Raw genomic sequence first — 204,084 nt, 5'->3', positions numbered from 1 at the left:
TCACATTTAACCTGGCAGCTAGGAGTCAGGGACGACAGCTGGTCTCCCAGGAAAGCACATTTGCCAAGCCCGGCTCCCAGGTGTGATGGCGAACCTTATGAAAATTCAATTACTTGCCTTTTAAGACAGGAGTAAGAATAGAAAGCTCGTTCCCTTCCTTAGCTTCAGGACTGAGGCGCCAGCAGGCCCCATCCCTTCCACCTTGGCCATGGGGGGACATGGCGGCGGGGGGGGGGGGTGGCTCCAGGCCTGGCTGCCCAGGGGTGGGGCACCGGCAGTGGTGGGGGAAAAAGAAAATAAAACCATGCTTTGGGGGTCAAGCCGAATTGGATGCAGAATTTGATGCTAGCACATCCTGTGTGATCTTCCAGATGCCACTCGGCCCACCAAAGCCAGGGGTCTTCCATCTACAAGGGAGGTAATACACTTCCTGGGCGCAGCCCTGGTCACCTCTAAGAGAGGGCGCAGGGGAGCTCGTGGTTCAGACACTGCAGGCACCGAACCGACACAAGCGGCCCCTCCTGCCTCTCCCCATTCCCAGCCCTGCCCACCCACCTCACCCCTCCAGCCTGCAAAGTCCAGTGCTCTTCACACCACCCCAGCAACCCTCAAGTTGTAGCCCGCGTCACAATCACCAAAGGGCTTACTAAAACCCAGACTGGGAGCCGGCGCTGTGGTGTAGCTGGTAAGGCCTCTGCCTGCAACACCGGCATCGCATATGGGCGCCGGTTCAGGTCGCAGCTGCTCCACTTCTGATCCAGCTCCCTACTAATACATCTGGGAAAGCAGCAGAGGATGGCCCAAGTATGTGGGTCCCTGCCACCCATGTGGGAGACACAGAAGAAGCAACTGCCTGGCACAGCCCCTGCTGTTATGGCCATTTGAGAAGTGAACCAGTGGATGGAAGATTCTCTCTCTCTCTCCCTCTTTCAATTAAATAAAAAATGAGTCTTTAAAAAAAAAAAAAAAAACAGACTGCAGGGCCCGACCCCAGGAGCTCTGAATTAGTAGGCACAGGGTGTGTTTCATGATCTGCAGCTCTAACGGCTTCCCAGGTGCTGCTGGTGCCCCATCAGCTCGGCCACTGCTAACAGGCTCCTTCAATCTGAGTGCAGAATAAGCTACTTAGCCGGGCGCTTCAGACGCCCTTAACTGGAGAAACCTGCCACCCAGGGAGCAGGCGCACTGGGCCCTGCCCGCCTCCCGTGCCCTTCCTCCCTGCGTGCCCCACCGTGGGCCGAGAGGCAGTCAGCCCCTGCTGCCAGGTGTGCCTGAGGCTCTCACACCTAGGGGCACGGCCTGGGGGAGGGGGCAGGGGTGGAGAGCTGGGCCAGCTCCTTCTCAGCATACCCCCGGGTTGGGGGGCCTCACCTCCCGCTGGAGCCCACCCTCCAGGCTGTGTGTGGCTCCGACTTCCGGTCCGTCAGGCCATGGCCAACACATCTAAAGGAAAAGACTTTAACCATGAATACCAGCATGTCTTTTCTCACTCCCAGAGAAGCGTGTAGTGTATATGTGTGTGCTAACTCTTGTTTAAGATTTTATTAAAGAGGCAGAGTTACAGGCAGAGACAGACTGGGGGTGGGGAGGCCGGTCTTTCATCTACTGGTTCACTCTGCCGGAGCTGGAGTTGGGCCGATCCAAAGCCAGGAGCTTCTTCTAGGTCTACCCTCGCGGGTGCAGGGGCCCAGACACCTGGACCATTTTCCACTGCTTTTCCAGGCCATAGCAGAGGACTGGATGAGAAAAGGAGCAGCTGCGACACGAACCAGTGCCCATACACAATGGCAGCACCACAGGCGAAGGCTTAGCCCACTGTGCCACAGTGCCGGCCTGTTACCAGCTCCTTAGACTCTCCACTTGGTCCCACCCGACGCCGGTCTCAGTCGGCACAGATCTGTCTCTCAAAGTTTCTTCTTCCAAAGCCCACACTGGAAATCTGTCCACCTGTGGGAAACACCCTCCCTTCCCAAGAGTATAGCCCACTGCTGATGTCTCGAGTCGGGATTCCGCAGCGTGGGCTGCTCCAGCCCCCAACCTTCCACCTTGCACCGTCCTCCGGGCAGCAGGAGCTGTGTTCCTCGTCCCTTCCAGAAAGCAGCACACAGCCGGGGAGGGACACGGGCATCTGGGCAGGCTTAACCCCATTGAGAAGAACAGAAGCCCCTTCCATGGGGTGGGCACTGTGGCACAGCCGGTTAAAGCCCCAGTCTGCAGCACCGGGGGTGCCAGTTCGAGTCCTGACTGTTCCACTTCTGATCCAGCTCTCTGCTATGGCCTGGGAAGGCAGTAGAGGATGGCTCAAGTCCTTGGGCCCCTGCACCCGTATGGGAGACCAGGAGGAGGCTCCTGGTTCTTGGCTCCTGGCTTCGGATCAGGTCAGCTCTGGCCGTTGTGGTCATTTGGAGAGTGAACCATTAGATGGAAGACCTCTTTCTCTCTCTCTGGCTCTGCCTCTCTCCCTTTCAAATAAATAAAGATCTTAAATTTTTTTTTTTAAAAAAAGCCCCTTCCTTCCCCCTGCAAGTCAGTAGCAGACATTGTATGTAGAGCTTTCAAAATGCGCCCATCCCCCCGGACGGCCCCGGGACGGGCCGGGATTGGCAGAGGTCAGAAGAGTCCCAGGAGAAGCTTTGACCTTCCTCCCAATAAAGATCAGTTGCAGGTGCTTTGAATATGAATGAGTGGCTGGGAAGAAAGTGTGGATGAGGCTGGAGTGAGTGCATGCTGTAGCCAGGCCCTTGATGAGTCCGCTTGATCAGCAACCATGTATGGTGTGGAGCGCAGCTGCCCCAAGCAACCCTGGATCTAAAGATGTAGCCCAAGACCCTTAGAATCATCACCACCTCATCAGAGTTGAGAGCGGTTCAGAAGAGACTCGGTGATGGTAGGGACATGGTCTATTCACAATTCCAGAAGGTCCAGCACCCAGGCTTGGTGGAGAGGAGGCCCATGTCTGGTGTCAAAGGCATCAGAAGCCTGGGCCCAGTCCAGGGCACAGGCTGTTGTCAGTTCTATAGCAGAAGCGAGGCAAGCACCACAGCCTGTGCGTGATGACGTAAACTGCGTGGTGCAGAATCCCATCACGTCCAGAGTCAGGCCAGGCCCTGAGGGGAGGTATCTGAGCCTATCTGGGTAGAGGGGCAAGCAAGACAAGGCTGCCAACCTGGTGGGTGAGCTGGGAAGTTGATGCCCTGGTGTCCACCACTGGCTGGCATGGATGTCATTGTGGGAAGAGCCAGGCTCTGAGGACTGAGGCTCAGCCCTGGCCCGTCACTATGACCCTGTTTTAGCAGGAGCAGCCTCAGCTCCAGTGCCCAGCCCCTGCTGTGACTAAGGCACCTCATGCACCCCAGCATGAGCAACCTGTGAGTCTGAGTAGACACTCAGTGACTCGAGCCAGGTTGGGGCAGGCAGGTGCCCAAGTGCTGGGAAAGTGGGCCCGGAAAAGCCCCTTTCTGCAGTATCAAGGAAGGAGAGCCGGAGTGGGGAGAAGCAGACCTGGGTGGGGGGGCGTTTCCTGGGAGAGGTGGGTTGGGTGAGCAGGAAGCAAAAATTTCACTGCACTCCCATCTAGCGTGTCTCACCTTTTCACACAGCAAAACCCGAGACGCTCCATGTTCCCAGGCAGGACCCACCATCTAGGGTGTGCGTGGAGCTGGTGTAGTGCAGCTGGGCTTTATGTACCGCCCCAGCCAGCAGGAAAGCCACCTCCTTCTGCCCGCCCCCCGTGCAAGTGAGGGAGGGTGACCAGGCTCCAGGGAGGATGTGCAGTGTGCTCTAATCTGAGTCGTTAATTTGCAAAGCGGTACTTGATTATTCATGGTGACCCTCCCGACAGGCAGTCTTGGTACAAGTGTATTGAATGCATCTCGCACATGGGGATTCTGTGAGCTTCTCCAGGGTCTGGGAGATTCTGCCCCTCGCCTTCCTGGCTCCCCTGATGCAGCTGAAGCCCACGGAGCACTCAGGAGGTGCTCGCTGGGTGTCCCCACCTGTGGCCATCCTCGCTAAGTGAACACCGTCCCACGTCTGCACCTGTTCACTCTGATGAGTTCTTTCCAAGAACAGGCAGTGTGGCTCAGTGGGGAGAGCTCAGTAGACACAGTAGGTGTAGGCTCTAGATCTCATTTGATGCTGCAGTTTTCGTGGTAGGCTTCATGAGCTGTGTAAGCCCTGGAGATGTTCGTGGCTGTGCTAGGAAGTGATGGAGTCAAAACTTGGATCCTGGTTTCCCTAACTCCAAGTTCAATGCTTTTATCTTAAGAAGTAGGAGAATTTGTGATGTAAGGGCTGCACACACTGAGAAGTCTGAGGCTGGAGAACACCTCCCAGCAGGCAGGAAATCCCATCGACAGAAGCGAGGTTCACCTGAGACCACTCAATTGCAGACTCAGAGCTGGGTCTTTGGGTGCCGTCACCTGTGCTGTCGCCCAGACCCTGTGCTGAGAAAGGCCTTGCTGTGCTGCCGCCGTCTCAAAAGCCTTCACTTTTTAAAAATATATTTATTTATTTATTTATTTTATTTGAAAGAGAGAAAGGAAGAGACAGAGAGAGGTCTTCCATCTGCTAGTTCACTCCCCCAAATGGCCACAATGGTCGGAGCTGAACCAGGCTGAAGCCAGGAGCCAGAAGCTTCCTCCGGGTCTCCCACATGAGTGCAGGGACCCAAGCACTTAGGCCATTTTTGGCTGCTTTCCCAGGCTCTTCAGCAGGGAGCTGCTCAGGAGTGGAGCAGCTGGGAATTGAACTGATGCCCATGTGGGATGCTGGCACCCTAGGCAGCAGTTTAACCCTCCATGCCACAGTGCCAGTCCCCCAAATCTTCATTTCTGAGGGAGGGCTCATGTGTTTTTATTTTGCACTGAGCTGTGCAAGTGATGTAGCCAGTATACACCCGTCCATACTGCTTACCCAATGTGGACAAACTGTCCGCATTCTCAGGTTCTCTCAAGGCCCTGCAGGGTCCTGGAACCCCAGAAGAGTGGGACTGGGTAGCCCTTCCACATAGATTGGGTTGGTACTGCATAGAAGCAGCTGAGGTCTGCCCTCCAAAGCCAAACCAGGAAATCCTCACCCAGTACTTAAGGCCTAAGTCCACCTAAGTGACAAAGACCTTTGAGAGGGGGAGGTACAGGGACTGTGGATACCAAAGAAGCTCACGCAGCCAGTTCTGCCTGGGGAGGGAGGATCAGGAGGCTTCTGGGGGGAGGCACCACTTCAACTGAGCCTTAAGAGAAGGAAATCAGATCTTCAGTACCACAGTTAAGAATCGCTTGTGATGCCTGCATCCCATATCAGAGCATCTGGACACAACTCCAAGCTGCACTTCTAATCCAGCTTCCTGTTAATGCACACCCTGGAAGCAGCAGGTGATGGCCCAAGAATTTGAGTCCCTGCTACCCACATGGGAGACCCAGATGGAGTACCTGGCTCCTGGCTTTGGACTGGCCTAACCCTGGATTTTGCCAGCATTTAGGGAGTTAACCAGCAGGTAGAAAATGGATTGATCTCTCTCTCTCTTTCCCTCCTTCTCTCTCTCTCTCTGCCTTTCAAATAAATAAAAATTGAGCAAGTATGAATGGTTTTAAAAGGAAAGGGATGTAGAAGGGCATTCCAGGTGCAGCGTGCAGGAAAGGACCCCAAGGTGCCCTGCAGGTAGCCGGTACATGGAGTGGGTGTGGCAGAGCAGGGGCCTCAGCAACCAGGACTGGACAGGGGCACAGAGGCCAGACAGGCCAGTAGACTTGACTTTTCCACCTTCTCTGCTGGTTTCGTGGCAAATTTTTGCACATACACTGTGCACATTCTCCTTTCTGTCTCCATTTCACCCAAAATGTATTTTCTCCAGATGAAGGATTATCTGCTCCCAGGCAGAAGATGCACTTGAACCCTAGTGATTTCTTCATGTTAATAGCACCACCTAGTGGTCAGCTGTCACACTCTCCCTGGTCTCCAGGCACTTGCAGGCAAGTATGGGTGAGGTCCTCTCAGACAGTAATCCCCTGACCTGCTCACTGCACTTCATCCAGGGACCATTTTGACCAGAAGTGCGTCCCAAAGTTGAGCAGTGATACGTACAAGATGCTCCAAAAGCAGCACATGCCCAAAAAGGAAATGGAAAAAAATTAGCTCTGGAGGTCCCTTCCTCCTCTGTCTCATTTTAACATTTTTATTTTACTTAAAAGGCAGAAAGAGAGAGCAAACATGTCCATGTCCATCTGCTGGTTTACCCTAAAGTGGCTGCGACAGCCTGAACTGGGCCAGGCTGAGACTAGGAGCCCAGATCTCCACCCAGGTCTCCCACACAGGGGACAGCGACCCGAGTATTTGAACTGCTGCCTCCCAGGGTGCACATTAGCAGGGAGCTGGACTGGACATGGAGTGGGGACTTGAACCAGGGCGCTCTGATATAGGATGCAGGCATCCAAGCAGCGTCTCAGCCGCTGTACCGGACGCCTGCCCCGGCCTCAGAGCCTTCCCCTCCATGGACCACTGTGAGGAGAATCCTTCAGTGAGCAACATGCTGACCCCAGGACCACGCAGACAACTGCAGGGGCTGCTGTTGAGCCTGGGGTTTGGATGAAAGTGGGCAAGACCATACCTGTGACTCGTGGAGTTTGGAGACTTAGCTTAGGCGTCTTCAGTCAGGACTGATCAAACAGGAACGAGGAGGAGCAGCAGGAGCTGCTGTTTTCTTGAGAGCCATCCCTTATGCCAGTCGACTACACTAGGCCCTTTATGTAGCTTCCTGAAGCGCGTTTCTACAGGTGGATTAAATCATTCTCAGAGCAAGGCAAGTTTCAGGTGGCAGTCAGTGTGGACTGGAGGCCAACTGTAAGCCCAGCACTTTTCTTCTCTTTGTTTCATTTGTTTAAAGAGTTATTTATTTATTTATTTTAAAAGCAAAGTGAGGCCGGCACCGCGGCTCACTAGGCTAATCCTCCGCCTAGCGGCGCCGGCACACCGGGTTCTAGTCCCGGTTGGGGCGCCGGATTCTGTCCCGGTTGCCCCTCTTCCAGGCCAGCCCTCTGCTGTGGCCAGGGAGTGCAGTGGAGGATGGCCCAGGTGCTTGGGCCCTGCACCCCATGGGAGACCAGGAAAAGCACCTGGCTCCTGGCTCCTGCCATCGGATCAGCGCGGTGTGCCGGCCGCATCGCACTGGCCGCGGCGGCCATTGGAGGGTGAACCAACGGCAAGGGAAGACCTTTCTCTCTCTGTCTCTCTCTCACTGTCCACTCTGCCTGTCAAAAAATAAAAAAATAAAAAATAAAAAAAAATAAAAAAAAAAAAAAGCAAAGTGACACAAAGAAATAGAGATCTTCCATCTGCTGGTTCACTTCCCAAATGGCCACAACAGCCAGGGCTGGGCCAGGACAGAGCCAAGAGCCAAGAACTCCATCTGGGTCTCTCACGTAGGTGCAGGGGTCTGAGCATTGGGCTGTCTTCTGCTGCTTTCCCAGGCACCTCAGCAGGGAGCTGGGTCAGAAGCAGAGCAGTTGGGACTCAAATGAGCACTCTGATATGGGATGCCAGCATCGCAAGTGACAGTTTAATCCACTGCACCACAATGCTGGCCCTAGCCGGGCACTTTTCTACGCACTTTAAGTACACCTCATCATTTAGTCCTGATCTCATCAGTATAAGAGAGGTACTATTATCTAGTACTAGTATCTAGTATTATCTAGTACTAGTATCTCTGCTCTCAAGGTGGAGAGGCTGAGCACTGGTCACGGTCGTGCATTTTGCGATTGGAGGAGCTGAGATTTGCACCTGAAAGTCATCCCACTCCAGGGCATACCCTTTCCATCACTACCCGGGCCACGTCTCAGACTCAAGGACGAATGGGAAATGTGTGTCCCCCGGAGTCGCCTGTGCCCATCACGCATTTGCTCACGCAGTCAGCACTCTTTTCCTGAAGACCTCAGCTCCAGGCGTGGGTAGGTGCCCAGGTGTAAGTCCTCTCCCCTTCCCGGGCTGCTGGGGAAGAGCAGTGAGCCTGGTTGGACTTGCTCACAGATGGTTCAGGATGGAATGGGAGGCACTGGGACTCTGAGGACAAGAAGCAGGACTCAGACGCAGCAGGTGTGTGAACCCTGCTTCCACATGGGTCTGAGAAGTGCCTCCCTGCCCCGCATGTGACAAATTCTCTGCACACTGATGACCACTACAACAAATCTCCGTCATTCTCTGCTTTCCACTTTGAGCCTCCAACCTAGGAAGAGAAGGAGAATGGCAGCTGGTGGGTGGTCAGGCAGGACCCAGCTTTGTACAGCACAATCAGCACTAACGTCCTCCTGAGTGCTGACCGCCAGATAGACTGGCCTGGGCTGCCATCTGCCGGCCAACTGTGTGCATTGTACCAGATCCCATCAGGATCCAGCCCTCCTGCCCAGGCGCCCAGGGAAAGGAGGCTAAAATGGGAGAATCCTTTGATCCTTAAGCAGCCTTGAAAAGGAAGCTGTCATCCCCCATGTCTCATAAATGAAGGCAGACTGAGACTCTGAAAGGTGACAGGAGGAAATAACTTTGCCTTTGTCATTTCCCAGCACCGTGTAAGTACTTTACAGTAACAAGCATACTTCAGAAGGTTCATGGAAAATGGAATTAGAATTAGAAGTTTATTTTGGTGCAAAAAAAAAAAAGGTTGAAATGCATGCATAGCTTTTTCATAACATTCATTTTCATGGGGTTTTTGAAGATCCCTCATATGCATGAATTTCAATTTTTCATGCACCAAAATAAACTTGCCTTTTAATTCTGTTTTCCATTATTTTTTTTTAAAAAGTTTATGTATTTATTTTCATCTACCTGAACGGCAAAGTGACAGAGAGAGAGCGAGAAAGAAAGAGAAATCTTCCATCTACTGGTTCACTCCCCAAATGGCTGCAAGAACTATCGTGGGCCAGGCCAAAGCCAGGAGCTGGCAACTCCATCTGGGTCTCCCATGTGGTTGGCAGAACGCAAGCACTCGCTCCATCATCCGCTGTCTCCCGGGGTGCGCAGCAGCAGGAAGCACATTAGCCAGTACTCAACCAAGCGCTCTGCTTTGGGCTGCGGGTGTCCCGCTGTGCCACCCGCCTGCCCCAGATTCCCCTGTTCGCAATGCCATTTACCTGCCACCAGTATATTCATGCCACAGAAGATCCCACAACCTGAGTTTTGCTAATGAGTCTCCACGGTGTCACTTCGCTGTTCTTGGACCTCTGTATTTCCTGTAAGTAGCTCTAAAGGCTTAATTAAACTCAGATTGAATTGTTCCAAGCAAAACTCATTCTTAGGTACTTTCTATTACATCTAGTCGAGAGGCACATGATGTTTGATCGTCCTACGTCTAGTGACAGGATTTGGTGATGTTAAATGCAAGCGTATTTTCAAGTGTATTACTCTCTCTCTCTCTCTCTTTTTTTTTTTTTTTTTTTTTTTTTACAGGAACTCTGGTTTAAAGAATGTTCGGGCTGCGGCGCCAGGTGAGATAGGGCAGCGCTAGAATCTGGACAGGATGAGTGGAGCAGCTGCAGAACGCTGCAAAGCAAACCGTAGCAGCCAGCCTGGGGAAGAAACCCAGAGGCCGCAGACCAGTTCTGGGATCTGCCAGCATTGGTTTGCAGCAGTCAGAAAGCCGGAAGCGGGCCCCCAGGAAGAGCCTCCGTCTCCGGCTCGAGGAGCAGGCAGGGAGACCCCAGGAGCGGGCAGCAGAGTGAGCACTTGGAGCTGGAAGAGCAGGCAGCTGCTCTCCGATCAGAGGAGCAGTGGCCTCAAGGGCATGGTGCACCCTCACTGCATGTTCTCTGTGCTCTCAGCACTTGGCACCCAGTGCACGTGCAGTAGTTGCAGGAAGTGCATGTTGGATATGTTTAGATAAGCCCCAGATTTCTAGCTGGAAAGCCGAAAAGGGGAGCCCCGGGGAACCAGAATATCCTGGGGAGATGGCACCGCATGTGGCGTTCAGGACCATGAATGCACACAGTTGTCTGTGAGTGTGTTGTATGCACAGACGAGAACTATCCTCCGCAGCAGCCACAGACTGAGAGCTGAACTAAGAAGTACACCCTGGGGCCGGCACTGTGGCGCAGCGGCACAGCGGGTTAACGCCCTCACCTGAAGCACCAGCATCCCATATGGGCGCCGGTTCAAGACCCGGCTGCTCCACTTCTGATCCAGATCTCTGCTAAGGCCTGGGAAAGCAGTATAAGATGGCCCAAATCCTTGGGCCCCTGCACCCACGTGAGAGACCCAGAAGAAGCTCCTGGCTCCTGCCTCCAGATCGGTGCAGATCATTGCGGCCAGTTGGGGAGTGAAGCAGCGGATGGAAGTCTCTCTCTCTCTCTCTCTCTCTCTCTCTCTGCCTCTCCTCTCTCTGTGTAACTCTGGCTTTCAAATAAATAAATCTTTTTAAAAATAGCATTCAAAGTGTAAATTGAGCAACTCAGGCTGTGAGCTCTCTTCTGGTAGACTATTCATCTGGCCCAGCAGTTAAGACACCAGTGCCCTGTGGTAGAGGGCCTGCGTTTGAGTCCTGGCTGCTCACTCAGCTCCCAACTCTGAGCTGCTTCAGCCCTGTCCCTGCCTTGAGGGCATTTGAGGAGTAAAGCATCAGATGGGATCTCTCAGTAACTCCATCTAACGAAGAAAGCAGTTCCATATACAACAGCATTTTTAAAAGCGAGACCTCCAGGGATGTGTTGTATATTTCAAGGACCTACTTGGTGAGTTGCCAATATTTACAGGCAGCTGGACAGGCACAGTGACAGAGAAACAGCACATACCTCAACATGCCCCGGCTCGGACCTGTTAGCAAGTTACCCCAGAAGGCAAAGGTGCAGACGCTAATGGCCAAAAAGAAACACTGGGGCCGGCGCCATGGCTCACTAGGTTAATCCTCCACCTGCGGCGCCGGCATCCCATATGGGCGCCGGATTCTGTCCCAGTTGCTCCTCTTCCAGTCCAGCTCTCTGCTGTGGCCTGGGAGAGCAGTGGAGGATGGCCCAAGTGCTTGGGCCCTGCACCTACATGGGAGACCAGAAGCACCTGGCTCCTGGCTTCGGATCAGCGCAGCGCCGGCCGTAGCGGCCACTTGGGGGGTGAACCAACGGAAGGAAGACCTTTGTCTCTCTCTCTCTCTCTCTCTCTCTCACTGTCTATAACTCTGTCAAATAAATTAAAAAAAAAAATTGCACGCTCTCTCTCTTGAAATGCCTTCCTTTCAGCCCTACAGGCACTTGGGGTGCTGATCACAATCTGGGGGCCCTGGGTGGTAAGGCACCACTAACAATGAGGTGATTCCACTCCAAGGGAGGAACGCAAGCCACAAGCAGCAGGAAAACGGAGCGCTCCATGTAAACCCAGATTCCCGGCATTATCAAGCAAGTTACACAGTTGACAGTCTAAGTGGATGAGTTTCACAAACAATTCTTCAGTAATGAAGTTGTCTGGATATTTCTTAGCCTATCTGGGTAATATTTTGTTGCTTGAAACTTCACCGTTCTATCAGTGAAGAGCTGTAGTGAGTGGAGGTCATGACATTGTTAAAAATGCATAAATAATGAACAAAGAAGACAGTGAAGCACCAAGGATATTAGCGCATTACAAACCAGTAGTGAATGTTCATGCGATGGGCAGGCCTGAAGCCAGTTGGAAAAAATAAAATCATTTTAGAAGGGTCTAGAGAAAAAGGAGGAGGGGGCCGGCGCTGTGGCACAGCAGGCTAGGCCTCCACCTGCAGCACTGGCATCCCATGTGGGCACGAGTTTGTGTCCCAGCTGCTCCACTTGCAATCCAGCTAGCTCCTGTTGGCCTGGAAAAGCAGTGGACGATGGCTCAAGAGCTTGGGCCCCTGCACCCACATGGGAGACTCTGAGGAAGCTCCTGGCTCCTGGCTTTGGATCAGTCCAGTTCCTGCCGTTCATCTGGGGAGTGAACCAGCAAATGCAAGACTCTCTCTCTCTCTCTCTCTCTCCCTCTCTCCCTCTCTCCCTCTCTCCCTCTCTCTGTAACTCTACCTCTCAAATCAATAAATAAATATTTTTAAAAAAGGAAGTAGAGGAGAGGAAAAAAGAGAAAAGTATTTTCAACTGTTGAGTAATCCTGAAGTTGAGTTCATGTAGGAAAGGCAGGACACAAACATTCTTTCTGACCTTGGCTTATCAATTCTCAGATAAATTAATTGACATTTCGGTTGTTTTTTTTACATGGGTTTAAAATTAAGGATTTCTTCAGGTGTCGTCATGAACTAATACATTAGGATGTGATACATTTCTTTGAATCCGTTGCATTTTGATGTGTGAATTGTACTGTTTTAGGCCAACTGGCTCCTGTGTCCTCTTTTTTTTTTTTTTTTAATCTTTAATTTGAAAGTCAGAGAGAGAGAGAGAGAGAGAGGGATCTCCCCAAATACTCAGAACAGCCAGGTCTGGGCCAGGCTGAAGCCAGGAACTGGGAACTCAGTGTGAGTCTCCCACCTGGATGGCAGAGACCCAAGTACCTGCGCCATCCCCTGCTGCCTCCCAGGCTACGTGTTAGCAGGAAGCTGGAGTCAAGGCTGGAGCTGGGACTTGACTGAGGCATTCAATGTGGAATGTGGTGGTCCCAAGCAGCCTCTTAAGCACTGGGCCAAATACTCACCCCTCCCATTTTCTTTTGACATGATCCCAATAGTTGTACATAGCTTCCTTGTTTCTGATAGCATAATATATTCCAAGTACACCATCTATATTTCATACAACTGAATTGGAATCAGTCATTTCTCAGAAGATACCTGATTCCTTTAAGAGAAGTTGTATTAAGATACAGTGGTGTGGGGGCTGGCGCTGTGGTGCAGCAGGTTAAAGCCCTGGCATGAAGCACCGGCATCCATATGGGTGCCAGTTCTAGTCCCGGCTGCTCTGCTTCCAATCCAGCTCTCTGCTATGGCCTGAGAAAGCAGAAGATGGCCCAAGTCCTTGGGCCCCTGCACCCGCATGGGAGACCTGGAAGAAGCTCCTGGCTCCTGGCTTCGGATCAGCGCAGCTCCGGCCGTTGTAGCCAATTGGGGAGTGAACCAGCGAATGGAACCTCTACCTCTCTGTAACTCTGTCTTTCAAATAAATAAAATAAATCTTTAAAAAAAGATACAGTAATGTGGAAGATAGCAGCGCTTATTGCTTCTAGATCTTTTCAGTGAAAAGAATTTGAAAAATTATATTTTTAATTGTGAGAGAGAATGATGAATTGTTTCTGATTTAAATATAGTTATGTGGTTTCTACTTAGCATTATGATTTCATACTTAGTTTTCCTTTGTAAGTTGAAAGTCTTGATTTCATAACGTAATTCAAATTCATAACTTTGTGACATAATTATTTTATCCCACAATAAACCTGTAAGAGTTTCAAAATGGCAGTAACAATAAGTCCACAGAATACAGGTTTTTTTTTTTAAAGATGTATTTATTTGAAAAGCAAAGGGGGGGGGGGGTCTTCCCTCTGCCAGTTCACTCCCCAAATGGCCACAATTGCCAGAGCTGGGCCAATCCAAAGCCAGGAGGCAGGAGCTTCTTCTGGGTCTCTCATGTGGGGACAGGGGCCCAAGTACTTGGGCCATCCTCCACTGTCTTCCCAGGCCGTAGTAGAGAGCTGGATCAAAAGTGGAACAGCCAGGACTCGAATTGGTGCCCATATGAGATGTCGACACTGCAGTCGGCAGCTTTACCGCTACCCCACGGTGCCGGCCCCCCTCAGAATAGGTTACAATGTCTTTGCAATAGTCTTCATTTCCGTTTTAGTGTTTTATATTCATCTCTTGAAGAAGGCTTTCTCAGTGTGGTTCTGGCATACCTTGCTACAGCTTAATTCATTCGCTCCATGTTGTTTTTTAATTATTTTTTAACTATGTAAAGACATTAACACGATTTCAAAGCCAAAGCTCTCTAACAACTTATGTTGATAGGAATCTCACTTCCACCACTATCTTATCCTCACTTTTCATTCCCTCCCTTTCGTATGTATCAATTTAATAGATGTAGTTTAACACTTCATTTTTTTTAATTTTGTAAAGGTTAGCACACACTAATCTCTGGTTTGTACTTTATTATTTTTTTCATTGAAAAATATCTCCTAGAAATTACTCTGTATCCAGATATGGTGACCTGTTCATTAAGGTTTAGAGCTTCATAGTACTCCATTGTGGGGATGCCATCAGTTCAAGTAGTTCTACACGGGTGGACATTTGAGCTATCACTAGCCAATTTGTGCATAAGTCACATTTTATTTTTGTTGCTGTATCTTTGGATCACTTTCCTAGAAGTGCGATTGCTGGCTCCAGTTGTATTAATATGTTAATTTCCTTCCAAAGTTGTATCATTTGCGTTTCTACCTGAAATACTGAAATATGTCAGAGTCCAAGAGTACCTATTTCTCTCACAGCATCCAAGAATTATTGGCCTTCTTTCCTGAGTCTTTAAGATGTTTAGGCGTGTGTTTGTGACTTCAGTAGCGAGTATTTTCCTAGTCATCATTTGTCATTTAGCTTTGCGGTTGATGACTTTTGCTGTGCAGAAAAAAGAAAAGGTTTTATATACACTCCAATTTGCCAATATTTTCTTTGATTGCTTCTGGATGTTGAGTCCCAGGGAAGTTTTCTTTGCAAAGGTTGGCAGAAACACTTGCCGTGTAGCTCGTGAATTTCTGGAGGCTTGATTGGTGACTGGGATGGTTAAAAACTTTAGGGGCCCAGTCCTAGAGATACCCCCACACTTTCATGAGTTTTACCTACAGGAACCCAACGAGGTTCTCACATGGAGATCCGAGGAAATCTCTTCATGCTTCCAGCAGGGCAGGAAAAAACTCACTGCTATGCAATATACACCTGCAGACTTCTGGTTTTTTTTTGTTTTTTTTTTTGTTTGTTTGTTTGTTTTGTTTTGTTTTGTTTTGTTTGACAGGCAGAGTGGACAGGGAGAGAGAGAGACAGAGAGAAAGGTCTTCCTTTTGCCGTTGGTTCACCCTCCAATGGCCGCCGCGGCCAGCGCACTGCGGCCAGCGCACCGCGCTGATCCGATGGCAGGAGCCAGGAGCCAGGTGCTTTTCCTGGTCTCCCATGGGGTGCAGGGCCCAAGTACTCAGGCCATCCTCCACTGCACTCCCTGGCATAGCAGAGAGCTGGCCTGGAAGAGGGGCAACCGGGACAGAATCCGGTGCCCCAACCGGGACTAGAACCCGGTGTGCCAGCGCCGCTAGGCGGAGGATTAGCCTAGTGAGCCGCGGCGCCGGCCCAGACTTCTGTTCTTAACCAACAGCTGCCCTCAAGGGAAATTACTGTATCAGTGTGTGCACTGCCTAGGGAAAGGGGAATACCCAGTTACAACCTCCTCTGTATCCTACCTAGGAGTGTTTTTTTTTTTTTTTTAATGCTGTAAAGCTCTTGTGAAGGTCATAGCCCAGGGGGCCAGCATTGTGGCTGGACTAAAAGGTCAAGCTGCTGCCCGCAATGCCATGGGCGCCAGTTCAAGTTCCAACTGTTCCACTTCTGATTCAGCCTGGGAGGATGGCCTGAGTGCTTGGGACCCTGCACCCACGAGGGATTTTGGAAGGTGCTCCTGGCTCCTGGCTTCAGCCCAATCCAGTCCCGGTTGTTGTAGCTAGTTGGGATATAAAGCAGCAGATGAAAGAGTCATTCATTCATTCTCTCTCTCTCTCTCTCTCTCTCTGTAACTCTTCCAAATGAATAAATAAATCTTTAAAAAAGAAAGAAAAGAAGTGTCATAGCCTAGGAGTCCAGGCTCACTCGCTCAGAAGCTATCAGAGACATAGAGAATATTTCCCCCAGAACTCACCAACCACACCAGCCAGACTCTTACAGAATAGACTGTATCAGAAAGAACCGAAGACTCAGACCCCATTTAAAAGGAGTCTTCAGAGAAATCCAAAGACCACAGGGAAGACAAAAAAAGAAGGACTCTAGGGGAAATGTTAGCCTTTGACACCTACTGTTTGTTGTGCCAGAAGCAAACCCAGTCTAACTCTTGGCCAGATAAATATAAAACCTCAAACTAAATGCCTATTTAACACAGTCCCTTTTACCCAACACATCATGTTCCAGCTTTCAACAGAAAATGACAAAGCATGCTAACAGGCAAAAGCATAGTCTAAGAGAGAAAGCAAACTGCAGAACCAAACTCAGATACAGCAGCCAACTTGGAACTGTCAGACCGGGAATTTAAAATAACCATGATTAATATGCCAAGGGCTCTAATGAAAAACGCTAAAGCTTGTGGAGCAGGTGGTTAATGTAAGCAGAGAAGTGGGGACTCTAAGAAAAGTCAGAAGGAAATGGTAGAAAGTTTTCTAAAAGTATAACTGATAAACAAATTCAGTAGAGTTGCAAGATACAAATCAACCCACAAAAATCAGTAGACTTTTGGTACACCCAAATACATAGAGCAAGACATTGGTTACAGAGTGTGCAGGGGAAGCAAAGGGAATGGGAAGACGTGGATCAAAGGGGACAAAGTTGCAGTTATGCAGGATGAATGAATCTAGAGATCGAATTATGTTATGAGGAGTACAGTTAATAGTATTGTATTATACACACACACATTTATATATACTAGAATAGGTTTTAGGCACTCTTACCACACACATACAAAGGTAACTATATAGGAGGATAGGTATGGCAATTCTCAAAAAAAATTCTAAAGACTATTTGAAAGGCAGAGTAACAGACAGACAGCTCTCAGCCACTTCCATCACCATTTGGCCACAAAAGCCAGGGCTGCGCCAGGCCAAAACCAGGAGCTTCACCCTCATCTCCTTTGTGAATGCAGGAGCCCAAGTACTTGGGCCGTCTTCTGCTGCTTTCCCGGATGCATTAGCAAAGAGCGAGATCAGAAGTGGAGCATTCAGGAATCAAACCAGCACCCTTATCGGATGCCAGCAACACAAATGATGGCTTTACCCACTATGCCACAATGCCGCCTCCCCCCAAAAAGGATTTTTATACATCCATAACAAACTGACAAATTATGAGAGGAACTTCCAAGCCGGCGCCGCAGCTCACTAGGCTAATCCTCCGCCTTGCGGCGCCGGCACACCGGGTTCTAGTCCCAGTCAGGGCGCCGGATTCTGTCCCGGTTGCCCCTCTTCCAGGCCAGCTCTCTGCTGTGGCCAGGGAGTGCAGTGGAGGATGGCCCAGGTGCTTGGGCCCTGCATCCCATGAGAGACCAGGATAAGTACCTGGCTCCTGCCTTCAGATCAGCGTGGTGCGCTGGCCGCAGCGCGCCCGCCGCGGCGGCCATTGGAGGGTGAGGCAACGGCAAAGGAAGACCTTTCTCTCTGTCTCTCTCTCACTGTCCACTCTGCCTGTCAAAAAAAAAAAAAAAAAAAAGAGAGGAACTTCCATTCACAATAGTCACAAAAAATTACCTTGAAATAAATTTAACCTCTACAGTGAAAATTATAAACCACTAATGAAAGAATTCAAGAAGACATGAAAAGTGTCAAGAGTTCTCATGTTCATGAATTGGAAGAATAATATATTAAAATGTCCATACTACCCAAAGTGACTGACAGATTCAGTGCAGTCCCCATGAAAATGTCATTGACATTCTTCTCAGAACTAGAGGGGGAAAATTTCTAAAATTCATAGGGAAGCACAAAAGCCCCCAAAGCTACCTTGAACAACAGCAACAACAACAACAACAAAAAAGATGGCAGAATCCTTATACTGGATTTCAAGACATGCTACAGAGCTATTGTAGCCAAAAGAACACGGTACTGGCACAAGAGCTGACAACATAGACCAATGGAACAGAACAGTCATTTCAGAAATGAATCTAAACATCTACAACTGGTCTCTGACAAATATGCCAGAAACACAACTGGAGAAAGCACAGTCTCTTCAATAAATGGAAAATGGGAAAAATTGGATATCCATATGCAGGACACAAAACCTTCCCCTCACCACCAGCCTAACCCTCCTATCACCCTATACAAAAATCAACTGAAAATGAATCAGGGATCTAAATGTGAGACCTGAAACTCTGAAACTACTAGAGGGAAACAGGGAAAACACTTCAAAACATTGACATAGGCAAGTATTCTTGGATAAGGCCCCAAATGCACAAACAGAAACAAAAATAGATAATTGGGATTATCTCAAACTGAGAAGCTTCTGCACAGCAAAGGAAAGCATCAACAGAGTGAAAAGACAGCCAACAGAATGAGAGAAAATATTTGCAAACTATTCATCTGACAAATGATTAGCATCCAGAACACACAGAGAACTTAAAACACAGCAGGGGAAAACATTTGGCCTGCATTTGAGATGCAAGATGCCTGCACCCCACATCGGAGTGCCTCAGTTCAGTGCCTAGCTCTGGCTCCTGCCTCCAGCTTCCTGCTGCGGTGGATCCTGGGAAGAAGCTGTAATGGACCAACTGGTTGGATTGCTTCCACCCACGTGGGAGACCTGGATTCAGTTTCCAGCTCCAGCTTTGCTTGGCCCAGCATCATGGGCATTTGGGGCATGGGCCAGCAGATGGGAATGCTCGCTCACTCTGTCTCTCAAATAAATAAATAAATAAAGTTTTAAAACAATCAACAGCAACAAAAACCCAAATAATACAGTTAAGAAATGGGCAAAGGATGTAGAAATTTCCCAAAAGGAAGAAACACAAATGGCCAAAAAAATGTGAAAAAATGCTGATATCCCTAGCCATAAGAGAAATGCAAATCAAAATCACAGTGAGATTTTATCTTACTACAGTTCGAATGAGCATTACACAATGACAAATAATAAATACTGGTGAGGATTTGGAGAAAAGGGAATCCTTATACACTGTGAGTAGGAAAACATATTAATACATTACCAAGGACAGTATCAGTTTTGTTCAAAAACTTAAATCTACATTATGACCCGGTTATCCCACTCTTGGGGACACATCCAAAGGCAGTGAACTCTGCATATGAAAAAGATAGTTACTCTTCATGCTCACTGCAGCACTGTTCATGATGGTATTGCCAAGATAGGGAATCAACCTAGGTATCCGTTGGTAGATGAATGGATAAGAAAATGTGGTATTTATAGACAATGGACTTTTATTCTACCATAAAAAAAATGGAATCCTGGCCTTTGCAGCAAAATACATGAAACTGGAGCTCATTTTGTTAAGCAAAATAAGGAAAAGACAGACAAATATCATGTTCTTCTTGTTGATAACCTCATTGATAACCCATAACTAAAATTATGGTGTATAGAATTAACAGTTTTTACATATTATAATGTAAAATCAATACATCTTGGTTACATGATAAGGGGATAAAAGAAGAAAATAAACGTATTCGTCTCACACGTACACATATTTGCTCCATAACAAAATAAGGAGAACATTCCCATGATAATTACAGTCCCTATTTCTGTGACTTCTCATGTGGTCATAGGTGATATTTATAACCGTCTGACTACTACCCATTCCATATTCTTGCCTTCAGCAAGTACCTTCAGCAAGTACTAGGTAAGGATGCAGTTTGCTTACCGAGCGGGGAGCCCCAAACTTTCATTCCTAAAGGGTCTGGTCTATTAGCAGTCGCCCCCTGGATTGAATGGTATAGTTTTCCACTGACATAAATCTATATTCCATCGCTTCTCTGCCTTTTGGCTTAAGATCAAGTGTAGAAACCTATATTCCAGACATATCCTCCCATGTCTGCTGTAGAATAGTAGTCCAGTTTTCCAATGGTTGTCAGAATCAATTACCCAGCCAGCCCAGTAACCATTTTTACCTATTGATTCAAAGACATAAGGAGCCTAAATGGGCAGACATCAGTCTTTTAAAAAAATTATAAGTCGGAGTTACACAGAGAGAGGAGAGGCAGAGAAAGAGGTCTTCCATCTGCTCGTTCACTCCCCAGCTGGCTGCAACGGCAGGAGCTGCGCCAATCCGAAGCCAGGAGCCAGGAGCTTCTTTCAGGTCTCCCACATGGGTGCAGGGGCCCAAGGACTTGAGCCATCTTCCTCTGCTTTCTCAGGCCATAGCAGAGAGCTGGATCTGAAGTGGAGCAGCCGGGTCTTGAACCGACGCCCATATGGGATGCCAGCACTACAGGTGGCGGCTCTACCCCCTATGCCACAGTGCTGGCCCCATAGACAGCAGTCTTAATTTCATTCAGCTCAGTGGACTCATTCCATGTCTCCTGGTGGAAGCATCCCTCCCTTTGGACCTGAGACTTGTAGGCCAGTAAATCATAGGTCACAAACAGAAAGCAAAAATGTTGCCAAAAGGTCACCAGGGGAAATAGTGGTGCCACTCCTATGTCCAACCTGTGATTCTTGGACTCAGTAACCCTTTATCGGAGAAAGAGTACCATATATTTGGTGCTGGCTCAATATAGAACCTTATTTTATTCCTACAAGTTTTCTGCCTCCTAACTGGCACTATAGAAACATCTTCAAAAAAGGCCATTCCAATATTCTCTCTAGCCACCTGCTTCAGAATAGTGGGGAATACGGTAGGGCTAGTGAGTTCCAATGCAACACTTCATTTGCTATGGAGTGAGTTCTTTGACAAGAAGCAGTGCTGTGTGGGATAACTTCATGGTGGGTAAGCCATTCTACAGGTCCATGATGATAGCGTGGGCAGCACTGCTGTGTGTAGGGAAGATAGATACATATCCAAAGTTAAGTGTGCAGTCCAGTGAGAAGAGAATACTGCCTCTTTCTTGATGGAAGTGGCCCGATGTAATCCATCTGCACACCAGGCAGATGGCTGACTCCCCTGAAGAATGTTGCCGTATGAAGGAATCAGTGTTGGTCTCTGCTCCTGGCAGATCATACACTCAACAATGGCTTAGCCAAGTGGGTCTTGGTGAGTGGAAGTCCCTGTTGCTAAGATAAGCAATCTCCACTCCTGCCACCACGGCCACTTTGTTCATGAGCCCATTGGGCAGTGACAGGGAGAGTAGCTGTCTGGGATCTACGGAACAGGCCATCCTATCTACTTGATTATGAAAACCTTCCTCTGCTGTGGTCACCCTTCGGGGAATCTTCACGTAGGAAACAAATGCCTCCATGAGATTTTGCCCACAAGAAAAGTCCATCTATATCTTCTTCCCCAGATCTCCTGGGCATCTATTTTCCATTCATGTTCCTTGCATATCCCTGACCATTCAGCCAAACTATTGGTTATAGTCCGTGAATCAGTTTATAATCTCACATCTGACTATTAATTATTTTGTTTTATGTTTTTTTGAGAGGTAGACACAATTCCAACTTGCTGGTTCACTCCCCAAATGCCTACAATGACCAACGCTAGGCCAGGCTTAAGTTAGTTGCTAGGAACTTGATCTAGGTCTCCCCCATGGGTGGCAGGGAGAATTGAACTACTTGAGTCATCACCTCCTGCCACTAGTGCACATTATCAGTAAGCTGGAATCAGGAGCAGGGCCAGAACGCAAACCCAGGCACTCTGCCATGGTATGCAGGCATTTTAATCAGTGTCTTAACCACTAAGTCAAATGCCTGCCCCTTGCCATTTCTTCTTCTATGCAAAGTACACAACCAGGTACATCGCTTGGAATTCTGCCCACTGGGAGGATTTCCCTCACCACGGACCTTCAGGGTTGTCCCAGAAAAGAGATGGTAGTGCTGCCGTTGTGTATTTTCAGGCGGTGTCTGTATAGCTTGATGAACCATCTGTAAAGCAGGCCCAAATTTTCTCTTCCTCTGTCAAATGATTGCAGGGAACTCCTCCTGAAGCCATCCCTGCAGGCTGGGAGAGAGAAGGTAATATGGCAGAACTGGGACCATGGACAATCGAGCCACTTCTATGACATACTTGTGTGTTCAGGGCCTGCTCAGACCTAGTTCATAACATTGCTGTTTGATAGCTGAGTGCTGTAGTACACATCCAACTTTATGACTTGCTGGGCTAGTTAACACCCAGTTCTTGACGGGTAGTTCAGGTCAGATGGTACCTTGGTAGCCCATGGTTAAGTGTCCAAGCTCTATGTCCCTGTAACAGGCCAAGAGCTGTTTCTCAAATGCAAAGGAGTTACCCAAAGAGGATTGCGAAGCTTTGTTCCAAAATCTAAGGACCTCTGTTGTGATTCACACATGCCTGCTCTGTGACTGCCACTTCAAGTACCCCTGGATCTGCTCGACCATATGGGCCAAAGAGCAGAGCAGACTGGGTCTGTGTCAGAGATTTCTCTTGTCATGGGGACCCTTGTGAGGAACTTTCCTCATCACTTGGTAAATGGCCTGGACTCACATACCCAAATGAGGAATATACTGCCAGTGGAGGCAACACTAGGCATTCTGTTTCAACTTTCAGTTGTAGGAAAGGCCAAATCCAACAACTTACCATCACCTTAGCAGGGATATCTTAACCTGCCTAGTCTACCACTGGACCTGTAGAAATATCAATGAGGCCTCTGAATTTTTGTCAAATTCCTTTCTTACCCTCTGACATACAAATGTGTTACCAATAAATCTACAGTAGTTGTTATTTGCTCTCTAGGTCCAGTTAGCCCATGGTTGGGAACATAATGGACCAGTGTGATATTTTAAGGAAAGAAAAGGTGACTAGTTTCCCTGCAAACTAAATTATGACATAGGACAGGCAAGTGGGCACACCTGAAGGAGAACAGTGATGGTGTATTGCTGACCTTGCCAACTGAAAGAGAACTACTTCTGATTGTCCTTACTAAGGAATGGAGAGAAAAGTATTTGCTGTTTTTCCACACTACCAAGCAAGGGGTCCATTCGGCATTGTTCTTGATTCCCTGCATAACTTAAAGGGAAGCTGTCATAATGTCTGGAGCCCTTGATGTCCTGTCTATGAAGGAGGAGGATGACCTCAAGTTCCTTGCAGCAGGAAGCCACCTAGGTGACACCAACCTTGACTTCCAAATAGAGCAGTACATATGCAGAAGGAAAAGTGGTGGCATCTACATCATCAGTCTGAAGAGGACCTGGGAGAAGCTTTTGTTGGCGACTTGTGCCATTGTTGCCTTGAAAACCCTGCTGATGTCCTTGTCACCTCCTCCAGGAACACTGGCCACAGGGCTGTGCTGAAGTTTGCTGCTGCCACTGGAGCCTCTCCAGTTGCAGTCTGCTCCACACCTGGAACCTTCACTAACCAGATCCAGGAAGCCTTCCAGAAACCACAGCTTCTGGTGGTTACTGGTCCCAGGGCTGCCCACCCTCCTCTCAGAGAAGCATCTTAAGTGAACTTGCCTAGCATTGCTCTGTGAAACACAGACTCTCTGTGCTCTGAGGACATTGCCATCCCAAGCAACAGCAAGGGAGCCCACTCAGTGGTTCTGATGTGGTGGATGCTGGCCCAAGAGGTTCTGCACATGTGTGGTACCAACTCCTGTGCACTCCCATGCGAGGTCACGCCTGATCTCTGCTTCTATAGAGATCCTGCAGAGATTGAAAAAGGAAGAGCAGGACACTGCTGAAAAAGCTGTGACCAAGGAGGGATCTCAGGGTGAATGGACAGCCCCAGCTCCTGAGTTCACTGCTACTCAACCTGCGATTACAGATTAGTCTCACTGGCGCCCTCTGCTGCCTCTTCAGCAATTCCCAGCTGAAGACTGGAGCTCTCAGCCCACTCCTGAAGGCTGCTCTGCATCTTCCACTGCTCAGGCCACCAAATGAGTAGGATCAACCACTGAGTGGTCTTATCCTGCTCTTCACAGTCTAAAGCAATGTCCTCAGAGTGCAGAGTCTGTGTTACACAGAACAATGGTAGGCAAGTTCACATAAGATGTGGCTCTGAGAGGAGGCTGATAGAAATAACACCAGTTTCTAAAAAAAAATTATTTGCTGTTTTTGTTAGCTGCATGTCAGGTACAAGGAGATGTGTTAATTTGCTCAAACACTGAAGCAACATCTGGGACAGCAGTTAGGATTGGAACCATCACCTGGTTAATCTCATCATCGTGCCCTGTCCTTCTCCAAGATTCATCTGTCTTTTGCATGGGCCCAGTAGGAGAACTGAATAGGGATGTGGTAGGAATCACCACCTTTTCATCTATCACGTCCTTGATGGTGACACTAACCTCTCCCGTTCTAGAGATGCAGCATTGCTTTGGGCTTACTCTTTTCTAGGGTGGAAGCAGTTCTAGCTGCTTCCATTTGGCCTTTCCCACCACAATAGCCTGCCCTCCATGGGTTAGGGAACCAATGTGGGAAATCTGTCTGGTGCTGAGTGTCTATTCTAATTATGCTTTCCAAGACTGGGGAAATAACCAGAGTGTGGGTTCAGGGACTCACTAGGCATGCTGTGAAATGGGCTGGGGCCAGAACCCAATAATCCCCTGACCTATGTTATGTCTGCTCTGACTGGTGAACCACAGTGGTGTGTTGGGCCTCCTGGGTTAATGTCCACTCAGAGCCAGTGTCCAGTCATCCCTGGAAAGTCTGCTTATTTTCTTTTCCCAGTGTACAGTTACTCTGGTAAAAAGTTATCGGTCTCTTGGGGAAGGTCAGGGGAAGGCGTACGACCATAAATTTTGGGTGGTGTACCAAGGTCCTTCCTCAAAGAGATCTGCTCTCCCCTTCATTCTGTTCTGGATCTGTGAACTGGCACAGGTCTGGGAATTGACTGGAGAGCCAGGGCTCTGTTTTTATGACACCAGTTAGATCTGCGATCATTTGACCTAGCATTTCGCTGCTTATATAGATCAAGTGAGAATTTAGTAGGCTTCTATCTCACCTCTAGGAACACCATGCTCAACTCACTCATGCCTGAGTCATACATTCTGAGCTGTTTTGATTGTGCTGTCCATGATGATGACCGCTCCTATTTTGCCTCTGGTGGCTGAGTGCCATCACTTGGCCCCTGCCACCCCAAGATAAACCTTCCTGTGGAGAGTAGCCTCATCATCCACTTTCAGCCTAATCCCATTCAGCATTACTAGAGCACTACTATTGCAAGGCAAGTTGCTTATGAACAACTTACCAGAGAGTGAAATAATAAAACAAAGCCTATCTACTAAACACAAATTGTATACTCTTATCAGCGACAGACGCTATCAATGATTTCTGGATCCCCCAGCAGTTAGCATTCTGACTAAGCACAGGGCCCACTGATTTGCTAACACCTTCCTTTTTTTTTTTTTAAGATTATTTGTTTATTTGAAAGTCAGAGTTACAGAGAGACAGAGAAGCAGAGGCAGAGAGAGAGAGGTCTTCCATCCACTGGTTCACTCTCGAATTGGCTGCTATGGCCAGAGCTGCGCGGATCTGAAGGCAGGAACCAGGAACTTCTTCCGGTTCTCCCACACAGGTACAGGGGCCCAAGGACTTGAACCATCTTCTGGTGCTTTCCCAGGCCATAGCAGAGAGCTGGATTGGAAGTGGAGCAGCCAGGTCTCGAACCGGCACCCATATGGAATGCCGACACTGCAGGCGGTAGCTTTACCCACTACACCACGGCGCCAGCCCCAGCTAACACCTTCCTACTCCTGGACTACTCCTTACTGTTCCAAGCCTCACCTCCCTGGATGCCACCCAAGCTCCTGATCTTTCCACATTTTCTCTTTGCCACCAGGTTATGAACTGAAGCCACAAAATGGGAGATGCAATTTGCTCTGATTTTGTAGCTCTAGTTTTCCTCCTACCTAGTGCTTACTTTCCATTTGATGTTTTACAAAAAGAGAAGGGAACAGGCTCTGGATTCCTTAAGGTATCAGACCATTTTGCATTCCGAACCCCTTTTATAGTGTCAATATTTTAAAACTATCAAAATAAATAGGGCAGATTGTAAGCAACTTTAGAGATTGGGATCTTTGCAATCTGTTACGGTTAAATGTCAAACTGGATAATGTCAACATTAATCAAAATAGCCAGCTAAGAATTGAAATGGTGCAAGAGCTCTTTGAGTCCCTAACATCTAGGAAGTAGTATTGCATTAGCAGATGTCAAAGTTAACAATGTTAGCCAACTAAACATGGAACTTTGTGAACATATGTTGGAAGTTAGCTTATCAACATCGATATTAATCATGCTTTGGACAGTAGACAGACAATCTATAAACACTCAGTTTGCATCATGGAAGAAAACTGATTTTCTTCCATTGCTGTAGAAACCCTGACCATATTTCTTGTCATACTTGAGATAAGCTCATTGACTACATTCCATCTAACCTTGTACATACTTCTGTGGTTAGAATTTACTGCCATCTGTTCTAATTATTTGTTTATCTGTCAGTCTCCTACACTAGCCTGTAAGACTCTTGAATGTCTGCAAACATGTAAGGGAATAAACAGGGGGTATGGAGTTAAAAAAAAAAAAAGACTTGGATTTAGATCCTGGCCCTAGAATGTCCTGCGTCATCATGGACAAGTTTCTTAACTTCGCTAAGCCTTAGAGTGTTGTGGGGGTACTTGACCCCTGGCTAAGCTTGTTCTAAGTTCTTATCTCCACATGAAAAGAGAATTCAAGGAGGAGACATAAAGGTGTCCAGGAAAGCAAGATTTATTGAAAGGGATAATACACACTCACACACGCGTGCAGGCAACCTCCCTTCAGAAGGAAAGGACAGCTGTCGCCACCAAAGTTGGGATTGTCCTTTTATAGGATAGGGGGTGGTGCCTGGGGCAAGGCCTTATATGATATTCAAAGAAAGCAAAGTTTGGGTGGGAGGTAAGTCCCATTCAGTTCCATATCAGATTTCAGAGCGTCATGCATATCATACATGTCTCCACACAGGGCTGGAGCATGCGCATGGTCATCTCTAGGAAAGTGTCGTGGCATCTCATGCACAATGGGACGTGAGACTCAGGTGCCTACCGGGGAATGAGTGTGCAGCACCTGCAGTCATGTTGGATATTTCCAGCCAGCAAGCACAGAAGGGGTGGGGTTGGGAGTGAACATGTGTGCCGATGCTGCAAGCAGTCCTCCGCTTCTCCGTTTTAGATACCTGCCTATTCACATCAATAGTATTGGTTTGTAAAAATGGGTTTCTAATGCCCAAATAGAAAAGTTGATTAAGATTGAATGATATCGGGACCAGCATGGGTGCCGGTTCTGGTCCTGGCTGCTTCTCTTCTGATCCAGCTCTCTGCTGTGGCCTGGGATAGCAGTGGAAGATGGCCCAAGTTTTTGGGCCCCTGCACCCACATGGGAGACCTGGAGGAAGCTCCTTTGGCCATCTGGGGAGTGAACCAGTGGGTAAAAGACCTCTCTCTCTCTCTCTACCTCTCTCTCTGTAACTCTGTCTTTAAAATAAAATATTTTTTTTAAAAAAGGATTGAATGATATCATTTACTATATATAAAGACCCTTGGTTATAATCAAGGAAAGGATACTATATTACACTTAAGCTAATGAGGAGAAAAACACATGACAACTAAAAGCAATGTGTAATCTGGGATAGGATTGTGAGTTGGAGGGGAAGGTGATGTAAAGGAAATGATTGGGACAATTAGGATAACATAAGAAATAAACCTTACTTTTTAAAATAGTTTATCTTAAATTCTCTGAATTTGATTATAGAAAATGTTCTGGAACCCATATTGTGGCACAGCAAATTAAATTGCCACTTGCCAGTTCTAGTCCCAGCTACTCCAGTTCTGATCCAGCTTCTTGTTTATGTACCTAGGAAGAGGCAGAGGATGACCCAAGTACTTGAGCCCCTGCCACCCATATGGGAGACCAAGATGCAGTTCCTGGCTCCTGGCTTTAGGCTGATCCAGTCCTGGTTGTTGTGGCCACTTGGGAAGTGAACCAGCAGATAAAAGATCTGTCTTTTATTTGTCTCTCTGTCTCCACTCCCCTCCACCCCATCTCCCTGTCCTATAAATAAATAAAATATTTTAAAAATTTTATTAATATAAAGAGAACAGATTTTATGCATTCCATAAGTACACTTCCAAGAAGGCAACCACATTTCCCTCACTCCCCTGCTCCTCTTCAGTCCTCCTCCCTCCCTCTCCTCTCAGAGCAAGTGAGAGAGAGAGTCCCATATCAGAGTTTCTGGGTTCAACACTCAGCTCTGGCTCCTGACTCCAGCCTCCTGCTAATGAAAACCCTGGGAGGCAGCAGTGATGGCTCCAGTAATCGGGCCCCTGCCGCCCAGTGGGAGACTTGGGTTAAGTTCCCAGCTTCTGGTTTCAGCTTGTCCTGTCCTGGCCATTGTGAGCATCTGGGGAGTGAACCCGTAGATGAGAGTTCTCTATTTGCTTCTCTTCCTCTCAAATAAATTAATTAAGATAGCATTTTTGTAACAAGAACATGACATTCGAAACTCTCAAATGGCTCAGAAAAAATATATAGCATACACTACACACATATGTGCAAGTATGCCACACATAAATAAAAAGCAATAAAGTATGGAAAAATATTAATTAGTGAATCTAAAAAATAATATGGAAGTTATTTGTCATTGTCACTTTATATTACTTTGAAATAATTAAATAAAAAAAGTTTACATGAAAACAGGGGCAACTTACTGGAAAAAGGATGGGGCTCTCTAAATGAATAAGAGGTCTGGAGAATCAAGCTTAGAAGCTCAATAGAAACCAGCACAGGCATTATTCAACTCTTAGAGTATAGCAAACGTTAAAACAACCCTTTACTTTCTTTTTTTTTCAAAGAACATCTAATTTATCATCTTCTTTCTTTCTTTTTAAACTGGCAGATAATGATCATACAGTTTTATTGGCTACACTGTGATGTTTTGGTGCATTTATACATTGTATATTGATCATCTCTAATATTTATCATTACTTTGTGATAAGAACATCCAAAATCCTCTCTTCTAGCTCTCCTGAATTAATGATACAGGAGAAAATGCTTTGTGATACAACGTTCCTTAATGTTACGATTTCAAGGTTTAATTTCGAATTTCGAATATTAAGAAAAACAGGAGAAACATGGTGGCACTGGGGTCAGCCATAACTTGTTCCATAGAACATTGATGTTGCAGAGGCAACAAAATAAAACCATCAGAGAAATTAAATAAAACATTTTGTACACAAGACCCCATCAATAGAGTTAAATGGCAATCTATTTGATGAGAAAATATTGGCAAATCATGTTTCATAACAGAGTAACATTGGGAATATTTTACATATAAAAAAATCTTACAACTCAAAACATTTAAAAACTACACCCACCCTCTGTGTGATAGGACACCAGCACTTAATCCTCCTACCTAGCTGTGATTTGTACCTGCAAACTAGTTTCTCCCCAGCACTTGTTCTTCCCTCTCCTCACCTCCCTAGCCTCTGGTAGCCACTGTTCTGCTCACATTACTGCAAGCTCAGCTTTTTAGTATTCCACATATGAGTGAAACTATGCGATTTTTGTCTGTCTGTGCCTGGTTTATTTCACTTAACTTTATCATCTCCACATCCATCCATGTTGCCACAAATGATGGGATTTTGTCCTTTTTTAATGAATACTTTTCCATTGCGTGCACAAACTACATTTTCTTTATCCATTCACCCACGGATAGACACTTGATTCTGTATGTTGGCTATCTTGAATCACCAATAGCGTGACTATCATTAGCAATAAACATGGAAGTACAGGGGTCTCTTTGATACACTGGTTTCATTTTCTTCCAGCCAGTAGTGGGATGGCCTCATCATACAGCAGATATATCTAGTTTTTTCCAGAACTTCCATCCTGTTTTCCATAGTGGCTGAACTGATCTCCACAAGAGTGTGTAGGGCTCCCTTTGGCCATGTCCTTGAGAATATTTGTTACATTTCATCTTTTTGATCAGAGCCATTCTAACTGGGCTAAGAGTCTCCTGGTGATTTTGATTTGTATCTCCCCGATGGTTAGTGGTGAGGCATTTTTCGTATACTTTTTGACCATTTGTGTATCTTCTCTTTTTATTATTTATTTGAGGGAGAGAGAGAGAGTGCGTGCTAAACAGACAAAAAGCTCTGCATCTACTGGTTCACTCTCCAAATGCCCACAACAGTCGGGACTTGGCTGGGCTGTGCTGATGTCAAGAGTTAGGGACTCAGTCTGGGTCTTCCCCATGGATTGCAGGAACCCAACTACTTGAGCCGTCATTACAGACCCCCAGGACCCACATTAGCAGGGGGCTGGAATCACAAAGAGCCAGGCATCAAACCCAGTTCCTAGCTCTGGTCCTAATTCCAGGCTCCTGCCACTGCATATTCCCATCCATGTGAGAGACACAGATTAGTTCCCAGCTCCTGGCTTCAGCGTGGCCCAGCCCCAGTTGTGGGCATTTGAGGAGTGAACTACCAAATGGGAATGTTTGTTTTCTATCTCTGTTTCCCTCTCTTTCTGCATTTTAAATAAAGTAAATAAATAAAGATATTTTATTTTTTAAAAGATTTATTTTATTTATTTGAAAGACAGAGTTACAGAGAGGTAGACAGAGAGCGAGGTCTTCCATCCACTGGTTCACTCCCCAGATGACCGCAACAGCTGGAGCTATGCCGATCTGAAGCCAGGAGCCAGGAGCTTCTTCCTGGTCTCCCATGTGGGTGCAGGGGCCCAAGGACCTGGGCCATCCTCTACTGCTTTCCCAGGCCGCAGCAGAGAGCTGGATCGGAAGAGGAGCAGCCAGGACTCAAACCGGCACCCATATGGGATGCTGGCGCCTCAGGCCAGGGCGTTAACCCACTGTGCCACAGCGCTGGCCGGCCCCAATGAATATATTTTAATATTTATTTATTTATTTTGAAAATCAGAGCTACACAGAGAAAGGCAGAGACAGAGATCTTCCATCTGCTGACTCACTCCCCATATGGCCGGAATGGCCAATACTTGGCCAGGCCGAAGCCAGGAGCCAAGAACTTCATCTGGGTTTCTCACATGGGTGGCAGGGCCCAAACATTTGGGCCATCTTCCACTGTTTTCTGAGATCATTAGCAAGGAGCTGGATCAGAAGTAGAACAGACAGGTCATGAACCAGCACCTATGCGGAATGCCAGCATCACAGGTGGTGGCTTTACCCACTATGCCACAATGCTGGCCCCAAAATAAATAAATTTTTAAGACCTCCAGCAGGCCAGAGCCACGGCTCACTAGGCTAATCCTCTGCCTGTGGCACCAGTACCCCGGGTTCTAGTCCAGGGTGGGGCACCGGATTCTGTCCCAGTTGCCCCTCTTCCAGTCCAGCTCTCTGCTGTGGCCCGGGAAGGCAGCGGAGGATGGCCCAAGTGCTTGAGCCCTGCACCCGCATGGGAGACCAGGAGAAAGCATCTGGCTCCTGGCTTCAGATCGGCGCAGCGCGCCAGCTGTAGCAGCCATTTGGGGGGTGAATCAACGGAAGGAAGACCTTTCTCTCTGTCTCTCTCTCTCACTGTCTAACTCTGCCTGTCCAAAAAAAAAGACCTCCAGCACCCTGATATGGGACACTGCATCCCAACCAGTGGCCTAACTGCAAGGCCAAAAGTCCTCTCCTGTGCATCTTCTTTTTTCAAATGTTCCTTTTGGAGCCAGTGTTGTGGATGGCAGATTGGGCTGCCGTCTGCAATGCCAGCATTCCATGAGTTCTAGTTCAAGCCCAGCTGCTCTGCTTCTGATCCAGCACTTGAGAAAGCAGTGGAAGATGGTCCAAGTACTTGAGCCCCTATACTCACATGGAAGACCCGAATGGAGTTCATGGCTCTCCTGCCTTCAGTGTTTCCTAACCCTGGCAGTTGTGGCCATTTTGGGAAGTGAGCCAGCAGATAGAAGATTCTCTCTCTCTCTCTCTTTCTCTCTCTCTCTCTCTCTACCTTTCAAGTAAATAAATAAGTAAAAAAAATTTAAATGTCCCTCTTTTCATCACTTTGCGCATGCACGTGACTCACAATCCTAGGAGATAAAAATCTGTTGGGTGAATCAGTACTGGAGTGAGGCTGGGATCTGACGGGAGTTTCCAGAGTGGTTTCATTACGGTATCCCTCAAAATAGTGCCTGGCTCAGCATGTAGTAAGTGTTCAAAACAATTTTTAATGCAGCTTTGTGCTCATATACAAGAGTCTCTGTTCCCTTCATTCCCTTCATTCTCATCTGTAACTCAGTTCTGAGCATTTCGCAAAGCACATAGTAGGTGCTCTAAGACACCTGGCAATGCAGTTGTTGCATCGGCATAGCCTGTAGTCAGTGACTGCTGCTCAGCGTGTGAGATGTGCGCGTTCAGGAGTCACTTTCCTCCTTGTTGGGCAGTGGATTGTGCTGGCACACATGGCCTGCCTCCCAGCTAGGCAACAGCTCCAAATGTCTATGCTGAAATATAAAGAGAGGTGTCAAGAAAGTATTGTGGATGATCTGAGAGTCACCACCACTTAATCACTTTGAGATATTAGGGAGAGGGAAGAGTAAGTCTTTTAATCTCTCTGAATGTTACATAGTATTTATGTTATGGCCACTAACCCCTTAGAGAACTCCCTAAGGCTACATGATAAGCCTATCACATTTCTCTTCTCTCCTGGATACCTTCCCCTCTCTTTCAATGATCTATGTCTTCCTCCATCCTGACTCCCTTTAATGATTCTTCCCAGAAGTTGTAGAAACCACTCCTGCTAGATTGTTAACCAACATTTTGTTACGTGGCTACATGATCACACCTACCTGCAAAGGAAGCTGGAAAATGTCTTTATGATGAGAGGGCATGTACCCAGCTACAGTCCTGGGCTTCTATAGCTAAGAATAGGAAGCTGGACGTTGAGACATACTAGCAATCTACCCGCTAAAGGATTTGTCCTGTTGTTTCCTGAGGCTAGGGACATCACTTCAGAATGGTGACTGATTAGCCCCAGTAGGCCATGGTTCTGTCTAGCACTCAACTCTTTCTCTGGCCTGCTCGGTTGGCCCTCTCCTAGATGGCAACTTCATCATCATTGTTGAGGGAGCCTGGGACTAGAAGCAGGCCAAACTCCATCCCACGCTCCTTGCCAGCACATACACACCGAACAAGACAGGATGCAAGTTCAGGTATAACAGGATCTGCCAACAGACAACAAGATTCAGGTTTTGACAAAAACAAGTTAGAAAAGGCTGCCCCTGCCTTCAACAATAGCTAACATATGACTCCTACATTTGCTCTTGGGAGATGACATGGTAATGACATACAATTACTCCTAGACTGCAAGACCTCAACAGCTCGCTTGCTCTTGCTCTCTCTCTCTCTCTCTCTCTCTCTCTCTTTCTTGCTCTTTCTCTTTCACCCTCTCTCCCCATCTCACCCCTCCCTGTGCTGGGGATTTCTCTGTTTCCTACTCAAGTAAAACTTTGCTGCTTCTCTTCTCTCCATGGCATCCAGTCTCAAAATTGTCTTGGAGACCAGGACACCATCCCCAACTCAACTCCCCAGTTTTCCTGCAACAGCGTTTCCCTTGTCAGAACCTCAGTAATGACTTTGCCATCCTGTCCCCCATTAAAGAAGACCTTGCTTCTTACTTCACTGGGAAACAGAAGCAAGTTACAGAGGACTTCTGCAAGTTCCCCTACCACATACACCCATCAATACCCACCAACCCGCATGCATGTCCACATTCTCTCCCTCTCCTGTTACTGCACCTGAGCTGCTGGGAATGTTCTCAGCTAAGGTTAGCCTTCCACTGCCCCAGAAGATCCCACTCCTCACTGACTCAAACACACCACTGCAAGAATTTTCATCTTTCTTTCCTGCATGGATCCCTTCTGGTTCCTTGTCCAGCATGTAAGACAGTCGTCACTCCTGTCCTCACAACTATATTAAAAAAAAAAAAACTGAATAAATTGAAGATCAATACTTCTTATTAGATCCATCAGAGAATTAAAGTCACAGGGCACATTGTTCCCCAAAATTAGAGGAGAAAACGGGTAAATACAGAGTCCCACAGCTCTGCAGAGCAGAAGCCAGGGAGCAGAAAACTCTGCAGGAAGGAGAACAGTAAGAAAAACGTAACTTGTGGTGGGTGAATTGCTAGAAAGTTGACAAGTTTGAGAGTTAAAAACACAGTGGGGGTAGGGGACAATCTTATTGGATTTTACCCCCACTTCTGTGAGTTTGACCTCCAGGAATCTACCAGATTTTCAGAGTGGAGACCAAATGAGTGCCTCTATACCTGGGCCAGGCACAAACTTTAACATACGCCCCGAAGCATTTCGTGCTTCTTAAGGAGGCCTGCCCTCCAGGAAGACCAGTTACAGAGCCCAGCAGGCAGAGGGAGGGGAAATACCCAACTCCAGCCCCCTTTTGCCAACTAAGGTGGGGGGGACGGGCACGGCCCAGGGACACACAGGCTCACTCAGAGACCGAGACCCAGTCACCGCTCCACACAATGCTTCTGCTGTCCCCACACCTTACCACTGCGCCAGTAGGGCTTTAGTAAAATAACTGGGGAATACAACAGAAAGGGCCCGACACTCTCTGTGCCTTAGTTCAGAAATCTCGCAGACCACTGGGAGGATGTTGAAGCCTCTAACACCTCAGCTGCAGCAGACAGTAAAACACCACCCAACTCCTAGCCAGATGACTATAAAACCTCACACTCAAGACGTGTTTCCCTCAGTTCCTTTTACCCACTGCATTATGTTTAACCTTCAGTGTAAAATGAAAGGGCAGACGTCTGACCTAGTGATCAGGATGCTGGTAGAGATGCCCCATCTCGGAGTTGGTTGGTTCAATTCCTGGCTTCCCTCCTGATTGCATCTTCCTGCCCTTGCAGACCCTGGGAGGCAGCAGCAGTGGCTCAAGCACTTGGATTTCTGCCACCCACTTGGGAGACCTGAATTGAGTTCCTGACTTCTGGTTTTGCCCACCCCCACCCTGCCCCTGCCTGGCACTGTTACTGATGTTTGGGGAGTGAACAGAGAGAGCTCTCTTTTCCTCTGTGTCTCCTTTCTATCTGTATCTCCCTCTGCCTCTTAAATAAAAAATAATGACAAAAACTACAAGGCATACTAAAAGACAAAAAAAAAAAAAAAAAAAAAAACAATTTGATGAGATAGGGTAAGCATCAGAATAGGATTCAGATATGTCAGAGATGTTGAAATTTTAAGACTAGGAATTTAAAATAACTGTGATTAATATGCTAAGGTTCTAAAGGAAAAGGTAAATCTTTGCCATCCTGAAAATATGCAGTTACTTCTGCCGTACAGATGCAGAGCCCTCTCATGGCCACCTTCCCCATCAGGTACTGTCTCAGTTCTGCTCCCCTCACAACAAAACTTGAAAATATTGTCTGTAATTTCTCTTCTCCCATTCTTTTTTGAAATACCCTTGTTTGTATAAAAATTTTAAATATAAGCAAAAATAGAGCCATACAGTGAATTTCCAGATATACATTACCCAACCTCAAAATATTTTAACTTTTTATTAGTTCTGTTGCATTCTATTCCAACGCTACTGGTATTTCCCCTGGAATATTTAAAGCCAAGTCCCATAAATCACATTTCACATGTAAATTCTTTAGAATTTGATCCTTAATAGCTAAGTGCTTTTTATATACAGGGGGTTTTCAACAAGTTCATGGAAATATATATTATTTAAAAATTATGCATTCTAAATTTTTGCAACAAAATACATTTATCTCTTTTTAAAAAAAGATTTATTTATTTAGAAGGCAGAATTATGGGGCCAGGTGGAATAGATCAATATTCCATCTGCTGGTTCACTCCCAAATGAGAGCAACAGCTAATGCTGGGCCAGGCCAAAGCCAGGAGCCTGGAGCTTCATCCTGGTTTCCCTGTGGGTGCAGGGACCCAAGTACTTGGACCATCCTCTGCTACTTTCCCAGATACATTAGTAGGGAGCTAGATCAGAAGTGGAACAGCTGGGACATGAACTTGAGCTCACATGATATAGGCAATGGCTTGAACCTGTGCCACAACACTGGCTCCTAAATCTATCTTTTAATTCCATTTTCTTCGGAAACTTACTTTCTTTTTTTTAATTTATTTATTTGAAAGGCAGAGCTACAGAGGAGCCAGGAGCTTTCTCTGGGTCTCCCGTGCAGGTGCAGGGGCCCAAGAACTTGGGTCATCTTCCACTGCTTTCCCAGGCCACAGCAGAGAGCTGGATTGGAAGTGGAACAGCCGAATCTCGAACCAGTATCCATATGGGATGCTGGCACTGCAGGCAGTGGCTTTACCCACTATGCCACAGCGCCGGCCCCCAGAAACTTTTTTAAATTGCTTGTATAATCACAATGTCCTATCACACCTAACAAATTAAAAATAGGACCTTATTATCAACTAATGTCAAGATTTAAAGAAAGTGTGCATTTGGCCAAGTGGGTTAGACACCTGTAATGGATACCTGGGTTTGAGTCCTGGCTCTGTTCCCAATTCTATCTGCATGCTTATATATGCTAATATATTCATGGTAGTATGGACCTTAGGAAGTAGCAAGTAGTAAGATCCCTACTATCCACTGAGACACCTGGATTCCATTCCTGGCTCCTGGCTCCTGGCTCCTGGCTTCAGCTTGGCTTAACCCTGGCTAGCAGATGGAAGCTCTTTCTCTGTCAGTCTCTCTAAAATAAATAACTTTTTAAAAAGATTTAAAGAAGCGGCATCACCACATATCCTACAGACACTGAAGGGACCACATAGATAACTTTATGCCAGGAAATTTAGCAGCTTAGATGAAATGAAAAAATTTCTAAAAACTTTTGACACAAAAGGAAATAGAAAATCTATACCCAGGTGGGCATTGTTATGCAGGAGTTTAAACTACCATTTGGGTCGCCTGCATCCCAATCCAGCTAATGCACACTTTGGAACAGATGACGGCTTAAGTACATGAGTCCTTGACACCCATGTGGGAGACCCACATGCAGCTCCTGGCTCCTGGCTTTGGCCTGGCCCAGAGCCAGCTATTACAGGCATTTGGAGACTGGCCCAGTGGATGGAAGACGTTTCCTTGCCCCTGCCCCATCACTCTGCCTTTCAAATAAATAAAAAATAAAATTTAAAAATAAGGACATTTTTACAACACCATCTTTATTAAATATATTAAAATAGTAATTTAAAAGCTTCTTATAAAAAGAGATCCAAGCCGAAATGGTTACACTAGTGAATTATATTCAAATATTTAAAGAAAAACTCATACCAGCCTTATGAAAACTGTCAAAAAAATAATGCCCTATACTTGTTGAAATGTCTCTAGGTCTCAAAAGAAAACTCTTTTTCCAGTTGACTTATTTAAATCAGTATTCAAATAAGGACCCATACATTGCATTTGGTTGCTATGTTTTTCAATTTTCTGGTAACCTGTACTGTCCTTATCCTTTTTTAATGCCTTTAATTGTTGAAGAACTGGTATATTTGTCCTATAGAATTTTCTACATTATATGTTAGACTTCCTCATGGTATAGCTTAGCTTGGCCCTCTATCAGCTGCTTTTCTGATATTCTGACATTTTCTGTCAATTGATGTCTGATCTAGAGTAAGGGGTGGCAAACTATGGCCAACAGGCTAATCCTACACCAGAGCCTGTTTCTGTAAGTCCTGAAATATAACAGTGGTCTTTTATGTATTTTTAAGTTTCTTCCCATATGACTTTTTAAAACAAGTGAATGTATATATGTAATGTATATATGCATTATTTATAGCATATATACATATATGCAATATGTATGTATGTATGTATGATGTTTTGAAATATGTGTAACTTAGAGTGCTTAAATCAAACCAACTGACCTCCAGTGCCTCACATGCTTATCCTTTTTTTGTAAGAACATTTCAAATCTACTCTCTGTAATTTTCAAGTATCCAATAAGTTGTTCTTGGCTGTAGTCATCACATTGTACAATAAGTCACTGAAACTTGCTCCTCCTAACTGAAACTTGATGTCCTTTGTCCAGCATCTTCCCCAGTTCTCCCCAGCCCCTGATAATCACCTCAATACTCTCAGATTCTATGAGTTTGATCTTTGTAGATTCCTCACATGAATGAGGTCATGCAGTGTTTGTCTTTCTGTGCCTAGCTTATTTCACTTAGCATAATGTCCAGCAGGTTAAACTGTATTGTCACAAATGGCAAGATTTCTGTTTGTTAGTTTGTTTTTAGAGAGCCAGAGAAAGTGCTCCTAACCACTGGCACTCTCCAAATGCCCACAATGGCCAGCGGACCAAAGGAGTCAGGAACTCAATCTGGGTATCCTACATAGGAGTCATCACTGCTGCTTCCCAGGGCCCACATTAGCAGGAAACCCGGAATCAGAAGCTGGAGCCAGGAGTTGAACCCACACACTCCCATGTGGGACATGTACATTCCCACCAGCATCTTCAGCGCTAGGCTGTACCTGCAGTTTCCTTAGTTTGTAAAGCTGAATAATATTCAGTTGCATATACCACATTTTCTTTTCTTTTTAAAGAATTATTTTGTTTATTTGGAAGGTAGAGTTACAGAGAGGTACAGACAGAGACAGAGAGGGCTTCCATCTGCTGGTCCACTTCCCAAATGGCTGCAGCTGAGCCAATCCAAAGCCAGGAGCCAGGAGCTTCTTTTGGGCCTCCATGTGGATGCAGAGGCCAAAGGACTTGGGCCATCCTCCACTGCTTTCCCAAGCACATTAGTAGGGAGCTGAATCGGGAGTGGAGTACCCTGTCATGAACTGGCATGCTGGTGCTGCAGGCTGGGGCTTCAATCCACTGTGCCACAGCGCCAACACCAGCACATTTCCTTCCTTCCTTCCTACTTCCTTCCTTCCTTCCTTCCTTCCTTCCTTCCTTCCTCTCTCTTTCTTTTCTTTCTTTCTTTCTTTCTTTCTTCTCTCAACAGTGTTCAAAGTCATTGCATCTTGAAGTTAATTTCACTTCCTTTTTTTTAGAAACTTAATTACCTTTAAAAAGGCACCCAAGAATGATACATGCCTGCACTTAGACATAATACAACTCTTTAAGGACAGAGGTCCTGCATGGGAAGTTAGTGCACAGTGACTCTTGTTGTTAATTGAACAATTAACCTCTTATGTATGATGTCAGTGATCACTCAAGGCTCTTGACATGAGCTGCCTAGGCTATGGAAACCTTTTAAATCCACAAACTCCGACAGTATTTAGACAAGGCCATAGCAAGGTGAAAGTTCTCTCCTCCCTTCAGAGAAAAGTTCCTCTTTCTTTGATGACCACTTCTTTCCACTGGGCTCTCACCCACTGAGGTCCTTAATGTAGGACATTTTTGCCACAGTGTCTTGGCTTTCCATGCCTGAAATGCTCTCATGGGCTTTTCAGGCAGACCAGGATGCCTTAAGGGCTGATTCTGGGGTCAGAGTGCTATTTAAAGTGACTGTCATTCTATGAGTCTGCTGTGTGGATTGCTTCCCATGTTTCACATTTTCTTTATCCATCCATTAATAGACAGTCATCTTGCCTAGAGGAAATAATGCTCCAGTGAACTTGGTAGTGCAGATTTTTTTGGACATATTGATTTACTTTGCTTTGGATATATATATACACATATATATATATATATACATATATATATTGAAAAGTAGAATTGCTGGATCACATGGAAATTCTATTTTTAATTTTTTGAAGAAGAATCCCATACTATTTTCTATAAGAGCTGTACTACATTACATTCCCACCAACAGTGTACCAGGGTTCCCTTTTCTCAATGTCCTCTCCCACTAAATCACTAGTTATCTTCTGTCTTATTGATGATAGTCATTCTTAAAGGTGTGAAATGATATCCCATTGTGATTTTAATTTGCATTTCCCTGATTATTAGTGATGAGTATTTTTTAAATATATCTATTGTCCACTTGTATTTATTCTTTTAAGAAATATCTGTTCAGGTACTTTGCCCACCTTTTAATCTGGTTACTTGATTCTTGGTGTTGAATTTTTTAAGTTCCTTACGCATTACAGATACTAGCCCCTTATCAAATGTGTGGTTTGCAAATATTTTCTCTCATTTGTGGCTTGTCTCTTCACTTTGTTGATTATTTTCTTTGCTGTGTACAAGTTTTTCAGTTTGTTGCAGTCCCATTTGTCTTTCTTTAAAGGATTGATTTATATTTGAAAGTCAGAGTTATACAGAGAGAAAAGGAAAGGCAGAGAGAGAGATAATTCTTCCATCCACTGGTTCACTCCCCAATTGGGTGCAACGGCCGGAGCTGCACCAATCCGAAGCCAAGAGCCAGGAGTCAGGAGCTGGGACCTTCTTCCAGGTCTCCCACGTCAGTGCAGGGGCCCAAGGAATTGGGCCATCTTCCACTGCTTTCCCTGGCCATAGCAGAGAGCTGGATCAGAGGTGGAGCAGCCGGGACTCGAACTGGCAACCATATGGGATGCCAGCACTGCAGATGGTAGCTTTACCCACTACACTACAGCACAGGTCCCCTTTCTTTTAAATGTTTGTTTATTGCTTTTGAAAAGCAGAGTGACAGAGAGGGAAATACAGAGGTGTATATCTTCCATCCACTGGCTCACTTCTCAAATGCCCACCACAGCCTTGGCTGGGCCAGGTAGAACCCAGGAGCCAAGAACTCCATCTGGATCTCCCAAATTGGTGGCCGGGACTCAAGCACTTGAGCATCACTTGTTGCCTCCCAGGTACATTAGCAGGAAGATGGATTTGAAGCATGAAGTAGATGTGCCATAAACCAGCACTGGGATAGGGATGTCAGCATTGCAAGCAGGGACTTAACCTGCTGCACCACAATTGTTACCCCATTTGCCTGTTTATTCTTTGGATGCCTGTGCTTTGGGGGCCAGATTCAAAAAGTCCTTACTGGGACCAATGTTAGAAAGCATATTCTCTGTGCTCAGTTCAGCAGCACATGCACGAATATTGGATGAAGCATTTTCCCTGTTTTTCTCTTAACATTTTTACAGTTTTAGGTCTCATACTTAAATCTTTCATTTATTTTGAGTTGGCTTTTCTATTTGGGTGATCCATTTTCATCCTTCTGTACATGGATATCCACTTTTCTCAGCACCATTAGCTGAAGAGACTATCCTTTTCCCATTGTGTGTTTTAGCAACTTTATCAAAGATCAGTTGGCTGTAAAGTTGTAGATTTATTTCTGGGCTCTCTATTTGGTTCCATTGGGCATTTATCTTTTAAAGGGCTATAAAAACAAATTGAAAACACAACAAAGGAGAAAATGTGATAAAGACCATATGTGTCCCACAACACCTAAAATATTTACTTTCTGGTCCTCTACAGAGTAAGTTTGTGTGCCTCCATTCTAGACACTCCACCAAATTTAAGTTCATTCCTTTGTTTTATTTACAAGAATACATCATGTGGCCAGCGCTGTGGCATAGTAGGTTAGTCCTCTGCCTGCAGCGCTGGCATCCTATATGGGCACCGGTTCTAGCCCTGGCTGCTCCTCTTCTGATCCAGCTCTCTGGTATGGCCTGGGAAGGCAGTAGAGGACGGCCCAGGTCCTTGGGCCCCTGCACCCGTGTGGAAGACCAGGAGGATGCCCCTGGCTCCGGTGTAGCTCTGCCCATTGCGGCCATCTGGGTAGTGAACCAGCGGATGGAAGACCTCTCTCTCTGTCTCTACCTCTCTCTGTAACTCTATCTTTCAAATAAATAAAATAAATCTTTAAACAAAGAAAGAATACATCACATAGTATACTAAGTATTTCCTACTATGTCACATTAGGTGATATATAACATCTCATTTGTCAGACGTTTAGTGGTTAAGATTAAACGATGATTTCAGAGGTGTCTGTGTGATCTATTCCTTATAAAATTTCCTGTCAATATTTATTGTAATGGTTTTATCATCCATTGGTAACTATTGCTTAGGATGTTAAATTATTAAGTGGTGATTTTCTACTTCCATCATTCCCTTTGCATTAGTTGAATTTCTTCAATATAGATTAACTTCCCCCTTATGAACTATTTAGTTACCCTAAGGCATAGTTGAGGAAAGGCAAAATAACTGCTTATTTCTTTATTATTTGCTGATGTGAATACTAATGAGTTGATGTCTTAATAATCTCCATAGTGTCCAATAAGTACTTTTTAAGTTTTTTAAATATTTGTTTTTTAAGTACATAGCATTTATACTTTCTTAGAGGTTTATGTATTATATGTTTGAAAAATTCATACATTTAAAAAAGAATTGACTTATTTATTTGAGCTAGGGCTGGATCAAAACCAAAGCTGGGGGCTGGGAAATCCATCTAGGTCTCTACATGGCTGGCAGGGATGCCACTATTTGAACCATCTCCTGCTGCCTCCCAGCGTCTGTATTAGCAGAAAGCTGATTCAGAAGCCAAAGGACGGACTTGAACCCAAACACAGGCATCCTAATCATCTTAACTACTAGGCGAAAAGCCTGCTCTGGAACTCCAGTTTTAAAGGCAAGCCCCTATGCTTCCAGCAGTGAGTGTGCTCACACTGTCAGAACAGTCTGTGATGTAACTGGGTTCTATGTGGGGGGCCTTTAAACATTTTCCAGCTATGTATTAATATCATTGATTCTCAGAGGTTAAAGAGAAAATGATTTCATTCCCCAACCAAGTATATCTGAATTTTAAGGAATTCTGATTAATTGTTCCAGGAAAAGTCTCCAGGAATTCATATTTATCTCTCTCTCTCTCAAACCTTTTCTACCATCATGAGCCAATATGATTAACAAGAGTGTTTCTTATCCTGGGGACGAAGGTGGAGAAAAGCAGTGAGGACTGAGTGAGTCAGCTTTTCATTACTATACTTAAGACAGCCTAACTTTATAAAGAAAAGAGTTTTATTCTTGCTCATGGTTCTGAAAGTTCCAGGTCCAAGATCAGGAGCACCCTATCGGTTCAGCCTCTGGTAATGATGTGCTTGTTGTCAGTGTCCTGAGGCCATACAAAGCATCCTGTGACAAGAATTAGGGAGTGGGAGTGGGAGTGGCTGTCTATGTCTACAACTCCTTACAAAATCAACAGGATTCAATTATGGGGGCTTCATCCTACTAATCTAATCCGTTCTAATCACTTCCCAAGGCCTGATCTATAACTCCCATAGTTGGTAAGTTTTTACCTCTCCTCGTAACATTCATTTATGACCTTGGGGTTGAAACTTCTGCATGAATCTGTGGGTCAAATACTCAAATCCTAGCAAAGACCAGTGTGCTTATCAGAAGTGGAAGAGAGACACATTCAACCAATGCATGGGTTATCTACTGCTGTCTTAGGAATTACCCCCCAAACTTCCGCATTGAAACAGCTGTACATATTCATTACCCTCACAGCATCTATAAGTGAGATGTTTCAGAATGGCTTGGCTTGGTGATTCTGGCTCAGGAGCTTACAGACAGGATCTCACTTGGTGCTGTAGTAACCAGAAGGCTTGACTGGTGTCAGAGGACCTGCTGCTGCGATGGCTCAGTCACATGTGTGGTGAGGTGGTGCTGACCACCAGCAAAATGCCCCACAAGTGTCATTGTTATGTTGGGTGTCTTTATGATATGGGACCTGCCATCCCCCAGAGCAAGCAATCTAAGAGAGGAAAGCACAAGGCACAATATCTGTTATGAGTTGCCCTCAGAACTCCCGAACCACCAAAGCTGCCATCTTCTTCTGTTACCTGAACTAACCCTGTGTCTACCATAGACGACCACACAAAGATATAGAGGCCCAGAGCCGAGAATCACTGGGGCCACCCTGGAGGCTGCCAAAAGCAGTCTCTAGGGAAATAAACCAACTGCACAATTTTTGCAGTGAAATGTTACAAAAACAGGTGCTGCTGAGTCAATGAGTCTTTCAGTATAATTTATGATAAATACATTTATATGTGCATATCAGTCATATTCATATATATATATGAATATATGTCACACACAGTTTGGTAAGGGATACCAAATTGCTTAACTTGATATATAGAAAATAAAAATTTTACATGTGTGTATCTGTTGATGTACATGATTCTGGAAGTAGAACTTGAGAAAAGGCGGTTGAATCATTTTTCAGCAAGATCCGCATCATCAGTGAATCTTCCTAACTGCTGTTCGTAGGGGTTGGTGGGCCTAAGTCTAGTAAAGGAAACTCCAGGTTTCTGACTTTTTAGCATTACTGTTTTTGTAGTGGAATCGCTTGCCACCCTTGTTCCAACACACCTTTCACAAGCCTCTTCTGCAGGAAAGTTGAAACAAGTTTATAGTTATTGGCATAAGATCATCTCATTTTTGGGTTTTAAGTGTTTAGATATCTATCATGAGTTTTAGGCCAGGGCAGGATGCTGATGGCTGTGTAGTTCCAGGAAAACCTCCGTACAAATTCTTCTTCGTCACAGGGCAGAACTTACTCAGGTTTAGAATGCCCAGGTTAGGGCTGGCATTGTGGCTTAGTGGATAAAGCCACCACCTGCAGTGCTGACATTCCATATGGGTGCCAGTTCAAGTCCTGACTGCTCCACTTCTGATCCAGCTCCCTGCTAATGTGCCTGGGAAGGCAGCAGAAGATGGCCCAAATCCTTGGGCCCCTGTACCCATGTGGGAGACCCTGAAGAAGCTCTTGGTTCCTGGGATCAGCCTGGTCAGCCCTAGCTGTTGCAGCCATTAGGGTAATGAAACAGCAGATGGAAGATTCTTTCTCTCTCTCTCTGACTCTCAAATAAATCTTAAAAAAAAAAAAAATTCCACAGATTTTTAGGCAGAGCCTGTTCTTTTCCAAATACATCCTTCATCTTTTTATGACACTATGAGAGAGAACTGACCCTATGCCAGAGCATAGTTATCCACCAGGAGCGCCAGGGAACTTCCTTAAGTCAGACAGCCTTCCCCACAATTTTATAGAAAATACTCTGCCAAACAGCAGTGGATACCAAGCGCAGGGGAGTGAATTGTTGGAGGTACATGCAATCAGAGGGGACCAGATCATGAAAAATTTTACAAAGCATAATAAAACTAACCAAAGGTCAACCTGCTTTTTATTTGTAGTAATAAACTATGTCAGGGATAAAGTGGTGCTCCCTGATAAAAACATCTGAGTGCTTGAGAAGCTTACCATTTCTGAAACTTCTGCTTCATATGTTACACCTTTGGTGACCTTGGCAGAAAAAAAAAATTTGTGCTGCATTTTCAGTCTCACCTCATCAATGAAAAATGCGTGGGAATGTGTGGGAATGTTAGTAAAGACACTTTCCCAAATGAGATGGGTTGTTTAATATGGAGCTGTGTGCAGTGAAGAAAAGTCAGTCTTGCAGCTCTGTGCAACCCAGAACAAAATACGACCACAAGAGGAGCAGCAGCTCAGGTTTTATGTGTGTGATACGTGGTTTTTCTTTGTTGAGGTATCTGGTTTTCTGATATGAAGTTTTGCAGGTTAATCACACTGAAAAATATTTGCAAATAGACCCAGATAGTGTGAGCATTTGGGGAGTGAACCAGCAGAAGGAAGACCTTTCTCTATCTGTCTCTGTCTCTCTCTTTCAATTAAGTAAATTTTTAAAATTGGAATTAATAAGTGTTTATTTTGGCATAAAAAATTTAGATCTGTGTGTGGCTTCTAATAACACATATTTTCCATGATGTTTTTGAAGACCCCCTTATATGTATGGATTTCAAAAATGTTCTTCATCAAAATAAAACTTATTTTTAATTCTACTTTTACAAACTTTCTGAAGTATTCTCATAATTCTCACGAAAATAATATTGAGCAACAGAAATGATGTAGAACAGTACATACTGTGTCATACTGTTTATATAAAGTTCAGAAACAAGTGAAACAATATTACAATGTCTAGACTACACTACTTAGGAGGCAAAACCATAAAAAAAATGATTACTCAGAAGCCTGGGGAGGAGCTACCTTTGGAGGCAGGGAAGTTGTAGTTGCAAAGGGCAAGAAGAGGGAGCCAGAGAGAAGCATCAGCTGCATTCTCTTTCTTGAGCTGGATGGGGTTGCACAGGTGTTTCTTTGATAAATACCCATTAACTACACACTCGTATTGTATGTATTTCTCTGGTATAAACCACTAGAAAATTATTTTAAACCCTCCTGTTGTCAAAACCCAGGGAATTATTTTATGCCAAGTGACCCCAAATAAGGTATAAAAATTGGTATCCTTCATACATTAACCTATGTGCAGAGAGGATGTTACAATTTACATTCAACCCCATATTAGGAAATGCAGACATTACCAATGAGCCAGCCCATTAACAAGTATCAAAATCCAGAATTAATTGCACAAAATCAGAATCTGTAGCATTCTGTTTAGTAAAACAAAATTGTAGTGTCTAGGGGCTGGCACTGTGGCTCACTTGGTTAATCCTCCACCTGCGGCGCCGGCATCCTATATGGGCACGGAGTTCTAGTCTCGGTCGCTCCTCTTCCAGTCCAGCTCTCTGCTGTGGCCCGGGAAGGCAGTGGAAGATGGCCCAGTGCTTGGGCCCTGCACCCGCATGGGAGACCAGGAGGAAGCACCTGGCTCCTGGCTTTTGGATCGGTGCAGCACCGGCCGTAGCGGCCATGTGGGGGGTGAACCAACGGAAGGAAAACCTTTCTCTCTGTCTCTCTCTCTCTCTGTAACTCTGTCAAATAAATTTAAAAAACACCCAAACTATTGAAAAAGTTTGTAGTGTCTAGACTATAGTGCTTACAAGGTAAAACTATGAAGAAAATCACTACTGAATTTAAACTTTAAAGGGTGATAAAAAAAAAAAACTTTGAGCACTCCTAGAGTATTTAATCTGTGGGATGGTCTCAGGACATTGCAGAAATCTATCTTCTAAAATTTCTAGACCTGTGCCAAACATGTAAGAAGTTCTATGATTACTAAAACCACAGTGGGCAAGGTTATGGTCTCAAAATGGAGATGAGCAGAGTGATTTTATATATATAAGATAACACTAAATATATTTTTAGTATAAACTTTTAGTTTTAAATTGGTCTTCTGGGGCCGGCACTGTGGCGCAGAAGGTTAAACCCCTGGCCTAAAGTGCCGGCATTCTATATGGACACTGGTTCTAGTCCTGGCTTCTCCTGTTCTAATCCAGCTCTCTGCTATGGCTTGGGATAGCAGTAGAAGATGGTCCAAGTCCTTGGGCCCCTGCACCCACATGGGAGACCTGGAGGAAGCTCCTGGCTCCTGGCTTTGGATCAGCACAGCTCTGGCCATTGTGGCCATCTGGTGAGTAAACTAGCGGATGGAAGACCTCTCTCTCTGTCTCTACTTCTCTTAGTCTGTCTTTCAAATAAAAATTTAAAAAAACTTTAAAAATTTCAGAAATAAATTGGGCTTCTTTACCAGATTTTTCCTGATTTATAAGCTGTGTATGTATAACACGTTCAGTGCAGATAGCAACAGCAAGAAATTGAAAACCACTTACATATTCACAGGAGGGAAAATGGTTAAGTATAGTTTATTCGTATAGTAGAATATCATGCTTCTATGATAAGTAATATATGTGTTCCATATTTTGTGGATAGATCTTTAAAAGACACTAAGCAAAAAAGTGCAAAATAAGCACATTATATTTAATTGCATGTGTATATATATATACCTACACGATTACTTCAAAAAGTTTATACAAAATTGAATTAAAAAATAAGTTTATGTTGGTGTAAAAAAATCCCTGAAATTCATGAATATTTATTTCATAATATGCATTTTCCATGTACTTTTTGGCATACTCTCATATGTATATACACACATACATATATTCTGTATGTCTAGAAAATTCATGTAAAGATGAATAGTAGGATGGTACATAGCAGTGGGGAGATAGAGGGGTTTTAATTTTTATTTTATACCATTTACTGATGTCTAAAATTTATACTTATGTTAGTCTGTTGTTTTCATCATAATAGTGATGATTGTCTCGATTTTTCAGAGGGGCCGTGCCCTTGGTGCAGCAGTTAAGTTGTTGCTGGTGATGCCCACAAACGATATGAGAGCACCTAGGTTTGAGTCTCACCTCCACTCCCAGTTCTAGCTTCCTGCTAACGTTCACTTCCCAGGGGATGGCTCAATTACTTGGGTCCTTGCCACCCATGTGGGAAACCCAGACCAAGTTCCAGACTCCTGGTTGTTGCATTTGAGTAAACCAGTAGATTAGAGTGCTTTCTTTTGTGCGCTCTCTCCCTTTTAAACAAATAAAAAATAATTTTAGAAAAATTGCCAAAAAAGTTTAGAGAAAATATTAAATGACTCTCTGAATTTTCAGGAAGCATCCGTTCCCAGGACTAACCACACCCTTCTTAGGGGCAGACTAGGAAACTTAAGCAGCAGCCAAGTTTTCTCCATTGGACCAACATGGTAGGGCTCAGGGCTATGATTTTCAAACTTTTTCTCACCTAGCTATAGAAGTACATTCTATGTTTTCCATAACAACCAAGATTACCAAAGATACACATGGGTTTTAAAAATTCCTCTCTATTCTGTTGCTCAAAACTCACTAAATTAATATTGTGAATCGTAATTATGGCTTTGCTATCTAAATATGCAAGACTACATCAAGACCACAGATGGAAAACTTGGCTTAAGAGAGCTTGGGGGAGGGGGTGTTTGACAAGAGGTTAAGGTGCTGGTTACAATGTCCACATTCTAATGGTAGAGTTAGAAACATACCAGGGGATTCCAATTCAATCCCATCAAGGTGGCATGTACCAATGCCATCTCACTATTCCAAGTGATCAATTTCAGTTCACAATTGATCATAATGAAAGGACTAAGAGTCAAAGGGAGCACATAAACAAGTCTAGTACCTGCTAACACTAACCGATAGAATAAATAAAGGGGAGAGTGATCCAACATGGGAAGTGAGATACTCAGCAGACTCATAGAATGGCGGATGTCCTAAATAGCCCTCTGGCCTCAGAATCAGCCCTAAAGGCATTCGGATCTGGCTGAAAAGCCCATGAGAGTATTTCAGGCATGGTAAGCCAAGACACTCTGGCAAAAGATCTCTGTGAGTGAGATCCCAGTGGAAAGAACAGGTCTTCAAAGAAGGAGGTACCTTTCTCTGAAGGGAGGAGAGAACCTCCACTTTGACTATGACCTTGTCTAAACAAGATAAGAGTCAGAGAACTCAGAGGGCTTCCATAGCCTTGGAAACTCATGACTGGAGCATAGGGAGATTACTGATGCCATAGACAGGAGTGTCAATTGGTAAAGTCAACAACAGGAGTCACTGTGCACTTACTCCTCATGTAGGATCTCTGTCCTTAATGTGCTGTGCATTGAGATTTAATGCTATAATGAGTACTCAAACAATATATTTCACTTTGTGTTTCTATGGGGGTGCAAACTGTTGAAATCTTTACTTAATGCATACTAAACTGATCCTCTGTAAAAAAAAAAAAAAAGAAATTATCAACTCCCAACTTGACTCTCACTGGGATTAAACATGACAATAGGTCTGATCTGATTTCATCATCATTTAAAAAAAATCATCTATTATTGTTCACTTTATGTTTCTGTGTGGGAGCAAACTGTTGAAATCCTTACTTAATGTATACTAAGCTGATCTTCTGTATATTAAGATAATCGAAAATGAATCTTGATGTGAATGGAAGGGGAGAGGGAGTGGGAAAGGGGAGGGTTGTGGGTGGGAGGGACGGTATTGGGGGGAAGCCATTGTAATCCATAAATCGTACTTTGGAAATTTATATTCATTAAATAAAAGTTAAAAAAAAAAAGAATGTCCACATTCTGTATCAGAGTACCTGGTTCCAGTCCTGCTCCTCAAGCTGCTAACGCACACCCTGGGAAGCAGCAGGTGATCGCTCAAGTAGCTGGGTCCTTCCCACCCATGTGGGAGACCTGCACTGAAGTTGGACTTTTGGATCTATTGCTTTTTATAAGATTTTTATTTATTTATTTGAGAGATAGAGTTACAGTGAGAGGGAGAGACAGAGAGAAAGGTCTTCCATCCGCTGGTTCACTCCCCAAATGGCCATGATGGCTGAAGCTGGGCCGATCTGGCGCTTTTTCTGGATCTCCCACACCAGTGCAGGGGCCCAAGCTCTTGGGCCATCTTCCATTGCTTTCCCAGGCCATAGCAGAGAGCTGGATTGGAAGTGGAGCAGCCAGGACACAAACCAGCACCCATATGGGATGCCAGCATCACAGGCAGAGGATTAACCTACTGCGCCACAGCGCCAGTCCCAGGGCTCCTAGTTTTAACCTGGTCCATCCCTGGCTGTTGCAAGCATTTGGGGAGTGAAGTAGTGAACAAAAGAGTACTCTCTATCTCTCTTTCAAATAAAATAAAACTATATAAATAATTTTTAAAGAACACAAAATTATAAATATTACAATAAGTATTTATTTAGAACAAGAGGGGAGGCTGGCGCCGCGGCTCACTAGGCTAATACTCCGTCTTGCGGCGCCGGCACACCGGGTTCTAGTCCCGGTTGGGGCACTGGATTCTGTCCCGGTTGCCCCTCTTCCAGGCCAGCTCTCTGCTGTGGCCTGGGAAAGCAGTGGAGGATGGCCCAAGTGCTTGGGCCCTGCACCCCATGGGAGACCAGGATAAGTATCTGTCTCCTGCCATCAGATCAGCGTGGTGCACCGGCCGCAGCGCACCGGCCACGGCGGCCATTGGAGGGTGAACCAATGGCAAAGGAAGACCTTTCTCTCTGTCTCTCTCTCTCACTGCCCACTCTGCCTGTCAAAAATAAAAATAAAAATAAAAATAGAACAAGGGGGGAAACTACAAGAAATTTTTGGAGCAAGCTGAAACCTGCCATGCAAAAACTGATGAGAACTGTCCCTAAAGCTAATGAATAATGTCAACCTTGTTCACTGCACACACATGAGATATCAAAGGGGCTAACAGCAGGGACCTTTTCCTTCTGTTCCTAGCTCCAGAGCATTTCAGGGAGCTCTATGGATCAGAGAGAGCCTGGTAGGCATGCTACCAAAGGCAGGTTGTTTTTATCTCATAGCGGGCACCATTCAAGGGTTGTTTCATCACTAGATTAAGAATGTAGGAAGGGCTGGCGCTGTGGCGTGGCAGGTAAATCCACTACCTGCAGTGCTGGCATCCCATATGGGCACCGATTCTAGTCCCAGCTGCTCTACTTCCAGTCCAGCTCTCTGCTATGGCCTGGGAAAGTAGTAGAAGATGGCCCAAGTCCTTGGGCCCCTATAACCGCGTGGGAGACCTGGAAGAAGCTCCTGGCTCCTGGCTTCAGATCAGCCCAGCTCCGGCCATTGCAACTTCTTGGGGAGTGAACCAGTGGATGGACGACCTTTCTCTCTCTTTGCCTCTGCCTCTCAAATAAATAAATCTGCCTTTCAAATAAATAAATCTTTAAAAAAAAGAAATGTAAGAGCACAGACACTGGAAACAGACTGCCAGGTAACTTGATACAGCTAGGAAATACCTCTGACCATCCCTTGCAAATGGGATGATGCTACTAACCCTGCTCCAGAGGGCTGTTGTGATGATCAAATGAGCCAATGTGTGGAGAGTTTCTGAAACCTAGCTGTTATATCCAATGATGTGGTAGTATATCCATTTTGGAAGCATCATTCTGACTATTGTCTGGGGGTGATGAATCTAAAGAGGAAATGTCAAGCCAACATTGAAAACAAAAGTATATGAGATAATATGATTTGGTATAGTATGACACCACTATGATTTGACTCAGCACTGGAAGCATAAATACTACAGTCACCTTTCATTTTAAATCAATCATTGCTAATTTTCAGTTTCACTGGTTTCCCTTGCCTTTGGCCTACTCCTGGGCAGTGGTCTACTGCTTAGAAAATAAGCCTTTGGACCGGTGTTTTGGCACAGCAGGTTAAGCCACTGCTTGGAATGCTGGCTTTCCGTATGGGTTCTAATTGGAGTCCCAGCTGCTCCACTTCTGACCCAGCTCCCTGATAATGCCTGGGAAAACAGAAGAAAATGTTCTTGGGCCCCTGTACCAACATAGGCGACCAGGATGGAAATCCAAGCTCCCAGCTTTGGCCTGGCCCAGGTGTGGCAGTTGTAGCCATTTGGGGAGTAAGCCAGTGGATGGAAGACATTCTCTCTCCCTTTCTCTCTGTCTCCCTCTCTGAGATGTGTGTGTCCCTCTCTAACTCTGCCTTTCAAATAAATCACATATCTTAAAAAAAAAAAGTTTACACCAAAATGAACCCATCTTTAAAAAAAAAGAAAAGAACCCCTTGGCTTAAACCAGAAGTAGTTGAGAGGGTATAGAAAGTCAGGATCATCACTCTTGAAGATTCAGACCTCAATTCTTCAAATGCATATCATCCATTAGGGTGAGAAAGAGGAGGAATAAAGAAAGAAAGATGGGGCCAGGGCTGTGGTGTAGCAGGTAAAGCCGCCACCTGCAGTGCCGGCATCACATATGGTTCGAGTCCTGGCTGCTCCTTTTCCTATCCAGCTCTCTGCTGTGGCCTGGGAAACCAGGATCTTCCCACATGGAAGATCTGGAGGAAGCTCCTGGCTCCTGGCTTTGAATCAGCCCAGCTCTTGCTGTTGTGGCCATCTCGGGAGTGAACCAGCGGATGGTTCTCTGTGCCTCTGCCTCTATAACTCTACCTTTCTAATTAATTAATTAATTAATTATTTTTAAAAAAGAAAGATGTATAAATGGCCTGGGTAGCTGGGTAGGAAGTGAATCAGTTGGTTATTGTTGACCTTATAGACTGAGTACATAGACAAAGAGGAGATTTGCACTGAGCTGCATGTCCTTGTTGTGGACTCCAGTCTGTCTTGTCCAGATTTTGCAACCAACTCCCAAAAGGCATAGTATTTTTTTCCTTGAAGTTCTATTGCTGCATTATTGTGAAGGCATTTGGGTGGAAGTTTCTATTTTTCCCTTCTCAAGTTTCAAGAAGGGCCTGATGTTTGGCACAGCATTAAGACACCACTTGGGAGATCCTCATACCTGGGTTCAAGCCCTGACTCTGCCTTCAATTCCAGTTTCCTTCTAATGTGACTGGGGAGGCGGCAGATGATGGCTCCAGTATTTAGGTCCCTGCCACCCACATGGGTGAGCTGGACTGAGTTTTGGGCTCCCAGCTTCGCCTGAGACCAGCCCTGGCTTCTGCAACAATTTGAGGAGCAAACCAGTAGATGGAAGATACTTCTCTCCATATATGTATTTGCCATTAAAATAAAATGACTATATTTTTTAAAAAAATTTAAAAATGTGCTCAAGTATTTTCACAGGAGATATTTTCTAGTATGTTTTGGGATATTTTTACAATTCTTCAAGACATTTGCCTTCCTAGTAAACTTTCCTGCCTACTTTCTGGCAAAAATTTTCTTATATCCCCACCTGGCAAAGTTGTGATCCTCTTCAAACACTCAGCTAAATTATCACCTTCTCTAAACTACCACTCCACCTGGCTATTACGTCTGCATATGTACTTACTGGTTTATATAGCAATGAACTTTTTCTGCCTCTCTCTTTCTAGATCATGAGCTCCTTGATGAAAAGACCATGATTTAATTTTCCACCTTGAGATAGTGTATAACAAAATAGTTTAGGGCACAGAGCCAGAAATGCTGGGATTATTTATTTTAAATTTTTTATTTATTTAAAAGAGAGAAATAGCCCATTCATGGGTTCACTCCAAAATGCCTGCAACAGCTATGGCTGGTCCAGGTCAAAACCAAGGGCCTTGGAACTCCAACCAGGTCTTCTGTGTGGTGAACAGGGATGGAAATACTTGAGCCATCACCTGCTGCTGCCTCCCAGGGTGTGTATTCACAGGAAGCTGGATCGGAAGCCAGGACTCAAACCCTGTCACTCCCATTTGGGCATCTCAAGTAGCTTCTTCATTGCTGTGTTGCATTACATATATATATGTAAGTTATATATATATATGTAAATTATGTATGTAAATGTAAATTATGAGTTTTAGTCTCACACTTGTATCATTGAACAGATCATTTAAGCTTTCTGTGCCTAATTTCTCTTACCTGTAAAATGGACAAAATAATGGAGGCAACTGTAAGTAATTAGCTCTCACTTTTACCTTTTATTATTTTAGAAAACTTTTCATGATTGTCATTGTTACAGAAAGTTTTTTATAAATTTCAATGTAAACTCATATAAAAGGGTCATATTTTCTGCATCAAACAAAACAGGTAACTGTTGACAAAAAGAGAGGTGAGAGAATGAGGGAGCGCGGGAAAGAGGCTTGAAGATTCTGCAGACAGCACGGGGCATTCCCGAGTCTCCAACATCTTCACACGACCATGCCCTCTCTGACTCCCACATTCAGGGTCTCTTCAGTTCCCCTTATCTGACAGAGAACTACCTTCTGCAGGAAGCCGTCTTTGACGCCCCACCTTAAGGGCTGTCAGGCAACGGATCCCTTTTTATGCAACTGTTTAGATGTCTGATACTGTACAGGTGTGACTTGAGCTGGGGCTATGGCTGGTTTTTCCAGAACGACTGATAGTCTCAGCTGATCCTGTCAACACCCAAGCTTCTCCTGAACGCTTTTCCTCTCCATCAGTCATTCCTCGCCTGTCAGTGTCCCTCAGCCTTCACTCGACACGTCCGAAATGAAGAACCCTCCCAACTTGTGCTCCTAAGCAACCGCTGAGGTGGCCCTTCCGACGAGCAGGTGCCCTAGCTCCGCCTCTCCCCAACTCCTGGCCACGCCTCTTCCTCTGCCCCTCCTCCTCCACACAGCAGCTAGCCTGCTTCCTGGGCACGGGAACACAAATACGCATGCTCTCTTTTAGTCTCCTCGTAGCGCGATGACGTAACGGCGTTGGCGTGGTGACGTAGGGGCGGGGCGCGGTGCTGCGTGTGTTGGGGGCGTAGTTTAGAATTAGTGCGGGACCGTGGAACCCTGTGCGGCCGTCAGCGCGTGGTGTCTTGTCATTGCCGGCTGTGCTGTGTTTTCCGCCCTGTTGGGAAAAGGAAAGCCGAGGAGAGGCTCTGTGGGGGCTCGGAAGGAGAAAGCGTAGCCGAGGGCTCTAGAGCGCCCGAAGGCGGGGTAGCGGCGGCGAAGAGGGGAGCAGCCGACCAGGGAGGCCCCCAGGACAGGGGCGGCCCCACGATGCTGCGGACCGGGTGCCTGCTCCGAGCCCTGCGCTTCTTTTCCTCGGCTCCCTGCCCGAGGCACAAACCCTCCGGCAGATTGAGCGTGCGGGACGCACTGAGGGCCCAGCACACGAGTGGGGAGCGCGTTAAGGTCCAGGTGGGTGTACGGGAAGCGGGGGCGTCCTTTTAGGGACTTGTATGACACATCCGCATTAGCTTTGCTTTGCACTGGCCGGGTTAGACAGAAGGACCGACAGGCAGAAATTAGGAAATGGAGGCACGGCGTGGAGGCACGCGGAACCCTTTCCTTGGGTCCCATTACTCTCCCGATTAAAATGCTAGGACTTTGCTTTCCTGATACCGGCGCATGACCCGCAGACTTCTTGTCTAGAAAAAAATGTAAATGAACAAGCCCATTTTCTGTGTCTTTAATTCTCCGTGAACCTGTCTTCCTTCTTGCACATGACTGACAATTTAAACTGTGCCTCCAGTTCAGCTTTTAGCTCGCTAAGTGCCTCAAAGGGGGCTTTGCATGTCATTTGTGTTTAATGAATTAGGAGAACGAGTATGGCAGGGTTTTTTTTTTTTTTTTCTAATTTATGTATTTATTTTTTGAAACAGTTACAGAGAGGGAAAGACGAGAGAGAGAGAGATCTGTCTTCTTGTGGTTCACCCCTTAGATGGCCGCAAGGGCCGGCGCTGGGCCAGGCAGAAGCCGGAAACCAGGTGCTTCATTGGGGTCTCCCACCTGGGTGGCAGGGGCCTAAACATTTAGGTCATCTTCCTCTGCTTCCCCAGGCCTTTACCAGGGAGCTGGGTCAGAAGTGGAGCAGCTGGGACACCAACCAGAGCCTATAGAGGATGCTGGCATCCCAGGTCGAAGCTCTACCAGCAAAGCGACAACTCTACAGAGTAAAGCAGTTTTAGAGCTCTGGGGTCAAGTTGCCTAGGTTTAAATCTGCCGCTTGTGAAGACAAATTAATTATGAGCATGTCACCTATGTGCTCTAAATCACAGTTTCCTCTTATGTAAATTGGTAATTATGGTCCCTACATCATGGCATCAAGGAGTCCTGACTATTAAGATAAAGGGTATGAGATATCTAGACCAGTGGCCCACCGACTATAAACGTTAGCGGTTATTGTTTCTCTTACTAACGACATTATTTGCAGCAACTCCATATGGAAGACTCCTTACAGGCACAGGTTAGGCCAGGTGGTTGACTGTTTCTCGTCAGCTTGCTGAAACACACTGACATGGTTCCTTTGTTATCTTCACCTATCCTTGCTGTTCAGCAGTAGGGCCAACCTGCTTGCCCCTCTGCATTTCTCTGAGTTTCATATTCTTCGGGTAATCCAAATCAAAACTTTTTTTTGGATTTAACCTATTAATTTAGCATGTATTGATGGTAGCTTTTGTTTGCAAATCAAGAGAGGATTCAAAGATAAAAAGAAGCTACTGCCTGAATTAGAGGCAGTTTATTGCTCTGCAGTCTGAGGTGATAGCTACCAGCCACTTGTGGCTCTGAGCACTTGAAATGTGGCTTGTATCAACAGAGATAGGCTGTAAGTGTAAAATACATACCAAATAGGGTTTTTTTTTTATTTTAATTTTTATTCCCATTTTATTAGGGAGAGAGTGATTTTTCAGATGCCCACAACAGCCAGGGCTGGGTCAGGCCAATGCCAAGAGCCTGGAACTGAATCCATATTTTCACGGGGGTGGCAGAGACCCAAGTACTTCAGCCGTCCATCTTCTGTTAGAGAGAGGGTGTGCATTAGCGGGATGCTGTATCAAAAGTAAAGGACCTGAGATGCAAACCAGGCTCTCCAATATGAGTGCAGCCATCCTGAGCCACCCCTGTAGCACTTTGAAGAGCAAGAAGGAATGAAAAATATCTCCATATATTTCTCTGTTGATTGCATATTGATAATATTTTGGGTATAGTGAGTTAAGTAAAATACATTATTAATTTCACATATTTCTTTTTGCTTTTAATGTGACCACTAAGAACGTTAAAATTACATGAGTAGCTCACATTGTGTTTCTGTTGGACAGTGCTGCTGTGGTTAAGACAGTTGGGAGCAGTGTGATTCTTGTTAGTGGTATAGAGGAGGAGATAAGAGAAAACTAGCAATTCCTTAGCTGTGTAAGGAGGTCATGAAGTGACATATCAGCTGAGTCCTGAAGGAGCTGTCCCCTAGGATGCAGTGGAAATGGCACGAAGGTGTTTTCCAGTGGCAGAGGAACTGGGCATGGGGTGAAGATAGCAATCCAGGAAAGTCTGTTGATGAGGTCAGGAACTCATAGTAAAAACTGTATTCGACTCCCAGCTGGACTCAGTAAATGTGACCTGGACTATCTTCCTCACGTGTCTAAATATGCTTCTTCATTTCTAAAATGACAATAATTACTACTTCATTAGATTCTTATGAGGATTAAGTAGCATAGTATTTATAAATAGCTTAGAACAAAAGTACATTAAAAAGTGCTCAGTAAATGCTACTTTTTTTTTTTAAAGATTATTTATTTGAAAGTCAGAGTTACACAGAGAGAGGAGAGGCAGAGAGAGTGAGAGAGAGAGATGTCTTCCATTTGCTGGTTCACTCCCCAGTTGGCTGCAGTGGCTAGAGTGCACTGATCTGAAGCCAGGAGCCAGGAGCTTCTTCGGGGTCTCCCACGTGGGTGCAGGGGCCCAAGGACTTGGGCCATCTTCTACTATTTTCCCAGGCCATAGCAGAGAGCTGGATAGGAAGTGGAGCAGCCAGGACTCGAACTGGTACCCATATGGGATGCCAGCACTTCAGGCCAGGGCATTAACCCGCTGCGCCACAGCACCGGCCCCAGTAAATGCTACTTCTTTAAGTAAAAATAAGAGAATATTTGGAAATTAATGTTGATAGAGCATGATCAAAACACAGGTACCTTTGCTGAAATGTGGTGAGTTGAAGTATTTGTACTTGAGACCAAGGCAATTTACACGTTCTTCTTCAGTTTATATGTCCAAAGATCCAGGATTTTCTAGTCAAATTGACTTGGCTTCAAATGTATACTCGACCCACCACCATCAGATGTGTGACTTTCTGCAAGGTATATAATTTCTGTGAGACTCACTTGTAGAATGGCAATAATGAAAATCCTTAAAGCTATCCTGAGAAGGAAATGAGGTAGTATATGAAGGTAGGAAAATGTGTGCTAAATAGTACATGTTCAATACCTGGTAGGTATTGGTAGATATGTCATTGAAAAACAGGGTACCTGTCAGTGCACTTCAGGGCAAATAAAGTTACATTCTTCCCCCTGAAGCACTATGCATGTGTAAATGAGTGGCAGAAGCACTTAAATAATCATGTCAGGGGCCGGTGCCGTGGTGCAGTAGGTTAATCCTCCACCTGCAGTGCTGGCATCCCATATGGGCATCGGTTCTATTCCAAGCTGCTGCACTTCTGATCCAGCTCTCTGCTATGGCCTGAGAAAGCAGTAGAAGATGGCCTGAGTGCTTGAGCCCCTGCACCCTCATGGGACACCGGAAAGAAGCTCCTGGCTTCAGATCAGCACAGCTTCAGCTGTTGCGGCCATCTGGGGAGTGAACCAGCGGAGGGAAGACCTTTTTCTCTGTCTCTTCCGCTCACTGTCTGTCACTCTATCTCTCAAATAAATAAATAAAACCTTAAAAAAAAATCATGTTCAGTAGGTTAGGCAGGAACACAAAAGAAGCAATATCAATCCGGTTTTTCTATATAGGATCATCCCTTGCTTCTCCCAGGCATGTTTAGTGGTGCGTACTCTCCTATATTCACTTATATTACACATCTTGGACACTACACATTTGTTCAGAATCTGCTAGAGGAATATTTTTATCTCTTCTGTGCTAGTTAAGTTTAAGTTAGGTGTATCTGAGAAAGCTGTTTTTAGTGTTGCTGTCCTGGTTGAAGACTTCTCTTTTGTACTGTTCAGACTGTTTGACAACTTAATATGCATTCATACTGTGATGGTTTTTTTGTTGTTTAGTTTTCATTTATTTGAGAGGCAGAGAGAGAGCACATGTGCAGGCTGATACACTTCCCAAATGCTTGCAAATGGCCAAGTGACCAAAACCAGGAGCCAGGAACTCAATCTGGGTCTTACATGTAGGTAGCAGGGACCCAATCACTTGAGCTGTCACTGCTGCCTACCAGGGTCTGGAATGTCCGGAGGCTGGAGTTAAGAGTTGGAGCTGAAGGGTGGTGGTGTGGCGTAGCAGGTAAGGCCACTGCCTGCAATGCTAATATCCATATGGGTTTTTGTGTACTGCCTGCTCCACATCTGATCCAGCTCTCTGCTGATGGCCTGGGAAAAGCATCAGCAGATGGCCCACATGCTTTGGCCCCTGTTACCCACATGGGAGACCTGGAAGAAGTTCCTGGCTCTTGGCTTTGACCTGGCCCAGCTCTGGCCATTGTAGCTGTCTAGAGAATGAACCAGCAGATGGAAGATTGATCTCTCTCCCTCTCCCTGGGTAACTCTGACTTTCAAATAAATAAATAAATCTTAAAAAAAAAAGCTGGAGCCGGCTGTTGAATCCAAGCAATCTGGTACAAGATGCTGGTGTCCTAACCAGTGTCTTAACGTCTAGGCTAAATGACCACTAGTGAAGTTTTTTGAGAGTTTTTTTTTTGGTGATGTTTCTAATCTGTAACTACATAATCTTCCTCTTGGGACTTGGATATAAAAGGAAAAAGGCGCCAAGATGTAAGCCCTGTTATTTGTAATTGGATACGGGGCATGAGGAGGAAATACCTGGAATAGCCAATATTGAGGGGATTGTTTACATAGATTAGTCTCATCAACTTGATGGCTTATTTGACATCCATTCAAAATGATGAGCTTTATAAATAAAAGGTGGAATGCGAGGTTGTGTATCTCACTATGATAAGAACCATATAAAATTATGTGTGCATGTGAGTAAACTAACAACAGTTGACTAGTTGAGGAAGGATTGTCAGTACTCTTTTTGACTTTGATTTAGTCTCTGTGCATATAGTGTAAAATGTTGACATGTTTTAAGTTCACGTTTAGAAATATTTCTCTTCTTTAGGGGTGGATTCGTTCAGTCCGATCCCAAAAAGAGGTCTTGTTTCTGCATATAAATGATGGGTCATCTTTAGAAAGTCTTCAGATTGTTGCAGATGCAAGCTTTGACTGTAGGTAAGTTTAAAAAAAGAAGTCCCTTGATTTCCATCTCCAGTGCTCTCCACTTCCCCAATTCAGTGTTCACATTTCCCCTTGAGCGATCCTTCTCTCTGCTTTTCATAGCTTTGAGGTTAAGTGCAAGATCAAGATCCTTCAGGGGGCCAGCATCCTACACTGGCGTGCTAGTTTGATTCCCAGCTGCTCTGCTTCCAATCCAGCTTCCTGCTGATATGCCTGGGAAGGCAGCAGAAGGCTCAGGTGCTTGTCCTCTTACCACCCATGTGGGATCCGCGATGGGGTCCTGGCTATAACCTCACCCAGTCCTGGCTGTTGCAGCTATTTGGGGAGTGAACCCAGGAGATGAAAGCTCTCTCTGTCTTTGTCTCTCATTCTCTCTCTGTTACTCTGCCTTTCAAATGAATAAATAAATAAATAAATCTAAAAACAAAAAATTCTACAAGCACAAGCTTCTCCCTTTTTTATCTGACATCTTCAGATGCCAGTATTTCCTGCTTGTGCTTTGCTTTCATGTTCCCTGCACTTTAAACTCTCTTAAACTACTTTGTTCATCTAGTTGTTTTTTTTTTTTTTTAAGTCAGAGTTACAGAGAGAGAGGGAGGGAGAGAGATCTTCCATCAGCTGGTTCACCTCCTAGATGGCTGCAGTGGTCAGGGCTGAGCCAAGCAGGAGCCAGGTGCCAGGAACTTCATCTGAGTCACCTGCATGGGTGGCAGAGCCTCAAACACTTAGACCATCTTCTGCTTTTTTTTCCCAGGCCATTAGCAGGAAGTTGGATTGGAAGTAGAGCAACCAGGACTTGAACTGGTGCCCATAAGGGATGCCGGCATTACAGGCAGGGACTTTAACTCGTTATGCCACAGTGCTGGCCCCTGTCTCCAAGTTCTTACATATTTTGCTACCTCTGTTTGCTACAGCTTCTTCCTCACTTGCCTTTCACAGTTCCAGTTTAGGCATCATCTGATGTTCCCAAATCTTGACCACCCCAGGTGCCCCTACTTTGGGTTCCCAGGACATCCTGTCCCCAATTCTTAGACCCAAAATATCACATTGGATAATCAGCTATATTGTTACTGGACTCCTGCTAGAGTCTTAGTTCCTTGAGATTAGGATTGGTGTCATTTATTTTTGTATTCTTGGCCTCTTACACAGTGCTGATAAAGTAACCAATACATGGAAAAAACTCTTGTGGTCTCCATCAGGTTTTAAAACAAACCATTTTTATGTTAGGATGTGAAGGAACAGGATATAATTCAGATTTATTAGAACAAGAGTATTCCAAGCGTTGTTTTAGTTATGCTTTCCACATATTGAATGGGTTCATGGATCTCCGACTATTTGGTCAGTTGGGGAGAACAATAAAAACTTGTGTTGATACAGTAGTAACCTTTTTAAAAAGTTTGTTGCTTTTTCTGATAACTTATATATCAGTATAGCAATCATATGGTTATATATAATGGCATCTAAATTTTAGAGGTTTTTTAGAGGATGATTGCCTGTTTATTTGAGGTATTATCCAAAAGCCCCCAGGGTAAAATTCATGTACAGGGATTTTTTTAAAAAAGCTCTTATTTAATAAATATAAATTTCATAGGTACAGCTTTTGGAATATAGCCGTTCTTCCCCCCAAACCCACACTCCCACTTCTGTCTCACCTCCTACTCTCTCTCCCGTCCCATTCTTTATTAAGACGCATTTTTAATTATCTTTATATACAGAACAGCAACTCTGTACTAAGTAAAAATTTCAACAGTTTGCACCCACACAGACGCACAAAGTATAAAGAACTGTTTGAAGATAAGTTTTACCATTAACTCTCATAGTACAACTCATTATAGACAGAGGTCCTACATGGGGAGTAAGTGCCTAGTGACTCCTGTTGTTGATTTAACAATCGACACTCTTACTATGATGTCAGTGATCACCCAAGGCTCTTGTCATGAGCTGCCAAGGCTTTGGAAGCCTCTTGAGTTCACAAACTCTGTCAGTGTTTAGACAGGGCCATAAGCAAAGTGGAAGTTCTCATCTCCTTTCAGAGAAAGGTACCTCCTTCAATGGCCCCTTCTTTCCACTGGGATCTCACTTACAGAGATCTTTCGTGTAGGTCATTTTTTGCCACAGTGCCTTGGCTTTCCATGCCTGAAATGCTCTCATGGGCTTTTTAGCCAGATCTGAATGCCTTAAGGGCAGATTCTGAGGCTAGAGTGCTGTTTAGGGTGTTTGTCATTCTGAGTCTGCTGTGTGGCCTGCTTCCCAAGTTGGATCCTTCTCTCCTTTTTAATTCTGTCTATTGTTACTAGAGGACACTTGGTCTTTTTTTTTTTTTTTTTTTTTTTTGACAGGTAGAGTTATAGACAGAGAGCGAGAGCGAGAGAGAGAGAGAGAGAGAGACAAAGGTCTTCCTTCCGTTGGTTCACTCCCCAAATGGCTGCTACGGCCAGCGCTGCGCCGATCTGAAGCCAGGAGCCAGGTGCTTCCTCCTGGTCTCCCATGTGGGTGAAGGGGCCCAGACACCTGGGCCTCCACTGCCTTCCTGGGCTGCAGCAGAGAGCTGGCCTGGAAGAGGAGCCACCGGGACTAGAACCTGGTGCCCATATGGAATGCCAGCGCCGCAGGCAGAGGATTAGCCAAGTGAGCCACGGCGCTGGCCCCAACACTTGGTCTTATTTATGTGATCCCTTTGACACTTACTCCAATCTATATGATCAGTTATGCACTTAAAATGATCACTTTAACTTGTAAGATGGTATTAGTACTGCCCAACTTAATGAAATTTGGAGTCCCATGGATAATTTTTAGCTTTACCCTTAGGGGTAAGTCCATGGGAATGTGTGCCAAATTATGTACAGAGATATTAAGTAGTATATGTTTTAAGTTGGAGCTTCTCAAAATACCCCATCAGGTTTGTTGAAGGTATACCAGATTTATTCCCTGTATGATGTAGTAGTGAACAGTTTTATTTATATAAATTATGTAAGAATAAATTTGAAAGGAAATAGCATATATTGAATGTAGCAAGGAAAGAAAACTGGGTAGGGCATCTTCTGGCACATTGACTTCGACAGTTTGGTTTATTACTCTGTTATAATATTTCAGTACAATTTATTAAAGTTGGCACTTACTGTAATTAAGAAATGTTTAAACTAGAGCAGATTTATGATCATTTAATCCAAGCTTCTCCTTAATATTTGATTCTTTTTTTTAAAGATTTATTTATTTATTTGAAAGGCAGAGTTACATGGAGGCAGAGAGAGAGAGAAAGAGAGGTCTTCCATCCACTGGTTCATTCCCCAAATGGCTTCAACAGCTGGAGCTGGGCCCATCTGAAGTCAGGAGCTTCTTTCAGGTCACCCATGTGGACTCAGGGGCCCAAGGACTTGGGCCATCTTCCACTGCTTACCCAGGTCATAGCAGAGAGCTGTGTCGGAAGTGGAATAGCCAAGACTTGAGCCACTGTCCGTATGGGATGCCAGTACTGAAGGTGGTGGCTTTACCTGCTGTGCTACAGCACTGGCCCCAATAGTTGAATCTTAAATGAGCTTAAATGACTTTCTGTAGTAGCCGGAAAGTTAATTTGTGTGTGAACTTGGATTAGAACCTAGACTTGTTAAACAGAAAGTAGTTTTATGTGTGCCCAGCCAATTAACTTTTATAAAAGTATACCTTTTAAATAACGTATACATTGCAAAAATAGTACAGAGAATTCCCATGTACTTGTTGCCCAGCTTTTCCAGTGATAACATATCATGTACCTGTAATACAAGAGTACTTCAGAAAGTCCATGGAGAATGGAATTAAAAGATAAGTTTTTTTTTTTTGCTGAAAAAAACTTTTGAAATATATGCATAGTTTTTTCATAATACACATTTTCCAAGAACTTTCGCAATATGCTTGTATGTTATCAAAGTCAGAGAATTGCCATTGGAATTACTAATGAAGTTATAGACCTTATTTTGATTTCACTAGTTTTTACATGTAAGCTGCAGTCTTTTATAGTTTCTTAGCCAGCTAACTTTTTGGTAAGGATTATAATATAATCCATTAAAATTCAAAGTACCTTTATACAAATCCTTAACTCTTTTCATTTCCATTTTAAAGCTTATGGAATTCATGTTTAAATTTTGGTGTAAAATAGAGCATCTGCAGATTCTGAATTCTGTTGAAGCAATTAAGGGTAAAATCTTCTGTCATTAAGTATTTTAATGTTCTGATAGTATGATTTGTATGAAAATGAAGATTTTCATATATAATGGTATCTTGTTTATCATGCTATAGAGAATTGGCTTTTGGGAGTTCTGTGGAAGTCCAAGGACAGCTGGTAAAAAGCCCTGCCAAAAGGCAAAATGTGGAACTGAAGGCAGAAAACATCACAGTTATTGGAAATTGTGATGCCAAGGTATGTTTTCTGACACTTCTGTGGAAGCTGTTTAAGCTAGCTTTAATATTAGGATTCTCTTTTAAGTGTGTTTTTGGGGAATATGGTACAGCCTGTGGAGATAGCAGCAAAAACCCTTTATGTAGATGGCTTAGTTCTGTGAGTGAAAGCTAAGTGTTAATCTGTCCATCTCTGTGCTGCCTGTCACAGTTGAAACTCACTACTTTTATGAGAGTGCTCAGTCACCATAACAGAAACATACCAGAACAAGCCATTTCCATCACATTCTTAGGAATGCCAGAAAAGATTCCCACATGACACTCCAGTAATAACAGGCACTAGTCACCCTTGGTTGTTTAATATTAACTCAATTTAATTACATTAAGTTAAATTTAAAAAAATCTAAATCCTTAGTGGAACTAGCCTTGTTTCAAGTGCTCAGTCATCACTTGTGGCTATTGGATAGAATAGGTACATTTATCACAGAAAATTCTATCAAGTGGTGCTAATCTAGAATGTTACATTGGTTGGCATGAGCACAGACATGAAATTCTACTTTAAGACATGTTTATAGACGGCGCCGCGGCTCACTAGGCTAATCCTCCACCTTGTGGCGCCGGTACACCGGGTTCTAGTCCCAGTCGGGGCACCGGATTCTGTCCCGGTTGCCCCTCTTCCAGGCCAGCTCTCTGCTGTGGCCAGGGAGTGCTGTGGAGGATGGCCCAAGTACTTGGGCCCTGCACCCCATGGGAGACCAGGAGAAGTACCTGGCTCCTGCCATCGGATCAGCGTGGTGGCCGCAGTGCGCCGGCCACAGCGGCCATTGGAGGGTGAACCAACGGCAAAGGAAGACCTTTCTCTCTGTCTCTCTCTCTCTCACTGTCCACTCTGCCTGTCAAAAAATAAAAAAAAAAAAAAAAATTTAAAAAAAAGACATATTTATACTTGTTTTTGCAAGGCTCTTCTTTTAGCAGCTTTATATTTATAAACCTGATAAAAGAGGTTAGAGGGAATAAAATCAAACATTGAATTCCTTAAATTCATAGTGAGGAAGAAAATGAGAACCAACCAGGTAAAATGATTTGCTTAAGATTATGAACAGATGACTGGCACAGCTGAAGTTGATATTCTAGCCATTAGACTTCTCTGTTTTTGTTTTTGCTATAATTGTCTTCAGGTGAACAAAAAAGGAACTAATTTTAAATAATTTTTAGTTCTTTTGAAATAATAGAAATTAAATATAATAAGGAAGAAAGTTTTCTCTAAAAATGTCTTTTTGATTTATTTTCTAAGAAATTCTATTTGACATGTAAAAAGCAGGAATCATATTCTAAAATTTCTGATAAATATACCGTGGAATAGTTTAGAAATCAAGAGGAATGGAGGAGGTAACCTTTTATGGTTTTGCTTTTCTAGAAAGAGATCTGATTGTTAAACCCCTAAATTGTCTTGTCTTCCCCTTTAGTATCATTTTAATGTGTGAGAGAAAAATATTAGGGAGTTCTGAGCCCCTACCAATCCCTAGATTTCTGTTAATGAGGCCACATTTTCACTTTAATTGTAGTGCTTGTTTCTATACAACAACAAAAAAAGTTGTATGTTCACAGGCTTAGAACAAATAAGACTACAAGAAGCAGGCTGCTAGTGTGGCCCTTTTCTTTTAGCTTTTCTGTTATCTTTTTTATTGAAACCTTTTTAAAAATTTTAATTAATTTGTTTTCAATTCATTTGAAAGATACAGATGATGCGAAATCTTCCATATACTGGTTTACTCCTTGCGTGCTCATAGGATCCAGAAATTCCCATCTGGGTCTCCCATGTAGGTGAAAGGAACCCAGTACTTGTGCCATCATCTGCTGCCTTCCAGGGCACGAGTTAGCAGGAAGCTGGGTCAGAAGGGGAGAGCCTGGGTTCAAAGCAGACACTCTAGTATGGGATGCAAGCGCCTCCTGCACCAAGCACCTGTCCCTGAAACTTTTTTTTTTTTTTTTTGAAAGAATGTGTCCATCTTCTTAATTTTATGAGTGTGGGCAGGGTGGAAATGTTTCAAGGTAGAATTGCCCCTGCCTGCAGGGTAATCAACTAGGACACGAGGAGGGCAGACCTGAATGGAGAGAAAACCAGACACGAGAAGGAAGACCAAGACAATATTCTGATCAAGGTCTCACTTTATTGGAGAAGGAGGTAGCTTATATAGTACAAGGCAAGGATTGTAACAGTCGAGGGCAAGCAGGGGTCATATTACAACATAGTTCAAAGGAATAATTTCACAGAAATCAGCATCAATTTGACAAAGGGAGTTACAGCGAGGTCTTACAGGTACTAGACGTGCTTATCAAGGTACAAGAAAGAGAGCACTGAAGCCAGATGGCCAAGCGCTAACCATATCAGTGAGCTGTACAAATGGAATTTTCTAGTGAATCCTCCTTACAGGAACACAGTTGAATGTTAATCTAAACAAAGGCCTATACAGGGAAACCATCACAGTGGCTCCCAACTTAGAACTATAATTTCCTTTAGAACTTTTTATAAATCTGCGTTGCTCTACTAAGTGAAGGAAAGCTGTTGACCTTCCCTCATTTGTGTGCATATCAATCACAGTAATAGCACCAAATGGTTATGGAGTGTCGTGGGCTTTCAGTTTGGGTGACTTCAGAGTTGAACACCAGTGTGTAGTGGTAGAAAACGTAATTTGCAGGGGCAGGTGGCACAGTGATGAAGATTCTGCTTGGGGTGCCTACATCCTGCATCGGAGTGCCTAGGTTTGCGGCTTGGCTCCACTTCCAGTTCCAGCTTCCTGCTAATGTACATCTGGGAAGCAGTAGGTGATGGCTCAAGTACTTGGATCCCTGCCACCCACATGGGAGACTTGGATTGCATTTTGTGGTCCTAGCTTCAGCCTGGCCCAGCTCTGGCTATTGCAGACATTTGAGGAGTGAACCAGTGAATGGGAGATCTCTGTTGCTCTCTTTCTCTCCACATTTCAAATAAAGGTAAATAAATTAAAAAATTTTAAAGAAAGAAAGTTTTATTATATATAATATTCTGAAATCTTGTATGCTAAACATTAGACTTGTTTACATAATTATGTCCTAAGATCTCTATTTTTTTTTTAATTTATTTTATTTATTTGAAAGACAGAGAGAGAGATAGAGACAGAGAGAGAGGTCTTCCGTCGGGTTGTTCACTCCCCAGATGGCCGCAATAGCTGGAGCTGCGCCAATCCGAAGCCAGGAGCCAGGAGCTTCTTCTGGGTCTCCCACGTGGGTGCAGGGGCCCAAGGAGTTGGGCCATCTTCTACTGCCTTTCCAAGCCATTGCAGAGAGCTAAATCAGAAGAGGAGCAGCGGGGACTAGAACCGGCGCCCATATGGGATGCTGGTGCTTCAGGCCAGGTTGTTAACCCACTGCGCTACAGCGCCGGCTGCCTAAGCTCTCTATTTGTAAGCAGTGATTGACAAATGAACCTCAGTGACATTAAGTAACTTAGTTAATAAGTAATAGAGCTGGATTCAAATTCAATCTCTCTGAATTCACTCCACCATTCTACTTACTTTGTGTAAATAATGTGAATTGTAATCAAATAATAGTAAGAAATAGGAGCCAGCACTGTGGCGTAGTGGGCTAAGCCTCTGCCTGCAGTGCAAGCATCCCATATAGGCACTGGTTTGTGTCCTGGCTGCTCCTATTCTGATCCAGCTCTCTGCTATGGCCTCGGAAAGCAGTAGAAGATGGCCCAAGTGCTTGGGCCCCTGCATCCATATGGGAGACCCAGAAGCTATTGGCTCCTGGCTTCAGATAGTCTCAGCTCCAGCCATTGTTGTGGCCGTTTGGGAAGTGAGCCAGCCTCTCTGTAACTCTACCCCTCAAATAAATAAATAAAATCTTTGGAAAAAAAAAAAAAAAAGGAAAAGAAATAAATTAGGGGGGCCAGCACTGTGGCATAGCAGGTAAAGCCACTGCCTGCAACTTTGGCATACCATCTGGGTACCAGTTTGAGACTTAGCTGCTCCACTTCTGATCCAACTCCCTTCTAATGTGCCTGAGAAGGCAGAGGAAGATGGCCCAAGTGCTTGGGTGCTTGGGCCCCTACACCCTTGTGGGAGATCTGGAAGAAGCTCCTGACTCCTGGCTTCAGCCTAGCCCAGCCCTGGCAGTTGAGGACACTTGTAGAGTGAACCATTGGATGGAAGATTCTCTCTCTCTCTCTCTCTCTCTCTCTCTGTCTCTTCCTCTCTTTAAAAATCTTAAAAAAAAAAAAAAAGGAAGGAAGGAAAACATTTTAGTTTTATTCTAAACTGATTTTATAAAAGTTTTTTAATGATTATTTATTTGAAAGGTAGATCATGGAGGGGAGAGGGAGGACAAGAGAGAGCTCTTCCATTGCTGGTTCACTGCTCATTGGCTGTAACAGCCAGAGCCGGGCCAGGCTGAAGCCAGGAGCCATGATTTCCATCCAGGTCTCCCACATGGTGGCAAGGACTCAAGTACTTGAGTCATCCTCTGCTGTCTTTGCAGGCACATCAGCAGGAAGCTGGATTAGAAGAGGAGCAGCCAGGACTCCTTCAGTATGGGATGCTGGGATTGCAAGCTGCTGTTTAACCCACTGCTCCATTTTAGCCTCTTCTCTTAGGACTGATTTGTTCTTCTCTATCTTGACAGGCTTTCCCTATCAAATATAAAGAGAGGCATCCTCTGGAGTACTTGAGGCAGTATCCTCACCTGAGGTGTAGGACTAATGTTCTGGGTTCCATACTGAGAGTTCGCAGTGAGGCCACAGCTGCTATTCATTCCTTCTTTAAGGTAAGGAGCTTTACTTCTGGGGTTCTTTCCTGTGAAGAAGCCAAGTAATGTAACACTGGAGTCTTTTCCTGGAGGTTCCACTAGTTTGCTGCAAGCACCCTTTGCTTGTTTGGTACTGGATCAGATGCCAAGGGCATGGTCCTGGTGAGGATGCTTCAGAAAGTTCTTGGGAAGTTTTCATTGAAAGATAATCTTCAGGCTGGCACTGTGGCATAGTGCTGACATCCCCTATGGGCACCAGTTCAAGTCCTGGCTACTCCACTTCCGATCTAGCTCTCTGCTATGGCCTGGGAAAGCAGTGGAAGATGGCCCAAGTCCTTGGGCCCCTGCACCCACGTGGGAGACCAGGAAGAAGCTCTTGGTACCTGGCTTCAGACAGGCTCAGCTCCAGCTATTGCGGCCATCTGGGGAGTGAACCAGCGGAAGGAAGACCTCCCTCTGTCTCTCCGCCTCTGCCTCTCTGTAACTCTGCCTTTCAGAAAAATAAATAAATCTTTAAAAAAAAAAAGATAAACTCTTCTAAGGCAAAAAATTGAAATCTTTGCAAAATTCTTTCATAATATCCATTTTCCATGACATTCATGAAGATCCCCTCATGTATATATATATATGTGTGTGTGTGTACAGTTTAATAGCATTACTGAGGAATAATTAATTTATATATTTAAAGTACATAATCTGAAGAGTTTGATATACATGTGTACCTATGCCGCAATGAAAAACTTCGGAAGTTCCTAGTGACCCTTTGTTATCCTTCTCCATCCCCTTGTGTTTCTGCGTATCCAAGCAGCCATGTTCTGCTTCCTGTCACTATGCATTAGCATGCATTTTTTAGCATTTTGTGTAAATGAAGTAATCCAGTATTATTTAGTCTGGTTCTCTCATTTTAGGATTCATCTATGTTGTTACATGTTATACTGGCTCTTTTTTACCATTAAATATTATTATCTATAGGTTTTCACAGGTGTCCGGTTGAGGAAGTTCCCTCTATTCCTACTTTTTAGGGAGTTTTAACAGGAGTGGACATTGGGTTTATTCAGATTCTTTTTTTTTAACATTTATTTATTTATTTATTTGAAATTCAGAGTTATACAGAGAGAGGAGAGGCAGAGAGAGAAAGATGTCTTCCATCCAATGGTTTACTCCCCAGTTGGCTGTAATGGCTGGAGCTGCGCCGATCCAAAGCCAGGAGCCAGGAGCTTCTTCCGGGTCTCCCACACAGGTGCAGGGGCCCAAGGACTTGGGCCATCTTCCACTGCTTTCCCAGGCCACAGCAGAGAGCTGGATCAGAAGTGGAGCAGCTGGACCTCAAACCAGTGCACATATGGGATGCTGGCACTGCAGGTCAGGGCATTAACCTTCTGCACCGCAGCTCTGGCCCCCAGATTCTTTTTCATCTTTTGGGGTAACCTATGGGTTTTCTTTTTTACTGTGTTAGTATGCTAAATTATACTGGTCAATTTATGAATGTTACACCATGCCTAAACCCCACCTGGTCCTGGTATATTATCTTTTTCTTATGTTGTTGTATTCAGTTTGCTATAACTTTGTTAAGAATTTTTGCTTCTACTTTCATGTTGAATATTGTTATATAGTTTCCTTTTCTTATGATGTCTTCGTCCAGTTTTGTTGTCATTGAGTTGGAGCTATTTCCTCCCTCTCTCTCTTCTGAAAATATTTCTATAGAAATGATTATTTCTTAATGTATGGTAGAATTCTCTAGTGAGTCCATCTGAATGTGCAGTTTTTTTAATTTTTGAGGTTTTTTTTTTCCCTGTGTGTGTGAAGACGAAGACTTTAAACTACAATTTCTTTTGTAGATATACAACTATATAGATTTTTTTTTTTTTTTGACAGGCAGAGTTAGAGACAGACAGAGAGAAAGGTCTTCCTTCCGTTGGTTCAGCACACAATGGCTGCTGCAGCTGGCGCGCTGCAGCTGGCGCGCTGCAGCTGGCGCACCGCACTGATCTGAAGCCAGGAGCCAGGTGCTTCTCCTGGTCTCCCATGTGGGTGCAGGGCCCAAGCACCTGGGCCATCCTCCACTGCCTTCCCAGGCCACAGTAGAGAGCTGGACTGGACTTGAGTGAATTTGAAGTCTGTATCTTTCAAGGAATTAATCGATTTTTAAGTTGTTAAATTTATTGCCATAAAGTTACTCATAACAACCCCTTATCTTTTTTAAAGATTTATTTATTTATTTGAAAGTCAGAGTTACACAGAGAGGGACAGAGAGGGAGAGGGAGAGAGAGAGAGGTATTCCATCTACTGGTTCACTCCCCAGTTGGCTGCAATGGCCAGAGCTGCGCCGATCTGAAGCCAGGATCCTGGAACTTCTTCTAGGTCTCCCACACGGGTGCAGGGGCCCAAGCACTTGGGCCATCTTCTACTACTTTCCCAGGCCATAGCAGAGAGCTGGATCAGAAGTGGAGCAGCCAGGTCTCGAACCAGCGACTACATGAGATGCCAACACTGCAGGTGGCAGCTTTACCCACTATGCCGCAGCGCCAGCCCCAATTTATCATTTCAATATTGGTAGATCTGTAGTGATTTATTCTCCTCCTTGTTCTTGGTAATTTGTGGTTTTTTTCCTGATTATTCTGGCTAGAGATATAACTTTATTGTTCTTTTCTTTATTAATATTCCTTTTTTTTTGAAATCTACATTGTCTGATAATATTATAGTGACTACTACATTATTTTTGAGGATATTATATATTTTTTCATTCATTTACTTTTTGAAAAAAAAAGATTCATTTTATGTAAAGTCAGAGTTACAGAGAGGCAGAGAGAGAGAGGGAGAAAGCTTCCATCTGCTGGTTCACAGGATGGTGAACCATCTTCCATCCACTGGTCCTGCAAGTGGCAGCTTTCCCTGCTACACCATAGCACTGGCCCCCATTCATTTACTTTTAAACTATTTATATCTTTGTATTTTTAAGTGCATTTCTTGTTGGCAACATATAGTTATATCTTTTTGAATCCAGTTTGATAATTTCTTCATCTAAATTTGAGTGTTTAGATCATTTACATTTTTTTAAAGATTTATTTATTTATTTTGAAAGAGTTAGAAGGGGAGATGGGATGGAGGAAGAGACAGAGAGAGAGAGAGATCTTTCATCCCCTGGTTCTTTCCCCATATGACCACAATGGCCAGTGCTAGGCCAGGCCAAAGCCAATAGCCAGGAGTTTCATCTAGGTCTCCTATGTGGGTAGTAGGGGCCCAAACATTTGGACTGTCTTCCACTGCTTTTCCCAGGGCATTAGCAGGGAGCTGGATTGGAAGTGGCTCAGCCAGAACTCAATTAGCTCCCATGTAGCGTGCCAGTGTTGCAAGCAGTGGCTTTACCCACTAAGCCACACCACCAGCCCCAAATCATTCACATTTAATGTGAGTATTGACATGGTTTCATTTGAATCTTCCTGATTTTTGTTTCTAATGGTCCTGTTCTTTATCCTCTTTCATTTCTCTTCTTGTATTCCTTTGCATTAATCAAATATTTCTTATGATTTCTTGTTATGTCCTTTGTTATTATCCGTAGCTCTTTGTTTTGTTATTTTAGTGGTTGCTTTATGATTTATAGTATACATCTTCAACTTCAATTTGATGTTTTATCTCCTAAATATAGTGTTAATCTTGACATACTATATTTTCATTTGTTTCCTATCCTTTGTGTTGTTGTTGCTTTGCTGGGAACTCAGTCTAGGTCTCCTACTTGGGTGGCAGGGACCAATTACTTGAGACATCACTAATTGTTCCCAGAATCTGCATTGGTGGGAGCTGGAATCAGGTATCAAACCCAGGTACTCCAACATGAAATGTGGGTATTCTTTTTTTATTAAGATTTATCTATTTATTTGAAGGGTAGAGTGATGGGGGTAGGGGGTGGAGAAGAGTAAGGAGACAGAGAGAGAGAAAGAGAGGTCTTCCATCCAATGGTTCATTCCCCAATTGGCTGCAACAGCCGGAGCTGCGCCAATCCGAAGCCAGGAGCTTCTTCTGGGTTTCCCACGCGGGTGCAGGGCCCAAGAACTTGGGCCATCTTCTACTGCTTTTCCAAGCCATAGCAGAGAACTGGATTGGAAGTGGAGCTGCCGGGTCTCGAACCAGCACCCATATGGGATGCCAGCGCTTCAGGCCAGGGCGTTAACCCGCTGCACCATGGCACCAGCCCCTGTATTTATTTTTAATCTTATATGTTGTACATCTCATCTAGATGTTTGGTTTGGTCTCTTTTTTATATCTTCCAAGTCTACTTATCTTTTCAAACATATGGAATAGTTCGAATAACTGTGAATTATGTCCTAATTCTCACCTGTCTGTTAGTCATGGGTCAGTTTTGGTCAGTTGATTAGTCTCTTCATTATGAGATATGTTTTTCTGCTAGTCTTTTTGACATTGTGCATTTTACTTTGTTGGATGCTGGGTTGTTGATAAAGCCTCTTAAACTTAGTTCTGATACACAATTAAGTTACTCAAAACCTGATCATTTTGAGTCCTCCTTACTTTGTTAAGCAGGTCAAGGGCAGTGCTCAGTGCAGTGCTAATTATTCACCACTATGAGGCAAAGCCTTCCAGAATACTCCACCAACTGCCTTGTGCATTAGGCATTTTTTCAGTCTGTCTTGTAGGAAGGGGCACTGATGCAGGCTAGCATTGAGCCCTGGGCCCTGTTCCCTCTCATCTGGTTCTTTCCCCAGCGTTGGATGATAATCTCACATGGATATGTTATCAGTCCTCTACCAGTACTCTTCTTTTTTTTTAAATTTTTTATTTATATAAATGGAACAAATTGCTTGTATCTCATACATACAATCTTAAGTACTTTAAAAAAAAAAAGATGTATTTATTTATTTGAGAGGTAGAGTTACAGCCAGTGAGAGAGACAGAGAGAAAAGTCTCCCATCTGCTCGTTCACTCCCCAAATGGCTGCAACTGGCCAGAGCTGAGCCAATCTAAAGCCAGGAGCCAGGAACTTCTTCCAGGTCTCCCACATGGGTGCACAGGCCCAAGCACTTGCGGCGTCTTCCACTGCTTTCCCAGGCCACAGCAGAGAGCTGGATTGGAAGAGGAGCAGCCTGGACTAGAACCGGCACCCATATGGGATGCTGGCATCGCAGGCAGAGTAGATTAACCTACTGCGGCACAGCGCCAGCCCAATTTTAAGTACTTAATGACACTTCCTACCCTATGTTCCCTTCCTCTCTCCTTCCTTCTTCCTTTCTTACTTTTCTTTTAATTTTTGCAATAATATACTTTTTTTTTCTTTGAGAATAAATTCTGTCATTAATCGAAGAAGCACCTAAGGAAACAGGCAATGGAGTAGGGCACTTATGCTTATCTAAAACTTATGAGACATAAGAATATCCTCCACTTACTACACTGAGATGAAGTAAATCTCTGAGAACAAGTTTTACTATTGAATGACCCTCTGCAGATCTCAGGAGTTCTCTGTGTACTGCTCTCCTGCCAAGTATTCTGTCCTGTGAACTGTCTTGACCTCTGTCTCCTCAGCCCTGGGAGCTTTCTGGGCCCTCCCTTACTTCCCCCTCTTGGCTGTGGCCTGGAAGATCTAAAGGTAGTAAGTACAGTAGGATTCACTGTGTGTGTTTCCCATCTCAGTAATTGCTGGCCTTTGTTGCCAGATATCCAGTGTCTTGGAAACCATTGTTTTCCACGGTTTCTTTTTTATTGTTACAGATTTTGATTTTTGGTTGTTTTAAGTGGAGAGGAAAATCTCATCCCTTGTTCCCCATCTTGATTATACATATTCTATATTTTTAAAAAAATTTTAAAGATTTATTTGAAAGGCAGAGTTAGAGAGAAAGAACCATTCTTTGGTTCACTCCGCAAATGGCAGCCAGCGAGAGAGAGAGAACGAACCATCCTTTGGTTCACTCCCCAAATGGCAGCATCAGCCAGGGCTGGGCCAGGCTAAAGCCAGGAGCCAGGAGATTCATCCAAGTCTCCTTCTTGGGTTGCAGGAGCCCAACGACTTGGGCCATATTCCACTACTTTCCAGGGCTTGTTAGCTGGGAGCTAAAAGTGGAGTAACTGGGATTTTTTTAAAAAGACTTATTTAAAAGTCAGAGTTACACAGAGAGAGGAGAAGCAGAGAGAGAGAGAGGTCTTCCATTCTCTGGTTCACTCCCCTATTGGCTGCAATGGTCAGAGCTGTGCCGATCTGAAGCCAGGAGCTTCTTCCAGGTCTCCCACATGGGTGCAGGGGCCCAAGGACCTGGGCCATCTTCTACTGCTTTCCCAGGCCAGAGCAGAGAGCTGGATTGGAGGTGGAGCAGCTGGGCCTCGAACTGGAGCCCATATAGGATGCCGGCACTGCAGGCAGCAGCTTTACCTGTTACGCCACAGTGTTGGCCCCATCAACCGAGATTTGAACTGGTGCCCATCGTAGGTGACGGCTTTACCCATTATACACCAGCACTGGCGCTAATTTTCTTGTTCATCAAGAAGGTTGATCTCTTGACTGAAAGCATTTATTTCATTCTACCTTTTCCATCCACCTGGGAAAGCCCCCGTGGAATGTGGTTGACAAATTGCTGAGATGGAGGGACCCAAAGGTAAGGTAAAGTTCAGATAAAGTTGAGCAGTTCGCCATGTGTGTTGACACTCTTCTGTGTGCTTCTCCAGACACAGTTCACTTGCAGAGTGATAGCCTTCCTGTGGGCTGTATTCAGATTCCTCAGTCCTAGTCCTGCTCTGGCTCTCCAAGATGCTTGTTGCTGACTTTGAAAACCTCCATCAGAGTTAACTCTGGTGAAACATCCGAAGAGCATCATGGTTTTAAGGAATATAGTTTTGATTAAACAGAGCAAAATAAGTCACATTATACAATGGCATCCCATTGTAATTTGAAAGGGTCCATTTACATCTGCACTCCTAAGATTTCTTATGCAACGTCATTGTGGATTTTCAGTAGTGTCTGAACCACACAAACAAAATATGTTCAGATCTAAAACAAATTTTTTCCCATATGACTTCAATGGCTGCTAAAGTGGACTGTTTTAATTCTGAAATAGCTTTACTGATTTTTGGCCACTAGGTGGTGATATTGGCAATTCGTTGAAGGGTGTACTTGACTTTCTATTTCTTTTTTGAAGCTTTTATAGATATATAAACAAAAAATAAGAGAAGTAGAAAATATAAAAATATTTAAGTGCTGAAAATAACTTGAATTTTAGACTGTTGGTGGTAAAGTAGTTATAAAGGTAGATGCTTTTTGAGTTCTGTAAATTTACTTTTGGGGACTGGGAGGGCATTTGGCTTAAAGATTAAGACTCGTTAGAGTCTCAGCTCTAGATCCCAATTCCAGCTTCTTGCTAATGCAGACCCTAGGAGGCAGCCATCAGTGCTCAAGTAATTGGGTTCCTGCTACCCACATGGGAGACCTGGATTGAGTTCCTGGCTCCTGGCTTCTGCTTCAGCCCATTCCACCTATCATGGGTTTTTGGGACGTGAACAAGGGGATGGGAGCACTCTCCTACCCCTTTACATTCTGTACATTTCTCTGCCTCTCAAATAATAATTTCTTTTTTTAAAAAAACACATTTATTTATTTATTTATTCGAAAGTCAGAGTTACACAGAGAGAGGAGAGGCAGAGAGAGAGGGAGAGAGGGAGAGAGGGAGAGAGGGAGGGAGGGAGGGAGGGAGAGGGGTCATCCATCTGATGGTTCATCCCCCAGTTGGCTGCAATGGCCAGAGCTGCTCTGATCCGGAGCCAGGAGCCAGGAGCCAGGAGTTTCTTCCGGGTCTCCCATGCAGGTGCAGGGGCCCAAGGACTTGGGCCATCCTCCACTGCTATCCCAGGCCATAGCAGAGAGCCGGATGGGAAGTGGAGCAGCTGGGTCTCGAACCGGTACCCATATAGGATGCCAGCACTTCAGGCCAGGGCATTAATCCACTGCACCACAGCACCACAGCACCGGCCCCTCAAATAATAATTTCAAAAATTCACTTTTTCATTATCAAGTCCTGGAAAGGATAATCTTGATACCTCATTCTATGTTCCTTACTTATATGTGTGACATTTAGGATGGAGTTGTTTAAAGAAGTCACTAGAATGCTATAGAACATGTTATATACTAGTTATGTTTTATCTAATATTTGACACTCATTCTTTGTTTTGCTGTTTTGGGTTCCATAGAAGATGTTATGACTTAAAAAGCCAATTTTTGATTAATTTCCTTTACCAAGATAATTTAGAAATAGGGGAGGGGTAGAAATTTGATGCTTTGTCAGACAACTTTAAGGATCTAGAGGTATTTTTTTGGTTTGAATATCAAAAGTACTTTGTGAGGGGCCGGCGCTGTGGGTAGTGGGTAAAGGTGCCGCCCTACAGTGCGGCATCCCATATAGGTGCCGGTTTGACTCCTGGCTTTTCCACTTCCAATTCAGCTCTGTGCTATGGCTTGGAAAAGCAGTAGAGGAAGGCCCAAGTCCTTGGGTCCCTGCACTCAAGTGAGAGACCCAGAAGAAGCTCCTCAATCCTGGCTTCGGATCGGCACAGCTCTAGCCGTTGCAGCCATCTGGGAGTGAACCAGCCGATGAAAGATCTCTCTCTCGCTCGCTTGCTCTCTCTGCCTCTCTGTAACTCTGCCTTCAAATAAATATTTTTTTTAAAAAATCAAAATAGAAATACTTTGTAGATAACTTGGTTTGCCCCTGCAATTGACATATTTGGCTGTGTACTAAAGTTTGATTGCCTAGATTCCATAAGGAATGAGTCATTTAGAAAAACCAAGGTTTAAAATAACAGAATTTTTATCTTTGACCGTTTTTCCAAAATCCCAGTGAAATGGTTCCTAGAATGAATTACGTTATTGGTGTATGTAATCTATCTCAGTTGAGGGAGCAGAGTTTGCTCTTTTCTTAAAGAGCAGAGGTTCCCTCTCTGAACTCCAGGGATGTCTTCTGTGCTGGCAGTACCTTGTTAGCCTGCCTGGAGAGCGGTGTTCTTTCCTCCTGAGTTCAGGGGACCCAGGCTGCTGAGCCCTTGAGTTCCTGTGACTATTAGCGGCTTTTTTTGGGTATTCTCTTGCTGTCACCAGTGCCTACAGCTAGCAGTTCTTATATTCCTTTTTTTGTTGATTATGGATAAATAATGACAGTTACTTTGTGTGAAAGAAAAATGCATTTCGTTAGTCTTCTCTTAGTGAATATAGGCCTAATTATGTGAATTTTGTAGTTTTGGATATCCAGAGCGTTATAAATCAATGTGTATCACAATGTTTAGATATGTGGAGATGGTAGGTGGAATCAGAGGAATTAGGTGAAAGTGTTAATTTTTTAATCTTGCCTCTTTCTGTAGCCTTTATCTCCCTGACTAGGAGCCCCTTTGTTGTGGCTTGGTAAGAGTGCTTGGTTGTGGTAACCTGTTTGAGGTACTAACTGTGTCCCAGTACACCTTGGTAACTACTTCCCCATTTACCTGTCCACTTTCTTCTTCTTAGGCTTTGTTTTTCTTCTTCTTCCCATGTGCTTTCTGCTTTATAACTTTGGTAATATTATGGACTTTGGTAATCCTTGCTAGCAGCATTAAAGCTTAAAAAGGTTGTGATCTTTTCTGACAGGTTTAAAATTAGTTAAGTATAAAAATCCTACTACTAGTATGCTAAAAAAAATTCCATATGTTATTTCTAAGATTTAGAGTGTTTTTTTCTTGTGGCATTTGATCATTTCTAACTTTGTTGATTATATTGAGCCATTACATTTCTCCTCCCTCCCCACTCCTCCTCCCTACCCTCATTTCCTTTGGATTTTTTACTTCCTTTCTTTGTTTACTGCACTCATGCTCATAGTTGCCTACGTTCATGTGGAATAAATGATTCATGTCCATAATTCTTGGCTCCTAGGAGATAAAAGTTTTATGTGGTACTGCTATTGATTGCATTTCATTGGTTCTCTATAATGTGCTCTGTGCAGCACCTCTAGGCATGTTGCTGTCACATTAAATACATATTTGTGTACTTTATGAGACCCTAATGTATAGATGGACTATTTCATCAGTCTACATCATGAGGCAGGTTACTGACTGAATACTTTGCCAGTCGCCAGAATTCTAGAATTTGTGAAGGGTTATGTTTGGGAGATCCAAGGTAACACACTAAGATGTTTTACATTCTGCCCAATGATAGGCCTCAGGACTTGGCAGAGATGTGTACATATGAATTTATTGTATTGATTTTAAGGCCAGAATTTTGCACTGGACACATAATGTTCTGCCTTTGTAGTGTAAGTAAATTCACCTTTAGCTATCTCTTCTCCCATACTGCAACATCTGCACTGACCATGACTTTCTGCCCACATCCATAGTCAAAATGAAAGAAGCATAACCTTGAATTTGATGGGTTATTTCAATTCCACTACAACAGCTTTTGCGGTTTACTAATGGAAATAGTCTCAGACTTCTGATGGGAAGGGCTGTGACTAGGTTTGCTGCGGCTCAGAATATTCCTTCAGGCAGAGGAAGAGCACTGCCTGTGCCCAGTGTACCGTTGATTTCATGACACAGACTTGCTAAAAATAATTTCCGCTCATTTTGCTACTTATTTGTTCAGTCCCTATTTGTTTAGCTTTAATTTTTCTCCTTTTTGGTGGTTCATTACAATTGAGGTTTCATTCCAAGATAATTGAACCGCATATTGATCATTTTGTAATCCCTTAGCAATGTGAACAGCATCATGATGCATTAGCTGTGTGTGAATGGAGTGTGTGTGTGTGTGTGTGTGTGTGAAATCATGACCAGTACATTAGAAAAATGAGAAGAAGAAATTACTAGTAAAGTGAGAGCCTGAGGACCTGGTTTCCAGTCTTGATTCAGTCATTGGCCAGTTGTATAGCTTCTGGCAAGTCACTCAATTTCTGAGGGCCTCAGTTTCCCTATCTTTGAAAAGAAGTTGGACTGGCTAATGTTTAAGTCTGTTCCTAATTTAAAATCATTCATGCCGCTGTGCATAGTAAAACATTGGACTGTTGTTTTAGTAGTCTTCTAGGAGTATTTGAGGAATCAGGAGAAATTTGGTGTCCTATTAGTGCCATTTTAATGGTATGTTAGGGTGCATGTACTTGAAATTGTTTCATATGCAAATATACTGAGAAGAGTGCTTTTCTTTTTCTTCCAGGACCGAGGATTTGTGCATATTCATACCCCAGTAATCACATCCAATGACTGCGAGGGGGCTGGAGAACTTTTTCAAGTTGAAGTAAGTTGTACTACCCATCTGAAGAGATATGAGTGTGTTACTGTTTGATATTTTCTCCTGAGGGCTTGCTTTAACTTAAGAAGTCCTGAGGACCAAAAACTATGACTAGAACCTGAAATTGTCAGTAGTAACGCTAAAAAAAAGTGTAGAAAATTCAAACTTCTCTGATGTCCTCTCCTACCTGCCATATCACTTACACTGTGATTGAATGGAGTGAACTTTTATTACTCCATTTGCTTTTCTTAAGTCACTGTGAATCAGTGAACTACAGGAATTTGTAGGAATTAATAAGGATTTTAATATAAATTTTTTGTGCACATTCAACCCCCGTTAATGTGTTTGGACTTAAGTCCCCCTTTTTTTGGTGAGAATTTATTTATTTCAAAAGTAGAATTTGGCTCAACAACACCCACCCCAAAGTTCTCTGAATGGCTAGGATAGAGTTGGGCCTGGTGCAGAAGCCAGGTACAGGAACTCTATCCGTGTCTCCTACATGAGTGGAAGGAACCCAGTTGGCTGCCTGAGTCATCACCACTGCCTTCTAGGGTCTACAATAGCAGGAAGCTGAAGTCAGGAGCCATAGCTGAGTACCCACATACTCTGATGTGGGTATTTGGGCATCTTAACAGGCAACTTAATGGCTAGGCCAAATGCCTACCCCAAGTTTGTGTATGTATGTGTGTGTGTGTGTGTGTGTGTGTGTTTATTTCAAAATGTATTTATTTATTTGAAAGGCAACGTTATAGAAAGGGAAAGGAAGAGGCACAGAGAGAATCTTTTATCCACTGGTTCGCTCTCCAAATGGCTGCAACAGCCAGATCTAGGCCAGACTGAAGTCAAGAGCCAAGAACTACATCTGGATCTCCCACATGAGTAGAGGGGCCCAAGCACTTGGGCCATCTTCTGCTCCTTTCCCAGGCCATTAATAGGGAGCTGGATTGGAAGTGGAGCAACTAGGTCTCAGGAGGCAGGCATTGCAGGCTGTGGCTTAACCTGCTATGCCACAATGCCAGCTCCTAGCAGTCATATTTTGAGCTCCCAATGTGTACTAGGCATTGTTAGCTTGCCCTTATTTGGGGTGAGAAAACATTACCAGTTTTGTTTTTTTGTTTTAAAAATGTATCTATTTGTTTGAAAGGCAGAGTTACAGAGAGGCCGAGGCCGAGGGGGTGGGGTGGGGGAGATTTTCACTCCCTAGATGGCCGCCAACAGCTGGAGCTGGGCCGATCCTAAGCCAGGAGCCAGCAGCTTCCTCCAGGTCTCCCACTAGGGTGCAGGGGCCCACGGACTTGGACCATTTTCCACTGCTTTCCCAGGCCATAACAGAGAGCTGGATCGTAAATGGAGTAGCTGGGTCTTGAACCGGTGCCCATATGGGATGCTAGCACTGCAGGCGGTGGCTTTACCCACTATGCCACAGTGCTGGCCCACCAGTTTTTCTTACTTCTAAGCATTTGAAAGCTTTTGAATTTACCAGTTTCACAGCTATTTCAAATTCTTGGCCAGTAGTAAATAATGTTGTAGAGTGGTACTTTTTTATTTATTTATTTTATTTATTTATCCAGGTCTCCCACTAGGGTGCAGGGGCCCACGGACTTGGACCATTTTCCACTGCTTTCCCAGGCCATAACAGAGAGCTGGATCGTAAATGGAGTAGCTGAGTCTTGAACCGGTGCCCATATGGGATGCTAGCACTGCAGGCGGTGGCTTTACCCACTATGCCACAGTGCTGGCCCACCAGTTTTTCTTACTTCTAAGCATTTGAAAGCTTTTGAATTTACCAGTTTCACAGCTATTTCAAATTCTTGGCCAGTAGTAAATAATGTTGTAGAGTGGTACTTTTTTATTTTATTTATTTATTTACTGATTATCTCTAAAAATCAAGATTCTTGTTTATATATTTGATGTATTCTATCAACTGATAAGATATATATAACTGCTTTCTCTAGTTCAGTGCTTTCTTACTTATGATAATAACACTGCTTGTTTCTATTATTGAACCCAGCTATTCAGCGAGAGAAGTGTCTGACTTATTGGGGTCATTAAGAATAAAAAATACTATCTTCATATATGATTTAAAGAAATCTTTATAATAATTAGCCTTATACAAAGAGAGTATAAATGCCTTGTTGAACATCAAAACTACAAGTATTGGCATCTATATATATGAATTTGAAGAAGGCAGCAAATGACAAAGTAACAATTTATTAATTCTAAAAAATACTTTCTCCAAGTATTTACCTTGTTTACTTGAAAGGCAGCATTACAGAGAGGGAGAGGCAGAGAAAGAGAGAGAGAGAGAGGTCTTCAACTTCTGGTTCCCTCCCCAAATGGCTGCAACTGCTGGACCTGGGCCAGTCTGAAGCCAGAAGCCAAGAGCTTCTTCCAGGTCTTGCACAGGGGTGCAGGGGCCCAAGCTCTTGGACCATCTTCCAATGTTTTCCAAGGTGCATTAGCAGGGAGCTGGATCAGAAGTGGAGTATCCAGGACTTGAACTGGCACCCATATTGGGTGCCAGTGCTGCAGGCAGTGGCTTAACCCGCTGTGCCACAGTGCTGGCCTCTACCTTGTTTATTTTCTCTTTGTACCTTTATGCTTCTGAATATTGAAGTTAAGAGAAACTCCCCTCATTAAATACATTTTATAATCCCTTATTTTAAACCATTGAAATTTAACAAATAAATGAAAACAAAAGAAAATTATAATTTGAAATAATTTTTAAGTAAAATTACTCATAATTATTAAAAGTACCCAGTTTAAACAGTTTTAAAAGTACTTAACAGGGTCGGTGTTGTGGTATAACATGAAGCCACTGCCTGCAAGGCCGGCATCCCATTTGGGTGCTAGTTCAAGTCCCAAATGCTCCACTTCCCATCCAGCTGCCTGCTAATGGCCTGTGGAAAGTAGTGGAGGATGGTCAAGTGCTTGGGCCCCTTCAACCATGTGGCAGATCCAGAAGAAGCTCCTGGCTCCTGGTTTCAGCCTGGCTCAGCCCTGGCCATTGCAGACATCTGGGGAGTGAACCAGCGGATGGAGGATCTCTTTCTGTCCCTCTCTGTCTCTGACTTCTAAATAAATAAATATTTAAAAACAAACAAGCAAAAAACAAGCCTTAACAAAATTAAACAGTGATGCATTTGGAGATGAGTACTTTACAACTAGGCACGTCCCCTAAGCAGACCTGGATGATTAGGTCTTGTGAGCAAGTTTTCTGGCTTCTGCATAACCAAAGCTAGTACCAGGTAGGTAGGAATAAAAAAGAAGAAGTCAAATAGTACTTCTGAAGCTTAAAGGAGATTTGTTCTGTGTTTGTTTTTTAGGTCATAGTGGAATTAGACTTGGCTATTCAGAGTACCAGAATGCTCTTGATTTCCTTGATCCTGGGCTCTTGCATCAGGGTCTAGATCAGGTTTCAGTGTGTGATCTGTTCTTCAACTACTCAGACTTGCTTTTGTAACTGCCAACCCTCTTTCCTTTGAAAGCAGTGCTCTTTCTTTCTTGCTTTCTTTTTTTTTTTTTTTAAAGATTTATTTATTTGAAAAACAGAGTTAGAGAGAGAGAGGTCTTCTATCTGCTAGTTCACTCCCCAAATGGCTGCAGTGGCTGGAGCTGAGCTGATCCAGAGCCAGGAGCTCCTTCTGGGTCTCCCACATGGGTGCAGGGGCCCAAGCACGTGGGCCGTCTTCTGCTTTCCCAGCCTCATTTGCAGGGATCAGAAGTGGAGCAGCCGGGACTCGAACTAGCAGCCATTATAGAATGCTGACGCTGCATATTGGGGCTTTAGCCCATTGCACCACAGCACTGGCCCCCCAGCAGTGCTCTTACTCACACCTCAAACACCTCTGTACTTCCAAGATTCATTTTGTTAATTTCTTTCTGGCTGTGTGTAGAGGCATAGAAATTTGAATCTTGACACCTAGTTTGATCTCTCTCTTACACACCCACCTACCCACACATACACACACACACATTTATATACATATGTTAATGGTGTATTTATTTATTTGATAGGTAGAGCCAGAGAGAGAGAGGAATCTTCCACCCACTGGTTCACTCCCCAGATGGCCACAACAGCCAGGCCTGGGCCAGCCTGATGCCAGGAACCAGGAACTACATCAGGGTCCCTCACATGGCAGGGGCCCAGGCATTTGGGCCATCGGCTGCCTTCCTAGATGCATTAGCAGGAAGCTGGATTGGAAGCAGAGTAGGCAGGACTTGACAGCACCATGATATGGAATGCTTGTGTCATTAGCAGCTGCTTAGCCACGGTGCTGGCCGGAGGCTTATATTTAAATTCTTCCTTCTCTTAAAAGTGCTCTCTTTCTCCCTTACAGCAATGAGGTATCCTTAAGTATTTAAAGATAAGGATGCTTAGTGCCCATTCAGGTGTAAGGGCAGCCGTAAGAGTTCACCTTGAAAAAACACAATAAGAGCATATACTTAAAATACTCTTGTTGAAAAGTACATACATACACTATGATTTTGGTTTTGTTTCCTTCTGGCCCACTTTCTGCTTTAAGACTTTGGATATTTGTTGAAGTTTGGGAACTATTGAATACATACATAGTTGCATTCCAGGCATTCATTTGTTCTTCAGTAGACATTTGGTACCATCTGTGTTCAAGATGCTGCACTAAATGTCAAGGGGGTTATAAAGGTATAGCTGAGATTCTAGCCTATAAAGCTAGTGCGTTGCCAGGAGTTGATAAAGGATGGAGGATGCTTTTCATTCACTCTTGATCCTACTTATCCTACAGTATTACTTGTTTGTGTGATTGGTCCTCTTTGCCTTATAGCACTAGCAGAGTTTGCAAAATTATGTTGCGACTTTACAGTTGTGGCCTAACTACAGATAGTCTCCAACATAATTTTTGGACTCTGCAGTGGTGAAGAAGTGACACTCATTCAATAGAGATTGTAGTTTTGAATTCTGATCTTTTCCTGGGCCAACAATCTGTGATACAATGCTCTCAAGGTGCTAGGCAGTTCCCAGTCAGCCATATGAGGACCAGGGTAAACAACCCATACTCTACAGTGTGACTGATCTACCATGTTCAGCATATTAGGTGTATTAAGTCCATTTTCAACTAAATGATCATGTACTCAACCTAAAATGGGTTTATCTGGATATAGCCCCATTGTAGGCCCAGGAGCTTCTATAGTTTGTCCCTAAGAAGATAAAGAGATAGGCCAGCACCGCAGCTCAGTAAGCTAATCCTCCGCCTGTGGCGCCAGCACACCAGGTTCTAGTCCCGGTCTGGGCGCCGGATTCTGTCCCGGTTGCTCCTCTTCCAGTCCAGCTCTCTGCTGTGGCCCTGGAGTGCAGTGGAGGATGGCCCAGGTCCTTGGGCCCTGCATCTACATGGGAGACCAGGAGGAAGCACCTGGCTCCTGGCTTCAGATCAGCGCTGCGCGCTGGCACGGCCGCTTAGGGGGTGAACCAATGGAAAAAGGAAGACCTTTCTCTCGGTCTGTCTCTCTCTCTCTCTCACTGTCCACTCTGCCTGTCAAAAGAAAAAAAAGATAAAGAGATTGTTTTAATAATTAGAATTGTAGCAATGACTGTAGAAGTTGTTGGGAGACTAAAGTGAAACTTTTTATATAATCATTTGAGATTACATTGTTACCAATTAGGTAGTATGGAACCTAGGGGAAAATTTATCAGTGAGGGACTGACTTGAATAGAAAAATCTTGAAAAAGATTATGTTAACTTGACTATACCTTAGTGATGATGTTCTGTGTAAGCAGAACAGTGTGAAAACAATCAGAATTGAAATGAGCAAGGAATTTATATTAGACTCCATGTGGACAGATTAGAAGATTGATGTTGGGAGAAATCATAGAAAATAAAGTTGGATAGCTTTAGGAAGGAATGAGGAGATAGAGTATGTTTTTTTTAAAGTTTCATTGAGACATATTTCATATACCATCAAATTTACCCCCTTACAATGTACTGTACAATGTTTTTTAGTATATTGTGCAGCCAGTCACCACGATGTAATTGGAAGATATTTCCATCACTCCATAAGTCTTGTATGCATTAGCAGGCACTAGTTGTTCCTATTTCCAGCTCTAACTAACCACTAATCTATTTTCTTTCTTTTTTTTTTTTTTTAAGAATGAAGATTTTGAAGGTTTTTTTTTGTTTTTTTTTTTTTTGTTTTTTTTTTTTTTTTTAAATTTGAAAGGCAGTGTTACAGAGGGAGAGATAGAGACAGAAGAGAAGTTTTCCATCCAATGGTTCACTCCCCAAGTGACCACAATGGCTGGAGCTAAGCTGATCCAAAGCCAGGAGCCAAGAGCTTCTTCTAGGTCTTCCACGTGGGTGCAGGGGCCCAAGCACTTGGGTCATCTTCTGCTGCTTTCACAGGCACATTAGCAGGGTGCTAGGTGAGAAGTGGAGTAGCTAGGACTTAAACTGATGCCCATATGGGATGCTGGCACCATAGATAGCAGCTTAACCTGCTATGCCACAACACTGGCCCCACTAATCTATTTTCTATACATTTGTCTCTCCTGAAACATTTCATAAAAATGGAGTCATATAACATATGGTCTTTTGTGACTGGCTTCTTTAACTTAGCATAGTGCTATTGAGGTTTATCCATGTTGTAGCATTTATCAATGCTTTATTCCCTTTCATATCCAACTAGTGTTTCATTGTGTGAATGTACCACATTTTGTTTATCCATTTATCAGTTGATGGATATTTGTGTTATTTCTACTTTTTGGCTATTATGAATGCTGCTGTAAACATTTGCAAAATTTTCTGTGGATAAACATATGATTTAATTTCTCTTGGGTGGAATTTCTGGGTCATAGGGTAGCTATGCTAAACATTTTGAAAAACTGCCAGACTGTGAAGGTATTTCAAAAAGATCCTCCAAAAATGCACCTGAGGGTGAAGCGAGGATCCAGGAACCCAGTGCAGATTTCACGTAGGTGGCAAGGACCTAATTATGTAAGCCTTCACTATTGCCTACCAGGGTCTGCATTAATAGGAAGCTGGAGTCAGGAACCGAAGCCAGGTGTTAAACCCAGGTACTCTGATGTGTATCCTAACCAGCATCTTTACCACTAGACTGAACACCCACCCCTTAAACTTAACTTTTAATTCTGTCTTTCCAGGAACCTTTTTAAATACCCTTGTATTTTCCAGAGTGATCATGCCATTTTACCACCAGCATGAATGAAAGTTCCAGTTCACTATGTCCTTGCCTACACTTGTTACTTTTGATTTTAGTCATCCAGATGGCTTTGATGTCCATTTCCCTGATGACTAAGGATGCTGAGCACCTGTTTCTACACATATCGACTCTTGTGTATCTTCCTTAGAAAAACATCTCTGCTAGTCCTTTGCCCACTTTTTCATTGTGTGGTTTTCCTTTTTTTTGTTATCATTGAATAGAAGTTTCTGTATAAACTCCATTATTCGAAGACTGATTGTGCTTTTTTTAAAAAAAAAGATTTATTTTATTTCTTTGAAAGGCAGAATGACAGAAAGAAGCAGAGACTGAGAAAGACATCTTCCATCTATTGATTCACTACCCCACTACCTGTGATTGTCACTACCTGTGACAATCAGGGCTGAGCCAGGCCAGGAACTCCACCTATATGGTGCAGGGGTCCAAATACTTGAACCATCTTCTGCTTTCCCAGGCACGTTAGCAGGGAGCTGTAACAGAAGTGAAGCAGTCAGGACTTGAACCCATGCTCTAATACGAGTTGCAGCATTGCAGGCCATGGCTTAAACCACTGTGCCACAACACTGATAATGCACTATTTTCAGCAAAGTCCTGGGCATAAATCCCTCCACAAACTGATGTAATCAATTTCAGAACCCTTGTTGGGGATAGTTCGAAGTTTGGTTTTTGTTTTTTTGGTTTTTTTTGTTTGTTTGTTTGTTTTTTGACAGGCAGAGTGGACAGTGAGAGACAGACAGAGAGAACGGTCTTCCTTTTACTGTTGGTTCACCCTCCAATGGCCGCTGCGGCTGGCTTGCTGCGGCTGGCGTACCGTGCTGATCAGAAGACAAGAGCCAGGTGCTTCTCCTGGTCTCCCATGCGGGTGCAGGGCCCAAGCACTTGGGCCATCCTCCATTGCACTCCCGGGCCACAGCAGAGAGCTGGACTGGAAGAGGGGCAACCGGGACAGAATCCGGCGCCCCGGCCAGGACTGGAACCCGGTGTCCTGGCGCCGCAGGTGGAGGATTAGCCTATTGAGCCGCAGCGCTGGCCCCAAAGTTCGGTGTTTTGATAGTTCCAAGGTGGGTGTTTCTTACCCCATAAGGGCTCTTCACAACTTTCTTTCCAGAAAACTAGCAGGTCTACAGTTTAGCCTTTATCTCCAGTGAATCTATCTCAAGTTGCTTTCACCACAAGCACACTGTTTCGGAGAGTACACTCTAGGTGCCTTTCCACACTGTTGCACATGAAGTCACCTCCTTTAGGGAGAGAGTTGGGCCTCTGTTTATGCCTGTTTTCCCATCCAGGCAGAATCTCTGAGCCAGGCCTGTCAAGCTGGAGACAGGGACAATGATGTTTCTCTCCAATTGACCTCCTGACTTAGGAGCTCAGTGTTTGGTGGAGGGGGTAGCAGCATACCCAGGTGTCATTGTCTTTCCCTCCTGACGTGGAACCCACACCCTGTGAGCTGGGTGGTCCTTTAACTGGGAACAGGGGCATAAACAGAGAGACCCTTGTGTGGGTGGCTGTCAGTCTGGTGTGTGTGTCTGTCATGCTGAGCTGTGAAGGGAAAGGAGAGAATAGACCTAGTTGAGACCCTACAGACTCTATCCTTACCAAATTTTAGTGACTTTTCTTGAATAGGTGTTTCTTCATTTGTTGTGTACTCTTAAGGGCATTTCCAGATACTGCAGGGGTAGGGAACCTTTTTTCTGTCTAGGGCCTTTTGGGTGCTTATACATCATTCATGGGCCATACACAATCATCAACTTAAAAATTAGCCTGCTATAGATTTGTCAAATTTCAAGTCCCGCCTGTGGTTGTCATAAGCAGGACCAGACCAAATGCCTTATGCAGGCCTTATGCCGCCCATGGACTGGACATTTCCCATGCCTGCTTTAAATGGTTGGTGAGAGGGAGGTTGTTTTTGTTTTCTGTAACTTTGGCCAGTTTCGCTGAGTAGTCGGTCTGAGAAGCTCCCCCACTCTCATGCCAGAAAGTGGGGGAAAGGCAAGTCACACTTTGACTCCTTTTCACCAGAACGATCTTCAGTTTCCTCACTTGAAAAATGTGAGTACTACTATGCTTATAGGTTATAAGGAGTAAGTGAATAACACGTATGAAAACTTTAAAATGCTAATTGAAAATAAGGAAAACTTGATATGCAGGAGCAGCACTTTCTCTTTTCCAAACTGTTGTGCCTTCTAGAGAAATATAACAAGAAGTTACTGGATCTCAGAAACTTGGGTGGTTGTAAAGTTTTATAGCTAGGTTATTTATGGCACATATCCCTTGGGTTCTGCCTAATTTTTTTTTTTTTTTTTTTTACTTTTTAAATACTCTTACTTATTTATTTTTAAACTTTTTAAATGGTATATGGGCTAACTCGGGTCAAACCTCTTCTGAAAATGACAGTTTTTCAGCTAATATTGATACAAGTGCGTCTTCCATCTGTTATTATGCTTGTGTTCAGTCCCCTCAGCTCCTTTTTAACATTCAATTGTTCTTTAATGGTTTGTTGCAACTCAGTTTGCCTCTGCACCTAGAATGTGTAAAGCTCCCTTTGGAGAGGAGCTGTCTCTCCACTCTATCTAGAACTTTAACTGCTTACTAATATTTTCTAAAGGCTATTTTAACTTTGCAGTGCTTTTCTTCTTAAGACTAATAATTTTCTTTGCTGTTCAGGATGTCTTTCTATGAAGGTGGAGCATTGTCTGCATGACACTACAACCTATCTAGGGAGATAGACTGTCAGTACAATTTGCCCCGGGCATAGGGCATACTCTTTTGTGGAATTTGGATTTTTTCAAGTATATATTTATTTTATTTATTTGAGATACAGAGAGAGAGAGAAAGAGATAGTTTCCATCCTCCAGTTCAACAACAGCCAGGGCTGTGCCAGACAAAAGCTGGAAACTGGGAACTACAGTTGGGCTTTCCTTATGGATGACAGGGTCTCAACTACTTGAACAATTACCTGCTGTGTCCCAGGATGCACATTAGCAGAAAGCTGGAATCAGGAGTGGAACTGGGACTCAAACCTCAGTCCTCTGATAAGGAATGTAGGCATTCCAAGCAGTGTGTTAACCACTATGCAAACACCTGTTCCTATTTGAGGTTTGCATCCTATGCATGTATTGCTTACAAACAAAAAAAAGAAGAAAAGTTTATATATATATATATATATATATATATATATGTATGTATGTATATCTCCAAAGTATGCAATTCAAAAGTTAAAGAACATAAAAATTCAACTTCCCATTTACTCGTGACTCCCAGCCACTCGGATCTCCGTGATTATGTTTCCTACCTCTTCATCCAGAGGTGTTTTATTTTTACACAGGACATATGTATCTTTTTGTACATTTAATTTTTACACAAATGGTAGCTTACTGTTCACCAAGGTTCTACGTCTGCTCTTTTCATCTTTCGGTACCTCTTTTTGCTTCTTCCAAAAATCTTCCCCCCACCTGGGGGCCAGCAGCATGGCGTACTTGGTTAATCCTCCACCTGCGGCGCTGGCATCCCATGGGGCACCGAGTTCTATCCCTGTTGCTCCTCTTCCAGTCCAGCTCTCTGCTGTGGCTCGGGAAGGCAGTGGAGGACGGCACCGCATAGGAGACCAGGAAGAAGCATCTGGCTCCTGGCTTCAGATCGGCATAGCTCCGGCCGTTGCAGCCATTTGGGGGGTGAACCATTGGATGGAGGACCTTTCTCTCTCTCTCTCTCACTAACTCTATCAAATAAATTAAAAAAAAAAAAAGATTTAAAAAAATCTTCCCCATTGTTTTAAAAGTACATGCTATTCCCTTGTATTGGTGTAAGCATTTTAATATATTTAACCTATTCTTGTACTGATGGAATTTTTACTGTTTCTAGTCTTTTAAAGCTATTGTGAATATACATTCAATATCGTTACACACTATTTATTTTGCACATGAGTGAATACAGCTGTAGAATCTAAAACTTCATAGAGACATTGTGATAGATAATTTTTTCTTAAAGGAGGTTGTACTAGTTTTTATTTGTAATTGAAATCAGTGGTCAGAATGTGGTATCAATTTTTTTCCAATTTTAATTTTATGTATTACTTTCTCAATTAAAAGTAAGGGAGAGAAAGAAAACAGCACACTAGATTAAGAGAAGCAAGGCTGGCCTCAGGCTGTTGTGCTTTCCTCTGCATGGTGTTTAGGCTGCTTCCCTGTGAACTGAGGATCTTGTGATTTAACACCATGGTTTAAAAAGAGAAAAAGAATTCCCTCAAGACAGTGAACTAAAAGAACCCGCTGTTGCTTCTGTCCAGAAGGCCAAGCTCTTTCTTCCATCCTGCGGTATCCACTATGTAAAATACATTCTGAATGCTCACAACCCATTAGCCACACAACTGAACTAAAATTGTGCTGTTTGACTTATCCTATAAATATTTCTTAAGTCTCCTTTTCTGTAAAACATACTGTGCTACTGCTGTTTGACATACAAAGTTATTTCTGTTTTGCCTTTCAGCAACATGAATTAAGATTTTTAAATGAAAAAGAAGAAAACCAAAATCCTACTATAATAAATGCCACCAAAATTATTTGAATTTGAAAGCTAGCCATATTTTTTTAAAATATTTATTTTATATACTTGAAAGCGTTACAGAGAGAGGTAGAGAGAGAGAGAGGTCTCCCATCTGCTGGTTCATTCTGCAAATTGCTGCAGTGGCCAGAGCTGAGCCAATCCCTGGGAGCTTCCTTTGGGTTCCCATGTGGGTGCAGGGGCCCAAGGACTTGAGCCATCTTCTGTTGCTTTCCCAGGCACATTAGCAGGGAGCTGGATCAGAAGTGGAGCAGCCAGAACTCCAACCAGTGCCCATATGAGATGCCGACACTGCTGGCCAGGGCCAGCTGGACCACAGCGCCAGTCCTGAAAGCTAGCCATATTAAAAACATTGCAGATATTATAAGGATGCATTTTGTCAAATCATTGTAAATATAAAAATATTGCAAAATCTGAATCCACTTGTCTTGTGGCTCATTATTTTATAGTTCTTTTAAATTGATTCTGATGCCAGCATTTTTTAAAAGATCTATTTATTGGGGTTGGTCTTGTGGTACAGCCTCCTGCAATGCCAGCATCTCATGAGTTTTGGTTCAAGCCCTGGCTGTTCCACTTTCCATCCGACTCCATGCTGATGCTCCTAGGGAAGCAACTGAGATGGCCAAAGTGCTTGAGCCCCTGCCACCCACGTGGGAGACCTGGACGGAGCTCTAGCTCCTGGCTTCCACCCAGTCTTAGCCATTGCAGTCATTTGGGGGTAAACCAGTAGATGGGAGATCTCTATTTCCCCACCCCACCCCACCCCGCCTTCTCTGTTTCTGTCACTCTGCCTTTCAAATAAAGAAAATAAATTATCTTGGAAAGACAGAAAGAGAAGTCCTCCTTCACTCTCCAAATGGCTACAGTGGCCAGGGTTGGGCCAGGCTGAAGCCAGTAGTCTGGAACTCCCAGGTCTCCCATGTGGGTGGCAGAAGCCCAAGTGCTTGGGCCATCTTCTGCTTTCCCAGGTGCATTAGTAGGGAGCTTGATGGGAAGCAGAGCAGCCAGGACTTGAACCAGCTCTGATTTGGGATGCCAGTATCACCAACTGCAGCTTAACCCATTGAGCCACAACCCTAGACCCTCATGTTCCTTTACATATTATATGATCTTTGCAGCAACCCTTTGAAGTAGGACTCTGTTGGCCTTGAGGAGGGCAGAAACCATGTCTGTCTTGTATACTTTTGTTCAATAGTTGGCTTATGTATAGATGCTCCATAAATGCTTGCTGACCATGCTAAACAAACAAAAAAAAAGGAAGTGAACATTTGCCATAGCAGTTGAGACACTACTTCAGATGCCCACATCCCATATCAGAGTGCTGAGTTTGAATCCTGGCTGTGCTTTTAATTCTAGCTTCCTTCTAAGGCATACCCTGGGAGCCAGCAGATAATAAATAGCTGAAGTAGCTGAGTCCCTCCCACCTGTGTGGGAGACCAAGATTGGCTTCCCAACTTAAGTCTAGTCCAGCCCAGGCTGTCATGAGTTGAGGAGTGAACCATTGGATCGGCAGTCTCTGTCTCTCTGTTTCTCTCTCTCTCTCCCTTTCAAATAGAAAATACATAACAATTTAGAAGTTTTTTTAAAGATTTATTTTCTTTATTTGAAAGGCAGAGTGACAGAGATGGAGGGAGAGACAGAAAAAAGGAACCTTCCATCTGCTGGTTCACTCCCCAGATGGCTGCAATGTTCAGGGCTGGGCCGGACTTGAAACCAGGAGCCTATAACTTCCATCTAGATCTCCCACGTGGGTGGTGGGGGGCCCAAGGACTTGGGCCATCTTCCTCTGCCTTCCCAGGTGCATTAGCAGAGAGCTGGATCAAAAGCAGAGCAGCTGGGACTGCAGTGTGGGAAGCTGGCATCCCAGGCAGCAGCTTAATAATAAAAAGGGGTGAACCTTTGGCTTAGTTGTTAGGATCCCAGACTACCTAAGTTTGATACCGACCTCCAGTCCTGATTCCAGCTTCCTGCTGTTGTAGACCCTTCCATGGTTCATGTAATTGGATTCCTAACACCGGTGTGGGAGACCAGGATTGAGTTTCTGCTTTAGTCCCAGCAGGGGACTATTACAGACAACTGAGGAGAGAACCAGCAAATAGAAACACTTTCTTTCCCTACTCTTTCTTCTGGTCAAATACAAACATTTGTTGATTGAATTACCTTTGTTTTTTGATGAAGGAGCTGAGCTGAGCTGTGGGAAGCAGAGGAAGGACTGAGCTGTATATAAAACAGAGATGTTTGGCTGTAAAGCACAGTAAATGCTGCTGACACCTACCCCACTGACTTCTGAGGTCAGCCTTTGAGAAAAGATAGCAGAATACCCACTAAGGTTCTGAAGTTAAGGAAGGCTCCATTTATTAGTTAACTGGTAACTCTTAAAGAATGAGCACCTCACTGAAGTAAAGCATTCTTGCTGTGTCTTCCCACGCTTTTTATATTCCTTGGAGAAGGAGTGTAATGTTTACTGACAGCCTGCTATTGGCAAACACTATGGAGTATTGTTCTTTTTTACATAAATAACTAGTAATATTTATCTCATTTTATTAAATATTGAATATCAAATTATATAAGCTATATAGATAGTGTGTGGCATATGTTTATACTGACTACTAAACTTAAAAACTAGATCATAGTACCTTTGTGTTTTTTTTGTTGTTGTTGTTGTTTTTGACAGGCAGAGTTAGACAGTGAGAGAAAGAGACAGAGTGAAAGGTCTTCCTTCCATTGGTTCACCCCCCAAATGACTGCTATGGCCGGCAGGCTGCGCCAATCTAAAGCCAGGAGCCAGGTACTTTTTCCTGGTCTCCCATGCGGGTGCAGGGCCCAAGTTCCTGGGCCATCCTCCACTGCCTTCCTGGGCCACAGCAGAGGATGAGGAGCAACTGGGACAGAACCGGCGCCCCAACCAGCACTAGAACCCGGAGTGCTGGTGCCACAGGCAGAGGATTAGCCTAGTGAGCTGCAGCACTGGCCATTACCTTTGATTTTTAACTTTATACCTTCCCCATCCCATCTTAATCCCCTTCCCACTATGTTGAATTTTACATTTATTATTCACGTGGTTTTTTTTTAAGTTTTATCACTTAAATATACTCCTAGACAATGTATTGTTTAGTTTTGTAGTTTTCACCTTGCATAAATCGAATCATACTTTTTTTTTTTTTTTTTGTGATGAGCTGCTTTTTGCTCAGTATCATGTTCCAATTAAGTGAGAATCTCTAGGAATGAGACTTAAGCTTTAGTATTTTTCAGAGCTCTCTGGGTGATTTCAATATGCCTTCAAAGTTGTATGCAGAGTTGGGGAAGTACATGTTTACAGCCTCAGCTTTCCTGGATAAATCCAAATTTTACTGGAAGGGAAATATTTAAACTCCCACCAGCAGGGTATGCTGTTCTACATCCTTGGCAACATCTGCTAATATTCAGTCTTTTAAAATTTTGCCTATATCATGGATGTAAAATGGGATCTTAATGTATTTTTCTGTTTAAAAATGTATTTGTAAGACATGGAGATGGAGACAGACAGAGAAAGAGAGATTTTTGACCTGCTAGTTTACTCCCCAGGTGTCTGCCACAGGCAGGGCTGGGCCAGGCCAAAGCTAGGAGCCCAGAACTCAGTCTAGGTCTCTGAAATGGGTGACGGGAACCCAGGTACTTACTTGAACCATCACCTGCTGTCTCTCATGGTACACATTCATGGAAGCTGAAACTAAACCAGAGTCTGGACTTTAGTTGCACCTGAAATGGAATGCAGGTGTCCCAAGTGCCATCTTAACTACTAAGCTAAATATCCACCCCTTAATGTGGTTTTAACCTGCTTTTTCTGATTAACTATTGAGATTGAGACTCTTTTCTTACAGTTATTAGCCGCTTGTTTCCCTTTCTTAAGTATTTTCTACTGGGTTGTCTTTATATCAGTCTGTTTTTATATTCTAGATAATAATCCTTTATTGACTGTGTTAATACAGATGTCTTTTTCCAGTTTTCTTGATATTTGGCTGTTTAATTTTTATTTTTTTAATTCATTTATCTGAAAAACAGAGAAAGTGACCCACAGAGACCTGCCACATGTTGATTCACTCCCCAAAATGCCTGCTATAGCTGGGGAGTGGGCCAGCCTGAAGCCAGAAGCCATGGACTCTGTCCAAATCTCCCACATGGGTGGCAGGAGCCCAACTACTTGGGTGGTTAGAGAAAGCCTTACTAAGAAAATGTTTTAAGAAAAATGTAATGGGATCGACACTGTGGCACAGCCAGTTAAGCTGCTGCTTAGGAATCCCATATCAGGTGTTTATTCAAGTCCTAGCTGCTCCACTTCCAATCCAACTTCCTGCTAATGTTCCTCAGAAGGCAGTGGATAATGGCCCAATATTCAGAGCCCCTATCCAACCAAGTGGGAGACACAGGTGCAGGTTCTGACTCCTGGCTTCAGCCTGGCCCAGTCCTGGTTGTTAGGAAGAACATTTAGTCATTTAGCAACAAGTACAAAGGCTATGTAGCTAGAATGGCCTAAGATTTTCAGAAAGTAACTGTGAAAACCAGTATGGCTGCAGCATAAGGAATAGGGGGGAAATAGTTGGAGTTGAGGTCAGAGAGGCAGAGATTGGGAGTGACATTCAACTTTGTGAGGCACAGTGCTTTTTGAAAAATAACAGCTATATTGCATTAATTCCTTATTGCTCCCAAAATGAAACACAGATCATGTAAACATTTTATACACTTAATTAACAATACAATACATATAAAGAAGAAATAAGATGAAAGTGTATTTCATTATATAGATTGCTGTGGTCTAGGAGAATATAGGTATATAGTATATATAAGTTTATATGTGAAGGGACTTAAAGGAGTTCATAGAAATGGAGTTATAAGGTAAGTTTATTGTGGTGCAAAAAGATTTTGAAATGCATAAATTTTGTAGTATGTATTTCCCATGGACTTTTTGAAGACCTCTGTAAATTTGTTGACTGTGATAGCTAGATATTAGGACTTAGACAAGTATGCTATATTGTTGACTTAGATATCATAACATTGTAACAATTGGCTTGGTGATGAGATTTGTGTGAAATGAATGATTCTTGGTAGATTTCTTTTTTTTTTGACAGGCAGAGTTAGAGAGAGAAACAGAGAGAAAGGTCTTCCTTCCATTGGTTCACCCCCAAAATGGCCGCCACAGCCGGCGCACTGCGCCAATCCAAAGTCAGGAGCCAGGTGCTTCCTCCTAGTCTCCCATGCGGGTGCAGGGCCCAAGGACCTGGGCCATCCTCCACTGCCTTCATGGGCCACAGCAGAGAGCTGGACTGGAAGAGGAGCAACCAGGACTAGAACTCGGAGTACCGCCACCACAGGTGGAGGATTAGCCTAGTAAGCCACAGCCCTGGCCAGGGATATATTTTTTAATTTTCCTTTTTCCTGGACTATATTTTCCCAGAAGTAGTTATATTGGCTAATTCTCCTCTGCCAGCAAACTTTGAACTTTTAATATAAGGAGTATTATTTTTTCTATGAAGGACTGTTTCCAACAGAAAAGTGGATTTTCCTTTTTTTTTTTTAACTGAACTTTGATGTTGTTAGTGTGGATAGTAGAATTCAATTACAAAGTCATTAATGAAAAGAAATGCTTAGCTTCATAAACATTGGAAAGCCTTTTGAGTTTTACTGCTTAGGGGCAATGCCATTTTTTTTTAAGGAAATGGATTTTTGTTGGAAATTAGACATTTATCTTATGGATGTGGTCCTTGAAGGGAAGTTTTCATGGACATTATTGCCTTTGAGGGATACTTTGATCCCCAAAACATACATGAATTGTTTTTGGATGTCATCAAAATAGTGAATTTTGGTTTCCCTATGGTGGTTTATTCCTAAGCACAAAAGCCAGAAATGAAGGACAGCCAAGCCCTTCTGGTCCAGCCACCACTGACCTGCTTTCCTCTATGCACAAGCATAAGAAAATGCATTCTTTTAGTGAGTGTTGACTAGGATTAATTTAAGATTTATTTGTATTTATTTGAAAGATAGAGTGTCAGAGAGTGAGAGGAGAGCAGTTGTATGGGGGGGGGGGGGAGGTAAGGCAGGAGGGAGAGAGAAAGAGAGAAAGAACACTCTTCCAGGGACCTGGAACTCCATCTAGGTCTTCTACATGAGTAGCAGGGGCCAAATACTTGAGCCATTTTTGCTTTCTCAGGCATAGATGGAGCAGCCAGGACTTGAAGCAGCACTCTGAATTGGGATGCTATAGTCACAGGTAGCTTAACCCACTGTGCTACTACACCAGCTCCAGAGTTAAATTTCTACTTTTGGAGAAGATGTGGGAGATGAAGGACTAGGTGAAGTGCAACACTTTAAAAAAATAAATACATTGTGGTAACTCGTTTTCTGCCCCCTTCTGTCTCACTCTTCTTAGAAAGAGATCTGATAGAAAAATTTGGGTAGCCCCGTACAGTTTTGTTTTTTAAGTATATTTTGATAGTTTTGAAACTATTTTTAATGTTAGTCACACCCTTTGTGGGGATAAGTCATTTGGGAGTTCAGCGCCAAAGCAGGTTTTCCTTCTCGGGGAAGGGACTTGGAAATGGGTTGAAAGGGTCGTTAATGAAGTGGACCAAATCACATCCATCTTCATAGCCCCCGTGTGTCAACTCCTAAGCCAATTATCTTTTGGGTGATATCGTAAGTAAATGTATGGCGCATTTCCTCCCCACAATCCCCTTCACGTTTGGAAGCAAATTTGCCTTTTAGCCATTTAACATTGTCTGTCCTCAAAAAAGTAAAGCAGTATTGTTTATTCACCTTTGTTTTTCCTCAGCCTCATCCCCTGATCTTAAGAGACTTCAAGGCCTCCTTACTACGTTCTTTCCTTTTCTTTCTCTCTTTCTCAGACTGCTCAGCAGGAGAGCAGACTGTATACAAATAATCTGAGCTAACAACTTCCTTCCCTACTGATCAAATAGTTGCTAAACAGAAACCTTTCTCAAGGCTGTAAGTGGGCGTTCTGGTTGGTGGGTGTTCTGGAATGTAAATGGACCTGTATTTTAAGAAAGATTATTTTTATACTAGAAGTTCAGTGCACTGCAAGATGCACATTTGTGGCAGTTGGAAAGAATGAGAACATAAATTGGACTTAGTGGAAATTATTAGACCCATGAAAGACCTAGATATATGGCTTGGTGATAACAAGAATATCCTGAAACTAAGGTAACTAGTGAAGTTGCATGCATTTCATTGGGCCTCTTTCCCATGGCTCCAGTGTTTGTATATGAGATGAGTTCTAACAGTGTGCCAGGGCAATTCCTGTAGCAATGGCAGCAGACCCCCTTGTGAGACAGCTTGGTAGGGAACATAAAACTACCAAGCTGCACATCTTTGGGGGCTGTATGTCAGATTTTGTCCCTGTGTGTTGTTTTATATGATCAGAAATCAAAATCGCATACTTTGGAATAATGTACTTTTTTAGAAAAAGTACTTTGTACCCTATAGCTGTTATGGGAGTATGTTTCCCGGGTTTTATTCCAAGTTTTTGCCCTTGTGTGAGATAAAAATTCAAAGCAGATTCTTAAGTGGGGTGTGTAAATGAGAACAGGGTTTATTTAAAGTGGGAAGATGAAATAAATGCTCATGTGTGAGTGTGGGTAACTCCACAAGGAGACGACCAGAGCAGTGCCCATGAGGAGAGAGTTTATGGGAGAAGGCAAGAGAAGGGGCCAAGAAGAGACAAAAAGGAGCTTTTTCTGGGAGTTTTATGGCACCTCCAGGTGTTTATCTTCCATGTGTTCGTCATGGCATCTCTTCCTCCTTCCTAGTCCCAGATGACATGCAAGTGCATCATGGGAAAGTAGGGGTACTGGATTGACGGGGAGGGTTGGAGTTACAATGCAGTGCTACACAGAAATTATGGTAAAATTTCTTCTAGCTTCACTTATTCCTACCAAACTCCCTACTTAGCTCCCCCATATCAGAGTTAGAGGCAGAGCTCTGGGAAACAGAAACTGTGAGGAAATCTTGCAGCTTATTTATTCCTAACTCCCTGCCCCGTTCCCCTGTATCCTCACATCGTTTCAATTCTAAAGGAAGACATCAGGGAGCAACCTATTATATTAGGTGATTATACTAGAAACTGAGAAACTTGGATTCTACTGAACTTGCCAGAAATTAGTTGTATATGATATTTGGCTTAACATTTAACATACATTTTTAACCTTAAAGTCTTCATTTGCAAAAGGCAAACTGGTACGCTGGTGCTGTGGCATAGTGGGCTAAACCTCTGCCTGCAGCACCGGCATCCCATGTGGGCACTAGTTTGTGTCCCCACTGCTCTTCTTCCAATCCAGCTTTCTGCTTATGGCCTGGGAAAGCAGTAGAAGATGGCCCAAGTGCTTAGGCCCTTGCACCTATGTAGGAGACCCATAAGAACCTCCTGGCTCCTGGCTTTGGATCGGGTCAGCTCCGGCCATTGCAGCCATCTGGAGAGTGAACCAGCTGCTGGAACACCTTTTTTTCTATCTCTCTTCTGTCTGTAACTCTGCCTCTCAAATAAATAAATAGATATTTAAAAAAAAAAAAAGCAAATTGAATTAAGATCCCAATCCTATCCAGCTTAAAAGAGCTTTGCTTCTTCATCAGTCTCATGAAAGTTATGGCCTCCCTATAAACCCTTAGTTGGGATAAACCAAAAACAGAGGATTCACTGGTTTTATGTGGCTTACAGGTAATGAGTCCTCTCCCTTTCCTGCAGGATCTTTAAAGGAAGTTGCAGATTGGAGTAAACAGGGCAGTGGCTACTCTGATTTTGGATGTTTTGGGTTTCTGTGCCGTTCTTTGTGTTTATGCATTCTGTTTTCAGCTTTCCTCACTGGGATTATACATAAACAGAATAGGCAAAGAGGTAAAGGTGGGGGCACAAAATAGAAAATGGGAAACCCAGGAGATAAAATAGGATGTGTATGCTTCACGATTATGGAGGTCAAGTAAGTTTTCCATTGTTGATTGTATTCCTTTCCACTGTTCAGCTGACTCCTGTTTACTTGGTCCTTGCTGCATATTTTACATGGGGACACAGAGTTGTGTGAGTTTTTCTGTTCTATTCCCTTGAGATTGTAACACTACTCAGTTACATTTGTTCTGCTGTGAGAACAGATAACTGTAGGGCAATTCAAAATATTTGTTTAATATTTTCTTGGAAGTCCACACAGAAAGAGGGAAGATTTTAGATGTCTGTGATATGAAACTTGATGGGTTACAAACATCTTAATTTTTGTGATAGTTCTTGATTTCCCTTTTCTTGGTTCTGTTATTTTTCTGTCTTCATTGGCAGAATATCCTAGCAAAGTGTTTTCTATTGTAAATGATAGAGAAAGGCTGGGTTTAATTATGTTGCAGTAATAAATTTTATATGATCAAGTAAAGGTTAGTTAAACCATACAGTATTATAATGGGAGGGACCTCAGAATCATCCACTTTATTGATTTCAGATGTTTTTGCTCTAAAAGTCTTTCCAAACACAATCTTATATCAAGACCCAATATGCAGATAGATGAAATAATGAATATGTTTATCAAATAGCTCAAGTCTGCATTCTTTGGTTGATATACTGATACTTATGTGAACATCTAACCAAACATTAGAAACTTGAGATATTGGGGCTGGCACTGTGATGTAGAGGGTAAAGCCACCATCTGCAGCGCCAGCATCTCATATGGACACCAGTTAGAGTCCTGGCTGCTCCACTTCCAATCAGCTCCCTGCTAATGCACCTGGAAAAGCAGCAAAAGATGGCCCAAGTGCTTGGGCCCCTGCATCCATGTGAGAGACCCAAAAGAAGCTCCTGGCCTCCTGGTTTTGAATCTGTTCAGCTCCAACTTTTGCAGCCATTTGGGGAGTAAAGCAGCAGATGCAATATCTTTCTATATGTCTGTCACTCCCTATCTCTCTGTAACTCTGCCTTTCAAATAAAAAAAAAAAAAAAACAAACCTTGAGAGATTGCAGAAGTCTTGGTTATGTAGGACTTTGTATATACTGCAGGGCCCTTGACTCTTGCCTACTGAATAGTACTATAAACTCCTCTAAGTATTTATTAGGGAGCATTGTCTCTAAATTATAATTATAATCTCTCCCTGGGTGATTTTATCCAGTTCTGAGGCTTTGTGCACCATCTACGCACTGATGGCTACCAGACATTTTTCAACAGCTTCGGTTCTCTTTGAGCTCCAGAGTTGTAGAAACCACTGCCCATTTGACATTTTTCCTTTTATGTCTTATATGCACTCAGAAATAGCATGTATTAAATAAATTTATATTAAATAAACTTCTTGTTTTCTTCCCTTCAATACCTCTTTCTCTTCATCTTTTTCATCTCAGTAAAAAGCTAATTCTGTCCGTTCATTTCTAGAAGTCAGACATAAATTCATGCTTCTCCTATCTCTGCCAACCCCACATCTACTTCATGTAAATTGTGTTGCTTTACCTTCAACAGAAGTCTTCAGTTCCACCATTTTTATTTACAGTGTTAACTGGTCTAATTCAAGGTATTGTTTTCTTGGCCTCTGATAGATTGCTGTACTTATACTCTTGTCCACTTACTACTATTCTCCACTCAGACCCTAGGATAATATGGATCATGCCACAATCCTACTTTTTTTTTTTTTTTTTTTTTTTTTTTGACAGGCAGAGTGAATAGTGAGAGAGACAGAGAGAAAGGTCTTCCTTTTTGCCGTTGGTTCACCCTCCAATGGCTGCCACGGCTGGCAGATAATTTTCAATTATCTTTATATACAGAAGATCAATTTAGCATATATTAAGTAAAGATTTCAACAGTTTTTACCCACACAGACACACAAAGTATAAAGTATTGTTTGAGTACTAGTTATAGAATTACTTCACATTGGACAACACATTAAGGACAGAGATCCTACATGAGGAGTAAGTACACAGTGACTCCTGTTGTTGACTTAACAAATAAACACTCTTGTTTATGGCGTCAGTAATCACCCTAGACTCTTGTCATGAGTTGCCAAGGCTATGGAGGCCTTTGGAGTTCGCCGACTCTGATCTTATTTAGAAAAGGTCATAGTCAAAGTGGAAGTTCTCTCCTCCCTTCAGAGAAAGGTACCTCCTTCTTTGATGACCTCTTCATCCCTCTGGGATCTCACTCGCAGAGATCTTTCATTTAGATGTTTGTTTGTTGTTGTTGTTTTTTTTGTTTTTTGTTTTGTTTTGTTTTGTTTGTTTTTTTTTTTGCCAGAGTGTCTTGGCTTTCCATGCCTAAAATACTCTCATGGGCTTTTCAGCAGGATCCGAATGCCTTAAGGGCTGATTCTGAGGCCAGAGTGCTGTTTAGGACATCTGCCATTCTATGAGTCTGCTGTGTATTCCACTTCCCATGTTGGATCATTCTCTCCCTTTTTTATTCTATCAGTTAGTATTTTCAGACACTAGTCTTGTTTATGTGATCCCTTTGACTCTTAGTCCTATCATTATGATCAATTGTGAACAGAAATTGGTCGCTTGGACTGGTGAGATGGCATTGATACATGCCACCTTGATGGGCACAATCCTACTTAAAACATTTCAGTCGTCGTTTTGTGTTCTTAGGACAAAATTCAAACTTCTTATCGTGATCTGTAAAGGCCATATAATGTGACTGCTGTCTGTCTCTCCAGCCTCATCTTGTTAGCACTCAGACTTTATCCCTTAAGCCGCAGTGACCTGCTTTCTCCTTCTCCAATACTCATGTGTGAAGCCCCCTTCCCATCCTGGATGTCTCTACCGGCTGTTCCTTTACCTGGGATGTTCTTCCTGGTTCTTATATATAGCAAGCACATTTGCATGCTTCAGGGCTCTTACTGCCTCAGAGCACTCCCCTCACCCCCACTTGTCATTGCCTTGTTTCTTTATTAGTTTACACGTTCATTTTCTTTCTTCCCTTCTCAAATGTGAGCTCTGAGAGTTTACATTATCATCTGAATTATTTTGTCTGTCTCCACAGTCTAGCACAGTGCCTGGATGTAAGGACAGAAGAGGATCATTATTCCTGTTGCAGGGTGGGGGGGAGGGGGTTGGGCATTGCTGATAGGGTTGAGAAGACTTCATGGATAAGGGATTTTTTTGAGCCGCATCTTGAAAGACAGGTAGGAATTTGCCACATGAAGATGATAGATCAGTTTTCAGTGGAGGAAGCCATGTGCTGTGTGCAGAGACTTGGAGGTTAGTGAGAGCTTGTTGCAGTTAAACATAACTAGAATGCAGAATGTGAGTGTGGATTTGGGAGAGGATTTAAAAAAACAAATGCATATTGTGGTTTCAGGAAGGGTATGGGAAATCATCTGGTTTTCTTTTTTATTTTATTTTTTTGTGTATTCAGAATTACAATTTTACAAAGATTATTCTGGCAGGAGGCTTGGGATTTGAAGATTTTTTTTCAAGAGTAGAGGACTGAAATTGCTGCGTACAGCTTCTTTTACTTGGTCATCTTCAATTCACTGGGCCTTGGGTTAAGAAACTCACATTGTGTCCTGTTGGAGAGTTTTTTTTTTTTTTTTTTTTTTTTTTTTAAGATTTATTTATTTCTTTGAAAGTCAGAGTTACACAGAGAGAGAAGGAGAGAGAGAGAGACGTCTTCCATCTGCTGGTTCACTCCCCAAATGGCTGCAACAGCCAGAGCTGAGCCAATCTGAAGCCAGGATCCAGGAGCTTCTTCCGGGTCTCCCACGTGGGTTCAAGGGCCAAAGGACTTGGGCCATCTTCTACTGCTTTTCCAGGCTGTACCAGAGAGCTGGGTCGGAAGTGGAGCAGCCAGGACTTGAACCAGCGTCCATATGGGATGCCAGGACTGCAGGCAGAGGCTTTATCCACTAGGCCACAGTACCAGCCCTGAGAGAGGTTGTTTTGATACAGTAGTTCCTTAACTTCTTTTGTTAGAAGAAACTAACTCTGTAACTCTTTTGTTACAGAGTTTGTTTAATTAATTTTAAACAAAAGAGTTACAGAGGACCCCAAAGAGCCTGTGTTTTGTGACTTACATGTTTTTGATATTTGTCACAGTATGGATCAAAGTTGACAAAAATGTAAATATTCATTACTTCATTTAAAAATAAATATAAACTCAATACATATTAGCATAGGTAAAACATTTCTATGAAAAATTTATTTTTAAGACAAAAATAATCAGAAGAATGGTATTGTTATTTATATTGGAACATCCATTGCTGTATGGTTTAATGGAGGACAGCTGGATTCTCTTCAGTTGTGTCTGCATTCAGTCTATTGTAGTATGTTGTTATAATTGAAATATATTAATAAAATCATATAGCTATGCAGTTAGAAAAGGGATGAGTATTCCAAAAGTCTTTTTCATGTTATTGTGGCTGATACTACAGCAGTGTTAGTTTCCTAAGGATTGGTTGAATGGAGAGTGGATACTTATATTGTAGCCCCCTGACACTGCTGGCCGTGTTTTAAATGGCTAGAATTCTGCTGTTAAATTGAAATCCTTTGATCTCCTGTACACTGTGAGTGGATCTTTTGCCCCTGCATAATTTTGTAACCTCATAAATTTGCTATTTTGGGAAATAACCTGTTATTTGGGAAATAATCTATTATCAGCATAACCTAAGTTATGCAGATCTTTCAAATGTTGACACATTTAATTATCCAGTACAAAAATCTCACTTTCACTAATATTACTTGCAGTCTCATCCATTAAAGGTTGAGAAGATATTAAACTGTTGATGGTAGATTCATGTTTTCCAAAATCCCAACTTTTTGCCCAAAAGCTCAATTTTTGTTGGTGGTTAAAAATGCCATCAGTTGTCTTCCTTGACTTAACGTGCTCTCTTTATTTTTGAGAAAACTTCTGCCAGTTAGCCAAGTTAAATAACCGTGGGGATGTCGCCTGTTCTTTCAAGTGAAATTGGTGTTCCATGACATAAAGCAGCTTGCTGAACTCTGCTCGGTCGCTCAAGTGCCTTTGCTCCAGACAGCAGTCAAACCATTTTACAGCAAAAGTGCTTTATGTGTACTTACTAGTTTTTTGCACTAAATATTAAAAGACATGTACCAAGGGTTAAGGTTTAATAAAATTGCTCGTTTAAATGGCTTCATCAAAGACATTTTTAAGTAAAAGTAGGTTTTCATTTTTTTTTCTGGGTGCATGGTAGTTAATACAGGGACCATCAGTACAGTTTGATGCTACTATCTTGATTTGAAGTGACGTGCCAACAATTTTATTGACTCTCGTTGCATTGTCAGTGCAAATGTCCATACAATAGATAAGGCAGATAATTTGTTAGTTATTATTGTGAGTTTTGACCTCATGAACCTCCTCAAGAGGTCTACTACATACCACATTTTGAAAATCAATATTTGGATATAATGCAGTGTGAAATCATAACCCTGCTGCTGGCAAAGGTTGTTGGTACAACTTAAGCAAACAGTTTGACATAATGCTCCTGTAGAAGATATGTACACTCTTGACTCAGCAAGTCTGCTGCATACTAACATGTCACTAAACTTTCATGAGAAGGTATACAAAAGCTTATTCATATTAGCATCAAGCTAGAAACAATTCACGTGTCTACTAGTACCACAATAGATAAATTGTACTAAAATTCTACAGTAGTAAATGTGAATAAGCAACAAAACACACAACTATATGAATAAGCACACAGCTATAATTTTGAATGAAGTCAGACATAAAAGAATAAATGCCATATGATTGCATTTATTTAAAATCTCAAATAGTTTTGATGGCTAGGATAACATTTACTTTTGGGGAAGAAAAAGGAATTATTTTGGGGAAGGATTATAGAGACATGAGATAATGCTATTCTGTCTTCTGATGTGGATAGTAGATACACAAGCATTCACTCTGATAAATCATTGAGCTGTTACCTTTTCTGTATTTTTCTGTTTCTGTGTTAATCGCAATGGAAATGTTCGAGGGAAAAAATGAGGCCGGCGCCGTGGCTCAATAGGCTAACCCTCCACCTTGCGGCGCCGGCACACCGGGTTCTAGTCCCGGTTGGGGCGCCGGATTCTGTCCCGGTTGCCCCTCTTCCAGGCCAGCTCTCTGCTATGGCCAGGGAGTGCAGTGGAGGATGGCCCAAGTGCTTGGGCCCTGCACCCCATGGGAGACCAGGAAAAGCACCTGGATCCTGGCTCCTGCCATCGGATCAGCGCGGTGCGCCGGCTGCAGCGGCGGCCATTGGAGGGTGAACCAACGGCAAAGGAAGACCTTTCTCTCTCTGTCTCTCTCTCTCACTGTCCACTCTGCCTGTCAAAAATAAAAAAAAAATAAAATAAAATAAAAATAAAATAAAAAAAATGAACAGGCATTTGGTGGTATTTCAACAAATACTTTTAGTTGGAACATACTGTGTTTCATAAGTAAGTTTTTTTAAAAAAATTTATTTATTTATTTGAAAACCAGAGTTACAGAGAGGCAGAGGCAGAGAGAGAGATGTCTTCCATCTGCTAATTCACTGGTTCACTCCCCAAATGGCCGCAATGGCAGGAACTGGGCCTATCCGAAGCAGAAGCCTGGAGCTTCTTCCGGGTCTCCCACATGGGTGCAAGTTCCCAAGACTCGGGAGATCTTCTGCTGCTTTCCTAGGCACATTAGCAGGGAGCTGGATCAGAAGTGGAGCAGCCAGGACTCAAACTGGCACCCATATGGCAGCTTTACCCACTACGCCACAGTGCCAGCCCCTTCATAAATAACTTATTATCAATTTTTAAAATACTTGGGGCTGGCTATGTAGTGTAGCAGGTTAAAGCTGCCACTTTACACACCAGCACCATCCCATATGGGTGCTGATTCATTTTCCAGCTGGTTCCACTTCCTTTCCAGCTCCCTGCTAATGTACCTGGGAAAGAAGTGACATATTCCAAGTACTTGGGACCGTGCACCCAGGTGGGAAATCCAGATGGAATTCATGCTCCTGACTTTGGTGTGGTCCAGCCCTGGCCTTTGTAGCATTTGGAGAAAGAACCAGCAGGTGAAGAATCTCTCTTTCTGCCTCTCCTTCTCTGTGTAATGCTGCATTTCAAATAAATAAGTCGATCTTTTAAAAATGCCTTAAAAATTGTCACTCCTGCATTAAAAACTTTCATGAAAGTTGTGACATGGCTAGAAATCAGTTTTTCTCTGTTTATTCAAATAAGAATATATGCCTTATCGTTAGTGTAGCATGCTTCAAAATACCTATGTAAGAAATGTTTTATCTGATGTGATCATTAAATCAGGCTTTGTCTCTTGATGGTGTTTAATTTCTGGTTTTACCCTATAATTTTGAAACCTCTAGGCACATTTACATACTGTCTAACAAATAAATAACTAAATTCAATTTCTGAGTATCATCTTTGTAATGAGGAAGCCAGAGTAAAGATCAAGTTGTGAGGCAGGCTTGGGCCCCTGCCACCCAAGTGGAAGACCGGGATGAAGCTCCTGGCTCTTGGCTTCAACCTGGCCCAGCTATGGCTATTGCAGCCATCTGGTGGGTGAACCAGCCTCTCTCTGTAACGCTGTCTTTCAAATAAACAAAATCTTAAAAAAAAAAAAAAACAACTCAGCATTTGCATGTATCTGCTGCCATATATGCAACGCTGCCCCCGCTTCCCTCCGTGCCCCATGCCCTGGGCTCTGCGCTCTCAGGCCAACACCTCAGCTCCAGCAGCTGCTCCAAACCACGCCCTGGCCTGTGGCTTTGCAGGACCTGTGGTTGTAGCACACTGAGCACTGAAGGAGACAAAGCTTTTGTGGATTTCCTTACTGACAGGATTAAGGAGGAGCAGAAAATCCAGAAGCATAAATCCCTTTCCAAGATGTGGGGAAGCTGTGAGCTGGAAGTAAATGGGACAGAAACTAAACTCATGGGGAATGTGGCCAGGGAAAAGGTTACTGTCACTTTCAACATCAGCAGTAGCAGTGCACCAACCTTTGATGGTGAGGAGGAGCCCTCGTGAGGCCAGAAGGCTGAAAAAGAGGAGCCTGAATTGATAGCTTCGAATTTCATGGTTGAAGTTACAAAGAGTGATGGCAAGATGGCCCTCAGACTGGGCTGTTAACTGTCCGGAGGATGAGGTTAGACAAGAGGAGGCTGGGAGTGACGTTTTCTCTGTCAGGAAAGTTAGCTTTCATTTCAGGCTGTTGGTGAGTCTGTGAGTGGAAGGACACAGTCTGAGTGAAAGGTCACCAGTTACACGCTCAACACAGATTCTCTGGTCTAAGCCTTCTCGGACCACCTGATGGACTTCCTGGCAGACCACGTGGTAGACAACACTTCTGCAGATTAATTGGTGGAGCTCAGTGCCACGCTGAAGCACCAGGAACACATTACTTTGTTTGAGGACTTCAAAAATTCTATCCCAGCCAGTAGAGTAGGGACACTGAAACCTCACTTGGATGACAGGCTGTGGCCAGTGAACAGATCCTGCTCTGACACCAGCACACCCATGCATTGAGACAGTTACCATCTTAGTATTATGGAAAATAACAAATTTGAATTATTACTGTTGTACTCTCATTTATCTTTTTTTCTGTGCAAATTTGTTACTTTTAGATTTTTATACAACATATAATGATGGACAATAAATTAGTTTTATGTCCTCACCCCCAAAAAAGTTAGTCATTAAAAAAAAAAAGCCCAAAGAAATAAACAGTTATGTTACCAAAAAAATCAAGTTGATCTTTTCGACTCTATGGGCTACATATTCTCATCTGAGGAGTTCTTCATCTCCATATTGGATACATTTGCTAAGATTGATGGAAATGAAACTTGTCAAATGAAGGGTATAGCTTACTGATCTTTGAGGCCCATATGTTGACTTTTTAAAAAACAGATTTTTAATTTTTAAGCTAGTTACAAATTTCATTTCATGACAAAATTGAGTAGAAGGTACAAAGATTTCCTTATACCTTCTACCCCTGTACATGCACAGCCTCACCCATTATCAACATCCCCTACCAGGGTGATATGTTTGTTAGAATTGAGAGGTCTTTATAGACTCACCATTATCACTCAGAGGTTGTAATTTACATTGGAATTCAGTCTTTTTTTTTTTTTTTTTTTTTAGATTTATTTATTTATTTATTTTGAAAGGCAGTGTTACAGAGAGGCAGAGAGAGAGAGGTCTTCCGTTTGCTGGCTCACTCCCCAGATGGCCACAACAGTCGGGGCTGTGCTGATCCAAAGCCAGGAGCCAGGAGTTTGTTCCAGGTTTCCCACATGGGTGCAGGGGCCCAAGGACTTGGGCCATCTTCTACTGCTATCCCAGGCCATAGAAGAGATCTGGATCAGAAGAGGAGTAGCCAGGACTAGAACCAACACCCATGTGGGATGCCGGCACTGCAGGCAAAGGCTTTTCCCTGCTACGCCACAGACTCTTGGTCTTAAACATTCCATGTGTCTGAACAGGTGACATGTGTCCCCATTATGATGTTGTACAGAACAGTTCCACTGCCCTAAAAATCTGTGTGGAATGGCCCAGTAGGTACAACACCCATGTCCCATTGATGTACCTGGGTTTGATTCATAACTCCACTTCCTGACTCCAGCATCCTGCCAGTGCAGACCTTGGGGGGAAATGATGATGCCTTAAGGATTTGGATTCTGCCACCCATCTGGAAGATTTGGATTGTGTTCCCAATGCACTAGCTTTGGGCTCCGCCCAGACTTAGCCATTGTGGACACCTGGGGAGTAAACCAGTTTATAAACTTTTAATTTTTTAAACACTTTTTACTTTTGTAGAACCATTTGGCTTAAAACACACATTGTACAGCTGTATAAAATATTTTCTTGCTTTGTATCCTTATTAATTTTTTTCTACTTTTTTTTTTAAAATGTTCTTGAGGAAGTGTCTTTTTTTTTCTTTGTAAAGCTTTATTTATTTATTGAAAGTCTGAGTTACACAGAGAGATGAGAGGCAGAGAGGGAGAAATCTTTCATCCACTGGTTCACTCCCCAATTGGCCACAACGGCCGGAGCTGCACTGATTAGAAGCCAGGAGCCAGGAGCTTCTTCCGGGTCTCCCACGCGGGTGCAGGGGCCCAAGGACTTGGGCCATCTTGTACTGCTTTCCCAGGCCATAGCAGAGAGCTGGATTGGAAGGAAGTATCATTCTTTTCAAAAATGTGTCCATGGTTATTTTGCTTTGTTTTGTGTATCATAGAATTACTTGTAAACAGATACAGCTCTATGGACATTCTTTCTGTTAATGAAAACCTTTTTGCGTTGGGGTCTATATTTTCAAATTTCCAAAGGAGCTCATTGAGGTCTGCAAAAGCTGCTGTTGAACCTTTCCCTGTGAAGCTTCCTCGGGGCTCTTCTTTTTGCTCTGCTGCAGCTTGTTTTCTCTTGCCTCTTCAGCTACACATTCACTAGATGATAACTTTTTAAAGGCTGATGGGACCGAAACATCATTATAAGGCACATTACTGTAGCTGAAAGCAGTCAGTTGCCTTTTCAGATGGGCTTCTTTTACTGAGGAATATCCTTTTAAAGTGCTTCCAAATCTTTTCATGGCTTGGTAGCTCATTTCTTTTTAGTCCATTGTCTGTACTGAGGTTTATCCTACCAAAGAACATTTTAGTTACTTCCAAGTATGGACAATTACAAATAACCATCCTATAATACAGATCCACATGGAGGTTTTATGTGGATACAAGTTTTTAGTTCCTTTGAGTCAATACTAAGGAGCTCAACTGATGATCAATGTGATAAGAGTGTTTGTCAGAAACCACTAAATTGTATTGCAAAGTCTTCCATTTTGCATTCCCATCAACAATAGGTGAGTGTTCTGTGTGTTTCACATGATCACCAGCATTTGATGTTGTCAGTGTTCTGGAGTTTGGCCAGAAACACTAGCTAAACACTAAAGGGTGTATTTAGTGGTATTGACTGGCTTTTCATGTGGATGGCAGGGACACTGCCTGTGTGTCATTTTTCTGTAGATTACATGGTTCATCCATCCCTGCCCTCTGCCACTGCAATAAGCAACAGTTGGTATTTTCAAGAATCTGTGAACCAGAATTTCTTGGAATGTTGGTACATCTAAAGGAGTAAGAAACTTGGGGGAAGTTGTGTAAGTTCCTTTGGGTCGGTGACAGACCAACTGACAGCTTCCTCCAGGTATATTCGTAAGTTCCCCAAGATCTGAAGATCAAAACCTCACTTTAAGTACCTTTTATTTCAATGTTAACTTATAAAATTAAAAATTATTTGGGTTTGGGGCCGGCACTGTGGCACAGCAGGTTAATGCCCTGGCCTGAAGTGCCAGCATCCCACATGGGCGCCAGTTTGAGACCCAGCTGCTCCACTTCCGATCCAACTCTCTGCTGTGGCCTGGGAAAGCAGTAGAAGATGGCCCAGGTCCTTGGGCCCCTGCACCCACGTGGGAGATCTAGAGAAAGCTCCTGGCTCCTGGCTCCTGGCTTTGGATCGAAGCAGCTCCGGCCATTGCAGCCATCTGGGGAGTGAACCAGCAGATGGAAGACCTCCCTCCCTCTTCTCTCTCTCTCTCTCTCTCTCTCTTTCTCTCTTTCTCTCTTTCTCTCTCTGCCTCTCCTCTCTCTGTGTAACTGTGACTTTCAAATAAATAAATTAAAAAAAAAATTATTGGGCTTCCTCAAGAACCTTGTTTCTCTTATTACTGTATCCTGCATTTGGCATAGTATCTGGCACATGGTCATCCATGAAAACATTTATTCGATTGAAAAATGAATTGAGAGGCCACTGTTGTGGTGTAGCAGGTAAAGCTGCTGCCTACAATGCCAGCATCCCATGTAGGTGCCAGTTTCAGCCCCAGCTGCTCCACTTCTGATCCAGCTCCCTGCTAAAGGCTTAGGAAAAGAAGCAGCTGGTGGTCCAAGTGCTTGGGCCCCTGACATCCACCCACATAGGAGACTTAGACAAAGCTCTTATTTCCTGGCTTTGGCCTGGTCCAGTCCTGGCCATTGCAGCCATATGGGGAAATGGAAGATCTCCCCCTTTCTGTGTAACCATTTCAAATAAGTAAATAAATAAATCGTTTTTTAAAAAAATTAATTGTAGTGGGACCTGGAAATATGGGAGATGCCAATTGTTGAGATGAGACACAAGTTTATCAGTAGAAAGAGCATGGAAAAAATCTCCATGTTAATGCTGTGTAGTGCTGTGATCAAAAATGGTTGAATAATCAGATATTGAAACAGTGTAGGGGCCAGCGCCTCGGCTCAACAGGCTAATCCTCCGCCTTGCGGCGCCAGCACTCCGGGTTCTAGTCCCGGTGGGGGCGCCGGATTCTGTCCCGGTTGCCCCTCTTCCAGGCCAGCTCTCTGCTGTGGCCAGGGAGTGCAGTGGAGGATGGCCCAAGTGCTTGGGCCCTGCACCCGTATGGGAGACCAGGAGAAGCACCTGGCTCCTGCTTTCGGATCAGTGTGGTGTGCCGGCAGCAGCGCGCCAGCCGCGGCGGCCATTGGAGGGTGAACCAACGGCAAAGGAAGACCTTTCTCTCTGTCTCTCACTGTCCACTCTGCCTGTCAAAAAAAAGAAAAAAAAAAAAAAAGTGTGGGGCTGCATTGTGGCACAGTGGGTAAGCTGCCACTTTCAGTGCTGACATCTAGTGTCTGCGTGCTGATTTCTATATCCCCAATCTAGCCCCTTGCTAATGCACCTGAGAAGGCAGCAGATGACAGTACGAGTGCTTGAGGCCCTTCCACCCATGTGGGACACCAGGGTTGATTCCTGGCTCCTGCCTTCAGCCTGGCCCAGCCCCAGCTGTTGTGGACATTTGAGGAGTGAACCAGCAAAGGAAGATCTGTCTCTCCTCTCCTTTTTTGTCTGCCTTTCAAAAAAAAGATACAGAGAGAGAGAGAGAGAGAGAGAGAGAGAGAGAGAGGGCCTCTAAATTAAAATACTGTGATAGTGGTATACTGGTAAGCCAGTAGAGTAGAATTGGGAACCCAGAAATAGACCGAGGTACATTTTAAAACCTGTAATGGTGGTGGTCTTATATCACAAGACAAAGCTGGCCTATTATTAAGTAGCGCTAGGTCAATATAATAGATGTATGAATCTATCAACTAATAAATTGCAAAGACTTTTTTATTTACATTGTAGACCTTGACATTGTTTTAACTTACAGCAATAATAATATATTGTGTATCTTGTTCTTTTCTGTTGGGGTCTTAAGCCTGAGGCTAGCCCCTGACCAGCAGGGGCAGTACAAGCACTCCCCAACAAGGCGAACAGGAAAGGTAAGGTCGACGGGTCAAGCACACAGCATGCACCCGTGAGTTCTGTTGAAGCAGGAACTACTTTATTGAGGAAGTGTACAGGCTTATTAAGCTTACAAAAGACATGCGTAGTAGGGGAGCCAATCAGCGAAAAGGTCATGCAGGCATGGGTGGATCATGCACAGGGGCATCTTAAGCAAAGTATAGGGATCACACACTGTCCACGTGTCCGGAACCAAAGCGGACCTATCCCTGCCGGTGGTCAGATCTTACATAGCTTAACCGCAGCAGCCGCAAACATGCCCCTCGAACATCCGCCAGGTGCCATATTGTAATGGAGGGTTTAGGCAATGCCCAACACTTTTCTACTTTTTTCCATTTAACTCTTGTTTTGAAATTCTGTGGATATTGTAAGTAAATGTAATGTTTTTAATTCCTACAAAGTATTCAGTGGCATGTGTCTATTGCACTTTATTCTTTCCATTAATTGCTTGTCAATTTTAGATGTTGTGGATTTATTATTCTTAATCTGTCATTCATCTATTAATTTTACTTGCATATTACTTTATTAAATAAGGAACAGGCATTTGGTGAAGCAGTTAAGATGCTGTGTGGGATGCCCAAATCCCATATCAGAAGGCCTGGGCTTGAGTCCTGGTTTCATTCCCAACTCTGGCTTCCTGGTAATGCACACTCAGCAGGTGGTAGTGCAAGTACTTTGGTCCCTGACACCCATGTGGAAAACCCACATTAAGTTCCTGGCTCCTGACCTCAGCCTGACTCAGTCCTTACTGTGGGCATTTGAGGAGTAAACCAGTGGATTGGAGATCTCTCTGTCTGTCTGCTTTTCAAATAAATAAATAACATTTTTAAAATAGAATTTTAATGTTCTGAAATTTGCCATCTTTTCATCTTAGGATCTTATTTTAAAAAAATCCTCACCACTGGCAAAAATCCCAAAGTTGGGTAATTAATTCATTCTCTTTATTCTTTCTTCACCATAAATAGAAGTATTCAAAATTGCAGTTCATGGCCAGCACTGTGGTGTAATAGGTTAGGCCTCTGCCTGCTGTGCCAGCATCCCATATGGGCAACTGTTCGTGTCCCAGCTGCTCTTCTGATCCAGCTCTCTGCTAATGACCTGGAAAGGCAGTGAAGGATAGCCCAAGTGCTTGGGCCCCTGCACCCATGTGAGAGACCTGGAAGAAGCTCCTGGCTCTGGTTTCCAATCGGCCCAGTCCCATCTGTTGTGGTCATTTGGGGAATGAACCAGCAGATGGAAGACCTCTCTCTCTCTCTGTTTCTCCCTCTCTGTCTGTAACTCTGCCTCTCAAATAAATAAATAAATCTTTAAAAAAAATTATGATTCTAGGTCTTAAGTTTGCAATTCTAGGTTAATAGGTTTTCAACCCATCAGATTTAATGATTATTTTTATATATGCTTCTCAAGACTTGAAATGAATTCATATAAAATTAACCATTTTAAAGGGTACATTTCAGTGGCATTTAGTACATTTTCAGTGTTTGACAACTACCACCTGAGAAATTCCAAAAATGTTTTATTATCCCATGTGCGCTTAAAAACAGCGTGCATTCTGCTGTTGTTGGGTGGAGTTGGTCTTTTCCTTGATTCACGATTCACTGGTTGTTATAAACCATTTTCAGAGTTCCCACAATTTCTGTTCTATTTTTCAATGGTGGAACGGTCTTTTGGAGCTACCTACTCCACTGTTTTTGATGACATCACTTTCAGTAATTTTTTAAAAGATGATTTTATTTATTTGAAAGGCAGAATTATAGAGGAGAGACAGAGATCTTATATCCATTGGTGCACTCACCAGATGGCTACAGTGGCTGCGACTGGGCCATGTGGAAGCCAGGAGCCAGGAGCTTCTTCTGTGTCTCTCATGTGGGTAGCAGGGTTCCAGGCATTTGGGCCAACTTATGTTGCCTTTTCCTAGGCCATGAGTAGGGAGCTGGATTGGGAGTGGAGCAACCAAGACATAAAACCACCCATATGGGATGCCAGGATTACAGGTGATAGCTTAACCTGCTATACTACAAACCAACCCCAAGTAATTTTTAAAGTAAATATTTTATAATGCCCTTTTAGTATTATGAGATAAAATTTTTAGGTATTAATGTACACAGAACTTTGTAAAAAGTCTATAATGCTTTCATGGTAATATAAAGGAAAAATAAAAGGAATTAATTTGTAATAGTGATATGAATTTTTTAAGTTTTTTTTTTTTTTTTTTTTTTTTTTTTTTTTTTTAATTTGAAAGGCAGAGTGACAGAGAAAGAGAAAGAGATCTTCCATCTTCTGGTTCACTCCCCCAAATGGCTGCATCATTCGGAGCTGGGCCAGGCCAAAGCCAGGAACCTGAAACTCCATTCGGGGATCCCACATGGGTGGTAGAGTCCAAGTATTTAGTCCATTTTTTGTAGCCTTCCTAGATATATTAGGAAGGGACTGGATCAGAAATAGAGCAGTCAGGGCTCACACTGGGGCTCCTATATGGGATCTGGTATTGTAGGCAGTGGCTTAACCCGCTGTGCTATAACGCTGGCCCAGTGAATTTCTATATATACATGTTCAACATATAGAATTGGAGGTCATGACAACGTAGTAATATGTTTATGCTCATTTAAATAAGTTGAATTTGTGAGCTGTAAAATCAGAATCCATTTTGTATAAGTGCCAATAAGTGCAAGATTCATTTCTAGTCATACAAACCAGATTTTTTTTTTTTTATGTGTACAAGGAATTAGAGAAATCACATTGCCTGGCATTGAGAAAACATCAATACAACTTGTAGACTAAAGAAGTGAAGGAAATAAGAAAGCATGGGGCTTTTATAAATTTACTGGGCATTATTTGGAAAGTAATTCTCAATCACGAATTAGTGAAGAGAAGCTAGTAATGTGATACATCAGATTAAGGTGCTGCTTGCAACACCAATATCCCATATCTGAGCACCATTTAAAGTCTCAGCTGCTGTTTCCCATCTGGCTTCCTTCCTGGGAACACAGCAGAAAATGGCCCCAGTGGTCTCCATGCGGGAGACCTGAAAGGAGTTCCTTGCTCCTGGATTTGGCCTAGCCCAGCCCTGGCCATTATGACTGTTTGGGGAGTGAACCAGAGGATGAAGATCTCTTTCTCTCTTACTCCCCCTCTCTTTCTGTAACTGTGCCTTTCAAATAACTAAAATTAACAAAAAAAAAAATTGAAAGAATAGCCAGTTAAAAAAGTAAATGAGAATTTTCAGTTGCTGATTTTCACAAAACATTTCTTATTTGTACACACACACACACACCCACATAGACTCCCCATATGCAGTATTTTTAGAACAACTTTTTAGAACAACCAGTGAAATTACATACCATTATTTCATTTGTTTCTATAATGTTTGATACAATCTCTGTTAAAAGAAGTCTTACATCCTTTTTTACTTTTCTTTAATTGATTTTATTGTTTTTGTACTACCTATACCATTACACTGAAGCATTCTAAAGTAGTGCACAATTTGAAATGTGAGTAGATCATTTAGTTTCCTTCTAAAAAAAAAAAGGATATCCATAACTTGGTTTGGAAACTTTATTAATTATACTATTGAAGTCATATTTGGCTTCTAAATAGTTGTTTAGTTCAACAAGTGTTGGCTAGTTCGTTTCTTACCTGTTTCAAATGGAATAATCACATCTATATTGTAAGTTCATAAAAGTTGAATTGCTCATTGTATTTATTTTAAGATTTTTTTGAAAGATTTATCTTTTTTTTTTTTTTTTTTTTTTTTTGACAGGCAGAGTGGACAGTGAGAGAGAGAAACAGAAAGAAAGGTCTTCCTTTTGCTGTTGGTTCACCCTCCAATGGCCGCCGCGGCCGGCACATCGCACTGATCCAAAGCCAGGAACCAGGTGCTTCTCCTGGTCTCCCATGGGGTGCAGGGCCCAAGCACTTGGGCCATCCTCCACTGCACTCCCTGGCCACAGCAGAGAGCTGGCCTGGAAGAGGGACAACCGGGACAGAATCCAGCACCCCGACCAGGACTAGAACCAGGTGTGCCAGAGCCGCAAGGTGGAGGATTAGCCTAGTGAGCCGCGGCGCTGGCCGTAAAGATTTATCTTCTCCACTTGAAAGGCAGAGTTACAGAGAGGCAGAGGCAGAGGCAGAAGGGAGAGAGAGGGCTTCCATCCGCTGGCTCACTCCCCAGATGGCCACAACAGCCAGAGCTGCAACGGCCCAAAGCCAGGAGCCAGGAGACTCCTCTGGAGTCTCCCATGTGGGTGCAGAGGCCCAAGGACTTGAGCCATCCTCCACTGCTTTCCCACATTAGAGAACTGGATTGGAAATGGGGCAGACGGGACGTGAACTGGCGCCCATATGGGATGCCAGCACTGCAGACCAGGGCCTTACCCCGCTGCGCCACTGTGCTGGCCCCCAAAATTTTTAATTTACTTGAAAGGCAGAGTTAGAGGAAGAGACAGAGAGATCTTCCATCCCTTGGTTTACTCCCCAAATGGCCAAAATTGCCAGGGTGGGGCTGGGCTGAAACCAGTAATCTGGAGCTTCTTCCAAGTCCTCATGTCAGGGAGCAGGGGTCCAAGCACTTGGGCCAGCTTCCACTGCTTCCCCAGGCTCATTAGCATGATACTGGATCAGAAGTGGAGCAGCTGGGTCTTGAACTGGCATGCAGATGGGATACCAGCATCACAGGCGTAGGCTTAACCTGCTACGCCACAATGGCCCCTCATTGTATCTTTTAAAGGCAGTTTTGCTCATCAGAACTCTCAATTTTAGTGGAAATCAAATCCAGTCGTCCCTCTGTATCTGTGTGGGATTGGTTCTAAGGCCCCTGAGAATACCAAAAGCTGTGAGTGCTCATATAAAATGGCATGATATTTACATATAACCTATGTACATCCTCCTAGATTCTTTAAATCATCACTAGATTATTTGTAATGGGTAACGCAGTATGAATGCTATGTAAACAGGTGTTTTCTGTATTGATTAGGGAATAGTGACAAGAAAAAACAGTGTACACATTTTAGTTTTTTGTATTTTACTCTCAGTTTTTTTAAGAGTTATTTATTTGAAAGACACAGCAAGAGAGAGAGAGAAAGAGCTCAATCTTGTATCTGCTGTTCACTCCCCAAATGGCCACAACGGCTGGGGCTGGGCCAGGCTAAAGCCAGGAGTCAGGAGCTTCTTCCAGATCTCCCATGTGGGTACAGAGGCCTCAGTGTTTGGGCCATCCTCTGCTGCTTTCCCAGGCACATCCAGGGAGCCGGATCAGAAGTGGAGCAGCTGGGTTTCCAACCAGCACCCACATGGGATGCCAGCACCTTAGGCAGCGGCTTTACCCGCTATGCCGCAACACTGCCCCTCTGGCTGTTTTCTATCCATGGTGGTTTGAATCCATGGATGCAGAACCCATGGATATAGATGACCAATCGAAATTTATTTAAAAGTTTATGTTATAAAGTCTATATTGCCGGCGCCGCGGCTCACTAGGCTAATCCTCCGCCTTGCGGCGCCGGCACCCCGGGTTCTAGTCCTGGTCAGGGTGCTGGATTCTGTCCCGGTTGCCCCTCTTCCAGGCCAGCTCTCTGCTGTGGCCAGGGAGTGCAGTGGAGGATAGCCCAAGTGCTTGGGCCCTGCACCCCATGGGAGACCAGGATAAGTACCTGGCTCCTGCCATCGGATCAGCGTGGTGCGCCGGCCTTGGTGGCCATTGGAGGGTGAACCAATGGCAAAGGAAGACCTTTCTTTCTGTTTCTCTCTCTCACTGTCCACTTTGCCTGTCAAAAAAAAAAAAAAAAAAAGTCTATATTAAAGGCTTTATTGTTAATGATTTAGTAATAGGACAACACATACTCCAGAATCTGTTCCCTTGAGAAAATTAAGTCTCAGTCAGTCATGGGTCAAAATGTAAGAACTTAAGTAATTCTACTCTTTATAAAATTATAACTCAGAATCTCTTGCCTTAATCAAAATCACTTTTTAGGGGTAGGCCTTTGGCCTAGCAGTTAAGACACTGGTTGCAATGCCCATATCCAATTACTTAGGTTTGATTTGATACCCACTGCTGTCTCCTAATTCCAGCTTTCTATCAGTGCAAATCCTTTGAGGCAGCAGTTGATAGCTCAAGACTTTGGCTTCCTTCCACCCAGGTGATAGATCTGAATTGAGATTCCAGCTCCTGGCTCTGACCCTGGCCCTTACAGGCATTTGAGGAGTAAATCGGTAAATGGGAGCTCTGTTTCTGCCACTTGAATTTAAAATCAGTCAGTCAGTCAGTCACCTCTTAGGGAGAATTGTGTTTTGTGACAAAAGTAGTCTGTCCTCTGATTGTTGTATGGTTTCAAAATATGGGGCAACTTTTTTGCTGGTAGCGCTTTGTAAGCAAATGTTTTCTCTTTGGACAGGTTCTTAGAACTGTGATTCATGGGAATCACTGTCCTCACATAGGCTTGATTGCATTGTGATTTTTAGTGAGTATGCAGAGCAAAGAACATATGAAACAGCTTTTTTTTGTGTCTTGTGTTTTTTATTTGTAGGCTTCAAGCAAAATAAAGGCACCTGAGGGGAATTTCTTCGATGTTCCTACTTTCTTAACTGTTTCTGGACAACTTCATCTAGAAGTGATGTCAGGGTACTGAATTCTCTTTTCTCTTTTGCTTTTACTGATTTTGGTTTGGATAAAAGTTAAATAGTATTTCCCTTCTAAACACTAAATGTAAAAACTGAAATTAGTTTTTGTTACCATCTAAAGAACAGGCATCAGCTCTCTAGACATATGAAGATGTTCATACTCCAAATCTTCTGTTCACAGTTAAACAATTAATACTAATAGTTTTATTATTAGGGTAGAAACTTGATCCAATTATGGCATCTAAAGTGGAGCCTTGGAAAAAATTAGATTGGTTTAGGCTGTGAGGGTCATGTCCCAGGATCCAGTTGTGATGGCTTTATTAAAAGAGATGTATGGACATGGAGGAAGAATGTGAGAACAGTACTGGTTTCTGGTGTGATGATTGTCCCTTCACCATCCTCAAGCCTCACGAGATGCCTGAACCAACAGACTATCTGATCTTGAACTGTGAACCTCCAAAGTGTAAGACAAAATCAGTGTGCTTCCTTCCTTAGAATATCTTTGTGGGTGTTTTAAAGTGACCCGAACAGTCTATCATTAGTTCACTGAAATTCACCAGAAGTATATTTGGATTGGTAGTTTAAAAATATCCACGTTTCTTACTTTGAAAAAGCAACATTAATCTGGACTTTTGTTCTTAACACTTTAAATGTAAAGTTATGGTTTTTTTCCTTTTACTTGTTGCTCCAATCTCAACTATTTGATGAAAACTTAAATGTAATTAATCATGTGTATGGAAATAAAGGTGGTTCATAGTTCATACCTGAAATAATTATTAACCCATGTCGTTGGAAAAGGAGAGGTGCCTGAACAGGTGGAAGAAAACATTTTTTCCATAATTGATTTAAATAAAATTCATTGAGACCCATTTAAAATCCATGCACAACAAATTAGCAGGTCTTGTAAGTCAAGCCAGATGAGTGAGTAGTCACTGTTACTACCTTGGGTCCAACTTCTTTTTCCTTCAAATGGGAGTGCACAAGAAGATCCATAAAGTCCAGTCTAAATCTTACGTTCTGTGATTCTGTGGGTAATTTCTTAATGCTCAGTCAACGTGTAATGAATTTCTCTTATAGATCTTTGTTTTCTCATATAGAGATAGGGACTTAAAAAAATCTCTTCAGAAAAGAACGCAAGAAAACAGAAGGGAATCTTTATGTGTTTCCCATTGTTTTTAAAATGCTCAGTTGGGAAACTTGGGAAATGGAAAAGAATAGTTCCCATGTTTATTTTGTGCCTGCTTTGCTGCCAGGATGAAAGTCGGGAATGAAGATGATATTGAAAGTAATATGTATTTAGATTCTTTTCTAGTTTATTTTTGACACAGAAAAATGTTATTTGATAGTTCCAAATAGTTGCTAATATTATTAGAATATTTTCCAGAAGAACTGTCCTCCTAGCAACTCTGTCAGGATATACAATTTGTAGAGCTGGGAGAAGAAAGGCCATGTCGGGCAAGCTATGGAGAAGTCCTCAATGCTTATCAAAGTGTAATGTGAGAAAATGTAAAATGTGACTCAGAAAAGCATATCTCAAAGATTTTGTTCAGTTTATTAGTTATTAAGGGAACAAGTGAGGTGGTAAGAATGTTTATGTCAGAGAGCATCTGAGGGGCTCTGTATTCACGGACAGTTTATAATTGGGATAATAAAATGGTTAAGTTTGTCACAAACTGGTTAATGTCCTATAGTCCGCTAAGCCCTAACCTTTGCGAATATCTCTTCTACCTGATAGAAACTACTTGCAACTGGACAAAAACCTACAAGTTAACACGAAATGTCACTTAATTTGAGATTTTCAATTTACCAGTAAAGAGCATAATTAAGCAAATACATTTCCCCAAGTAATTATATAATCTTTGGATGGGTCTGTGTCCCCATATTACATTGAAGGGACATCACAATTTTTAAAACTGTTTGTGCTTTGACCTTATAATCAAGTTTTGGATATTATTAACAGCCTTGCAACATTCATTTCTCTTATCTATAAAATTAGAGGCAAGAGATCTCCCATTTAGCAAGGTCATGATGTGTCAAAGGCATAAACTTAACATTCTTTCTATAATACCACTAATGATTAAATATTCCTGTTTCTCAGTAAGCCAAAGAATACAGTGTACAGTGAAACTTAACAGAAGATTAAATTGGTGGAATGTTTGGTTATATATTTCTAATATCTGTCAAATGCTCCTAGTTTAATATGCATCATTTTAGGACTATTAATATACAGTACATCATGTTTCTGATTAATGCATAATTTAATCTCCAATAAGAAATTGTGAGTCCTCTTTCTCTTGGCTTTGCTTTTTCTTTAATTTCATTTAATAGACTTTTAAAATAGAATAAATGGTAGTTAAATTTAGAAGGTTAACATTTTCCAAAAAGATATCTATGTTAGTTTAATGGGTTTATGGCTCCATTTTATAGTTAATTTTTTTCTTTCTGATTTTTAAAATAAATATTTATTGTAAATATTTATTTTGGAATAAAATTGCAAAGATGATGCAATTTTTTAAGATCCCACCCAGTTCCCCCATTATTAACATCTTCCATTGCCATGGTACATTTGTCATACTGAGAACCTGCTGTTAGTATATCAGTGTTAATTAAATTCTAGACTTCATCTGGATTTCATCAGCTTTTCTATTAATATTTTTTTCCTTTTTCCAGGGTCTAATTCTGGGTACTTCCTGTCATGTTTCCCAAGTCTTTTTTTTTTTTTTTTTTTAAGATTTATTTATTTATTTGAAAGTCAGAGTTACACAGAGAGAGAAGAGGCAGAGACAGAGAGAGGTCTTCCATCCAATGGTTCACTCCCCAGATGGCCTTAATGGCCGGAGCTGCGCTGATCCGAAGCCAGGAGCCAGGAGCCTATTCCAGGTGTCCCATAGGGGTGCAGGGGCCCAAGTACTGGGGCCATCTTCTACTGCTTTCCCAGGCCGTAACAGAGAGCTGGATTAGAAGAGGAGCAGCTGGGACTAGAACCGGTGCCCATAGGGATGCTGGCGCTTCAGACCAGGGCATTAACCCACTGCACCAAAGCGCTGGCCCCTCCCAAGACAACTTTTTTTTTTTTTTTTTTTTTGACATGCAGAGTGGACAGTGTGAGAGAGAGACAGAGAGAAAGGTCTTCCTTTACCGTTGGTTCGCCTTCCAATGGCCACTGCGGCCAGCGCTCTGCGCTGATCCGAAAGCAGGAGCCAGGTGCTTCTCCTGGTCTCCCATACGGGTGCAGGGCCCAGGCACTTGGGCCATCCTCCACTGCACTCCCTGGCCACAGCAGAGAGCTGGTCTGGAAGAGGGGCAACCGGGACAGAATCCAGCGCCCTGACTGGGACTAGAACCCAATGTGCCGGCGCCACGGCTCCGGTCCCCAAGACTTCTAATCTGTGGTGAAGTCTCTCCATTTTGTGACCTGTAGAGTGTATGCCCATCTGAGTTTGATATTTTCCTGATTATTGAGTGGGGTTACAGAGGTTTTTGGAAAACATTTCACAGAGGCAGAGTGCTCTTCTCATCATGTCCTATCAAGGAGTAGGTGATATCCACATGGTGATATTCACTTCATACTTGGGTTAACTATTTTTCCTTCATTACTTGGATATGGTAGTATTTTCCACGTTTCTCCACTGATAATGTGTATTTTTCTCTTTCCTTACTCTGTTCTTTGAAAGTGAATCACTAAATTTAGTCTTGTGGATTTGGGGAGTGGAATTGGGAAATGGAATTAAGTACTACTCCCTAGATTGGTATATTTGAAATTGTGTATGGAAGATTGGTTGGTTCTTCAACTTTTATGTGTTTATTCAACTAGTTAGTTAATGAGTTACATGAAAATGGACTCATTTGTTTTATAGTTTGGATTGTCATTCAATGCTATATTTATTTACTTGGTTGTTGAAATTGTTTTAGTTATTGGGAATTCATGAAGATTGATTCTTATGTCCTTTAGTGTCCCTATTGTTTGAGTACTTTTTCTTTGGTATTACAAGATGCCACAGGTTTGTTCTTGGGTTTTTGGTTTGTTTGTTATGGTTGATAAATCTCCATCAACACATCATTATTATCTGTAGTCCATAGTTTAATTTCCAGTTCACTCTTGGTATTGTACACTCTATGAATTTTGACAGATGTGAAATGTCTTGTATCCACTGTTACAGCATCATACAGAATAGTTTCATCACCCTAAAAATCCACTGTGCTCCACCTAATCATCCCTCCTTTCTAATCCTTGATAACCATTTTACTGTCTGCATAGTTTCGCCTTTTCTAGAAAGTCATATAATTGTAATCATACACTGCAGAGCCTTTTCATATTGGTTTATTTTACTTAGTAATGTGCATTAAATGTTCCATTATATCTTTTCATAGCTTGGCAGCTCATTTGTTTTTGGCATTGAATAGTATTCTGTTGTCTGTGTGTAATGCAATTTATCCATTCACCTGCTAAGGATGATCTTATTCTTTCTAAGTTTAGAAAGTCTTCCTTGGCTTTTGTTGTTGTTGTTGTTGTCCTTGTTGTTGTTTTTAACTGCCCTAGAAGCAGCCTTTCTCCAAGGCTTCTTGGTTCCTTTTGTTGGAAGATGATAGTTGGAAACTAAGATTTGGTTACTGGGTATGCTTGCTGCTAAGGGGAAGAGAGGACTTATTGCTTCTAAACCTGCTTGGCAGAAAAAATATTTTTTCATTGTATTCTGCCTATAAATATAATTTTTAAGTGGGAAGTCCGTTTTGGGAGAACCAGAAATACTCCTAATTGCAAAACCTAGAATTAATAAATATTATATATTCTATTTCTTGACATTAAAACTGAAACTGGAGGAAGATTCAGGCTAATGTATTTGAGGGAATTTTTTATTGTTACTTTTTTTCTTTATTGGTGGGGTGTTTTTCCCCAATTTGGTATTTTTATATGGGTTTTTGTGAATTTTTGTACTAAGCCATGAAATCAAGCATTTTATTAAAATTGATGATTCCCTCTTTGAACATTGTTGTTGGAAGTATAAATTAGTACATCTTCTGTACCAGAATACCTTTTCTTTCTTTTTAAAGAAAACTTTTATTTAATAAATACAAATCCAGAATACCTTTTCACCCCAAATTTCATGTTTAGGAATTTTTCTTGAGGGAAACATGTAACAACTCCTTAAACATCCATAAACATCCATAAACAAAAATGTTTTATTTATAATATTTATTACTATTTATAATATCTATTTATAATAATATAACTATTTATACTATTTATTCACTATTTATAATAGTGAAAAATTACTAACAATCTGGGTATCCATTCAAGAAATACAGGGGAATGAGCATTTAGCCTAACAATTAAGCATGTCTCACATCAGAATACCTGGGTTAAGTTTCTGACTTCAGCTCCTTATTCCAGCATCTTGCTAATGCAGACCCCTGGAGGCAACAGTAATGAGTCAAGTAATTGAGCTCCTGCCATCAATGGGGGAGACCTGGATTGTATTCCTGGCTCCCAGTTCAGCCCCATCTGTGTTGGGCATGAATCAGCAGATAGAAGCGCACATACACACACTCTTTTTTTTCTTTTTTCTTTTTTCTTTCTTTTTTTTTTTTTTTTTTTTTTTTTTTGACAGGCAGAGTTAGATAGTGAGAGAGAGAGACAGAGAGAAAGGTCTTCCTTCTGTTGGTTCACCACCACCCCACCCCACCCCACCCCCGCCAAATGGCCACTACGGCCGGTGCGCTGCACGATCAGAACCCAGGAGCCAGATGCTTCCTCCTGGTCTCCCATGGGGTGCAGGGCCCAAGTACTCGGGCCATCCTCCACTGCACTCCCGGGCCACAGCAGAGAGCTGGCCTGGAAGAGGAGCAACCAGGACAGAACCGGCGCCCCATCCGAGACTAGAACCCCGGGTGCCGGCGCCGCAGGCAGAGGATTAGCCTAGTGAGCCGTGGCACTGGCTAGAATATTTTCATCACCTTAGAAAGGAACTTTTCCACATTGGCAGTCACTATGCTGCCTGTACTTTCCTTTGCTCCTTACCCTAGGCACTCACTAATCAATCTACTTTCTGTCTATGAATTTACCTATTCTGGACATTTTTCTTTAACTGGAATCACAGTATATCATGTTTTGTGACTAGTTGATTTCATTCAGCACAGTGTTTTCAGAGTTCATCCAGTTGTAGCATGTATTAGTACTTCATTCCTTTTTATTGACAAATGGCACTCTTTACATGGGAATATCATAGTTTGTTTTATCCATTTATGAGAGTGTGGGCATTTGGATTGTTTCTCAATTTTGGTTATTATGAGTAATATTACTATGAACATTTGAATAACAGTGTATTTTTAAAAGATTTATTTGTTTACTTATTTGAAAGGCTGAATGACAGAGTTGGGGAGACAGAGAAGTCTTCCATCTGCTGATTCACTTCTCAGATGCTCACAACAGCTGGGCTGGACCAGGCTGAAGCACTGAGCCTGGAATTCCAGCTCAGGCTCCCACAAGAGCGGCAGGAATGCAGATGGTTGTACCATCATTTGCTGCTTCCCAGATACAGTAGCAGGGACTGGATCCAAAGCAGAATAGCCAGGACTCTAACCGGCACTACAGTCTGGGATACAGGTGTCTCAAGTGGTAGCTTAACCCACTTTGTCACAATACCTGCCCCCCAAATAATAGTTCCTGTGTGGGCATGTTTTCATTTCCCTTGGATTGGATAAACATATAAGTAGTAGGATTGATGGATCATATGATAATTCCACATTTGACTATGTGAGTGACTGCTAGACTGTGCTCCACAGTAACTGCATCATTTTACATTCCCACCACCAGTGTAAAAGGGTTCCAGCTTTCCACTTCTCAACACTAGGAGTTTTGATTATAGTTTTGACATGCATTTCTCTAATGACTAATTATGGAGAACATCTTTTCATGTGCTTGTTTGCCATTTGTAGATATTCTTTGAGAAAATGTCTATAAATGTCTCTTGTTTTGTTTTGAAAATTCAGTTGTCCTTTGGAGCTGTGAGAGTTATTTATATATTCTGGATCCAAGTCCTTTATCAGAGATAGGATTTGCAAATATTGTTCACCGTCCTGTGGGTGTTCTTTTCACTTTCTTGATGTTGGCAAACTCAAATTTTATTCTCATTTTTCTGAGTTTTAAGAGTATCTCAAATAGCCACAGCCCTACAAATGCAGCTAAGTGCTCATCACTGCCATGCATGAGCCTGGAAAGGGAAACATTCTTTAAATGCTGATTCTGAGTTTCAAATACATCTCAAATGGGTTCTAACTCTACTATTCCTTCTGGTTCTTTTTTTTTTTTTACTTATTTGACAGGTAGAGTTAGACAGTGAGAGAGAGAGAGACAGAAAGGTCTTCCTTCCGTTGGTTCACCCCCCAAATGGCCGCTACGGCTGGAGCTGCACCGATCTGAAGCCAGAAGCCAGGTGCTTCCTCCTGGTCTCCCATGTGGGTGCAGGGCCCAAGCACTTGGACCATCTTCCACTGCCTTCCCAGGCCACAGCAGAGAGCTGGACTGGAAGAGGAGCAGCCGGGACGAGAACCCTGCGCCCATATGGGATGCCAGCACTGCAGGCAGAGGATTAGCCAAGTGAGCCACCGCACCGGGCACTTCTGGTTCTTAGACTCATATTGTCAAAAAGCAATACTTTGATTTTGTTGAAGGGAGGGTAGCCATACTTTTTAGTTCATAACTGCAAAGCATTTTTTCATTTTCTATGAAACACCAACTCTAATGACCTAATTAATTACCTTTGTGGTAGTCCTTTTCCTCCCAAACATTTTAGTGTCATAACTTCTCTTCAGCATTCATCCAGTGATTAACCGTATCAAGTAATTTTAGTTCACAAATGTCACAAATGATGAAAAAACATTGCAGCAAAATGGGGTGGTCCAAGTTCTTGTTGCAAATTATTGCATGATGAAATCCTTACTGTGGCATGACTAATTGGATGAAAATACTGTGCATCTTTTTTGTCCTTTGAAATGTATGATTCATTGAACAATTCGTGTGTTATCTATCGTCTAGATGGATATCATTACCTGAAGGCTCATTGTCTGAGATTTCATTTACATAACCAATTTTACCATCATCATTAGAGACTAAATTGTTACTGTCTCTTTGAATTCATTTTCTGGTTTGTCTAATAGCTGAAATGTTTTTCCCTAACATTTTCTTTTCTTTATTATTATGAGTAAAAAAATAAATTATCTGCATTCCCAACTGTGCTCTGCCAGAACTACAATAAAAGCCACAACAACTGTGTATCCAGGCTTCTCTTAATACCTTCTTAAAAAGTGACACATACTTTGTGTACTGCATTGAGAAAACTGGAGATGATGTAATGCTGACGGTTCATTTCACTGTTGCAGCATCCTATTAGGCATCCAGTATTCTTCTATTTTCTTTTCACATGACTATGAAGTTAATGAGTAATGATGAACTCATCCCTACAATGATTAAAGATAATATGCTTCAAGATACAGGAAAATAAGAACCCCTTATGTAGCTTAGTGTACTTTGTCCTATTAAAATTATACTAGAAGCCACTGAAAAATTGTGGCATAGCCGGTTAAGCTGCAGCTTACAATGCCAGCATCCTATATCAGAGTGCCCATTTGAGTCCTAGCTGCTCCACTTTGAATTCAGCTTCCTGCTAAAGTGCCTGGGAAGGCAATATGTGATGACCGCTACCACTCATGTGGGAGACCCAGTTAGACTTCCTGGCTCCAGGCTTCAGCATGGCCCAGACCTGGCTGTTGCAGCCATTTGGGGAGAGAACCAGTAGAGAGTTCCCTCCCCCTCTCTCTGTGTCACTCTGACTTTCAAATAAATAAATAAATCTTAAAAAAAAAAAAAAAAAAAAACTACTAGAAATTTCTTGTTGTTTGGATGACCTCTATACTGGCTTGAAGTATGTCTGAAAAAGGCAAGTCCAAAACCATGAATGCACTCTTATTTGGAAATAGGATCTTTACAGATATAATCAAGTTAAGGTGAGTTCTTACTGGTTTAGGGTGTGTCTTAAATACAAGTACTGGTGTTATTATAAGAGAAAAGAGAGGGGCCGGCACTGTGGCTCAGCGGGTTAACGCTCCGGCCTGAAGCGCCAGCATCCCATATGGGCGCCAGTTCTAGTCCCAGCTGCTCCTCTTCTGATCCAGCTCTCTGCTATGGTCTAGGAAAGCAGTAGAAGATGGCCCAACTCCTTGGGCCCTACACCCGCATGAGAGACCCGGAAGAAGCTCCTGACTCCTGACTTCAGATCTGCACAGCTCCGGCCGTTGCAGCCAACTGGGAAGTGAACCATCGGATGGAAGACTTTCTCTCTCTCTCTCTCTCTGCCTCTGCTCTCTGTGTAACTCTGACTTTCAAATAAATAAATCTTAAAAAAAAAAAAAAAATGAAGAGAAAAGAGAGAGGGAGTTGGAGTTGGAGACACAAGTTACCATGATGCCAAGGATTGCAGGAGAGGCAAAGAAGGATTCTTTTGTAGAACCTTCAAAGCAAGCATAGCTCTACCAGTATCTTGATTTCAGACTGCTAGCCTCTGGAGCTGAGAGAATAAACTTCTCTTGATTAAGCCAGCCAGTTTGTGGTTATTTGTCACAGCAGCCTAGGGAAACCAATTCAACCTATGTGGCTATAGAAATTATGAAATATTAACTTTTATAAAGTGCATTGGTCATATTGGAGTACTGGTTTGAGTACCAACACCTCTGCTTCCAATCCAGCTTTTTGCTAATGCATCCTGGGAGGCAACAGATGATAGCTTGATTGTTTGGGCCCTTATTCCTGACTCCTGAGTTCAGCTGGCCCAGCCCCAGCTGATGTGGGCATTTAGAGAGTGAACCAACAAATGGAAGAGATCTCCCTCTCCCTCTCTCTCTCTCTCCCTCTGTCCCTCTCTCCCTCTCTCCCTCTCTCCCTCCCCCTCCCCCCTCTCCCTCCCTCACCCTGCCTTTCAAGTAGCTGAAAATAAGTACATGCTTTAAAAATGAAAACCTAAAATTGGATATAATGAATCCTGGCATTGTGCTGAAGATTAAATTAATTATGATTCATCTATGTAATGGATTACTGTGCAGCTGTTAAAGTTGATGACAAAGTTTTACAACAAATAAATAATAAAAATAAAATTGTTATCAGGAGCAAGCTTGTGGTACAGCAGTTAAGACACTGGATTTAAGTCCTGGCTCTGCTTCCAGTTTGAACTTTCTCCTAATGTGCATCCTGGGAGGTGACAGGTGCTTGGGTCCTTGCCATCTCTGTGGGAGACCCAGACTGAATTCTAGGCTCCTGGCTTTGATTTGAAACAGGCTAGGTTGTTGTGGACGTTTGGGGAGTGAACCAGCAAATGGAAAATATATATGTCTGTGTCTCTCCCTGTCCCTCTGCTTTTCCAATAAAATAAATAAATATTTAAAAAAATAAATTTAGAGGGGCCGGCGCCATGCCTCACGTGGTTAATCCTCCGCCTGCGGCGCCAGCATCCCATGTGGGCGCTGGGTTCTATTCCTGGTTGCTCCTTTTCTAGTCCAGCTCTCTGCTGTGACCCGGGAAGGCAGTGGAGGATGGCCTGAGTGCTTGGTCCCTGCACCTGCATGGGAGACCAGGAGGAAGCACCTGGCTCCTGGCTTCGGATCAGTGCAGCACGCCGGCCGTAGCGGCCATTTGGGGGGTGAACCAACGGAAGGAAGACATTTCTGTCTCTCTCTCTCACTGTCTAACTCTGCCTGTCAAATAAAAAAATTTTTTTTAAAAATTTAGAATTTGTGTTTATATAACAGGAAGCAGAATGTGGTTCCAATTCTTAAATTTTTTTATTTTTATTTTTTAGACATTTATTTGTTTATTTGATCAGAGTTACAGAGCTAGAGGGAGAGATACAGAGAGAGGTCTTCCATCTGCTGGTTCATTCTCCAAGTGGCCACAATGGCCAGGACTGACCCAGGCCAAAGCCAGGAGCTTCATCTGGGTCTCCCATGTGGGTGACAGGAACCCAAATACTTGGGCCATCCTCTGGTATAGGGCGCTGGATCAGAAATGGAGCAGCTGGGGCATGAACGAACCAGTACCCATGTGGAATGCTAGCATTGCAGGTGGCAGCTTTACCCATTATACCAAACACCAGCCCTGATTCCAGGTTTTTTGAGGGGTTTTTTTGTTTGATTGCTTTTTTAAAAAAATGTGTTTGTTTATTATAGATAGGAAGAGAGAGAGACAGAGAGAGAGAGAGAGAGAGAGATGTCTTCCATCTGCTGGTTCACTCCCCAGATGGCTGCAATGGCTGGAGCTGGGTCAGTCATAAGCCAGGAGCAAGGAGATTGTTCCAGGTCTCCCACTTGGGTAGCAGGGACCAAAATACTTGGGCCACCTTCTGCTGCTTTTCCCAGGCCATTAGCAGGAAGCTGGACCTGATTATAATTTTTTAAACTCTTTGTGGGTGTGTACGCGCATACATGTGTATCTTAGGGAAAAATCTGGAAGAATATGTGCCAATATTCAGCTCAAAAATGATGGCCGTTTCTATTACATTTTATTTCCCATTTAAAATTTGTCTATTTTCAGGTTTGAAAAATTAGTATTTATTATGTACTCAGAACAAAAAACTAGCTATTTCTATTTAGGGAAAAATCAGCCTGGACTTTGAGCTGATTTCATTCCAGTTTGATTAATTGGTTTGTGATTAGTGTGAACAGTCCTAACTCATTCCTTTGGTTTATTCATCAGTTTAGGTACTGAACCCGGAAGCTATGAAGGGTTCGTACTCAGGATATTCTCATCAGTTTCATGGCTGTAATGAGAATGTCCCTTTATAATTGGGTATGAGCCGGTGCCATGGCTCACTAGGCTAATCTTCCGCCTAGCGGCACCGGCACACCGGGTTCTAGTCCCAGTCGGGGCACCAGATTCTGTCCCGGTTACCCCTCTTCCAGGCCAGCTCTCTGCTGTGGCCAGGGAGTGCAGTGGAAGATGACCCAAGTGGTTGGGCCCTGCACCCCATGGGAGACCAGGAGAAGCACCTGGCTCCTGCCATCGGATCAGCGCAGTGTGCCAGCTGCAGTGCGCTGGCGGCGGCCATTGGAGGGTGAACCAACGGCAAAAGGAAGACCTTTCTCTCTGTCTCTCTCTCTCACTGTCCACTCTGCCTGTCAAAAAAAAATAATAATAATAAATAAAAATAAATAAATTGGGTGTGAAACTGTCTTCCCACCTGCTTGTGTGACTTGCTCACTTTTTTTTTTTTTTAAGATTTATGTATTTATTTGAAAGTCAGAGTCACACAGAGAGAGGAGAGGCAGAGAGAAAGAGGTCTTCCATCTGCTGGTTCACTCCCCAACTGGCCACAACGGCTGGAGCTGTGCCATTCTGGAGCCAGGAGTTTCTTCCTGGTCTCCCACACAGGTGCAGGGCCCAAGGACTTGGACCATCTTCTACTGCTTTCCCAGGCCATAGCAGAGAGCTGGATCAGAAGAGGAGCAGCCAGGACTAGAACTGGCGTCCATATGGGATGCCAGCACTTCAGGCCAGGGCATTAGCCCACTGAGGCGCAGCGCCCGCCCCTGACTTGCTCACTCTTAATCCACTTGATACTTAGATGTTTATCTGAACTTTGTTCGTTTATACTCATTTAATTTTTAGTTTTTTTTTTTTTTAAATGATTCATGCCAGGCATTTTCCTGCACCTCTGTGTTTCTGATAATTTCCTGTATCTTTTTTTTAAATTTATTTATGTATTTGAAAGTCAGAGTTACACAGAGACAGAAAGAGAGGCAGAGAGAGAAAAGTTATCTATCCACTGGTTCACTCCCCAGTTGGCCACAACGGCCAAAGCTGTGCTGATCCAAAGCCCGGAGCCAGGAGTAGAGGCGCAAGGACCTGGGCCATCTTGTACTGCTTTCCCAGGCCATAGCAGAGAGCTGGATCAGAAATGGAACAGCCAGGACTCAAAACTGGTGCCCATATGGGATGCCAGCACTGCTGGTGGTGGCTTTACCCGCTACACCACAGAGCTAGCCCAAATTTCCTGTATATTTACACTGATCATTCCTAAGGGTGCAACTGAAATACAGCTTCCTCCTCTACTCTCCTCAGTAGAATTACTTTTCTCTCTCTCTGCTCTGTTATAGTATGCACTTACTTCATGTCCTAAAGAAAAAAATTCTTCGTTTTTAATTTTTTGATCAATTTGTAGATATTCTCCTATGTATCCCTTGAGGGTGTGTCTGTCTTAGCTGTAGGTCCTCATCATTTCTAGTAGCTGATGTGCATTCAGTGTAAGTGTTGTTACATGTGCTTTTTAAATCACAGCTGTCATTTTTAAACTTTCCTCTGCTGTTTGCACAGGACAAGGTTGAGCAAAGGACAGGAGTTAAGCACTCTTTTTACTCTATTTCATGGAAATGATATTGCCATGAAACTGCAGTCTTTAATTGCCTTATTACTTCCTGGATGTATATGCATGATGATGAAGGGTCCTCATGCTCATGTTTTTGTAATAGGAACTTAAAACGCAGAGATTTCTTTTAGCGTGTTATTTATGTTAAAAGTTAACCCTCTTGGCCGGCGCCGTGGCTCACTAGGCTAATCCTCTGCCTGCAGCGCCGGCACCCCGGGTTCTAATCCCAGTTGGGGCGCCAGATTCTGTCCCGGTAGCTCCTCTTCCAGTCCAGCTCTCTGCTGTGGCCCGGATAGGCAATGGAGGATGACCCAAGTGCTTGGTCCCTGCACCTGCATGGGAGACCAGGAGGAAGCACCTGGCTCCTGGCTTTGGATTGGCGCAGCACGCTGGCCAGAGTGCACCAGCCATAGCGGCCATTTGGGGGGTGAACCAATGGAAAAAAGAAGACCTTTCTCTCTCTCTCACTGTCTAACTCTGCCTGTCCCCCCCCCCCCAAAAAAAAGTTAACCCTCTTTAGATAAAAATGTTAATTAGCACACTGTTGTCAAAAATGGCCAAGGAACTGTGTTCATTATCCCTATACCAATTTTGTTTATTGTATAATATAGCCAGAGGATAAGTATTTCAAACAGATTGATCAAAAAAAATGCAGAGATATTTAATAGATATAGTTGGCTTGTTTGTGTTAAAATATAGACAGTGTGGATATTTGAATTAAGTAAGGGTTTGGTCTTGCTAAGTGAGTTTGATGCAAGTAGACAGGTTCAGAAGGTTATAATGATGGGCCAAAGAATCTATATTGGGTAAGAAGAGAGGAAACTATGGCTAGAGGGTGATAGTGAAAGAAGTAATGGACTTAAAGAATGGGATGTCTCTGTGAAGAACCTGGACAGATGCAAGGTGGTAGCCAAGGAATGGTATTGTGTAATTCCTATATCTCCCAGAGAGTCTCTGCTCACCGTCCATGTGTAAACTGAAGTGTCAGCTGTCTTCCCCAGTTGACTTCTACCAGCGTCGTAGGCTCACTGTGTTCAAAACTAAATTCATCATCTTTCCTTCTGAATTCCGTGTCTTGGAAAATAGCATTACCACCCTTACAGTTTGTCAAACCAGATACATGGAAAACATTTAAAATTCTTCTCTTTCCACACCCCTTACTTTTTTTAAAAATTTACTTTGGTGTCCTTTTGCTTCAGCTATCCTCAATTGCTTATGATATTCTAAGCACATTATCCTGTTTCACACATTTGTGTTCTTCTGCATATGCTGTTTTAATGTCCTATCCGCCATGCCTTTGTCTATCTGAATCTGGCCTATCAGTCTCTCTCTGTCTCTCCCACTCTTTCACTGTAACTCGTTTCTCATCCAGAACTCTGCTGCCACCACCATCTCTTTATTGTTTAAATGCCATTCTTCTATATGCCCAGGGTTCTTTGTGCTTGCCGAATTTGTAACACTGGAATCATTGATTTATTTCCCTATGGCTTAAGTTCTGAGTTTTTTGTTTTATTTTTTTAAAATTCATTTTATTTGAAAGGCAGAGTTACAGAGAGAAGTAGAGAGACAAAGAGATCTTCCAGCTGGTAGTTCAATTCCTAAGTGGCTGAAGTGGCCAGGGGTTGGGCCAGGCTAGAGCCAGAAGCCAGGAGCTTCATCCAGGTCTCCCATGTGGGCGGCAGGGGCCCAGCCCAGGCACTTGGGCATTTTCTGCTGCTTTCCCAGGCGCATTGGCAAGGAGCTGGCATCGGGCAGCCTAACCTAGTGCGTCACAACGCCAGCCTCGATTCTGAATTTTTTTTTTAATTTAGAGACTATATTTAAATTTGTAACTATGACTTAATACAGAATAAAGACTTAAATATCTATTGGAAAAGGATTTCTCTCAATTTTTACTAAAAAATATTGAAATGATCTGTTGATAAGCTTATCACCCCATTAGACTACCACTTCCTCAAGCTGTCACTTCCTCAAACTGAGTGCTGCTTCTCTTTGTCATCTCAGTTTCTATTATCACATCATTGCCTGAAATCTCAGTTCATTTCAACATTTATTGAGAATCAGCTGTGTGCCAAACACTGGGCTAAGTTGTAGGATACAGGAATGGATCAATCACATGATCCCAGTCTTCATGACCCTATAGAAACTGGAATGAGCAAGATGGGCAATAAAAAAGAAATTAGCAGTGTGAGAGCTCTTAGGAAAAATGGTTGTCCTGAAGGCAAGAACATATGGCAATGGAATTCTACCTTGTCCAGGATAAATTTAATTTAGAGATAATATTATCAGTAGAATAATTACATAGAAGTGTATTTTCAAATGTCACTTATTTAATAACCACTGTCTATTATATTTGATATAGATTCTGTTGCTTTTGTGTTCTTTGAACAATAGAAATCCAGTGAATATAACTCTTTTTCTCATCATTATTATATAGCATTTTATGTTTATAATGTTTTAGGTACACTGGTACCTGTTATTTGTATTTGGCTTTGGAATCTCATTTGGTACTTTTATATCATGTTTGATGTATTACCCTTGAATAAATTAAATTTACCCAAATAATCAAAATCCAAGAAATTGTATGTAGCTTCCGTGTCCTTTACCAACTTCCAAAAACTTGAAATCTTCTGTAAAATGTTAGATGAGTCAGCTGTGACTTTGTATCCTGACTTTAGGAAAACAGCCAGGATATTGAAGGATCTGGGTGGACATCATGGCCTAAACACATTGAAGATACTGCATATATTTATTATAGGGGAGACATGGAGTCTGTTTGATGAGCTTCCATGAGAGCCCTGTATGCAGATGAGAAAATGATCATTTTCAGGAACCCTTTAAATAGTGCTTAAGTCAGTAGTTTTTACAGTGTTTACAAAGTTGTCAGCCATCACCGTTATCTAATTTTAGAACATTTTCATCACCCCAGAAAGAAACCCAGGACTCATTAGCAGTCCCTTCCCATTCCTTCCTGTCCTCAGCCCCTGGGAATCACCGCCGAGTGAAGTACTGGGAGTGAGACCCAGCAGTCTTTGTCTTAACAGACCCTCCAGGAGATGCAGATGATGAGAACCACAGATGTAGAGAAGACTTTTCCTAGTAGGTGAGGACATCAGACGTCCTAGCCATTCTAGGGGCGAGGGAGAGGGGGTCGAATGTTCTGTATATGACTAGCAGTAAATCCACTTTTCCCCCACCCCTAACCTCACCAGGAGTCTGTGCAGGTCACCTCCCTTCTGCTACATTACTCACTCAGTATTCCAGATGACTTTCATACTTTGCCCCTTTGGTCATCACTCAGCCATCTGTTTTTGGTCCTTCAAAAATATGTTGTAATCTCTTATCCATTGAAGATCCCCCTTACTGCTGCTTTCTTTTAATTTTTCATTACTCTTTTGGGGTTTTTCTCAGGAAGGAGGGAATATAAATATATGTACTCAATCCACCATTTTAACTTCATTTTACTAGCTTGAATGGTATTGATTTGCTTTTCTTTAGTTGCTAGTTAGGTTGCACTGTTTGCAGGATGATTTAGAGCTGCTCCAAGTTAACTCTGCAGTGTCTGCATGCCACATTGGAAGTCGAAACACTGGGTCCTCTGCCCATTTCTGGTATTGCATCCCTTTGTGAAGGGAAATACTAACCTGCCCTTTCTCCATTTCGAGTGTATGAGAGAGTAGCTCTTCTGTTATCTAGCCCAGTGAGGTCTGGTTGAGTACAAAAATTGTCTGAAGCACTGAGTGCCTTTGAAGTAAGCAAGTCTTGTATAAGTTTAAAAAAGTGTTCCCTGTCACTCCTTTGCATAAGGATAGAAATAGAACTCATTGTGCATAAAATGCAATACCTTTTGATGCTGTCTGAAAGCAGATGCAGGTTGTTGTAATGAGACATCAAATTAATCCTTAGTAATTACAGCAATATGGACAATAACTGGAGCTATAAAAAGCAAAACTTAGGTTATTATTTCTTTTCCAAATTCAATTTTGCTCAGGTGGCTTTAATTACTTTTTTTTTTTTTTTTTTGGAAAAGGAAAAAATTTTGTGCATGCGACATGTTTGCAGAATTTAGGATGGGTTGGGAACAGAGAATTTTTGTCATTTTGACATTTTTTTCCAGCCTGTTGTCTTCTTCTAAAAATAACTATGGTTACTCATTTACTCAGCAATACTTTTCGTGTTCATCCAAATGGTATGTAACTGTTGAACACCAGGGAAAATGTTAAAAATATGGGACAACCCTATTAGTGCACGTATAGGGGGTTACCAGTGCTGTTTACAGAGTTAAGCAGCCACTTAGATAATGTTATCACTGCCACAAAGTACTGATCCTGTACCAGTGAGTGATTCTGTTAGTTGAAGTGAATGCAGTCAGAGATTTAGATTGAATTTTTTAAAGATTTATTTATTGATTTGAAAGGCAGAGTTACAGAGAGGCTGTAAGAGAGGGAGGGAGGGAGGGAGAGAAGTCTTCCATCTACTGGTTCATTCCCCAAATGGCTGCAATGGCTGGAGCTGCGTTGACCCAAAGCCAGGAGCCGGGAGCCAGGAGCTTCTTCCAGGTCTCCCATGTGGGTGCAGGGACCCAAGGACTTTGACCATCTTTTACTGCTTTCCCAGGCCATAGCAGAGAGCTGGATCGAAAGTGGAGCAGCCGGGACTCAAACTGGCACCCATGTGGGATGCTGGCACCCCAGACAACAGCTTTACTCACTACGTCACAGCACTGGCCCCTAGATTGAATTTTTACTTCTTTGATTACTAGTTTTATAAGCAAAATGTCTGAGACTCCACTTCTGATCTGTAAAATTAAGTTTCAGTGGCTACTTTTGCAGAACAGTTGGGAGAATCAGATACTGTGTGAAGCCCAGTGTTTATCACAGCGTAACCACTGAAATGTTAGGTGCTATGATGATGGTAGTGATGACAACCGGGACTTGGAGAATTCAGTGTGATTATGAGGATGAGCTATAGGGAGAAGCCAAGGTGGTGTAACCAGGTAGGAAGAGTTTTCAAATAATGACTTGTGTTACAATAGTAAGCAAACATGAAACAGAGTTGGGACAAAGAGGGAGTCTGCCAGGGTTCAGATTCACAAGACAGGTCAAAATGTTAAATTAAACCAGTGTCTGAAATGAAGGAAGGGATTAGTTTGAAGAAATCAGATACCTGTCAGAGTTTGAAGACCAAATCAGAATAAACTAGGTAGTAAGAACAGTCTAATCTGCCTAATAGCTGTGGGTCCCTGGTGACAGTTGAGGTGTCACTGTGTTCTGGATGCTGTTGTTCTTTGAGGGAGATCATTTCTGTATTCCTTTTGGGGTTCCTGGGCCCTGATAATTCACCTTTTATACCATAGTTGGAGCAAGATTATAACTTAATTAGCAAAATAAACCACTGTATGACTAAGCTGTTCTTTTTTATCAACTTTACTGATGTGTACTTTATATACAATACAAGTTAATTTATAGGGATGGGCATTTGGTGCGGTGGTTAGGACTGATTTGTGTCCCAGCTGCTCCACTTCTAATCCAGCTTCCTGTTGATGTATACTCTGGAAGGCAGCAGAAGGTGGCTCAAGTGCTTGGAACCCTACTACTCAAGCTGTGCATTAGTATGTCTTGAGCGTTTTTAAACATACAGATGTGGAGTAGAAATTGGGCCTAGTGGTTAAGGTATCTATCAGTTAAAATGCCTACATCCCACATCAGAGTACCTGAGTTTAAATCCTAGCTCCAGGTCCTGGTTCTAGCTCCCTGCTAATGTAGACTCTGAGAGGCAGAGGGTAATGCCTTGAGTAGTTGGGTTCCTGCCCACCAATAGATCTAGAATGAGTTCCTGGTTCCTGGCTTCTGTCTTCACACTGGCCCACTCCCAACCTTTGTGGGCATTTGGGGAGTGAACCAGCAAAGGGGAGCTCTGTCTGTCTTTTGTGTTTTATTCCTTCCTCTCACTCTCCCATCTCTTTCTTCTTCCTCCCTCCTTCCTTCCTCCTTTTATACTTCTATCTCTCTGTCTTTCCATCTCACAAATTTTAAAAAGAAACACTTCAACTATAGGGGCTGACGTTGCAGCACATCTGGTTAAGCCACCACCTGTGATGTCTGCATCCCTTATTGGAGCACCACTTTGAGTCCCAGCTGCTCCGCTTCCAGTCCACCTCCCTGCTAATGTGCCTAGGAAAACAGCAAAAGATGGCTCAAGTGCTTGGGTCCCTGCTACCCACATAGAGACCTGGATGGAGTTCCTGGCTCCTGGCTTGGACCTGGCCCAGCCTTAGCTGTTGCAGCCATTTGGGAAGGAGTAAACCAGCACATGGAAGATCACTCTTTATCCCTCAGCTTTTCAAATATATACATGTATGAACTGTGGATACATCAATTCAGCCCCCTAGGAAATCAAATGTAATTGGTCTAGGGCTGAGACTGATCATCAGGATTGTGTTTAAAGTGCTTAATGTTATTCTGTGCAGCCAAGATTGAAAACCACTATAGGCTGGTAGTCCTTGGACCAGCAGCATCAGTATCACCTGGGAAGTGGTGGGAATGCAGATTCTCAGACCTACCTTAGACCTACTGAAGCAAAAATTCTGGGGTACGGCCTAGCAAGCTGTGTTTTAACAAGCTCTAAATGATTCTAATGCATGCTGAAGTTTGAGAAACACTGCTGTAGACCATCTAAAGAATTTCTAAGAAAGATTTCTTTTTCTCCTGTTAAACCTTCGGGGCTCCACAATGCTCTAGAATTCCCCTGGGCCCAAAAGCACCTAAAAATGGTAGGTGGGGACAGAAGCTTGTCACAGAGAAGCATTTGTTGGTTAACTCCTGAACCTTAGCAAAAGTGACCATAGGCAAAAAGAGCTATGAAGTGTAATGAAGCAGAGAGTTCCTATCCACTGGTTCACTCTCCAGATGCCTACAACAGATGGGACTGGGCCAGGCTGCAACTAGGAGCCAAGAACTTCATCCAGATCTCCCACATAAGTGGTAGGGACCCAGTGAGTTGAGCCATCATCACCTGCTGCTTCCCAGGGTACACATTAGCAGGAAGCGGCTATAGGGAGTGGAGCTGAGGCATGAACCCAGACACTCTGAGAAGGCATGCAGGCATCTCAAGCTGCATCTTCACTGCTAGCCAAATGCCTATCCCTGTAACCATTTTTAATATCCTAAAGTACTGTGAAATAGGATTAACACAGGTCTCATTGCCTGTCAGTGCCTATAAATGATTATCCTTTTCTGCAAAGAAAGAGTTATAGACAGAGAAAAAAATAAGACAGAAAAGTGTTGCTGTTAATGGTAAGAAATGGCAGGTGCAGAGGGAGCAAGCCCCTCCCTCAAGGTGGAAGAAAGACAGCTCAGGAGTAGCCACCTAGAATGGAATAACTTTGTCATATAGTGGGATTAAAAACCACCCAGATGATAGTGACAGAAAGAATATTTCTAATTGGAACACATACCAGTGTCTTCTGGGTATGCAGCCATGGTACCTTGTGTTGTCTTGACTAGTTGTTGAGTGCACTCACGTGCAGCAAAGCAGAAGGTGAGTCCTGGAGTCAGAGCTGTGACATGGTTCTGTGGGCTTGTTTCTAACTTGTCTAAGCTTAGTTTCTTCAAGTATAAAATGGAATGAAATCACTTCCCTCATAAGTATCAAGGATAAAATCAAACATGTATAAAGTGCCTGATGGACAATTAGTCTCAGTAAACTTTATTTTAATGTACATTAAATAATACAGGTAACATAAAATTTACCCTTAATGACATAGCGCAACCAACACCATTGTCTAGTTATAAAACATTTTCATCTCACCAAAAGGAAAACTCCATACCTGTGAAGCAGTCATTCTTTATTATGGACTGATTTGTCTCTGTAAAATCCGTATGTCTTGTCCTAACTCCCTATGCGACTATAGTTGAACATAGGGCCTCTGGGGAGGCAGTTAAGGTTAAATGTAGTATGGCCGGCACTGTGGCTCAATAGGCTAATCCTCCGCCTGTGGTGCTGTCACTCTGGGTTCTAGTCCCAGCTGGGGCGCCGGATTCTGTCCTGCTTGCTCCTCTTCCAGTCCAGCTCTCTACTGTGGCCCAGGAGGGCAGTGGAGGATGGCCCAAGTGCTTGGGCCCTGCACCCACATGGGAGACCAGGAGAAGCACCTGGCTCCTGGCTTCAGATCAGCACAGTGCGCCAGCCGCAGCGTGCCAGCCGCAGCAGCCATTGTGGGGTGAACCAACGGAAAAGGAAGACCTTTCTCTCTGTCCCTCTCTCTCACTGTCCACTCTGCCTGTCAAAAAAAAAAAAAAAAAAAAAAAAGGTTAAATGTGGTCATGAGGTGGGGCCCTAATCTAGTGTGGCTGGTGTCCATATAAGAAAAAGAGGAGACACCAGGGGTACATGTGCACAGAGGAAAGGCCGTGGGAGGAAACAGTGAGAAGTTGCCGTTCAGCAAGCCTGGAAGTAAGACCTCACCCGAAACCAACCCTCCCAGCACCCAGCCTCCAGAACTGCAAGAAAATAAAGTTCTGTTATTTAAGCAACCCAGACTGGCATTCTGTTATAGCAGCCCATGCAGACTAACGCACTCTCCTCTACCCACCCCTGACCCTGGCAACCACTCTTTCACTTTCTGTCTCTATGCATTTGCCTATTCTGAATATTTCTTGTAAATGGAATCACATACTATGTGACTTTTGTAGCTGACTTCTTTGACTTAGCCTAATATGTTGATGGTTCATTCATGGTGTAGAATATACTTGTATTTCTTCCTTTTTATGGCTGATTAATATCACAAGATAGGAATACACCTTATTTTACCCATCCATTCATCCAGTGAAGAACATTTGGGTTATTTCTCCTTTTTAGTTTTTATGAACATTTTTTACAAAGTTTTGTTTGAATTCCTGTTTTCATTTCTTTGGGCCAAATATCCATGAGAGGATTACTGAGTCATTTTATGTTTGAATTATTAAGGAACCACCAGACTTTTCCATAGCAGCAACACAATTTCACATTCCCGCCAACTGTGTATAAGGAATTTTTCTGCATCCTTATCGATACTTGTTATTTCCAAGTTTTTAAGTTAAAGCAATCAATAAACTTTTTTTTTAAAGATTTTTATTTATTTGAAAGGCAGAGTTACAGAGAGGCAGAGAGAGAGAGAGAGAGATCTTCCATCTGCTGGTTCACTCCCCAGATGGCCTCAATGGCCAGAGCTGGACTGATCCAAAGCCCAGAACCAGGAGCTTCTTCCAGGTCTCCTACATGGGTGCAGGGGCACAAGGACTTGAATCATCTTCTAGTGCTTACCCAGGAGCATTAGCAGGGAGCTAGATTGGAAGTGGAGCATACAGGACACAAACTGAGGCCCATATGGGATGCTGGCACTGCAGGCAGTGGCTTTACCTGTTATGCCACGTGCTGGTCCCCAAGACACATTTTTTAAAGGTATTCCAAAGGGCTGGCGCTGTGATGCAATGGGTTCAGCCGCAGCCTGCAGTGCCAGTATCCCATATAGGCCTCAGTTTGTGTCCTAGACACTCCACTTCCAATCTAGTTCCTTGCTAATGCACCTGGGTAAGCAGCAAAAGATAGCCCAAGTTCCTGGGTCCCTGTCACCCACATGGGAGACCCAGAAGAATTTTGCTCCTGGCTCCTGGTTTCAGATTGGCCCAGCTCTGGCCATTACTGCCATTTGGGAAGTGAACCAGCGGGTGATTCTCTTCCTGTCTTTCTCCCTCTCTCTTTTCTGTAACTCTGTCTGTCAAATAAATAAAATAAATCTTTTTAAAAAAAAATGAGCCCTGGCCATTGTAGCTATTTGAGGAGTGAACCATCAGATAGAACCAGATTCTGTCCTGGTTGCTCCTTTTCCAGTCCAGCTCTCTGCTGTGGCCCCGGAAGGCAGTGGAGGATGACCTAGGTCCTTGGGCCCTGCACCCGCATGGGAGACCAGGAGAAGCACCTGGCTTCTGGCTTCAGATCGGCGCAGCGTGTTGGCTGTAGCAGCCATTTGGGGGGTGAATCAACAGAAGGAAGACCTTTCTGTCTGTCTCTCTCTCTCACTGTCTAACTCTGCCTGTTCAAAAAAAAAAAAAAAAAAGTCTCTCCCTCTCACACCTTCTCTGCCTTTCAAATAAATAAATAAATCTTAAAAAAAGTATATTGATTAGTGTCTAAACTTTTAATAGTTCTTAAACAGGGGCTCACATCATAATTACTTATGGAGCTTTTAAACATACCCATGACCAGTTCGTTCCCTAGGCTTTCTGAATTGGTATCTTCAGAAGTGGAGCCCAGAATTAGTACTTCTCAATATTAATTAGTTAATTAGTCTCTGAGACCCTTTAAATGCATTTGTTAAAACTGTTTTCATAGTAATACCAAGACTATACTTGCCCTTTGTCTTTCTCAATCTCACATGAGTATACAGTGCAGTTTTCCATATGCATGGGAAAATAAAACAGATTCAGTGCAGAAGTAGGTATGAGACTCCAGCTGTCTTCTGTTAAGCCAGGCATTAAAAAGACATAAAAATGTGGAACAGTGCCAGTATTCCTACTCTCTCTTGTTTTGGAAAAAAAATAGTTTTCATTAAAATGTGTTCTTCTTGACATATATTGAACTTACTATTTTAAAGAATTAATAAACATTTTAATTTCTTAATTTTAAAGGTAAAAATTGGTAAATATAGGCTTGATAAACAAAATCTCATTGAGATCTGCAATAATTTGAAGTATATGGGGTCCTGAGGTTGGCATTGTGGCACAAAGGTTTAAGCCAGCATCCCATATGAGTGCCAGATCAAGTCCTGGCTGCTCCACTTCCAATGCAGCTTCCTGCTATTGTGCCTGGGAAGGCAACAGAAAATGACCCTAGCACTTGGGCAGCTGCCACCCATCACCCATGTGGGATACCTGAATGGAATTCTAGGCTCCTGGCTTCACCCTGGCCCAGCCCTTGCTGTTGAAGCCATTTACTAACTCAACTAGCAAATGGAAGATCTCTTTGTGTATTTCTGTGTGTGTTTGTTCCCCTCTCTCACTCTGTAACTTTCAAATATATAAGTAAATCTTAAAAATAAAAGTATAAAGGGGTCTTGCAGCTAACCAAATGAGAACGCAGACCTAGGAAAAGGAAGAACACAGAAGACATTATATATTTGTTTGTTTACCAAATAGTTCCTGTTAGCTTAAGGATAGGTTAGCTTTGTCATATTTCATTTCATTTCATTCTTATAATAATTCCATGGCATATGTATATTTAACCCCATTTTCACATGGTGAAATTTATTCTTAGAGAAATTAAGAATTTAGTTAATAACTGGAAGAGCCAGGAATTCAGCTTAGGTTTTCAGTTTGTGCTCTTAGAGCTTTATTTATTTGAAAGCAGAGCAACGGAGAAAGAGATCTTCCATCCACTGCTTCATACCCAAAATGGCCTGACAGTGAGGAGCCCAGAATTCCATTTCCAGTGGGTGACAGTGGCCCAAATACTTGGGCTGTACTCCACTATTTTCCTGACATATCAGGGAGCTGGATCAGAAATGGGGCAGCAGGTCTCAAACCAGCATTCTGATACAGGATGCTGGCATAGCAAGTGGTAGGTTAACATGCTGTGCCACAATGCTGGCCCTAAATATGTCTTTGTAATCACTCCCACAACTTGTACGGGACGTAACCCAGGCAAGTGTTGGCCATTCAGTGCCATAATACCTCATCTGCCTTTGGAGGAGCAAGCCTCAGAAAAGATCATCCTTGAAATCCTTGTAGACTTAAACACTATATGTAGGACATGTATTTAAATTAGTTGAACTGTTTACATGCTGTTCTCTTTAGTGTCTCTCAAAGCAAGGACCACTAAATATATGCTATGTACAGGGATAATTTTTTTTAAAGATTTATTTATTTATTTGAAAGTCAGAGTTACACAGAGAGAGGAGAGGCAGAGAGAGGTCTTCCATCCGATGGTTCACTCCCCAATTGGCAGCAACTGCTGGAGCTGTGCCAATCCGAAGCCAGGAGCCAGGAGCTTCTTCCGGGTCTCCCATGCGGGTGCAGGGGCCCAAGGACTTGGGCCATATTGTACTGCTTTCCCAGGCCATAGCAGAGAGCTGGATTGGAAGTGGAGCAGCTGGGTCTCGAACTGGCACCCATATGGGATGCCAGCGCTTCAGGCCAGAGCATTTAACCCACTGCACCACAGAGCCGGCCCTTTTTTTTTTTTTTTTTTTTTAAGGATTTATTTATTTATTTGAAAGTCAGAGTTACATAGAGAGAGGAGAGGCAGAGAGGGGATAACTTCAATATGAGTAAATACAGTTGGCAAAATTACCTCTCTTTCTTGACAAAGGTTGTTTTGGTGTCTTGAGATGTGAGAAAGAACAGGCAGCAAACTGTGGTCCTTTGGAATAATGTTTTTCCTAGGACATCATATCCAGTCAGTTGCTACCCTCACGAGTGCACGTCTTCGAGAATGAAGGGGTGCCTCACTCTGACAGAGGCCAAAGAATCATGCGCTGCTGTGCTTACACAGAACAGACTTAAGGAAAATTTTTTTTAACTGTACTAATATTATAATTTTTCCAAAAATAAAGCTTTTCCTAATTAGAGAAGTTCACCTGATCTAGTTCTTTTCAAAAGTTTACCTTTGAACAATATGGTCAGTGACTGTTAAAAACTGAGTATGTTAACTACTGGTGCCTTCTGTGAACAGCTGTTTGAGAGAATAAGCAGAATTTTTGGTTTAGTAATTGGTATGTTTTCTGTCTTCCTCTTCTTAGTCCTGTTCCTCATCCCTGGCCCAGTGCTGTTTTAAGGTTCATTTTTGCCAGTCAGCATATTTTGTAGAAAACAAGTTGTTTGCATATTTGACAAATATTAGTTGTATATGCTGGGCACTGGTGGACACTGAAGATACCACAATGAACAACAAGAATACAGATACAGTAGTTTGTGAAATTTACAGTCTATTAGAGATAGCCATGAAACAAATAATCATATCAATATACATAAGAGCTTTCATTTTGAAAGGTACTATGCATAGAAGTACATGGTGTTACTAAAGAACGTACTGCAAGGATTGACCTGGGAAGGTTGGGAAAAGACTGAAGCCAAGGCTGAGACGGGGCAAGCATGTGTTTCTGAGCAGGGAAAGGACTGACTCAGCAGGCTGACGTCTGCTTCTGGAGTGCAGCAGAGGTCTGGGCAGAAAGTATACATGTGTGAGCTGTCTGCCAGTCAGCAGTGAGTTGGAATCATTGGCTGAAGTAGATTACTTTGGTAGAGAGTGTACAGTGAAAAAAGTAGGTGGTCTGTAACTATATTTGGAGGAATGCTGGTGTTTAAGGAAGGGCTAGAGCAAGAAACATGTGATACGACAAACACAAGTCAGAGAAATATGGAAACTAGAATGCAGTGCTAAATATTTCAAGTGAAGAGTGATTTCAAAGATAATCATATTGGGACCGGTGCTGTGGAGTAGTGGGTAAAGCCATTGCATGCAGTGCTGGCATCCCATATGGGCACCAGTTTGAGACCCAACTGTTCCACTTCCTATCCAGCTCTCTGCTTTGGCCTGGGAAAGCAGTGGAAGATGGCCCAAGTGCTTGGGCTCCTGCTTCTGTGTGGGAGACCCAGAAGAAGCTCCTGGCTTCAGATCAGCCCAGCTCTGGCCATTGCAACCGCTTGAGGAGTGAATCAGTGGATGGAAGACCTCTCTCTTTCCCTTTCTCTTTCTCTCTCTCTCTCTGCCTCTGCTTCTCTGTAACTCTTGTCTTTCAAATAAATAAATAAATCTTCTAAAAAGAAAAAATAGATAATCAGACAAAATCCAGTCACTCCTTTCTGTGGCTTACAAGGAAGACCCTCCATGTTCTGGTCCCTTTTTACCTTTTGACTCCATCTCTTACCATTTATCTGGCCACTGGCCTACTCTTAATTCTTTAAATTTTCTATGCTTCCTACTGTAGGGTCTCTGTGTTTGTATTCCTTTTGCTGAAATACCTTTCTCAAATGTCATCTCTTCAGAGAGGGGTAGCCAACCTTCCACCCCCTTAGCAGAAATGTTGTCAGATTCTGTGGAATTTTTTTTTTTTTAAAGACTTAGTTTTATGCATTCGGAAGGTAGAGTGACAGAGAGAGGGAGGGAGTCTGAGACAGAGGATCTTCCATCTGCTGGTTCACTCTCCAAAAGGCCACAGTGGCCAGGGCTGGGCCACACTGAAGCCAGGAGCCGCCAATGTGGGCTGAAGGGGCCTAATTACTTGGGCCATCATCTGCTGCCTTCTCAGATACATTAATACAGAGCAGCTGGGACTCAGACCGTCTCCCCAGTATGGGAAGTCAGCATTGCACAGGATGGATTAACCTGCTGCGTCATAACGCCAGTCCCTGAAATTTTGAATTTCATTGTACAATTAAAAGTAAATTTTTCTTGGGACTCCAATTCAGTTCCAAATAAAATATTAAGGACATTAAAAAAATTAATTTGGGGGATGTATTTGGCAATAATGGTGAGGAAGAACTTTTAGATTTCAGATGCATGCTCCCTAAAGAATCCTGAAATGGTGAAGTGGATTGTTGACGTGGTGAGGGCTCCCCTCTGTTGCAGCCTTCCACCACGTGTGTTACAAGATAGAGGGAAAGCGGGAAGCTGGGAAGTAGTTAGACATGTAGAAACAATGAATGGCATATGTTACATATTGATAATCTAGTGGATATAAAACCAAAGTCAGAGATAATCCTTTCCTGAGACCCACTTGGCAGAGACTGTTTTAAAAAGGAGTTTAAAGCTGCCTGTGAGTTCACTTCAGTTCAGTGAACTCTTACTGAACTGTCAGTAGAGAAGTGATCCAGAGGTTAGGGGTGATGGGGAAGGTGTGGGGAAAGCTGCTGATCAGTCTGGTGCTGAATAAGTTCTTCCCCAGATAAAGAGCAGCAATTCCTCTGATCTTTCAAAATTCAAAGAATGGCTTTTAAATTTGAGGGCCAGAAAGAATAAATGGCCAGCACTCAGTGACCTTTTCACATCAATGCACTTACCAGTGTGAGGGCTTCGTAAAACTGCACACAAGGAAGAGAGGGGCCTTTGTAGAACCTTTTGATAATTTTTTTTTTATTTTCTAGAAAACCATTTTTGTAGCTGTCTTGACTGATGTGTATTGAATGTACTTGTGTTATCTTAAATATCAACTTCAGCTCACGGACTTTCCTTATATAGCTTTCCTTTCTGCATAATTTGGCACAAGAATGGTTTTTAGTGCTGAGTGTTTTCTTTTTCTGCTGGTCTCTTCTCACAGCAGTACTGGCCTTTCACCTGGTTTTTATGTCTTATTTTAGAAATGGCCTTGTTCTTGGAATTTATTTTAGATGTTGGTTCAAGCCTTGCTGCAAATGGCTTTCATGTCAGTGGAAAACAGGAAAAAATCAGCATAAATTAAAATAAGAGCAGTGTCACATGGATCTAGAGATAAAATTATTGCAAAAATATTAGATGGGGCTGGCATTGTGACATAGTGGGTTAAGCCACTGCGTGAAGCACTGGCATCCCATATATGTGCCCGTTCCAGTCACAGCTGCTCCATTTTTGACCTAGCTCTCAGCTCATGTGCCTGGGAAAGCAGCAGAAGATGGCTAAAGTGCTTGGGCCCCTGTACCAAAGTGGGAGACCCAGAAGAAACTCCTGACTCCTGGCTTTGCCCAGGCCCAACCCTGGCCGTTGTAGCCATTTGGGGATGGGACTGAACCAGCAGATGGGAGATCTCTCTCTTTGTCTAACTCTGCTTTTAAAATAAAATAAATAAATAAATCTTTAAAAATTTTTAATTATTTTATTTGAAATGCAGAGTTACGCACAAGAGAGCCCTTCCATCTGCTATAGCTGCAATGGCCAGGGCTGAGCCAGGCCGAAGCCAAGAACCTGAAACTCCATCCAGGTCTCTCACATCGGTGGCAGGGGCCCCAAGTACTTGGGCCATCTTCTATTGCTTTCCCAGGCACACGATCCAGGGAGCAGGATCAGAGTGCTCATATGGGATGCCAGCATGGCATGTGGCCTAACCCACTGTGCCTCAACACCAGCCCTTCCCCTGTAAGAATTTGAAGACCAGAAAGGCTAAATGACTTGCCAAGGCTGGAAAATGTTGATGAGAACTTACCTTTCTCATTCCTGAAGACAGCATATCCTAAAGTAAATAAGCTACTCATAAGGAAAGGAAATAAGTTAAACTTACCCTGGTTAATTTTGAGAAGGGGAGAATGCATTGAACTTATAAGTGTTACAAGACAACACTACTGTTAATATCATAGTTGAGGCTGTGAGCTTTAGTCAGATCTGTATTTGAATCTGGCCTCCCCCTCTCACTAAGCTATGACTGTGATTTTGGGGAAGCTTCTTAACCTCTCTGACTTTCAATTTCCTATTTTGGAAAAATATAAGTAATAATACATTATTTATTAGCTATAAAAATGAATTTAGGGGGGCTGGCATTGTAGCATAGCAGGTTAAGCCTCCTGTGACACTTGCATCCCATATGGACTCTGGTTCATGACCTAGATGCTCCACTTCCAATTCAGCCCCCTGCTAATGTGCCTAGGAAAGCAGCAGAAGATGACCCGGGTGCTTGAGTATCTGCATCCATGTGGGAAACCAAAAAGAAACTCCTGGCTCCTGGCTTTGGCCTGGCTCAGCCCCAGCCATTTGGGGAATGAACCAGCGGTTGAAAGATCTGTCTCTCACTCTCTCTGTCTCCATCTTTCTCTCCTCTCTAGTTTTAAGTCTGCCTTTCAAAAAATAAATAAACCTTTTTAAAAGATATAAAGGAGGGACCTTTTCTTTCAGTGAGCTGCCTTCCCAGGCACATTAGCAGGGAGCTGGATTGGAAGTGGAGCAGCTGGGACTTCAACTGATGCCCATGTGGGGACGCCAGCATCACAGGAGGTAGCCTAACCTACTAGGCCACAATGCTGGCCTCCATGTGACTTCTTTTATGGGGCAGTGCTGTGGTGCAGCAGGTTAAAGCTACAGCCTACAGAATCTAGTTTGAGTCCTGGCTGCTCTACTTCTGATCCAGCTCCCTGCTAATGTTTCTGGGAAAGCAGTAGAGGACAGCCCAAGTGGTTGGGCCCCTGCACCCAAGTAGGAGACCCAGAAGAAGCTTCTGGCTTTGACCTGGCCCAGCCTTAGTTGTTGCAGCAATTTGGGGAGTGAACCAGTGGGTGGCAGTGCTCTCACTCTCACTCTCTTTCAGTCTCTCAAATAAGTAAATAAATCTTTCTTAAAAATCCCCATTGCTACTCATTCTGGAGCATCCTACATGAAATTACCATGTGAGAAGCAGATGCCCTTGTGATTTGAATTTGGAAGGTTTTTTTAGAAACTATAGTTTCGTCTGTACTCAGTACTTCATGACAAGTAGCAGGTCTCTTCTGAGCACCATTTAGATAAGCCTTCACTGTGTTTCAGGGCCCCCAAAATAAATTTCAACTATGCCACATATATGTGTATGCCTTGGAAGTTTCCAGTAAAATATCTTTTGCTGTTAACATTGGTTTATACAATTTTTATGATACAATCCCAGAAAGAAATGTCATTTTATATAAGTTAACATTCATATATACAATTATTGTTAGTTAACATTGAATGTTGGTTAACATTTGTATGTGTAGTTTCTTGAGATGCAGTGCAGTCCTGGAAAGAAGTGTCATTTTATTTATTTAAATGTATGAGGATACTTTAAAAGTACATAGAAAATTGAAGAAAACATTTTGCATAGTGGTTAAGATGCCAGTTGGAATGCCTGCTTCCAGTATCATAGTGCCTGGGTTCAAGTTCTGGCTTTGCTCCCAATTCCAGTTTCTTGTTAATGCACATTCCAAGAGATAGCAGGTGATGGCTCGAACAGTTGGGTGCTTGTCATCCACATGGGAAACCTGTTTGGGTTCCCACTCTTGGCTCAGCCCTGGCTGTTGTGGGCATTTGGCAAGTGAACTAGTGGACAGGACAGCTCCATCTTTGTTTCTGTCTCTCGCTTTGCCCCCTTCAAATAAATAAAATGTTTAAATGTTAATGGAAAATGGAATTAGAAGGTAATTATTTTGGTGCAAAAATCTTTGAAATCCATAAATACAAGGGCTCTTCTAAAAGTTTATAAAAATGCGTACTATGAAAAATCTGTATGAATTTCAAAATTGTCTTGCACCAAAATAAACTTTTTAAAATCCATTTGCCATGAAATTTTCAAAGTGCCTTCACACTGTTGCCAAGATATGTAGAGAAGGTATAGTCACAGATTGGAAACTTGAGATCCTGTGATTTTTTACTTTATTGTTTGGGACACATCTAGATTATTTGACCCATTTTAGATACTGAGCAAGGATGTCAGTCAAATGTGTCTGAGTATTTTGCTATATTTGTAATGTCACTGTGAGGAAGTTGTGCTTTTCCAGTTTACAACTGAGGAAGCCACTGTCATCATCGTTAGTACTCATTCACTCAGCAGGAACACCTGTTTTATCTCCAGCACTGGCAATGCAAATATGAATAAAACATGATTCCTGTTCTGGAAAATTTCATAGCTTATTCGGGGGAGAAAAATGCTTTAACTACATAATTACATTTCAATGCAAAATGTTCTGTATAATAAATATATGGAGAAGGTTATATTCTATTCAGCAGGGGCTGGGGGTGTGTGGTAAGATTTCAGAGAGAAAGTGAAGCCAAAACTTGGAGGATGGATGAGAATTTGCCATTTAGAGAGAAAGGAGCCAGGGGAGGGAGGAGCATTGCAGAGCAGAGAACAGCCATGTAGAGGCTTAAAGGCATGCAGCTGGATGCAAGGTCAGAGGGGGAAAAGGCCATGTGAGGGAAACTGGAGTCCAAATTAGGAGTCAGATTTTTTCCTTTGGCAGTGGGGAATCCTTGAAGATTGTTAAATTAGGGCTGATGTAATTAGATTTGAGCTTGCAAACTTGTAGTAGTTTGGGGCCAGAGGAAGACAGATGGCAGGCACCAGTTAAAAAGCTGTTATTTTTCCAAGCAAGCGACAATGGTTTACACTGACGGCAGCTGTGGAGCTGGAGAAGAATCCTGAGATTTGAGAGAGTTTTCCAAGGTGTAAACAACTGAATGTTGTGATCCGTGTGATGTGGGACACGTGAGCATTTAGAGGCGCATGAGGTCTGGCTTGGGTGACTGGGTGAATTAACAGATTAGAAAGCTGGGGGGCTGGTGCTGTGGTGTAGTAAGTTAAAGCCCCAACCTGCAGCGCCGGCATCTCATTTGGGAGCCGGTTCAAGTCCCAGAGGCTTCCACTTCCAATCCAGCTCTCTGCTGTGGCCTGGGAAAGCAGTAGAAGGTGGCCCATGTCCCTGGGCCCCTGCACCCACATGGGAGACCTGGAAGAAGCTCCTGGCTCCTGGCTTCTCTGGCCATTGCAGTCATTTGGGAAGTGACCAGCGGAACAGAAGACCTCTGTCTCTCTGGCTCTACCTCTCTCTGTAACTCTTGTCTTTCAAAGAAATAAAAAATAATCCTTTAAAAAAAAAAGAAAGCTGGGGGGGGGGGAGGTATAAAAGTAAAAGCAGTATGCTCATTATTTATGAAAGCAGAGCAAGGGTTTTTGTCTTGCACAAGGTAGATTCAGTCTTTTCAGGAATATTCTAGTGTGCAAGTCTAGGTTTGAAATCTTGGGAGACAAAAAACCATAATGGTATTGTTTAGTTCCTACTCTTTATTTTTTCCCATCAAAAATGGGTTCTTGGAGGCTAACTGGTCATGGTCTCAGGAAGGTGGCAGTACAATGAAAACAGAAATTCCTAAATTCCTAAGCTTCTTACCAACTGGGTCTTAACTGAAATGGCCTTTTGAAAGAAAAAAAATGAATTTTTTCCCACTGTAATTATTTTACTGCTTAATTTCCCAGAATGTTTTTTTTTAAATGGGCAAATATGTATATGTATATAGATAGATAGAGATATACAGAATCCATCTTTTTTTTTTTTTTATATTACTGTTGTTTAATGACAAACAAATGAAGGATGCTCAGGATCCAGCTAGGGAGCCTCAAACCTCTTGCTTTTCTCTGCAAACCTTTAAAGGTTAGACCCTCAAGAAATACTCATTACTACCTATTCAAGGGTACTTCCAAAAGTTCTTGAAAAGTAGAATTAAGAGTTTATTTTGGGGGCCGGCACTGTGGCATAGTAGGTAAAGCCGCTGCTTGCAGTGCCAGCATCCCATATGGGCGCCAGTTCGAGTCCTAGCTGCACCACTTCCAATCCAGCTCTCTCCTCTGGCCTGGGAAAACAGTAGAAGGTGGCCCAAGTCTTTGGGCCCCTGCACCCACGTGGGAGACCTGGAAGAGACTCCTGGCTCCTGACTTCAGATTGGTACAGTTCCAGCTATTGTAGCCATCTGGGGAGTGAACTAATGGATTCTCTCTGCCTCTCCTTCTTTCTCTCTAATTCTGAATTTCAAATAAATAAATAAAAATCTTTTTAAAAAGTTTATTTTGATGCAAAAAATTTTGAGATCCATGCATACAAGGGCTTGTCAAAAAATTCATTGAAAATTTGTTTTATGAAAAGACTATTCATGGATTTTGAACTTGCACCAAAATAAATTTATGTTGTAATTCCATTTTTCCACAAACATTTTGAAGTTCCCTCATGTGCTCGATTTCAGTTGCCCTGTTTCCCTATGAAGACAGCTACAAACCTTAGAATGAAGGTTCCATGTATGCTTCCTTGTGGGAATTTAAAAATACATTGTGGGGGTTGGGCTCTGGCCCTAGAAATCCAGATAGCAAACTAGATAGTTCCTCAAAACTTTTCCTCACCCCTGAATTTCAGGGGTCATTCAGCATTTTTTGACCGACTTGGGTGGTTGTAAAGGACTTGAGTAGGCTTGAAATAAGGTGAATTGTCAGCGTATCTGATACATTTTTCATGTATTTAAAAAGATAAATGAGCACACCTTTTCCACATAAATTTTAATTTTCATCATCTAGGTCTTGGGCTGTGGTATTTTTCCTTTACTTTGTTCTTGATTGCTATGAAATGCAGTTGCCTGCTGTTTAAGGCAGCTGCAGTAGAGTGTACCCAGAAGTGGTGATGTTTCTATATTTAGTAAACTATAGGGTTTGTAAAGCAGTTGCAGATTCCTTTTGGATAAAATGGTTTCTATAAATGTAACATTTTTAATGAAACTATTATTATCATCCATTAGAGAAATAAAGTAGCTAATATATGTGGGTTTGTGGACAAGACAGAGGCATGAAACTCTTCAGAGCTTGCAGAATATTTTAAATAGTTAAAGCTACTCCTGTGGATCCTATTTTTACACTCTCAATCTTGGATTGCAGAGCTTTCGCTCAGGTGTTCACCTTTGGCCCAACATTCCGAGCTGAGAATTCCCAGAGCCGGAGACACCTGGCAGAGTTTTATATGGTGGAAGCAGAGATTTCTTTTATTGAGAATCTTCAAGATCTCACACAGGTAGGTACACAATTTTTTAAAATACCAGGTATATAAAACTCAGGTATCTGTAACATTAAAAATGTTTCTATAGGGCCAGCATTGTGGTACAGGGGGTTAGGCTGCTACCTTTGACACCAGCATCCCATATCAGAATGCTGGTTCAAATCCCAGGTGTTCCACTTCTGATCCAGCTTCCTGCTATTGCACCTGGGAAAGCAGCAGATGATGGCTAAGTGCTTGGTTTCCTGCCAGGCATGTGGGAAACCTGGATGGAGTTCTAGGTTGTTGGCTTCAGCCTGGCCCAGCCCAGGTTGTTGAGGTCCTTTTGGGAAATGAACCAGTGGATGGGAGATTGATCTGTCTCTCTCTTACTCTCCCTTCCTCCCTCTCCCTCTCTTTCTTTCTCTCCCTCTCTGTCTTCTCTCCCTCTCTGTCTTCTTCTCTCTCCCTCTTTCCTTACTTCTCTCTCCATCTCCTTCTCCCTCTCCCAGAGTTGCTCTGCTTTTCAGATAAATGAGTAATTCTTAAATAAAAATAAAATACTTCTGTATGTTTTTTTTTACCTAGTGTATCTATGTTTTATAGGCATTCTTTGAATGCAAATGGAAGCTACATGGTTTAATTAACACCAAACACCTTAGTGTAATACAGAAAAGATTCAGAAAAATTTAAGTTCATGTCCCAGCTCTTCCATTAGCTTTGCTATGAAATTACCTAACTTCATGAACATCTTTAGACTACTCAACTGTAAACTAAGAATAATTTTACTTATTTCATAAGCTTTTTGTGAGTAGTGAATCAAATAATGAATCTAATTTAAATTACCTAATATGGGATCTGGAACACGGGCAGGCTCAGTAAATAGTAGCTCTTACTTGCTAGGAAACTAAGTAAAACATCTTGATAGTTTTGTAAACATCTACAGCAGGAGTGGGGAACCTTTTTTCTGCCAAGGGCCATTTAGATATTTATAACATCATTTGTAGACCATACAAGTTATGGTCTGTGGTCTATGGGGCTGGCACTATGGTGTAGAAGGTTAAGCAGCTGCCTGCAGCACCAGCATTCCTATATGGACCCCTGTTTAAGTACTGGCTGCTGCACTTCCAACCGAGCTCCCTGCTGATATGTCAGGAAAGCAGTGGAGGATGGCCCAAATGCTTGGGCCCTGCACCCACATGGGAGACCCAAATGAAGCTCCAGGCTCCTGGCTTCACACTGGCCCAGCCCTGGCTGCTCACATTTGGGGAGTGAACTAGGGGTGGAAGATCTCTCTCTCTCTGCTTCTATCTCTTATTCTCTGTAACTCCACCTTTCAAATAAATAAAATTTTTTTAATTGGTTTGCTGTATTTGGTCAAACATTTCATTAATTCACACCTAAGGTGATAGCTGGAACTGCTTCTCTTTGAAGTGGGTGATACTAGTTGATGATGATGTTTGTTGGTCACTGTGGGGCACGGTTGACTCTTTGCAGTGATACGTTTTGAAAAGAACTGCTTGTAGCAGGAAGTTATTCCCAGTACAGATGCATATTTTAATGTGCATCACCTCAAAGTAGGAAATTCATCACTACTTATTTAATGTTTATAAAACTCAAGCAGGGGAGATCGTAGGTGATCAGGCACATTAACTGGTTGCACATTGAACTTTGTAGCAAAGATGTTCAGTTCCATTTGTTAACTTTTCACCTCCTTGAATCCTTCATTAACTACCTCAATTAGTTTGGCTCATTGACCAGCATATTCAAGTATCCTAGAAGGCCTTTGTCCTTCCAAGGTGGGGAAATGCACTGGTATTCCTTTCAAGTTGCACTTTCTACAGCCTTAATTTAGCTTCAAATGATTTCTTTTTCTTTTTCTTTTTTTTAAGATTTATTTATTTATTTGAAAGTCAGAGTTACACAGAGAGAGGAGAGGCAGAGACAGAGAGAGAGGGGTCTTCCATCCATTGGTTCACTCCCCAATTGGTTGCAATGGCTGGAGCTTCATTGATCCAAAGCCAGGAGCCAGGAGCTTTCTCTGGGTCTCCCATGCGGGTGCAGGGACCCAAGGGCTTGGGCCATCTTCTGCTTTCCCAGGCCATAGCAGAGAGCTGGATCAGAAGTGGAGCAGCAGGGTCTCGAACCAGCACCATATGGGATGCCGATGCTTCAGGCCAGGGCGTTAACCCACTGCACCACAGCACTGGCCCCAGCTTTAAATGATTTCACATTTGCAAGCAGGGAGCTGAGAAGCTGGTTTGGATCCTGCAGTTGCTATTCAGCTCTGAGCGGTAGTTAGCAATGCCTCCATGAATGCAAGCTCACACAGCTACTTGCTGTCATTGAGTTCCCTCATAGGTTTTCCCTTCATCTCCATGAACTGCTTGACTTCGTCCTGCAGTTTTAATACCTCATAAGCATGTTCCCCCAACTCAGCCACTGCACTTGACGGTGGTACACAAGATCACCACACTCGGAGTCAAGATCATTCAGTAACTCCTTAAACTAGCGACTCTTAAACTCTCTGCTTTTCACACAACTTACGCGTGACACTACTGTTGACGTCACATTGTTGAGCCTCAGTGACCGTGCACAGGCTTTCTTGGTGTGTGATGCAGTCGCATAGAATTAAATCTCTTGAATCAAAGCTGAGAGGGTTCAGTTCTTTCTTGACAAACGCAGTTTACCCTTTTGGTGAGCCAGCCATGTCTGGAACTCCATCTGTAGTAAGGCCATTTAATTTAACATTTCAAAATTTTTTTAAGTTTTATTTATTTATTTGAAAGACTCACAGAGATAGAGTGATCTTCCATCCACTGCTGCAACGGCCAGGGCTGGGCCAGTCCAAAGCCAAGAGCCAGGAGTTTCTTCCAGGTCTCTCAGGTGGGTGCAGTGACCCAAGCATTTGGGCCATCTTCCAATGCTTTCCCAGATGCATTAGGGAGCAGCATTGGAAGTGGAGCGGCTGGGACTTGAACTGGTGTCCATTTGGGATGCTGGAGGTGGTGGCTTTACCTGCTGTGCCACAGCACCAGCCCCAACTTTTCAAATGTTAATTTAGGTTTTTTCATTTAAAACAAGTCCTCCACAAGCCATGGGTGGCTTCCAGGAAGAGCAGTTCCACTTGCATAGGAAACTCTGCAGTTACCCCATGAATGAAGATGGCCAGTTGGGCAGTTTTTGCTATGTCCATTGTCTTGTCACAAGCCAGAGTGGAGAAAAATGGAAATCTCCTGCAGAATCCTTCAGTGTTCTTTCTTTTCTTTTCTAAGATTTATTTGTATTTATTTGAAAGGTAGAGAAACAGAGGGAAAAGGAGAGAGCGAGTATGGGAGAGAGATCTTCCATCTACTGATTCACTCGCCAAATAGCCGCAGTGGCCAGAACTGGGCTGATGCAAAGCCTGAAGCCAGGAGCTTCTTCTGGGTCTCCCCTGTGGTTGCAGAGGCCCAAGCACTTGGGCCATTTAGCACTACTTTTTCTAGGCTCATTAGCAGGGAGCTGGACCAGAAGAGGAGCAGCCAGGACAGCACCATATGGGATTCTGGCATTGGAAGTGGTGGCCTCACTTACTACACCACAACACCGGCCCCCTTTGGTGTTTTTTCAGCATCTGTGTTAAATCAGTAATGCGATCTGGGACTGTTCTCCAAGACTAGCTGACACTCAGAAGTGGTTTTACTTTGACACTAGTAACTCCACTGCAGCTACCATGCATTCTTTCACAAACTCTCCCTCCAGAGGCCTCAGCCTCTTTGTGATTAGCTCTCACTCCGTAAGTCATCCAAATAATGTCTCTGTCAAAAGGAGGCCCCGTGAAACTGACTTGTGATTCCAAACCCTGCTGAAGAGCATTGATTTTTTTTTTAAGATGTATTTTTTTTTTTTTTTTTAGAGGAATAGTTAGAGAGAGGGAGAGACAAAGAGAGAGAGAGGTCCTCCATCCACTGGTTCACTTCCCAAATGGCTGCAACGGCTGGAGCTGGGCCCATCTGAAGCCAGGAGCCAGGATGTTCTTCCGGGCCTCCCACATGAGTACAGGGGCCTAAGCACTTGAGCCTTCCTCTTCTGCTTTCCCAGGCCCTTAGTAGAAAACTGGAGTGGAAGTGCAGCATTTGGGACTTGAACCGGCACCCATATGGGATGCCCGGTGCCACTGCCACTAGCAGAGGCTTAACCTTCTGCGCCACAGCACTGTCCCCCACGAGCATGGGTTGTATCCAGATGCATCTGGCCTCCCAGTTCATTGAGTTTAGTGTGCTCTGAGCTGTAATGATACTCCAGATTGGCTTTTATTCATTATTGCTAATGCATCAGCACAAACTAGGCACACAGGTTTTTCTTTGACTTCTACAACAACAACAAAATAATCATTTGTTTGTTTCTGTTGGAAAGATCAACACTCTGCATCAACTTTTCTTTCCTTTGGTTGCCATTGGTAGGATATCACACGACTTAAATTCTGATAACTATCCAGTGTGTGTGTGTCACCAGTGACAAGATTATTTTTCTTTGATCACTGTTCTAATCTGGTATCTTGGATTTGGAATGTATCCAGTGTTCATATCATTGACTCCTGAGGTCTTTTCTGTGAACTCTAAGTTTCTTTTCTTCATGAGATTCAATTTTTTAAAGATTTTTTCATTTATTTATTTGAAAGTCAGAGTTACACAGAGAGGAGGAGAGGCAGAGAGAGAGAGGTCCTCTGACTAAGAGGACAGTCAGTGCCAGGCAGGCTCTGAAGGTACGTGTTGTGAAAGTGTGAACACCCTGTAGTAACACTGTGGTCATCTGGCAGTGATGAGCCGATTCCTTGCAACACTGATGAGCTTGACTCCAATGATTGACGGTGGTATTTTGATAACAGATGATAACTCCAAACCAACCTCTATTTACATGTCCAAGATCAACAATCCTCACAAAAACTGAATCTCACCCAGAAGAAGTCCTGGCTCCTGGCTTTGGATCACCATAGCTCTGGCCATTGCAGCCAGCTGGGGAGTGAACCAGCGGATGGAGGACCTCTCAGTCTCTGTCTCTTCCTCTCTCTGTAGCTCTGCCTTTTGAATAAAATAAATAAATAAATATTGAGATATTAAAAAAGAACCACTGGTTCCTAATCCTGGAATGGCTACAGCTGGACTGTGGGATCATGAGATTACAAAAAAGGAAAATCTCTCTAGCAGCAACATGAAGAATTATTTAGAGGAAGATAAAAATGGATTGGGGCAAATATTCAGCTTAGCAGTGAAGACGCCGCCTGGGACTTCCACATCCCATGTCAGAGTACCTGGGTCGAATCCTGGCTCTGCTGCTAGCTTCTTGCCATTGTGCACCCTCGGTGGCAGCAGGTATTGATCTAAGTAGTCGGATCCTTGTCAGCTGGGTGGGAGACCTATATTGAGTTACCAGCTCCTGGTTTGGGCATGGCTCAGACCAGCCTATTGTGGGCATTTGGGGAGTGGGGTGAACTAATCTTCAAATAAATTAAATAAATAGATAAAAAGCAAGGGCTGGCGCCGCGGCTCACTAGGCTAATCCTCTGCCTGCGGCGCTGGCACCTCGGGTTCTAGTCCCAGTTGGGGCGCCGGATTTTGTCTCGGTTGCTCCTCTTCCAGTCCAGCTCTCTGCTGTGGCCTGGGAGTACAGTGGAGGATGGCCCAAGTGCTTGGGCCCTGCACCCATATGGGAGACCAGGAGGAGGCGCCTGGCTCCTGGCTTCGGATCTGCGCAGCGCACTGGCCGTGGCGGCCATTTGGGGGGTGAACCAACGGAGGGAAGACCTTTCTGTCTGTCTCTCTCTCTAAAAAATAAATAAATAAAAATTTTTTAAAAATGAAAAGCAAAAGCAAATCAGGGACAAAGGGAAACTTTATTAGGAGGCTGTGGACATATAAAGATATAAAATCAGTCCTAGAGTTGGATGGACCAGGATTTGATCGTTCTATTGCTCCCTTGCTTTATGACCTTAGACAAAGGACTTAATTTCTCTGGACCTCAATTTCCTTATCTGTAAAATGAAAATGATAATTTCTCTAGGCATGTTGAGAGAATTGGGCAAATAATACATATATAGACAGCACAGTGAAATGCATTTAGTAAGTACTAAAATTATTAACTTATTATGAATTCTTTATATAATAGCTTTTGGTTGCTGTTTAGTTAGATGTGTAATTATGGGATATATATTTAATAATTTCTATCAGTTCTCCTTTCTATGTATTTATCTTGTCTTTCTATTCTTATTTACCCAGTAAATGACCCAATTCTGTTTAAAATATATATACTGGGGCTAGCTCTGTGGCGCAGCAGGTTAAAGCTGCAACCTGCAGCACCAGCATCACATATGGGTGCTGGTTTGAATCCTGGCTGCTCCATTTCCAATCCAGCTTCCTACCAATGCTCCTGGGAAAGCAGCAGAGGATGGCCCAAGTGTTTGGGCCCCTGCACCCACGTGGGAGACCCAAAAGAAGCTTCTTACTCCTGGCTTCAGCCTGGCTCTGGCCCAGCCGTTACAGCCATTTGGGTAGTGAACCAGGAGATAAAAGATTTCTCTCTCTGTCTCTCCCTCTCTCTCTGTAACTCTGCCTTTCAAATAAATAAAATAAACCTTTAAAAAATAAAATATAAGTACAATATATTCCACAATTCAAATAGATTCATGATATTGCCCTGTCTTAGGTTGACCTTTCTAGTAAACAGACTCTAAGGCAGAGATTTTTGGACAGAGGTGTTTTTAGGAAAAATTCTCAAGAACAGCTCCTAGGCCAGTGCTGCAGCTCACTAGGCTAATCCTCCACCTGCGGTGCTGGCACTGCAGGTTCTAGTCCCGGTTGGGGTGCCGGATTCTGTCCCAGTTGCTCCCCTTCCAGTCCAGCTCTCTGCTGTGGCCCGGGAAGGCAGTGGAGGATGGCCCAGGTCCTTAGGCCCTGCACTTGCGTGGGAGACCAGGAGGAAGCACCTGGCTTCTGGCTTTGGATCGGCGCAGCACGCTGGCCGTAGCAGCCATTTGGGGGGTGAACCAACGGAAGGAAGACCTTTCTCTCTGTCTCTCTCTCTCTCTCACTGTCTAACTCTGCCTGTCAACAAACAAACAAACAAACAAACAAAAACCAGCTCCTAAAAGGAAAGGAAGAAAGTAGCATTGGGTAGAGGAAAAAAAAATTGAACTATATTGAACTATGATGCATTTACAGAGGTCATAGCTTATTCTGTGGAGAACTTTGGAGTTGGAGTGGTCCTTCACAGTTGTCCCATATAAAGACAAAGGGGATAGATCTCTGTGCCTCCCCACATCAGCCAGTCATTGGACATGGCTGGCTTCTGAAAGGGATATGACCGAGAGCAAGGCAGCATTTGTGAGTTGACAGTGTCCAAAGAGAACTCAAAAATCATCAGCAGTTAACATTCCCAAGTTCCCAGATAACAGCAATTGGCCCTAAAGGAGCATTCCCACCACACGCTGTAGTATCCACTTTCATCCCTTCTTAACACTTCCTACTGATTGATCCAGGTTGGTGTTCCCTATGGGACATTTTTCTTATCCCTACTTGGGAGAGAACAAAGGTGGGAAGAGTGAATGCTACCTGCATGTAGTGAGAGGAAACATAAAACATCCTACAGCGCCCAGCACTCCCCCCAACCCCCTCCGTGTGCACACAATACACACACATACACACAAAGAATTATCTGGCGCCAAACACCAGCAGTGCGACTGTTAAATAACCCTGTTCTGCATTGTAGGGATTCCAGATCTGAGCCTCCCTGAGAGTCGTTATATTCCTTAAGCAGCTTTCATTTGAGCTCACTGTGTAGACGGTGAGGAAGTAAGAGTATTGTAAGGAATGAAACCTGTCTCCATTGCCCAATGTAGATACCAAAGGGAAAAGTTACAGACAATGCATACTTTAGAGTTTACTAAACATTTAAAGTCTTTGCTCTATAATTTATTTTGTGATAAGATGTGGTTGCAAAATAAATTTTATTTCCTCAGCTGTATTAGTGAGAACATTGAGTAATAGATAATATAAGCTGCAGACCTTTTTAGTAAGTTGTGAGCAGGATTCAGTTGCAGATTTTAGCTTTGCACTTAGTCAACAAGTCCATGAAATTCTTTTATTCTCCTGTAAATATGATAAGTGGGCCATTTCAGATCTAATGTTAATGTTTGAAATGAATCAAGTGGGCCATTTCAGATCTAATATTAATGTTTGGAATGAATCATTTCTTTATGTCATTCTCTTTTTCTTCCATTCATTCTCTTTGTTAATATTTCTAGATACCCTAGTTGATGGATTTTTAGGTTAATTTATTAAGCACTGGTTACTTATTTATTTTTTGAGGCTTACTTATTTTAGAGGCATACTGACAGAGGGAGAGAGAGAGACAGAAAGAGATCTTCTTCCATTGGTTCACTCCCTAAATGGCCATGATGATCAACACTGTATCAGACATGAAGCCAAGAGCCAGGAACACTGTCAAGGTCTCCCACGTGGGTGGCCATGGTCCAAGTAGTTGGCCATCTTCCACTGCCTTCCCCAGGTGCATTAGCAGGGCGCTAGATCAGAAGCAGAGCAGCAGGGACTCAAACTTGTACTTTGATATGGGATGTCAGCATCACAGAATGCAGCTTAACCCACTGAGCCACAGTGCTGGCCCCAAGCACTGACTGTTAAAACCGAGGAATAATATGAACCAGACCAAAACAGAGAATAACTTTCAAAAATATTTTTTTGTGAATTTTGCCCATTTTAAATGTTTACTTTATTTCGTCTACTGGAAAGGCAGAGATTTTGTGTTCACTGGTTCACTTCCCAAATGCTGGCAATAGCCCAGGTCTCTGACTAGAAATAGGAGCTTTCTTCCAGAAGTTCTGCTTCCTGTACTGCTGAAACAATTCAGCATTTCACCTCCAAATCAAAACCAGGAGACAAAGGAAGGAAAATAGAACTGTGAAGTTCATCTCCATTAGTTTTTTAGTTCCAGGTGACCATTCCCCAGTCTGCCTGCTTAGACAGAAAATTTGTGGTTAACTCAACTTCATTTTGGCCAGCTAGAAAGATAAAAAGGCTTAAGTGTTAATATTTCTATTTTTCACTCCTGAAAGTTGTTATAGGTTGGACAGTTCATTACATAGTTACACAGGTCTTAATGATGACCTCCATGAAGCTAATAATAAATAGGCACTTAAGTAAGAATTTTACGTTTTTGTGAAAGGGATTTGCTACTTGAGTTCTTGTTTACTTGATTCTCCATGGGTGGTCCTCAAGGCATGCACTATTGAATGATTTAGTTCATTGGAATATGAACTTTTTTTCCTAAAGACAAAAGAAAACATTGTACCCCTAAAAGTAATCTCCCACTTCTCTTTTCTCTATTTTGTAAATTATTCTGTGGAATTACCTTGGTGAAGGGTAGTCTCAAATATTGAATCAAGGGTGGGTATTGTGGCGCAGTGTGTTAAGCTGCCCCTTGGGACATCTGCATCTCATGTCATAGTGCTGGTTTGAGCCCTAACTACTTCATTGCCAGTCCAGTTTCCTCCTAATGCATTCTGGGAAAGAAGTGGATGATAGCCCAGGTACTTGAGTCCCTGCTACCCAGATAGAGTTCTGGGTTCCTGGCTTCAGCCTGGCTCAGTGCTGGCTAGGCTGTTTACAGGCATTTTGGGATTAAGCCAGTGTATGAAAGATCTCTCTCTCCCTCTCACCTTCTCTCTCTGTCATTCTGCTTTTCAAATCAAATAAATCAATCTTTTTAAAAATTACTGAATCAGAGTTTGTAACAAAGGATTTTTCCTACTCATAAGCTATAAGCACTTGGGTATTCCTGTTAAGTTGTTTTGCAATTTTAAACCATCTTAGGGTTGTGCTGACCCTTCAGTTAAGTTTCTCTTTTCTCCCAGTATATTTATAGCATGTAGTCTGAAAGTCAAGGTTAGGAAAGCCAGTGATTTTTTTTCTTCAAATGGAAATTTACTGCTTATACAAGATAGCAATTTAACAGCCCCAGTGGTCAAAGTTTCTGTCTTACAGAGAGCTGTATTGTGTCACTCAGTAATGCAGGCATCCAGTCTCCCTGATCTTTTTCCTCCTAGTATGTGTCTACTCTGCTTAGTGACTGATGTATATAACCCTTCATAAATCATTCATTTACTTAGTAATTCCTTTATCTCAGTGCTGGACTGAAGGTGATTGAGCCTTCAGGTAAAGGATCCTCAGTCTTCCTTCTCCTTCCACCAAGTTATTCCTTACTACTGTGACCTTGTCCCCTGGCCTCCTCTAGTTTTCTCTGTTTTCCTTTCCTTTCCTCCACTGGTTTAGAATGCATACACTCTGTTTCTGTAATTGTAGTGGTGTACTTTACACTTTTTACATGAAATCCGAAGTTAAACATTTCTCTCCTAATGTAGAATACTAGGCCCTGAGAAAGCTCTTAATTCTGCTTATTTCCTTCAGATTTGTCTTGACTGTTGCCTCGTCTTTTTATTCTAACTTGTTTCCCCACTCCTCAGATTAATTGTGATGACTCTTCTACATTGCCAGTGCCTTGTACCCACATGCTTATCAGTTTCTTTCATTATATTAGATTGACAAGTTGGAAGCATGTGACCATAGTAACAGAAGGTAAGAGAATTAACTAGGAATGCAGTACAACTTAGCAAGACATCTTTAATTTAGAAGATATTTCTACTCTCGCTGTGTTTCCAGCCTGCATAGGGTGTTCCAGTGATGCATTAGAGGGAAGAAAGATCCTAGCCTTTGAAGAAGCTTGTGCTTTTTATAAATGATGTGTCTTTGTGAATACATTAGGAGGGTATGGTATGATCTCTTTGGGTTTCATTTAAAAGATTTTACAGCAGGTTAAGCCTCTGCTTACAATGCCAGCATAATGGAGCTTCAGTTCAAGTACCAGCTGTTCTACTTCCAATCCAGCTTCTTGCTGATGCCCCTGACAAAGCAGCAGATGATGGCCCAAGAATTTGGGCTCCTCCTACCTACGTGAGAGATCTGGATGGATTTCTAGGCTCCTGGCTTCAGCCTGGCTCAGCCCTGGCGGTTGTAGCCATTTGGGGAGTGAACCAGCAGATAGAAGATTGATCTCTGTATCTCCTTTTCTCCCTGTAACTCTGCCTTTCAAATAAATAAGTCTTAAAGACTAGGGTGGGAAATATATCTAAAATCTTTTTAAAAAAGATTTACTTATTTATTTGAAAGGCAAAGTGACAGAAGAAGAAAGAAAGAGAGAGATCTTCAAACCATTGGTTCACTTCCCAGTGACCACAACAACTGGGACTAGGCCAGGCCAAATCAAGGAATCTGGAACTCCATCCAAGTCTCCCACATGCATGGAGGGGCCCAAGCACTTGAGCCATCTTCTGCTGCTTTCAGAGGCACATTCACAGGGAGCTGGATTGGAAATAGAGCAGCTGGGATGCAAACTGGCGCTCATATGGGATGCTGGCATCGCAGGGGGCTGCTTAACCTGCTCAGCCACATTGCCAACCCCTCCAGTTACTGTTTCTTATATGATCAAGTTAGTTTCTCATGAATTTTCTATGGACGCCCCTGGTAGAATGAAATATTATATAATGATTTGTGTTAAATGCCTTGTGTTACTTTTACTTTATGCTTTAGCACAGCAAAATTGTACACATTCGTATTTAGATGCATCATTGCGCTCAGATTTAAAGTTTATTTTCATTTTCCAGTGACTGCATAAATCACCTTTCAAAATGTTCTTCCTCTTGACAACTACTAACGTTTGTTGTATGCTTCTCCAAGTCAGGTACTAAGCTAAGTCTTACATGTGGATTGTCTCATTTAATTCTGACAACAATCCTGTAAACTAGGTATTATTATTGTCCTGATTCTGTAAGTGAGTTTGTTGAAATTTAGAGTCATCTACTGGTTATATCCGTTCACTTGACATCTCATCTCAGGACCACTATTACAGCTATTAACATAAAAATTCAGACTTTTTTTTTTATTCCTTTATGAGAAGAAATTGAGATGCCTGGGAAACTGAACGCATTTGCTATAGTACATTCAGGGGTTGAGAGACCCAAGGATTTAGTTGCTAAAACCTGGAGGCCTGACCTTCTGGAGCCCTGGATAGGTTTTATATCAGGAGTCACTTCCTAACCAGACGGTTCTCTGGTGTTTCTCTTAGATTATGGAGGACCTCTTTAAGTCTACAGCAATGATGGTGCTCTCAAACTGTCCTGAAGATGTTGAACTCTGTCACAAATTCTTAGCACCTGGCAAAAAGGTAATTAGTTTTGTGGATAAAGCCCAATGCATCTGTTCTTGAAATATGTTAATTACATGCAGTGAATATAATTTTGTTTTTTGTGTTTTCTCACCAAGGACAGATTAGAACATATGCTAAAAAACAACTTCTTAATGTAAGTAGATGTTATGCTTTCTCTGAACTGTGCTTATACTTTGTCATTGTATTTATCACATTGTATTTTATTTTTTGTTTATATGTCCTCAGATCTGAGGCAAGATCCATGTTCTGGTTATTTTATATATAGCTCTTATGTTTGTTTCCTGACTGACAGTGTGACACGAATGATTGAATTAATAAACCATAGCAAGATGAGTGAACATAGTATCTATTAACTGTGTTACTACAGTTCAGACATACACAGCTGTTCCTCAGCATCTATGGGGGACTTGTTCCAGAACCTCCCACAGGTACCAGTATCCATGCAGGCTCAAGACACTTCTTTTGAAAGGCAGAGTTTCAGAGAGAGAGGGATCTCCCACCTGCTAGTTCACACCCCAAATGGCTTGCAACAGCCAGGACTGGGCCAGGCCAAAGCCAGGAGCCTCATGTGAGATGCCAGGAACCAGGCATCTCACCAGGCAACAGTTTTACCCACTATGCCACAATGCTGGCCCCCCTCAATACTTTTATAAGGTACAGTATTTTTTTTTAAAGATTTTTATTTATTTATTTGAAAGTCAGAGTTACACAGAGAGAGAAGGAGAGGCAGAAAGAGAGAAAGGTCTTCCATCCGATGGTTCACTCCCCACTTGGCCGTAACGGCCGGAGCTGTGCTAATCCAAAGCCAGGAGCCAGGAGCTGTTTCCGGGTCTCCCATGTGGGTGCAGGGGCCCAAGGACTTGTGCCATCTCTACTGCATTCCCAGGCCATAGCAGAGAGCTGGATCGGAAGTTGAGCAGCCAGGTCTCGAACCGGCACCTGTATGGGATGCTGGTGCTTCAGGCCAGGTATTTAACCTGATACATCACAGTGCCGGCCCCTATAAGATACAGTATTGAGGCTGGCACTATGGCATAATAGGTTAGGCCCTGGCCTGTGATACTAGCATCCCATATGGGTGCCAGTTAAAGTCCTGGCTGCTCCACTTCTAGCTCCCTGCAAATGCACCTGGGAAAGCAGCAGAAGATAGCCCAGGTGGTTGGGCCCCTGCACCCGAATGGGAGACCTGGAGGAGGTTTCTGGCTCCTCGCTTCAGATTGGCCCCACTCTAGCCATTGTGGCCTTTTGGGGAGCAAACCACTAGATGGAAGATCTCTCTCTCTCTCTCTCTCTCTCTCTCTCTCTCTGTAGCTCTGCCTCTCAAGTAAGTAAATAAGGCACAGTATTTGTATTTTACCTACATATGTCCTTCTGTATATTTTAAATAATTCCATGATTACTTATAATACCTAATGTTATATAAATCATTGTTGTAGTATATTGTTTAGGGAATAATGACAAAAATAAAAGTTGGTATGGGTTCAATACATATATAATTTTTTTTAATACTTCCAATCTGAGTTTGCTTGAAATCTAGATACAGAACCAGCAGAGGGCTGACAGTAGTAACTTGAATACTCAAAATTTGGCTTGTTTGAAAACAAACTTTAAAAAAATTGTACAGAGATAGTTGTAGCAGGACAAGAATGGGAATAGAAAACCAATTCGGAGTCTGGCATAGTCATCTAGGTGAGAGTCAGTGGAGATCTGAACCATGTATTAGTCAGGCTTCTCCAGAGAAATGAGATCAACAGAGTGTGTGGGTGTGGGTAGAGAGAGAGAGAGACTGAGAGGCAGGGAAAGAGAAAGAGTGAAAGATTTTAAGGAATTAGCTCATGTGACTGTGGAGACTTGGTGAGTTCAGAATCTGACAGGATAGACCAACAGGCCAAGGACTCAGAGAGGAGCTGCTGTTTAAGTTCAAAGGCAGTCTCCTGGCAGAATTCCCTCTTTCTTGGGGAGAAGTCAGCCTTTGTTCTAGTAAGACCTCCAACTGATTGGATGCAACTCACCCACATGATGTGGGTAATGACTTTAGTGAAAGTCCATTGATTTAAAAGCTAATCTTGCCAAAAAACACATTCACAGAAACATTCAGAATTGTGTTTGACCAAATATCTAAGCACTATAGCCCAGCCATGTTGACGCATAAAATTAACCATCTCAAACCCCGTATGGTGGCAGGAGAAATTGTCTTATTCAGGATATATGTTAGAGATAGGGAAAACAAGTCTTGCTAAGAAAAAGATAAGAATCATGGGTGACTTCAAGCTTTTTGTGTCATACAGCTATCAAATGAGATTGCCTGGGGCCAGTGCTGTGGCTCAGTGAGTTTAGATGCCACCTGCAGTGCCGGTATGCCATGTGGGCACCAGCTCCAGTCCTGGCTGCTCCACTTCCGATCCAGCTCTCTGCTATGGCCTGGGAAAGCAGTAGAAGGTGGCCCAAGTGTTTGACCCAGAAGAAGCTCTTGGATCCTGGCTTTGGCCTGGCCTAGCCCCAGTCTAGCCTGAGAAGTTGCAGCCTTTTAGGGAGTGAACCAGCCTATAGAAAATCTCTCTCTGTCTCTTTGTCTCTCTGTCTGTCTCTGTTTCAGCATTTCAAATAAATAAATAAATAAATCTTTAAAAAAATTTAAAAACTGAGGTTGTCCTCCCTTGAGATTTGTATAACTGTAGAGTAAGGGATGGCTTTGGGGAGAGCTGGGATGGTATCTGAACTTAGACATGGTATTGAGATACTTTTCAGACAACTAATTATAGATGCTGTTTAGGCAGTTGATAAAAAAAGGATCTGGAGTTTACAGGAGAGTTCTCTGAACATGAGCATATTAATAAAATGTGTGATTAACTAGGTAGGAAAGAAGTAATCTGAGCCTCTGAGAGAATCTGTGCTGATGACAAAGCCAAGGATAAGAACTGAATTATCCAGCTCCTGTCTAATGGATGCGATCCAAGATGGGAAAAGGAATATCCATCATTTATTGAATATTTACTGTGAGTGAAACTGTGACAGACTTTACTTATATTAGTAAACATATATCTACACTTGATTTCATTGTCACAACCACAGAGTTATTCCCATTTTACGAATGAAGGATTAATGCAAAGAGGTGAAGCAAGTGAAAATGAACCAGAGATTAAAATTCAAATTCAAATTCCATCTGATTTCAGAAGTTTTGTTTTTAGCTACTGTATGTAGTTGAAAGGTTTACTGGAATTACTGGTGGAGTGCTTACAGTTCCCCCACTGGCTTATGACCATTACATATCACAGGGCTTGTCTGTACAATATTAAGATTGGGAGATGACCTCATGGGCTATAACAGTTCAGTCATTGCCATTATCATCACCCATTCTGCAGAATACAAATCATAATTACAGTTTGAATTTATGGGGAGAGTGATGTCAGCAAGATGATAAATAGGAGGTCCTAGGATTCACTCCCCGCACAGAAAGTCTGCCTAGCAACTATCCACAAACAACACCTTTGTGAAACCCCAGTACTTGGGAGTGAGTCTGAGACACCCACACATACTACACCACTGAAAACAACTGCACTAGGAAGAGAAATGGTCTCACTGTGTCCACACTGCCCCTCCTCTAAGTAGGCACAGTGCCACACAGAGAAGATTCCCCCTGGGCCTCTAGTTCCTACCATGGGAAAAGAGAGCTAAAGATAGACCCTGAGCTCCCCTAGCATCCTAGAACACTTTCCAGGAGCCCTACTCTTGCTCACTCATGTTAAATCTTGGGGGTAACATCAAGGATAGGCTGACTGAGGTCAGATAAGAACAAAGAAGTCCCAGCCCATAGGTATTGGTATTAGCTCTGTGTTCCTGCCAGCAGTGGTGCCCAGAGATACCAGCCAGTGGTATAGTTCACTCACAAGGCCAAGCAGGTAACTCCCAGAAACTAAATTGGCAATTCTACCTACCATGCGTTCCTACTGGTCACATCCTATGCCCAGCCTCCAAGCCCACTCTGCAGCTCCCCACAGGCAGGCAGGCAGGCAGGCAGGCCTCAACTAGCCATGTCTTAGTATAGCCTCAATCCATCAGACCTGAGCAGTAGTTCCTCCTAAACCTGCAGCCAAGTCTACAGTGCTGCACAGCTACAGAATACAGTTCTATTGGCCAGGCCCAGAACGCAGCCTGCAACCCTTCCCAGACAGGCAGTCACAGTCAGTGCCCAGCTAATAGCTCCACCTGAGTCTGAGGTGGGTGATCTCATAGACAGCATAGCCAGTTGGTCGCCCTCCCCAGCCTGAGAGAAAAAGCATCCTAGGCTACCTAGATCCTCAACTGAAGTTCTGACTAGCTGTGGTTTGGCCCATCCAGAATCCCAGGCTAGCCTCTCTCTCTGCCTCTCCTCTCTCTGTGTAACTCCGACTTTCAAATACATAAAATAAATCTTTAAAAAAAAATCAGAATTGGGCAATGATTGAATTTATGTTATCAAGTAGAAATATAGGTAAATTCAATTTTTTTTTATTTGACAGAGTTATAAACAGTGAGAGAGAGAGACAGACAGAGACAGAGACAGAGAGAAAGGTCTTCCTTCCGTTGGTTCACTCCCCAAATGGCCACCACGGCTGGCACTACACCGACCTGAAGCCAGGGGCCAGGTGCTTCTTCATGGTCTCCCATGCGGGTGCAGGGCCCAAGCACTTGGGCCATCCTCCACTGCCCTCCCAGGCCACAGCAGAGAGCTGGACTGGAAGAGGAGCAGCTGGGACTAGAACTCGGCGCCCATGGGATGCCAGCACCGCAGGTGGAGGATTAACCGAGTGAGCCACGGCACCAGCCTGGTAAATTCAATTATTTTTATCTCCTTTAAAATATTCAAGTTTTTGAAACATTTACCTTCTTTATTTAGTCTTCATTTATCTCTGATTTTTAGAAAAAGTATTCCTATCATCTCTCCAGCTTAGCAGTTTTACTCTACTGGCTTTAGAATGATGAATGTCCATCATTCAACAATGATAAGTTTGAAACATGAAGGCAGTTTGAAGCTATAGTATGATGTCTTTTCTTCCTTTCCTCAAGTAGTACTTTAAAGCATTTTCTGGAAAGAAGAAATATTGTGCTCTGTACATACCAAGAAGAAGTACTCAGTTGAGAAAGTTGATAAAGGGCATTAAGGATACCCAGTCTCAGACTTTGTGGCACAGTGGGTTAAGCCTACTACATACCACATTGGAGCGCAGCTACGGAACTACTGTTTCTAATCCAATTTCCTGCTAATGCATCCTGAGATGGCTCAAGTTCTTGGACCCCTGCTACCCATTTGGGAGACCCAGGTGGAGTTCCAGGCTCTTGATTTCAGCCTGACCCAGCCCTCACTATTGTGGGCATTTGGAGATATTTATATCGTCATTCATTCATATTCTCTCTCCCTTTTCTCTCTCTCTTTATCTCTCTCTTTCCCCCCCACTTCAAGTAAATGAAAAAGACATTTGAGGGGGAAAAAAAAGATATTTAGTGTCAAAACTGTAATTTCAAATTGGAAAGCTTTGCTTTAAATTAAAGTCTGCGGGGAGGAGAGCAGGAGATCTTCAGACATGAGAGTTGTTTTTCCTTAATGGAACAGTAGCATATAAATGGAACAAGATCCTTCTGCTTCCCCTTTGGACTGCACTTGATAATTCTCAATGTAATTGGTAGATTATATCAAGTAATTGATGGAATAGAACAGTAGAATGTCTAAGCAGGAAAGAACTTTAGACAGAGTAGTCTGGTCTCCTTAATTTTTTAATGCTTGTGTAACAGGTCACAGAAATAAATAGCATGCCTTCACTAAGTTGAAAGTGATTTACATAGCTAGTAAATGGTAAAGGCAGAAAAAGAACCCGGAGTCTTTCATCTTTTCTGTTGACTGAACATATAAAACTCCATGTGTTTTAAGTATTGTCCCAGCAGTTCACAGCTAGGCTCTGTCATCAGATCAGGGCTTATTTCTTTGGCAAGTTTCTGATCCTCTCTGAGCATCCATTTCCCTTCTCCCAAATGCTGATTTCTGTGATTATTACTACAACTACTGCTGCCAGTGCCACTAATGCCACCACCATCATTACATCTAAAATTACCTGTGTTTTAATACTAGATTTTATTGAATAGAATTTCCATCCTAAAAAAAAAAAACAAAAAAAAAAAAAAACTACTAGACACTGAAAACATAGCTTTGTGGACTTTCTTCATCCTGTAATACACAACTGTTTCCAGTTAATTTTTGCAAATCTGAGCTTCATTTTTACTTATATGGATAGGTTTTTGGTAGTTTTTTTTTTTTTTTAAGATTTATTTATTTATTTGAAAGTCAGAGTTACACAGAGAGGAGAGGCAGAGAGATAGAGAAAGGTCTTCCATCCAATGGTTCACTCCCTAGTTGGCCACAACAGCCAGAGCTGCACCAATCTGAAGCCAGGAGCCAGGAGCTTTTTCTGGGTCTCCCCATGTGGGTGCAGGGACCCAAGGACTTGTGCCATCTTCTACTGCTTTCCCAGGCCATAGCAGAGAGTTGGAAGAGGAGCAGCCGGTTCCCGAACTGGTGCCCACATAGGATGCCAGTACTGCAGGCCAGGGCTTTAACCCACTGTGCCACAGTGCTGCCCACCCCCCCTTTTTTAAAGATTTATTTAGGGGCCGGTGCTGTGGTGCAGCGGGTTAAAGCCCTGGCCTGAAGCACCAGCATCCCGTATGGGTGCTGGTTTGAGACCTGGCTGCTCAACTTCCGATCCAGCTCTCTGCTATGGCCTGGGAAAGCAGTGGAAAATGGCCCAAGTCCTTGGGCCCCTGCGCTCATATGGGAGACCTGGAGAAAACTCCTGGCTTCGGATTGGCGCAGCTCCGGCCATTGCGGCCATCGGGGGAGTGAACCACCGAGTGGAAGACCTCTCTCTCTGTCTCTACCTCTCTAACTCTTTCAAATAAATAAAATAAAAAAATAAAAACATCATAAAAAGATTTATTTATTTATTTATTTGAAAGAGTTATACAGAGAGGAGAGGCAGAGAGAGAGAGGGAAAGAGGGGGAGGAGGAGGATTGGTAGTAAGTTTTTAAAAAGATTTTTTGAAAGTCAGTTCCACAGAGGGACAGAGAAAGAGATCTGTCCACTGGCCACTCCTCAGATGGCCCCAATGGCTGGAGCTAGGCCCAGCCAAACCCAAGAGCCAAGAGCCTAGAGCCTCCTATAGGTCTCCCATGTGGATAGCAGGGGCCCAGGCACTTGGGCCATCCTCCACTGTCCTTCCCAGGCTACTGAGAGGGAGCTAGATTAGAAGTGGAGCAGCTAGAACACAAACCAGTGCCCATTTGGGAGACAGGCATTGCAGTCATTGACCTCACCCACTATGCCACAGTGCCAGCCCCTTAGTGGTTATTTTTTGAATTCAAGGTCCTTCAGAAAGTTTCTAAAATCTTTTAATCATATAAAAACTGTTAGGGGCATTGTAGCACAGCAGGTTAAGGTTCCATGTGTGAAGCCAGTGTCCCATTTGATTCCCAGCTGCTCCATTTCCAATCTAGCTCACTGCTGATTTGCCTGAGAAAGCACTGGAGGATGGCACAAGTGCTTGGTCCGCTGCAACCACATGTGCTCCTGTCTCACTCTCACTCTGCCTTTCAAGTAGATGAAAAGTAAACACTTTAAAAATGCTATTCTGTGGATATATTATTGTTATATATTATATTATATATATTATTGTTATATATTGATACATATTTCAGATGTTTTCAGTCTTTTGCTATTGTAAATCATGACTGCATATATCTATTTAATACTATTACAAGTAAATTTTATATATTAAGTTTGCACAGGGAAATATGGAATTGTTGGGTTGTAGCTTTTAACTAGTATATATTTTGAAAGATACTGCCAAAGACATTGATCTCACAGACTGTAGGGGAATAGGCTTTTTGTAGTTTTAATGTCAACTAGCTAACTGCAGTCCTATTGTATTGATCTTTCTCTGCTTGTACTTTTATTTTCTTCAGAATTTCTTATACCGAAGCAGTGGAAATCTTAAAGAAAGCATCCCAGAATTTTACCTTCACCCCAGAGGTACTAATGTGTGTGGGCATGGGGGCTGAAAATACAAGTATATTTATCTTTTCTATTCATGAAGACTCCTTCAAAATAACCTTTTTTCTTTTAAACCAATGTATAATTTTGCCTCATTTGTATATAGGTTTTGTTTCATGGTTATAGGACATTGTTGAAATACTTAATTTGGAAGTAAAATGGTATCAAGGTTAGGAAGGTGAAAATCCTAAAAAAGAAGTGAATCCTAAAACATCCAAAAATGAATGGTAAAAGAACATTACTGTGTCCACAGCAACAAAACAAATAACCCAGTTAAGAAATGGGCAGGGGCCGGTGCTGTAGCGTAGCAGGTAAAGCCATTGCCAGCAGTGTCAGCATCCCGTATGGGCGCCGGTTCGAGTCCTGGCTGCTCGACTTCCGATCCAGCTCTCTGCTATGGCCTGGGAAAGCAATGGAAGATGGCCCAAGTCCTTAGGCCCCTACACCCACGTGGGAGACCCAGAAGAAGCTCCTGGCTCTAGATTGGCACAGTTCCGGCCGTTGGGCCAATTAGGCGGTGAACCAGTGGATAGAAGACCAATCTCTCCTCTTTCTCTCTCTCTACTTAACTCTGACTTTCAAATAAATAAATAAATCTTAAAAAAGATAGTCATTTAAAATAAAAAGAGAGATGGGCAAAGGACTTCAACAGACATTTTTCAAAAGAAGAAATCCAAATGGCCAACAGACACATGAAAAGGATCACTAGCTGTCAGAGAGATACAATTCAAAACCACTGTGAGGTTTCACCTCACCCCAGTTAGAATGGCTTTTTTTTTTTTTTTTTTTTTTTTTTTTTTTTTTGTACAGGCAGAGTGGACAGTGAGAGAGAGAGACAGAGAGAAAGGTCTTCCTTTTGCCGTTGGTTCACCCTCCAATGGCTGCCACGGCCAGCACGCTGCGGCCAGCGCACCACGATGATCCGAAGGCAGGAGCCAGGTGCTTCTCCTGGTCTCCCATGGGGTGCAGGGCCCAAGCACTTGGGCCATCCTGCACTGCACTCCCAGGCCATAGCAGAGAGCTGGACAGGAAGAGGAGCTACCGGGACAGAATCCGGCGCCCCGACCGGGACTAGAACCCAGTGTGCCGGCACCGCTAGGTGGAGGATTAGCCTATGGAGCCACGACGCCGGCCCTAGAATGACTTTCATACAGAAATCAACAAAAAACAAATGCTGGCAAGAATATGGAGAAAAAGGAAATAGAAGAGTTATCTACACCCCCATGTTTATTGCAGCTCAATTCACAGTAGCTAAGACATGGAACCAACCTAAATGCCCATCAACTGAAGAAGAAATTATGGGATATGGACTCTATGGAATACTGCACAGCAGTACAAAAAAAAATGAAATCCGGTCATTTGCAACAAAATGGATGAATCTGGAAAACATCATACTTAGTAAAATAAGCCGACCACATATGTTCTCCCTGATCTGCAAGAACGAATAGAACACCTAAAACAAAAGCTGTAGAAGTGAAATTGACACTTCGAGAAGGAATGACTTGAGCTACCCTTGTCTTGACTGTCGAGGAAAGTTTCATTTTTTTTCTTCATGCGATTTGTTAAACTCATTACTTAACATAGAGTTAATCGTATGCATATAAAATCAATTGAGGATGGATCTCAGTAAAAAAAAATAAGAGTCGGAATAAGAGGAGGAAGAGGAAGTTTGTAACTGTAAAGCTGTATAGATCTGCATACATTCCTATGGACTTCTAAAAGTACAGTTTAAAAACTTGTCAGGGGATTGGTGCCATGGCACAGAGTAGATTAATCCTCCTCCTGTGGTGCCAGCATCACATATGGGCACTGGTTCTAGTCCCGGCTGCTCCTTTTCCAGTCCAGCTCTCTGCTGTGGCCTGGGAAAGCAGTGGAAGATGGCCCAAATGCTTGGGCCCCTGTACCCACATGGGAGACCAGGAAGAGGCTCCTGGCTCCTGGCTTCAGATAGGCACAATTCCGGCCAATGTGGCCATTTGGGGAGTAAGCCAATGGAAGGAAAACCTTTCTCTCTGTCTCTCCTTCTCACTGTCTGTAACTCTACCTCTCAAACAAATAAATAAAATCTTAAAAAAAACTTGTCATGAGACCCCAAATCCCATTAAGCTGGGTGCTAAAAATGCCGTCTTAATTGTTAAAGTGATCATATTAAGTGTTAAGGTGAACATATAGGTAGGATTAAGAGTTAAAGTGATCATATAAATAGGATCAAGTGTCTGGTAATAATAATAGGTAGAATTAAAAAAGGAAAGAATGTTCCAAAATAGGAGGCAGTCCACACAGCAAACTCATGTAATGACAATCGCTTTAAGTAGCACTCTGACCTCAGAATCAGCCTTTAAGGCTTTCTGGTCTGTCTGAAAAGCCTGTGAGATCATTTCAGGCATGGAAAGCCAAGACACTGTGGCAGAAACTGTTCTCCATGAAGGATCTCTGTGAGTGAAACCCCAGCAGAAAGAAGTGGCCATCGAAGAAGGAGGTCCTTTTCTGTAAAGGGAGGAGAGAACTTCCACTTTGCTTATGGCCTTGTCTAAATACTGACAGAGTTTGTGGATTCAAAAGGCTTTCATAGCCTAGGAGCTCATGTCAAGAGCCTCAGGTGATCACTGACATCATACATAAGATTGTTAATTGTTAAATTAACAACAGGAGTCACTGTGCACTAACTTCACATGCAGGACTTCTATCCTCAATGAGTTGTATTATGAGAGTTAACTGTAAAAGTAGTTCTCAGACTGTGTGTGTGTGTGTGTGCATGTGTGTGCAAATAGTTGAAATCCTTACTTAGTATAGATTTGGTCTTATGTGTACCAAGTTAATTGAAAATCTTGAGAAAGGGACTGGGAAGGGGAGAAGGAGGAGGAAGGATGGGAGTGTGGGTGGGAGGCTGGGTATGGTAGGAAGAATCACTATACTCCTAAAATATATTTATGAAATTTCTATTTCATAAGTATATTCTGTGAAATATTACTGTGGAAGGCTGGGCATTTGAGCAAGTAGTTAAGCTGCTGTTTAGGATGCCCCCATCCCATTTCACAGTTCCCAGATTTGAGTTCCTCTCCTGATTCCAACTTCCTGCTAATGCACATCCTGGGATACAGTGGTGAAGACTCAAGTATTTGGGTCCCTACCACCCACATGGGAATCCTGGATTAAGTTCACAGCTCCCAGCTTGGCCATTGTGGATATTCAGGGAATGAACCAGCAGATGGGAGCTCTCTGTGTCTCCCTCCATTTCTGTCTTTCTGTTTCTCAAATTAAATTTTAAAAAGAATATTACTGTGGTAATCAACTGATTGAGTATTTCCCAGAATATATTCTGAATGATATTAAAAAGTTACAAGAAGGTTATATTCTCAAATAAGCTTTGGTAACATATTAAGCAGGTTTCTTTTCACTTGAACAATATAGAGCCTTTAATTTGGGGAAATAAATTTTTAAAGATTTGTATATTAATTTGAAAGACTTACACAGAGAGAGAAGGAGAGACAGAAAGAGGTCTTCCATCTGCGGGTTCACTCCTCAATTGGCTGCAATGGCCTGAGCACCACAGATCAGGAGCCAGGAGCTTCATTGGGGTCTCCCACATGGGTACAGGGGCCCAAGGACTCAGGCCATCCAGAGAGCTGGATCAGAAGGGGAGCAGCTGGGACTAGAACCGGCACCCACATGGGATGCTGGCACTGCAGCCAGCGGCTTTACCCGCTAAGCCACACCGCCAGCCCCTAGGGACAAAAAAATTTAAGAATTCCTTTTCTTAGAATTTTACAACATTTAGTAGACAAAATAAATGTTACTATGTTCAAAGTATATAATGTGACAATTTTATATATGTATATATTGTGCGGTGATTGTTAAAATCAAATTAATTACCCCAGGCCAGTGCTGTGGTGTACATAGTAGATTAAGCCTCTGTCTGTGACACCTTCATCCCATATGGGCGCTGGTTCTATTTCCAGCTACTTCACTTCCAATCCAGCTTTTTGCTATGGCCTGGGAAAGCAGTGGAAGATGGCCCCAGTGCTTGGGCCCCTGCACTCACCTGAGAGACGCGGAAGAAGCTCCTGGCTTCTGGCAATGGATGGCTTCACTCCGGCCATTGCAGCCATTTGGAGAGTGAACCAGTGGATGGAAAATCTCTCTCTGTGTCTGTAACTCTGCCTCTTCAAGAAGATAAATAAATCTTTTGAAAAAATAAATTAATTACCATGTCCATTAGCACCCATGTTGTACATTAGCTTCCAAGAACTTGTTCGTCTTATAACTGAAAGTGTGTGCCCTTTGATCAGCATCTCTCCTCCTCCCCACCCACTAGCACCTGGCAACCACTGTTCTGCTCTTCTTCTGCAGAGGCTTTTTGTCTTATCAGGAAGGCTGGGTCCAGATAGGCTGTATGATTTATGAGTGGGTGTGTAGTTGGTGATAGAACAAGTCTCTTCATTCCTATCACAGTCCTTTTCTCCTATAATTAAGATACAACCAGACAAGTGTGATTTGGAAGATAATGATAAGAGTATCAACATTTCTCTTCAGACTCTTTTCCTAACACCAATTCTGTCCCCAAGTATTAACAGTCACCTGTGTGTTTTGTATTTATAATGAGCTCTTTATGTAGTTTTTCATTCACTGTTTGTCTCCTACCCTGAAAGTGTCATGAAATCAGGTATTATAGCTTTTTCTTACCATCATATCCAGTACTTAGCCTGGTTCCTAGAATTTAATAGGCACATTAGTATTTGCTAAATAAATAAACAGTGTTATTAAATATTTATCAACGATCATCTGAGATATGAATTGACTCTTATTTGAAAAGATTCACTGAGAGAAGCCAGCTAGCCAAAGATAAGCTCAATGCTAGGATAACATTATCTTCCGTCATTTAATTTCCTGAGACTTAGGAGCAGTAACGTGGAAGACGCTCTAGGCGATATTAATAACCACGGTGATTCTGGAAAGGGGGCCTTGTTTTCCCACAGGTGCTGATCGTCTGCTGAACACTGCTCTCTGAGCTGGGGACAGAAAGCATGGTGTTTACTGGTTTCAGCTTTCATCTTCCCAGGCCTGTGGCTGTTCATGTTAACAAATCTCTCCAGTTTAGTCAGCTGTGTAACCTCAGCAGCCAGCTCCACACATTGTTGAGCCTCAGGGAGAACAAGCCCTTGGAACTGATTCAGATTGTTTTTGGGTGCTTAATTGAGTATTTCTGCTCTGTCTTCTCTTTTTGGTCATTTCTTTTTCCTCATTACAGTGGGGTGCAGATCTGCAAACTGAACATGAGAAGTACCTGGTGGAGCACTGTGGCAACATTCCTGTCTTCATCATCAATTACCCGTTGGCACTCAAACCTTTCTACATGAGGGACAATGAAGATGGCCCTCAGCACACAGTAAGAGCCATCACCACAGAGTCCGGGTTTTCCCCTCGGCCTAATTTGATTTGGCCTTTGGCATGTATTCTTACTTTATGTCCATCACCCTTTCTGTCTCTGAAAATGACAAAGCTGTTTAAAGGCATGTGTTGAAAAGCATTCCCAAGATAGATCCCAGGGTTCTATAAACATGCTTCCTCATTTGCATCCCCAGGTGTCCTTCTTAGATGAGCAGATGCAAGTGTAGGTTTTTGTGGTGGTTGTTTAGTTAACTGAGAGGAAGTGACCTAGAACACAGGATAGCAGTACCAGGTTCCTATCCAGTTCAGTACTCCTGTGAGGGAAAGTACACTGGGCAGCACATGATGGCCGTGCTATACTCAGGCAGAGGAAGAGCTCTAGGTTTTTGTTGTTGTTGTTGTTATTGTTTTTGTTTTTTATAATGATGGCAGCGTGGCATACAGGGAAGTCTGGTGACTTTAAACTCAAGTGCTCTTGGATTGTAGTCCCATGTCTCTCTGTTGTAAACTATGTAATCTTACATAAACTACATAATCTCATTGAGTCTTAGTTTCCTGATGTGTAAATATGAATTATATTTTTGAGTTTTGAGGATTAAATTGGGTAATGTGGGATCAGTGTTGTGGCATAGCAGGTAAAGCCACCACCTGTGACACCGGCATCCCATGTGGATGCCGATTCAAGTCCCAACTGCTCCACTCCCAGTCCATCTCCATGCTTGTGTTCTGGAAAAGCAGCAGAGAATGGCCCAAGTTCTTCGGCCCCTGATGTCACGTAGGAGATCGGGGTGAAGCTCCTGGCTTCTGCCTGGCCCAGCCCTGGCCATTGCAGCCATTTGATTTGGGGAGTGAACCAGCAGATGGAAGATCTCTTTGTCTTGTCTCTCCTTGTCTCTCTCTCTCTCTCTCTTTTTTTCTCTCTCTCACTCACTCACTTTCAAACAAATAAATCTTAAAAAAAAAAAATTAGGTATGAAAAATACCTAGCATAGTGTTTAGGGTGGTAGGTAAAATAGGTGTGAAGTTGTCACTTATTACATTCTAGATTTTTATGAAATCTTTATCATAATAAAGCACAACAGTATCATAATATTTGTATGATACTATATCATAACATACTATAAGATTCTTTAAAAGTCAAGTTTCTTGTAATCTGTTTTTGTTTTTTTTTTTTTTTTTTTTTTTTATTTGACAGGTAGAGTTATAGACAGTGAGAGAGAGAAAGACAGAAAGGTCTTCCTTCCATTGGTTCACCCCCCAAATGGCTGCTACGGCCGGCACTGTGCCGATCCTAAGTCTGGAGCCAGGTGCTTCTTTCTGGTCTCCCATGCGAGTGCAAGGGCCCAAACACTTGGGCCATCCTCCACTGCCTTCCTGGGCCACAGCAGAGAGCTGGACTGGAAGAGGAGCAACCGGGACTAGAACCCGGCGCCCATATGGGATGCCAGTGCCACAGGCGGAGGATTAACCAAGTGAGCCATGGCACCGGCCTGTAATCTGTTCTCACAAATACTTCTACCTTTAGCAATAATAGTAGGCTGGCATTTGGCGCAGTCTGTCACTGTAGTCTCACACCTGAAAGCATTATAATGGGACTTTATGTGCCTCCATACACAGGACTGCAGTAGTTATTTGTGTATCCTATAGATTTCTAAGGACTTGTTGCCAATTGGTTTCTTCTCATTTCAGTCTTCTGATTGCCTTAACTAAATAGCTTGATAGTTAAAGCAACTAAGATAAAAGTGAATATAGATGCCCCCTAAGTGTTCTGGGAGAGTATTAGTGAAGTATAGCAAAGGAAAGAAATTCACGGAGTTGGGAAATGGGGGAAACTGAATTTGCAAGATTAAAAGAAAATCTGCTTAATTAAGAAGGTATGTAGAGGTTGGTCAGGGATGAAGATGCCTGCGTCCCATTAGGGCTACTTGGGTTCCAGTTCTGTCTCACTCTAATTTTGCTTTCCTGCTAATGTGTACCCTGCTAGAGACCAGTTGATTGCTCAAGTCATAGGATTCCTGTCACTCATTGGCAAGACCCAAATTGAGTACCAGACTACTGGCTTCAGCATGGCCCATCCCTGGCTATTTTAGGTATTTGAGGTGTGAACCAATAGATGAAAGATCGGAATCCCAATTTCCTCGCCTTTCAAATAAATAAAAATAAATCTTTTTTTTTTTTTTCCACAGGCAGAGTGGATAGTGAGAGAGAGAGACAGAGAGAAAGGTCTTCCTTTGCCATTGGTTCACCCTCCAATGGCCGCCGCGGCCGGCGCACCGTGCTGATCCGAAGGCAGGAGCCAGGTGCTTCTCCTGGTCTCCCATGTAGTGCAGGGCCTGAGTACTTGGGCCATCCTCCACTGCACTCCCTGGCCACAGCAGAGAGCTGGCCTGGAAGAGGGACAACCGGGACAGAATCCGGCGCCCTGACCGGGACTAGAACCCGGTGTGCCAGCGCTGCAAGGCAGAGGATTAGCCTGGTGAGCCGTGGCACTGGCCAAAAATAAATCTTAAAAAAAAATGTTAAAGGTTGTAGGGGAAGACATGGAAGAAAAGATTAACATAGTAAACCAAATTTTTAAAGTTGTGAGTTGTCATCTGAGTATTAAGTATAAAATAATGACCTGTTTTTTAACTTTTATTTAATAAATATAAATTTCCAAAGTATAGCTTTTGGATTACAATGGCTTCCCCCACCCCCATAACTTCCCTCCCACCCACAACCCTCCCATCTCCCACTCCCTCTCCCATCCCAATCACATCAAAATTCATTTTCAATTATCTTTATGTACAGAAGATCAATTTAGTATATATTAGGTAAAGATTTCAACAGTTTGCACCCACACAGACACACAAAGTGTAAAATACTGTTTGAGTACTAGTTATACCATTAATTCACATTGTACAACACATTAAGGACGAAGATTCTACATGGGGAGTAAGTACACAGTGACTCCTGTTGTTGATTTAACAATTGACACTCTTGTTTATGGTGTCAGTAATCACCCTAGGCTCTTGTCATGAGTTGCCAAGGCTATGGAAGCCTTTTGAGTTCGCCCACTCTGATCTTATTTAGATAAGGTCATAGTCAAAGTGGAAGTTCTCTCCTCCCTTCAGAGAAAGGTACCTCCTTCTTTGATGGCCCGTTCTTTCCATTGAGATCTCACTCACAGATATTTTTCATTTAGGAATAATGACCTTTTTTTAAGCTTTTTATTTATTTGTTGGAAAGAGTTATATAGAGAGAGAAGGAAAGGCAGAGAAAGAGCGAGATCTTCCATCCTCTGATTTACTCCCCAGTTGGCTGCAACAGCCAGAGCTGCACCAATCCAAAAACCAGAAGCCAGGTGCTTCTTCCAGGTCTCCCATGCAGATGCAGGGGCCCAAGGACTTGGGTCCTCTTCTTACTGCTTTCCCAGGCCATAGCAGAGAGCTGAATCGGAAGTGGAGCAGCCAGGACCCAAACCGGCGTCCATATGGGATGCTGGCACTACAGGTAGCGGCTTTACCTGCTATGCCACAGCGCCAGCCCCAGATAATGACTATTGAGTACATACCTGGTGCTGCTAGACCTGTTTCTCCCTTGTGTTACACAGGAGACTGTTGCATCCCAGTCACTTGTGCAGGATCACACAACTAAGATGTAGCGGCAGCAGTATGGCACGTTTAGTGGCTTTGCTAGAACCTTGATCTTCTGGAATAGTGTTTATGTAGGGTGGAAAAAAAAAAAAAAAAAGATGAGCTTATAGCCAGGAGACTTCAATTTTGATCTGGTATCCACCAGTAATCTTTCTGAGCCTCATTGTTCTCAGGAGATCATAGTTAATCTCATTTGCTAACAGGGAAATACAAATTAAAAACATAGAAAGATGCCACTACTTTACCAACTAGAATGGCTAAAATGAAAAGTGATGCCAATTGTCAGTGGCAGTATTAGGAAATGAAACACATGAACTGGTACAGTCCCTTTGGAAACTTTTTGGCAGAATCTACTAAAGCTGAATACATGCATATTCTATGATTCAGCCATTTCTCTGGAAACTGTATATGTGAGAGTGCTTCAAAAATATCATGGAAGTTGGACATAAAAGATAAGTTGACTTTGATGCAAAAATTTTTAGAAATCCATACATAAGAAGAATCCTCCAAATTTCATAGAACATACCTATTGTGAAAAAACTGAATTTTCTTGCCATGTAGTAATATAGGTTAGGAAAGAGTTTCCTTTTGGTAGGGATGGTAACCGAAGGAGAACATGAGAACTTTTCTGGGTTTTGATACCATTTCGGTTCTTGATCTGGGTGGTGATTCCTAGTGTGTTCAGTTTGTGAAAACATGTAGCACTATATAGTTGTTATTTGCACATTTGTTATACATTAATAAAAATCATCCCAGTGATCAGATGAACTAATATTTGTTGAATTTCTTTGAAGATTAAAACATTATAAAAATATTAGAGAAAGATGGGAGGTAGATTACTGGGGTGATAAAGATGACCAGTTTGGTGGGAGCAAACTGGAGTGGTTGAATGCCACAGATTTCTTGGCCTTTATTCAATAAGCCAATATAGAGGAATCACTTATCTTTGTAGATGATGTCAGGATGAAAAGATTGACCTGATAAGTACCATACAGGATAGATTGGGGAAAGAGAGAATTCAAGATGAGTAAGATAGTTAAGGAGCTCTTGCTTATGATGAGGAAATGGGGAGATGAAATATTAGCTAAGGCCGGTGCCACAGCTCACTAGGCTAATCCTCCGCCTTGTGGCGCTGGCACACCGGGTTCTAGTCCAGGTCAGGGCGCCGGATTCTGTCCCGGTTGTCCCTCTTCCAGGCCAGCTCTCTGCTGTGGCCAGGGAGTGCAGTGGAGGATGGCCCAAGTGCTTGGGCCCTGCACCCCATGGGAGACCAGGAGAAGTAGCTGGCTCCTGCCACTGGGTCAGCACGGTGCGCCAGCCGCAGTGCGCCAGCCGCGGCGGCCATTGGAGGGTGAACCAACAGCAAAGGAAGACCTTTCTTTCTGTCTGTCTCTCTCACTGTCCACTCTGCCTGTCAAAAAAAAAAAAAAATTTAAAAAAAATTAAGAAATATTAGCAAAGGTCACAGCAATGAAAATGGAGAAACAGAAGTGAAACGCAAACATTCCTGAAGAATATTTAGTGATCTATGAAATAAATTAGAAGTGGAAGATAAGAGAGAGAGGTATCTCAGGTGATTTCCAAAGGTGAGATTTTAATTACAGGGACAGTGTTGTTTACAGAAATATCTTCCTCTCTCTAGTGGTGGAACTTATATGTGAACCTTTATGTAGATTCCCAGTTGATATTTTCTTCTGGCTTATGTGAAATTTAGAGCTTCCGAAGGAAGGAAGAAATGTAGTAAATCTGTCTTGGCCCTAAGGGAAGGGGAGTTTTGTTTTGGAGAACAAGGTGAGAATTCCATTCTTTTGAAGCCATTAATAACTTTGTAAGCTCTAAAACTTTTTCCTCTTTCAGGCAGCAGAAGTTATCATGATAACTTATCAAGATGCAGGCCATCTGCTGTGTCTGGAAGGCTCTCTTTCCTACTTGCACCTACTTGTTTTCAGCAGCCAAGTACAATCTATATCAGCAATAAGAGCAAAAGTTCATAGAGGCTGAGACCACAAACATGTTTCCTATGGTTTGTGGAACATTTGATTTCTCTGATAACAGTATGTGATGTTTCTCCATCATGAGTAGCAGCCTGTGAGAAACCAAGTACGGAGGCATCCAATTTGTGTTTTTCATCAATATTCTGAGATAGGTGGGAGGAGAAATGGCAGAGGGAAGGACATTAAAGTTTTTTATATTTTCCTTTCTTTGAACTTAGTGTAGAAAATGTTATGTAGTAAAGGCCTTGTTCCTATCCAGCATATTTGTTTTTTTAATTCAAGTTCTGGGTTTTATTTTCAGTACATTGATTGGAATCAAAGGGTCAGAGTCAGAAGGGAGTAGCATAAATAGAAACCAGGGTTTGTTCAGCTTGAATACCAACAGAAACTATTTCTAGTCAGCATGCCGCTGCAGCTGTGTGACCTAAGCAGAATCAAAACTCATACCCAGTCCATGGAAAATGTGCCAGGAAACACTGTGGGCCTAAAAGCTAGGTTTTGTGTAATGCTAGGGGAGTTAGGGGAAGGTATGTGGAAGCTGTCTGTAGCCTTCCTTGTTTTCTGTGCAGGAAAGTCAAAGGACAGCAGAGCTAAAGTCCTTCCACTTACTTCAAGTCTCCCAAAAACCATTGAAACACAGTAGAGATTTTTTAGTTTAAAAAGTCTCCATGTTTGATCTACTCTAAAGAAGACTTTTCACACTGCAGCTCATATATTTCCTGTTGATAGATTTAGCTCTGGTCCCTGTTTAATATGTAGTTCATCAATCCCAGTAAACACCAGGCCTACAGGTACTTAGTGCAGATTTGCTGGTCCTGCCTCGCTTTCTCTTTGAACCCTGCCTTTTTCCATAAAGTACACACGATTGTTGATCCAGACGAACTTTTAATATTTCAAGCACATGCTGATTTTTGGCTGTGATTTAAACAGGTTCCAAGAAAAACACTGACATAGATTAAATTACTTGGGTGATTCCTGTGCCATTACTTACCATGTTGTGTAGAAATAGCCTTGGATGAAACTTACAAACAAGAGTAAATAAGTATGCTTTTAGTCATCTAATTAAAACATACAAATACTTCCTAGAGGGAAATTTAGAAGCTTGCACTTGTATTCCCCAGGGGCAAAGATGATGGACTGTGGCTCAAGACGTGCTGTAACAGTCCAGCTATTTGGAGATCCTGGCATGCAACAGCTGAATGGGCAGAAAATGGGTGTCAACAATAGACCAGGTTCAGGGTCACCTTTGTTGGTAGCTTTCTGACTTTCCAAGCATACTGAAATTGGCTAGAAAGGCTATGAGTGTCAGTCAATATCTATACTTTTGATAGTGACCATGGTCAGTAAGGTTATTCATAATACTTTGTATTTTTCTTGTGGTTCTCATGTTTTATGGTTAGTTACAATAAAATCTAATCTCTGCTACACTTTTTTTTATCCATGGACCTTCCACACGTTACCTTATCTGGATTAACTCCTCCTGTCTGCGCTGCCTAGCCAGGCCCAGACTCATATAAGCCACAGACCTACCAGCCCAGAAAGGCAAATTGTAGTCACAGGCAAATGTTCTACCCATTAGCCTGTTTTCAACGTGTGTGCTCTCTGACTGACTGATAATCATTTAGCAAACACATAACCAAGTTTTTCTCATTGCTTCTCTAAGAAGTTTGAATGAAGCCCTCCACATTTTGCACACTTAGCATGTGCCTTTTGTGTCCATTGCAATCCTGGAGAAACAGGTACTTTTTGTAATTATTATTCCTCTAATGACCTGAGGGAGACACAAAGTAGGAAAATCTTACCTGTAATTGCAACCTTAACTCAGAGTGATAAAACTTTGATGGGATTGTTCCAGTGGTCTTTAAGAAATGCAGTGTATATGTGTGTATGTGAGAGAGAGAGAGAAATACCAAGAGAAAATGCAGCTTTGTGTAACATGTCTCTTTATTTATAATTTGTACTCAAGAATCCTCTGCTATAACTTCTTAGAAAGTATGTTGAAGCTCCAGTTTGATTGGTTGGTAAAAAAGCTTCCAAGTGTCAGAATCTGATAGGATTGTAGGGAAAGTAAAGCTAAAGGATCAAAGAAGAATCTATGGGAGTGAGAAGGCAAGGCCTTGGGTATTTATTTTTCATTTCTTTTAAGATTGGTTTATTTGAAAAGCAGAGTTAAAACAAGAAAGGGAGAGGAAGAGAGGGGTAGAGATCTTTCACCTGTTGATTTCACTCTCCAAATGTCGGCAACAGTCAGGGCTGGGCCAGGCTGAAGCCAGGAGCTTCTTCTGGGTCTCTCAAGTGGATGCAGGGCCCAAGGACTTGGGCCATCTTCTACTGCTTTCCCAGGTGCATTATCAGGGTTAACTGGATTGGAAGTGGAGCAGCCAAGACTCAAACCAGCATCCATATGGAATGCCAGTACTTCAGGCAGTAGCTTAACCTGCTGTGCCACAGCACCAGCCCCTAGGGTATTTCTCTTGACAGAGATAAATGTGTGCCTGCCAAATAAAAATAATACTGTTTGATCATAGAACATTTATGAGGCATCATAAAGGTACAGATACATTAAAAGGGGGAGGAACACTCTCTGTGTCCTGGAGTCATAGAAGAATTCACCCACTTGAAAATATGAGATTTTCAGACCACATAAACAAAAAAAGAACATAAGATGGGGCCCAGCACTGTGGTGTTGCAGGTAAAGCTTCCACCTGCAATACCAGCACCCATGTGGACGCTGGTGTGAGTCCCAGCTGCTCCACTTCAGATCCAGCTCCGTGCTAATGTGCCTGGGAAAGCAGTGGAAGATGGCTCAAGAACTTGGGCCCTTGCACCCATGTGGGAGACCTAGAAGAAGCTCCTGGCTCCTGGATTTGGCCTGGCCCAACCCCGGCCGTTGCAGCCATTTTGGGGACTAAAGCAACAGATTGAAGATTCTCTCTCTCTGTGTCTATCTGTCTCTTCCTCTCCCTTTCTCTGACTTTCAAATAAATCTTATAAAAGAACATAGATGATGTATGTATTCCTCTGACATAGCACAAAATTAGTACCAAGTAAAGATGCAGTAGTGATGTGGGACTTTATTCAGATGTCTTCTAAAAATTTATTGAGCTGAAAATAGCATATTTTGATAAATTCTTTCATACGGATAAGAATCTCCCAGAGTATGATGAAGAATATAGGAGAAGTACTAGTCTGGCCTTAATTCTAATTAATCATGAGGAACTGATTGAGAGAGTAGGAGTAAAGAATCCAAGTAGACGAAAGAAAAGCAGTGTGGAAATCTGTTTTGTTGTACAGAAAGTTCTGCCTCTCCCTGGAAAGTATCCTTCTTTGCCCTATTGGCATGAGCTTGATCATGTGACTTGCCTTGGCCACAGAATTGTGGGACATGCAGGCATTGTTTCTGGACAGATGTTTTTAGTACTCTCCCTTGGTCTTTTTTCCTTTTGACAGAGAACAGCAATAAATACCTCAGGAAAAGGCTGTACTGTCAATTTCAGACCAGGTTGGATACATAGTGTAAGTTTAAGGAAAAAAAAAAAAAGCCAATTCATTGTTGCAAACTAGTAGTTCTCAGGGATGATTATGTCCCACTCCATTCCCCAAGGGGATATTTGGCAATGCCTAAGACATTCTTGATTGTCGTAGCTAAGGGAATGCAACTGGCATCTAGTGAGTAGAGTCCAGTTCCACTGCTAAATATCCCACAATGCACAGTACAGGCTTCACAACAAAGAAGCATTTGCAAAAAAATGTTCTTAATGCTGAAATTGGTAATACTGTTACAAGATTTCCAGATTGGTTGCACTCAGAACATAAGCTAGCTGATTGTAAATTATATAGTAACTGTCACCTTAATTTTATAGTAGCCAATGCAGAAATTATTTGGCATAACCAGTTAGATATCTAGAAATCAGATTTGGAAGAAAGAATTTTTTTTTTACTTTGAAGAGCAGAGAGAGAAATAGATCTCCCATCAACTGGTTCACGACCATGATGCCCACAATAGTCAGGGACAGATCAGGCCAAAGCCAAGCGCTGGGAATTCAGTCCAGGTCTCCTTTGCATGTGGCAAGGACCCAGTCACCACTCAGTGTCTGTCTTAGCAGGAGGCTGGAGTCAGGAGCAGAACTGAGATCAAACTAATACACTCTGACGTGGGACTTGGTATTTTAACTACTAGGCCAAATGCCCACCGATCATTAATTTTGATTACGTTATCCCACCAGCTTTTTGAGGTGTGCTCGTAGTTGCAGCAAGACCAACCAATAAATGGCTCTGTTTTATTTGTTGTTTGTGGATTACATAGAGAAAGCAGAACAACTGAACAAGGATTGTATCATCTCATCACTGGCTAAGTAGCCTCATCTGAATTATAGGCTTCGTGTTCTTCCTTGATAGCTGATCCTCCAGCATGCTTTTGAGGCAGTAGACTTTTCTAGCCCTGGCTCCTAAGCTCTGTATATCCTTACATTATCAAAAACAGTTACCACAGAGGCCAGTGCTGTGGTGTAGTAGGCCAAACCTTTGCCTGTGGTTCATGTCCCAGCTGCTCCTCTTCTGATCCAGCTCTCTGCTTATGGCCTGAGAAAGCAGTAGCAGATGACAAACGCTTGGGCCCCTATACCCACATGGGAGACCTGGAAGAAGCTCCTGGCTCCTGGCCCCTGGCCCAGACCAGACTGTTGCAACCACTTAAGGAGTGAAGCAGTGGATGGAAGATGTTCTCTCCTCCTTCTCCTCCTCCCCCCCCCTTCCCCTTCCTCCTCTTTCTCTGTAACTCTTTCAAATAAATCTTTATTTTTATTTTTTTATTTTTATTTTATTTTATTTTATTTTTGACAGGAAGAGTGGACAGTGAAAGAGAGAGACAGAGAGAAAGGTCTTCCTTTGCTGTTGGTTCACCCTCCAATGGCCGCCGCGGCCGGCACGCTGCGGCCGGCGCACCGCGCTGATCCAATGGCAGGAGCCAGGAGCCAGGTGCTTTTCCTGGTCTCCCATGGGGTGCAGGGCCCAAGCACCTGGGCCATCCTCCACTGCACTCCCTGGCCACAGCAGAGAGCTGGCCTGGAAGAGGGGCAACCGGGACAGAATCCGGCGCCCCGACCGGGACTAGAACCCAGTGTGCCGGCGCCGCTAGGCGGAGGATTAGCCTAGTGAGCCGTGGCGCCGGCCCAAATAAATCTTTAAACAAAAGTAATGAGAATGAGGTATTGTTAATCTTATTTTCTGTTAAGTCTATCTTAATCAACAATTCTGAAATCAGGCAGGCGTTGTGGCTTAGCCAATTAAGTTGCTGCTTACCATGCCCACATCCTATTTCAGAGTGCCTGAGTTTGCGACATGCCTCTGCTTCTGATCCAGCTTCCCACCAGTGTATACCCTTGGGAGGCTGTGGCGATAACTCAAGCACCTGGGTCCCTGCCACCCATTTAGGAAACTCAGATGGAGTTCTTTGGCCCTGGCAAAGCAGAGCAAAGTTTAAGTAAGGAATTTACAATATAATGTGACATATTCAATAATTGAAATGTGTTTTATGGATTCCTTTCATTTACTGCACTAAATATTTGTAGAAAATAAGAAAATAGAGGGGACCGGCACTGTGGAGTAGTGGGTAAAGCCCTGCAGTGCCGGCATGCCATATGGGTGCTGGTTCAAGTCCCAGCTGCTCCACTTCTGATCTAGCTCTCTGCTATGGCCTGAGAAAGCAGTAGAAGATGGTCCAAGTCCTTGGGCCCCTGCACCCACATAGGAGACCCAGAAGAAGCTCCTGGCCCCTGGCTTCAGATCAGCACAACTCCAGTTGTTGCAGCCATTTGGGGAGTGAACCAGAGGGTGGAAGACCTCTCTCTTTCTCTGCCTCATCCTCTCTGTAACTCTGACTTTGAAATAAAAATAGATAAATCTGGAAAAAAGAAAACAAATATTAATAAAAAACAGAATTTTTGAAAATTTGTAATCCCATCACAGTAGCAACGCAGTATCACATTTTATACATCAATCTTTTTTATATCCATGCCTAAAATACATCTAGTACTCTGTTTTTGACAAATTGAATTTTTTGTTATTATAAATAGTGCTATAATAAACATCCTGTGGGTTAATCTTTGTTTGCATCACTTATTATTTTTTTAGCATTAGTTCTTAGGACTGCTGTTGCTGACTCAGAGAATATTACACTTTTTTAGTGTTTGAGAATCTTGGCTTATCTGTTCTCTTATCTACATGGTTTATGTTTTTGTGTCTTAGCATTGTGATGAATCCAAAATGGTATCTTGTTGTTTTAATTTGTACTTCTTTGATTAATCATTAATATTTATTTCATATGTCCTAAGAAAATACTACAAATTAAGCTCATGGCCAATTAATTTTTTAAGAGATTTATTTATTTATTTGCAAGTCAGAGTTACACAGAGAGAGGAGAGGCAGAGAGAGAGAGAGGTCCTCCATCTGATGGTTCACTCTTCAGATGGCCACAATGGCCGGACCTGCGCTGATCCGAAGCCAGGAGCCAGGAGCTACTTGGGTGCAGGGACCCAAGGACTTGGACCATCCTCTTTAAATAAAAGATTTATTTATGTTTTTGAAAGGCAGAGTTAGAGGGAGAGACAGAGAGAAAGGTTTTCCATTCACTGGTTCACTCTCCAAATGGCCACAACGGTTGGAGCTGGGCCTAACTGAAGCCAGGAGCCTGGAGCTTCTTCTGGGTCTCCCCTGTGGGTGCAGGGCCTGAAGAACTTGGACCATATTCTACTGTTTTCCCAGGCACATTAGCAAGGAGCTGGATCAGAAATGGAACAGCTGGGACTTGAACAGGTACCCATACAGGATGCTGACACTGCAAGCGGCGGCTTCACTTGCTTCACCACAGTGCTGACCCCGAATGTTAGGTTTTTTTATGTGATTTTATCTCTAGTAAATTCTTTTTTCAGTATATGAGAACAAAAACTGAAAGGGAATGGCCAAAGTTTAATTGTTTCTGCACAGTGACGTGATTTTTAATTTTTAATAATTTTAAAAAATATTTATTTATTTGAAAGTCAGAGGGACGGAGGTGGAGACAGAGAGTGATCTTCCATCTACTGGTTCAATCCAAGTGGCCACAATGGCCAGGTCTGAGCCAGGCTGAAGCCAGAAGCCAGGAGCTTCATCTGGATCTGCAACCTGGGTGCAGGGGCCCAAGCACTTAGACCATCTTCCACTGCTTTCCCAGGCCATTGGCAGGGAGCTGAATCAGAATTAGAGCAGCCAGGACATAAACCTGGCACTCACGAGATGCTGGTGTCATAGATTTACCTTAGCTCTGCAAGCCACAGTGCTGACCCCTATTTTTATAATTTTAATAATTAACATTTAATATTTGATAAGTAAACCCATTTTTGTTAGGTACAGAAAGGATTTGAGAGTGGAGATGAAGCTTTCCACCTGCAATTCAGGTAGTCTAATTGTAAAGATTATATGAAATGTTGGACATTGAAACAGGGAATATAGACAGATAAAGTAAATGAGAGATGTAAAGTCTTGGTTAAACAGTCATTCAAACAATGTAAAAAAATATTCCATGAGGCTGGCACTGTGTCTCAGGAGGTTAATCCTCCAACCTGCGGCGCCAGCTTCCCATATGAGCACCAGTTCTAGTCCTGGCTGCTCCTTTCCGATCCAGCTCTCTGCTGTGGCCTGGGAAAGCAGTGGAAGATGGCCCAGACGTTTGGGCCCCTGCGCTTGCATGGGAGACCCAGAGGAGACTCCCGGCTCCTGGCCTCAGACTGGTGCAGCTCCAGCCATTGCGACCAGTTGGGGAGTGAACCAGTGGATGGAAGACCTTTCTGTCTCTCCCTCTCACTGTCTGTACCTCTGTCTCTCAAATAAATAAATAAAATCCTTTTTAAAAAAAAAAAAATCCCACTTGCTCAGAAGCTGACTGTTGGAGCCAACTGAAAATGTAATGCTATTTATGATTTTTTTTTTCTTTTTTAGGTTGCTGCTGTTGATCTTCTGGTTCCTGGAGTTGGGGAACTCTTTGGAGGAAGCCTCAGAGAGGAACGGTACCATTTCTTAGAGCAGCAATTGGCCAGGTATGCGTGAAATGTAAAAGAAACACACTTCAGAAATTGGGGGTGAAGCACTGAAAGGTAGTCCTGATGGAGCCGGCACTGTGGCATAGAAGGTTAAGCCTTTGCTTGCAGTGTCGGCATCCCATGTGGGCGCTGGTTCAAGTCGTGGCTGCTCCACCTCTGATCTAGCTCCTTATTAATGCGTCTGGGAAAGCAGTGGAGGTGACTCAAGTACTTGGGCCCCTACACCCACATAAGAGACCCAAAGAAGGCTCCTGGCTGCTGGCTTTGGCCTGGCCCAGCCCTGGCCGTTTGGGGAGTGAACCAGAGGATGGAAGCTCTCTGTCTGTCTCTTGCCTTCTCTCTGTTATCTCTGTATCTCTGCCTTTAAAATAAATAAATCTAAAAAAGGAAGGGAGGGAGGAAGAGAGGGAGGGGCTTCTCTCTGTTATCTCTGTATAAGGAAGGGAGGGAGGGAGGGAGGAAGTCCTGCCGAAGTAACAGGGGAGCACGTGCGCCTTCTATCTTACAGACCTGGATCTCAGATTCCATGTGACCCTGAGCAAGTTGTTACTAATCTCTGAGCTTCCTTTCTGGAGCCTGGGACTATTAGAAGAAACAAGCCCTCAACTATAGTTGCCCACTGCTTATACATACGTTTCCCTATGGAAAGTAGCTTAATAAAAGGTTAATGATAAAAAAAAAAAAAAAGATTTTCCCCTCAAAGCTTGTCTACATTTTTCTCTTACCTGTGTTCTTTTTTATTTTTTATTTGCTGTTAATTTTGATTGGCAGACGGCTATGGGGACGTAAAGACAGACCAAACCAGGGAAGGAATAAAAGCGGAAAAAGAGATTTCCCTTCCTCAGGTTCTCTACTATGGAAAGGTCTTGGTTTAGTTATTTGCATAACTTTAACTTGCTATTTGGGACCTGGGAAGTGAATCCATAAAATACTGGAGATGAGAAGTAGGGAATCGAGTTTCTAATTGAACTTCCATTCCAGTACATGCATGATCTGCCAACTGACCACGACTTCCTCAACTAACCAAAGTTATTAAATTTGTGTTTTCTGTGATTTCCACTTTTACTTTGCCAGACTTAAAAAAAAAATCCTATATCTGTATGTATAATCCTTCTCTCCAGATACTACTGGGTTTCATTGTATCCTGGAAAACCCATAACTGTTTGAACATATCCTGTTAAGTTAGGCATTTGAGGCCTTCTTTTCCTAGTTGAGAAATGCAAAACAAGTTGATGCTTTTCCAAGATCCCAACCTGTAAATCTCCTGTGTAACTTGGTTTTGTAATCCCAGTCATGTGAAGGGCTCTGTAAGGCCAGCAAGAAAGAGCATAAATCGGTTCTGGACGACAGTCTGCACACAGCTACTACAGTGGTGGAAAGACGTGGGAAAGCTGTGGAATTAAAGATCAGACTCTGCACGGAAAGAATCAGGAGTCTCTGAGTTTTTTCAAAGGCACAATAAAAATCACACATGGCAAAGAACCTCATCTGTTGAAAGATTAATTGGTCTGTTTTCTTTGCTTGCTTCCTTCCTTCAGGAAACCTCTCTTCTAACATTAAATGTTTACCTAGTATCTGACAATGTCCAAATTTCTCTCTCCTAGTGAAGTGGGCATACACATATGTGTTTTCTTGTCTCAGGGGTCTGTCTGTGGCTGCTGTTCTTGTTATCTGTGTTTTGACTTTCATAGTCCTCATCTCTTCACATACACTGTGGTCCCAACCACATTCTTAAAGAGCTAAGGTTAATTTTAATTAGAGCTATAACATTTTATTAATATTTCTCAAGTTAGACAAGAACCAGTTTGCAACAACGTTATGAGGGCAGCCTCAGAAACTGCATTCTTGTTTCAGTGTTGTAAAATGAAACTTGCGTCTGTGTGTCCCTTGTCTGTGTGTGCCTCCTCACTTCTAGTAATACTAGTTCTTACGTCTCGGAACTGAAGCTCAGCTCAGGTGAATTCCTTTTTTGGGGTTCGAGATCGTATTTTGCTTCTATACCATTTACTGTCCATCCCATTCATTTGACAACTCCTTGGGTTGTTGGTTAACTGAAGTTTCAGCACCTCAACCATATTGCGTGTGATTTGAGAACATAAACTGTATTGTACACTTTTTTATTAAGAGCTTTTGACACACAACCCAGAGTCAGTGTTTGGTACTTAACATATATTTACCTTATTACCATACCCTGAAAAAAAATTGTTTTTCTTTTACAGATCAGGACTTACAGAAGCCTACCAGTGGTAAGAATGTGGCCCTTAATGATTCTTATTCTAGCTGTTGGTCTCAGTGTTTGTGGAAAAGTTTTAACTTGTATTCTTAAGCCCCTGTGTTAAGAGTGTTAAGGGACCCAGGAGCTTGCTTTCTCTCTGTGGGACCTGGAAAAACAGTCATAATAATGATTACCATTTGCATACATACTGTGGCTCAGATAATTGTCAGAATGTTTATGTATGTGAGGTCCTGTAATCATCACAACAGCCTGTCAGCTAGGTGCTGTTATTATCTCCTTTTCATTTCCCCTCCTAGCCTGAGGCCCAAAGATGTTAACCTAAGCAGGGTCACACAGTGAAAAGTATGGTTGTGGGCTGAATCACAAACCTTTGCTGTTAACCATTGTGCTTCACTTTTCTTTCATGTGAAATCAGGGACTTGAATGAAAATTTCCAGGAACTTACAAATCTAGGTGCTTAGGGAAGACCACCTGTCTGTGCTCATGCTTTCACTTCCCCAAAGTTGTTCTGGTTTTCTTTGTACAGACATTTCTTGAAGCGCTTTCCAATATATACAAGTGATTTATTTGTATTTCTATGGTAGCATCCCTTCACAATTGTGCAGTAATAATTTCAACAAGATTATTAATCCTTTTGCCATTCTCAGGAGGAGAACAGAGCAGGTTATACCCTTAGCTTTGGGTAGCATAGGAGAGAGGTTTCAGAGATGCTAAAGCTAACATTGGTTTCAGTAATAGCCTTTGAATGCCTCATATTTGCCTAATCACTCTTGTGTCTTGGTTTCTTTGACTATAATAATAATAACCACAATAGTAGGGGCTGGCGCTGTGGCATAAAGGCTAAGCCTCCACCTGCGACACCTGCATCCCACCTGGGCGCTAGTTCATGTCCCTGCTGCTTCTCTTCTGATCCAGCTCTCTGCTATGGCCTCGGAAAGCAGCAGAAGATGGCCAAAGTGCTTAGGCCCCTGCACCTGTGGGGAAGACCCAGCGTAAGCTCCTGGCTCCTGGCTTCAGATCTGCCCAGTTCCAGTGGTTGTAGCTATTTGGGGAGTGAACCAATGTATGGAAGATCTTTGTCTCTGTCTCTCCCTCTCTCTGTAACTCTACCTCTCAAAATAAATAAAATCTTGTTTGAAGAAATAACAATACTTCACAGGGTTATTGTGAGAATGAAATGTAACAATATAGGTTAGGTATCTCCAAGAGAAGAGGCTCAGTAAATGCCAGTTTTCTACCCCCATTTCTTCCTCTGCCATGAGCCCTGCCTGACAGAGCTTATGCTTTGTTTTTTCTTCTTCAATATGTATTTGAAAGAGAGAGAGATCTTCCATCCTCTGGTTCATTCCTCATTTGGCCACAACGGCCAGGACTGGGCCAGGCCAAAAGTAGGAGCCTGGAGCTCCATCTGGATCTCCCACATGGTGGCAGTGGTCCAAGCCCTTGGACCATCTTCTGCTGCCTTCCCAGGCACACAGCACAAAGCTGGATGGGAAGCACAACAGCCGGGACTCGAACTGGTGCTCCAGCATAGGATGTGGTCATCGCAAGTAGCAGCTTATTCCATTGCTCCACAATGCCAGCCCAAGCTTATGCTTTTTCACCCCAGAATATTTCTGTGTATAGCATTTGTAGTATATAAAAGCCAGCCTTAACGAAGGGCTGAATACAAATTTTAGTTGTTGGTTAAGTAAATGTTGGACTTTTCTGTTCTTTATTAATCATTTCAATGCTATACTTTTCCCAACTAAAGTTTTTGGTACACTTTGAGATCTTCACATATAAAATACTTACTATTTGAATTTACTTCCTTTTTTCTGGTTATCATAGTATATGTCTTTAAAAGTTGTGACAAACAGTTAAAAGTTTTTTTCAACCATGCACAGTTTATTCATAATATACATTTTCCATGAACTTTTTGAAGACCCCAGATATATTAAGAACTTTAGAAATATTTACAGGTTTAGTCTCTGCTAATATTCTACCCAACTGTGAGTTGCTGCCCAGGTGTCCATCAAAAGTTACTCACTTCCTTTTTCAAAATGCCATATGCAAATTTCATCGGTAACTTATTCCATGAATTTTGTAACATCTCCTCTATAGTCCGGGTACCCTACAATCAGTTAAACAATGGTCAAATACATAGACAAGGTTTTTCCATCTGTCAAGCAAAGGCAGGAAGAATGCTACAAACTGGATGCCTCTGCAAAATTCAAATTGCTGGACCTCAGAGGTTGACATTCAGAGGCTGAGGAGGTACTGTAGGTACTGGCTGTTTCCTGCTGCCTAGCCTGGAGGAGGAACTCAAAGATTCTGTAGGCTGCATCCACCTGGGGCCCCAGGGTGTGCTAGAGTCAGTGGATGAGGTGTTCCGCCGGGGCCAGGTCAGTGCCCACGGAAGCAGGCCCTGCTGATTGTGGGGCTTGTAGAGGCAGTGGGTGAGGAAGCAGTGACTCTGACTGAGTTGTTACTGGCTATAGTGATGGGGATTGAGTCAGGGGGTGTGGGGAGCAACTCGGACTAGACTAAGTTACTGGAATTAAGACTTATTCTATGCATCTGCTCTCCCACAATATGGCGCTGGGAGAGGAGAAAACAGCTTCTACGCAGCTGCCTCCAGTTCAACCAATAAACTGTAGGACCTACTCCTGATTGGAGGAGAGCAGCGTACTCGGCGTGTGGGCAGCCGAGTTGGGATTGGCGGAGGAGGACTATAAAGGGGGAGAGAGACGGCATGCACCAGAAACATCTAAAGGGAACATCTGAAGGAACACCTGTGCAGCCCCCGAGAGAGCCGGCCGGCGGTGTGCCGCTCCCCCGCGGAAGTGGGGAATGTGGCAGGGGGAACTGCCCTTCCACGGAGGTGGAAGGGACGGTAGCCAACCCGGGAAGAACCAGCAGCAAACCCGGGGAGGGCCAAGCAGACGAAAGAACAGCGCAGGGTCCTGTGTCGTTCCTCCATGAAGAGGGGGAGCGACATAATGGTGCCGTGACTCGGATGTGAAGCCTCGGCAGGGTTTAGTGTCGTTCCTCCATGAAGAGGGGGAGCGACAAGGGGGCAAAGGTCCCAGCCCAGACTGTTGATGGCCCCTGGAAGGAGACCCAAGGATGGATTGATTATGAAGGAGGCCTCCCTCAGAGTGGCTGGGCAAGAGGCCAAGCCGGAGTCATCACTGAGGACTGAGGAGAGGATGGAAGTAGACCCCAGGACGAAGGTCTGAAGTTCCAGGAGTGAGAAGTCAAAGCTAGGCTCTGGGCATGGGCCCCAAGAGAAAAATAGCCCAGGGCCCCAGATCCCTGGCCTGGCTAGGCCCAGCCTCTAGAGTTGAGATTAGAAGCTTTAGGGATGGATGTTAAAAAAAAAAAAAAAAAAAAAAAGCCAAATTCAAATTGCTGACATTTTTGCCAGGGTTTGGACACCAACATGTGAGAAATTTAGAACCAACTAAATCCTACTGCTAGACTGTAGCCAGCCAGCTCAGATCCTGCAGGCTCTGGGTGAGGCTGTTTGGCATGACTCTCATCTTATTTTGTCAATAAATTCAAGTGTACCTGTTTTCATGCCTTGTAAACTTACAGTTAATCTAGCTACCAAACATCTCAGTCACTCAAGTGTGTTCCTTGCATGATTTCTTAACAGTTCTTGCAAGTGTGAAGTTTTATACTAGATAACCCTGTCATACTGATCTCTCAGCTAGTGGCAACTCACCTAGTTGCAGTTCATTTTTATTTTAGAAAGATGGATACTTAATTCCAATTCCCTAAAACAGTAATATATTTAGCCATTATTAATAGTAGGGAACTAGGTGAGAGTCTTTATGCTTGGGGATCCAGATGGCTACCAGTTATGGTGTTTTAAGTTTTATTGTGGAACTGATCTATATTCATGTAAGTCAAGAATTTCCCCACTAAGTGACATAATGAAAATATTTGTGGGGTCTTCCTGTCTTTTTTCCCTACCTAAAATAATTTTACCCCATACCAGTGTGGCGGCATCTGAGTTTCAGTCATCCTGTTCCTTTTTCTAGATGTGTGCTCCTAGGTGGGAATAGAATGTGTGCTTCAGAGACTGTCTAGCATGCCAGAAAAATGACTCTGGGCACATTCACTAGGGCAGTAGAGTACTGGAAATCTGTCCTCATAGCAGTGCTCAAGAATATATTGTTGAGGCTTCAAACAGCAAGCCTTTATGTGGTAAGCACCTACTCTAGAACATTCCCTGAAGGTGAAAGGTTGAATCAGACAAACTTCCTGCCCCTGATAGAGCTTACAGTCCAATCAAGAGGCTATCTTTTTGTTTTTTTTTATTTAAAAAGAAGAAGAAAGATTTATTTATTTATTTGAAAGTCAGAGTTCAGCGTTACAGCGAGAGGTTTCCATCTGCTGGTTCACTTCCCAGATGGCCCCCTCTGCCAGGGCTGGGCCATGCCAAAGCCAAGAGCTGGGAGCTTTATCTGGGTCTCCCCATTGTGGGTGGCAAGAGCCCAGAGCCACTTTCGGCTGCATTCCCCAGACCATAGCAGGGATCTGGATCCAAAGTGGAGCAGCTAGGACACACACGGTGCCCATATGGGATGCTGGCGTAAGCAGCAGCAGCTTTACCACCTGCTCTGCAACACTGGCCCCAAGGATTTCTTTTTGTAATGTATCATGTAAAACTCTTCACTGTGCTCTGTGTATTGACTAATATTTTTTTAAGATTATTTATTTATTTATTTGAAAGAGTTACAGAGAGGCAGAGAGGGAGGTTTTTCCATTTGCTGGTCCACTCCCCAAATGGCCACAACAGCCAGGAGCCAGGAGCTTCCTCTAGGTCCCTACATGGGTGCAGGGGCTTGAAGACTTGGGCCATCCTCTACTACTTTCCCAGCAGAGAGCTGTATTGGAAGTGGAACATCCGGGACATGAACCGGATCCCATATGGGATGCCAACATAGCAGGTGGTGGCTTTACCCACTACACCGCAGCACTGGCCCCACCTAATATGCTTTTGATAAGGAAAAAGAGAGGAATGTTATCATTAGTATACCAAAAATTTTTTTTAAAATAATGTATTCCATATTTATTTTATTTATTTGAAAGGCACGGTTATATATAGAGATCTTCCATCTGCTAGTTCACTCCCCAAATGGCGGGGGCTTGAACCAGTGCTTAAAAAGGATGCAGGTGTGGCTGGCAGCTGCTTAACCTGCTGGGCCACAGTGCAGATCTCAGAATGTATTTTCAAGAAAACCAGTCAAGCTATTAGAAAATTTTCTTATAACCTCATGAGGCAAGTTTTCTGTATGAAAATTAACTTCAAAAGGAAAAGGATAAGTGACCAAAGCGCACAGCTGGGTGACAAGATCTGCTGTTTGAGTAAACTTAGGTAGCTAAATCACTTTAACGTCTTTGTTTCATTTGTCTGTGGAGGGGAAATACTGGTGTGCCACAGTGATGTGGGCAATAACGGGTGATTGCAAAATGCCAGATTGTGAAATATCAGATTCTGATATAATGTCATACAGTGTTTACAGGTGATGATTTCTGTTTTAAAACACAGGTACCTGGAACTTCGTCGATTTGGATCTGTGCCACATGGAGGTTTTGGGATGGGATTTGAACGCTACCTGCAGTGCATCTTGGGAGTTGACAATATCAAAGACGTTATCCCCTTTCCAAGATTTACTCACTCATGCCTTTTGTAGCTGGGAGGTTAAAGAAAAGCACCACACGGCCAGCTCACCACACATGAAGACAGGAGAATGTGTGTTGTGGGGTTTTTGGGATGTAGATTTCAACATATCGCTGTAAGAAATAACATGAAAAATATATATAATCATGATTTTCTTTAGCAAGTCAAGCACATTTCATGGAAAGATAAACTCCCTCAAAAAGAGATATTTATAGCAAGTGAACTCTCAAATCTTTTACCTTCATTAAGAGGAAATTGAGAAGCCGAACTAGATCATCTCAAATATTCTTTCAAATTCTAAGACAGAATGGGAGTCTGTTTTACCTTGTGACCACTTCTTTTACATTAGATCACTTGCCTGTGTAACTTTTGAGAACCAACTAGTAAATAAAATTAAATGTTGTATTTTTTTCTCCCTTGCTGTTTAATCTATGATAAATGCACATATTATTCTCAGTGTTTTGCTAAACATCACAGAAGAAAATATTCTCTTTTAGTGCCTTAATGTAAGGAATTTACTACTTTGCATTGAAATCTTTAATTGGATTAGGTGAAAAAAAATCACATTTAATAATTATTAACCTTTAATTATTAAAGCTAGTGAGATACTGAATTAATTATTTAAACTCTTTAATCACCATTTTGTTATAATTGTGTTTATAACTTAGCCAATAATCAGTAAAAGATTTTTTAACATTTATTTGAAAGAAACAGATAAACAGACCTTGCATCAGCTGGTTTACTCCCCAAATACCCACAACAGTTGGGTCTGGACCAGGCCAAAACCAAAAGCTGGGAACCCAATTTGGATCTCTTGAGTGTTAGGGACCCAACTAAT

At 43.0% G+C, this 204,084-nt stretch overlaps 1 protein-coding gene and 2 pseudogenes across 12 annotated transcripts; all 3 read left to right on the top strand.

Moving 5' to 3' along the window:
* The first annotated feature begins 22,783 nt into the window (after positions 1–22,783).
* On the top strand, positions 22,784–23,743 carry LOC100347031 (small ribosomal subunit protein uS2 pseudogene; annotated as a pseudogene).
* A 30,695-nt stretch (positions 23,744–54,438) lies between these two features.
* On the top strand, positions 54,439–203,651 carry NARS2 (asparaginyl-tRNA synthetase 2, mitochondrial). Of its 12 annotated transcripts, XM_002708668.6 has the most exons (14): positions 54,444–54,971; positions 59,892–60,001; positions 64,280–64,400; positions 69,041–69,181; positions 80,322–80,402; positions 120,936–121,030; positions 155,794–155,926; positions 168,062–168,160; positions 168,259–168,296; positions 176,157–176,223; positions 181,493–181,630; positions 195,236–195,333; positions 197,556–197,582; positions 203,115–203,651. In XM_002708668.6, exons 1-14 carry the CDS (start codon positions 54,831–54,833, stop codon positions 203,257–203,259), a joined length of 1,434 nt encoding a protein of 477 aa, XP_002708714.1. In that variant the 5' UTR covers positions 54,444–54,830; the 3' UTR covers positions 203,260–203,651. The 12 variants fall into 12 exon arrangements, 11 of the variants coding, with proteins under 11 accessions (XP_089187867.1, XP_017199873.1, XP_069932046.1 ...); XM_017344384.4 differs by lacking the exon at positions 69,041–69,181 and having other exon boundaries at positions 54,441–54,971; XM_070075945.2 differs by lacking the exon at positions 197,556–197,582 and having other exon boundaries at positions 54,442–54,971.
* On the top strand, positions 106,661–109,765 carry LOC103350489 (complement component 1 Q subcomponent-binding protein, mitochondrial pseudogene; annotated as a pseudogene).
* Positions 203,652–204,084: the final 433 nt, after the last annotated feature.

This window comes from Oryctolagus cuniculus, chromosome 1 (genome assembly GCF_051225735.1).
Source record: "Oryctolagus cuniculus isolate XC-2025 breed Fujian yellow rabbit chromosome 1, ASM5122573v1, whole genome shotgun sequence".
Lineage (NCBI taxonomy): Eukaryota > Metazoa > Chordata > Mammalia > Lagomorpha > Leporidae > Oryctolagus > Oryctolagus cuniculus.
Note: the sequence above shows the minus strand (reverse complement) of the source record. Positions and strands in the feature narration are given on the sequence as shown.

What these genes read in the sequence shown, in the direction of transcription:
- NARS2 (XM_002708668.6), top strand. Translation starts at nt 54,831, where the DNA reads ATGCTGCGGACCGGGTGCCTGCTCCGAGCCCTGCGCTTCTTTTCCTCG. An exon ending in GAGAACTTTTTCAAGTTGAA is followed by an intron (nt 80,403 to 120,935) that starts GTAAGTTGTACT and finishes TTTTATTTGTAG; the next exon opens with GCTTCAAGCAAAATAAAGGC. An exon ending in CTAAAAAACAACTTCTTAAT is followed by an intron (nt 168,297 to 176,156) that starts GTAAGTAGATGT and finishes TATTTTCTTCAG; the next exon opens with AATTTCTTATACCGAAGCAG.